Source organism: Protopterus annectens, chromosome 15.part0 (assembly GCF_019279795.1).
Source record: "Protopterus annectens isolate FY-2018-M chromosome 15.part0, PAN1.0, whole genome shotgun sequence".
Lineage (NCBI taxonomy): Eukaryota > Metazoa > Chordata > Ceratodontiformes > Protopteridae > Protopterus > Protopterus annectens.
Window position 1 is genome coordinate 315,132,317 of NC_056749.1, and position 288,358 is coordinate 315,420,674.

Genomic DNA, 288,358 nt, shown 5'->3' on the forward strand with positions numbered 1-288,358 from the left:
ACCTCTGCCTTTGGAGTATGGGAGAGTGTAACCGCTGACTCCCTGGGTTCAGACAGAAACAGGCCCAAGATGGTGAGGTATACACCTGAGAAACTGTTGGCTTCAACCACTGAGGACTTTTCTGATCTGACCCAGACAACATCAGATTCAGGGAACATTTCCTTAACTTTTCAGAGTCTGCTTTATCCTTTTCTTTCTTTTTACTTATCTTTGGGCCTCTTCACCGGTTTGCTGGTTGGAGAATAGGCAGCAGAGAGGTAGAAGGTGCAGGAACTGCAGATCCCATTTGCACAAGACCTTGACTATGAACTTCTCCCTCCTAGCTTGGAGTGCTCTAAAAGTGAAGGAGGCACAAACTTGACACTGTGTATTGAGATGGGCAGTGCCAAAACAATGTATGTGTAAAATATGTGGGCCTTGTGGTGGAGTTTGTGTCCACAGACAGAACACTTTATAAAACCCTGGTTGTCTGACATTCTTTCCTCACAGACTACCACTACTATCCAGAACTGTAACAAGCAAATTCTACTTAATACATTACTAACAGGTGAACTAGGAAAAACATGCACTACACCAAGACCTACAACAAGAAAAACACACATTAATGTAACAAGCTCTTTTATCAACTAATATATAGTAACCTAATGAACCTTACTGCTTCCTACATCAAAACACCTGACCGTCAAATACTTTTCCCCCAAACATCTTTATTAAATTTTCACATATGACCAAGGTAATCTTACATGAAAAACATGCAAAATTATATTACTTTAGTTGCAAACAGCTTACACCACAGACACCACTGAAACAACTGTAGTTGCAAACATTATACATCACTTACAAACCATTCATTGTCAGTTAAGCATTACATGGCTCATTGAAATCCTGCCCTTTAAATCTCGTTCCTCCTCTGCATGTATTGTTTCGAGTTTTTCCTACGTAGTTTGCTCCTTCTCTTTTTTAAAGATCCCAATTCCAGTTGTTTTATCTCTGTTCCTATATTCACTACTTCTAGTAAAGTTGGTCTACGCTTTGATTTCCATTTTCTAGTAATTGCTTTTTTGGCAGCCACCATAATTAGACTCAGCAAGGCTTGACTATGTCTAGGCAATTCTGATTCTGTAGCATAACTAAAAAAAATCATCTCTCCAGTCAGTCCAGACCACTCACCTAGCATCTCTGACAGAGCGTTCAGTAGGGAACCCCTAAAGTCTATCACCTGACTACACTCCCAAAAAATAAGTTCCCAGCTACCTCTTTCTTGCCCATCACACCTCAAACACTTGCTATCCACCTGAGGAAAACTTCTTTGGAGTCTACTTTGGGTATAAAAATAGCTATGCAAACACTTCCAGGCAAAGATCCTAAATCTTCTAGACTTTGTTGCACATTTGGGAGATATACATGCATTTTCCCATTGTCTTTTTGTGAACTGCTTTTTCCACTCTCACTTCCCAATCCTTTCTAAACTACTCTGACTGATTCTTATAATTATCATGCAGTATATTTATATGCTTTACTAATTACTCATTTTTTAATGGCAGCTTCTGTTCTAGATTCCATTACAAACTCTACCAGTGTTGGTCTTTCATTTAGGAACCCTGTATTTCTTTCTCTTTCCCTATACTCTGATATCAGTCCTCGACAGGTAAGGCAATCTCTAACCTGCAGTCAAAATAAATTCTTGGCCTCTTCCCATTCTATTACCTTTCCATTTCTAGTTATTTGCTCCCAATACCTTGGTTCATTTGCCAAATTTCTCCAATAAATTCCAGTCCCCTCTTGCCTATTATCTGTATCACTGACCAGTCATCTCTATTGGCAAAATCTCTTTTCTCCATTCTCGTGCTGGTTTGGTTCTTAGAATACTCCTTGCTATTTTATGAATATAACACTGTATGATTTTGGTTACTCTCCTTAACAGTCTGCAACCAAAATCCCAATCTCTCCTTATTTCTTGAGCTTCTTCCCTGTGTCAGCATCATTGCTTTCAACTTTGAATTATAGTTTTATGCTTGTGTTGTGTTATATATAAGAGCATTATAATGTGTTGCTCTAAAATACCCCCTCAAATTAGGTAATCCTAGTCTGCCTTGTTCTTTTGGTAGAATCATCTTACCCACTTGAGCCTAGCTGTCTTCCCTTCCCAGATAAAATCCTTCAACTGTTTTTTTAACTGCTATCCACAACTTCTCCTCCAGTTGATAAAAGTATGCCTGACCTGTGTATAAGACTAAAAGGACTAAAAACATTTTAATGGCTTGTATCTTAGTATCCATATCCATGTAACAAAACTTCCAATTTCTCAATTTTTGTATTATCTTCTGTTTAGTCTCTTTGCACTTATCCTTAAGCTGCCACCACAGAGTCATTTCTAATCCATACTCTTAAATACTTCATTTTATCATGTCCCCATAAATATGGATATTGTTGGACCAATTCATATGTGGATACATAATTTACATTTTTGCTTCATTAATTTTGTCTTAAAATGTTCCACAACACTGTAATGTCCCTTTCTGGTTTTGTCATATATAAAATAACATCATCTGCAAATAAAGGAAGCTTTTCCTGACTACTATACCAATTATATCCTTGAATTTCTGAGTCCCTTATTTTCTTTCCCAATGATTCTAAACATAATGCAAACAAAGCAGAAAGTGGACAACCCTGCCTAGTTCCTCTACTCAAGCAGAAATTATCAGCGAGGACCCCATCCCATTTAATTTGCGTCTCTGATCCCTCATATGCTCTTCTAACAAACCTTATAATAGTATCAGGGAAAAGAAAATGATTCCATTGCCCTGTTCATTACGTCCCAGTCTACTCTGTCAAATGCTTTCTCTGCATCAAGGCCCATCAATAAAAGAGGTACTTTCTTATATTCTGATTGCCTATGGATCATCAATGTTCTGTTAATATTATCAAATATTTGCCTCCCCTCCACAAAACCATACTAATCTATATCAGTTTTGGTATCACTTTTGCCATTCTTTTAGCCAATATAGACAAACACTTTATAATCATGGTTTAGTATTTAAATGGGCCTGTATGAAGCTGGATCTGATGGATCTTTACCCTCTTCAGGTATTACGGTTACCACCACCATCTTCCAGGATGCTGGTACTTTTCCTCTTAAAATACTGTTAAACAAAACCTTCCAGATTTTTATTATTTTTCTTCCCTCCTAACTTCCACACTTTCACAGGAATACCATATATTCCTGGGGATTTTCCTGTAGATTGGTTATATGCAGCCATTTTTATCTCATCTCTTCATATCCTGTTAGTAATTGAGCTTAATCTACCTCTAACTTTGGCATATTTAATTCTTCCATAAACATTTCCATTTGTACCTTTTCTTGATTTCCATATTTCACTGCTTTATACAAATGTTCATAAAATTTTCAAAATATTTCTAATACTTCTACAGGGTCTCTTATCTTCCTTATTATAGACTCCCTAAGCTTGATAACTGCCCTTCCCCTCTTTCTGTTGCTTGAGTTGTGCTAAAAGTTTTTGTGCTCTAAAATCATCAAAAAACAGTTGCTTAACAGCAGTCTTTCTAAACTTGTGTGTTTTATCAATCTAATTCCTTATTTTCTGTTTAGCATTCTGCAGTTGCTCCTTTTCTTTTTCCGCGAGAGCCCCCCCCCCCCCCATTTTGCAATACTTTATCATTTGTCAATACCTCTAAATAATTCTGGTTACTGTTTAACCACATCTCCCTTTCTTTTATTTCCAACCTAGTTTTAAACTCCACTTTAATTTTATCCCACTCTTTAGCTATTTTTTCAGAAGATAATTTTATCTTCTCTAGTAGCTCCTGAATTAATTCCACAGCCCATTCCTAAAATTCCTCTCTTTTCAACTAAGTGGGAAAGTGCCAGTCTCTCATTTTCATTTCATTATCTTGCATATTGGTGCATGATCTGAAATAGTTACAGCATGTGGTGTTAAAAGCACATGTTCTTGTGAAATATAAAATCTATCTAGCCCAGCCCAATGTTTGTATCTTGGTGAGTAATATGTAAATTCACTTTGAACTCCTGGTACTGAATTCACATCTTCCACGCCAAACATTTTCATAAATTTCTTCATAAAATCTACCCTTCTTTGTTATTTTTCCATTCTAGGTCCCTCAGACACATCTTCACTGTTGCAAATCAAATTAGTCTCCACCTATAAGTAATATTCCTTGCTGTAAGCAGATTTCTCACAGAATTTTCTTAGCTCCATTATAAGCAGTTTTAGGGGGATGTAAATGCATGCCAGTGTAATCCCTCCTCCTAGCCAATAGCCCCTTAGTACCATGTATCTACCATTATCTTTTTTTTTCCCTCTTCTACCACTGTTAGAGCTCCTCTTGCAATTAATATAAGTACACTCCTATTTGGCATTTACTTCTCAGAAGTCCAGGCCAACACAGAGGGACTTTGGTTGACCAAGTTTGCAGATGACTGCAAGCTGGGAGCCATTATTAACTCCTGAAGTGATGTAGACATCCTACAGAAAGGCCTCACTGAGACCAATGACTGGTGTCTAAACCATGGCCTTAAGCTTAATGCCAAAAAATGCGTCATCATCCCCTTTGGGAAAAACTCAGTTCCCACTAATTACCACATCGATGGGAGCCCACTGAACACTGAAGGCTTTATAAGAGATGTGGGGACACAGGTTGACAGCAACCTCTCCTTTGACCACCACCTTGCCACTGTAGTCAGAAGGTCCTTCTATGTGGCACATCTCATTACCAAGGGTTTTGCATCCAGGAAGAAAGAGGTCATCATCTCTCTCTACTCTTCCCTCATTAGATCACTCATTGAGTATAATGCTCCATTTGGCATGTACCTCACTAGACACATGCAACAGCTGGAAAGGTCACATAAGTACCTCACAAAGAGGATCGTAGGCCTTAAACATGTCCTACATGGACAGACTCTAAAAACTCCAGCTATTCTCTGTATCATATTGTCTGCTAAGAGGCAATCTCTGCTTGACTTACAAAGCCATATCTGACCCAGCTCTGTTAGAAATTCCAATCCCTCCGCACCACATACTCCAGAGACCTCAACCTCATTACCACAATCAAGAGAACATGCTGGAGGGACAGGTTCATAACCCAGAGACTGCCCATGCTCTGGAACAGACTTCCCATACATGTCAAGCAGAGCACCTCACTGGCCCTCCAAGAAAAATCTTGACGAGTGGATGGGAAATAGTTCACCCCGAGGATCACTCCTGTGGCTTTACTTGATAGAGGAACTGGGAACTAACGTTGGGCGTCATGATGCCAGGGCACTTCTATGTGCTAGACTTGTAAAGGCTCCAGGGCCATTAGCCTAGTACACACCTATGAACCTACTCCTCTTTTCCTTTGCCAGCTCTGTTAGAAATACTAGTAAAAATAACCTAAGCATAAATAACTGGAGAGATAAATCACTAAGTACTAGTTGAGTACATATAAACTGCGGTGGTGGTGCTGCGGTACCGTTGTCGCCTCACAGTTAGACGTTGCCCGTTCGATTCTCAGTTAGAGCATCTTCTGTGTGGTGACATGCGTGAATGGGTGTTCTTTCCTTGAAGGTTGTGCGTTAGGCCCAGCAAGCCAGCACGTAAAACTCTACTGCCAATCATTAGCGGACCGGAGTTTCCGCTGTGGTGACCCCTAACCGGGAAAAGCCGAAAGACACAAACAAAAAACTGGTTGAGTACATATAAAGGAAGAATTGCACAAAGGATACTACTTATTGAAGAGCCCTCATAAGACATAACCAAAGTGCTCAGGCAGCCATCCAGATTGTGGGTACTAAGGTAAAGCATAGGGAATTATGGGTAGGGGAGGAGTCAGGGCCCTGGAACAGAGAAGCTTCAGAGCCAGTACTGAGGTTGGTTTCAACAGCTTATGGATGAATCAACAAAAACAGACAACACTGGATCAAGTTTGTTTACCTCCAGTTATTACTGGGAGACACTGTAAAAGATGCACACAAAGTACAGTTCATGTGTGTTGCTTGTCTTGTGTATTCAAATAAGATGATTAGGCTGAGGTGTTCGTTTAAGATGTTTATTTCACACAAACATCAGGATGGATGACTGGAACATAAAATTTAAACAAACTAGCTAACTGACTGACTGCTACACATATACTTTCATTCTGGCTTCTTACACAAAATTTCACTCTGCTTGCACGTGCTCTGTACTTGTATGCACATACCCATTAACTACAGTGGCTTTAAAGGTACAATACACACACTATGATCTGCAATGTGTACCAAGAGTAAACACAGATACTGTTTAGTACCAAAATGACAGCAAAATGTTATCTAAAATATTTCTTGATTGAGATCATGAAAATTTGATCAAAACTTCAACAAATGGTGACAAACAGAAGTAAGAACTCTCATTTGTAAAACACATCACATAGCAACTAGCTTAGTAGTAATATTCCTATTACTGATCCAAGCATATGGCTGACACTCACAGCAAACAGGATTCTTAGTCAATAACGGAAAATATTTAACCAGTCACATTTACAAGATATTGACTGAGACCAGTTGAAGTCTGCATATATAAAACCGCGCGCGCTCACACAAAAATCTTTTACACTAAGTAAGATTACTTACTTAATAATCTTACTAAGTAATACTCTGTTGGTGTGAGTGATTAATCTATAGCCCAATATGACAACCATGCATAGTGCAATAAATATGAAAAAAAAACAGGCATTTGCACATTGAGTAGTAATACTTTCAGTGACATTTTAACTGTTGTGTGCACTATTTATTTCTGTAGCACATGCATGGCAAATATTTTATATTAATAAAGCTATCTGGTATGCTTGAACAAAAACAGCCAAACATTTATGTAATGCAAACAGGTTAACAATAAAATGATTTTGGATGCATTTACAACCCAATGAGAAACATCATGCCTTTAGAGTTCAATGTTTTAGATAGATTAATATGCATCATAGTAAAAAAAAATAAACAGAAACCGTTATTACAAGATCAGTGGTGGTTTCAGATAAATATTAATGATAAATGGATAAACAGTTTTTGTATAAAAGTAATTTTTATAATGAAATATTAACTGCCTGGTATGTTTCGGCATTTTTTTTCAAACATATACAGTGCACATTTCAGTATGATGAATTACTGAGGAGAAAGATGAATTATTGAGTTACAGATAGAAAATTTTGCACAAAGTGAGTTCCATCACATACAAATAAGCAGCTTTCTAATTTTATGATGCCAGTGTTTGCTTTTTATATGAGCAGTCATAGATCTTTCCCTTGTAACCTAAACAGCATACTGCTAGACTACCAAGTTTATGAATTTGTTACCAAATTCCTTGTGGACCCAAATTTCAACACTAATGCAGAAAATATGGAAGCAACTTCTGTTACTTGTTTCACTCTCATGTAACAAGCTCACATAGGATTTTACCACTGGACTTCCTACTGCAATAACTATGGGACTCCGAATCTTACCTCCAAAATTCTGTACAATGCAATTTTCTGAAAAGCCTGCCATTCTATGTTTGCAGCACAACATATAAAACAAAGCAACATTCAATGGAGCAAGACATTTTAAATATAAATCTCAGGTAAGCAAAAGACAGACAGACTCAAGAATTCACTTTTGCAGATAGCTTGCTTTTTTAGTTTAGTGATACAGAGCACACAAATGAAAGCATTCAAGATTTCTCTTTTTAAAACAATATACATAGTATGCTACATTTGTGATAGACATTTTTAGGAACAGTCATCCATGTCTACACATGATTTTTAATTTCATTTCAATTTTCTAAAGCGGACCAATGTATGCTCTTTTTTTCTCTTACAATAATTAAACAGCTGTTACCTGAAGGCAATAGTAGTACTGGAAGAATATAGCAAACAAATGCAGAAGGTGACACCACTGGAAACTTGTACCTCTGTTGTAGGTTTAGTACTGGAAGAATGAGCATTTCTGTAATAGTGGCTAATGTTCATTTTTAGTAACTCCTTTCAGGATATCCTATTTCAGCGCTGATTATCTGAACTGTGCAGATTCATGCTGCCTTTACATTTTAACCCAGGGATAAAATACATTTTGACTGAAGCAGAACAGTGCCCAAATCAAATTATGATACTGCACAGACAATTTTTGAACAAATATCTAAGAAACCAGGGCAAAAACTAATACTAAATTTACAAAATATTGCAAAATATTGCAAAGTGTCCATTAAATGTGTATTCATTCCTGAAGTAGGAGTTATACAATAAACATGTAAAGCAGTCAGCTCAGAAAAGTAAACCACTCTGTACTGACCTTGTAAACATGCAGACCAGGAATAACTTACTGACTGTTAAGATTCAGAAATCAGTTGGCTTTACCCACCCACCATTTAAATTATCAGAAACGTAAATGAAAGAAACAATGTTTTATAGATTAGTTTGAAATACATAGTGATAAAATATCTTAAAATTCTGTAAATTCACAATATGGTTATATAACTTAGCTCTCTACTATATTGCATAGCTGTCATATTACTAACGTCTCAATATACATAGCACAACAATAATAAAGTCCAAACAGATCAACTGACGCCCATCTGGCAAGCTCTTTATGATTTATTTGAGGCTCCACAGTTCTTCAGAGAACACTTGCAAAACAAACGTCGGTTACTGGAAACATGTTCATCAGTTTAATCCATATTGTTTATGACAAGGCCCTGTATTTACAGTCTCATAATTAGCAAACACTTTGAGCTGCAAATCATTCAACAATATTTTTTAACCAAGGTATATGCTCACTCTTCAAAGTAGTCTTCAGTTCAGGGATAATTTCACCCAAGAGAAAAAACAGCAGCATCTGGAGATAAAACAGCCAATTAATTTATCAGGAAAAAAAAAAAAACACGTTAACTCTGCCTAGGAGCATTCGACCATTCATAAAGAAAATACATAAATATATATATATATATATGTATATATATATATATATGTCACAAAGCTAATCAGATATTTTCTTAACTTACATTTGACAAGTCTGTAAAGTGATATAATAAATGGAAATGAGATATATTGGCACAGATCAAGGAAATGCCATTAATCACTTCACAAAGAATACAAGGATGCTGCTTTTCATATGATCCAAGTTAACGGAGGTGAACTGTAGAGAAATTCTCAAGGAAAACACAGTGCCCTTATATAAGGTTTAACTGTTTCAAAGTACAAATGCACTATGCGTCCTTGTAGCATTGGTTACAACTTCAGAATGCATTACATGGGTATATGTACAGAAACAGAACATAACTTCCAGAACTGCAGCAGATCAGCAGCTATACATGTTTAGAAAAAGCCAAGAGTACAAATTTTCAGATGGAAACCTGACACATGGTAGATGCCTGATAGACAAGAAAACAGCAGAAGTAGGCAAAGCTATAATGAACAATACTAAATCTTATGCTCGGGAGAGTGAAGAATAAGTACTACTGTGAAGGTGTTCAGGAACAGAGGGCAACAGTCTTATGATGGTGGTACAGAATACAAGTCCATATCATAGCAATGCAGCTGACAATTCATAACCAAGGGCAAGGCTAGTGGTGGTTCAAGTCACTGTGCCTGCACATCATCCTAAGAGTGTACAAGCCATAATGCTGGAAAACTCAGTGCTGTCCACCTCCTCTAAATGTGTCAGGCAAGCTTGACAGTAATTGGCATTATCTAGCTCCACAAACATTCCTAGACTCAGATGAGTGTGTATACAAACTAAAGCCACATACTGATGATGAAACGGTGCACGTACAGCTGTAAGCATTAGCTCAATGAAGAATACTTTTTTTAAATACTTCAGCTATAGTGGATCGATAGGCAACTGCTTTAGTGGTGCGTTTGGAAGCACTGTGCCTATATTTTTTGCTTCATCCAGTTAGGTATTTTACTAAAATGACTGAGGAATTTTCCCAGATTTGGTCACAAGTACATATTCTTTTGAATTTGTTTACTGCATGAATTTGATAGGTGCTTTTCGTATCAGAAGTACTGCTGGGATGTTGTGAAATGACGCAGAGAACATTATGAGGAGTATGGCGGGCATAAGCTATCCTGATCTGTGCAAATGAGCAGAGGGAATGTTGTTGCTTCTAGTATTCAGTCATTACAAAGCTAATTGTAAAAATGTGAGTACAGAGTATACAACTCCCCATATGGGGAATGGGGGTAATGCCCTTAAACAGAAATCACATTTGTATGGCTTTTACACCTTATTTTGTTTTGAATTAATCTGTCCATCGGTCAATTTTGCTCCTGACTGGGCATTTTCTTTTTCATATTCTAAGCAACTTTGCTTCCTGTGTGATGGTATTCATTTAACTGACTCACAAATGCTTTACTGTAGTCAAAGATGACATTCATGTCTGGAGTCCACTGCCAGCGGTAGTCAGTGTAGTTGATACGGCAGTATGATCTGGTGCAACAGTTACCAGTACAATCTCCTGAAGGGCTGTAATGAGTTACTTATATTAAGAATAAAGGCTTGAATCCTATATACTATTTGAATGTTTGTTGCACAATTGTTTAAAAATCTTGCATTTACAGGACTAAGGGAATCTGTGTGTGTGTATCTTTATACACATGCATATAGGCTGGTTTACAAAAAGTAGATGGAAGAACTGAAACTCCAACAGCTCAACATCAAAGTCTAGAAAACGTATGCATCTCCAGTTGAGTTTGTAGTAGGCTGTAGCTATTCTTTCCATTCAGTGTTGATGCAGTAGTGTCTGAAATGTGTTCTTTTGTGGTGATTCACTGTTCTGTTGTGTTCCAAGGGATTTTTTTTTCCTTAAATCCCATGCTTCTGTTGTACAAAAATATAAACTGATGTGTGTTGCTTCAGTATGGCAGGCAAACCCATGCCCTTTACACCACACATTACACAGCCCTCTTTCCTACTCCCTACCATGTGGAGTTGAGTGTATGTGAGATGCTGTAACATATCCAATTATATACTTTATTGTAAAAGCATATACATATTCAGAAATAGTGTGTTCCTGGTGAGACAGTAGCCTACATTAACAAATGTGCAAGACACAGGGTTACTATTTGGCGGTGAGGTCATAAAGCCTGTAGTGTCCTACTCCACTCTTATCTGATAACCTGTTATGATGAAAAAGAACAAATCATTGACCTGTGAACTAACTATAATATACTCAGCCCAGTGGAGAGTAGTAGCAAGTATATAAGTTATCTAGGGTATTCAGACTCTGAAATAAGAAGTTATGTACCTACCATAATGTTCCATGTTAGTTGTCTTCTTCTCGCCTTCCTTCTTGCTGGATGAGTTCGGAGCCGACCCTCGGCTCCGACTCGGCCTATACTAAAGCTTGAGAGCTATTTATACCGGCTCGAGGCTACCCCATATCCCACAATGCTAGGCGCTAACTACCCAGATCTCGTTTGATAGCTGAAACCATAGCAGTTCTGCTCTCCAACAAAAGGAGGAGAGGAAACCTCACTCGAAAGTCACCTAGACCTATAGCTACCAGAAGGGATAGCCTAGGGGGCAAACTGAGGCAAGAAGAAGATCCCCAAGGATCCTAGGTCTGTCCAGGCTAGGGGGATGGGGGGTGGGATGCAAGAAAGAAGGCGAGAGGAAGACTCTTGAGAATGGTGGAACCAAAATTAGCCCGGCTTCGGGAGGCCATGTCTAATTTGTAATGAGAGATAAAGGTATGAGGGGAGGCCCAAGTGGCTGCTACACAAATGGAATCTATTGGCAATCTAGCCTGAAAAGCTATTGAGGTGGTTAATGCTCTGGTTGAGTGAGCCCTGGGCCTTGACGGTAGCTTCTGGCGTCTGAGCTGATAGATGAAAGTGATCACAGATGCCAGCCATCTAGAAAGGGTTACTTTGGAAACAGGAAGGCCTTTCTTGCCTGCTGCATAAGATAGGAAGAGCTACTCAGATTTCCTAGCTTGCTTGGTTCTATCCAAATAGTAACGGAGTTGATGATGAACATCCAGAAAATGCAGTTTTTGTTCCGCTCTGTTGGAGTAGTTGGGGAAGAAAACTGGAAGATCGATAGTCTGGTTTAGGTTTGCTTCAGAAGAAACTTTGGGTAAAAAGGACGGATTAGTCCTGAGGGACACTGTCTTTATGGAAAACTAGATAAGGTGGACGAATGCAAAGGGCCTGAAGTTCTGATACTCTTCTCGCAGATGTTATGGCGACCAGAAAAAGAGTTTTCCAAGATAACAATTTCAGGGAGCCGGAAGCTGCAGGTTCAAAGGGGGGAAGAATCAAGGAGGTTAGAACCAAATTTAAATCCCACTGCGGTGGGGGGTCCCTGACTGGGGGCTTAAGCAAAAAGATACCTTTAAGAAAGGTTTTACAAAGCTTATGGGACATGATACTGGAGTCCGAAAGGCCTGCATGAAAGTTTGAAATAGCCGTTAACTGCACTCTGATGGTGGAGGAATAAGACCCCTGAGTGAAACAATTTGGCTAGGAAGTCTAGGACTGATTGGATAGGGGCAGTAAAAGGATCTATATTTCTAGCTCCTGCCCAGAAGGAAAAATGCTTCCACTTGCTGGCGTAAATCCTCCTGGTGGATGACTTTAGGGAAGCTATAAGTATGTCATGCACAGAATGGGAAATAAGGGGAAGCCTGGCTAGGGTTGGAATTGGAGCAACCAAGCTGTGAGGTTGAGAGATTGGAGGGAGTGGTGCAGCTGTCCCGACTGGTTGGTCAAGAGATCTGGCACTGGGTCCAGATGCCAGGGCTGCCCCAAGAGGTAACGATGCAGGAACGGAAACCATATCGGACGAGGCCAGTAAGGAGCAATGAGGATCATGGTGGCTCTCATGGCAGTAGCTCTCTGAATCAATTGAGTGATTAATGGAAAGGGAGGAAAGGCATACAGAAGTCCCCGGGGCAAATTGTGGACTAGACCGTCTCTGGGGGGGTGGCCGGGAAGAGGGAAGAGAGTGAAGAAGTCGTGGTTGTCATTTTTCTGAGGAAGGAGGGGTATTAACCCTTCCGAAAGCGCTAAAATAAACCTGTTTTGTTTTTTTTTGGATTCGGACTCTTTTGGATTGCTTGATATAACACCATTGGTTTGGATTCTGTGTCGGAAGCTCCGTTTTCATTGTTTGTGTTTAATCAGTTTGTGGCGTCATTTGAGTTTTGAAGTCGTGGCACTTGCTGTTTTGAGGTGTTGCAAAAAGGTCGCAGCAAGGTCGACCCCATCTCTGAATAATTTCTTCCACTACTGTTTGTTTGAGAGACCACTCGTGTGGCATGAGAATGGCTCTGCCAAACCTGTTCGCTATGATGTTGGACTTCCCGGGGATGTGCGTTGCCATCAGAAACAGCTGAGAGGAGATCGCCCACTGCCAAAGTCTGAGAGCCTCTCGATACAAGGGATAGGACTTGGTTCCACCGTGCTTGTTGATGTACCACACTAGGGACTATTGCATGTCCCGATAGGAAGAGAGTCCTGAAGGGCTTGCAATGCTAAAAGTACTGCTCTCATCTCCAAGACATTTATGTGCAGGTGGCACTCGAAAGGTTGCCATGTGCCCTGGACCGTCCTGCCCTGAAAATGCCCCCCCCCCCACCCAATCAGGGAGGCATCCGTTGTCACCGTGGCGACAGGGGGAGAAGGAACAAATGGTCTGCCCTGAAGGACTTGAGGGGAGACCATCCACCAAGAAAGGTGTTTCTTGCAAGACAGGGTTATTAAAATGTTGTGTGACATTGGGAGTTGTTGAAAGGACCACTGGCAAAAAGCATCCATTGAAGGATCCGCATATGAAAGCGAGCTAGGGGAAGTAGAGTAATGGCTGCCACCATGAGACCTAATACCTTCAGAACAAACCTGGCTTGGATTTTGTTGTTCTGAAGAAGGATGTGAACATGCCTGCGAATATCTAGAACTCTCTGTTCAGTTAGTTTTGCGGAAAACTGGACTGTGTCCAAGGTGGCGCCTATGAAGGTAATAGACTGACAAGGAGACAAGGCAGACTTTTCGAACTTTATGGAGATACCTAGCCCTTTGCAAGTATGAATGGTGTAATCTCTGGAGAGGAGAAGTTGATGCCTGGTGGTGGCAGTGAGGAGCCAGTCATCTAGATATGGAAACACCTGGAGTCCTTGACGCCTCAGATGAGCCGTAACAACTGCCATGCATTTGGTGAACACTCGGGGGCTGTAGTGAGACCAAAGGGCAGGGCTCTGAACTGATAATGACTGGTTCCCAGCCGGAAGCGGAGAAACCTCCTGGAGCACCTGTGTGGAGACACCCAGGAGGTGGAAGGGCGAGAGCCAAAAGCCTCTAGGCAAACAGACTCATCCTCGGAAGGATTAAGGGTAGACCAGTTCCCCCTCTGCTTCAGGATTTCAAGAATGTCTGAAAAAGAGACATCCTCAGAGGGAGACCGTGGGGACTCTTCCAACTCATCCAAGTCGGTATCCAATGTAATGGACTCAGGGGAGTCCACATGCTTCCTCTTACATTTCCTCTTCCAAGGGGGTTCCCCTGACGGATCAGGGAAAACCTCGGAAGAGGAGGATATTCCCAATGGGGAAACCTGAGGCGTTGGATCTCTACCATCAGGAATGAGAGGGTGGGTAGAGACCGCAGCAGGCACTACAGAGGGAGGAGCTGAGGGAGCCGACCGTGGAGCAGGCACAGGGGCCAGTACGCTCCTCATGACTTTGAAGGCGCCCCTATCAGGCAGGGCAGAAGGTCCTCGCTCCAAAGAGATAAGGACCCCTCCCGGCACCGAGACTGACAGCTCTGAAGCTGATGTCAGGGCCGAACTTACCAGCGCCGAAGCTCCGAGAGGGAGAACGGGGTCGGACAAGGGTCCGATGCCACTCGCCCCCTCGGAGCCGACGAGGAGGTCCATGCACCCAGATCCCTCCAAGGATGGGACCATGGAAGAGACCGGAGCCGAAAGGTGAGGTATCGGCTCAGACGTGTCGATGGCCATGGCTCCCACAAGCTCTGGCTACGAACTCAGAGGAAGAGTCAGAGGAGGAATCGAAGATGGGGTGGGGATAGCCACTGTCTGTTGAGAAGGGCTATGAAGTATTTAGGCTAGTGCCTGAGACTTAAGAAGTCTACTAACCACCCTCTCGAGGTCGTGGTCCGAGAGCCTGGAAGACCTGGAGGAATGGGTTTGATGACTCCTCTCCGAGAGTAAGGGAGACCTTGGAGCCAAGTGAACAGACTCCAAGGATGGAGATCTGGACCTTTTACGGCTAGCAGATGGCGCCAACACCACTATTGGCGCAGACTGAGTCCTGGAATCATCTGCTCCAGTTCGAGCTGATGTAGAAACCTGAATTTGAGGAACGTCGACTCCAGCCGGAGCCGATGATGAAGACTGTGTCTTGGAAACATCGGCTCCAGCCAGAGCCGATGTGATGGCAGTTAGAGCACCACCAGTCGAAGGCTCTGAGCTCGGAGCCGACGGCTTAGATGGCTTCGAAGGCTTCCCTGACTATGACTTGGTCGGGGAACCTTCAGGCTCTAACAAGCCCCTCAAAATTAACTTGTTTCTGCGTTCCTGCAGGACTCTTGGGCTGAACGCATGACAGACCGAACAAGAGTCCTGCAGGTGCAGAGGGCCCAGGCAATAAACACAAGAAGTGTGACCGTCTGTCAGTGACATTTGCTGACAGCATGAGTCACACTTCTTGAAGCCTGAGACCCTGGTGTCTTTTGACATCCTAAAGTACAAAAAATACACACACACACAGATACCCTTTTAAACAGTAAAGTCAGTCACAGAAAAATTAAACCGACAAGTTAAGCAGAATAGGCCCAAAAGCCTAACCCTATAACTAAAGGGGTTAGAAAGGGATTAAAAAGGGACCGGAAGGGGGATAGCTATGAAGGGAAGCTAATGGGAAGGTCGCTAACTAAAAACTAAGTAAAAACCTGACTAAAAGATAGAAAATTTTTGAATTATAACTTCTAACCTGAAGAGTCGGTAATAAACGCACCTCGCAGCTGTAAGCGGCAAACAAGATCTGGGTAGTTAGCACCTAGCATTGTGGGATATAGGGTAGCCTTAAGCCAGTATAAATAGCTCTCAAGCTTTAGTATAGGCCAAGTCGGAGCCGAGGGTCAGCTCGGAACCCATCCAGCAAGAATGAAGGCGAGATTGACAACTTAACATATAATCTTCTCAAATGTGATAAATATGACAGCGTACACTCCCCTTGTCTGTGTAACTCATCCCATTATACAGTAAATGGCTTTCCAGTCAAAAAAAGCAGAAGACATCACACAGGATATTCATAACTGTGTGGTTTGCAGATGCCCTATAAGCCAGTCAGAGCACCCACTCAGTGATCTATAGGAGACCGAGTAGAGGGATAGGGCTTTAAGGTGCTCTGCATAAGGCAACTTTGTTATGCCTTGTATTCGTTTTGTAAGGAGCCACTGAGGTTGCTGTAGTTGCTGCCTATGCCTGTTCAAGTACATATTGAAGGAAGCTATGTACTCTATGATTGGTCTAATAAGGGCTGAGTAGAGAGAGATAATGACTCTTTGGACCTAAATGCCACACTATTACTTATGTTGTCCAACATAAAAGGATTTCCTCACCACTGTTGCCATGTGGTGGTCAAAAGTAACACTACCGTCTTTCAAGACTTTGAAAAAAGGGATGAAGAAATTGAAAAGTAAAGCTGCATAAAATACTGTGATAATTCTTAAATTTTGAAATTACTCTTGATGTAGTTTATGTATTCTATCAAAAAGAAAATGTTACATTGAGAAAGGTGAAAATTAGAAGTTATGTACCTACCATAACGTTCCATGTTAGTTGTCTTCTCTCGCCTTCTTTCTTGCTGGATGGGTTCGGAGCCGATCCTCGGCTCCGACTCGGCACTTGCTTTAGCTCGAGAACTCCTTTTACCAGCTCGAGGCAACCCTATATCCCATGATGCAAGGCGGAACTACCTCAGATCTCGTTTGGCAGCTAACTTACCCTGCTAAAGGTTATCCTAACCAAATTAGGAACAAAGTTTCCTAAAAGAAGTCCTCATAACAAAGATCCAGAGGAAACAAACTAATAGGAACTCTCCAAGATCTGTCCAGGCCAGGGGGAAGGAGGGAGGGGCCAAGAAAGAAGGCGAGAAGACAACTAACATGGAACGTTATGGTAGGTACATAACTTCTAAATGTTAAGTTGTCAATCTCGCCTTCATTCTTGCTGGATGGGACCGCGTCCCTAGCACCTGTATCCCGGGTGGCTCAATGGAACAGACTCTTGAGAACTGAGGAACCAAAACTGGCCCTATCTCTGGAGGCCAGATCCAACTTGTAATGAGAAACAAAGGTATGAGGCGTGGCCCAAGTAGCTGCTGCACATATGGTATCAATGGGAAGTCTATCCTGAAAAGCTGCAGAAGTGGATAGACTCCTGGTTGAGTGTGCTTTTGGCTTAGAAGGTAGTTGTTTGCCTCTGAGAGAGTACACATAGGAAATGGTGGAAGTCAACCATCTGGATAAGGTCACTTTAGAAACTGGAAGACCTAACCTGTTTTCTGCATAAGAGACAAACAATTGGTCCGATTTTCTAATTTGTTTAGTCCTATGCAAGTAGTACCTGAGCTGACGATGGACATCCAAAAAATGCAATTTCTGTTCAGCTCTGTCAGAATAGTTAGGGAAAAAGACTGGTAATTCTATAGATTGGTTAATATTGGTTTGAGAAACAACCTTGGGGAGAAAGGAAGGGTTAGTTCTTAACGATACCCTGTCCTTATGAAAACCAAATAAGGTGAACGAATACAGAGAGCTTGAATCTCGGAAACCCTTCTAGCAGAAGTGACAGCCAGTAAAATATAGTTTTCCACGTCAATAACTTCAAAGAACATGAAGCAGACGGTTCGAAGGAGGTAGTATCAAGGATGCTAACATTAAGTTTAGATCCCATTGCGGAGGAGGATGCTTTATAGGTGGTTTTAGGAGAAAAACTCCTCTCAAAAAGGCCTTGCATAATCTATGAGACATGATGTTATTGTCATGCAAGCCAACATGATACTTGGAAATGGCAGCCAGTTGTACTTTGACTGTAGATGACGAGGATCCCGAATGAAAAACCTCCGCTAGGAAATCTAAAACAGAATGTACGGGAGCAGTAAAAGGATCAATATTTCTGGAGTTTGCCCAAATCGAAAACCGTCGCCACTTGCTAGCATAAATAGTCCTAGTGGACGACTTCAAAGAAGACACTAAAATGTCTCTGAGTCAGAAATCATTGGTAGCCTGGTTAGGGAAGGAAGTGGAGTAACCAAGCAGTGAGGTTGAGAGAATGAATGGCCCGGTGCTGCTGACCCGACTGGTGGATCAAAAGATCCGGAACTGGGTCCAGATGCCAGGGCTGCACCAGAAGGTGACGATGCAGAGACGGAAACCAAATCTGTCGAGGCCAAAAAGGAGCAATGAGGATCAATTTGGCTCTCAAAACGGTGGCTTTCTGAATGACTTGTGGAATCAATGGAAAAGAAGGAAAAGCATAAAGAAGTCCCCGAGGCCAATCCTGGGTTAGAGAGTCTCTCAGGGGTTGGACTGGAAGGGGAAATAGAGTGAAATAGTCTGGGCAATTGTTGTTTTGAGGGGTAGCGAAAAGATCGCAACAAGGAGTGCCCCACTTCAGAAAAATCTGATCCACTACAGATTGATTGAGAGACCACTCGTGAGGCATCAGAATAGATCTGCTTAGCCTGTCCGCCAATAGGTTGGACCTGCCGGGGATGTGCGTTGCTATCAGAAACCGCTGAGAAGAGATCACCCATTGCCAAAGTCTGAGCGCTTCTCGACATAAGGGATAGGACCTGGTTCCGCCCTGTTTGTTGATGTACCAGACCACGGACATGTTGTCCGTCTGTACTGCAATAGTCCCCGTGGGAAGAAAGTCGTCGAGGGCTTGCAACGTTAAAAGCACTGCTCTCATCTCCAGGACATTTATGTGCAGATGGTATTCTATGGGTTGCCACGTCCCGTGGACCATCCTGCCCTGATAATGCCCCCCCCACCCGATCAGGGAGGCATCCGTGGTGACTGTGGCAACTGGAGGAGGGGGAACAAAGGGTCGGCCCTGATGAAGAAGAGGGAAGATATCCACCAGCCCAGATGAGCCCTGCAAGACTGTGTCACTAAGATCTCGTGTCTCATCGGAAGATCGTGATACGACCACTGTGTGAAAAGCATCCACTGCAGGAGACGTATGTGAAAGCGAGCCAGTGGTAGAAGAACAATGGCCGCAGCCATTAGACCTAGAACTTTCAGGACAAACCTGGCTTTGATCTTTTTGCTTTGTAACAGAAGCCGAACAAATTTTTGGATGTCCAGAATTCTTTGATCTGTTAGTCTGGCTAATATTTTGACGGTATTTAACTCTGCGCCTATAAAGGTGATAGATTGGCAAGGCAGCAGAGAAGATTTTACGAAATTTACTGAAATTCCCAGATTCTTGCAAAGCTGTAGGGTGTAGTCTCTGGACTGAAGAAGCTGACACTTGGTGGTGGCGGAGAGGAGCCAGTCGTCCAAATAAGGAAACACCTGGAATCCTAGATGTCTCAGGTGAGCTGTGACCACTGCCATGCATTTGGTAAACACTCTGGGGGCTGAAGTGAGGCCAAAGGGCAGGGCTCTGAATTGGTAATGACTGGCCCCTAGCCGAGCGGAGAAACCTCCTGGAGCGCCTGTGAATCTTTATGTGATAGTACGCATCCTGAAGGTCTATAGAGCACATCCAGTTGTCCTTGCCCAGAAAGGGCAGAATGGACTGAAGCGTGACCATCCGGAATCTTGCCTTTTGACAAATCTGTTCAGATTGCTGAGGTCTAATATTGGTCTCCACTCTCCCGTCCTTTTGGGGACCAAAAGAATCTTGAGTAGACGCCGGATCCTACTTGGTCTGCCGGCACTGTCTGGACGGCTCTTTTTCTAGGAGTTTTGAAACCTCCTGTTTTGCCAAATCCCTTTGACCGGGTGAGATGTCTGGAAGGGATTGTAGAGGTACGGAAACCTTACGAAGGGATCTTGTAACCCTCGGATATAATCGACTGTACCCACTTCTCTTGGGATAGGGATTGCCAGGCTACTGGGTACAGTGAAATCCTTCCCCCGACTGCCTCCAAGGGTGGACAGTCGGGCAACACCTCAGGGATGCTGAAAAGGCTTCTCAGGAAGAGACTCCCTGTTGCCCTGGTTCTGAGGACCCCCCCTGCCTCTAGGGCGGCGTCTATTATTGTTACCCCCTCTGCCTCTGGGGGTAAACTGACCACGGTGTCCGTGTAGCTCCTTGGACTTTACGGGAGGACATCTTCCCGCCTTTCTGACCCTTGGGATATGGTCTAGAAGGAGCGGAAAACTGGACTCCAACGGCAGAAAGAGTCTTACCGTCCTGCTCACACCTGGCCAAGGTATCCTTCACTTGAGGCCCGAACAAAGCCGAACCGTCAAAGGGGGTATTAGTGAAGGACGCCTTAAAGGGGTCCGCAAAATTACACAGCCGCATCCAGGCTTGGCGTCTAAGAGCAACTCCTGTGCCTGCGGCCCTGCTCGCTCCATCGGCCGCATAAGATATGAGCCGCATAGAGGAGTTAGATATGGAATTCAGGATAGCAAGCTGTGAGGCAATCTTTTCCTGAGCCCCAGCAGCAGAAGGATCCTGGACTACTTCACCCAGTTCTTGAGAATATCTCGTTGAAGCCTGGTGAAGTGACAAAGGTAATTCAGCGAACGCATAGCAAAGGTCGCTGAAGAAAACATCCGCTTTCCATACCTGTCCATGGTCCTAAAATCCTTATTAGGAGGATGGACAGGTACTGAAGGATCCGCCAGTTCCTTCTTAGTGGCCACCGCCACCACCATAGCATCCACAGAGACACCTTTGCAAAGGAACTGTTTATCCGACGGGGCTGTAATGAACTTGGATGGTCTCCTGGGGACAGGTTCCACAGAATCTGGAGCCACGCCTTCGAGCCACTACCTGCATGAGTGGGTCGAAAGGCGGAGACACCCAGGAGGTGGAGGGTCGGGATCCAAAAGCCTCCAGGTATACCGACTCATCCTCGGAGGGGTCAATGGAGGGCCAATTCCCCCTCTGTTTGAGGAGCTCAAGGATGTCTGAAAAGGAGAGATCGTCAGATGGGGACCGGGGGGAACCGTCCGACTCAAGTAAGTCGGAATCAGATGTAGTAGACTCAGGGAGTCTGTGTGTTTCCTCTTACACGTCCTCTTCCGAGGGGGTTCCCCTGCAGGGTCAGGAGAAACCTCGGAAGAGGAGGAAATTCCCAGTGGGGAAACCTTGGGCGATGGATCCCTGGGCCTGAGAGCAAGAGGCTGGCAAGAGGCATCTGCAGGCACTGATGAGGGAGGAGCTAGAGGGATAGACCGTTGACCAGGCTCAGAGGCCAGGACACTCCTCATCACCTCAAAGGCTCCTCTCCCCGGGAGACCGGAACACACCCGCTCCGAAGAAACAGGAATGGTCGGATCCAAGGAGAGAGAAGGCTCCGAGGCAGATGTCGGCGCCGAGCTTACCAAGGCCGAAGCCCCGAGAGGGAGAGCGGGGTCGGACAAGGGTCCGATGCCACTAGCCCCCTCGGAGCAGACAGTGGAAACCCGACGACCGGATCCCTCCAAGGAAGGTCTCAAGGAGGAGATCGGAGCCGAGGACGTATCGGCTCCGGCATCGAAACAGTCGCTGTCCCAAGAAGCTCCGGCTCCGAACTCTGGTGTGGAGTCGGAGGAGGAAGCTCAAGAATTGGGGCTATAGCCGAAGTCTGTTGAGACGGGCTATGGAGCATTTGGGCCAGTGCCTGAGACTTCAACAGCCTGCTTACCACCCCCTCCAAGTCGTGGTCAGACAGCCTGGAAGATCTCGAAGATCGGCTCCGATGGCTCCGCTCCGACAAAAGAGGAGATCCCGGAGCCGAATGGATACTCATAATAGAGGGGGACCGAGATCTCTTACGGGTCGAAGCCATCGGAGCCGAAGTCCCTAGAACTCCAGATGGAGCCGAGGATTTCTCGGCTCCGCTACACTTTTTCTTACTTGACTAAGAAAAAAAAACTTACCTCAGCTGGCAAAGGAGACCTCTTTCGCTAAGCGGCAAACGAGATCTGAGGTAGTTCCACCTTGCATCATGGGATATAGGGTTGCCTCGAGCTGGTAAAAGGAGTTCTCGAGCTAAAGCAAGTGCTGAGTCGGAGCCGAGGATCGGCTCCGAACCCATCCAGCAAGAATGAAGGCGAGATTGACAACTTAACATCAACATTTAACTTGCTTTTGCCACCTCTGAAAGCATATATCAAACAATGAGCTCAGAAATAAATGTTTTATAAACATACAAATTAGACACGTCTTGCACAAGGAGCTGAAGTCAAGAGTGAAATTATATTTGTGAACCTAATAGGAATCTCAATATAATAAAGATGTTTACGCTCAGTCTCAGATTACGATCACTGCTCACATGGGAGACATGTCACTGAAACCTAAAATTAGTATCAGTTTGAACCTAAAAATAACAAAAATTCATTAGGCGGCACAGGGGTTCATTGAAGACTGCTACCACAGATAACTGATACACCACTGGATGAGGAGGTTGACAAACTTGTACCTCACCTGTGGAGACTGAAGACCATGAGGAACCATGTACTCATTTCATGAATTCATCTCTTCTAGTCTCTAGCAGCTAGAGCTTATTCTCCTCTACTATATGGTTGGATCATTTAATCTTTCATCCTGCACAACTTTGTTGCTTTCCCTCTGGACTCTCGTGTTTTAGTACTCGGAAATTTCTTCCTTTGCTGAGCCTCCACAAGGTAACCATTCAGAATGTTGGGACAGGGACTGCCAAGTCCTAAAAAGGGTGAGTGAACGACTGAAAATTGGACTTGCTGAGATTACCATTTCTTGGAATAATCTCTCTTCTCTGTGGTATTGCACTCTCATAAATTGATAAGTACGAGTTCTGAGAGTGGTTAAAGTGTAAAATTTAAAGAGCAGCTATCTTTGAAAGGCATTTTTCGGCATTTTTGGTAATTTGTTCATATGTTGAGACTTAGCAGTCACTCTCATTGTTTCAATATCCCCCCCCCCCCCAATAACTGTACTCAAGGTGAATTTTGACTAGTGTCTGATACGTCAGAAGCACAATCTCTTTGCTTCTGGAGTCTACCACCTTTGAGGATATACCTTAGTATTCTGATCACTTCTGCCCCTGTCTTCTAACTAAAGTACTGGTGGTCCATGGCAGGTTAGACTAACATTCCCATATTCCTTTCATTTAATCATTGTAACACAGTTTAAGATCTTTGTTTCACAGTTCCATGATCCTGAATTCAATCCTGATCTGCAGTCATTGTTCAGAATTAAGTATGCATGTTCCTCCTGTAACAGTGTGGATTTTCTCTTGGCATTGTGCTTTCCTCCAAAATGCTAAAAATGCATTGGCTGACTGAATAGAGTGTCTATAAAGGTTGCATTTTCCCTTGCTCTTGTGGCTCTGGCTATGGTTGGAAATGGCTCATGTTAAAAATCAAAACATTTCCTGTTCTGTTTGCCATCTTTTCCACTCCCTTCAGCAGATGCTTCACACCAAGAATGATGCATCTTAAGAACTTTGCATTCTTTTCAACTGAAACTTAATATGACTTTTTGTAAGCTTTTCCAAATACTTCCTTGGACCCTTCCCATCATCTTACATGATGGCACCTAGCTTTATGACATCAATGAAGAGTGATTCTGTTCTCAGCTGAAGACAAATGAAGTAGAACTACTCAGAAGGAATGTTATGGTGAGTACATAACTTCTTTATCTGAAGTCATTTACTTCATTTGCTCTTCAACCTATGGGACAAAGTCCCCAGCTACCTAACTCTTGGGAGGCCCTCACAAAGGATATTCCAGAGCACTGCAAAGCCAAAGAATGCTCTACTCCTAGAGACCAAATCCAGTTTATAATGAGAAATAAAGGTGCGAGATGAGGCCCAAGTAGCAGCTGAACAAATATCATCCAAAAAGAGACCCTAGACCAAAAGGCTGCTGAAGTAGCCATAGATCATATCTAATGAGCCTTCACTTTTCCTGGAAGAGACGAACCTCTGAGTAAGCCTGGCCAATGCATTGTGAAATCCAGCAAGCAATAGTCACTTTTGAGACAGGTTTACCTAAAAAGGGCTTGGCATAGGATACAAAAAGCTGATCAGACCTGCGGAAAGGTTTAGTCCTGTGCAAATAAAATCTCAACTGCCTATGTACATCCAGTAAATGCAATTTGTATTCCCCTTTGTTCTGGTAGTTTGGATAAAATACCGGTAAATTAATAATTTGATTAATATTGGCTTCCGAAGCTACCTTAGGAAGGAAGGATGGGTTAGTGCGTAGCGACACACTATCTTTGTGAACGATCATGGAAGGGACATTGATAGAAAGAGCTTGAAGCTCCAACACCCTTCAAGCAGATGTAATGGCAATCAAGAAGGCAGTTTTCCAGGTCAAAAATTGTAGATCCACAGATGCCACAGGCTCAAAGAGGGGAGAAACCAATGCCTGCAACAGTAAAGGTGAGGTCCCATGGAGGAATCGGGTCCTTAACCAGGGGTCTGAGAAGAAAAGCACCTTTGAGAAAAGTTTTACAAAGTTTAGAGGAAGCCAATAAAGACATGTTTACCCCAACATGAAAATTAGAAGTAGCGGCTAGTTGGACTTTCACTATTGAGGAACTAGTGCCCTAATGAAAAATGCTAGCTAGAAAATCTAAAATTGCCAAAAGCAGTGCAGTTAATGGATACAAAGAGCTCTGAATGGCCCATATAGAAAAATGTTTCCATTTATTGCGATAAACTTTTCTGGTGGATGATTTGTGAGCCACCACTAGAATGGACATGACATGAGATGACAGACCGGGTGTCCTAACAATCATGGGAACTGGAGCAGCCAAGCAGTGAGCTTCATACTGTCCAGATCTGGATGAGGAATTCTTGAGGGATGTGAAAGCAGATCCAGGACCGGATCCAAGGTCCATGGTGGAACAACTAGATGAAACCTGAGTAAGGGAAACCAAACCTGTCGAGGCCAGAATGGGTCGATGAAGATCACAGTGCTCCCCAGCCTTCGGGCTTTCTGTAGAAACTTCGACATGAGGGGAAGAGGAGGATATGCATAAAGAAGCCCGGGAGGCCAAGCATAAATCAGAGCATCTCTGGGTGCCTCCTCCAGTGGGGGGTTCAGAGCAGAAAATTCACTGCATTTCGCATTGGAAGGAGATGCAATAAGATCGCAGCAAGGACGACCCCACTCTAGGAAGATCTATTCAGCTACTGAAGATTTCAGAGACCACTCATAATACATCAGGATAGATCTGCTGAGCCTGTCTGCTAGAATGTTGGACCGTCCCGGGATGTGCATTGCCATCAGAAAATGGCTGGTGGAGATCGCTCATTCCCACACTCTCATGGCCTCTCAACATAACGGATAAGATCTGGTTTCCCCCTTGTTTGTTGATATACCAGACCACTGACATATTGTCTGTCTGAATTGCAATTGTTCCCAGAGAAAGATGAGCATCAACCTATGAGCATGGAGAATCTGCAACGCAAGAAGAACCACTCATCTCTAGAATATTGACATGCAGATAGGTCTTGGAAGGGGACCACATACCTCGGACTGTCCTTTCTGAGCAGTGCCCCCCCACTCTAGTAGGGAGGTGTCCGTGGTCACCATGGTTTGGGGTAAAGGAGGTTGAAAAGGATGTCCATTGAAGAGATCCGGGGTCTGAATCCACCACCAAAGGGAGTCCCTACACACTTTTGAAATTCTCACTGGAAAAGACAAAGAAAGGTCTAACAGTGACCACTGAAACCACCAGTGTCCACTGCAATACCCTCATATGAAGGCATACCATGGGAAGAAGATTTATCATGGCCACCATAGAACCTAGACCCCTTAACACTACTTTGGCTATTGAAAAATGGGTCTGAAGAATGTGTAAGACATTTAACCTCAAGCTGCATATCCTGTCTGAGGTGAGGAACACCTTTGATTGTATTGTGTCCAGCCATGCCCCAATGAAACCTAGAATCTGAGCCAGGTGACGAGCAGATTTGTTCATATTGATCGTAATGCCAAACTTGTTGGCTAGCTGAAGGAAGGAGTCCCTGGCCTGACATAGTACATGCTCTGAGGGGGCAGTAAATAGCCACTTGTCCAGGTAAAGAAAGACCTGAATCCCCTGAAGCCTCAGGTGAGCCGCTACTACTGCCATTACCTTGGTAAACACCCAGCGGGGGCTGTGGTGAGACCAAAAGGGGGAGGGCTTGAAATTGGTAATGACTGGATCCCAGCCAGAAGTGAAGGAAACTCTGGGAGCGCCTGTCCATCTTGATGTGATAGCATACATCCTGGAGGTCGACCGAGCACATCCAGTCTCTGTCCTGCAAATAAGCCGGTATAGACTGAATCGTGACTATCCGGAATTTTGTCTTGATTATTGACAGATTCAATATTGGGCTGCGGTCCCCCTTCTTTTTTGGCACTAAAAAGAACCTGGAATAAACCCTGGATTTGGACTGGTCTGGGGGGATCAGTTAGATGACTCGTTTTCTTAGCAGAGAGTCTACCTGCACTGCTGCTTCCTCCCGCTGTGAGGGTGGAACATCTTGGAGGGCTTTGTTGGATGGGGGAATTTCCTTGAAGTGGACAGTATATCCTCTGGATATGACTCGCAGCACCCATTGATCTGTAGTGATGGACTCCCAAGCTAGTGGGTGAAGTGGCAAGTGACCCCCGACTGCCTCCAGAGATGGACAGCCAGGCAACCCCTCAGGGTTGCTGTCCGGGTTTATCCAAGAAAGGTTTTCGGGACCCAAAATTCCTAGGACCCCCTCTGCCTCTAGGGCGGTGTCTATCATATCCTCCTCTGCCTCTGGAGGAAGGGGAGTCTTGAGCTTCCCAGGAAAATGTCTGAGACTTGCAGAACGACATCATCTTCTGGCCTTGCTGGTTCCTGGAAAAGGACCTTTGAGGTGGTGAGAAGCAGATCCCGACAGCAGGCAGTGTCTTCCCATCCTCCACACTCTGGACCAAAATCTCTCTGACCGTCTTCCCAAAAAAGGAAGCACCATCATAAGGGGGCATTAGTAAAAGACACCTTGAAGGGCTCCAAGAACTAACATAAGCAGAGGCTGGCATGGCACCGGATGGCAATGCCTGACCCCACCTCTGTGGCTCCCTCCATGGCATGGGAGAGAAAGCATATAAACGTGTTGGCTACAGATTTTAGGGTGGCCATTCATGCATCGGACGTCTTCCTGTCCCCTGCCAACATGGATCCTGGGGTCGATTCTGTGACTTCCTTGACCAGATCTCTCTGGAGTTGAATAATGTGCGCCATGTAGTTCAGTGCCCTCACACAAAAGGTCGCTAAAGCATAAACTCACTTCCCAAAATGATCCAACATTCTCGACTCTCAGTCAGGTCGATGGACTGTGGAACTCTCCTGGGCAAGTTCTTTCTTGGTGGCCACCACCACCGGCACAGCATGTACAGTGGACCCCTTGTGCCACGTCTTCCTGTCCCCTGCCAACATGGATCCTGGGGTCGATTCTGTGACTTCCTTGACCAGATCTCTCTGGAGTTGAATAATGTGCGCCATGTAGTTCAGTGCCCTCACACAAAAGGTCGCTAAAGCATAAACTCACTTCCCAAAACGATCCAACATTCTCGACTCTCAGTCAGGTGGATGGACTGTGGAACTCTCCTGGGCAAGTTCTTTCTTGGTGGCCACCACCACCGGCACAGCATCTACAGGGGACCCCTTATGCCACTGTAACTTGTCCATGGGAGGGCTTAAAACCTTATCCAGGTGCTTGGGTACTGGCTCTATGGTGTCTGGCTCCTTCCACCCCCTAGATGTTATTAAATCCACAAGTGGATAAACAGGAGTGGACACCCAAGAGGTAGACGGGCCCAAGCTGAATGCCTCTAGAAACACAGACTCATCAGAGGTTGGTTTGGGGTGGGACCACCCCCTCTTTGGCACAGGATCTCAATGATGTCTCCAAAGGAGACACCTTCGGGGGTGATCTTGGGGAACCTTCCCCTTCAAATGGGTCCTTGTCTTCAGTGAGGGACTCTGGGGGAGAGACCAAGTGCCTCCTTTTACACGTGTGCTTGCAGGGGGACTATCTGGGGAGGTCTCAAGTGGGTTGTTCCAAAGCTGGAAGATTCCTGGGGCACTACGACTATGGGCTGTCCCTGAGAGGGCTCTATGGTTGGATCTGCATTCAAGGCCAGGGGGGTCTGGACGGACTCTGAAGACGAAATAGTCAACCCTGCGAGAACCCTCTCCACCACATCAAATGCCAAGGGGGAACGGACCTCCTGGGCTGAACTAGCAGAAACTGCTCCCCCCTGATCTGACCAGGGAGTCAGAGCCAAGCCTCTAGGAGCAGAGATGCTGAGTAGAATGCCTCTCTATGACAAGCTCGGAGCAGACAGCACTCATTCGGATCTGACCCAAGGCTACAGCTCAGATCCGATCTAGTCAGATCAGACACACTCAAGGCACTGGCTGGCTTGGAGGTATAGGATACCATCAAAGCCAACCCCTCGACTCCGACCATCCTTGGATCCAACAACTCCAAAACCGTAGGTTGGATCAAACGTTGCTTGCAATTTGTGGCTAGCTAATCCATTGGAGGATTAGACCTCTGATAGGAAACAAAGACAATCAAGGGGATTTTTTAGTAGAAAATGGTGGCAGTACTGCAAAACATTTAAACATCTGAATAATCTCTCTAATATAATTGATTCATAAAGAGAAACTAGCATTGGGGGAATGAAAGGAAGTTAGCAGATGCAAAAGATTTTGCAGTAGTGCCATTTTCTACTTAAAAAAATCTCCCTTGATCGTCTTTGCTTCCCATCAGACATTCTTCTGATGCACGTAAAAGGGCACAGACACTGCAGCTAGTTTCTCCAGCCAAGCCTCTCTCTTGGTTATATGCTCATATATATATATATATATATATATATATATATATATATATATATAAATGCACACACTAAAAAAAAAACAGAAAGCAAAACAGATTTAAAAGTGTAGAGTGCTGTTCAGTAAGTGTAAAAAAATTGCTTTTTTTTAAATATCCAACCTTGAAACTGCAAACTTGTTTTTCAAGTGATATTACCTTTCCATTAACATCCTGCTGGAGAATATTTATTTGCCAGTCAGGGTGGCAATGGACAAGGTAGTCCATTACCTAATGGTAATAAAGCACAAATTGGCAATTATCCAAGCCAAGAAGTGACCACTACCTGCAAGGAAGCAAAGTTAAGTATGAGAGAGATACAGGTTACTTGTTGAGAGTAATTACAAAAGTACATCATGTGGTCCTATAAACTGTGTGCATCTAAAAGTGACACACATTTTGTAAAATGATACAAATACAGTAGTGGTTTAATATGTGTACAGGTTTGTAAGGAATAAAGACATCAGTCATAGGCAGGAAGCAGCAAGTATTAGCACACTATCAAGTTGCTTGGTCATTTTGACGGTGTAGAATGTCTTCATGTTGGAAAATGTTCAGATAAACTGTTTCGTACAAGTGATTAAATAATATTTTACTCTTATGTGTACTTAGTTTTCAGATTTCCTTAGTCTAATCTAATCAGTATCACCATGTTAACACTGAATCTGGCTGGTGGTGAAACAATTACATTACTTGCATACTGGTTTCTACAGTACTTACTACAGCTACTAGAGTGTTTCAGAAGTAAAAATACAGTGTGTGGTCAAACCCCCGCCACTACAGCAGAATACATACATCATTGCTTCCATGGTCTAAAGTCCTACAATTACAGCAGAATACATATGTCATTGCTTCCCATTGCTGACTTAAACCAATCAACTTCATTAGTATTCTATGTAAAATAATAAAGAGGGTCATAAAGGAGTATGTAACATAGGGGGCCTATTCTACTAGATACTGAACAACAGGGTGCTGTTAAAGGAAGGTATCATATTTTGAATCCTGTGGCATTATTTTAAGAGGCATCAGTATCACCTGATGAAGACTGCACATTGCTTACCTTAACCTTGAAAAGGCATGCAGTACTGCTGAACATAAGTAAATAACGGAGAAGTTACAGGTACTTCATGTTAATCTATAGGCATTTCAATGAACACTACCCAAGTTATGCAACAGGACGTAACTCATGATGGGGATTACATGTCTGTCCTGAATTACGTTACTGGTGGCATTCTACAGAACTTTACACCTGAGCCACTTTTCTAAACACTTTCTCTCAAATATTGAAAAGGACTACGGAGAACCAAAATATATTATTGTAAAACGAGTAAGACAATTACCTGACTAAAACTTGCCAAAGGTCTCCAAGATGTTATAAGAAAAATACACACCTAGAACATTAGTACTAACCTTAACTTTAATATGTCATTAAATCTAATGTCATTGCTGTAGGAATGGTGGGATAAATGTGGCACCTGCCACAGGTGCCAGCGCTCTCATAACAGTTTATGACCCAACAAACTGTTCTTAAAAAATAAATTTACAAACCGTAAGTTATTCATAATTGTTTAAAGACTGGATCTGTCAATTTCATGTTAAAATGGTATCACATTCCCTTGCTGCAGCTGTACATCATTGGGTCGATTTTATATCATCTAAGATTCATATCATCAAACGTCATTTCATCAGAAATGCCATTCGTCAAACCTCCAACAACCCCCACTAATTATATATACAAACTCAAGATAACACTACAGTGGAGAAAGGACAAATGACCTTATCCCCACTGTAATAGGATCTCAATCTGAATGGTTCGACAAATGGCATGTTCGATAGAACGCCGTTCGATTATTTGAATTTTGGATGATGTAGGGACCCATATCATCATCATGTGACTTTTTAAAAAAAAGTCAAATTATGATTGCAAAATAAATTGTTAGTCATTAAAAAAGACACCATCAATAAAAATGAACTGTAGGCAACACATTTTTGGCCCCATTGTACGTACCGAAGTCAGAAAAGCAGTCTGCAGCCAATCTAATTTAACACACATGCTATTCAAAAGAGGATATATATATATATATATATATATATATATATATATATATATATATATATATATATATATAGATCAATATCAGATCCAAGAAACCACACTTCCCGATGACCAAATCACAGAGACTACATCCCAGACAACAGTAAGTATAAGTATCAGAACGGAATGTATTCCTGTTTCCGCAATACAACTGTAAAACAAAATAATGTGTATAAGCAGGGGGGCAAGCCCCCCTGCACCCCCCTACTTAAATATACCAACTCTGAGACTGCACCACATTGCAGAAATGGGAATACGTCCCGTTCTGCACTACTCACCCCTGTCGGTGATCGCCTCCATCAGCAATGTGGTCTCAGTAATCTGGTCATCGGGAAAGTGTAGTTTCATCGATCTGACAGGTTCCTATATATATATATATATATATATATATATATATATATATATATATATATACTTTCACTTTATAATCTCGAAATACTAAACATTGAATTTTAGCATTTCAAGACTATGAAGTTGAAAGTGCAGTTACACGAAACTGAAAATCATCGTATGCGGAAATGTTGAATCTGCCATTGTGGTGTCGCATTTGTGATGTGTGGTGCGGTTTTGTAGGTTTAGCTGGGGATTCAGGTAAGTGGGGGTGTTCTTGTAATGGTATTGGGTAGGGATTTTAGTGTGTATGTGTAGTGGTGAGTTTTGTGTGTTTGTGTGTTTAGTGCAACCTCGGAGTTAGTATATACAAGTAGCAGGGGTGTGCAGGGGGGGCTTGCCCCCCTGCTTATAAGTAGGGTAGGTATGTTTATGTTGTGTTTGTGTGTTGTTTTGCTTGTAGTGTCATTAGGTAGGTGTATGTGTGCTTGTTTGTGTGGTGGTTTGTGTATGTGAATGATAGCGATTTTGAATTTCACAGTTGTGGGTGTCAGTTTTTTGGGCTTTCGGCTTTATAGTCTCGAGATACTAAAATTCGGTATTTTAGTATATTGAGATAAGTGAATCCATATATATATATATATATATATATATATATATATATATATATATATATATATATATACACACATACATACATATCACTTTATGTCACTGATCCAACCCTCTTCTGAAAGGAGTTCTGCACTTTCTATCCATCAAACAAGCCACCTGAAACAATTTAAAAAGGTACACTGCTTTCTTATTAAAAACCCGTGGTGGTGGTGCTGCGGTAGCATTGTCGCCTCACAGTAAGACGCTGTCCGGTTCGATTCTCAGCTAGAGCGTCTTCTGCGTGGAGATATGTGTGAATGGGTGTACCTTCGTTGAAGGTTGTGCATCAGGGCTGGTAACTCGGCACGTAAAAATCAACTACCACTCATTAGCGGACCGGAGTTCCGCTGTGGCGACCCCTAACCGGGAAAAGCCGAAAGACACAAACACTGCTTTCTTATTAAAATCATAGGGCATTCAGATAGTATTTAGCTATTGTCATTTCACCTTATTTAGGGTAGTAATGTTGAACCTCTACCTGGCTGTTAAAGCACTGTCTGATCTGACTCTGAATTAATGTTTATGCCCAGAATGTACCGCTGAGGCAGTCAGCACTAGTCAGCAAATCCAGACACTTAAAATAAAGCTGGTTGCCAATGTGCTCATGAGCAGCATTGTGAGATGAAAGCTTAGGCTTACTCTTCTGCTGTGGTACTGTGAATTAACAAAAGCAAAACATTGGAGCATTTGCAAGTGCAAATACTATTTTATAGCGTTTCATCCAGAATGCAGTAATGTACTCAATGTCCTGTTCAATTCTCAACTAGAGCGTCTTCTGTGTGGAGACATGCGTGAAAGGGCGTACCTTCATTGAAGGTTGTGTGTCAGAGCTGGCAATTCAGCACGTAAAAGTCTACTGCCAATCATTAGCAGACCGGAGTTCCGCTGTGGCGAGCCCTAACCGGGAAAAGCCGAAAGACACAACAACAATGACAACTCCTATTCTGACTCAAAAGGCATTGCCAATATCATTACAAAGAAATACTGCTAACTTCACCCCTGAGATTTCCATTTGAAGCCCCAAAAACATCTGAATGCCTTACTCCCCAAATTATCTCTAAAGATAATTTACTGAAAGTGAAAACCAAAAAATATTTCCTCCATAGCACCTGACAATGTACTTGACTTCTTAATTAATAGTTTTAAATATGTCTGTAGAAACACAAGATGCTAAAAAGTTTAACTACAAGTATTGTCTCGTGTGATGCACTGCAGTGATGATATCCGTCAGTAAGGGTGGCCTCACAACCGACTCGTGCAATTACAGACATATCAGCTTTATAAGCCTCATCTGGAAAGCCATGAAACATATTGTAACAGAACTCAGAGAGTCCAAGAATCTTCTTACAATTGAACCCCAACAGTTTGGCTTTGTGAAGATTAAATCCTGTCTATTTAATCCAATAAACTTATTTGAAAGGGTTATGGAGGCTATAGATGATGGCCATGCAGTGGATACAGCAAATCTTGACCTGGACAAGAATTTCAACAGCATTCCTCATGCTGGCATAATACAAAGCTAAATGTTTTAAAAATTGATCCATATGTGGTAAGACAGGTAGCAAACTGGCTAAAAGATAGAACTCGCACAGTGAGTTGCCAGTGTCTCATGAAAATGTAGGAAAGTTACCAGCACTGTCCATCAGGGCTGAATGCAGAGACCTTCCTTTTTGGTGTTTACTTCTTAGATTTCCAAGCAGAGAAAGCCAGGATCTCTAGCTAAGAAAGTCTTTAGACTATAAACTAGAGCTTGTAGTTATGTGAACATATGACACCCACATCCCCCAGCGTAAACTCCTCCTAGTAAATTACTAGTGTAGCAAAATGGGCTCAGACTAAATGCTAAAAATGTGAAGTATCACTACTTGTGGTAGACAACCCCTCCTCACATCATACAGTACAGACATCATACCACTACAAAACAAACAAACAAAAAAAAAAGAATCAGTCAGAGACCTAGGTAATTAAGTATAGACATCATTCCCACTAAAAACAAAAATGTAGTAAGGGACCGAGGTATATAGCTAGGAAGAGGAGCGCCCTCTGTTTAAACTCATCATGTGATGTCAGCTGGCAGGAAATCCTTTGTATTTGGTACAGCTAATTACCAAAGGAATATCAATAAGGTCTACAAAGGTAATCACTCCCTTATACTCAGCACTTATCAGGTGAACTATCAAGTGCAACATCTCCCCCTTCAGGATTTATATCACTAAACACATCAAACTGTAAGATCCCTAACCAAAAACACATGCTTAACGCCCCCAGGCTACTGAGAGATTCTAGAAGCTCTATCCCTTCTTTCAGTATCTTTATCCACAACAGTAGATGTTCGAATTGCTCACTGTTGCAGTAATTATTTTTGTTGTACCCTGCCCAGGATACAATCAGCTAGTCTTCAAAAAGCTCTACTTGTCTGATTGTCTAGCTCCTTGGAGGAAAATCTAGTCAGAACCATAGGCAAATTTACGACTTGCTTGTCCAAACAAAGAGAAAGAGTACTCACCCTGAATCCCCAAAATGTTATAAACATATCACTTTTTATCCAACAATTAATTATATACAGTAGAAAGGGGTGGAAGATGGTGGGTGCAGTTTTGCAGCAGTGAGGAATTCAAACATCTACTGTTAAGGCATGTGAAACTTATACAACTGTACTATACTCAACATGCTCACTGCTGTAGTATGCTTTTGTATTTTGAGTTGATTACCACAGTTTATTCATTCTGGGAGGAGGAAGGATAAGGGCTCAGGAACACCTGAAGAATGGTGCTAGCAAAGCCAGTACTTGACTTGGAAAAGGAATTTGAAATGCAATGCTTTGTAAAAGTACATACACAGTACCATGTAGTTGCTCGTAGAATGCTTCTACTGTCGACTCCTTTCTAATATGCCATCAAAGAAATCAAGGCTCTATTTGAATGTACCTTAATTTGGCCTAGAAATTATTTCCATGGTGGAAATAAGAAAAGATGCAGTATTAAACAACCGACTAGAATTGTCTGAACTGACACAGGTTGTCCTTTTTAAAATCCAATACTACGAATTCTAGACAAGATAATACCAGAGTTGCAAAAGTAGGACCGCAGTATATAAAATCTATTTCTCTGTCAGTCAAATTCTGAAAGAAATGAGGGAAACGGATAGGGTCAAGCTACACTCAAAGTAGTAAGGGCATATATGGGGGATTTTATTTGACAACCATATATGGAAAGGCAAAAAGTGAAAGATTTATGCACTCTGAAGGAAAACAACCATATATGGAAAGGCAAAAAGTGAAAGATTTATGCACTCTGAAGGAAAACATGGAAAGGCAAAAGTGTTAACCCACCATGAATGGTTGCAACTCAGGAAACACTTGCAGATTTCAGAGCAATAAATCAGTCTAAACAAAACAGACAGAATAAAGTAAAGATCTCATTTAAGTTTCACCAGAACAACAAGTGACCTTACATATCAATAGAAAAACCTTTTCATAGAACAGCTTAAGTAAAGTCTGAAATAAATCATTCTGAAGGCATAGCCTGTTCTGTTTGTTTTTTTTTTTTTTTTTTTATTTGAAAGGACCCTGTTTTTTCTTTCCCTCCTACCCTCTAGTATTTTTTTTTTGCTCCTTGTTGCCAAAAGATGGCAGAGTCTGAATATTTTGTCTTTGAAAAAAAAAAGCAGCGGTTTTGTAAGACTTAGAATAGGGGGCTTGAAAAATCTTAGTAACTCTCTAAATTAATTTTCCTCTGTCATCAAAACTGTTTGATTTCAACACCTGACTTCTAGGTTCATAGGTTAGTACTAAGCTAACTGCCCTTGTGGGCCATTTTAAGCCTAGCCAATTACCCCATGTGAGAATCAAACCCTGCACCTTCTGCTTGCAAGGTGAACACCTTAACCATTATGCCAACCTCCCAACCCCAGACTGGAACACAGGACCCTGCACACCATAGCCAAAGTGATTCGGTCATGTCAGATATTTGACTTTGACTTCACAGATGACTTTGTTAAACTTGTGGGTGGAAGGTAAAGCACATACCCTACTTTATATCATTAATGTTTAGGACAACAGTAAAAGGTGGACACTAACTCTAAGTAAAACAAGTTTCATTCTTAGTACTTGTGTAAAACCTTTCATGATGTAAACTGCATGTTGTATACAGTAAAACAGTTTTGCATAGTGTGTACACTAGCTATTTTAAATGTGGGGGTGAGTCTTTTCAGTGACCATTATATGTATTAAAGTAAAAACAAGTACTTTTTAGTTTTAAGAAATATAGATTTTACAGTACAACAAAAGAGACGGGACAAAAGCACATTTAATGTTCATATGCTATGATTTGGGGCTGATAAGGTGGGGGATGGAGTGTAAAAGTGAGTTATTTATATTACATGCAGAATTAGGATATAGGTTCTTTGTTGGATTTGCTTGGTAATGGTTTCAGCTGTATACTTCCTAGCCTGTTCTCAAACCTCCTTTCTTATTGAATTACAGAAAAAATGGCAAAGTGTTGACATATCTAGGGTAGTGCGTCCATAAACACAAACATGTCAGCATCCTTTCATGCCTGCAATTTCCACTTGTCATTTCATTTTTTTACTCTCCATCTTTGTTGGCTTTGTGGGCAGACTGGTCCTTGGACCCATTTTTTAATAACCTGGATACAAAAGCAGCACATTATATTGATATTACATGCAGTAAGAGAAAAGTGCATATAGTATAAAGCAGAGAACTACTGTATATCATGTAGTAATATATCATGCGGTGTGTTGATTATGGTTTATTTATGCAATTGTGGAATATATTCTACATTTGGGTCATATACTATACTTAATGACCAAAAATGTTTAGTTATAGTGGTGTACAAAGTTTCTCTTAAAGTTTCAGGTATGTTGGAGATAAATGGATGGAGTAATTACACTCGCTTTTTTTTTTTCCTGAGGTGATGTAGCAATTATAACAAAAATTATGAGGCAACTGGCTGGTGCAGGTACTAGCAACTTTATCTTTGTTCTACTAAACAAAACTATGGTGTTGACTTTTAATGCAATGCATTCTTTAAATAGTGAGCGGTAAGGAATTCCCTTAAGGCAAATGTAAGCAATGAAAATGGTGTATATACAAGTATGTTATGGACATTTTCATCCTGGTTTGCTGTCAGTTTAGTCTATCTTCCAAGTTTAGTTTTTAGGAAGGTAAGCTGTTTCATATGTGCATTAATATTGCTACCTAGGAAAAATCATTTGGCACAGAACTCCCCAGAGAGTCACATTTCTGGCTTTCCTCTTATGTATGTTGTGTCGCAGTTAAGTGCTAGTTAATGCACATTTCGTGAGCAGGCTCAAAAATATTTTGTGCATCACTTATGCATACATCAAAATGTTTTATAGTTACCACAACCTCCAGAACCAACAATGGATACAACTTAACTATTTTGTTGTAAGCAAAATAAGGTTATGCAACTGTACTTCACTAAAATACAGCATTTCTCGTGGCCGTGCTTATGAATACTTCACTAAAATACAGCATTTGTCTTGGCTATTCTTATACATACTGAAGAAATGTGACACTATCAATAATTTGTTAGCAGTTCAAATTATAGACTGTAAACTTGAAGGCACATACTCACATAGATTAGTCTCTTATTAGCCTCGTTATCTTGAAAAACAGATAATACAAATCTGATCTTGCTTTTTGGATTTTTGAACAGAATTTTCAGAACAGCTGCTGAAAAAAAAAACAAAATAACCCCACTATATCAGATTATACAAGGCATTACAGGAAAGATGTTTCAAAGTCTGCAGTCTCTCAGATATACGAGCTTAAAGAACTTTTATAATGTCATCGGATATCACCTTCAACTCTAACTGAAAATAAAGACACTGTTTGCCCACTGCATAGAGGAAAAAACAATAACTGAGCAAGTAAAGTGTACAACAGTGGTATAAAAATAGATTCACAAGCTCACTAGTCAAGCTTCTGACCTACTGGCTTTCAAATAGCCCCAAACACACACACACTTAGAAGTACAATGTGATGTTAATGAAAATACTTGCAAAATGGCTCTCCAGTTATGTGGCTAAATGTACCATGAGGCTAAAAGAGGAAATTGCCACTCCTCTCATTGTGCTATTAACTCTGGAGTCCCTGAGGGTTTGCTATGGTTTCCTCTATTTCTAATTATTTAACTTGATCTCATCAGACTTGCTCAATCTCAGTTTATTACTGTATGCACACAGTTTATTGTTACATGCTTTTATAATGCCGGTCAGATTTATTTTGTTTTGCACTTCATTTTTCTTCTTTATCTGCTGATTTTATACTTCAGATCTCTTCTAGTACCTTGATATTGTACTATTTGCTGAATGCGAAGAATTGCACTTTTGTTCTTGTATAAGTTGATACTTTGTATCGTTGTTGGTATTTAATTGTTGTATTCCTGCAATTTTGGCCCTGCTAAATGGATTGTACACAGTTTCCTTTATTTTAAGTTAATGTATATAAATGTAATATGTTTGAGTGGGTCTTGGCAGATTTCAGAGTTCAGCATCTCCTGGTGTCCTTGCCTGAGCCTCTGAAATGATTTCCTTGAATCACATGCCATCCAGGTACAAGCCAAGTACTTGTACTTAAAAAAACTGAACTTTTAGAAGCTGTTTTAGAGAATGACTACTGATTTGTTTTACTTATGCATTTATCTTATGTAAAGCTAAAATTACTGCATTTGCTCAAAATTGCCTTCCTATTGGTCTGATTGACTTGCAATTGCCCTGTCTAGCATGTTTGTTAAAGTTATTTTGTGGTAGCATACGCACTCAAGCAATATTGTTTGTACTTTTACATGAAGATGACTGGGATAGTCCATCTAATGGCAATAGGTGGTTGCCTGGTCTATCTTAATTGGAAAACACAGAAGTTAACCTATAAAACTATCACTGGGAACTGGAATCTGCAGTTTAGTGATGCATTAACAAAGTCAAGTTCAGAGCAGCTAATTTGTACATCAAATAGCACTATTCAACTCTAGTCCCTAACACAAGAGACCATCTCTAGAAGACCTCTGTAAAAGCCAGCCCTCAAACATAATAGACCTCCCTACTACAGGTCCAGACAACATACATATGCAATTTTAAAAAGTTTCCTTAGCCAGCTTTGTAGACATAAGCATCCTGAGACAATGTATCAATTGTCTCATGTTCACTGACAACCTTTTAATCCTTAAAGAAACCAACACGGTATGCTTGACATGTAAACAGAATTTACTTGAAGGCAAAAATATTGCAGATGAACAAGGTTGTCAGGAACATACACACTACATCCACCACACCATGTCCACACACAGAGACCATTTTATGCTGAAGCACTAAAAAGCAATCTCTCCAAACCTCAAAGATTTCCTAAGCCTACAAACAGCTATGCCTACCCTCAGCAATCTCTAAAGCATACACCAAAATCATTACCAAGCACTGTACATATGCCAACATCCAATGGACCCCAAAAACAAAGCTCATAAGAAAAGTAAACAATTTACTCAGGACTCATCATAGGGGACTCCAATATATGGCACACAGAGATGCCCCACTTAGACTGGACAAGAAGATTATGGTCAGTTGCTTATCTGGAGCCAGGATCCCCCAAGTTACACACTCACTCAAAACACTGCACCACAGGTACCAGTATGACATTATCATAGTCCATATGGGGATAAACGACCTGAGACGCACCTCTCTGGATTACATGAAGAGACATATTTTTGCACCTCTCTGAATGTGTGTCCCAGACTGATACATGCTTTGCATTGAGTAAGCATTCTACCTTCACCAAGGATGATGCCACAGTATGTAGAAAAAATGATTGACTTTAACAACTGGTTAGTTTCTAGTGTCAGTTCAAGGGGATTCAATAACTGTCTAGGAGAACATGGTCAACAAGACCACAGTGGTTTGCTGAATATGGTCTGCACCTGGCCCACTGGGCATCCAGATTTTGGCTGCATTTTTATATACTCCTTTAGAGCCTTTTTAAGGCAATGCCAAAGTGATAAACCTACCGATGTAGCAAATAAAACCCAAAGGAACCTAAAAGGTGTTTCTGCGCAATGCTAGGAGCCTTAACAAGAAACTCCACCCCCTACAAGCTCTCTTCACTCTGAAAGATACAGACATCTCTGGTGTTAGAGACATGGTTTAAAACCACATAAATATTCAGACAGTGAAGCATACAGTGCCTTCCACACATTTAGCCCATCAGCCACACAGACAAGGGCTAAAGGTGGAGGTGTCTTGATCTACATAACCAACATGTATACCTCAAGGTTGGTTAAACAGGATGATACCCTGGAGTTCACCCATGTGCAAATCATGTTGAGTCTCTTACCACATCTCAGCAAGTGATAGGTCACCATCTATGTCTCCTGAATCCCACAACTCTTATCTAGACCTACTGCAGGCACTCTCCATACTACTGAAAATTATTCATGGGAGACTAACCACCCATCTATAAACTGGGAAACATGTACTCCCACCAACTTGCAGGTACAATGTTTCCTGGACTTCAACACAAATTCCCTTGATTAGTTAATATGCACTTCAAGCAGAAATGTAAACATACTGGACTTTGTCGGGACAATGCCTCACTCCCTTGTCTTGCGTTCTCACTGGTAAGGTCAAATCACAAAGCCATCTCATTCAAAATAATCAACTTGGAAAATCCAGTAAAACCTGTTAAAGTCAAACTATTCTAAAGCAGACTACTTTATATTAAGTGGTTGTTTATCAAAATTCAATGCCTCATCCAACCCCGAGTTCACAACTGCCTATGCAGAATTATTTGCAAAAGCACTGCACAAACATATAAATGGATGCATAGAGGTTGGTGTACTTTCTTGATGTAAGCTCATAATAAACCACACTGGTGGAATCCTAATCTTAACAGGATGTATAACACAGGGAAAAAGTAATGGCTTAATTCAGAAATGGCAATTTTCGTAATGACAAAAGCTCACTAATAAAACTAAACAGGACAAAAATGACAATCTAACAAGGCCAATTATAAGGTCAAGATAGCTTTTCAGGCTAAAGACAACCACAAAGCCTTTTGCAGCTATGTCTGAAACATCAAAGGTAACACTCAAGTGTGCTGAATTGGTAGTAAATGGTACCACTTTCACTGAGCACAGTTACATAGCAAGTCTGCTGGCCAACAATTTGAGCTCAAACCTGGAGCAGGTAGGTCAAAGCGGCACTTACTAAGGTTAAAACCCAGCCTCAATGGGGCCTGACAATATCTCAGGTTGCCTCCTAAACAGCTTGAAACATGACCAATCAGGACCACTTGAGCCACTTTTCAACTACAGCTTCAAAACAGGCTATGTACCAATAGAATGGAGGACAGCAATTGTTATCCTCCTTCACAAGGGTAGGAGGAGGATCAACTGACCATAGAAACTACAGACCCATTAGTCTGACTAGTCTAATATTCACAACCATGGAAATGATCAACAAAGATGTTGGCAACCTGCAGACACTGGGCCCATCCCAGTTTAATTTTGCAAAGAAAGTTCATGCCTACTTAACCTGGTAGACTTCTTTGAGAAGGTAACCATGGCAATGGAGGAAGGGAAAATGGTACATACCACCTACTTACACCTGGCTAAGGCATTCAACACAATATCTCATTCAGGTATTGTGAACAAACTCAATGAACTAGGCATAAATCCCTACACAACTCACTGAATTTGCCAACTGCCTCACAGACAGGATCCAAGAAGTCAGGAATGTTGAGACCATCTCCAACAAGAGGTAGGTCGCCAGTGGAGTACAATGTTGGGCCCATTCCTGTTTGGCATCTACTTCTCAGAGGTCAAGGCCAATGTCAGATGACTGCAAATTGCAAGCTATCAAACTCTACCCACGACACTAACATCCTGCAAGAGGGTCTTAACACAGACAAAAGACTGGTGCCATAGCCACAGATTAAAATGCTTTTTGGGAAAATGTCTACAAAGGGAAATGTCTCCATTTATTAGATATTCCTAAAATCATACCCGGTAGTTACAGTTCTGGGAGCATACGTAAAGAGGCAATCTGGCTTTTGACTAACATGTAGTAAAGGTAGTAAGAAAATCATTCTGTGTTGCCAGAGTATGACATCCAGGTCCAAGGAAGTTATAGTACCACTCTACTCATCCCTTATCAGACCCATCACTGAGCATAATGCTCCCTTCGGCATGTACTTGACTAGGCATATGGAACAGTTAGAATGCACACAGAGGTTCCTTATCAAGAAAATCCAGGGTATTAACACTTTGCCCTATACAGACTGTCTTAGAGTCATATCTCTATATTTGGTCTCCCTAACCCTATTTAAATATAACCTTGACCACAGGATGGGAAACTGTATATTCATCCCTGGATTCTCTCTTATAGACTAAGGCCAACAGTAAACATTCCCTAACTGACATACACCCCCACACACAATTTTTTAGCAACATACTCCCAATTAAGTCACTCATTACCAGGTGATGCAAGTGGATTGAGTTGTGCGGCTAGACTTATGAAGGCCCTGGTGGTCATGCACTAGTATATACCTATAAGACCAATTACTACAGCAGGACTTGGAAACCTTTAATAACTGGATTCAAGCAAAATGCTTTTGTCTCAGTTTAAACAAAACCAATACTATGTACTTTGGTACTCCAGATAAGTCACGGCAATACCATATGCATGGGCTGTTACCAGTCCTATGTACTGTTGATCAGGAATGTTTCATGTTAAATATCTTGGCATTTGAATGGATCCTCACATGCTTTCACCAGTACACCTTATGCACTCAAAATAGGACAGCTGTACAACTTATTCTGCTTAAGATTTACCACCATTTTAGCTGATGAAAGGGTAATAAATCACAGAACATATTTAAAAGGGTTAGTAGAATACAAGTAAGAAAAATGTGTAAGCTTCATAATGTGACATTTTATATGAATATAGTTTATACATAGGAGTGCATGTTTATGCATTATTCATATGACTGCACTGTATCTTTAGCATATGTAGGTTTGTATTTTTTCTTATTTCATTGTTCTCTCAATGCACTCTGGATCTTCTTAAATCTTATGTTAACCACACTGATTTTTTTTAGGTACTGATTTGTTTCCATTTACTCATTCTATTTATGCGGTTGTTGATTAGTAAGATCCTAATGTATTTTTGCTCCTTCAGCTCAGGTCACTTTTTAAAAGGGTCAGTACCAGCCCATTGTTACCTGGTGAACAAACAGTAGTAAATAAATGCTAGGTACAATTAAATACAATTTGCCCCCTTACTGCTCACAAAGCAGTGCTCCATGCTAAGTATTGTGCATTTGTATTCTTTGGCTCTCACAGCATGAGCATCACTCTTGTACCCTGAACAGACTCAACTTTCTCAAAGTTAAAACAAAGAGTAAGAGACTGGTTCAGGTCTGGAATTTCAGTTTTTCTCTCTACAATGGCTCCTGTACCAGTAGCTGAACTAGCCCCAATCATCATACTTATTTAATTAACAATGGACCTTAGATTAACTACATTGTTTGAGATACAATCTTAAGAAAGGTAACGTAAGCATTCTCCTCACTGGCCCCCTAAGCAATAGTGGCTAATTAAGACCTTTGATTCCTAATGGCTACACGTGTATGTGCCTATCACTTTTTTTAAATTTTTTTCCAGAAAGCATACCTCACATGACTCGAATTACAGAAATGTGCAAAACAGCTCTTTTTTATGTAGCAGTGATCTATTCAGTGGTTTAAATTTCAAAGCAGTAAGAGGTTACACTTTTAAATTACAGAAATACATGTTTTGTTAGAGAGTACAAAAATGATAGTCTCTCAGTTTTACATTATATACTCAATGTGAGCTTTTCAGTGATGTATGGCACAGCACTGCACTACACTACACTATTTTGGAGATTATAAAATATAGACAATATGTGTACTATGTAGCCATCCATCCATCAACCCCTTTTCCCATTTTTGCACATGGGGTCGGGGTGTCACTTCAGCACTGGCAATCAACTACAGCCCAAATTCACATTGTTGAAATATATTCCAGTATAAGAAAATGTAAACAGGGCACACAGCTAATCCATTTAATAAAAAACTACAAGAAAAACCTAGCAAAGCCAGAGTTTTCACTGTGTGAATCCTTAAAACCTCTTGTAAGAGGATAATGGGATATATGCAAATGACCCTTAAGGACATCAGGTGTTTTAGCTATATGGCAGTTCTGAATACCCACGACTTTTTTCTTTTTAAGTCTGATAATGGACATATTCAGGCCAATAAAACCAAACCCCACTAACTGTGGACATGCATGTTTCAGACTTCTTACGACCTCATTAGCACAGCATAAGTGGACTGTTTGGCTAACTTTTAGAATCACAAGGTTGCTGTACCCAGCTGATGTCCATAACCATTAAAAGGCATCTCCGAATATAGCTGAAACACCTGATGTCTTTAAGGGGTCATTTGCATACATCCCATTATTCTCTAACAAGAGGTTTTAAGGAATCACACAGTGAAAACTCTAGTATAAGAATGTGTGTACTTGCCAAGACTTATCAATACATTTAAGTGCACGATCAACAGGTGCCACTCATTTCTGCATATGTGACCAGCATACTTCAGGAGAAAGTAAAGCAGAAACAACTTAACTGTTTATCTTGGTAACTGGTGTGTCATACACAAATGTAAATTGCAGGATGGCGTTTCCTCTTATGTGCTTTTTTTTTTTACTGTCCTTTTTAACTACCACCCTTTGCTTACATGGGCTCACAGTTAAGTACTGGTTCCAAGGCCATGATACCATTACCAAAGAAAGCATGAACACTGCCATATATTCCACAACTCAGTTACCAAACAGCCAACAGGAAAAACTTCAAAGGTCATATATTTTATTTTACCAGTAACTACAGTGGAGCCAAGCAACATCCGTTTTCCAGGCTCAGTAGCAGAAATTGGGCTGAAGTTGGAGTGTCAAAGATATGTGTCTGAAGAAGTGACAAAGGAAAGAATAAGAAAACAGTTAGCCATGTGATAATTAAATACAGTAGTCATCAAGTAAGTGCAGCAGGTAAGCAAAGGGGTAGGGGAGCTATCGTCAGACAAGAAATGAACACACACCCATGTCTTTGGATATTAGATGGCATAATATATAAAGCAATAAAATCCGCAGCTATTAATATCCCAGAATAATGCTGGCTTAACACTACAACACAAACAGAAGATAAAAAAATGTGCAATATATTAAATCTAGTAGATCTCTCTATACATTGCTCTAAATTTAGAGTTCTCTCCGGCTTCAATATTGCAATCCAATTAAATATATCAGCAATTACATCTCAGCTGTATTGCCTAAGGTTTGAAGATTTGGAAGTAGTACAGAAAATTAAGTACATGCAGAGCTGTGAAAAACTACAGTAATCAAAGTGATTGCATGTAGCACGATAGCACCGTTTTTGAACACAGAGATGGAATCAAATTCCCAGTGTGCGTGTTTTATTGAATACATTCTATTCAGATTTACTGCAGTCGACCTATATTTTTCTGCATATTACTAGACAATGGGCAGAACAACAAATAAAGCCATACTGGAAAACAAACATTGCTCAACAGGGTATTAATACATCAGATGAGCCTGATAAAGTATTTAGCTTCTCAGTGATATATTAAACCACTATGGAGCACAGAATGATTGGGGGGGGGGGTGCACCATATTCTTTGATCTCACTCACATGGATAAAATGCCTTACTTGGCAAGATGGACACAAACATTAAGAAAAAAAACAAGCAACTGCAGAAATAGCAGTTATAAGGATCTTACATTCATAGTCTCCTTGCTAACTCTGGATCTTAAGAACCATGATGATTAAAAGGAGAAAATAAACAGAAATAATGCATGAAACTGCATTACCAGCAGTTATTGGAATGCATGTGCATTGTGGAAGGGTGGGATTTAATGCTTTGTACTTTAGATGCCTGATTATTTCAGATTTATTTAATTTATTTCATCAAAATAAGACATCTGCAGTAAACACAGTTAAAATGGCTGTAATTACTGGGCATATTTGTGTGTATGCATCTCAGTTTCTGTACATGTGTGAGAGACTATCTCCCTCTTTGTGTGCGTTTGCATCGTGTGCGTGGACCCCTATCAGTAGATTGAACTTTCAAAACTTCAAAAATCATATGTACGAGACTGTATGATCAAAGTTTTGAAAGTTCAAAATTGGAAAAAAAAACTGCTTGCCCTCCCCTGCAGCCCCCCCCCCCCCACAACTTAAATATACCAACTCTGAGATCGCACTACAGTGAGGTGAATGGTAAATTTTCCCATTCTGCACTGTAAGGCAAACTCCATTTAAAATGTTTGAACTTTCAAAACTTCGATCATACTGTCTCGGCTATATGATATTCAAAGTTATGAAAGTTCGATCTACTGATGGGGATCCGTGTGTGTGTACATGTGTCAGTGACCATCTGTACAAGTATGCACATGTAGCTACTAAATACTTCATAACTTATTTTGGATGGAAATTACTTCAGATACATATCCTGAAGGAACTCTGATACATTTGGAAAAGGAAATATTTTACATTAAAATCATAAAAGAATGTATAAACTAATAAAAATATAACAATTTAACAGGTCTAAGCATAATTATGTCTGACAGTATGGGCAATATAGGAAAATCATGGACCTTCTAGAGGTTGGGAGACTGGAAGCTTGTGATGTTGATTCTCCTAACACCCCCTTGGCAGTCTTATTTCCATGTAATGCTCACCATCTTGGGCATTTTTGCTTGCTTAATTTATTTATTTTTTTATTGTCATGCTATTGTGAGTCATCTTCTCCTTTCAGCTGTTCCTGTTAGGAGTTGCCACAGCTGAAAATTGCTTTGCAGAATGAGTGGCAGTAAAGTTTTATGGTGTTGAGTTGCCAGCCCAGCTCCCAACTTTCCTCAGAAAGTGTACACATGCACACACATACACACACCTAGGGGCAATTTAGAGAATCCAGTCCACCTGCAGCATTTCTTAATAATGTGGGAGGAAACTGGAGCAACCAGAGGAAACCCACATGAATGCAGACTTCGCACAGAAGGCGCTGGAGAACCTCTTGCTGTAAAGTGACAACACTGCATGTCATGCTATTAAGAGTAAGTGGAACAAATTTGTTACTGTGATAGAGGTGGCAGAACATCCAAATAATCATACTATGCTGCAAGTTGGATGCAAATAAAGCAACAAAAACAAAACAAAAAAAAAATGATAAAGCAGGAGGCTACCAAACAACAACTTTGGAAACCTTTTAACCAGGAAGCAAATCACTCAGGTTCTAATAAAGGTGGAGAGGTGGTAGCAGTGATATACTGACAATCATAACCCTTTAGTGATAAACAACTTGCACTGTCAAAATCATAATCTGATTATTCTAAGGAAAACTGCAGAGAATTTATATGCACCACCACCAAAAGCTTGGTGATTTAGGGGGGGGGGGGGTTGGCTTTTAGATTAACATTGTACTCAAGTCAAGGCATATTTTTGAGTGGGGAGATTCCACTGGCAGAATTTGGTGTGGGGGTGTTCAGTTCAATGTTGTATTTGATTTGGTAGTAATATGGAATCTGTAGCATTCCTGAACCAAAGGGGGTTTTACACCTGATAAATTCTTAGATCAGTCTTGTAAGCTGAGCCTGCATATGGTATCTACAACAGAAGGTATGATGCAAGGTGGTAGAAGAGAGGTAAATGTTTTGCCAGGCCACTTACTACTGACAGCCTCAATGTGCACACCCTGGATGTGCCCTAGTGGTACACCAGTTAGAAGCTTAAAATCTGAGTTTCTTATATCAGGATCTTTCTGCCTGACCACTTCTTTAGTCTAGCTGACAGCATGCTCAGATGGGTAGAGGCTAGTGCAGAACATGGATAACAAATGACAGGGTATGCTCATACTGGACAATAGCAATTGGGAAAGATTTATTATATTTAAAAAGCCAAAGAGACCTTCTAGAAAAAGTTGCTGTCAGCATAATGGACATTATATTTATTCATTCTCAGTTGAAACAGCTTTATAGAGAGTAAACAAAGAACTAAAATCACAGGAAAATGAACACTGAGCCTTGAAAACAAAGTCAGTATACTTATCTCTGTACCCTTAAGAAAATAAGACTAACAAAAGAATTTTCTGGGTTAAAGAATTTCAGGAATCACATGAGTAGAACAGCAAAATGTAAATAGCCTTCGGGGTAGGGGGATATCATAATAGTTCAAATAGGAGGGGGTGTGGAAATGACAGAAGTCACCCTAGAGAGTTAGGGGTTTCCTCTATGAGAGTACAGTAGATCCCCCTCTTATCTGGCCTCTCTTTAACCAGTCTCATCTTTAAACGACCATCAAATTTCTGCCATAGTCCTAGCAAAAGACAACAGAGAAGAACACTTTCGCCTCCTCTGAGCTAAAAAATGACAGACATTGAGTTTTAGACTTCATATTCATTAGAAAAATGCATACTAGCACAAATCATGTTGTTGTAGCTGATTTGTAACCTATAAATGCTATTTTGTATGCTTTTTCTGATTAACTAGCCATTCACTTACTCAGCCTAAAGTCTGATCCCAGTGATAAGAGGGAGTCTTCTGTATGCAGAATGAAGAAGTTGTTTTTAAAGGAATATGGTTAAGCAAACCTGCTCTGTTGGGGAGAGTTACACAATAATTTGCTAATATTTTGCATTCATTTTTAAGCAACTATTAATATTTTTCCTGTTTTGTTGATCTTTCTAATAATGGCATTTTTTGTACAGATATGTCATATGGCAGTCATTACACAAACTAGGAAGCTACCTGCTATTTAAAAGAAATATGGTATTTCTTTACTTTAAGAAAATAAATGCCTGACACTCAAAGATAAAACAGCAGCAGCAATGCCCTAGGGTACAAATGTTGCAAAGTTGGCCATTCAGTTGGCAGATGTGAGAGACTGATTGGAAAATCTTAGGAAGATTTCCTTGTACAGGTCTACTTTGTCCAAAGAAAGAAAAGCTCTTCCTAAGGAAGCATCCAGAAGACAGCCCAGAAAAATACTTTTATGGGATGGGATGACTAAAGCTTTCAGTATGGTTACTTGAAACCCCAGAAAGAGTAATAGTATCTTAGGTCTGTGTTTTCACATCGAAAAAAAATTACAGTGAATGGCTAATAATCGAACCTTACACAGCTAAAATTTAACGTACAGAAAAAGCTTAATAGCAAATAATGCATTGAATGGCCATAGCTGGCCAACATTGCACCCCCACACCCCCCCATAACTTCATACACCAACTCCAAGATCCCACTACATTGGGGAATAGGGTAAACTTAAAAGGTTTCCTTTTCTTACCTTATGTATCTGGGTACTTCCTGGTTGTTAGCCAACTATGGCCATTCAAAGTTAAGCATGTTCAGTACGTTAATTTTTTCTGTTTAACGTTTGATTATTAGACAATCGTTGTAGGTTTTTTTCGATGCACAATAGACATGAATATCTTTGACAAATGTCAGGTGATCTTGACAATTGGAAAAAGATTCTTGCAATCATAAGACAATCATCCATATACAGAAAGATATGAATGCACTGTAGTTTGCAATAAACAATTACTGGAGCTAGACACTTTGGTATATCTACTATAACAAGGCTATTTACAAAGAGCAAGCTAGATAATTGATAATGCAAGCCAGATACAGAAAATCTTAAGGTCTGAAATCTTTGCAAACTGATATGATATAAACCTAATTTAAATCTAACATTACCATGAAACTGAGGGGGTATGAGTGGTAAAGTCTGGAGAGAGAACATTTTGAACTTTAGTACCCTGACAGACGCTGAGAAAGGAGAACTCTAGAACTGGTTTCCAAGTTCAGAATGACCCTTGAATAAAACTCTCTGCCCATCTGACCCAAGGGCACTAGTTCTATGAATCCCTGAGACAGCATGTGTTGCGAAACTGGAGGAAATAAGGGTGTTTTGTTTACAGGAAGAGGGGGATCCACTAACTTGTTGTATGTGTAACCCATTGATTGATTCTTAGAACCTATTTGCCTAAGATGCTATGATGTCACTGGGGAAAATGAAGGCCTAGATTAAGAGATGGTTTTAAATGATTACCATGGTGTGTGTGTGTGTGTGTGTGTGAGATGGGGGGGGGGCATGAATAAGCAAACAGTCATTCTGAGGGGTGTAGGCAGAATTTTCAGATTTGTACTCACTGCTCCCAGACTGCTGCCCCCAACAAGCCACACCCACATCAATACATTGTTGGCTGTTCACTTCCTTAAATTGCTGAACAAGCCACGTCCCTTTCACAATGCTGCTCACTGAATGGATCATTGACAACCATATGCCAGGATGGTAATTACTTGCATGATGAAGCAGCATGAGTATTTCATTCCAAAAGTGCATCTTTATGGGTCAAAAAACAAAATACCTTCCCATTTACCCCAATCACACACGCAAAACCACACCACACATGTATATCATTTAAACAGAAATACCAAGACATTATCAAATACTCCCTAGTACAGCAAACCACCTGCATGTACGGCAAGTGCATGGCTCAAGCCAATGAAATCAATCAAAAAAAAGGAGCCGGCACAAGTCCTGTTTGAAAATAGGTGTATTTAAAAAATACACATAATATGCATAGTAATAGCAAGCTGCATACACATATACAATAACAGCACAAACCGGTTTCGGCTAACCAGCCTTCTTCAGTGTGACAAAAAAAACTATGTTCTAAACCAGCCCATTAATATATAAGCATATAATTAAGGCAGAGACCAATCAAAATAAAACACACATGAAACACTCAAAATTGTTCATTTAAACTAGGATGAAAAAGCCCACCTAGTTTCACAATCCACTTTTTTCTTTAATATTTAAAACTGCATGTAAACCAGCTAAATCATTGTTTTTATGAACAATGCAATCAATGATAGTAAATCTAAACAGAACAGTCTGATGATTAGAAATATGTTTATATAAAGCACTGGTTTGCTTGTGTGTCCTGATGTCACTCAGGTGTTCACTAATTCTAAGCCTAAAAGGCCTAGAAGTTTGTACCACATAAAAAGCTTGACAAGAGCAGCTAGCTAAATAAATAATCCAAGTTGAGCTGCAATTGCCAAAAAAAATCTATATCATAGACCATAGGGGTGTTTTTACTAGTTAAACAAATAGTTTTACATATATATGAACAACTTGAGCAATGATGACAACCTACCAACTTTTGCCCAGTAATGGTTATTTGTGTTAATGTTTTTTTTTGCCGGACCCTTTTGTAATGACTAAACAGAGAACATAAGGATCTACCCCTGCGAAAAGAAAAAGCACATTTGTCATCCAAGATATCAAACAGATGAATCTCTCCCCCTAGAATGTTCCAGTGTCTGGAAACTATATTCATAAATGATTGAGTATTTTTACCATAAGTGGTAACTAACCTAAATCGGGAACCCTGAGCAGAAACCCATTCTTTGTATTTTAACAATTCAGCTCTCTGAAGTGACTCAGCATACTGCTTGGCCATATGGATGTCACCAACCCTGTAACCACGGGCTCTGAATTTGGCACAAAGATCTGATCTGAAATGCTTGTGAGTGGCAGTACTGGAGCATATTCTTTTGACCCTAAGAAATTGAGACTGGGATATTCCTGATGACATGTTGGGGGTGGAATCTAGATGCACGAAGAAGAGTGTTATATTGAGGGAATTTGCAGTACACCTGAGTGGCTAACGTATTAGAAGTGGTACGTGTAACCAAGACATCCAGAAAAGTGATCTCTTGTTTATGCCAAGTTACCTTAAACTCAATACCCCAAAGATTTTCATTCAGGTATTCCACAAATTCCTGAAGATATCCAGCGTCAGCCCTCCACACAAGCCAACAGTCATCAAGATATCGTCTCCAAATATCCATTTCGTCAATATAAATATTATGACCCCTATAACAGACAAGTATTTCTTCTATGTAGGCCATGAATAAATTGGCATATATGGGGGCAAAAGATGCCCCATAGCCATGCCCCGAACTTGCCAAACACATTGCTGTTGAAAAAAGAAAACAATCTCATCAAGGAAATATTCAGCCAGGCATACTAAAAAAGTATGAAATCCTGGTCTATATAAATCAGCCCTGTCTAACCAATACTGAAGTGCCATCAGGCCTGCCCAATGCAGAATGTTAGTATACAGGGAGGTGACATCCAAAGTACGTAACAACCAATCGGATTCCAATTGGAGATCCGAAACGATTCCCAAAAACTGTGTTTTATCTTGAATCCGTGAACGTATGCGAGACAACAAAGGTTTCAAGTGTTGTGCAAGAAACTCAGAGAGGGGCTCAGTAAGTGAGCCCCTCCCAGAGACAATGGGTTGCCCCGGGGGATGAGTAGGGTCCTTATGGATTTTTGGCAATAGGTAGAGGTACTGTTGTTTGGGGTGGTTCACTTTCAAATGGAAACAGGTCTCTTTAGAGATGATACCCTCTTCAACTGCTTTATCCAAAAAGCCATCAATTTCAGACTTAAATTTCATGGTGGGATCGAAAGGCATAATCATAGTATTTACGATCCATTATCTGTTTGAGACCTTCTTGATAATAATCAGTCCAATCTTGGACCACCACCACACCTGCCTTATCGGCTGGCAAGACAACGATATCATTATTGGATTTGAGTTCTTCTATACAAAGTCATTCTGCCCTCGTAATATTATCATGCCTCACCCCATCTCTACCAAGATGCATGTGCAAATCCCTAAGAACCCTATTCTGAAAAATCGAGACAACTGGTGACATAGGTGGCTTAAACATAGATTTCCTAAAACGGAAACTTTATTTTGATTGGTCTCTGCCTTAATTATATGCTTATATATTAATGGGCTGCTTTAGAACATAAAGCTTTTTTGTCACACTGAAGAAGGCTGGTTAGTCGAAACCGGTTTGTGCTGTTATTGTATATGTTTATGCAGCTTGCTATTACTATGCATATTATGTGTATTTTTTTAAATACACCTATTTTCAAACAGGACTTGTGCTGGCTCCTTTTTGTTGGTTGATTCCATTATCAAATAGTCCCAAGTGCAGTAAACATAGCCGAAGGCACAGCAGTCTTGCAAAGTCAGAATTCTAACAGTAAATAGCAGGACCACTCATTTGACTTACAAACAACCCTCCATACCCGTTAACCTAAAGTAGGTGGTTTAGCCTTGCCAGCATCAGTAATAATGTTTTCATTACTGTATTGAATTGATGCATGCAAATAGTCAGAGTTTGCATTCTGTCTTGATTCACCTAAATACACATTATAAGCCAGAATTATACCAAAGCTACAGTGCCAAACATTTTATCCACAAACATCCATCATATAAATTGCTGACCTAAAGTTATCTGCTTTGACCATGGCAGGATTAAAATGAAAACAGCAATGATTGCATTAATTTACTCTGTTGCACAGAAACAGTAGTTACAGGCTTGTATGACAGCGGACTTTACCCAACTACACATTTATCTTGCAAAGCCACAATTTCAACAGTAAACAGCAAGGCCAGTCAACTAATTTCATTCACAAACACCCCACATTACCTAACTAAAGTACAGTCGAATGTCAACTGTCAGATCAATAAAATGAACGACTGGTTATCCGAACAGTGGTTACATTAAATGCGTTTGTGCCAGTTGTAAGCTGCAAATTCAAGTAGCAAGTGCTCTGGGAATATTCATTAAATATTTTACCTTTTAAAAGGTTAATATCAGAGGATCGAATAACCAACCATCACTGCCTGATACCGGCAACCCAGAAGTTACGTACCAATCAGGAAGTGACATGTAGACATAACAGTATAAAAGCCACGACAACAGTATCAGTAGATTAGTGTGTTAGTTTTTAGTGTGTGCACATGATAGTTAAGTAAACTGCTAAAGCGTAAGCGAACAGTATTATGCATGAAAGACAACTTTACAAATCACTGAAACGCTTCAAAATGGTGTCACCAAATTAGCACAAGAATACAATGTTGGAAAATCTACAATAAGTGGTTTAAAGAAGCAAAAAGCCTCCAATGAATCTTTCAAGATGAACCCTGATTTAGCTGATGGTTCATCACTGTGAAAGACCATGAAGTTACCAGAAAATACGAAGTTAGATGATGCTGTTTACAAGTGGTTTCTTCACAAATAGTCACCAAGTAAACCGATCTCTGGTCCTTTGCTTTGCAAAAAAGTGTTACAATTCATTGTAAAAAATCAGTGGACCCTTGACAACTTTTCAATCAAGTACTGGGTGGTTGAAATGCTTCAAATCATGTCATAAAAACTCTCAGACAAAACTGTAGCTTAGACCTTTAAAAAGATGGTTAGATAATTGGTTGAAAAAGAAGGATGCAGTATGGACAATATTTACAAAGCTGATGAGACTGGGATCATTTGGAAGGCATTGCCTAGAAAACCACTTGCCTTATGATGAGAATCTGCTGCACCAGGCTACAAGGTTAGTAAAGATAGAATAACTGCTTGTTTGTGTCAATGCTTCAGGAAATCATTCCCTTCCCATTCTGGCAGTTGGAAAAACTAAAAAAAACTGTGTTGTTTTAAACACGTCAACTTGAACTCAATGCCTGTTAAATACATGTCACAAAAAAATCCATGAATGGACTATACACTTTTTATCAACTGTTTCTCTAATGTGTTTGTGCCAGCCATGAAAGAATACCAACTTGCAAACATTAAAAGAGAGAAAGTTTTTTTGCTGCTTGACAATGCACCCACACACATCCATCTTCCAGTATTTTAAACAAAATTGATGAATTTATACAGGTGCTATATTTACCACCAAATATTACAGCATTTTTCCAGCGAATGGACAAGGCGTAAGAGACATTTAAGAAGTTATACAGCAAGGAATTGTTATGCAATCTGCTTTTAACTGATAAGGATGAAGAAAGTGTTATTAAAATGTACAAAAAGATAGACCTAAAAGATGTGTGTTGTATATCTTCTTCATGGAGTGAATTAAAAAATGTCACTCTAGAATGAGCTTGGCTTACACTCTTCACAAAAGAGCAATCTGACAACCAACCACCACTCACCAATGAAACAAGTCTTGAAGAAATTATGCATATGGTGGAAACAATATCAGGGTTTCAGGCTATGAAAAAGAAGTTAATGAATGGCTTAGTTGTGATGCAGCTGATCTTGTATTTCAGACCATGGAAGATGATGAAATTGTATCACCTGTGCATATAGGAACCTGCACATCTGACATAGGTGAGGAGTCTGCAGCAGATGATGAATCTAATCCAGATATTCCAACTCTCTGCAAAGCATTCATCCGTTTAGACAAAGCCTTGCTATGGTTTGAAGCCCAGGCTGAAAACGATGCGATTCAATTAATTAATTAATTCATTCCAATGGAGCTCAGGAACTTTGCACTGTAACTTCCAATGGGCGGAGCCCTAAGTCTTTTGACAGAATCAAATTATGTTTTTATATTTTAAACAAATGTTCACATCTCTGGAACCATAGGAATTATGAAAGAAGTGTAAATGTCAAACCCTTCAGCACAATGTATTTTACTAGTGGTAGTATTTGTTAGGTTCTAGGTCTTAAACCAAATTTTATAAGTCACAGGAAACACAGTAACTACTGCATTTGTAATATTTTGTAAACAACTTACAATATCTTAGCAACCACTCAAGTTACATACATACTGTCAGCAACATTTTATTCATCTTTTTGTTGACAAAAATGTTAGTTACAGCTTGTGTGTGCCAGACAAATACACATTTCATTTTATTTTACAATTGTTTACCCGGGTTTTTACAACCAGCTTTAGTTGAAAAAAAAAAAAACACCCTTATAAGCACATGTCCAAGGAGAAATGCTCCAACATATTTTAAACATTCAGTATATACACAAATATGAAAAAATATACATTAAGAATTACTCAAACTTTCTAATTATTTTACATTCATCTTAGAGACAGAAAAGTATTTACAGTTTTGCAAAGCTAGAATTACAACAGTAAACATTATGGCCAGTTGTTTCTTTCACACACAGCCCCAGTCTCCACTGCCTATCTCACCCACAGTATCTGATTTGATCTTGCGAGTTTAAAAAAAAAAAAAAAAAATGACGCTGTCATTAAGGTAAGTATTCTTTTTTTCACAAACAATACTCCGAGTCCAGACCTTGTGGTCGATTTTATTTCACTCAAATGCACATTACTCTTGCAAATCAAGCCAGATCTGCAGTCATTCCATTGCCCCCATCCCAACTGCCTGTCCATAGAATTTGCTATAAGCCTACAAGGCTTAAAATAATAAAAATAAAAGACCATGGTTACATTACTGTATTTCTTTCACAACACACAGCCAGGAACTTGCACATGATCTTACTTCAGGTCACCCATACACACTTCACTCCTGCAAGAGTATAGCTTGTTTCAACAACAAAACATTGACAAACCATTGTAATGGATTTTGACTAACCATGCAAAAAGATATTGGGTAAAAAAAAAAAAAATGAATCCACAAACAGCCCCCCAGATGACACTGCATTCCTAGTATCTCTGATACCGGTCAGGATATTATATTTAAAAAAGGAGAGTCATCAACAGCCCCTAAAACACACAGACCACTAGCACCTGGTTGACCCTGTCAGTGTATTATGTTAGAAAAAGAAAATTATCAGCAGTTCCCAAAACACATTACCTCCCTATATCTGGTTAACCCTGCCAGGATATAATATAAAAAAAAAAAAAAGGCACCAACAGTCCATAAAAACACACATACCACTAGTATTCGGTTGGCCCTGCCAGGAAAACAAACAAAAAAAAAAAAACATACATTGAACACTAATCAGATTGTTGTCTCTCCACACTCTCGCTCAATTCCTCTCAACTAAAGCACAGGAAGAGAATGCAAGAGTAAACTAATCTGGACCTGCGTCATGTACGTGACAGAATGCTGACTTCACATTCGCATCAGTCAGCTTCCTATTTCTTACGGTTAAAACCACAATGACTTCTGAGCATCTTCATTGATGTCTACAGTCTTCTCAATCTGGACTGTTGTTTAAAACAGTCTAGAAACAAAAAAGTTTTTTTTTTTTTTTTTAAAGCAGAACTCTTGCACACAGGCGCTCTGCTCAGATTTCCACACAGAATAACATTCGACTTTACACACTAGTTTGCAATTCAAACTGCTAGTAGTATGTAAAGTTTAATTAAACTTTTTTCTTTTTTTTTTTGAGAAAGTTGGAGGGCTGCAGCCCAGCAGTCTGATACCATGAGCTGCCACTGACTATTTTGCCTGCCAGAATCTATCCCCCACTCCAGATAAACTGTACTGAAATGCCTACAGTGAGTATGCCTCCCGATGTCCTTGCTCATTCTGACTTTTTTGACTGTTCTTTGTTCTGGAAGGCTTCCCCACTTCTTCTCTAAGCCTACTTGCCATTGCTTTTATTTTAAATTCTGTCTACAGGTGGCCTCCCCCTTTCTTCTCAGAGCATCCATTACATTGCTTTTTAAAATTCAGTTTATCTGAATGCTGCTGGCACTGCTTATTTTGCTTCTTGAAAGAGTCCTGAACTAGAAGAAAAGTTTTTAATGAACTTAGACACAGAGAGTTGAAAGTTCCTGTTAACACTTTAAATGAGCCATCCTCTAATCATTTTTAAGGACATCTGCAGCAGAAAGGCAAAAAAAGAACATCTTTGTCAAAGTCAGAATTTAAAATCTTAGCGTTAACATCTGGTAAGTTTTGAGAAAACAAACAAGCAATTCTCCTCAAAACTGAGCCAGTAGAAGCAGCTCTGAATACAGCATTAGCATAATCTTAACACATTGTAGAGTGTTTGGTTACCTAAAAAGCATGAACATAAAAAATATAATGAAGTTTTTAACATCGGAAGGAAGGAAGGTTAATGCTCATCTTTCTTGTGGTATTAAAAGGAGCCAGTGAACTTTTAACATGCAAGTCTGGCAGTTTAGGATTCTGAAAGTTAAAGTAACAAAAATAAACTTTCTTCTAAAATCTATCAAAATCTTTCCCATCCATTTCAGAGAGAATGGGGTTAGTCACAACATATTTAGTAGAAGATGGCTTTGATAAGGAAATAACTAAAGGATCTGATTTGGGATTTGAAAACAAGTATTAATGTGTCTGAGGTACTTTATATAAGCTATCAGACTTCTTGGGAGTAGGAAGTTGACTGTTAGGCATACCATTAAGAAAATGCCCTCTAAAGCTGATAAAACAGGGGATAGCTGCCGAATGAAGAAAATTCAGTTGTAGCAAATCATGTTTTCCTGTAAGATGAGGATTTCATAATATTCCCACTGAAATAAATATATAATTTAATAATCCAAAAACTGCTTGCAATACCAGAAACCAACTCAGACACAGGGTATTTTAAGTACTTTTCATCCTTTAATCCAAGAACTTCATCAGAAACAAATACCCCACCAATATTTATACTGAACAAGTGTAAAAGATCAATTATTCAAATCACGTGATAATTAATTAATACAGGTCTTAAAATGAACCATCATAAAAAAACTTTCTCATAAATTTGAATGTTTAAATAATTATAAAAACAAATAAAAAATTAATAAAATAGACACAATAAATAATCTATGTCTTAAATACTTCACTATTTATTTCATAACCTCAGTATTTGCAGAAAGCATTTTATATTTACTCATTCAGACCTGGAAACTGATCAGCACCCCAAATGAATTTGCCATCTTTCTTTACATTCAAGTGCTGTCTTGAAGTCTCCACAGAATATACCTGATGAAACATGATCTACCACAAAAAATAAAAACTTTTTATAATTTGCACAATTAGCTGCATGCCTAGCTAGGGCATTATTGGAATCCTTATTCCTAATAGCCAAAACGTGTTTGGAAATCCTCCTGTTCAAACTTCTGATGGTTTTACCAATATAGAAACAGGAACAGGAGGAACATGTAGCTGCATACACTACACAACTGGACTGACAATCAAAATGGCCTGATGCCCAAATGGTCTTCTTAGCATGTTTAATCTCAATAGAACTTGTGCTGGCAATGTATCTGCACGGTTTACAATGGCCGCATGGAAAAGTACCAAACGACCCACTTGTTTTATTGGAATAGGTACTTGAATCTTTTTTCAAGTATACTTTTCACATTCACAACCCTTTGTATGTAAATATAGGTTTAACACCCAAAATACTGGCTAAATCTGGATGTCCCAAAACCACTTTCCAATTCTCTAAAATGATGTTTCTAACTAACATCATGTTGTTGGAAATAGGTATGGGAAAAGCCAGCCTAAAATTGTCACTGTCAGTCACAGAACTACCAGGACAAGAACGAACTGTTATATCAGCACTTAAAATGGGACTAATTGAATTGTTTCTAAGTTCCAGGACTTCTTGGACTATATGTTGAGTCCAAAAAGCATCATACCTACTCATCATAAAAAAGCCTTTTAACTTATCTTATTCTTCCAAGAAAATATCCAAATTGTTTGTCAATCTACTTAAACGTATGAACTGCCCCTTTACTACACCTTTTTCATGTGCATAGGGTGCAGACTGTCCTTAAGCAAATATTGATTGACAAAGGTGGATTTCCTGAAAATCCTACTAGAAAATTCACTCTGATTAGGATTAAACTCTAGATAGATGACAAGAAAATCAATGGCATGCCTAAAAACTCCTATAGTAAATTTTAAAAAAGCAGCACTTGTGTTTAATTAGGAAACAAAAATTGTAAAAGAGGGAAAAATCACCTCTCCAAATAAAAAAATAGTCAATGCAACATTTATACATCAAAATATTAGTAGCCAGATCATGTTGGAACAAAAACTTGTTTTCCCACATTGCCATCACAAGACTGGCAAAGGAGGGGGCAACTCTTGATCCCATAGCTATCCAAGAGATCTGTTGGAAGAATGTTTCTCCAAACTTGAAAAAATTGTTAAACACTAATTCCATCAATTGACAAACAGTACTGATCTTATCATGACCAAAACCTGAATAACCAGTTAAATACTCTCCGAGATACTCTAAACCAATTTCCTGGTTAATACTGGTGTACAGGGATACAACATCTAAAGATGCAAAACAACACTGATCATCCATGCCCTTAACAGTGTTCAACATTTCAAGTAACTGCCAAGAATCACATAAAAATGACAAAAAAAGTTGAACTACTGGATTCAAAATCTGGTCTAACCACAAAGAGATAGGTTCCATTTTTGAATAAGCCGCTGACACAACAGGCCTAAAGGGTGGATGTGATCTGTCCTTATGCACTTTAGGTATGCCAAATAAATTAGCCAATTTAGGATATTCAACCTGTAAATTTCAATAAGTAGAATGACTAATACTACCCTGACAGAACACGTCAAATAACTCAACATCCACCCTTTTGAAACTTTTCTGTATCTCAACACTAGATACTTGTCTGTAATTATTGACATCACTTAACAGATCCTGAATGGCTTGTTCATAATCTGCTGCCTTCATGATAACAATTGCCCCACCCTTGTCAGCTTTCATCACTCGCAGCTCTTTGTTGCCCGCTAGATCGAATAAGGCATTTTTTTCACCGTGAGAAAGGTTGACAAAACTGGATTCCCACTGATGCACATTTCTGAATTGCTCTTCACAAAACCTACCAAAAACTTGTAAAGTGGCATTTAAACAAGATTATAAGTACTTTTCCTCATCATTTAGAACATACTGAACTGCCAAATCATTGCAAATATATTTTAAATTGAGCTTTCGCAAATACAGTCTAAAATCAATAATTCAATTGGTGACATTCATCCTATTACTGGAGATGAAAGACAAACCCCATTGTAACATTGTTCTAACATCATCGTGCAATTCATCCCCACTCAAAATGTCTATAGCAAAGTCTCTGACTAAAAATTTAATATTTCTTTTTGCTTTTTGACTTTTGGCATTGTTGTTGTTGTTGGGCCATTTAGGAGTTTTTTGATTGCCCGCCTTGTCCACTAAAAAAGGCCCCCCCATTTGCTGATAAATTACCTGAGACTCTGACCTTTGGCTACTGATTGTCAGTGACTGGTGTGTTAGTTACAGGGTGGCCTCTGTCCTCAGTCACCACCAGAGAAGACACCACCATTCATCTCAGGGCTAGACTTTTCACTGTTTAACATCCCGTTGTTGTCATATAAAGTTCCATTGTTTAACTTGACATTCTTAATTTTTACTGTGTAAGCCAAGTTTCTTTTATACGCTGTAAAGTCTCTAATTTCGTTTGCTTCCTTTGGATGACAGTCTTTTTTAATCTGCCCACCTTAACAGAAATCCCACTATACAAGGTCCTAAAACTGGGATCGAAGAGTTCTTTCTTGTCCTTCTAGTTCTGTGACTGACCATGACAATTTTAGACTGGCTTTTCCCATACCTATTTCCAACAATATGATGTTAGTTAGAAACATCATTTTAGAGAATTGGAAAGTGGTTTTGGGTCATCCAGATTTAGCCAGTATTTTGGGTGTCAAACCCGTGTTTACATACAAAAGGGTCGTGAATGTGAAAAGTATTCTTGAAAAAGATTCCAGTACCTATGCCAATAAAACAAGTGGGTCGTTTGGTACTTTTCCATGCGATGCGGCCATTGTAAACAGTGTAGATACATTGCCAGCACAAGTTCTATTGAGATTAAACATGCTAAGACCACCATTTGGGCAGCAGGATTTGATGGTCAGTCCAGTTGTGTAGTATATGCAGCTACATGTTCCTCCTGTTCCTGTTTCTATATTGGTAAAACCATCAGAAGTTTGAACAGGGGAATTTAAAAACTCATTTTGGCTATTAGGAACAAGGATTACAATAATGCCCTAGCTAGGCATGCAGCTTTTTGTTGTGTCTTTTGGCTTTTCCCAGTTAGGGGTCGCCACAGCAGAACTCCGGTCCGCTAATGATTGGCAGTAGATTTTTATGTGCCGAGTTGCCAGCCCTGATGCACAACTTTCAACGAAGGTACGCCCATTCACGCATGTCTCCATACAGAAGACGCTCTAATGGAGAATTGAACAGGACAACTACTGTGCATGCAGCTAATTGTGCAAATTATAAAAAAAATTTGTTTTTTGTGGTAGATCATGTTTCTCCAGGTATATTCTGTGGAGACTTCAAGACAGCACTCAAATGTAAAGAAAGTAGATGGCAAATTCATTTGGGTGCTGATCAGTTTCCAGGTCTGAATGGGACAGTACATATAAAATGCTTTCTGCAAATGCTGAGATTATAAAATAAATAATGAAGTATTTAAGACTGTATCTATTTTATTTATTTTTTGTTTGTTTTTACAGTTATTTAAACATTCAAATTTATGAAAAAGTTTTTTTATGATGGTTCACTTTAAGACCTGTGTTAATTAATTATCAAGTGATTTGAATAACTGATCTTTTACACTTGTTGATTGTTCAGGATAAATAGTGGTGTTTTTTGTGGGGTATTTGTTTCTGATGAAGTTCCTGGATTAAAGGACGAAAAGTATTTAAAATACCCTGTGTCTGAGTTGGTTTCTAGTATTGCAAGCAGTTTTTGGATTATTTCATTTTGTGGGTAAGGAGGTTGTTCGTTTTGTTCAAATATATAATTTAGCTACAACCTCAAAAAAGATAACTCTTCTGGAGGGAAATGTGAAGAAAGACTTTCCTCGGAATCAGAATCTTCAGCATGAGAAGAATTCACCAAAAGGAGAAAAACTCCACTTCCAAACCTTGTTCTTCAGGATTGGAAAATGATGCAGAATTTGAGGGAAATCTTTTTCTATTTGAATTCAGTGAAGAAACAGGATTATAACTGTGATGGGTCCCTACTCTGAACCAGAAATCAAGGAGAGACAATCTACACCACTGACTTTGGTGACGGTCACTAAGAGCAAAGATGGATTCACACAGTATTTTCAGATGCAGTTCCCTGCACCACACACACTTTCCCTTAAGAGCACACAGGAAGCATGCTCCAGACCTGTGGTTGGACACACTTTCTCCAAGCCCACACAAAACCACACATTGACCACTTTGGAGCTCTGTGTCCCTGTTCCCAGTACCTGACACACACACTTGGATATTTGAGTCACACACCCACATGCACACCTGGGAAAAGCTGTCACAGATTTACTAGCAGTGCCCTTTTCCACCCAAACTCTGAGGTAATCACATTGCCACTAGACAGCTACCCTAATGCCCTTACAAAAGGAATGCAATTATATTATGTAAAACTCATACTAATGCAAATGGTAGGATGTGACCAAAGCAGCATGGCTTTCAGGAGTGGCCAGTCTCTCACTAAAACAAGCACAACTGCTCTCAAGATTTTAAAAGTATTCTCTAAAGCCACAATGAAACATATTAAAATATGTAATGATGAATAAAACAAAAAACAGGAGAACACAGTTTCAACCACAGAGATATAAAAAAATAGTTGGATAGTTTCTCACAGATGCAGAAAACAATACTAAACAATTCTCACTAAATGTCCCTGACTGACTATAGAATTACTGTTCCCTGATCACTTACTACAGCAAGGCAATCTGATGTGTGCCAGGTATCTTACCACAGCAAAAGCCAAATGATGTCTCTATGTGGATGTGTGAGATATACATCCTGTCATAAATCTTTCCAGTCAGGTTACAAAGAATCCAGAAGCTGGTTAGAGGATGGCATCAACTCTATTCCCCTGACTCCTGCACAATGCACACACACAGAGCTTTGCAAAGATCTGTGGCAGCGTCTGAAAGTTAGAACACAATTTCAAACTTTTCACCCTTCCAGGGTTGCCTGATAAACGCACACACATTTGATCAGTTACAATAAAACCTAACATACATACATGCATACATTCTTTCTGTCCAGCTGGACCAACTGTTCATGCATTTTTAATGCAAGTAACTTTACAAATATATTTTTAACTAAAACACCTGTAAAAATCAGTGTGATAGTCAAATAAAATTCTTTACAAAACTCCAGCTAGCTAAGCTGACATATGTACACATGTACTACCCTACTCTCCCTGGCACAGATGGCACTACCTCGTAACATCAGATCTCTCCCACCCCTTTGAAAACTTAAGCTAGTTTTTCAAGTGACCCTGGAAAAACATTGCTTGAGAAAAATGGGCCTGTCTGAGAACACATTAACTTATACCCTGTCTTGACAGCCCATCTACATTTGCATTGCTGACCCCACTACTGTGCTGCACTGTCATGTCATATACCTGCAACATTAGGCTCCACCTTAACAACTTGGCATTTTGTTGGCTGGCATGATGTAGCCATATTAGGGGATTGTGGTCTGTAACCAAAGTGAATGTCCTTCCATACAGACAGGGCTGAAGTTTCTGAAGTGCCCATACTATGGCTAGACATTCTTTTTCTACAGCTGCATAACATTCCTCACTGGGTTGGAGTCTACAGCTGAGATGTACAACTGGGTGCTCTTCTCCCTCTGAGGAAACCTGGTTGAGTACAGCCCCCCACAGCATGGTTTGTGGCATCCACCTGCACAACAAATACTTTGCTGTAATCTGGACTGTCTAACATAGGTGGTCCTCCCAAAGCCCCTTTCCGCTTTTGGAATGTTCGCTTGCAGGCTGGGGTCCACACTACCTTATCTGGCCTGTTTTTCCTCATCAGGTTGGTGATCACCAGACCCCCCTCAGACTCCTCCTGCCATCCATTGCAAATACTCACAACCTGGGCCTCCCTATCATGGTAAGGCTTCATCATGTTAACATGGTACAACTTGTGCCCCTGCCTCCTGCCTGGCATGTTGACCATGTAATAATTACTGACCTTTCTTACCACTTTAAAGGGTCTCTCCAAAGCTGCCTACAGTTTGTCTCTGACAGGAATGAGCTCCATAACCTGCTGTCCTGCAACATACTCTCAAGCATTCCTGTCATACCACACTTTTTTTCTGCTGTTGGGCTCCTGCCAGGTTTCCCTGGACCAAGCCCATAAGCTCCCTAATCCTTGTCCTGAAGTTTAGGACATATGCCACATCAGACTCATTGTTGGATTCTCACACACCCTCCCACACATCACAAATTAAATCTAAAGGCCCCTCACCCTATGCCCATACAGCAATTCAAAGGGTGAAACACCTATGGCTTTCTGGGGTACCTGTCTGTAAGCAAACAGCAGGAAGGGCAAATATTTACAGACCACTTTAAGAGACAGTGGGACAAACACCCATAGTATGGTCTTCAGTGTAGAGATTAACCTCTCCACAAGACCATTAGTCTGGGGGTGTTTTTTAGGTGCTTTACCCCACAGCACTTCCAGAGACACTCCAGCAGATCTGACATGAAATTGGCACCTGTCAGTCAGTATTCCTCATTAGAAATTTTCAGCAGGGTAAGTTTCCCAAGATTATTTGCCACCTTCTCTGCCTTGTCAGAGGACAGAGCCACTGCATTTGGGTATCTAACAGCATAATCTACTACCACCAGGATATACTGCTTCCCTGTGGAACTTGGGGTACTCCAAGGCCCCACAATATCCATAGCTACCCTCTGAAACGGCAGCTCAATCACAAGCAAAAGTATCAAAGCAGCCTTGACTTTGTCTCCTGCCTTGCCTACCTTTTGGCACTGCTCACAGGTCCTGCAGTACCCTGTTACATCCCTTACAATCACAATAAAAATTCTGAGTAATATGCCTCTTGGTACACTATGCCCATATGACGTGCAAAAGGAATGTAATGGACTATGGCTAGAAGAGCCAGACAGTAGGCTGTGTGCACTACCAACTGCTATATTACCTTCCCCTCTATCCCTCCCCCTCAGGGGTCTAGTATCTATAGAGTAACTCTTTGTTCCAGTATACAGTCTCCCCTCTTCCTTGAGAATCAGGTGCTTCCTTAGCTACCTTTCTCAAGCCTCATAATGTAGGGTCCAAAAGTTGGGAATGTCTCAATTCTACCTTAGTGACCCTTCCCAGCTCCCTTTCCACCAGAAGCCTGGTCTCTTCTGACAGCACTGCCTCACTGTCAGTCTGGCTACTACCACTCACCTCTGTCCTTGCAGTCATCTTGTCCATGGGACCATCAGTAGCTACCTGCATCTGTGGCTCATTTTTAGGCTCACTGCTAAAGGGTAGCTCCCTCCCTAAAATAGCCACCTCACCAGCCCCAGCTTCAGCTGTGAGGTTTATATGGGTCTCCCCCAGGTGACCTGACCCACATGCCCATCTCCAAGCTTGACTGCACGAACACAAGGTTATTGCATTGTCAAAATTATTACCTGTCAAGACATCTACAGGGATATCCTCAAACACACCCCTAACTGCCATCTTCCCAGTCAAGGTGAACCCTGGCCAACGGTATTTGGAATGGGTTCCCTCCTAAAACTCTGACTGGTGTGGACTGTCCAAGCACGTATTGCTCCTCTAACCACTGCAGGCTTTGGTGATAATTTGGTACCCCTGTTGTCTCCAGACAACTTACCACTGGCATGCTGTTAAATCCACCTTGCTGGTTCCTTCACCTTTTGTTCCCCACCTTGCCTCATTGGACATTTGTATGCTACATGGTCCCTCTGGTTACATGTAAAACATCTAACCCTTGGTCCTGGCCGTGTACCTGATTTAGTGTACTCTTTTGGGGTGGTTTAGGCTGTCCACCATGTGTTCTCTTATAACTATGTGCAGCTCTGGGTATCTCCTTCTTGTGCAGTGATGCTCTGCTTGCTAAGTAGAGATCCACTTTTCTCGCCAGCTCATCTGCAGAGTTCCACTCCTGGTCTGCCATCCAGATTCTTATGCCATCACACAAAGTGTTAAAAGCTTGTTCCCTCACCAAAAGGTCTGCCAGCCCTTCAAAAGTGGCGACCTAACACCCACTCACCCACCTATGAAAATAAGTGCTTAAACTCAGCAATATGATCACATACACTTTCATCTGCCTTGTGTCTATGCTCAGAAAACTTTTTTCTGTAAGCCTCAGGTGTTGGCGTAAAACATTCCAGTAAACACCGTTTTACTCTACATTGTTTAAACCATCAGTATCATACAATTTAGAAACAGCAGGTACAGCTTTACCCTGTAGTAAGGGGTCAGGAACCATACCCAGAGCCCTTGGTCAACATTATACTGTTTACATACTCTTTCAAATATATTAATAAAACTATCAAAATGATATATTAATAAATTTATCAAAATTATCACCCTCTGTAAACTGTGGAAGACATTTACTGACCTTTATTGCTTCTGGGGTTAAGTTATTTTGTTCCCCATTACCTCCATGACCCTGAAGAAGAGTCAGCATCTCCCTCTCATGTTGTTTCTCCTTTTCGTCAGCCTCCAAATGCCGCAGTCTCTCATTGTCTTTAACCTTCAAACTCCGCAGATTCTATGCCGAGTGTAATTCCACCCATTTCTCCTTTTCTTTGGTGTCCAAACATAACAGCCCCTCCGATGATTCTAATTCCATCTGCTTCTCTAGTCGTTTGCCCTCCAGTTCAAGTCACTCTAACTCCAGATGGATCTTTAAGTCTTCTGAGGAAAAAGTCAACTGTCCTTTTTCTGAAGACTGCACATCCCCATCACCAAAATGGTTGTCTTCCAGGTTGCTGGTCCATGCTGCAGCTGTGACCAAGGCTGAGATAATTTCCTCTTTAGTCAGGTTGGCAAACACCAGTCCTTTGGCTTCACACACCTTGGCCAACTGGTTCCTTGTCAGCTTGTTGTTCTCTGTTGACATCCTTGCCTGCTTTCCCAGACTGAACTAAACTAACAAAAATAAATAAAAATGTCGTTAAAATGAAACTTTGTATGTTTATCTTGTGGATGCTGAGAGTACACACACTTTCAATGACAAGTGCCCACAGGCTACTGAAGTTCAATTAACAACCCACCCACTGCCACCAATGTGTGACAGGTCCCTACTCCGGGCCAGTAATCAAGGAGACGCAGTACTCACCATTGACTCTGGTGAGGGATGGTCACCAACAGCAAAGATGGATTCACACAGTATTTGCAGATGCAGCTCCCTCCACCAAACACACTTTCTCTTAAGAGCACACAGGAAGTATGCGCTCCAGACCTTGAGCTGGAAGTATCTCTCCAGGGCCACACAAAACTCCACACTGACCACTCTGGAGCTCTGTCTCTCTGTTTCCAGTAGCTGACACACACACTTGGATATTTGTGTTTCACATGCACAAACACACCTGGGAAAAGCTGGCACAGATTTATTAGCTGTGTCCCTTTCTGCCCAGACTCTGAGGTAACCACACTGCCACCAATTAATTACACTATGGCCATTACAAAAAGTACTCTATTATATTGTGTAAAATTAATACTGATACAAATGGTAGGGTGTGACCAAATCAGCAAGGATTTCAGGAGTGGCCACAGTGTCACTGAAACAAGAATAAGTACTCTCAAGATGTTAAAAGTATTCTCTAAAGGACCAACAACAATGAAAGGTATTAAAATATTTAATGATAAATAATAAAACAAAATACAAGAGAATACTTAATACAACAGAGTTTCAACCTCAAAGATATAACAAATAATACAGTTGGATAGCTTCTCACTGATGCAGAAAACAATACTAAACTATTCTCACTGAATGTCCCTGACTGACTAAAGAATTAATATTCCATGACCACAAGTAAGGCAAGCTGATGTGGGCTGTGTGTCTTACCACAGTAAAAGCCAGATGATGTCTTCCTTTGTGTGGATAACTGAAAATATATCCTGTCAGACATCTTTCCTGTCATGTTCCAAAGTGCTGCTGCCAAAGTTCCAAAGACACCAGATGTTGGTTAGAGGATTACATCACCTCTGGTCACCGGACTCTGGTACAATAAACACACAGCTCTTTGCTAAGATCTGTGGCAGCATCTGAAAACTTTAAGACAATTTTAAACTTTTCACCCTTCGAGTTCTCTGATAAACATACATATTTGATCAGTTATAACAATACAACGTAATATACACGCATACATTCTTCCTGTCTAGACGGCCCTACTGTTGATGCATTTTTTAACGCAAGCAACTTTACAAATGTAGTTTTAACTCAAACACATGTACAAATCAGTGTGATCGTCAAATACATTTTTTTTTTTTACAAAACTCCAGCTAGCTATGCTTGCAAATGTAGATATGTACTGCCCTACTGTCCCTGGCACATATGGCACTACCTCATAACATCACAAAAACATTAAAAGCAGAAATTAGTTCCTTAGGTAATACCAGCACATTTCCACTGCCTGTAGTTAAAGAAATAGAAGTGGTGACATTCTTAGCTTTTTGCTTTCTTTCCCTGGGAAATCCCCTGGGAAATGACTAACCCATATCAAGGGCACTAGCTTGGTAATAAGGCACCTTAGCCGACCATTGCTAGAAGACTTCAACCTCTCCATAATCCCACCCCTCTGAGACCAATAAGAGTGGTTTTTATTTGCCTGGTGAGGGCAACCCTACAGCCACAGAGGAAGTGTCTAACATAATAGTCCTTGGTTGAGTCATAATGAGCTACATCAGAGGTTCTGAGACAATGATGAGTGGTTTGAGGAAACAGGTCTAGCCACAGCAGAGTCACCTATCTGAAGCTGAAGCAGTGAGGGAGTTGGATCTGACACCCGGACACACTCAAGGAAATTTTCTTCTTGCAGATGGATGAAGAATTGAGAAAACCAATAACCATGGTTAAATCTAGAAAACAGACTGAAAGGTAGGTAAGCAAAACTTGGTTATGTTGATAAACCTCGTGAAAGAAAACTTGAGGTTTTGAGTTCGAGATTTCAGTGAAAGTCCCCAAAAGCTCAATATCCTGTACTTTGGATAGGAATTCTACATAAATATATACAAAAGATATATTAAAATGGATTTTTTTTTATAATTTTTTACACAAACATTTCCACAGTTAAAAAAAAAAATACAAGACCTAACAGTCCATAACCAATAACTTCCTTGGCATAAAATATGAAACTTCAGAGAACAATTATTCCTCAGAAAATGATGTAGTAGAAGGCTTTCCATAGAGGATACCTATATCTCCAGCCATGAAGAATTGCTAGATGACCATCAGTTTCACAAAGACCACAGAGGGAGCTCACTTTAGCAGCAAGAGCACTCTGAAGCTTCTGACAGACTAACCAAGGTTTGTATGTGGTTCTTCTCAAGCCCCACAGTTGGTGGAGTATATGGAAGGTGCCTTAAAGCTTTGAAATGATAGACGGTCATATCCTTGGCAGTATATAGCACACGCAGCTTGGGCTACTGCAACAGTGACCTTAATATTGAACATAGTGGATACAACTGCTAGATGGGGTGGGAACTCTGCTTAAAGTGACTGTCTTGTTTGCTTAGTTTAAGCAATTGCTAATCTAGTTTTGAGAGATTCTTGTGCTTTTACGTGAAGCAATTTACACTTTATTAGTGTCCATTATTTTTCACCAAAATTGGGTATCTGTGGTGTACAGTCAGGTATGTGACTAAAGTACAGTTGTGTACACTTACCATAAATGTAGATGTTCGAGTGTATTCACTGTTGCAGTCATTACATTTGAGTAATCTGCTGGCAGGTTGCCCTCAGTCGGCCTGAATAACAAAGTCTTGGGTCCTGCATCGGTTGCTGTCTCCTCTTCCATGACCTCAGTTCGTCAGGGGTATAAAACATGCAGCCGATGCCATTTTATTCAGTTTTTCTTGCCCCAGATGTCAGGTGCCTCCCCAAATGGGGAGCGCAAAAAAAAAAAAAAAAAAAAAAAAAAATATATATATATATATAAAAAAAATAAACAGTAAATATATAAATGCACTTTTAGAAACAAACTTTACCTTCAGCTAAAAGCAAATACACCACAAAGGTTTTTGGTATAGTGAAGGAAAGAAAAGGTATAAAGGGGGATGGCAGGTGGGTAACCTGGACTGCAACAGTGAATACACTCGAACATCTACATTTATGGTAAGTGTACACAACTGTACTATGCTCTTCATGTTTCACTGTTGCAGTCATTACATTTGGGTAAAATCCCAAAGCTATGGATGGGAGAATGGAACTAGATAGCATTAGGAGCAGCTATAAGGCCCTGCAGAACTGCAGTGGCAAAGCCTGCCCTGGATTTGGAGAAGAGAAGCAAATGATAATGCTTTGTGAAGGTATGAACCAAGCTCCTAGTAGCAGCTTGTAGAATGTCTTTGGCTGGAACTCCTCTGAGAAAAAGCTGCTGAGGTAGAGGCAGCCCTGGTGGAATGTGACCTGATCCCCTTGGGTACAGGTTTACCATGGTGCAAGTAGCAGAAACGAATGCAGTGGCTTATCCACTTATAAATAGTCTGCTTTGATATAGCCTTCCCCTCTGATCCTGCAGCAGATGCCACTAGTAGTTGCTCAGACTTTCATAGAGATTTGGTCCTGTTTAAGTAGAATCTTAGTTGTCTGTGTACGTCCAATGAATGCAGAATCTACTCCCCCTTGTTCTGCGGATTTGGGTAAAAAGTTAGCAGGTGAATGGTCTGGTTAAAGGCCACACTGGATACCACCTTAGGCATAAAAGAAGGATTGGTCCTGTGGGACACCCTGTCCGGGTAAAATGTAATAAAAAGCTCCACAGCCATGAGAGCCTGTAGTTCTGAAACCCTTCTTGCTGAAGTGATTGCCAATAGGAAAGCTGTTTTCCAAGATAAAAATTTTATATCTGCAGTAGCTGCTGGTTCAGGAGGAGGCAGGGTGAGTTTTTCCAGCACAAAATTGAGGTCCCATGCAGGCGTTGGTGATCTTGTGGGAGGCCTGAAATTTTTGGCCCTTCTAAGATACTGTTTAAGCAGAGGATGAGAAAAGAGGGGAGGCTCCGTGTTGTAATGAGCCAAGATGGCAGAGGCATGGATTTTTATTGAAGAAAAAGGTAGGCCCTTGTCAAGCATCTCAGTCAAATATTGTAAAATCTGAGGGATATTTGGCTTTGCTGTGTCCGTTCCTTGTGCTTGGTTCCAAACACAGAATCTCTTCCATTTATCCAGAATCTCTTCCATTTATCAGCATAAGATTTTCTAGTACTAGGCCTTCTGGCTTCCAAAATGACATTCATCACAGATTTACTGAGAGGTGGTGTTTGAATAATTAAATGATCAGCCATGCTGCAAGGTTCAGAGTTTGGAGCTGAGTGTGCAGAATTTGATTGTTCTGCTGAGACAGTAGATGAGATATTTGAGGCAAGTACCAAGGAGGGAGTTGAGACATATTCCTTAGAATTGGGTACCAGTGCTGGCGAGGCTAGTCCAGAGCAATTAAGATCATCTTTGGTTTTTCCTGTCTGACTTTTAGTAAGACCTTGGAGAGAAGAGGCAGAGGGGGAAAAGCATAGACTGATAGGTTTTCCAAATTGAAGGATAGGGCATCCACTTTCAATGTTTGTCTGTGATAAGTCCTTGTGCAGAATTTGTCCAGTTGATAGTTTTGGGGAGAGGCAAATAGATCTATGTCTGGGCTCCCCCATTTCTGTGTTACCATGCTGGAGATTTGTTGATCCAGCTTTTACTCATGTGGGTCCATAATATTTCTGCTTAGGTTGTCTGCCAGAGTATTTTGTTTTCCTGGCAGGAATTGAGCTTGAAGATGTACTTGGTAAGTCAAAGCTGCGTTCCATAATGCCATGGCTAGTCTGCAAAGGAGGTAGGAATGTGTACCCAACTGCTTGTTTATGTACCACATAACCGTGGTGTTGTCCGTCTTTATCAGTAGTTGTCCTGGATGAAGTAAGTCCTTGAAGGCTGTCAGAGCATTCTGAACAGCTAGCATCTCTTTCTGGTTGATATTCAGATGCATTTGTTTTGGGCACCATTTGCCCTGAATGCATCCAGGTGCCCCCCCCCCCCCAAGCATAGTCTGATGCGTCTGTAGTTAGGGTTTGGGTGGCAGGGGGTAGAGTGAATGACAGTCCCTTGTTTTGGTGACATGCCTCTGCCCACCAAAGAAACTCCTGTTGTAGGCAGGGAACAAGAGGAATCATTGTTTCCAGATGGTGACAATGTTGACTCCATAAACTTTTTAGGTACCATTGAAGTTTCCTCATATGCAGTCTTGCATATGGAATTAGTAGAATGCAGGATGCCATGAACCTCAAAGCCTGCAGAATTTGTCTTGCAGATAACTGTCTTTTTGTTGCCATCTGTTTGAAGTATGTTGTCAGTTGCCTTTGTTTGTCTGGTGTAAGGTAAGCCATCTGGGCAGTTGTATTCAAGCTTGCACCCAGGAATGTAAATATTTGAGAGGGTACCAGGTGGGATTTCTTTTCATTTATTGCATACCCTAGGCATGTTAGAAGCCTTTTTACAAATGCCAGATGTTGAAGAAGAGTGTCCTTGTTCTCTGCGTGAATGAGAGAGTCGTCCAGATAAGGATAAATTTGTATGGTTCTTTGTCTGCAGAATGCAATTACTGGAGCCAGGCACTTTGTAAAGACCTTGGATGCAGTAGATAAGCCAAAGGGCAGTGCAGAGAATTGGTAATGCAAAATACCTGCCTTGAAGCGGATGCATCTTCTGCACGATTCCCTTATTGGGATATGCAGGTATGCCTCTTAAGTCTAGAGTCATTAACCAAGTGTTCCTGCCCAGCATAGGCAATAGCTGTTGTAAAGTCAGCATTTTGAATTTTGGAATGTCCAGGAATGTGTTCAAAATCGATAAGTCCAGTATTGGACGCCAGGCATGGTCTTTTCTGGGTACCAGGAAAAGTCTTGAATAAAAACCTTGTCCTTTTTCCTTTTCTGGCACTGGTTGAATAGCCCTCATATCCATGAGGGACATAACTTGTTTCTGAGCCTCTGCCCACTGATTTTGTGGCAGATCTGGCCAACCGTTTGGAATTGGCAAAGTATGGAAATGAAATCTGTACCCCTGGGATACTATGTTTAATACCCACTTGTCCTGGGTAATTTACTGCCAATTTTGAGCATGAAGTGCTAATTTTCCCCCCAAGGGAGCTGCCAAAAGATAAGTGTTTGGCGAAGGTAGAGGGAAGTCATTACGACTGCTTACTGTAGGGTTGTGCTTTGTTTCCTCCAGATTTGGAGGTGGAGGCACCCCATTGCTTTGACCTGTAAGAACCCTGTGATTGGTATCTAGAGCCTTTTGAGCGCCTGGATTTGCCTTGAGAGGCTCTGTTGGACACAGGAAAGGACCAATTTTTAGTAGGCCAGTGCTTAGTGAACCTGTGTGGCTGCACTTGTAAAAAATATTTTACAGTTTGCATAGATTTAGTTTTGTCTTCCATTTTCTTTAAAACCTCTTCAGCCTTATTACCAGAGTATCATGCTGCAAAGGGGCATCCAACAATTTAGCTTTACCATGATCGGGCAGATTTTGCTCCTTGAGCCAGGCATGCCTTCTAATCACAGATCCAGTAACTGTGGCCCTGCAAGAGACCTCCAAGGAATCAAAACCACATTGCAAAGTATGCTTTCCAACCTGTTCTGCTGAATGCAATAATTCCTGTAATTCTTTATTTTCCACACAATCAGAAATCAACAATTTTCTGTTTCAATAAGCCCATAACATGCTGTTGATATTTAAGCATATGAATCTGGCAGTTTAAGGCCCTAATTGCCAAGGTTGCAGACGTATAAACCTTCTTTCCCCATCTATCCAGTGCCCTGGAATCTCTATCAGAGGGGGTAGGATTTTTTGGCTGTAGAGGCCTTTACACCTTTGAGACCCTGTGAGTTAGTCTCAGGATCAGCAGCAGGATTTTTAAATAGAAATTTGTGGGAGTCAGGAACCCTGTAGTATCTGTCTGGCTTACTAGGAGTTGGAGGTAGGGAATCAGGAGCCATACTTGATTCCGAAAACACATCATCAACAATGTCTAATACAGGAGGTACTGCCAAAGGCCTAGGCTGAGGAAGAAGGAAATCCCTAAGCCTCTTTTTTGATTTAGGGAAATCCTGACTCTCCCAATGAAAATGTTCCCTTAAAGTATGCAAGGTTTCTCCAAAAGAATAATCCCCAGGAGGAGATGTGGATGGGATGGATTCTTCTGCATCAGAATCCTCATAGGGTGGAATAGAAAATTCATGATCAGAAGAGGAATCAGAAGAAATAGAAACCTGATCTGAAGATTCATAATCAGTGTCTTGCCTAGGCGTTTTAGCAGGGGGGGGGGGGGTTGGGAACCCCTGAGCAAGGTAATTAAGTCCTAAGCCATTTTGATCATCTGTTTTTTAGGCATAGGGGCCTGAGCACGTGGCTCATGCATTGGTTTTTAGACATAGATGTTTTTGATCTTGTTTTTGAGGCTGGCGTCAGTTTTACATAAAAATGTTGAGGCCTGAAAACACCCTCAGAAGCCAGTGCCTGCTCAGCGGCTCCGGACCCATCCAAGGGAGAGACATCCATGGGTTCAATACTCTGAGAATCCCACGGCATACCGGACTCAGCATGGGTCTCGGTAGAGGCCTGCGACTCAAAAGCAGCGGGTATCAGGGGCTGCAAAAGCATCTCACTGCGAATCGGTGAATGGTTTAGGAGAAGTTTCGTCATCGGTTTTGGACCTCGACGGTCTGCCTCTTTTTCTTTGTGTTTTTTGTGAACTCCAGTAAGCGGATTGCTAACTGACGACATTTCGGGGTAATTAAATCTGGATCCAAAATATTTAGAAGCAAAAATATACCGACGCTTAATAGTGCATTGGTTAAATCTAGTACAAAACCGACAGCAAGGCACGTTATGATCTGGGCCTAGGCAAGGAATATAGTACAAATGAAAATCCTTGAGGTATTTGCTTTCCACAAGTAATGCAATTAACTTTTGCTGACATCAGTAAGGAGCAAGGTAAAGTTTCCCCAACGGGGTACTCAGCTTTAGTTGAAGACTTTGGTTCTGAAACTCGAATGCGAAAATTTCAGGAGTCGGCTGACTGGCACTTGCAAACTGCTTCTGCTTCGGGCACCGCACAGCAAGAAAGACTGAATAAAATGGTGTTTGCTGCATGTTTCATACCCCCTGACGACCTGACGTCATGGAAGAGGAGACCGCAACCGACGCAGGACCCAAGACTTTGTTATTCAGGCCGACTGAGGGCAACCTGCCAGCAGATTACCCAAATGCAATGACTGCAACAGTGAAACACGAAGAACATCTGATGAAGCCATCTACTGATAAAAATGGTTTAACCCTGGTGTTTGATCATTGTTAAATAGATCTTGCAATATCCCTAATTCCACATAATGCTCTGAATTTTGCTTCACATCTTTGGTCTGTTACGCATTAAATTTATGTTCTTTGGCAGATCACAGAGAACTGCAGTCATTATATAATGACAAACATTTGAGTTTTAGACTTCATATCCTGCAGAAAAATGCATGCTGATACAAAATACTGTCTTACATAAACTCAGGGCAAGAATAGAGATGATGCAGTCTTCATGTTCTCCTTTAACATTAACTGTAGCAAGCCATAAACCTTATGTCTTTAATATGTAACAGCATTTAAGGGTAATTATTTAAGTGAAAGTTGCAGTTGCATGAATAACTTTTTTTTGTTTTATTTGGCTGAAGCACATTGAAAATGAAATATGCCCACTTAGTATTTTTGGATCTCTACTTTAGTGATCCTCAACGGAAGACTTGGCTGCTGCTTGTCCTGCCTACAAATTTCATAAATTTTATGAAAGTACAATGAAAAGCAAGTTTATTTTGCATTTTAACATTATAAACAACATATTTAAAAAATTGACCTTAAGTTGTTTTTGTCAATGAAAAATGGAAGGGGATTAGGTAGAAATTCTGCTTTCTGATTAGCTGTAGCACTAAAATGTATAACTAAACTGTGCAAAGCAAGTCTTTCTTAAATACATATTCTTATAAATATTCACTTTATGCAGATTTGTTGCAGTGTGTCAAAAAAGAAGTTATGTACTCACCATAATGTTCATTTGTGCTGTCCATTTTTATTCTTCCGCAACTGTTGGATTCAACTTGGCCATTACTAAAGCTTATAGTAACCAAAAAGCTCTCTAGCCTCTCCCTTACCATAATGAACTACCCCCTAACATACCCCAGATCTTGTTTGCTGATTTTGCCTGAAGTGTGCATACATAGATACATAAAAATGTATACATTCTATAGAGGAAACTATATCTGAAGCTAAATCGTAAAAGCACAGTAGTGTCCTTACAATATCTCATTCTTCCATAAGTTTGCTGAAACAAAGGATGGTGGCTGGTGATTACGAAGTTGAAGAATGAAAATGGACAACAGAGATGGAATATTATGGTGAGTACATAACTTCTTTGATGTCCATTTTCATTCTTCCTCAACTGTTGGGACAGAGTCCCCAGCTACCTATAACCCTGGGTGGATTCTAAGGATATTCCTGTGCACCCCTCAAAACCAGGTCTAATTTTTAAAGAGTGATACAGGTATGAGGATTTGCCCAGGATACAGCTGCATATATGTCATCCATGGAAGCTCTGGATAAAAAGGCTGAAAAGTTGCCATGGACTTAGTTGAATGGGATCTTACAAGTTTTGGTAAGGTTAGACCCAGTTTGTTACAGATAGAAGAAATACAATCTGTCAGCCATCTGGCTAGAGTTACTTTTGCCACAGGCTTTCCCAGGTTTAAATCTGCAAAAAAAAAAAAAAAAAAAACTAGACTGTCTTTCTGATTTCTTTTGTTCTAATTAAAAGCATAATTGTCTGTGAACATATAATAAATGCAATGTATATTCACCTTTGTTTGTAAATTTAGTAAAGAATGCTGGCAAATTAATGGAATGACTGATACTGGATTCAGACACCACCTTGGGAAGAAAAGATGCATTGGTTCATACTGTAACACTATCCTTATGAAAAATCAAGCTTCAATGACCAGGCCTGAAGTTCTGAAATTCTAGCTGAAGTAATGGTGACTAGAAATATAGTTTTCTAAGTCAGGAATTCCAGGTCATACTGCACTGATGGTTTGAAGGAGGAATGATTTAAGGCTTGCAGTACCAAGTTCAAATCCCACGGTGGAGTAGGGTCTTTATATGGGAGTCTCAATACTAGAGTGCCTCTTAAGAATGCTTTACAAAGTTTAGAAGAAGCCACAGAAGAACTCTCGAATCCAGTAAGAAAATTAGATGTTGCTGCCAACTGAACCTTAATGGTAGAGGAGCTCACCCCTGCGTTAAAGATCAAAGCTAAAAAATCCAGTACGTTATGTATTTGAGCTGAAAAAGGATCAGTACGTTTTTGTTGTGCCCAGTAAGCAAACCTTTTCCATTTACTTGTATAAAGCTTTCTTGTTGAAGGTTTATGGGAAGATAAAAGTATATGGCAAATAGGTGAAGAGAACATCAGCTGTCTGGCTATTAATGGAATTAGAGAAACCACACTGTTAGCTTCAGGTTAGAGATATCTAGATGAACCATGTCTGCCAGATGTGAGTGGAGATCTCGAATCAGATCCAGTAAACAAGGATAGCAAAGATGAAGAGGCTTAAAGGAAGGGGAGCCAAATCTGATGAGGCCAGTAAGGTGCAATGAGGATGACTTTGCTCTTCAACCTGTAGATTTCTTTATCAATTTCAGAATCAGAGGAACTGGAAAGAAAGTATACAGCAGACTGAAATGCCAATCGTGAAGTAGAGCATCCCTCTGTGACTCCCCCTGATGAGGGATTAGGGCAAAGAAGCTGCTGCATTTGTTGTTTAGGGGAGAAGCAAAAAGACTGCAGCAAAGCTGGCCACATTGCCAGAAAATAATTTCTGCCATTTTCCTGTTTAGAGACCACTTGTGAAGTAGAAAAATGGACCTGCTCAATTTGTCTGATATCACGGTGGATTTCCCTGGAATGTAAATAGCTATAAGAAAGCATTGGATGAGATCACCCATTGCCACACTCGGAGTGCTTCTTGACATAAGAGGTATGATCTGGTCCCTCCTTGTTTGTTGATGTGCCAAACTACTGACATACTGCCCATTTGAATCACAACTGTCCCTGAAGGGAGAGCATCAAGGGAGGCCTGCAACACTAAAAGCACTACTCATCTCTATGACAGCCCCCTCTTCAGGGGACCAAGTGCCTTGGACTGTTCTCTCCAGACAATGCTGCCCCACCCAATCTGAGAAGTGTCCATGCTCACTATAGCCATAGGCTGAAGGAGAATGAAGGGACAGCCTTGTAGAACTTGCGCCATATGAATCCACCACCATAGATATCTCTTGCATGCCTGAGCGACCCTTACTTGTGTTGACATCCACTGGTGTTGTTGGCATCCACTGAAGAATTCTTAAGACAGAAGTGGAGAACTTCATGACACCCATGCAGATGGACAATACAGTTACAACTACTGAATCCTACACAATTGCACTTTATAAGCACTTAAATGAGTGCATGGATCATGCTATCCCGAACAGAACCAAGATGCTATCCTACAAAAAAAGAAAGCCAATCTGGTGGTCCCCTGCCATAAACAAACTGTACAACAGAAGGAAGAAACTGCTGCAAGAGGGAGTAAAATCCCATGAGTGGAGGAGCTCTCTGGTCAGCCTCAGTAAGAAGCTGCGATCCCTGATAAAATCCTCTAAAGCTAGTTACGAAAACAAAATCGCCACTGATTCTAAAGACAACCACAAAGCATTCTATAGCTATGTCAAGAATCTCAATGGCAACACTCAGATCTGCTCTGAGTTACAGCACAATGGGACTAAATATACAGACCCAACTGATATTGCCAACATCCTGGCAGATAGGTTCAGTGCTAACTTTATCCCCCCTCTTACCGATTAAAGAGCCCATCTCTATACCGGAAGAATGCAAAGTTCCTGCAATCACGACTGCACAGGTAAAAACCACACAGCGACAGTTATCCCACTCCACAAGGGGGAGCCACTACGGACCCTGGGAACTACCGCCCCCTTAGCCTGATGAGCCTGGTCTGCAAAGCCATGGAATGTATCATCATGGCACTTATAAACAAAGACATTGGTAATCTCCAAACTCTGGACCCCACCCAGTTTGGGTTTGTAAAAGGCAGATCATATCTCCTAAACCTGACAGACTTCTTTGAAGCAGTCACCAAAGCCATAGACAAGGGTAAGGTGGTTCACACAGCCTATCTAGATCTTGCCAAGGCTTTTGACACCATCTCCCACTCTGGAATTATAGATAAACTCACTAAACTAGGTATAAATCCCTATGTCACAAGATGGGTTGCCATCTGGCTCACTGACAGAACTCACACTGTGAAAGTAGCAGACTCCAAATCCGACTTCAGACCAGTGACAAGTGGAGTACCACAGGATTCAGTCCTGGCTCCTCTCCTATTTGGTATCTACTTCTCTGAAGTACAGGCTAACACAGAAGGTGTTTGGCTAATGAAGTTCACAGATGACTACAAACTAGGAGCCATAATCGAAACTCCTAATGATCTGGACATCCTACAAAAGGGCCTCACTGAGACAGATGCCTGGTGTCAAAAGCCATGGCCTCAAGCTCAGTGCCAAAATGTGCATTGTCATCCCCTTTGGTAAAAACTCTGTACCCATGAACTACAACATAGGCGGTAGTATACTTAAAACTGAAAGTGTGATAAGAGACCTTGGGACACAGGTGGACAGTAGTCTCTCGTTTGATAATCACATTGCCACAGTAGTCAGGAAATCCTTTTACGTGGCACACCTCATCACAAAAGGTTTCTCATCCAGAAAAAAAGAGGTCATTGTTCCTCTCTACTCACTCATTAGACCCATTATAGAGTACAATGCCCCTTTTGGCATGTACCTCACAAGACATCTACAACAACTGGAAAGGCCGCAGAAATACCTCACAAAGAGGAATACCAGCCTCAAACAGATGCCCTACACAGACAGTCTCAAAAAACTCCAGCTTTACTCCGTCGCATATCTCCTACTCAGAGGTGATCTCTGCCTAACATACAAAACTATGTCAAACCCAGAGCTGTTGGATATGCTCCACTTAAAGAAATCCCAATCCCTCCGAGCTACACGCTCTAGGGACCTAAACCTTGTCACCACAATAAACAGAACATGCCCGAGGGATAGATTCCTGTCCCAGAGACTTCCCATACTCTGGAATAGAATAAACTACCTATCTATATCAAACAAAGCTTCTCATTAGCACTCTTCAAGAAAAATCTTAATGATTGGATGGGAAATAGGAAATTCACCCCAGGGATCACCTCTGTGGCTCTGCTCGACAGTGGCACAGGGAAATTATTTTCTTGGTGGCAAAAGCCAGGGTACCTTTTTGGCTAGGCTTGTATAGGCCCCAGGGCTGATAGCCTAAGTACCTACCTATGAACCTATATGAAACCTTGTGACAGAAACTAAAATTATGGTAGCTGACATCGACCCCAAGGCCTGAAGGATCAACCGAGTTACATTGGTACTGTGAATTATTCTTTTGACTTGGAATCTTAATCTGTACTTTTGAGAGAGGAAGAGAAGATGTCACTGATGTCATGTGAAAAAACGCGCCTATGAATTCCAACATTTGAGCTGGTGGTAGAAGAGACTTGTTGTAATTTATGGTTATCCCCAGATCAGTACAAATCTGAAGTACCTGATCTCTCATTCTTGTTAGTAGATGCCTGGCCAAGGTGGTAATGAGCCAGTCATCTAGATATGGAAACACTCCATCTTTGCAGTCTCAAGTGAGCTGCTACCACTGTCATGCATTTGGAGATACCCTGGGGGCTGTGGTTAGGCCAAATGGAAGTGTTCTGAATTAGTACTGACTGCTCCCCACCTGGAAGCGTAAGTACCTTCTGGATTGTCTGCTCATCTTTATGTGATAGTATGTATCCTGAAGGTCTATCAACCACATCCAGTCATCCTTGCCCAGGAAGGGTAGAATGGACTGAACCATAACCATCAGCAACTTTCTATATTGAACTGACCTGTTCAAATTGCTGATATCCAAAACTGGTCTTCAGTCCCATTTCTTTGGCACTAAAAAGAATCTTGAGTAGGCTCTGGATTCTATCTGGTCTGGTAGGGCCTCATGGAAGACTATTTTTGTAGCTGCTTTTGTATTTCTAGTACTTATTTCCTCTGACTGGCTGGAACATTGGGAATTTTGCATACAGTTGGAGGTGGAAGAGAGAAAAAATCTCTGGACCCCTGCTTTTGTGGGCCTCCTCTGCCACTGGAGAATTGTCATCCATTAGAGTTCCCCCCTCTGCCCCGAGGAGAACTTTCTGCAAGTGTGTCCTGGAAAGAATACTGGGAGATTTTGAACCACATCTTCTGACCATCTTGCTGAATCCTAGAAAAGGATCCTTGAGGAGTTGAAAAACATACACCCACTAGAGAGAGGGTCTTTCCATCCTTCTCACATCTGGACACCTTCACTTTGAGGCCAAACAAAGAAGTGCAGTCAAAGAGAGCATTGATGGACAAGGACTTGAACGGCTCTGAAAAATCACAAGTGCATCCAGGAATGCCTCCTAATGGATATGCTTGAACTCAATGCCCTTGAGACACCTTTGGCTATATGCAAAAAAAGCCTCCTGGATTAATTCGAGATGGACTGGAGAATAGTCAACTGAGAGGCCACAGCTGCCTCAGCAGAAAGGGTCCCTGAAGAGGATTTTGAAAGTTCTTTGATCAAGTCCCTTTGCAACCTAGTAAAATGTGCCAAATAGTTTGGCAATCTAAGAGCACAGGTTGCTGAAGCAAAATACATATTTCCCAAACCGGTCCATCATCCTAGACTCCCTGTTAGGGCAGTGAATAGAGGAACTTTGTTCGGCCAGTTCCTTCCTGGTGGCCGCTGCCATGACAATGGCATCCATGGGCATGTCCTTACTCCAAAATTCTGTCCTCACAGGAGCAGCCAGAATTATGTTTGGCCTCTTAGATTGGTTCAGCTAAGTCAGGCTCCTTCCATGCCCACCAAATCAATGAGCTCACTGGTAGGCAGAGTAACACAGGAGATAGATGGGTTAGCTCCAAAGGCCTCCAGAAATACTGACTCCTCCAGTGAAGGGTTGCTGGTGGTCCAACTACCTCTCTGTTTAAGGATCTCAATGATGTCTGCAAATGAGTTGTCTTTTAAAGGGGGGACGTTTCACTCTTGTCAAAATCAGTATTCTCTGTGTTTGACCCTTACAGAGTCTTCAAGTGTCTTCACTTGCACTTTCTCTTCCTTGAGACTTCTTCAGTGAGGTGTGCAGAGGAAGTGTCAGAAGAGACTATGAAACCCTGCCAGGTGGTCTGGGGGCCTTGAGCTGGATGTCCTTGTGGCATACAATGATGAGGCTCCAAGCACAGACACATCCGGTCAACAAGATTGAGGATCTGCGGGGTTGAATCCATCTGACCTGTTGCTGTAGAAAATATCCTCTTCACTACAATGAAGGCAAACCACCCTGGAGAGAAGACCTTGGTGCCAAGAAGGCAGGCTTCTGGACCATTATCTCCCCCTGCACTGAAAGCAATCTCTCAGAGGAGGAAGTTAGAGCCAAGCTATCCAGCGCTGAAGCAGCAAGGTGCAGAGACAGCTCAGAAAACTTCACAGTGGACACTAATGCCTCGGATCTGAAAAGGAAGCTTCAGCTCCAAGAGTCATCCAGATCTGAAATCATCAGGGCTGCCGAACTCAGTGTTAGTTTTGAATCTGAAGATAAAGTTATTTCTGGATCCAAGCCAGACAGACCTGGATGGCTTGGATCCAGGCACTCTGAAGCAACCAAAGGAATCAGAGATGGAGTATGAATTGGTGGTGTGGTAGATGGACGGCCTTCCTGACCTGAGGTGATAGGAGCCAGTAAAACACACATCTGGATCTGCAGAGAGAAATTTCCTTATCATTTTGTCCACATTTTCCTCAATCAAACTCCTAGATGAATTAAATGAGGCAAGGGAAGGTGACTTTGATCGGTGCCTTTCCAAAAAAGGTGAAGGAGCCCTGAAAGACACAGGATAAAGAGAAGGGGAATACCTGGTCCCTGGAAGAACAGTGGCACCCAAGACAGTCAGATCAGAATGTTTGCTGGTTGGATCTGAGGACATAGGATCCATTAGTATCTTTTTCTTTGGATCTGTAAGACAGGAACCGAGATCTTCTCAGATCCAATTTAGATCTCTTCCTGGAAGACTGAACTTGGAGTCGAGGATGTGGAAGGCTTCAGAGACAGAGATTTGGATTCCTTAGCTTTAACCTTAGGGGACTAAGCCCAGGCAAAAGCTTCACCAAAGGATGACTGCAACAAGCCTTTCAGGATAAGCTTGTTTTCCCTATCCAGGACAGCACTGGGATTGAAATTGTGGCAAACAGAGAAATCCTCTCAAAGATGCTGTGGGCCTAAACAATACACACAAAGGGTATGGGTATCTCAAACGGGCAACTTGAGCCCACACTTTAAACACTTTTTGATGCTTGAAGAACCCTTTGTCAGCTATGTCAGCCATGTCAGTGACAAAGGGCAAAAACAGCAATACAAGAAAAGGTATTTTTTTATTTTATTTAAGAAAGAAAAACAGAAGAATACCAACTGCTGTGTTTAACAGAAAAGGAGAAAACTGCCAACAGTGGTACAACAGGTATACAATAAGTATGCAAGAGAAACTTAATATATTAGAGAGATTTAAAGGGAAAAAATAGTCACTTATCTAATGAAACTAAAGAGCTATGGCTGACCACATCTTTTCATGAAAAGCAGCAAATGAGATCTGGGGTATGGGTAAGGGTTGGTGCATTATGGGCAAAGGACAGGCTTGTGAGTTTCTTGGTTACCACGAGCTTTCGTAACAGTCAAGTTGGATCAAAGCTTGGGATCCAAACCCAACAGTTGAGAATTGCATGAAAACTGACATCAGATCAACTGTTTTATGTTACCAGTTCACAGTTTATGGTGAAGATCAACTAAGTTAGTGAATCCTAATCTCCACAACTGCAATTAACTGTTAAAATATTCAGTTTACATCACTTTGGTTAAGTATGCTTAAACTATCAGCATGTTACAGCTGCAGCTGTTAACCAATATAACTAGAGTAACATTTTAAGCAACACACAAAAACACTGGCAAGGTTTAGTGTGTTCTCCATTATCACCCAAAACTTGCTATTCCAGTAACTTTCTAAACATGAGTTGTTTTTTAAAAATTTATCCTCTTGTGACTCCTTATTTTTGGAATTGTTCCTGATTCTTGAGTTAAGAAGTTGACAGGTATGCTGCTAACAGACATTGATCTGGTGTGGCAGGAGTGGTGTCAACAGTGTATGCTATTTTCTAAAGTCAGTGTAAAACTAGTATTACTATTGCTGATGCGTTTGTGTATAGGGGAGGTGATCAGGGTTGCAGTATACTTAAAGTAGACAATTTCTTTTACTTTTTAGCGATAACGGTGAACACTGGACTTTGCCTAAGTCATGGTCAGGGAACATAGATGCCAGTCTTCTCCATTACTACATGTTAACAGTGAAAATTCACATATGCTAGCCAGCTTGTAACTACCTAAGACATACTTCCTGCAACAGCTTATTAATAATATGAATACCAGACAAGCAACATCCTAATCCTAAGGAACCAGAAATGCATCTATGGCTACTAACTATTATGACGCAATTTAAATAATAAATATTGTTGAGAATATACTTTGAAACTTTCAGCAATAGTAGCTCCTATCACACTTGGTCTGATAGTTGCTCCAAAGGATCCCTATGCTCAAACAGTTGGCTCTGTGTTGGGCAGGGTTTGTGTTTTCAGTTTTAATTGTGCATTCACCATTAGGCAAAAGTCCATCACTGATAATGACCATTATATATTTCTCATGGATTACTAATTCAGACATCAGATGAAAATACATTTGTGAGTGACTGTGCTCTTTGCCCATTATAATGGAAAAGTTGGCCATAAATAAAATAACACGGTTAATGACATTTTCAGCCTTTCTGTTCTGATTCACAAGATTTTTTTTCAAGGACTGCATTTGTGAGCATTGTGCTGCACATTATGGTTTTCCATTTATTTCCATTTCGCTGAGATCCTTGTGCACTTTTGCTGAACTATTAGGACATTTTACAGAATTAAAGAACAGTCCACTTTAATATGACTATCTCCTCGGCACTTGTTCACTGCACACTCCCATCTGTTATCACTTTCAGAAGGTTCAGAATGTTTGTTGACAGTGAACAGCTGCCAAAATACGTTACTGGCATAACATTCTAAGCAGCATGCAAAGACACCACCATGGTCCCATGTCCTCCAGCGATAACCCACTTTCTATCACAGGAACCCTACTCCTGCCATGTGCTATATCGGTGTGTGTGAAAGTAACTGATCATGAGTACATTTGTGTAGTGAGCAGCATTGCCATCTCAGATTGCATGGTTCAAGTTAAGCTTTTGGCTATGATTTCTACTGTGTGAAATCTGTATGCCCTACCTGTCTGTCTTGGTTTATCCATGTGCTGAGGCTTCCAATGCCACTGCAAAGACATGATGCAGATGAAAGTACAGTTGTGTACACCTACCATAAATGTAGATGTTAGAGTGTATTCACTGTTGCAGTCATCACATTTGGGTTATCCCTGCCAGGGTAGCCCTCAGCTGGCTCAAATACCAGAGACTTGGTATTTCTGCGTCGGTTGCTGTCGCTTGAGGACTGAAGTCAGGTTGTCAGTGGTATAAAGTAAGGCAGCTGGCGCCATTACATCAGTTTTTCTTGCCCTAACCTGTCAGGAGCCCCCAAAGCCAGGTTCTGGTGGAAGAACCCCACCAGTGGAAAATAAATACCAATCTATCCCTTGTAAGGAAAGGAGAACAACAAGGAAGAATGGTAACAAAAGGAGAAAGAGAAAAAAGGGGGATGGAGAAAGGGAAACCACGACTGCAACAGTTAATACACTTGAACATCTACATTTATGGTACATATACACAACTGTACTATGTTCTTTGTGTTTCAGTGTTGCAGTCATCACATTTGGGTAGATTCCCAAAGCTGAGGAAATGGGTGGAGGCAGTCATGTAAGCTAGGGGCTGGCTAGGATGCCCTGCAAGACTGCAGAGGCGAACCCTGCCCTGGATTTGGAGAAGAGAGACAGGTGGTACTGCTTGGTAGAAGTGTGAACAGATGTCCAGGTGGCAGCCTCCAGGATGTCGCTGGTGGGGACTCCTCTGTGGAAAGCTGCAGATGTGGAGGCTGCTCTGGTGGAGTGTGTCCTGACCCCCTTGGGGGGAGGCATACCATGCTGCTTGTAGCAGAAATGGATGCAGTATACTATCCATTTGGAAATGGTTTGCTTGGAGATGGCTTTGCCTTCTGCCCCTGTAGCAACAATAACCAGCAATTGATCAGACTTTTTGAAGGATTTAGTCCTGTCCAGATAGTATCTGAGCTGTCTGTGCACATCTAGAGAGTGAAGAATCCTTTCCCCCTGCCTTGTTCTGGGGATTAGGAAAAAAGGTGGGCAGATGAAAGGATTGGTTGAGAGCCACACTGGACACCACATTGGGCATGAAGGATGGGTTAGTTCTGAGGGATACCCAGTCTGCATGGAAGATGAAGGGTTCCACAGCCATGAGTGCTTGCAGCTCAGAAACTTGTCTGGCTGAAGTGATGGCCAAAAGGAAGACCGCCTTCCAGGAAAAAGAAATTTTAGCTCTGCAGAAGAAGCTGGTTTAAAAGTAGGCAGGGTGAGCTTTTCCAAGGCAAAGTTAAGGTCCCAAGTCAGTGTTGGTACCCTTCTGGGGGGCCTCAAGTTGCTATCCCCTCTGACGAACTGTCTGATCAAAGGGTGTGAGAAAAGGGGCTGCTCAGTGGGGAAAATGAGCAGAAATAGCAGAGGCATGAATTTTTCTAAAGGAGAAAGAGACCACTGTGTAGTAGGTCAGCTAAGTAATCCAGGATGAGAGGGATGAAGGGCTGTGCTGTATTGGCCCCCCTTAGCTTGGATCCAGGTGCAGAACTTTTTCCATTTATCTGCATAAGACTTTCTGGTGCTAGGGTGTCTGACCTCACAGATAACATCCAGAACCTGTTTACTGAGGATGGCAGATTGGTTCAGGGTTAGGGAATAAGCCAAGCTGCCAAATTGAGTGTCTGCAATTGGGGATGCATGAATTCCCCTTCCCTCTGGGTTAGGAAGTTTGGAATCTGAGGAAGATGCCATGGAGGCAGTGGGGACAGGCTGCACAGCAAGGGGTACCAGTGATGTCGGGGCCAGTCTGGAGCTATAAGAATGGTCCTCGGTATTTTCTCCCTAATTTTGAGCAGAACCCTGGGGATGAAAGATAGGGGAGGAAAGGCGTTGACCTGGGGGAAGGACAGGGCATCCACTTTCCAAGCCATGCAGTGATGTTCTCTGGTGCAGAATTTGCTGAGCTGATGGTTGGTTTGGGAGGCAAAGAGGTTGACCTTCGGGGTTCCCCATTTCTGAGTTATTAGGGTGAAGGTACTTCTGTTGAGCTGACACTTATGTGGGTCCAGAAGGTTTCTGCTTAATTGGTCTGCCAGGGAGTTGAGAGAGCCTGGTAGGTATTATGTTAACAGGTGTAGTTGCATGGAAGAGGCTGTGAGCTAAAGGGCCATGGCCAGCCTGCATAGAGGGTAGGAGTGAATCCCTCCCTGCTTGTTGATGTACCACATCACAGTGGTGTTGTCTGTTTTGATCAGGAGAACCCCTGGAGAGAGAAGGGGTTTGAAAGCTATCAAGGCGTGCTGCATAGCCATCATCTCTTTTTGACTGATGTGCAGGGGGATTTGCTGTGGGCTCCATTGGCCCTGTATGTACCTGCTGTCCAGGTGTGCACCCCAAGCGTAGTCTGATGAGTCGGTGGTGAGGGTCTGGGTGGCAGGGTGTGGGGAGAAGGGCAGCCCCGTGTTGTGAGACCATGCTGTTGCTCACCAAAGAAATTCCTTTCTGAGGCAAGGAATTATAGGTAGAAGAGTTTCTAGGTCTTGAGAGTGTTGACACCAAAGGCTCTTTAGGTACCACTGAGGTTTCCTCATATGCAGTCTGGCATATGGAATGAGGAGTATGCAAGATGCCATGAACCCCAGAGCTTGCAGGATTTTCTTTGCAGAAAGCTGGGGCCTGGTGGCCAGTTGAGAGAAGCAGGCTGACAGGAAAATTTGTTTCTCTGGTGTAAGGTATGCCATATCTAGGATGCTGTGTCCAGACTTGCTCCCAGGAAGATTATCCTTTGGGTGGGCACCTGTTTGGATTTCATTTCATTGATTGTGTACCCTAGGGAGGTTAGTAGGCTCTTTACAAAGGCCAGGTGCTTGAGGAGCTTTTCCTAGCTGTCTGCCTGAATAAGACAGTCATCTAAGTAGGAGTAAATTTGAATTAGAAGTTATGTACCTACCATAACGTTCCATGTTAGTTGTCTTCTTCTCGCCTTCTTTCTTGCTGGATGGGTTCGGAGCTGATCCTCGGCTTCGACTCGGCCACTCTAAAAGCTCGAGAGCTAGTTCCACCGGCTCGAGGCTCCCCTATATCCCACAATGCTAGGCGGTAACTCCTCAGATCTCATTTGAAAGCTAAGCCCAGCAAGTAAATTCCATAAAAGGAACAAAAGAAAAACTCCTCTAGTTCTGTCCTGGCTAGGGGGAAGGAGGGTGGGATGCAAGAAAGAAGGCGAGAAGAAGACAACTAACATGGAACGTTAGGGTAGGTACATAACTTCTAAATGTTAAGTTGTCTATCTCGCCTTCATTCTTGCTGGATGGGACCGCGTCCCTAGCACCTTGTCCCGGGTGGCCTATCGGAACAGACTCTTGAGTACAGTGGAACCAAAGTTGGCTCGGTCTCTAGAGGCAAAGTCCAACTTATAATGAGAAATGAAGGTATGGGGAGAAGCCCAAGTAGCTGCAGAACAAATCGAATCAATAGGCAGCCTATCTTGGAAAGCTATAGAAGTGGCTAAAGCTCTAGTTGAATGAGCCCTGGGTTTGGATGGCAACTGTTAATGTCTGATCTCATACACAAGGGTAATCAACGAAGTAAGCCATCTAGAGAGAGATTCCTTAGAAACTGGAAGGCCCATTCTACCTTCTGCATAAGAAACAAACAGTTGATCAGACTTCCTGAATTGTTTGTTCCTGTCTAAATAGTACCTAAGTTGGCGATGAACATCTAAACAGTGTAACTTTTGTTCTGACCTATTAGAATAATTAGGGAAGAAGACAGGAAGCTCAATGGTTTGATTCAAATTTGCCAGTGAAGCTACCTTGGGCAAAAAGGACGGGTTAGTATGTAAGGACACCCTATCCTTATGAAACACCAGATAAGGGGGTCGACTACACAGAGCATGGAGTTCAGAGACTCTTCTAGCTGAAGTGATAGCTACTAAAAAGAGTGTTTTTCAAGATAGCAACTTTATTGAACATGAAGCCGCAGGTTCAAAGGGGGGAAGAATTAAGGATGCCAGAACCAAGTTGAGATCCCATTGAGGAGGAGGATCCCTGATTGGTGGTTTGAGGAGAAAAACTCCCTTTAAAAAGTCTTTGCAGAGTTTGTGAGACATAATGGAGGACTCTGAGACTCCAACATGAAAGTTCGATATTGCTGCCAATTGAACTCTGATGGTAGACGGAGACGAACCTGAGTGGAAAAGTTCGGCTAGAAAGTCTAGAACTGATTGAATGGAAGCAGTGAAAGGATCTATATTCTTTGACTGCGCCCAATAGGAAAAACGTTTCCACTTGTTATGATAAATCTTCCGAGTGGAAGATTTATGAGAAGCTATCAAAATATCTCTAACTGAGCGAGATATCAGAGGAAGCCTGGCTAGAGTTGGAATTGGAGGAACCACGCTGTGAGGTTCAGAGAAGGAAGGGAGTGGTGCAACTGACCCGACTGATGGGTCAAGAGGTCCGGAACTGGGTCCAGATGCCAAGGTTGCTCCAACAGATAACGGTGGAGAAACGGGAACCAAACCTGTCGAGGCCAGTAAGGGACAATAAGGATCATGGAAGCTTTCTGAGCGATGGCTTTCTGTATTAGCTGAGATATCAGTGAGAAGGGAGGAAAAGCATACAGAAGTCCCCGGGGCCAATCGTGTACTAGAGCATCTCTGCTGGGGTGGCCTGGTTGGGGAAAGAGGGTGAAAAAATCGTCGCACTTGCTGTTTTGGGGAGTAGCGAAAAGGTCACAGCAAGGCCGGCCCCACTTTCGAAAAACTTTCTCCAACACTGAATTCTTCAGAGACCACTCGTGAGGCATGAGAATAGCTCTGCTCAATTTGTCTGCAATCACATTGGACTTCCCGGGAATGTGCGTTGCTAACAGAAACCGCTGAGAAGAAATTGCCCATTGCCACAGTCTGAGTGCCTTTCGACATAGGGGGTAAGATCTGGCTCCGCCTTGTTTGTTGATGTACCACACTACAGACATGTTGTCTGTCTGAATTGCTATAGTTCCCTTGGGAAGAGAGTCTTGTAAGGCTTGCAACGCTAGAAGCACTGCTCTCATCTCTAGGACATTTATGTGCAAGTGGCACTCGAAAGGTTGCCACATGCCTTGGACTGTCCTGCCCTGGTAATGCCCCCCCACCCGATCAGGGAGGCGTCCGTTGTCACTGTAGCAACTGGAGGGGAAGGGACGAAAGGTCTCCCTAGGTGGAGCTGGGGAGATGTGATCCACCAAGAGAGATGATTCTTGCACGATTGAGTTATCCAAATAGGATGGGACATTGGAAGTCGTTGGAAAGACCATTGTGTGAAGAGCATCCATTGTAAAATTCTCATATGGAAGCGAGCTAATGGTAGAAGAGGGATGGCCACCGCCATAATCCCTAAGACTCTCAGGATCAATCTGGCTTTGACTTTGTTGCTCTGCAATACAAGAGAGACCTGTCTGTGTATGTCTGCTATTCTCTGCTCTGTGAGTCTGGCTGACATGTTGACTGTGTCTAGATTTGCGCCTATAAAGGTAATAACACAGCAAGGCGACAAGACAGACTTTTCGTAATTTATTGAAATGCCTAGTGCCTGACATGTGTGAAAGGTGTAGTCTCTGGCGAGAAGCAAAAGATGCTTGGTGGGGGCTGTAAGGAGCCAGTCGTCTAAATAAGGAAACACCTGGAATCCTTGTAGTCTCAGATGAGAGGCTACCACTGCCATGCATTTGGTAAACACTCGGGGGGCTGTAATGAGACCAAAGGGCAGGGCTCTGAATTGAAAATGACTGGTTCCCAGCCTGAAGCGGAGGAATCTCCTGGAGCGTCGACTCATTCTGATGTGATAGTACGCGTCCTGGAGATCTATCGAGCACATCCAGTTGTCCCGCCCCAAAAGGGGTAGAATGGACTGCAGCGTGACCATCCGGAACTTTGTTTTCTTGACAAACTTGTTCAAGTTGCTGAGATCCAAAATGGGTCTCCAGTCCCCTGTTTTCTTTGGAACCAAAAAGAATTTGGAGTAGATTCTGGATGCCAAGGGTTTAAGAAGTTTTTATTTTTCATAGTGGACAAGGTTTTTTCTGACTATCAAGGTGACACAAGTAACTATGTGGCACTCCGTGAGATGGAGTGGCAAATCAGATTAAATGCCACTAGAATACCTGGGATCAACGAGAACATTTCTTTAAAACCTTTGTTGAAATATAGGGCAAGTTTTATATGACTTAATAAAACATATTGGGTTAGGATATGTTCTTAACACCAATTAATATGTATAGATATACATATACATACACACATTTTTTTAAATTAATTCTGAGTAGGTATATTCATTCATTTATGGATTGCATTAATGGAATGTTATTACATCTATACTGGTTGCACAGTTTTAATAATTATTATTTTATTTTTTCAACTGAAATGTTTTATTTATTTGTTGTTGTCAATTGAATGGCTATCAAATATCAAACATTTGGAACAAAAGGTTCTAGTATTGTAGGAAACATGATTGATAATATAGGATGTGTGGTTAATTGAATTATTGATTAATTAATATTGCTTTATTGAGTAGTATTTATTAGTAGCAAGCTGTATGTGTTACTGTGACTCTGATGAAGCCAGTTTACCTGGTGAAAGCGCTTAGTCCTTGTTGTGCTTTCTGCTGTTCGATTGTTGGTATTAAAACTAATTTTATTTTAACTTTCTTGCAACGTGCCGTATATTTGTGCTGAATAGTACCATCTACGGGTCTGGGGTCTCATTGCCAGTTGCCCTTACATTGTGGTCGACATATTTCAATCATTTTGGCGGACTCCTGTTTTGGCGTCTTTTTTGTTTTGGACTATTTAGATTCTGGATCCTGTTTGGTCTGCTGGAACTGGTTGAATGGCTCTTTTTGCGAGCAGCTTTGAAATTTCTAATGCTGCTTGTCCCCTTTGACTGGGTGGAACGTCTGGAAGGGATTTTTTGGATTGCTTCGGAATGAAAAGGAATGGGATTCTGTAGCCTTCGGAAATGATACTGTACCCACTTGTCTTGAGTTAGGGATAGCCAGGCTTCTGGGTACAGCAATAATCTTCCCCCGACTGCCTCCGAAGGTGGACAGTCGGGCAACACCTCAGGGATGCTGAAAGGGCTTGTCGGGAAAGGATTCTCGACTGCCCTGATTCTGCGGGCCCCCTCTGCCTCTAGGACGGCGTCTACCATTATTGTTCCCCCCTCTGCTTCTAGAGGGGAATCGACTCTGTGCATCAGGCAAATCTCCCTGAGATTGTTTGCGGAACCACATCTTTCCCCCTTTCTGGCCTTTGGGGTAAGGCCTAGAAGGAGTAGAAAAACGGACTCCGACGGCAGAGAGAGTTTTGCCATCAGTCTCGCACCTAGTCAGGGTTTCCTTCACTTGAGGACCAAAGAGGGATGATCCATCAAAGGGGGAATTAGTGAAGGACGCCTTGAAAGGGTCCGCAAAGTTACATAGCCGCATCCAGGCGTGCCGACGCAAAGCTACACCTGTAACTGCCACTCTACTTGCTCCATCAGCCGCATATGAAAGGAGGCACATGGAGGAGTTATAGAATTAAGGGTTGCCAGCTGAGATTTCATTCTATCCTGAAAACCCGCAGCTGTTGCAAATCCTGAGCAAATCCCTCTGAAGACGAGTGAAATGACACAGGTAATTCAGCGATCGCATAAGTAAAGGTCACTGACGAGAACATCCGCTTCCCATACCTGTCCATCGACCTAGACTCCTTGTTAGGAGGATGAACAGGCACTGAAGGATCAGCTAACTCCTTCTTGGTGGCCGCAGCCACCACCATAGCATCAACAGAGACGCCTTTCATTAAAAATTCTTTGTCCTTGGGGGCAGTGATGAATTTTGATGGTCTCCTGGGGGTGGGTTCCACTGAATCAGGAGCCGCCCAGGCCTTCTTTGCCACCACTTGCATAAGGGGTCAAAGGGAGGGGACACCCAGGAGGTGGAAGGGTGAGAGCCAAACACCTCAAGATACACTGATTCATCCTCTGAAGGGTTGAGGGCTGGCCAATTCCCCCTCTGTTTTAAGATTTTGAGGATGTCTGCAAAGGAGACATCTTCAGAGGGGGAACGAGGGGAACCTTCAGAATCCTCTAAATCAGTGTCAGAGGTGACAGACTCAGGGGAGTCAATGCGCTTCCTCTTGCACTGCCTCTTCCTAGGGGGCTCTCCTACCGGGTCAGGAGAGGCCTCGGAAGAGGAGGAGATCCCCACTGGGGAAACTTGAGGAGCTGGCTGTCTACGGTCGGGGATGAGAGAGTGAGCAGAAATCACCAGAGGCACCATGGAGGAAAGGGCAGAAGGAGCCGACTGTGGAGTTGAACCTGGTTCTAACACGCTCCTCATGACCTCGAAGGCACCCCTGTCAGGCAGAGCTGGAGGTCTCCGCTCCAAAAAGCTGAAAACCTCCCCTGGCACCGACAGTGATGGCTCCGAGGCCAATGTCGGAGCCGAACTCACCAGCGCCAAAGCACCGAGAGGGAGAGCGGGGTCGGACAAGGGTCCGATGCCACTCGCCCCCTCGGAGCCGACGAGGGAAGTCCGGCGCCGAGATTCCTCCAAGGAAGACATCAGAGCAGACAACAGCACTGAAGACAAAGGTATCGGTTCCGACGCCACCACAGTCTCGGGTCCGAGCCGCCCCGGCTCCGAACTCAAAAAGAGTCAGAGGAGGAACATTTTGAGTAATGGGAATAGTTCTCGACTGTTGAGTCGGACTTTGAAGCATCTGGGCTAGTGCCTCGGACTTAAGAAGTCGACTCACTACTCTCTGAAGGTCATGATCCGATAGTCTGGAAGACCTAGAGGAGTGAGATCTATGGCTCCGTTCAGACAGCAAAGGTGATGCTGGAGCCGAATGAACAGAGCCGATAGATGGAGATCGGGACCTCTTTCTAGATGTCGGTTCCAACAACTTGATCGGAGCCGAGTCAGTTGTGTCTTCCTTGGCTCCGGCCGGAGCCAAGGAAATAGTAGGGGTGTGTGTTCGAGATTCATCGGCTCCGGCCGGAGCCAATGTTCGAACAGCCTTAGGACCCCCAGAAGACGTCTCAGAGACTGGAGCCAAGGTCTGGAAGGCTTAGAGGGTTTCCCCGAGGACTGAGTCGAGGGACCCTCAGGCTTCAATAAGCCCCTTAATATAAGTTTATTTTTCGCTCCTGCAGGACTCTAGGGCTGAAGCCATGGCAAACAGCACATGAGTCCTGCAGGTGCAAAGGCCCCAGGCAGTATACATAAGAAGTGTGACCATCTGTCAGAGACATCTTCTGACAGCACAAGTCACACTTCTTGAAGCCTGAGACCTTCGATTCTTTGGACATGTCCAAGAAAAGTCCAAGTGTAACCACAAACACACACACACACACCGATTACACTTGTAAAATTTTAAATTAAATTAAAATTTAAAAATTTAAAAATTAGTAATTAACTTAGAAATTAAATCCCTACAAAAACACAGTCACTCCAACTACTAAGGAAGGGAGGGACTGGGCCTAAAGCCCAAGGGAATAAAATTAGGAAATTTAGGAGAAAAACTGGCTAAAAAGGGGAGTAAACTATTTAACTTTTAAAACTATGAGGAAAAAAATAACTTAAAAGGGGTCTATCTAGTGATACAACTAAATATTTCAACTAACCTGACGAGCCGGTTGAAAAAGCACCTTGATCGCTGTAGCGGCAAACGAGATCTGGGGAGTTACCACCTAGCATTGTGGGATACAGGGGAGCCTCGAGCCGGTGGAACTAGCTCTCGAGCTTTTAGAGTGGCCGAGTCAGAGCTGAGGATCGGCTCCGAACCCATCCAGCAAGAATGAAGGCGAGATAGACAACTTAACATTATTTCTTTGTCTGCAAAAGGCAATGGCCGGAGCCAGGCATTTTGTGAAAACTCTGGGAGCAGTAGATAAGCCAAACGGAAGCGCAGAGAACGTAAAGTGTTGAGATCCTGCCCTGAAGTGAAGATTTTATGCATGATTCCCTGATAGGGATGTGGAGCCAGGCCACTTTTAGATCCAGGTTGGCTAGCCAAGCGTCCTTGGACAGCATGGGTATCAGCTGCTGGAGGGTGAGCATTTTGAATTTTGGGATCACTAGGAAGGTGTTTAGAATGGCTAGATAGAGGATTGGGCGCCAGTCTGGAGTAGAAGACTTGGCTTATTTGTTCTGCAGGAACGTTCTCTACTGCTCTCAAAGAGAGCAGGGAATGGATTTGCTTTTGAGCCTCTGCCCACTGATTTGGTGATAGATCTGGGAACCCTTTTGGGGCTGGAAGGGTGTAGGAGTATTTGTAGCCCTAAGACACAATGTTCAGAACCCACTGGTCCTTGGTAATGGTGGCCCAGGTGCTTGAGTGAAAGAAGAGTTTTCCTCCTAGGGGTAAGTGAAGTTGGACAGAGGGGAGGTCAGGAGGATGTGAGTCATTGTGAGTTCTTACATAAGGGGGTGGCTTAGAACTCCCTGACTTTGAAGTGGAGGTAGTCCACTGCTTAGATCTCTGCATTCCCTGGGGCTGCTGTCTGGGGGGGGGTCTGTTTCCATGTGGCCTAGGCTGGGCCTGTTTACTCAAAGCAGGAAAGGACTAGTGCTTGGAGGGAAAATGCCTGCTGAACCTATGGGACTGGACCTGTAAGAAATCTTTAACTGTTTGCATAGATTTTTCTTTTTCTTCCATCTTTTTTGAGACCTCTTCTGTCAAATAAGTTATCTTTGTGCAAGGGGGCATCCAACAATTTAGATTTTACATGGTCTGGCAGGGGCTGTTCCTTAAGCCATGCATGTCTTCTAATGACAGATCCAGTGACTGCTGCCCTGCAAGAAGCTTCTAGGGCATCAAAGCCACAGTGCAAAGTGTGTTTAGTTACTTGACTTGCAGAATGCATTAAGTCTTGGAAATTTTTAGATTCGGCCCACGCAGGAAAGGAAGACATTTTTTGTTTAAGGAGTTTCAAGGTATGTTGCTGATATTTAAGCATATGAAACTGACAATTTAGTGCCTGATAGCAAGAGTAGCTGAGGTGTATACTTTTTTACCCCATCTGTCCAATGCTTGGGAATCCCTATCTGAGGGGGTGGGATTCTTAGCAGAGGTTGCTTTAATCCCTTTTGGCCTTTGAGAAATGACCTCAGGGTCAGCTGTTGGATTTTTAAAAAGATATTTGTGCGAGTCAGGGACTCTGTAGTACCTGTCTGGTTTTCTGGGAGCAGGAGGTAGGGCATCAGGAGTCAAGCTGGATTCAAGGAAAATATCATCTACCACATCCAGGACTGGAGGGATGGCCAAGAGTCTGTGTCGCGGAAGACCTAGGAATTCCCAGAGTCTCTTTTTAGACTGAAGGTACTCCTGACTCTCCCCATTGGAAATGCTCCCTTAAAGTAGGCAGGGTTTCCCCAAAGGAAAAATCCTCTGGAGGGGAGGCTGAAGTAATGGATTCCTCTGCATCAGAATCCTCATAAGTGGAGAGGGGTTGCATGTCTTCATAGTCAGATGCATCAGATTCATCTGACTCTTGTTCAGACAAAACTACTGGGGACAGATATCTTTTCCTTTCTGAGGGGGTAGCTTGGCTTCCCGTGATCAACATAAGGTCTTCCGCCATTTTAAGCATTTGAGACTGAGGCAAGGCAGCAGGCGCCTGAGAGTAGGTAGTCGGTTTCTTGGGTGTGGTTTGAACCCTGGCCTAAGGAACTGAGTTGTTTTTGAAAGAACGGTAGTCGCAAAAGATGTCAGTTTGTGTCAAGATTCAGTGATGCGAAGGACTTCCTCAAAAGCCAGTGCCTGCTCAGTGGCTCCGGACCCATCCAAGGTAGAGACAACCACAGGATCCTTACACAAAGAAGAGTTTTGCAGTATACTGGACTCCGAAAGGGTCTGGGTAGTGGCCTGCAAATCAACTGAAGTGGGCATCAGGGGCTGTGAAAGCACCTCTCCGAGTACCAGAGGACTGACAACTAGCTTAACAGAAGCGTTGTTGGAAGGTTTGGACCTGTGTGGCCTGTCTCTGTCTTTATGTTTTTTCAGAAGATCTGCTGTCAGATGGCTTACCGAAGCCATATCCAAATTAGAGGACTGTAAACGACAATATCTGGCAACAATAAGGGCCTGATGACAGATAGTTCTGGCATTAAAACGCAGACGTGACAACAGGGGACATTGTGATCTGGGCCTAGACAAGTGATGCAGTTAAGAGTGGAAGTCTCGGTGTGGTATTTGCTTTCCACAGGCGAGACAATTAACATTTTCTGATATCGGTTTGTGCAAGAAAAAAGGATCCCCAATGGGGTACTTCAATTCGGAAACATAAACTCAGGTAGCAGCCAACCAGCGCTTGTGCGAACTGCTTCTGCTTTGGGCTTCACAGCAAGAAAGACTGATGTAATGGTGTTGGCTACCTTACTTTATACCTCTGATGACCTGACGTCAGTCCTCAAGTGACAGCAACCGACACAGAAATACTAAGTCTCTGGTATTCGGGCCGGCCAAGGGCTATCCTAGCAGGGGATAACACAAATGTGATGACTGCAACAGTGAAACACGAAGAACATCTGGAATTTCTCCAGTTTAGCTGTAATTAAGTATGTGTGTGTTTGTGTCTTGCAATAGACCCGATTTATCAACAGTATCAGTGTACATGTATTTAAAAATATCATAATTTCTATCTCTGGATACACAATATCAGAGTACATAAATTCTCTGGGGAGAAGGAAAAAAAGGTGACAAGTAATCTTTCAAAAATAAGGCATAAAAGTTTTAACAAAATAGCCAGCCCCACACAGCTTTTAAGGGTCTAGTAACCCTAACACCACAAGATGTATAAGTAGATTCTGACACAGGCTTTGTAGTGCCCTCTGCCCAGACTCCCACCTAGTCTAAAACAGTCCATGCTTAGATATGACACAGGCCAATGTACCTTGTGTAGGAAATGCTCAGGTGTGACGGGTCAATGTACCTTCTACAGAGATGCTCAGATATGATAGATCATTGTACCTTGTGCTGGAAGCTGGGGATGGGGTAGTCATTATTTCTTTGATTTTCCCTATAAAGATGTGCACACCATGTCATTATTTCTTTGATTTTCCCTATAAAGATGTGCACACTATGTCACTTCTCCAGGGCCACTGTACCGTTTAGCACCAGACAGTTAAACCACATACTGTTATTATTTTCTTACTTTCCTCATGAACATCAGACATGTGTCTATATTTTGGGGAGTAGGAGGTAAAGAAGGATGCTATTTGTGTATGTGACAGCAACAGATTGAGACATGCTTTCGCTTCCTGACTGGTACATAGAAGGTGATTGGTCTTTTGGGAATGGCAGTAATATTTCATACTGTATACATGTTTAATGATAGGCACATGAAATATCTCTATGGCCATTTGGACCTCGACCTTCATCCCAAACCACAATTAGATGGGAAAAATGAAAGTGACTTTTAGGGGAATGGAGTAGGGAAGCAGATGCTCTTCCTAGATATGATTTGAGTATCCTCAAGTATTTGTCTTCATTCTCTAGTAAACTATTTTTTTTTTGTCGGACACAACTTATTGATCCATTGAAAGAAAAAGTAAACTTATGTAAGAACTAACCATAACAGATGTCCAATTGATCATTGTTGCAGTATTACTAACAAGTAGGATATCCAGCCAGTGTGCCAAAGCCTAGTCATCGACTTCTTGTGCCACATGTCTGACATACGACTGCAAGACGATATTGTACTTAAGGATGCATCACAGCAAAGTGCCTCAGAGATTTCTTGACCAGGTGAGATTTTAATGAGAAACAAGCAAGCCCTGAACTAAGCAACTCACACAGTAGGAGAGAAAGACCTCGATTCTTCTAGCAGGTTTCTTAGACTTCTGTAATATTTGTAGCACATCTGAGAATAGGTGCCTAAAAGGAATTAAAAAATAACTTTCTGGAGGGACGGAGTATGGAAGCAGATGTTCTTCCCAGATACGGTTCGAGTATCTTCATGTATTTGTCTTCAGTCACTAGTAAACTTTTTTTTTTGTCAGACACAATTTATTTCTCCATTGAAAGAAAAGTAAAAAATTATTTAAGAACTTACCAGAACAACAGATGTCTGACTGATAACTGTTGCAGTATTACTAACAAGTGGGTTATCTGGCCAGTATTTTTTAAATAAAAAAGAGAAGTCTTGGATAGTAAAATTGGGGGGGGGGGGGTTGTTTCCACCTGGTCTCAATGAGCATTTGTAATAATTGTTTAATGAGATTTAATCATCTAAATATGTGATGGTATACAAGAAGGGGGTTGTACTGATGTGTTTTACATTGAAAAAGGCCTGTGGGCCGAAACCGGTCTGTCTTTGTACATTAAAATTAGATATTTGCTCCAGTTGAGTGCTGGCTGTTTTTGTTGTTTTTTGACTTTGCAGCTTGAGCCTATGCACCTGCTGTCCTTGCAGAGGTCCTGGTTTGGGGATTATCTAGCCAGTATGCCAAAGACTAGTTGTTGTCTTCTTGCACTATATGGCTGACATATGACCACAAGACAATATTGTCTTAAGGATGCATCAGAGAAAAGTAAGTCAGAATTTCTTGTCCTAGACCTTAAAATCAGCAAGACAACAAAAACAAGAGGTCACCAAAAACACATCAACCAGAATGGAGAAGAAAATACCACTGTAGTCTAAAAGACAAAAAAGAGGAAGGAGTGTGGGGTGTAATACTGCAAAAGTGATCCATCAGACATCTGTTCTTCTTACACAGCTGCAATGTCCTATGATCAGTTTTGTGATACTACCTACAAGTGGGAAGTACCCTAAAGATCTTTAAATGTCTAGGGAGGTGAAAGAATGAAGATTTGAGCTTGAACCTAAGATTCCTTGCAAGATGGACCCAATAAAACCACGTCTAGTTCAAAAAAAAGGCATCAGTCTTGTAATGCTTAGCAAGTGTATGTACAGAAAACTAATTAGCAGCTTCTAAAATAGATTTAGAGTCTAGAACTTTGAAAAAGGCACCAGAAGATACCAAATTTCTGGTAGATTGCACCTTAACTAAACCTGGAAGCACCTTACTGTGGAAGGAATAGCAAAAGGTGATGGCAGTAGTAGTCCATTAAAAAAATGTGTGTTTGGAGACAAATACCCAACCTTTGTGTCCTGAAAGGAAATGAAAAGCTGGTCTAACTTTCTGGTAAGACTCTGGGGAAAAAGATAGGAAGAGTATAGTTTAAAGACAACTTACTATAGGTTCTTAGGTAAGTACTAAGTTAGCTACCCTTATAGGCCTTTTTAAGCTTAACCTATTTCCCTTCAAATATAAGAATCCAATCTGGTACCTTGCATCTGTGAAGTAAATTCTTAACTATTATGCCAGACTAGGGCTGCTAACTGCCCAGTCTTCTTACAGACTGTCTGGAATTAAGGGACACTGTTCAGAAAATGGAGACTGCCTTTTCTGGACAGTGTATTGTCTGGAAAAAAAAACAATTATCTGTTGTCTTATTACGGCCTATTTACTTATCAAGTTTTTTCCCCCCCAGGACTATGAAGTACCACCCACTTTCTACATGCATGTACCTATCAGATAAAAATGTGGAATTCTCTTCTGAAACATTGCTCAGTGACCAATTATTATACATACTTGACATGAGTGGCATGCAACGTAGCCCACTTGCAAGATAAGAAATCCCTTAAATCCTGCCCATACAACCATCCTCCATTAATGATGTGTGTTGGGATGTAACAAATCTCTCTTGCTATGAGGAGGAGCTTCTATCATAATAGATGGTTGTGGCAGTCCTTCTGTGCATGTGGGAAAGCTAGGGAGATGTTTTTATGTTTGTGGCAGCCTGCATGGTGGTGACTGGATTTTCATCTTACTTATTTTAAATTTGGTTCCTAGCAACTTCAGATCACAGCCCATCCAGGATTCAGACACAGTAAGTTTATACTAATCTTTATACTGAATTTGTGTGAATAGATCTTAATGTTTAGGGACATATGGCAATATTTATGTGGTATTTCTTTTGATGAGGCAATCCTTCTTAAGAGTGTATATTGCTTAGCAAATCCCCATTTAGTTGAAGCTGCTTGAGCCTAATACATACCATACTAATGTATAAAATTAATTTTGTCAGCTAGCAAAGATCATGGAAATTGAAATAAGTGAAAAATAATTTATCACAAGTAATGAATGAAAAATCAATTTATGCATGCTAACACTTTTTTTTTGTTACACAATGAAAATGGGGAATAACTCCATTATGATATTGACAAAAAGGACAACACTTCACAACATGCTAAGGAAAAGAATGCTACAACAGGTAAGAGGCCAAGTAGCCCATTTCTTCTTTGCTAAACTGGTGGTTAAATAACCAGAACTAACTCTTAGGGCACGTACCTTCTAATGACACAACTACTTTTTCTAGCATAATATACAGTTCACAAAACAGGAAAAAATTCTGCACATCTCTGTGAGAAATGACTTCACTGTGTCCATCATAAACTTATTCACACCCTGTCAGCTTTAGTAGGGGCACTTGCTGCTTGAATAACTACTAATCATACATATACTGGTGCCGTTCTTGTTGTTTTTTGCCTGGAGTATAACTTTTACCTTTTATTTATAATGTTACACTTTCAGTCCTTCTTGAGTACATTCCAGTTTAGACAAACAGGTATATTTTACACCATCTCATTTGCTCTTTGTTCCAGCATAACAGCCTATACCTTAGAAATTATAAGTGTAGCCTTAGAAATATGTATTAGGTCTTGAGAGTTTTGGGGCAAAATGAACTACTGCTGAATTTCAAAAAGAATTATATCCTGCAAATGGTAAGAGCATACTAATTTTACATATATCATTTTTAAATAGCTACTTAAATGTTACAATATTGTAATGGAACGGTCCTACACCAGGTACACTAACAGATTAATCTGCATGTAGAAAATGGTTCTGCTGTATTTATGTAATGTTAGTGTTTATGAGTGTGGGTCAGTCAGTATAATGAGGGAGAAGGACCTTAGTTATGCAACAACTGCAATCATGTTACAAACACCTCAGTGACAACATGCATGGCTGTTTAAATTTTGCTTGGCACACTTCTTGGTCAAAAAGCTTTATACTGCTGGCTTCATATCTCAGTGAAATGTTGCCTCCTAATTGGAGCATGTGCAATGAATTGAGTAGCTTCCCAAGTTTCCTCTGGGCACAGGTTTGAGTAATGGATTTTAAATTTCTTTACTGACAGCAATACATGGTGTTAGTATAAGCAGTTAGCAGATCCACATAATCTGATTGCTAAAAGTCGCCTTACTGTGTCGGCAGAACTAAGTTAAGCAGACATGTTTGAGGAAATGCATATGGGCCTGTGGATGAGGATATTGCTGCAAATTTGGATAAATTAACTTGACTTCTACCTTAAATACTGGGTGATATTGATTTGAATATACAGTTATTACAGCAGTTATTATATTAACAAGGTAACATTTGTTAAATTATTATATGTGAAAAAATGAGTTCAAACTTTATATTTGGCAAAATACTGTACAATACAGTAGCATTGACATTGCAAAAATTCATTATAAAAATCGCTTGATCATCACTGTTTAATCTAAACATTAAGTAAAGGTTTGCACATTGGGTACCAAAATTACACTCATTTTGCTTTCATGTACATGTCCAGAAATTTTGACATGAAAATATGGCAATCCTATGCCAAACCCATAAAATGGTGTTCATAGGTTGCCATGAAGGGTCATTTTAAATCCAGCCAATAACCCAACGTCAGAGTCTAATGCTGTATTTTGTCTCTATGAGGTGAACATTAATCATTACACCTAACTCACTCCCTCTCATTGACAACCTTAAGCATGAGGGATGGGTCAGTGCTGGCAGTAACCCTATCTTTATGACAAAAAAAAAAAAGGGAAAAGACATGAGAGCTTAAACTTCAGCAGAAGTAAGAGCATGACCATCTTCCAAGTGGAAAATCTCAAGAAAATAGTGGAAGCAGGCTCAAATTGGAGAAATGTTAACTTTTCTTAAACATAATTCAGGTCCCAAGGAGAAAAGATAGATTCTCTAGGGAGCCTGAAATGAACATCTTTCAAAATCTGCTTAGATGCAAAATGTGAAAAAAGGTGGATCAAAAGGGAAGCAGGCAGAAATGGTCAGGTGAGATTTTAATGAGAAATATGCAAGCCCTGAACTGAGCAACTCACACAACAGGAGAGAAAGACCTCAATTCTTCTAGCAGGTTTCTTAACCTGCTGTAATACTAGTAAGCATGTCTTTTGAGAATAGATAACTAAAATAATTTAAAAAAATGACCATCCGAAAGTTATATTCGGTCTGAAGGTTTGCATGAACTACAGAGCAGAGCCCTTTCGCTGTGTGAACAAATCCATACTGTGGAGTAAATTGTGATTGCCCTAGGTCAAATGAAAAAGAAAGGAGGTTGGACTGGGTTACAAGAGGACTTCTAAGATGGCTGAATACAGAGTAACCTAGCTCTCCAAGTGTGAGTAAAGAAACTCAGCAGAGAAAGCCAGTGGACTTGTATTTCTGGGTAAATTTCAGTAACTGACTTGTAACTGCACTGCTTAGATTCCAGGAAAAAAAGAAATACAAAAGACCTGAAAGAAAATCAGCTACAAAAGTTGAGGAAAAGACACTGACTGGGAAGAGTACTATACCTGTTCAGCAAAAAGCAGTGCAAGTTCCAGACATGACTTCCAGTTACCTAGAAGAAAGTATTGGAAAATGCTTAAGAGAAGGAAAAAAGCATAATAGTTGACTAGAAGAATCAAGAGTATGTTGAAAATGAAGCAAAGGCAAGATTTGGGTCATGGAGATAAACAGGAATAAACAGCAACTTGGAAACTGACAAATGTGGGAATAGAAAGCAATAATTATATTTGGGAAACATGACAGAACAAAAATACCTGGAAATATTGGACTTTTTTGGACTTTGTTAGACTTCTACGTTACTCTAAAGCATATGCTCTACTTCACACCATTAATGTTTGGAAAAATACTTGAGAGAGGGTAAGAGGAAGGAGAAAGTTAACCAAGTAAAAAGGTTTTTAATAGTAATATTTTTTATACTGCACAATTTTCTTTTCTTTGCATGCTATAAAGTACATTCTTCTCAGTTATTTTTAAGTGTAATGGGGATAGTAATGTAAACAGGTGCTCCTGACTTCTTTTTTCTTTCTTCCTTCTCTCTTTTTCCTTGTTCAATTTTAAGAAATGTATGCACTGCAATGTAAAAAAACATCTGGTCAAAACAGCATGACAAAAGAAAAACTTATGTATTTTTTTCTCATTCTTGCCCAAGGAAAAAGCTGGATTAAGGCCCTTTCCTTGATCTAGTAACAAGTTTTAAGGAAAAGCAAGTAAATGAAATAGAAGATTGAATATTATAATGTTTTTTCTAGCAAATAAATGTATGCTTAGTAGCAACTCTGCATCTGGTCCTCATGACTCCACGGAGACAATCTGATAAAGGGAAATGGCTAGGGGATTATGCTTTCTGAAAGCATTCAAGTGCTTTCCCAGCTGGGAGAGATATAAAGATAAGACATAAAAAGACAGCACTGAACAGAAGCACAGGCTGTACCATGGGTCTTACCATGGATAACCTTTCTTACAGGTTAACCCAAGTCTATCATTGTGGCAGTTTGGGACATTTGTTCCTATTAGAAGGGTAAAACTTCAACATCTGAAGATGCACACAGTTTTCTGTGTTAACATTAAGTTAATCGGTTTTAGGGGGATATTGGGGGTGTGTTTGTTTTTGTTTGAGGACTTTCAATAAAATAAAAAGTTTTGTAAGAAGTAACACAGCCTGAAATGGATATAACAAGACACAACTGTATAAAGGATCAACCTACCAAACAGTTATGCATGCAACACAAAAGTTAAAACTAGGCATTTAACAAAAAAGCTGTTATACATAAAAGGTGGGAATAATAAACTTTTCAGCAGAATGATACTTTCTTTAATGTCTCCAAATGTTGATGGTTTCGCAGATAAATACAAAGAAAGTGTAGTGAACTATATTAAAAATGTAGAGTTCAAATAGCTATGCTAGAGAAGAGACACTTGGAAAGAGCTAAACATGTGAATTTGATAAAGAAAGGTTTTCAGGATGGTTATTCAGGTAAACATCTCGGACAAAGGAAAAGAGGAGTACTTATATTAACTGCAAGAGGAGCTCCAATAGTGATAGAAGAGGATAAACAAAGATAATGGTAGATGTAATACTAAGTGGCTACTGGAAAGGATGAGGATTACACTGGCATGTATTTATATTCCACCTAAAACTACTATAAACGGAGCTTTCAGCAAGGAATATTACTTGTAGGTGGAGACCAAAAACTGATTTGCAGCAGTGAAGACGTGTCTCTGTAGGGCCCAAAAGGGAAAATATAACGAAGGAGGGCAGATTTTTGAAAACAATATGAAAATATTTGACATGGAAGATGTAAATTCAGTACTAGGAGTTTACATATTCTCCAAGATACAAAAACTGGGCTAGGCTAGACAGAATTTACATTTCACAGGAACAAGTGAATTTAACTGAAAGTCCTGATAAGCACCCAATAACTATTTCAGATCATGTGCCAGTGACAACAGAGAGAGAATCACAGGGTAATGAAATAAAAATGAGACACTGGTGCTTTCCCACCTATCTGTTGAAAACACAGGAATTTAAGGAATGGGTAATGGAAATTATTCAGGAACTACTAGAGAAGATAGACATTTCCTCTAAAAATATAGCTAGGGAGTGGGATAAAATTCAAGTGGAGTTTAAAAATAGGGTGGAAATAAAAGAAAGGGAGACATGGTTAAGAAGTAACAAGAATTATTCAGAGAGACTGACAAATGTTAAATTATTACATAATAAGGGGAATCTCACAGAACAAGAGGAGCAACTGAAGAATGCTCAACAGAAAATAAGGGATTACGTCAATAATATAAGAGTTGAGAAAGATTGCTGTATGAATCTGTTTTTTAATAATAACTCTAGAGCACAAAACCTTTTAGCCCAACGACTCGGGCAACAGAAAGTAGAAAGGGCTGTTGCCAAGCTTATGGAGCCTATAACAATGAAGACAGCAAGAGATCTCATAGAGGTATTAGAAATATTTTGGAAGTTCTATTAAAGTCTGTATAAAGCAGAAAATATAGAAATCAAGAAAAGGTACAAATGGAAATGTTTATGGAAGAATTAAATATGCCAAGGTTAGAGATAGAAAAAGCTCAATTATTGACAGGATAGGAGGAGATGAGATAAAAATAGTGATGCATAACTAAATCCACAGGAAAGTTCCCAGGAATAGATGGTATTCCTGTGGAAGTTTAGAAGGTAGGATTATAAAAAACAAGACCTTCCATATCTTTATCAGTTAACAATATTTTTAGAGGAGGAGAAGTACCAACACCGTGGAAGAAAGCAGTGGTAGCTGTAATACTTGAAGAGGGTAAAGATCCATCAGATACAGGCTCATTTCAATACTAAACCATGATTATAAAGGGTTTATGTCTATAATGGCTAAGAAAATGGCAAATGTGATGGCAAAATTGAAAGACATGGATCAATGTGGTTTTGTGGAGGGGAGGCAAACATTTGACAACATTAGCAGAAAATTGATGATCTGGATAAAAGCAGAATGTAAGAAAATACCACTGTTGGTGGTGGGTCTTGATGCAGAGAAAGCATTTGACAGTGTAAGCTGGGACTTTATGAGCAGGGCAATGGAAGAATTTGCTTTCCCTGATAAAATTATAAGGTTGATTAGGAGGATATATGAGGGATCAGAGGCAAACATTTAAGTGGGTGGGTTCCTCTCTGATAATTTCTACCCGAGCAGACGAACCAGGAAGGGGTGTCCTCTTTTCCCCTTTCTTATTTGCATTTTACTTAGAACCACTAACAAAGAAAATAAGGGACTCAAACATTTAAGGATATAATTGATATGGTAGTCATGAAAAGCTGGGTCTATTTGCAGATATTATTTTATACCTTATAAAACCAGAAAAGAACATTTCAGTGTTGTGGGACATTTTGAGACAATTTCTAATCTTTTTGGGATACAAAAGTAATGAAGCTAAAACAAAGGCAATAGTGGTAAATTATGTTCTCACATACAAATTGGTTCCGCTATATCCATACTTATGATGTGGACATGATAAAATGAAGTACTTAGGAGTATGGACTAAAAATTCTGGTGCGGCAGGTCAGGATATGTGGGAAGAGACTAAACAAAAGGCAATACAAAAACTAAGAAACTGGAAGCTCTGTTATATGGATATGGATAGTAAGATAAAAGCAGTTAAAATGTTTTTAGTCCCTTTAGTCTTGTACACAGGTCAGGCAAATTTTTAGCAACCAGAAGAGAAGTTGTGGGTAACAATAAAGAGCTGAAGGATATTCTCTGGCAGGAGAAGATGGCAAGAGAGAAGTGGGATAAGCGGATTCTTCCAATATAACAAGGTGGATTAGGATTACCCAATTTGAATGGGGTATTTCAGAGCTACAGTTAAGTCTCTTGTACATAGCACAAGCAGAAACCTATAATTCTAAGTGCAAAGGTATGATAAACAACAAGGAAGCTTCAGAAACAGAGAGACATGGATTTTGGATGCAGATCCTTAAGGAGAATAACAATAATTGTACAGATTATATCCTTAACGTAGTAGAAGGTATTTCAATAAATAAGCCAACATGGGAATGGAGAAAGGAGATTCTGCCAGTAGGGATGACTGCAGTTAGGGATGAAGACAGTAGGCAAAAGGAGGCTGGAATTCAATGGAGAAAACTAACAAAGGAACCAAGGTACTGGAAGCAAATACCTAGAGAGGGAAATGTAATAGAATGGAATAACGTCAAAAATTTATTTGGGGGCGGAGCCTGAATGGCTAATTGAAAGCAGCAGTGTTTTAGAGCTCCATATAACTAGTTAAATAAGACAGGAAAAAAATCCTTTTTTTCCTTCAAAGCATAAGATCTTATAGATAAAGGACTAATTTACAAAATTAGAAACTTTGAAGTTTTTCAAATAATTTCCTGTCAAAAATATTGGAGGTTTATTCACTTGTTAAAATGAGCAACTCTAGGAATTCTCACCAGGATGCTGCCTTAAAGAAAGAACTACAACAGATGACATCCACCCTACAGGGGTTGTCTTTGAAGATGGATGATTTTATAGACAGCCTAGAAAATCTTAAAACACGCAGTCAAAAAAAAGGCTGACACCCTCAAGAAAATGCTACACCATTACCAGACAAGGATAACAGGAACAGAGTTTTCTCTAAATGACTTAGAAAGCAGACTTAGAGAGGCTTCTTAAACACTTGGTTGGTTAATAAAGTAGATGACATGGGAAATAGGGAGAGGACAAATAATATCAGGATTTCTGGATTACGAGAAAACACAGAAGGTGAGGACATTATTTCCTTTTTATCAAGCTGGATCCCTGACTTTTTAAATTTAAAAGGAGGACTTTCCTTTGGCAATGAAAGGGCACACGGAGCAAATGGGAAACCTGCCACTAACTCAAACTCTCCTAGGTCAATAATCATCATATTTCTTTCATACTTGGACAAGGAACTGATTTTAAGATCTGCTTGGAGGAAGGCACCTCTAAAATATAAACAGAGCCTGATGAGATTTGATAACGACTATTCATCTAGAATAATGGAACAAAGGAAAAAAAGTGTGGCCAATGATAAAGTTTCTGTAACAAAATAACATCAAGACACAACTTGCATATCCAGCTAAGATAAGAATACTGTATGCCAACAAGATGAGGACTTTTATTGACAGAGGACACCTCTTCATTTATTAACACTAATAATGTGATTACTTTACCAGAAGATATGGATTGGATGTCACCTTCTCTCAAAAGAACAAAAGAAATAAATGTCTGGACAGACGTCAAAAAGAAGAAGCAAAAGACTGATACTGTTGCATCCAAATCTCTCAAAGCATCTACTATGATATGAATTGCTTTAACATTAAAGGACCAATTTGACTGCTTGGAATTTTAAAACAAAGGTAAACTAACTACTGGAATCTTTATCTATATTTTTTGAAAATAGATGAGACATGAGTTTTCACATTACCTCGGGTATGTAAAACAGGGTACTTTTCTTTCACAGGAGGGGGTTATATAGTACATCAAATATTTATACTGTAAATCAACATACATAGTATGTGTGTATTTTCTCTTAATTTTCTCTTTTCTTTCTCTATCTTCTCTTTTATTATTTTCATTATTTATTTTAACTGCATCTTGTCTCCCTTTCTAAATTCTCTCCTATTTACTATACTAATATAGTCTGTATATATTTAATAACTCACTATCTAATACATAGATAGTCTAAAATAATCTAGTTTTAAGGTAATTGGAATTCTTCTTCTTTTGGCTGCTCCCATTAGGGGTCGCCACAGCAGATCAACTGTTTCTATTTCTTCCTGTCCTCTGCATCTTGCTCTGTCACACCAACCGCCTGCATGTCCTCTCTCACCACATCCATAAACCTCATCTTAGGCCTTCCTCTTTTCCTGTTACCTGGCAGCTTCATCCTTAGCATCTTTTTCCCAATATACTCTGCATCCCCCCTCAGCACATGGCCAAACCAATGTAATCTTGCATCTCTGGCTTTGTCTCCAAACCTTCCAACCTGGGCTGACCCTCTAATATACTTATTCATAATCCTGTCCATCCTTATCACACCCAGTGCAAATCTTAACATCTTCAATTCTGCCACGTCAAGCTCTGACTCGTGCCTTTTTGTCAATGCCGCTGTCTCCAACCCATATAACATAGCTGGTCTCACTACCCTCTTGTAGACCTTCCCTTTCACTCTTACTGGTACTTGTCTGTCACAAATCACTCCTGCCACTCTTCTCCACCCACTCCATCCTGCCTGTACTCTCTTCTTCACCTCTCTTCCACACTCACCATTACTCTGAACTGTTGATCCCAAGTATTTAAACTCATCCACCTTCAACACCTCTACTCTCCTGCATCCTCACCATTCCTCTATCCTCCCTCTCATTCACAAACATATATTCTGTTTTAGTCCTGCTGACCTTCATTTCTCTTCTCTCTAGAGTGTATCTCCATCTCTCCAGGGTCTCCTCCACCTGTTCCCTACTCTCACTACAGATCATGTCATCTGCAAACATCATAGTTCACGGGGACTCCTGTCTGATCTCGTCTGTCAACCTGTCCATCACCATTGCAAATAAGAAAGGGCTCAGAGCTGATCTTTGATGTAATCCTGTCACTCCCACCACAGACCTCAATGCTGTCACACTACCCTTGTACATATCCTGTACCACTCTTACATACTTCTCTGACACTCCTGACTTCCTCATACAATACCACAACTCCTCTCTAGGCACCCTCTCATATGCTTTCTCTAAATCCACAAAGACATAATGCAACTCTTTCTGACCTTCTCTGTACTTCTCCATTAACACTCTCAGAGCAAACATAGCATCTGTAGTGCTCTTTCCTGGCAAGAAACCATACTGCTAATCACTAATCATCACCTCCCTTCTTAACCTAGCTTCCACTACTCTTTTCCCATAACTTCATGCTGTGACAGATCAGTTTAATCCCGCTGTAGTTACTACAGCTCTGCACATCACCCTTATTCTTAAAAATTGGTACCAAAACACTTTCTCCATTCCTCAGGCATCCTCTCACTTTCCAAGATTTCATTAAACAATCTAGTTAAAAACTCCACTGCCATTTCACCTTAACACCTCCATGCTTCCACAGGTATGTCATCTGGACAAACAGCCTTTCTATTCTTCATCCTCTTCATAGCTATCCTTACTTCCTCCTTGCTAATCCACTGCACTTCATGATTCACTATCCGCACATCATCCAACCTTCTCTCCCTCTCATTCTCTTCATTCATCAGCCCCTCAAAGTACTCTTTCCATCTGCTCAGCACACACTCCTCGCTTGTGAGTACGTTTCCCTCATTATCCTTTATCACTCTTACCTGCTGTACATCTTTATTAGCTCGGTCCCTCTGTCTAGCCAATTGGTACAGGTCCTTTTCTTCCTCCTTAGTGTTCAACCTTTTATACAACTCTTCATACACCCCATCCTTAGCCTTCGCCACCTCTCTCTTTGCCATGCACCTCATCTCCTTATACTCTTGTTTACTTTCTTCATCTCTCTGACAATCCTACTTCTTCACCAACCTCTTTCTCTGTATACTCTCCTGTACTTCTTCATTCCACCACCAGGTCTCCTTGTCCTCCTTCCTCTTTCCAGATGTCACACCAAGCACCTTTCTAGCAAACTTAATTATTACAATATTTATTTGATTAATGATAGCCACTGTTATGCTTATTGAGACTGGGGACATGTTCGTGATTTAACTCCGAAATGTTCCATTCATGTATATATGTCCTTTGAATTATTTCCTTTTAGTACTAATATATATATATATATATATATATATATAGATATAGATATATATATATATATATATATATATATAAAAAGAAGAGAAAAATGTACTGCTGGTTAAGAGAAGTGAAGATTTCTTCACATTCTATTTGCGTTGTCATAGCAACAGTAAACAATTGCTGCAGTTTCTAAGGACACTGTGAACCTGTAAAGTGCATTTAGCCTCACAGATAAATAAGGAAAAGCAATTTTAGTTACTAAAATGAAAAACTTAAGCAAGGTAAAATAAATACAGAATAGGGCTATTTGTAAATATTTTATGATTTATCCTCATAGGATTACATATTCCTGGAAACACAACTGAAATGCTCCCAAACTACGTGCACTTAAATGTAGCTACTTGATTAAACAGTATTACTCAGCTTAACATGCTGATTCCACAAACTGTCTGCACTGTAAAAGTTACATTTTATATGTTACTTGAAATTGACCGTCTCTGGAGCACATGAAGATATATATTACTTTTTGCAACATGTTATCTTTGCAGTTACCTCACACACTACAAACTCACTTGGCAACTGATAACTATTCATTTAAAATACCAGTTTAAATATTAAATGTGCCCTTGAAATGCTATTGACATTTTCACAAAATATAATCTGGACTGTAAAATGAATGACTTGAAAGAAGTGAAGTAATGCATAGATTTCAAAGACAGTTCTTGACACTACAGTACAAGTAAAAATGTATATTCACATGGAAGTATTGAAATGTTTTAGTCTTCCAGTTAAAATAGCTTACTGTCATTTTGTGTTATCAGAAAATTTGAAGAGTTAGGAAATGACTATTCTTTGTCTATATAATGATTATTAGACAGATGTTAGACTCTGCTTTGTTTACTGAATTGTGACACATGTTTATGAGGAAAAGTGGACTCAATTACTCACATTGGACTACACCATTCCTGGAAACTCAACTGAAATGTCCCCAAATTACTGGTGGACTTAAATGAAACTGCCTGATTAATAGCATAATTTACTTTAACCTGAATCCATAAGCTATCTGCTCTATATATGCTACATTATGTATGTCACTTGCATACGACCGTCTCTAGAGCACACAAAAAGTACATATTTTTGCAACATGCTATATTTGCACTAACTATACATTCTAAACTAACTCAACCGGCAACTGACAAGTTATTTATTTGAAACATCAGTCTAAATATTAATTGTGCCCTTGAAATATTGTTGCCGTTTTGACAAAACGAAACCTGAATTGAAAAATTAATGATTTGAAGTGAAGTATTGTACAGATTTCAAAGACAACTATTGATACTACAGCATAAGTAGAAATGTATACATGCAAGGAAAAATTGAAATGCTTTACACTTTTAGTTAAAATAGCTTATTGTTAACTTTTTGCTTTATCAGAAAATTTAAAGAGCTAGGAAATTATTTCTAAATTGTCTTTATAATGTTTACTAAAGTGATGTTAGTCACTAACTTGTTTAATGGATTTCAAGTCATGTACAAGACGGACTACTGAATGTTATTTCTGTTTACCTATGTTTTCTGAATTGCTTTTTTTAGTACTGATTTAAAACAAGGGAAAGAAAGGGAAGGGAAATCTCTGTTTTTGGTCAAGGGAGGAGAGGCTTAAGAGTATTCTAACTGCCCCCTCTATTTGATTAATACTAACCTAAGGTAAGCCTTGATTACCATTATGGGTACCTACACATTCATTCTAGACCTGATGTGATTACTCATTCTGGGAGCAGGAGGTGCCCTATGCAGGGTGGGAATTGTCAGGGTGATCATGGTTTATTCTTAGACTCTGCTTTGTAAATCTATAAATATGTAAAAGCACTGCATACTAGAATGTAGGGCGCCTCTATTCAGAATCAGGATACCATTGATAATCCGTGTCTTTTCATAAGTGTAAGTTGAGGTTGGTGAGCTGAAGAGTGGGAAAGTAAAGGAAGACAGCACACCTACAGTTGTTTGTCTTTTCGGCTTTTCCCAGTTAGGGGTCGCCACAGTGGAACTCTGGTCCGCTAATGATTGGCAGTCGAATTTTTTACGATGTCAAGTTGCCAGCCCAACCTTCAGCGAAGGCACACCTATTCACGCATGTCTTTTGGAGGCCACTTGACCGCGAGGAGGACATGCAGACTCCACACAGAAGGCACTCTAGCCGAGAATCAAACAGGAGAACCTCCTGCTGTAAGGAAACAACGCTACCGCTGTACCACCATGGCTCTACAGCACACCTACAGTAAATTCATATTTCATTGGTAATCACTCATTGTCTCCTACAGAGACCTTTTAGTCAAATTATTTTAGTAATAATCTATTTGTTGCTTGGCTTAGTTAGTGTATACTCATCTGTTGCATTTAATTTATCCAAAATGGCATATCTGACATGTTTGGGATCTCTTAACTCATTCCCTCCAGCAGAGGTCTTTTGAGTGTGCACTTTTAACTCCCAGTGGGTGTGGCTTCAGCCTTTAAAAAATTACATTATCACCTTTCACTTCTAAGAAATACTTATTGACAGAGGTCATATATCAATACAACTGTGTCTGCCATCATATATGCTTCTAGATGAAATATTCTGATACATTGTGTGTAGCATGGATTTGGAATTAATGCAAATATGAACATGAAATATTTGACGCCTAGAGGAGCAGTAGGAGGTAAATGCAGAAACGCCTGTAGACATCACTCAGCTGTAATGAGTTAAGGGTAACTAAATACTGGAAATTTTCTAAGTCAACATAATTGGTTCTACTACTAACATTCCATCCTGATAAATAAAATACAATAGAATAATATAGAATTTCATATTTCTGTTCGTTAAAGGTATGAGTGATGATCCAATAGATCTATCTATTTAGTTAGGAATTACTTTCATTCCATGTTTAATGGGAAATTCATATTTACTTGTACTTGATACTTCAGAATTAATGTTTTATAGAAGTACTTTTTTAAAGCCTGACCAAAATGTTACCCTACTTATATTTAAAGAAAGAAAGAACATTAAATTACACTCCCAAGTTTACACACACAAAAATAACATGCAATGCTATCAATGAATATGGTATAGCTACTATAATCAAAATAAAAAAAGAAACAAGGTTTCTTCCAACAATAACTTGAAATGGATTTAACATTGTTATCATTAAATACTAATGGCTTAAATAATGCAAATAAAAGAACAACCTTACTAACATATTTAAATCTAAATAAGGCACTAGTATTTCTCCAGGAAACACATTTTTAAGACTAATGATAGCTTTATTTGGAACCCTAAGGACTAGACAGTCTTAGCTCAATCCTTCTATAGAACAAAGACAAAAGGAGTATCAATTCTCTGGAAGAAAAACAATCACTCCAAAACTTATTTATAAATATGAAGACAAACAATGTCTACTAGGTGTTTGTTATAATTACATTTAATAACAAAATATGGACCATGGTCAATCTTGCAGCAGGAATGGTTAAAAACTCCTAGATTTTATTTCCAACCATTACAAAGGAAATCTTATACTGGGAGGAAACTTTAATTGTACTTTAGAAGCTTCTGAAGCCACCAAGAAGTCTTTGCGCATAGCAACTATTTCAAAATCTTTAAAAAGATGGATTGATTCATTCATTTAATAGACACTTTTAAAGTAAAAAATGATTAATCCTTATTATTTTCCCATAAAGACCATAGATTTGGAACAGAAACTAGAATAGGCAAATTATTTTTAGTTCAAGATTTACAAACAAAAATCCTCAACTTCTCAATAGTTTCATGCCCCTTCTCAGATCATGACTCTCTGATAATGAAGCTCCAAAGAGTTTAAACCTTTAATCCTCTCAACTAGAATTCCATCATATATCATGAAAATTAAAGAATTCAGACCCTGGATGTTGTCAGAACTACAATTATTTCTTGAAATTAATAATACAACAGAAATCAGTAGAGTCATGGTTTGGGACTCATTAAAAGCGTACTTGTTAAGACCCTTAGCTGGTACAAAAACAAAGTTAGAGAGTGGGAATCTGAATCATTAGACTTGCAAACCAGACTCGACAGCAAAATCTAAAAAAAAAAAAATCAGAATTGTCCAGAAGTCAAAAAAGAAATAGAGGAGTTAAATAAAAAATATAATGAAATTCTAACACGCAAAACTTGTCTAACCTTGGAAAATTAAAAAAAACTCATTAGCCACCTCCCACAGATATCTACATAACTTATCTACAAGAATTAAAATACAATCTAAAGCAAATAACATTAGTAGTACACATCATGAAAAGGGAAAAAAATGATCAGATATAGGAGACATCCTTGAAGCATTTCCATTCCATTATATGGAACACTTCAAAAAAGAAGATTTAGATACCAACCAAATAAACTTAGATACAAACCTTATCAATCTAAAAAAAAATTCCAGAAAACTTAAAACTAGACCTACAAAAACCTATATCCTACAAATAAATTGTTGACAAGATAAAAGAAAGTAAATCTAACAAAGCTCCATGGATAGATGGTATAATTATAGAAATTTACAAACTCTTCGCTTCAACAGTAATTTCCCTTTTACATAAAACTTTGCTAGAAATCCAGTCAGAATAAAAAATATCACCCTCATAGAAATATTATCTCATAACACCAATTCTAAAAGATAATAAACCATCAGACCTTTGCACCTCATACAGACCTATATCATTACTGAATGATTACAAAATATCAGTGTCAATCCTAGCTAAGAGAATGAAAATCCCACTTTCAGAGACAATTAATAATGATCAAACTGGATTTTTACATAACAGGCACACGCATGATGATATTAAAACGATACTTACTCTTATAGATTATGTCAATAAAGAAGATAAACATTTGTAATCGGATTAGACATAGAAAAAACCTTTGATTCCCTCAACTGGGAATATCTATTTAAAACTTTAGCATTATTTGAAATTCCTCCTCCCTTCATCTTATTACTAAAAAACATATATATTAATAACTTAGCCTACATTAAATTAGGTCCTTTCACCTCAGAATCTAGCCATATAATGAAAGGTACTAAACCAGGATGCCCCCCTTTCTCCTATTTTATTTGCTTTGGCTATAGAAATAATAATACGCAGTAATCCAAGAATAAAAGGAATAGAAGTCTATGACCAGTACATATCTAAAATAATGCTTTTTGCCGATGATATTTTATTAACCCTATCAAACTCCAGAGTCTCATTAGGATAGCTAGAAGAAGTAATGGAGACATTTTATAAGATTTCAGGTCTACACTTTAATAGATGAAAATCAAAATTTCTATTTTTAAATAAGAAAAAAGAACTACAAGTTACAGATAAATACATCATAGGAAAACAAGAACTTATGCTAAATTTAGGAATAGCGTTATGCAAAAATATAAATGAAGCAATATTAATTATAAAAACATTATTGAAACAATAAAAATATATATAGAAAAGTGGAACAAAATTATATTAACTTTTGAAGACAGATTGCAATTAATAAAAATGGTCTTATTGCCAAAATTACTATATGTAGCATTAGCAATACAGTTAATTCTTAAAAGATGCATTCTTAAAGAAATAAACTCATGTTTAAATAAAATGTTTATGGCATCCCAAAAAGAATAGAGTATCTCTAACTCATCACATTAGACCCTGGAAACAAGAAGGATTGAACTTCCTAGAAATAGAAACATATATAAAAGCATCTGTGCTTAAAACTACAATAGACTGGATAAACCTAAATTATTTTGCCAACTGGAAAGAATTAACAATGGCTATATTAACAAATGAATTTAATCTGTTAAAAAAATTTTAAGAGAAGACAAACAAACCCTGGTACATACTATGCATAAGTATGCAATATAATACAACAAAACCTTCTAAAATAACACTGATTAATCATTACATCAATTCCTTTAGGAAACTTATCAATGCAAACTTAGATTAAAACTTTGGTTTGACCTTTTAACCCCATTTGCCATCACTAAGAAATTTTCTCACAAAATATATAGGGAAACAATAACCTCCTGGGAACAAATGGATTCTTATGCTGGTTTCAATGTGTAAATAAATTAAATGTCTTAGATATACATATGATAAAAATTGCTTATAATATTCCAACACAGGACTGGTTAACCTTACAAAGCATTTTAATGTACACTCAAGATTTATGCAGATTAATTAATTCCTCATTTAAAGATATTCCAAATCTAATAAGTTTTCTGTATGAATTTATATATAATAGTTGTGAAAAGAAAAATTCAATTTCAAATCTATATAAAGAGTTAATAACATAAAACAATTCCCAAACCATCATACTGGCAGTTCTTAACAAAAGGTCAGTCATTGCAGTTAACAGAAGAAATTAAAACTAACATCTTACTATCAGTTAATTACATCTCTAACACACAGTACTGGAAAATATTTAACTAGAAATGCTTACATAGAGCATTTTAACACCAGACAGAATTAAAAAGATCAGTACTACTACAAATGGTTTTTGCTGGAGGTGTGAAAAGTCAAATAAAGCAGACTGGATTCATATTTTTTATGAATGTATTAAAATTAAATCATATTGGAATAGAATCAATAATTTTTACAAGCTTTATGTAATGAATCCTTTACCTTAACTAAAGCACTGATTATACTAAATGTAACTGAAGGTCCCTACCTGTATAAGACAAATATGTATTTGTTATGGACAATACTTCCTATATCTAGGAAATGCATATCCAGAAGGTAAAATTCAAATATACCCCCAACCTTGGAAGAATTCTACACTTTACTGACAACAACTGCATTGATGGAAATAAAAATCAAAGAACTACGAATCTATCCCAGGCCATTGGTAAATAATCCCTGGAAGAAAGTTATATCTTTCTTGGACACACTGCAATAATCAATAATGTATCTCTGATAACTGATCTGTTAATTCTATATTTAATAACATACAATGTATATAATTGAAATTAAGGCTATTGTAAATATTGTATATAGTTGTTTAAAATATTTTAAAATATTATGCAAATGTTATTTTAATTGAAAATATTTTTTTTTGAGGAAAAAATGAATTTATTTGGACTGCAGGTTAGAGTGCCAGCCTTATCAATGATTGAAATCAGAATATAGGTAAAGGGAAAGAAATAGGAAGGTCCTAAACAAAAGACCAGCACTGGTAGATTTTTAGTAGAATCTAGAACAGAAGCTGCTGTTAAAAAAGGAATAATTAGTAGAGCACATAAAATATTGTATAACTACAACAATCAATCAAAGGAGGTTAGGAAAAGATTGGAACGAGAGAATGGATATGCAAAAGAATTTTGGACAAAGTAGAAAAAAGGGAACAAAGGCATAAAAACAGGGACACATTTTAAATATTGCTCTTATAAATTTAGAAAGTAGACAGAAAAATCTTTGTAATAGCATGTATTTTCTTAAGGGTATGAAGCCTTGAAATGTAAATGTCAGTCATTATTTAGTGATTTCAATCCATAGTAATTTGCCAAAAAGTACACATTTTATGAGGAACAGATCAAAAATATGGACATTCTGGAAAAATATGAAGAGTTGAGAGGTATGCACTACAGACAATGTCAGCGTACCAGTGCCACCACTGCCAATATATTGGCTCAGCACATCAGATTAGAACACCACTAAAATCAATTTCTAAATTTGTCTCTATGATGTCAGGGAGTGTTGTTTTAATACCCCCCCCCCATCTTATAGCAGCCTTGCCAACTCAACAATTGCTGTCCTCAGGACTTGTACACGTGCTTCCATGAATGAGCAACCTCCAGATTAAGCCTCTCACTGCTAATGCAGCATAGACCTTTACAGGATTGTACACTGTTTACTGCTACAAACTAGACTACTTCCCTACCCCAAAGATGGGTGAGCAGACATCGGACACTAAACTACCCACCCCTGTAACCCATACAGTGCCTGTGCTTCCAAAAGAAGACAGTTTTAATGAGGCCTTTATCCATCTGCACCATGAGACTGCTAGAAAATGTCCACTAACTACTACCCTCCCTTGTGGCCCATACAGTGCCTGTGCTGCTAATAGAACACATTCAATAAGGCCTTCATCTATCTTCACCATGAGACTGCCAGAAATGTATGCACTTAGTTGCAGAACTACTAGACAATGTTTGGATACTGGTTTGGAAGCAGTGGGAAACCATGAACATTAAACTTTCAGAAAATGCTCATTAATTTAAAATGGATGATTATTTGGATGTTAATATTTGTAGTGGCTCTGGAGAGGACTGGACATTATCAAAACTTGTATTTGAGCAAGTGTCTGCATTTCTGTTTGAGTGTAGCAGAAAACAATTAACAGAAAGATGGTTTAATTGGAGCTTTAAAATAGAGGAACTCGTGGGCCTGTGTTAACTTCTGGTGCTACAGAGATGGACTGAAAACCTACACTTGAGAAGTAGAACTACATAATTTAATGAAAGATGCTCTAAATGTTAAGTGTCAGTGCTAAACAAAATCAGTACAAATGTTTTTTGGACTGTTGCCTAGACCAGTAAGATTAAAAAAGTTAAATAGAAAAGTCAAAGTGCAAACACTTAGTGGAAAATATTTAAAATTACAACATACTTGGAATTCTTTTGAGTAGTAGTTCCTCTGCTTTCTTTTTTGTTTCAATTTTCTCCTCCTCTGTTCTTGGTGGACTGCTTGCTGCAGGCTTTCCACCTGGCCACAAAATTTGCTGAAGAAAATTAATGTAAGAAGCAAATGAGCTTTCAGTGAAGAGTTGGTCAACCTTGTTCTGAAACATTTTGTTCACAGTGCTGAAAAAGAAAAAAAATTATCAAAGTAGAAGCCAAAATAGACATTTTGCAAACTCTATTACTCAATATAATACATGTTGCTGTCAAAGTAATGTGCATTTCTGGTTGTGGTGGAATAAAGAAAGAAGTGATTAAGGATGACCAGCATGACAGAAGTGGGCAATATACAGCTTTGGCAGCAATGCTCTTGAGCAAGTTGGGGAGCAGGGTTTTCTGCTTTGTCCTGTGGGTGTGTGGAGGAAGGTCAGCATATCCATCTTCCCTGTAGTAGAAGGTGCCTACTGCTAAACTCCTTCTGTTAACCCTATGACTTTGTCAGGGATAACAGTTTTCCCAGCAGTATACATCAATCGTGATTCTTACTGCTCACTTGACAAGATCTCACCTGATAAGATCAAAGCATTTTTTGTTTTCCTAGTCACAGTTTCACCATTTAGCACAGTTTAACTGGATATGTAATCTCTGACTCTACTACCTCTAGCTATTTACTTCCCTCACTTCTATACATCACATTTAAACTTACTAATCTGCAAATTACTCAGAAAAATAAACTAGAAAAGTCACTCATATTCTTACTAAAACAATACCTAATGGACACATGGCTGAGCTCATGTTCAACTTCAGGATAACCTATATTTATAACTTCATACTCATGTTACTGTTCATTTAGCTATTTCTACAGAACCATTTAGAAGAACCTTTTAAAATAAGGATTTCCTCAGTTTTGTTCACTACTTTCTTTTGTGTGTGGTGTAAATATATATACACACACACACACACACCTTTTACATGTCCTATCCTATATCTCTATTAGAGATCTATTCCTTTCTTCATACTCGGTTCATATTTTTTTTATTTCTTTAAACATCTCTGGCACACAAAACATCTATCCCTCCAAATTTTCTATGCTTACTTTTTATTCTCTAATCTCAACATTTTATTCCCCTCAACTCTTCATTTTTTTAATACCTGGAAAAATAGAGATTAGATGGAAACTCATTTATATTCAGTACCCTTACTGTAATTTTATTTTTCTCTCAGGGTGTGGCTAAAGCAATTCCTATGCATGTAACAGTTGCAATATCATATTATACCTATGAGTAAAACTTAGATGTTTCTATTTTTAAGTTTTACTTTTATGTCTTCCTTCTGTTTTACTGTAACTTTCAGTGGAGTTTTGATATCCAAGCATCCACTCAGTTGGACTTTCCCAGCAAATGAATCCAAATAAATACATACACAAGGTACAGCTGTACAATAATTTACCATAACAGTAGATGTCCAACTGATCACTGTTACAGTAGTACTAACAAGTGAAATATCCCAGAAGGGTAGCCATATGTCAGACCAAGACACCAAAGCCTAGGTGTCTTTATCTCAGGTCTGACATATGACAAAGTTCATGCCAAAGCTATGTGGTACACAGGGGACATACAAGCATAAAGTACTTCAGGACTTTTCTGACCCAGACCCAAAAAACAGCAAGGTAAAAAGAAAATAGGTACTCAAAAGATATGTGTCAACCAAAAGAAGGGAGAAAAAAAGAATACTGCCATGATCTAAAAAGAATCCATGAAAAGATGGGGGAAAAGGGTGGGAAGTGATGCTTCAACAGCTATCAGCCGGGCGTTACTTCCTATGCTTCCTATGATCACTGTTGCAGTATTACTAATACGTGGGAAGAATTCCAAAACTTTTCATGTCCCAGGGGTAGAGGAATGAAGATTTCAGCTGTAATCTAAAATTTCTTCTGATGGACTTAGTGAATTCTGCTCTACCCCTAGAAAAGACAATCTTGTAATATTTTGTAAAGGTGTGTACAGTAGCCCAAGGTAGCAGCCACAAATAGATCTGGAGTCTACATATTTAAAAAAAGACATGCAAGAAATCTACATTCCCTGGTAGAGTGAGCCTTAACCAAACCTGGAAGCTCCTTCTTTTGGTATGAGTAGCAAAATGAGATGACATGAGAGATCCAATTAGAAATTGTCAGTCCGAAGACAGAAGACCAAATTCTTGTTTTGCAACAAAATTAAAAGTTGATCCGATTTTCTGACAGATTTGGTCTCATCAAGATAAAAACTAAGTTGTCTATGAACATCTAAAGAGTGCAAATTCCTCTCTCGTTTTTGAGAACAGAAAATGTACAGAGGTTGACCGTCTGAGTCAGAGTATGCTCATTGACCAGCTTAGGAATGAAAGATGGCTTAGTACTGAGGGTAATTCGATCTTTATGAAAAACCTAAAAGGAAGGAGAAGCTATGTGCGTTCTGAAACCCTTTTGGCAGAACTACCAATAAGACAGTTTTCCAAGTTAAAAAAAAAACTTGAGGGGGAACAAATGAAGCAGGCAGAGAGAGAGAGAGAGCGTGCAAGGGTTAGTTTTACTAAAACATAATTCAACTCCCAATAAGGGAGAATAGATTTCCTAGGTGGGCTGAGGTGAAGGATGCCCTTTAATGACTGTCTGACCTCAAAACATAAAAATAAAGGTGGATCCCAATCGAAATGTAGGCAGCCATAACACTTACTGCCACCAGGATGAAAAAATTGAACATCAAGGAGAAGAGTAAATTTCAAACATCACTTTTCTCCTTTCAACTTCTTTTTTGTAAGACAAGCCTCCCATGCCCCTCAAACTTGTATATACCAATTCCATGATCACAATGCCACAGAGAAAAAAGGAATATTCTGAAAAATGGCCATCTCAGATTTGATATATGGCAAGTCTATTTTTTTTGGTCATTTAGCCTCTGTTTTGTGACCAACTCCAATGGGTCCCAACATTTCAAATGGATACCAATAAAGGTTGATCCAACCGAAGTAGGCAGAAACTGCTAACAAATGAGCATTAATATAAGAGTATGCTAGATCGGAGTTAAGCAACTCACACAAGTTTTATTAGGAATACCCAACTAAACAAAGGTCCTGGTCTTTTTGGTAACACCAGACAGAAAATTTAGCAGGTTTTCTAGCCTCTTTTTTTAATTTCTCCAAATCTTTTGTGTTTTTAATACTGTGACGGGAATGGGCTTCATTCCCAAGTCAAAGTATGATTAAAGTTAATGAAATTAGTATTGTTTCAATCTTTGTCAGACAGAAGTGCTCTTTGCAGCACCCGCAATGTGCCCAGTAATGACTCCTCCTGCAATCCATACTGAATTACATGTAATGGTAACATATCTAAACACAATTGTAGATTAATTTTTGGAAGACTCATTGCTCCTACTACTATGGGAACTGTCTGGGTATCTTTCTTCCACATTGCACTCTTTTTTTTAATGCTTCATCCCCAGCGCAGGGAAGAACCTAAACCACCTACTGTGCTGCTTAAGGAAACAAGATAAGCATAGCAATGTATATACATCCTGTTCATTACCTCCTGCAATTGTAGTTATTTTTTTTTACCCTAGTTTATGGTAAATGTTAGCTAGGTCTAACTCCAGCCTGGACTACCAGCAGCCATACTCTACTACTTTGCTCCCCATAATTTTTTTACTACAACCAAGGCTTTAGTTTCTCTTACTTTGCCAATTATTTTTTCCCTGTATTCTATCTCTTCTCTCGTCATGGTATCTCTGCTGCTATTACAGTGTTTTTCCACTAGATGGCAGCACTTGCCCACTACTTAGCTAGCCGTATTCTCAATTAGCATCACAGTGCTTCCCGTAACTACTTACCTGTTACCTCCACACTCTACACATCCCAGTCTCGCTGTCTTACTCTCCTTTCCTACTCTCCCTCCAACAACATACTGTCCCTTACATCCAGCTTACTTACCTGGAACTTTCATTCCACTTTCACTAATTGTCTCTCATTGCCCCTCATCTCTCTTGTCCTTGGTCCGACCTGCTCTGTTTGCTCTGTGGGCTCATTCTGCTCTCCTACCCTACCACCAATTCCCACCCACCTCCAGTAGCCCTAAACTTATACTCCTAAACCACACACCTTCCAACTCTCAATGAATCATATATTCCTCATCAATTAAATCACTTAAAACCTAATTACCCTCTCTAACTTGATCTATCCTAACCCCTCCCAGTACACTCCATCCCTTTAGTTCAAGCCACTTAAGATACAAACACTACCTTTCCCACTAAATATTAAACTACTTATTGTCACTGTTTTACCTTGTTTAACTGCATCCTACCTGCTAACCTTCTATGAATACTCTGAAGACTTCCATTTCTACTACCCCAATAAGCAAACAAGTATACCACCAACAATATCCCAAAGCCATATAAATATTACATCACTATCTACCTACATACTTCCAAAGTATCACAGATTAAACCATATTAAATATGCCAATCTAAAACCTAGAAAACCTTTAAACCAACTAAATGATCTGCACAACCCCTGTCATCATCCCAACCCTGGCCCAACACACTCTGCTAATATTGAACTCCAAAGCCCTAACCCCTCTACTTGTATTACCCCATCCAGACTCCCTAACTCACTTTCCATAGCTCACCTTAATACACGTAGCATAAGTAACAAAGTTGCCCACCTCCATGCTCTTCTAGATGTCCACTTCTTTGACATCCTATGCTTGTCAGAAACATGGTTAAAACCTTCATCTATAGATAATGAAATCATACCACCTGGTTACAATATCCTATGAGCAGACCACAAAGCCAAAAAGGGAGGGGGGTTGCTATTCTCTCTAAAGAAGGGTTACAAATTACCGCAGTAGACTTCCATCTACCTCTTGATAATAATGTAAAAATCCTTGCCACTAAACTACAACTAAACACTAGTAAATCAATAATTATAATCTGTATTTACCTACCTCCTGGCTATAACACCAGTACCCTCGAAGACATCCTTGCTGGACTCTCTACATTTCCCCCAAGAAACTATAATCCTAGGTGACTAAAATTGATTGGAAGAGCTGCACAAATGATCAGCCAGCTTCCTACATTAACCTATATGGTTTCTCACACATGATCAACTCCCGACCAGAATTAACAAACCCAATAATAAAGACAGTACATTAGATTGGATACTGATAAATAACCACCAACAAATGTGCAAGACTGGAACCCTTCCTACTGATGTAAGTGACCACTCACTCATCTTTATAGTTAGGCATAGAACTGCTACTCCTAACCCAACCACTTATAGAACAATAAGATGCAATAAAAATTTTAATCCTGATTATTTCCAAACTGAACTTAGAGCATGTGATTGGACACCCATAAAACACCTTCCACTAGAAGATGGAGTAAATTACTTTAACTCAAAATTCTTAACAATCCTAGACTATTCATGCTCCAAAACGTACTATCAGAACTAACTCAAAGCCAGCCTCATGGCTCACTAAGGAAACTAGGCATAAAATCCTATTAAGAAACAAATTCTGGACTCTATGGAGATCCACAAAATACTCCACAGACCAACTTAAATTCAAACAAATGAAAAATGATACAAAAAAGCCATACTCGGACAAAAAAAACTTTTACTGTCATCTCCAACAGGCAAAGCAAAGTAAGCCACAAAAATTCTGGGCTAGCATTAACAGACTTCTTCATCCTGGCCACTCTACTACACCACCCCCCACAGGTGCAAATCCAGAAAATCCTAAACAAACAGCAAATGCCTTTAATACCTTATTCACAGATGCCATCCAAACACTGGCCAATCAATTAACATCCGATGGCTCTAATCTCCTAACTTCTGATACTAACTCACTTCCTATATTCCACTTGCAACCAGTCCCAACTCACCTTATCTGTAACCTCCTACAAAAACGTAAGCCAACAATCCCATCAGCAGACCAGCTACCAGCAGAATATCTGCAAAAAGCTGCCAAAGCCATAGCCTATCCTATATCTATCCTGATAGATAGAACTATAAAAGAAGGAAACATCCCTACCATTTGGAAGACCTCCAACATCATACCCCTACACAAGGGTGGCAACTCTAATGAATATTCTAACTACTGTCCAATAGCATTACTTTCTCCTTTGGCTAAAATAATGGAAAGTTGCATCCATAAACAATTACTAGACCACTTACTGCAAAACAATCTACTTGCAAAATGTCAGCATGGCTTTAGGCCATTCCATAGTACTACCACTGCTCTCTTATCCTTCTCTGATAGCATAAATCATAACAAAAATAACATTCTCTCCTCAGCACTCTATCGACCTCTATAAAGCATTTGACATAGTTAACCACCACTTATTTGTTAATGTATTAAAATCTCTTTCTCTTGATACTCTGGCTATACAATGGTTCCAATCTTACCTAAATAACAGACAACAGGGCTGTGCTTTGGGACAACAACCTATCTTCCCATCTCCCTGTTACTCTGGCAGTACCCCAGGACTCTATTCTTGGTCCCCTCCTATTTTCAATTTATATAAATGACCCTCACCTAGCTATTACTCAAGCTACCTGTATTCAATATGCAGATGATTCTACAATAATCCGCTCAGCTAATTCGTCATCTTAACTGCAGTCCTTAACCCAGAAAATGTTTACCATAGTAGACAACTGTTTTTTACAACTCTGCCTCCTCCTGAACCCAAAAACATAACACTTTTACTCTTCACACCCACCCGCAAATCCACCCCAATAGACTTCTCTGTTCATTCTAATAATGGTACTCATATCTCCAGATCTAACAACTAGACTTCTAGGAATAACAATAGATAACCTTACCTATGAAACACTATTAAAACTGTTAACAGAAAACTGGGCTCCTTTTATAGGATTAAACCATTCCTTAGCTGCACAAGCCAGAACTTCTATTGCCCACACCCATTTCATCTCTACACTTCTCTATGCTTCATCCATATACACAAATCTGACAAAAAGCAACCTTAAACTGTCAAACACTTATAATAGCATTGCCAAATTTGCCACAGCCTCCTCTTTCAGGACCCACCACTGTCAATCTGAAACAACTAGGCTGGCTAGAGCTACAAAATCTGATCCATTATAATCAACTCTCCATTGCCCACAAAATCCTCTTCCAACCAACTAAAAAGTACAGTTTTGTACCTACCATAAATGTAGATGTCCGATAGGTATGCATCTGCAGTCATAACATATGGGTTGTCCTGCCTCAGGCAGCCCTTCGGTCAGCCGGATTCCAAAGTCTGGGTCTGGCCTCGGCTGATGTCGCACTTTCCCCGACGTCAGAGCTTCTGGGGTATAAAGGCATCAGCCGACGCCATTTTCCTCAGTGTTTCTTGCCCCAGATGCCAGGTGCCCTCTAGGAAGGCTAAATTTGGATAAATGTTGAAAATTCCAAACAGTAGCAAACAAAATATATATATATATATATATATATATATATATATATATATATATATACATACAAACAAATACACCATAATAGATTCCCCCAGCTAGCTGAAAGAGGGGTAAGCACCCTAGGAATACCACAGAGGGAAGGAGGGTGGGTAATCCTGACTGCAGATGCATACTTATCGGACATCTACATTTATGGTAGGTACAAAACTGTACTATGTCCTTCAAGGATGCATCTGCAGTCATAACATATGGGTAGAATACCATAGCCAAACTGGGGGAGGAGGTACTAAGATAATGATGGTGTAGTTAAGATCCCCTGTAAAACTGCAGTTGCAAAACCTGCTCGGGATCTGGAGTATAAAGGTAGATTGTAATGCTTGGCAAATGTATGCACGGAGCTCCAAGTAGCAGCTTCTAAAATGTCCTTGGTAGCCACCCCTTGTAGGAAAGCTGTAGTGGTGGCTGTGGCTCTTGTGGAGTGAGGCCTGATATTTTCAGGAGTTGTCTTTCCATGAAAAGAGTAGCAGAATCGAATGCAATTTCCTATCCATTTTGAAATTGTCTGTTTGGAAATTGCTTTCCCTTGCACTCCAGTTGCATATGCTACCAAACGTTGGTCAGTTTTTCTGCTGGTTTTAGTTCTGTCCAGATAGTAGCGTAGTTGTCTGTGTACATCCAAGGTGTGCAATAGTTTTTCCCCCCTGTTCTGTGGGTTAGGGAAGAACATAGGCAAATGAATAGCTTGGTTCAAGGATACCCTGGATACCACCTTTGGCATGAAAGTAGGATTGGTTCTCAGAGACACTCTATCCTGGTGAAAAATAAGGAAAGGCTGCACTGCCATTAGTGCCTGTAACCCGGATACTCTTCTTGCTGAAGTGATTGCCAGAAGGAAAGCAGTTTTCCAAGATAAGAACTGTAAGTCTGCTGATGCTGCTGGTTCAAAAGGGGGTAGTGTTAATTTTTCCAGCACAAAATTGAGATCCCATGTAGGCAGAGGAGGTTTCCTTGGAGGTTTTACATTTTTGATCCCTCTTAAAAATTGTCTGAGGAGAGGGTGAGAGAAGATAGGAGGATCCATGTTGTACTCTGCTGAAATTGCTGAAGCATGAATCTTAATGGAAGAATAGGACAGGCCATTGTGGAACAGTTCTGCTAAGTATTCTAGGATGTGTGCTAGGTTTGCCAGTGTGACATTTGTACCCTTTGATGCACTCCAAATGAGGAATCTCTTCCATTTAGCTGAGTATGTTTTTCTTGTGGAGGGTCTGCGAGCCTCCAGGATAATGTCCTTGACCCTCTGAGATAAAACAGTTTGGTTTTGTTTTAAGCAATTTTCCAGGCAGTTAGCTGCAGTGTTTTCAAGTTTGGATGCAGGGTCTTGTAGTTGTTCTGCATTAGAAGTAGAGGCCATGAGTTCGTCCGAGACATGCTTCTCAGTAGCGGATACCAATGCTGCCTTGGCCAGTCTGGAGCTATCAGAATCACCTTTGGCTGTTCCTCCCTGATCTTCAGTAGAACTTTGTACATCAATGGGAGAGGTGGAAAAGCATACACTGTTAGGGCCTTCCAGCTGAAAGAGAGGGAGTCCACCCTCCAGGCTTGTGGGTGGTATACTCTTGAGCAGAATTTGTTCAGTTGGTGGTTGAGTGGGGAGGTGAACAGGTCTATCTCTGGCATTCCCCATTTGTTTGTTATGATTTTGAAGATGTCTGGATGCAGCATCCATTCGTGAGCATCCGTGGTAGTTCTGCTTAAGCTGTCTGCTAGTGAATTCTCTTTTCCTGGTACGAATTTGGCCTGCAGTTGGATGTTGAGATTCAGGCCTAGGTTCCACAGATCCATTGCCATCCGGCATAGAGGGTAGGAATGCGTGCCTCCCTGTTTATGTACCACATGACTGTGGTATTGTCTGTCCTTATTAGCAGATGTCCTTGCTGGAGGAATGATTTGAATGCCTCGATTGCATGCTTCACTGCCAGCATCTCCTTTAGGTTTATGTGCAAATTCAGCTGGTCTTGAGACCATAGGCCTTGGATACACTTGTCTTCCATGTGTGCTCCCCATCCTAGGTCTGAGGCGTCCGTGGTGATGGTCTGCCTTGGTTGTGGTTTGTTGAAAGGCAACCCTCTGTTGGTCTTGCAGGCCTGAGCCCACCACAGGAATTCCTTTTTCAGGCATGGAATGATTGGTATCATGGTTTCTAGACTGTGCCTGTGTTGAGACCATACATTCCTTAGGTACCATTGTAATTTCCTCATATGCAGCCTGGCATGCGGGATCAAGATTATGCAGGATGCCATGTAACACAGGGCCTGCAGGACTTTCCTTGCAGTAAGCTGAGTTTGTCTTGTCAAAGCCATGAAGTAGACTGGGAGTTGCTTTTGTTTTTCTTCTGTGAGAAAAGCCATCTGAGTTATTGTGTCCAGATCCGCACCCAAAAATGTTATCCTTTGGGAATGGCACTAGTCTTGACTTCTGGATGTTGACTGTGTATCCCAAGGCCTGTAACAGGTGTATGACATAGGCCAAATCCTTTATTAGTTTTGTCTTGTTGTCCGCTTGTATTAGGCAGTCGTCCAGGTATGGGTAGATTTGAATTCCCTGAAGCCTGCAATGTGCAATTACTGATGCCAGGCATTTCGTGAATACTCTGGGCGCAGTAGATAAGCCAAAGGGCAATGCTGAGAATTGATAATGCTCTGATCCTGCAAGAAATCTGAGGTGTCTTCTGCAATCTGGTCGTATGGGGACGTGCAGGTATGCCTCCTTGAGATCTAGAGTCACCAGCCAAGACTCCTTGCCCAACATGGGAAGAAGTTGCTGTAGGGTCAGCATTTTGAATTTTGGCACAATGAGATATGTGTTTAGTGCGGACAAGTCGAGAATAGGCCTCCATTGGGTTTCTTTTCTTGGTACAAGGAATAGTCTGGAGTAAAATCCTTGGCCTTGTTCCATAGATGGTACCCTTTCTATTGCTTTCATCTGAAGTAAATTGTTGATTTGTCTTAGAGCCTCTGGCTTCTGGTTTGGTGGAAGGTTTGGCATTCTGCTCTTTTTTGGTAAAGTGTGGAAGTGAAACCTGTATCCTTTGTCTATTGTTTGCAATGTCCATTTGTCTTTTGTAATGCAATGCCAATTTTTCGAGAATAAAGCCAACTTTCCGCCCAAGGCTGCTTCCAGTTGTTCCCTGGTAGGCGGAATCAGAGCCAAGTCATTGTGTCTGTCCTGTGGAAGTGGTTGTAGTTGCAGCTGTGGCAGTACTCCTCTGGTTGGCAGGTTGCCACTGACAACCCCTGTAGGCACCCTTTGATTGACCTCTGCCTCTTGGGCATCTATTCCTGCCCCTCTGTGCTCTGGAGGTGTCTGGGAAGGACCAATTATTTGAAGGCCAGTTTCTGCTGAACCTCGGAGGTTGGACCTGCAGAAAATCCTTTACTGTTTGCACAGATTTTGCTTTTTCTTCCACTTTCTTTAGAATCTCCTGTGCAGGGGAGCCAAATAAACTTTGTTTCTACATTGGAGCATCTAGGAGTTTAGCCTTGACATGGTCTGGCAAGGATTGCTCTTTTAGCCAGGCATGCCTTCAAATTACTGCTCCAGTCATAGCTGATCTAAATGAAGCCTCCAGTGCATCATAGCCACATTTTAAGAAATGATTACTGACCTGCTGAGAGTTGTGTACCAAATCCTGAAGGGACTTACGGTCTAAAGGTTCAGGAGAAGAAAGCTTTTTATTCAGCTGATCTAACAAATATTCCTGGTACTGTATCATATGGAATTGACAGTTTAATGCCCTGGCAGAAAGAGTAGCAGATGTATAAACCTTTTTTCCCCATCTCTCTAATGCTCTTGACTCTCTTTCAGAGGGTAGGGGGTTTTTGGCAGTGGCAGCTGCAACACCTTTTGGGCCCTGAGAAATAGTTTCTGGGTCTGCAGCATGTGCTTTATACAAGTGAAAGTGAGAATCCGGGACCCTGTAATATCTGTCAGGTTTGGCAGGGGCCGGAGGAAGAGAATCAGGGGCGGAACTGACATCATTATATGCATCATCAACTACAGTTAGCACAGGTGGTATGGCTAAAGACCTATGCTGTGACAAGTGTAAAAAGGTCCTTAGTCTTTTTCTAGAATCAGAGAAATCCTGACCCTGCCATTGAAAGTGTTCCCTCATTGAGTGTAAAGTCTCCCCAAAGGAAAATTCTTCTGGAGGGGAGGCAGAAGGAATAGAGTCTTCTGCATCTGAATCCTCATAAGGTGAGTAAGGGCCTTCCTGATGGTCTGATAAATCAGATCCATCAGAGGAGAGAGGTTGGGGGGTTCAGTCCTAGGCCTTTTGTCTGGAGGAGGTTGAGAGGCCCTGTCTGGGTGAAGTTGGGAACCCCTAATCAGAGATATAAGGTCCTCACAGCAAGGCTGAGAATCTGGGAACTTGAGGAAGGTCTCTGAGAGGTAGATTTTGCAGGTAAAGCCTTTGCAATTTTAGCTGCTTTAGCCCTGGAGAAGGCCTTAATAGACATAGAAGCAGGGGGCCTAGCTGCCCCACGTGCAGGTGTAGAAATGTCCAATGGGATGGTGTCGGACAATTCTTGTGCGCTTGCTTCTTCGGTAGGGATTTCTGTAGCCGACTCAGCCAGGGCCTCTCTGGCCTCGGTTGTCGGAGGTATGATTTCGGCAGAAGTAAGAACCGAGGACTCTGTTTCAGCCGAAACCGAGACACTCGCGGTAGGCCTAACCGTGGTTTCAGCCGAAACCGCGGGCCGCGAGTGTCGGTCCTTTTCCTTGCGTTTTTTGGCTAAATGTGCAGTCGGAGTCTCCGATGGCATTTTATATGCAAAAGCGGATCCAAAAAACTCTTCTACAAACTCCGACCGACGTCTAAGAGTCCGTCGGTTGAAGGAGGCACAGGCTAAACAAGCTGATACGTCGTGGTCTGGGCCTAAGCAAGGAAGACAGTAAGAATGGAAATCCTTATGAGGTATTTGTTTCCCAGTAGTTAAACAATTATTTACTTTGTCTGACATCGGCTGAGGCAAGAAAGAGTCCCCAACGGGGTACTTAGCTTTTTTAGAAGTCTTCGGTAGCTGAAATCTCTGGATCTGACCGACCGGCACTTGCGAACAGCTTCTGCTTCGGGCACCGCGCGGCAAGAAAGACTGAGGAAAATGGTGTCGGCTGATGCCTTTATACCCCAGAAGCTCTGACGTCGAGGAAAGTGCGACATCAGCCGAGGCCAGACCCAGACTTTGGAATCCGGCCGACCGAAGGGCTGCCTGAGGCAGGACAACCCATATGTTATGACTGCAGATGCATCCTTGAAGGACATCTCCAATACTTTCAAGCCTTTTTACCCCATATAAAAACCTTAAGACATTATGCTCATCTAATACATTACTAGTATCCACAAGTAAAGCCAACAATACTGCTGGTAGCTCTTTGTTCTCTAATGCTGTTGGGAAAAAAACTGGAACCAACTTCCAAATTAACTGACATTAATGCCCTCATTACCACTATTCAAACAAAAATTGAAACTTTACCTGAATATACACTGGTTGTGCCCCTGTACAAACCCAGACTAATCCAAAATATCATTATTATCCTCTGATGACCTACTACTTCTTATCTACCACTTGTACTATTAAGGACTAGTACATATCAGTTCCTATTCTATCCTAAATGAGCATAAAAGAAATATTTCCTTGGGAATAGAGTTTCTAACAAACTTATCCAATGTTCTGTAATAACTTAGTGTATTCAATTGTTGAAATGTTATGTAATTATCTATAAAACAATTTCTGTACATGTACTCTATATGGCATGTTAAACATTTAATATATTAATCATTCTTAGTTGGAGCTTCTCTCCCCGGGCCTCTATTGAAAATGGACATATATCCAGATAGACTAGCCCGGTCAACACATGTAAAATAAAATAAATTAATTAAATTTCTGCCTGCAAATCTTGACATTTTATGACTTTGTCTCTCTCTCTATCTATGCAAGACACTGTAGTCACTTGGTGTGACAATTTCAATGATCAATGCTGCTTTTGTCTTCTTTTCATGGACCACTATATCAGGTTTTCTAGCATCTATCTTTTTAACTGTACAGCAGAAACAAAGCAAAGCTTTGAGATTTAAAACTATTTAATACTAAAACTCATCAAGTATGAGAAAAACAAAAACACAGTGAAATGTTAAGTCAGCTTAAAGTAACTGGATAAGTGTGCTCAGCAGGAATGCCTTCATCAGATACTGTTGCGCTAAACTTTGCTCATCAAATTTAAACAAAGGCTTAGCCAGAGTCTACTTCCTCAGCCCCTGCCCTTTCAATAAAGGTTTCAAAGGGAACCTCTCCATGGTGGACAAGCTTTGCTTTGTTCATAAGTTTTAGATCGTCAAGATGTCTAACTGTCTGTGGTGCATTTTTTTACCTGGATCCTTTGAACTGTTGGTAATGGGTGATCCCATGTGATGTAGACTTCATTTTCTATGATGCTTTCAAGCTGTTTCGAGTGTTTGCCTGTTCAATACCATAACGTTTGCACAATCTACAGTGCAACAGTCTTGCCACATTTTTATGTTTTTCAGTATACAGTCCTTCTGCCATTATGTTTTACAAGCTCCCCGTTTACTCTACCTACCAGCTACTTAAGAGTTATACTGCAACAGTGTGCTGATTTCCTGTTCTCTGGACCTATCTGCAAGCTGCCTCTCAGTTAAACAAGATAATTTAAAAGTTTATATTCTGGTGTCTTACAAGCTCCCTGTTTACTCTACCTACCAGCTAGAGTTATACTGCAACAGTGTGCTGATTCCTGTTCTCTGGACCTACCTGCAAGCTGCCTCTCAGTTAAACAGGATAATTTAAAAGTTTATCTTCTGGTGTCTTACAAGCTCCCTGTGTAGGTTTACATTTAAATATCTTTGTATTCCTGACACTTTGTACAATACCATTTTGAGACTTGCACTCTAGGACCTGCACCCCCCAGCATTTCCTTGCAGGACCGTAAATTTTTATTTCTACTTGGGTAATCTTAGGTTTCTGCTGACTTACTTCCATTAACATTACCCTGCAAAGAATAGTGTGCATGTTCAACTTTCCTTATATGTAGGGTAGCACACAATCAGACCAACCCTGTCCCCACCTGAAACACTCTTTAGCCAACCCCACCATTACGCCCACTGCCTAATAATTTCCTTTACAGTCATTCCCAGTGGAAAAGTTTGAATTTGGCTACAGAAATCAAGTATAGCCCAAATAGACCATCTTTACCACTTACCCTCCAATCCTTGCCAAAGGTTTTAGCCCACTCTAGGACCTGTAAACCCCCCTGCATTTTCTTTGCAGGACTTTAAATCTTTATTTGTACTTGGGTAATCTTGGATTTCTGCTGACTCACTCCCATTAACAGTGTTGTGTGCTCTGAAGTGAGTTACTTCCCTCCCTCATTTGGCTCTCCTTAGCATTTCATTGGCTCACACTTTGTCATTCTTTATTTGCCTACCCACTGACATCAGATCAGAAGTTCTTTTTACCCTACTTGCATAGCTTGGAGCCATCTTTAAATCTAAAACCTTCCCTGCTGGATTTAACTACTGTGGTGTCCTAGATGAGTGTATGTCTCTAAATGTAAGTACATTGGCTGAGTATACGTTAAAAATACTAGTGACTGATGCATACTGATTTTGGATGCTGCCATTGGGAAATTTAGGCTCTCTTGTTTGTAAACACACAGACATCTTTTTAGTCCTCTCTTGTTTCCCCATCCAGATCTTCACACCACAGACAGCTTTCTAGTCCCTGTTCTATTCCAGCCTACCACCGGAATTAGCCTAGCTGATTGTTTTTTGCTAACTTCTTCAGTATCTGTTCCTACCCGCTCCCTACCACCAATTCCCACCCCCCCATGGGTCCTACCCTTATACTTACTTTCCACACCTCTTCCTCTTCCCATTACTCTCTAACCACACATTTTCCTCTTCCCTTTACTCTCTAACCACACCTATTCCTCCTCCCATTACTCTCTAACCACATCTATTCCTCTTACCATTACTCTCATTACATACCTCTTGCTCTTACCATTACTCTTCAAAACACATTCTTCCTCCTACCTTTACTTTCTAAACACTCTCCAGTTACCCAACTGCACTAATATTAACCTCTCATCACTCTCCTTTTATCACACCACACCCTACTCCCTTCTTTCATCTCCACCCAGTGAATTTATTTTTCTACCTACAATCTATATTTATTCATACAATGTATAAACAACCCATCCCATCTTATGTCCCACTCTTATTTACACCCTCACTACTACCTCCTTTACTCTTCACCCACCTTTTCACCTCCTTTGAAAACCCACTAGGCCCATACCTAAACTACCCCAAGAAAGAAACCAACTCTCCTCTCTTTTTTATTCATGCTAATGTAACATCCTCATGTAACTACATACTTCCTAAATATCATAGAACACTACACATAAAATACAACAATCAGAACCCCAGGAAAGACCTACCTCTATACAGCAGATTTCCCCAACCCAAACTAAGTGTACTACTCTCTTTAAAGGATGGTGACATCCACCCTAACCCAGGCCCACCAACAACTCCTCTCTCTCTCCTCAACCGCAAAGAATCACCTACGCATGCCCTGTCTAAACCATTGAACTACCTTTTAATTGCTCATCTTAATATACATAGCATAAACAATAAAGTAACAACTTCAAGCTCTAACTGAAATATACTCCTTTGATATTCTCTCCTTAGCAGAAACTTGGTTAAAACCTGTAACCAAAGACAATGAAATCATCCCACCTGGATATAATATCCTGAGACTAGACAGAGTATCCAAGAAAGGTGGTGGAGTTGCTATCCTATATAAATCTAGCTTACAATTAACCACTCACAACTGTAAACCACCTATAGACTCCAATACAGAAATTCTTATCTCCAAACTTCATCTTAATTCCAAATCCATCTATATTATCTGTATATATCTACCACCTGGTAACAATACTGCCACCATGGAAAACATACTTTGCTGGCTTTCCCAATACCTGCCCCAAGAAACCATAATCCTAGGTGACAAAAACATTGACTGGAACTGCTACTGCAGCAGCCTCCTCACAAACCATATTAACCTATATGGGTATTCCCAAACCATTACCTCCCCCACCAGAATAAATAAATCTAACAAGAAATCAAGCTTATTAGACTGGATTCTCATAAACCATCATCCTCACATTTATTATTCAGGAACCCTCCCTGATGATTTAGGTGACCACATTCCTACCTATATCATCAGACATAAAATCAACTCTCCCATTCCAATATCTGTCAAAAACATCAGATCTAAAAAGTACTTTAACCCTGAACTATTCCAAATGGAACTAAGAGCTTGCAACTGGTCTCCCTTACAAAACTTCCCTTTAGATGAAGCCGTTAGTTACTTTAACTCCAACTTCCTTGCCATTCTCAACCACCATGCTCCAACCAGAATAATTAGAATTAAAACCAAATCTGCTCCATGGCTTTCAAAAGAAACTAAACATAAAATAAATCTTAGAAACAAACTGTGGGCAAAATGGAGGAAGACTAAAAACCCTATAGACCAACTAACATTTAGATAGCTAAGAAATGAAACCAAGAAAGCTATAATATCTGATAAAAGAAACTACTACATACAATCCCAACAAGCTAATCAAAACAACCCACAAAAATTTTGGGCTAGCATTAACCAACTACTCCATCTAGGTCAATCCACTACTCCAAATCCTCAAAATACTGACCACAAAAATCTACTGAATACAGCTAATGCTTTAAATACCTTTTTTACTAATGCTATACAAACACTAGCTAGTCAACTATCACCTAATAACTTCACTCTACCTTCCTATAAATCAACCTTACCCCCTACTTTTTATATTCAACCTGTCCCAACAACAAATATTCTAACCCTTCTACAGAAACTAAAACCATGCTCACCCTCAGCAGACCAACTACCTGCCGAATTCCTACAACAATCAGCCAAAGCTATTGCTTATCCAATTTCTATTCTGATCAATATAACTATTACCAAAAGTCATATCCCCAGTTTATGGAAAATCTCCCATATTATCCCCCTCCATAAAGGTGGAAACTCCACTGAACTCTCCAACTACCGCCCCATTGCCCTTCTCTCTCCTTTGGCAAAGATCATGGAGAAATGCATTCACAGAAAATTACTTGACCATCTAACCCAAAATAATTTACTTTCCAACTGTCAACATGGATTCAGACCTTCACATAGCACTAGTACTGCCCTTCTTTTCCGTCACAGATTGTATCAACAAAAACCGCAATCTTAACAAGCTTTCTTCAGCACTATTTATTGACCTATCTAAAGCTTTTGACATAGTAAATCATCAAATTCTCATCAAAATACTGAAATCCCTGTCACTAGATACATCTTCTGTAAAGTGGTTCCAGTCCTACCTTGATAAAAGACAACAGGCCGTACTATGGCACAAGTCTCTCTCCACTCACCTGCCTGTCAAACTTGGTGTCCCTCAAGGGTCCATCCTACAACCTTTACTTTTTTCCATATTTATTAATGACCTTCACCTTGCCATCCCCCAAGCCACATGCATACAATATGCAGATGACTCCACACTGATATGCTCAGCCACCTCCTCTTCTGAACTTCAATCTCTTACCCAACAAGTATTTAACACAGTTGAGCAATGGTTCACACATAGATGCCTTCTCCTAAACCCCAAAAATACTAAACTCCTCCTCTTCTCTCCCACCAATAAGTCCTCTCCTCTTGGTTTCTCAGTTAGCTCTACCAATAAAACTATTATATCCCCTGACCCAACCACCAAACTATTGGGTATCACCATTGACAACAATCTGAACTTTGATATCCATAATAATAATACTATAAAAACTGTCAACAAAAAAACTTGTCTCTCTCTATAGGGTAAAATCCTTCCTCTTACCTTCAGCTAAAATCACTATAGCACACACATCTAATCTCTTCACTTCTTTATGCCTCACCTATTTTTTCTAATCTAAAAATAATCTTAACAAATTGGAAATGTCTTACAATAACATTGCCAGATTTGCTACAGGCAATCCATTTAGAACCCACCATTGCATTAATTTAAAGCAGCTGGGATGGCTTGAACTACAAAATCTGACTAAATTCCATCAACTATCTATAGCCCACAACACATTTTACAAACCTTCCAAAACTCCTATTCTATCCACACTCATCACTCCCTATAAAAACCTGAAATCCTTAAGGTCTTCTCAGAGACTTCTAGTACATACCACTAAACCACACAACAAGGTTGGTGACCCCCTATTTTCTAATATTGTTGGAAAAGCCTGGAATCTCCTCCCCAGTGAACTCCTCACTTCCTTCAGTATCATGCTTAAAAAAACAAATTGAAAGTGTTCCTCAGAACACGGTGGTTATGCCCCATATCTCTTAATACTTTGCTCTTCCTACCCATTCTACTCATTAACTGTAATTCCTTCCTTATTAACCATAATACTATCTCCCTCTAGAACTTGATTGTACTAGCATGCTATGTTATGCCTGTATTCTGCACTGCTGAATTTACTGTGATAACCTGTAATATGCATTGTAAATATGATTTTTTTTTAATGTTTTCCTTATTTGTTTATCTTGTTAATTTCATTGTTCTATCTTGGAGTTTATCTCCCCGGGCCTCTACTGAAAATGGACATCTATCCAGTTAGACTAGCCCGGTCAACAAATGTAAAATAAAATAATAATAAATAAACAAATTAGCATGCCACAACCAGCAATTAGGTGTGCAACTGTTTCCAGTTCTGTTTTATAAAAACTACATTTGTCTGTTTCTCCCACATGTTCAATGGACTTTGTAAAGAAATGTGTATGTAGCAGACTATCTTGGGCCGCCAATATTAACCTTTCATCTCTTTGTTTGAATTCACCTCTATTCAACCATTCTTGCATTCATTCCTGATCAACATGAGGTTTTTCTGGAAGTTTTCTATACTTAACTATATTTATGCATTTTCCACTTTTCTTGTCTTCTCATCTGGTCCTTCACCTTATATTCTTTTGTTTTTTGGCATATTCATTCAGTTGCTGCCTGATCTTTATCTACTTCTGGTCTGATTTCCATTCCCACTTGACGCCGATATGCTTCTGCTAGACTAAGCAGGGAAGTCATCTTAGATTTATTCTCATGTTTCAAAACTTTCACTACATTTGGGTCTTGTGAGGTCAGCAGATGTGTGCAGTCCCACGATTGCTTGTAATCAATTTCAAGGAGGCCCATCACTCCTTTGGAATGTGGAATATATAATCTTGCTATGCACTGATTTTTATAAATCATTTGGTGAGCATGAGGCATCCTTCTTGTTTTCCTATCTAATCTATTCACACATTTTGGGGCTAGTCAATCACTCCAAAACAGCAAGTTAGGACAGGAAGAGCAAATTGGTTCTAGCTTGAATTTTGTTCCTAGATGTCAATAGTGTTTCAGGATTAATTTAAGCATTCTAAAGTATTCCTTACTAAGTTTTATTCGCATCCATTCATGCTTCACTGTTGAACCTTCATCAGTTCCCAAATATTTATACACTTCCTCTTGCTCAAGTTCTTTTATATCACATTCTTGCCCCAAGCTGTTTTCTTGGTACTGCAGTTTTTCTGCTTTAACTGTTGCTTTTGCACATTTAATCAAGACCAAATAACATTCTTATATCATCTGAAAAAGTTTTGACAACTTGCAGTTTGCTTTCAGTTCCTCATCTGATGAGCTATACACAGTTTTAAATCATCGACAAAGAGAAGATGAGAAGTCTTTACACTTTGTTTTCTATGAGCCAAATTATAGCCATGGCCTGAGCTATTAAGTAGACAGCTTAATAAGTTAAGGAAAAGGCGGAATAGCAGCGGTGACACAGTCACCCTGGAATATCTCCCTTTGAATTTTTATTCCCAGAATAATTTGTCCTTTATCATGGCTTAACTGCAAAGTGGTCTGCCACTGTTTCATGGTCACTGTAATGCAGTTGATCAGTGTAGGGTGTATCTTACACATTTTTAAGCACATTTATATCCATGAATGTGGGATACTATCAAATTCTTTTTATAATCAATCCATGATGTACTTAAATCCATCCCCATTTTACAGTTCTCCACTATGACTAACAAATGATCCTTTGTTCCATGTGACTTTCTTTTACTGCCCTTTTGTTCTACTGCCATAATTGAGTTTTCTTCTAAATGATTATAAACTCTGTCGGCACAAACTCAGAAGGCAAGTTACTGGTCTACAATTTTTACGATAGCTTGCAGGTTCACTCTTAAGGAGCATTGTTTTTCCTGTTAGCCAGATTGGCCTGTTTGGGGTGCACCTATAAATAGTTCTTACTCATGGCTAAATCTTCATGCAAAGATGTTAATACTTTTAATCAGAAGTTAGATACTGCAACAGGGCCTGGGGTTTTCCAATTAGGGGCTCTTAACTTTGTTTCAGTCTCTCTATTACTTCATCCCATTTCATATCCTGTACCTTAAAACTTCTTATTCTTTCTCTTACTTCTTCTATCCATTTAGCACCTTTATGTTCCAGAGGATCTTGATAAATACTTCTCCAAAATGTATCCATTTCTTGTTTTTTTTGGTGGTTTTCTCGATTCCTTTTACCTCGTTTCCCAGTTCTCTAAAAACTTTTTTGGGTAATCAACAAATTGCTTATTTTGCACTTTTTCCTTGTATTTATCTGTGTATCTTCTACATTTTTCCACCTGTGCTGAGATTTTTTGTTTACCTGTGATAGTGCATAACAGATCCTGATCTGTTCTAATAATGCGCACTGCTTTTATCATGTCTCAGTATTTCTGTTGATCTGTTCCCTCTTCTAACAGTGACACTTCTTATCTTAATTTTTTTATAGTTTTCTCTATTCGATACTTCAATGGTGGTATTGGATTTCTCCCCTTACTTTCCCTCACCACCGTGTGTTCTTGCGGTAGAACTTTATCAATTCAGCTGCACAGCAATATATCCTGTTTACTTCTGTTATATCGCATGGCTCTCTATATACAGTCCTAATTACTGTATATTTCTTTTATCAAACTTCTGACTTTTTGGGTTTTATAAACACTCTGTGGTCTATTGCTTTCATTGATCTTAATATGCCTATCTCTATTAAATAAAGCAACTCTTCTCATTGTTCATTTTCTTCTAAACTGAGGGCACAATTTTTGTTTTCCATTTCCTGTGAGCATTCTATAGAAAAGTTCTATAGCATCTTCCTGTGGCACGTTCTCTTCAATTTCATCCTGTCTCATCTGTTGCTCTGTCATATGTGAACTCATGGGCCAGTCACTCCCCAACACTGACTGTACCAGAGTTTCCAGTTTCCTGTTCCTTCCTTTGCTGTTAAGTTTCAAGTGAACATTTATACTGGCTTCCTGTAGAAGGCTCCAAAATATCTTCATATGGCACCTGACCAATTGCTTCCCGTTCCAATGGTTCCCCCTCAATTGGTATGTCCAATGCTCTATCATCTTGTGGTGCTTTCTGAATTAGATTTTCAACACTGAATCCTTCACTTCTGCAGGTACTCTATAACCTCAGTTTCTTTTTCTTTAACTTCTCCATTATAAGTTCATAGTTATTTACTAGGCTAACTACCACAAGGGCCTTTTTAAGCCTAGCCATGCATCCCAAATCTGACAAGTTCTGATACCCTTGATACGTGTAAGCATGGGCCTGGGATATGAACCATTTACAGGTTACCTGTACTAAATCTGTTACTAAAATGTTACTAAATCTCATTTTCTACTTTTCCTCTCTCTCATTTATTTGTATTGTAAAGTTTTCCAAGTTTGGATTTGTCTGCATTTCTCCTCAAATAACTTTGGTGCTGCTTTATTTGCATTGATTAGTTTTGCTTTCTCCTTTGCACAGATATTACACCATATTAAATCTCTCTTTCCCATGTCCATATTTCTTCTCCAGATTTCTTCTGATCTTCCTGTTTCTCCTTACTTTGGGAACTCATTCCATCATGCTGTGATGTAACCTGTATTAGACCTTCTACACCAAATCCTTCACTTTGCAGGCACTCCATAACTTCAACTTCTATTTTAACTTCTGCTTTACTAATCTTTTCTACATTTCGTCTGTGATTTTTTTTTTATTGTGAAATTTTCCATATCTATATGCCTTTCCCTGTATTTCTCTTAGAATATCTTTGGGGCTGTCTTCTTTATATTAATTTCATAAATATTGTACCATATCAAATCTCTTTCCCATGTCCATATTTCTTTTTTATACTTTTCAAAAATGTCTAGGTTTTGTTGTTTATATTTTTGCACTTCCTCAGATGCTTCTTTTTCCAAACAGATCAAAGTTTCTTGGTGTATATACTGTTTTTCACAAATCTGTTGCATTAATGAACACAAATTTTTATTCGAAACTTGACAGTTTTTCTTGTGGAAGTATTTTTCTTTCCTCTAATTTCTCTCAATCTTTTTGTATATCTTGTGTCTGACAATTCTTGGCTTTTTGCATAACAGCAATACATAACTTCTTTCTTATTCTTAATAGTCCACACCATTATTTTTATGGTCTTATTTGGCCTGTCAAGTTTTGTGATTTATGTGGACTGCTACTTCCTTCTACAACAAGGGGGCCCTGGGCCTGGTCCCATTGTAGGAATCTTTCCATATTTTGAGGATTCTACACTGTCATTTTTTCCAGTCCTGGCACCAGTGTGCCTACCAGGGTTGATTACTTTTTTATCCTGGGTCTTGTGCACCCAGCTATCTTTTTACATTTTTTACCTACTTATGTCCATGACATATGCTATATAAATACAGTCTATATATCAGTGAGGTTTTGTAAAAAACAGGGTCCACCTCGTGAAGGTACTCACCAAGACTGGAGGATGAATTCAATTTCAGCAATACTACTCTATCCTTTGCTTGCTGACTTGCCTCTCCATTTGGACCCCTAAAACTTGACAGGTTTTATAGCCTCCTGCAAGACCTGAAATATGTCCTTAGAAGATAAGTGCGTAGAGGGAGTCAAAATCCAATAATCTAAAAGGTTAGATTCACAGTCTATAGGTTTGGATGAATGAGTCTTGTTTTTTGCTCTGTGTGTAGTTCATCCTGTGAAGTGACTTGCAACAATTGTCCTGTGCCATCTGAAATGGGGGCACCAAAGCTGTCTGGGCCAAAATGGAGTCACTGTCAAGATGTTTGGTTTACCGTTCTTGATTTTGAGGAAAAGCCTTGAGAATTAGGGGTAGGGGAAAGAAAACAAAGGAATCTCTCCTTCCAGGATAGAGACAGTATCCATTTTCAAAGCCTCTGGGCAAGGAGTTCTGGAAAAGGAGAGGCTAACTTGTTTGTTCTGATTGGAGGCAGGGAGATCCGAGTACCCCACTCAGACAATATCCTGGGAGATCCAACATCCATTCATGAGGGTCTGCATGGGATCTGCTCAAGTAATTGGCCACATTTCTGAGGGAATCTAAACTGCTAGCAATTCAGGTTGTACTGTATGACTATGTCACAAGCCGTCATTGCAAATGTCCAAAAAGCAGTAGGAATTTGTCCAACATTGCTTGTTTATGAACCATATAACCATGGTACTGTTTGTAAACACTCAACGGACCTGAAGATCAGATGTAATGTAGGGATTATAAGGCTAGAATAACCACCTTCATTCACCCTGACATTTATGTGGTCCTTACTGCCTTTTTGGACCAAATACCCAGGACTTTGACATTCATAGAACAAGTTTCCCTAGCAAGGCCTGAAAATCTGTGAATAGGTCTTAAGGGGAGAAAGCCAGAAATGGGACTCCAGAATTGACTGATATCTGGTTGATCCACTAATGAAACTTCCTCTTGATGAATGACAAGAGATAAACTGGAAGTTTAGAGGATGCCAATGTCATGTCCAAATAGATTTGAGACATCATTGAATCTTTCTCATGTGGAGTTTGGTCCAAGTAATCATTAGAATAGTGGGGGGAAACCCCCAGGGCTCCCAAGATATCTTTTGCCGAGGTCACAGAGGAAGAAAATATTGCAAATATTCCTTTAAGAAAGTATAGTGGGTTAAGTACACTTACCATATCAGTACCTGTTCAAATGACCACTGCATCAGTAGCTTATATCTTGCCTAGAATACAACTGCAGGCCAGCTTCCAAAGCTTCATGGTAATTTCCTGCACCCAAACCATTTAGCAGTTTGAGCTGAGATTACTAAAAAGACAGGTTTGGGTGCAAAGCCCTTCAGGGCTTTCACGCCAAGAGAGACAGGGAGGCTGCTGAGCCCTCAAAGGACAATATTAGGAATAACAAAAAATAAGTGTGCATACACTGGCAAAAAAACAGCACACAAAAAAACAAGGGGGATGTTGGGTAGAAACAGCAACTGCAACAGTGATCATTCGAACATCTACTTTTATGGCAAGTTTACTTACAGAACTGTACCATTTTCATCACATTGACCACTGCTGCAGTAGCCTTAGCTGTATGTGTAGATTATCCCAGCTTACTAAATTTTGGAGGTGGAAGGAAAAATGTCCAAGAGCCATTGCAGAATGGTCCTAGCAAAGCCTGATCTAGTCCTAGAGAAGGAATCAAGCTTATAGTGCTTTGCGGAAGTATGCACAAGGACCAAGTTGCAGCTTCTAGAAACCTACCCTTTCCTAAAAGCCATAGATAAAGCAGAGGCCCTGATAGAGTGGGCATTGACCTTGCCTGGAATAATTTTGTTGTGGGGAGCATAACAAAAGGTAATAGCTTAAAACAACCATTTGGAAATTGTCTGCATTGACACAGGTTATCCCATCTTACCTTCTTAAGAAATGAACAATTGACAAGAACTGAAAGATTTTGTTCTGTCAAGACAATAACTGCAGGCATGATAAAAAGGGCCATTCTTCTTGCTTGTGGAACTCGGGGAACTAGAGAAAGCAGAAGCGAATATAATAATAGCATACAACATTTTCAACAGTAAACATTTACAGCAGTGCATATATACAGATTTTCAGATGAGTTTTGTTTATAGTACTACTGAATATTTCAGGTGAGATATCAGTTAAAACTTTTAAATATAAAATACCTACAAACAACAGTGGACAACCTAATCTTGTAGTGTCTTCTTCTTTTGGCTTTTCCCGGTTAGGGGCCGCCACAGCAGATCACCTGTCCACTCATGATTGCAGTGGAGTTTTACATTGTTGAGCTGCCAGCCTGGTGCCCAACCTTCTATGGAAGGTGCACACATGCACGCACTCACACCTAGGGCCAATTTAGAGTATCCAATCCAATTACAGCATGTCTTTGGGATGTGGGAAGAAACCGGACCGCCCAGAGGAAACCCACGTGACCACAGGGAGGACATGCAGACTCCGCACATAAGAGACCTCAGCAGACTATCAAACCAGAGAACCTCTTGCTGTGAGGCAGCAATGCTAACCACTGCAGCCGCCCACCTAACCTTGTAGTGTATGGCTAAAAAATGGAAATGAGTAGTGGAGCGTTTGCATAATTGTAGGAAGGCAGCAATAGGAAGAGATGTCCAGAAAAGGCATGAAAAGAACAGAAGAGATGCAAACTGCAGAAATGTACAAATACACTCACAAAGAGAAATGATTTAAGAATTTTATTAAAAAAATGTAGATGTGTGACAGCTATATTAAGGGAAATGGAAAATTCAGTACAAAACACACACTGAAAATGTACTGGAACCCTTACTTTTTATTTATTTATACTTTGAGCAATTATTTAATATTATTGCTAATGTTTTGTCTACCTTGATTTCCAGTGAGTTTTGGCTCATGATTAGTACAGGCCTAGGGTTAAAAGCTCAAGTGAATCAATTACAGCAACAAAAACAAGTTTAACAGTATCCAAACAAGTAATATCCATAACATACAGTACTTGAAAAGTGCTGTCAGTTCATTTAGACTTTCCTCTCACTGTTGGTGCATTACAGATGCATAATGAGACATCTGTTAAGGCTGTTTCAAGTAATCCAGACATTTTGAATAACAATACACATTTTAGTAAATATGCGGTGGAGGTGGTCTTAAAAACAGAAAATAGGTGAAAGTAATAATTTACAGCCTAAGATAGTAGAAACAATTTGAATGACAAGCAAAGGAGATGGTGGTGGTGATAGTACTTTAGCTGTAAGAAATTCTTTTCACATTGAAAAGAAAGGTGGACATTCTGACAGTACAAGTTGAAGCCTGACAACAGAAATAACTTAACACATCAACAGCTTAGACATTGCTCAGAAATGGCAAGGCCATATTTGAATGCTTGAGCTCTCTCCTACATAATTATTATGTTCTACAATAAATCAAGTAACTTCTGAACACAGCTAAAACCACATGATTCATACCAATTTGAGCTTCATGAGAATGAAAAAAAAATGGTGTGGCATTCCTTACCCACTCACCTAAACATATTAATTATGTAAATGTAAAATATGGAGAAACTTGAAAATCTATAAAGAAAAGCTTAGTGAACACCATCAGCACACTAGCAGACACCGTTGTGGAATAATTCTCAGTGGAAAAATGTGACTGATTAACTGCATTTGGTACATCCACAATTAGCAAGTCACAACCTCATCAACTTAACATTTGACCAAGGTAGGGGAAAACCCAATTATTGCATTAGTTGTGGCTGATAAAAAGAGGTGCAACATGGATTATGACAGTTCAACTGCCACCATATAACTGCCTATCCTCAAATCATGTGCTTTATTTCTTTGGGGAGTAGTTTTCAGCAGACTGAAAAACAGTGCTAAGTTTTTCAGCCATTTACAGAGTTATGCATTTAATGCTAAAAATCAAGAGTAAGAGTACATTATAAAATCTTCCTAAAATATATACCTGAAATGAAATAATTTATTAAATTAGTCTTTTTCAGAGTAGTAAGTTACAGTTGTCCTTACAAAAAAATCTGTTTAGAAGATAGCTTAAAACATTTGAATGGAGATATCAGTGGCAATTTCTTTAAATTATATTTAAAAAAAAACTTAATTCTCCATTTAAAGAAATACAAGTACAATCACTAAGGGCCATTACATCTGTGACAATACAAGTTGCATTCCTTCACTTCCAAAAAGTGGGCCTGCTAAGTACATGAAAGTATGACTTTGCACATGCCCAGGAATCAACAAGAAGCAGCTACACCCACTGACTGAAAGTAGGCCTATTACACAATGAAGTTATTTAATGAAAATAAAGAAATATGTTAACACCAATGTATAATGCTAATAAATCCTGACCAACCATGGATGTGGTGGCAGTTACCATACCCCAGTGAATTTACATACTTCTGCTTTGCCCTCACAGGTAAAACACACCAGTCATGGGTAAATTCTTCTTCAGATATGCCCACGTGGTTATTATGAAGATCAGATGCTTAAAGATTTGAAAAACATACACTGTACTGTGTGTGGATGAAGTTTAAATGAGTTAAATTGGTTTGCTAATCAGGTAAGCCAACTACGGATGAGTTTATTTCTTCAGGGTCTACATGGGATCATGGTCTGGTTAAAGGACTTGTTCAGTCATAGCTTTTACGTAGAAAAAAAATTAAACCCAGTTGTATAAGATGAAACTTTTAAGCAACTAACGTTTTGGGCATGTGTAAGGTACCCTGAAGAATTGGAAGCTGTCTGTCTGTTATATCCTATGCAGGATATAACCCATATAAGCTTAGGCTACAGCAGCAATATTCAATATCCAATTTTAATTTTAATTGTTTCTATCTCAGTAAAACACTTATTCAGAAGTGAGTACTAGTTAACAGCAGGAACTATACATACACTTCTTCAAATCGTGTGCTCAATCAATCTAACAAATGGTGAACCATTCAACTGTATAACTATGACAATATATTCAATATCTTACAGAGTGACACCCTGGATATTAAAACATTTTATATTGAAATGGTCATTTACACCAGATGCAGAACTGGTATTTAACTTAATTTGCCACTACAGTTTTAAAAGCTCCATCTAGCTGTCTACATCACCACCCCTCAAATCTATGTATCGGTCAAAAATAAAAAATGTAAAGTTATCAAATCACAATAGCCTTCAAAATCTTTGAATACTCTTGTTTCTGTTCTTAGTTTTATTAACACATACATGTTGATGGATTTACATGTAAAACTTCCTAGCAGTTTTGCCTACATAAAGGTCATCACAATTTGTGCATAACACACAAACTACTGCTAAACTGATAGACTTATATCTATGCCTTACTGCCTGTGGTGCAATCAACAAACTACAGTGGAAAGCAATATGGCACTGTCCATTGTTCACCTGTGTTTTACTACATGTGCTGCCTGATGCAAGTGACATTTTACAATTTTACCCCTCTTACCTATCAATATATTTTTGTTCCACCTCAGTACCCTTAACAGATCAGCATAATACTAGCTGGTTTTGGCCATTTTTGCCCTTTGCATTTAAAAACATGCATCTCCAAAATGGTTAAACATTTGATAAAACTTCAGGGAATACTACTGGTGTAACTTTGTCATAGAACTGGATGCCTACCTCAAAGACAAAGCATCCCCTTCTTAAATTTTGATGGAAAAAAATCAAAATGTTTATATCATTTTTATGACTCGACAAACAAAGAATGAAAAAAAGAAGTTATGTTCTTACCATAACGTTCCATGTGAATTGTTCATCTCGCCTTTGTTCTTACACACGAGTTCGGAGCTGATCCTTGGCTCCGAGTCGGCCACATCACCAGCTCCGCATCTTTGAGAAAGCTCGAGGCACAGTTCTATCCCATGATCCTCCTGTGCTAACCCTCAGATCTAGTTTGCTAACACCAGAAGAATCCCACTAGTTACTGCGCCCTAAGCGCATAGAAAAAACACAACCACACTGTCTGATACTCTGTCATCAATAGAAGAAAAAAGATGCCATACCTGATGTACACTAGGAAGCTCAAGAATAACAATACCTAGAGAAGACTGAACCCGAATGCAGTCTTACCCGTTCTTCGAGAATGCAGGACGGGGGATGGAGGGGGGGAATGCAAGAACAAAGGCGAGATGAACAATTCACATGGAACGTTATGGTAAGAACATAACTTCTTTATGTGAAATTGTTCGATCTCGCCATTTCTTCTTACACATGGGTAGCGTCCTTAGCTCCTTTATCCTGGGTGGCTCACGGGAGAACATCCCTGAGAACAGTGGAACCAAACATCACCCTGTCTCTGGAGTTTTTATCTAATTTGTAGTGAGCGATGAAAGTATGTGGTTTTGCCCAAGTTGCCGCCGCACAAATGGTATCTAATGGCAAGCAGGCGGTATGGGCTAAAGAAGTAGCAATCGCCCTCGTAGAATGAGCCTTGGGTTTAAAGGGGAGTTGTTGCTTTGATTCTGAATATACGAAATTTATACAGTCTGAGAGCCATTTGGATAAAGAAATTTTGTTACCACCTTCCCCTTTCTTTGGTCAGCATATGATACAAATAGTTGGTCTGACTTTCTGTATTCCTTCGTCCTAAGTAAAATCTCAGCTGCCTGTGGACGTCTAATTTGTGCAGCATGTATTCCAACTTACTGGAGTGATTTTTGAAGAAGGTGGGTAGTTAAATCGATTGATTAATACTTTGGACCGAACAAATCTTTGGAAGGAAGGATGGATTGGTGCGCAATGTTACCCTACCTGGATGAAATATCATATACGAGGGCCGGACAGATCACGTTTGCAACTCTGAAACCCTCCGGGTGGAAGTGATGGCAACCAGGAAAAGTGACTTCCACGATAAAAATTTAAGAAGGGTTGTGGCGGCTTGTTTGAATGGGGGCAACATGAGCTGTGATAACATCAGGTTAAGATTCCATGGGGCCACTGGATTATGAAAGGGGGAACAGAGGTGAAAGGTACCTTTCATAAAGGCTTTGCAAAGTCTGTGGGACATGAGGGAACTATCTCCCTGACCAACATGAAAATTAGATATATCCGCAAGTTGTACCCTTATCGTGGAAGTCGATGCTCCTTCATGAAAAAGTGTCGAAAGAAACTCTAATATCTTGTGTACTGGAGCCTCTGACGGATCTATACCCTGCTGCGAGGCCCAGTACGCAAAACATTTCCATTTGCTGTTGTATAGCTTCCTTGTGGATGGCTTGTGGGAAGATACAATTATGTGTTGTACTGCAGGGGACAATAAATCTGACCTGGCTAAGATGGGAAGCGGAGCAGCCAAGCTGTCAGTTTGAGGGACTTGAGAGATGTGTGAGGAACTCCCGACGAGTGAGTCAACAGATCTGGCACTGGGTCCAGAATCCACGGTTCCTCCACCTGATGTGTTTGAAGGAAGGGGAACCAGATTTGTCAAGGCCAGAATGGGGCTATCAGAATTATGGTCCTTTCCAGACGTTTGGCTTTCTGCAGGAATTTGGGAATTAGCAGAACAGGGGGAAAAGCATAAAGGAGACCTGGGGGCCAATCGTGCACAAGTGCGTCCCTGGGGGCACCCCCTGGAGGGGGTAGTAGGGCAAAGTAGCTTCTGCATTTGGCATTCAATGGGGATGCAAATAGGTCGCAGCAAGGCTGGCCCCATCTGCGGAAAATCTTTTCCGCGACTTGAGATTTGAGGGACCACTCGTGGGGCAACAGGATGGCTCTGCTCAACCTGTCCGCAATGACGTTGGATGTCCCAGGGATGTGCATTGCTATCAGAAAGTGTCCGGTAGACACAGCCCATTGCCAAATCCTGAGGGCCTCTCTGCACAATGGATAAGACCTGGTTCCTCCTTGTTTGTTTATGTACCAGACTACTGACATGTTTTCTGTCAGAACTATCACTGTTCCCAGAGGTAAGGACTTGTGAAAGTGTTGCAACGCAAGAAACACTGCCCTCAGCTCTAGGACATTGATGTGCAGGTTGTACTCCAAGTTGGACCATTCACCTTGGACTGCTCTGAAGAAGGGTAGAAATTTGATTTCTGAGGGCTGATACTCTTAGTGGGGGGAGATTGATTCGAGCCAGGGAAGTGTCTAACTCTGCCCCTATAAATGAGATACGCTGTGAGGGTGATAAGACAGATTTTCCAAAATTGACTTATGCCCAGAGAGGAGCAAAGGTTGATGGTGTAATCCCTGGCTTGCATAAGACGATACTCGGTGGTGGCGGACAGGAGCCAGTCGTCTAGGTAAGGAAACACTCTGAATCCCATTTGTCTCAGGTGAGACACTACTACTGCCATGCATTTGGTGAACTCCCTGGGGGCTGAGGTGAGGCCAAAGGGCAGAGCACGAAACTGGAAGTGACTGGTTCCCAGCTGGAAGCGCAGGTGATATCTGGATGCTCTGGCCATCTTGATATGGTAGTACGCGTCTTTGAGATCTATAGAGCACATCCAGTTGCCAACCTGTAGGAAAGGAAGGATCGACTGTAGCGTGACCATCCGGAACTTTTCCTTTTTCACGAAAGTGTTGAGTCTGCTGAGGTCCAAAATTGGCCTCCAGTCCCCTGTTTTCTTTGGAACTAAAAAGAACCTTAAGTAAGTTCCGGATCCTTTCTGGTCCGCCGAGACTGGTTGGATGACTCTGTTTTCGAGCAGCCTTTTTATTTCTATGGCTGCCTGGTCTTGCAGACTGGGTGGAACATCTGGGAGCTTTTTGGGGGCAGGTGGAATTTTTATAAATGGAATAGTGTAGCCTCTGGTAACTAAGCTTTTTACCCAGGAATCTGATGTAAGGTCTAGCCAGGCCACTGGGTATAAAGCCAAATGACCCCCGACTGCCTCCAGAGTAGGACAGCCGGGCATGCACTCAGGAGTGCTGAAAAGGCTTCCCAGAGAACGTATCTCTGTCACCCTGATTCTGCGGACCCCCTCTGCCGCCTGGCGTCTTCAATTTCTTCCCCCTCCTCTGCCTCTGGAGGGGGCATCACTCTGTGTGGGCTGAAAGGATCCCTGAGTCTTTCGGAACCACATTTTTCCGCCTCTTTGCCCTTTGGGGTATGGTCTAGATGGGGCGGAAAAATGGACCCCTACGGCAGCCAGGGTCTTCAATTCTTGCTCACACCTAGTGAGAGTCTCCTTTACTTTGGGACCAAACAGTGAGGCACCATCAAAAGGGGCGTTAGCAAAGGAAGACTTGAAGGTTTCCGCAAAGGAGCAGAGGCGCAGCCAGGATTGTCTCCTCAGATCAATTGCTGAGGCTGCCGCCCTACTCGAACCTTCAGCTGCATATGAAATGAGCCTCATGGACGAGTTAACTATAGAGTTGAGGGTGTTAAGGTGTGCTGTCACTTTCTCGGAGACAGCAGCATCTGTATTGCCCTGGAGAGTATCTCCCAGTTCCTTGAGGAGATCTCTCTGTAGACGCGTGAAATGTGTAAGGTAGTTCAGCAATCGCATGGAAAAAGTCGCAGAAATAAACACACGCTTTCCATATCTGTCAATCATCCTAGAATCCTTATTAGGAGGATTAGGTAAATGCTGCTGAATTAATCTCCAAATGCTAGTAACGAAGCAGTTGTCAAGTTACAAGCACGAACAGTAGAAAAACTCTTTTATTGTATCAGATTAAAAGGTTTAGCGCTTTCACCTACTGGAACCATAGGCTTCTTCAGAACAATTCATAGCTGTAACAACATTGTTTAAATACTTAATTTGGCACCAAAAATTTTGAAAGTCTTAAAGTTATAGCACTGACAAAAATACCTAAAATGAATGTAACTATAATCAGAGAAAATATAAATCTACTATATAAATGCTTTAAAAAATAAAACTGTCTAATGAATAAATATACATAACATAACCAATACAGCCTAATATACCATGTATTATACATACATATCTTAGCTGATGATATATCCTATATTGTATACAAACTATACTATAATGTATTGTTAAAAATTATGTTATGTAATAGCAAAATGAATAACTATTAAGAAACGTGTAAAAATTCATATATGAAAAAAAATTTATATACAAAATTTAAAAAATAAATCACATAATCATCCTAAAAGGTCTAAGAATGGTTATTAATATATATCAACATTCATTCATAAAACTTATTTATTTAGATTCCCAATATGGGTTTTACCGAGATAAATTCATTTAATCCCGGTGGGGTGATGGCATCCGTCAATAGCTGCCAATAGCATTCCCTGAATGCTAATTTACCTTTAATATCACCTCCCCTGGGATCCACTTTGACAATTTCCAAAATACTAAATCTGAACTCATGTTCATCTCCCTTGTTCATAACATGTTTCGCTAAAGCATTCTTATCATCTTTTTTTCTGATGCTATACAAGTGTGCATAAATCCTTTTTCTACACTGTTGTTCCGTCTTGCCTATATAAAAAGAAGAGCAGGCAGTGCACTTTGCCAAGTATACTATATATTTAGTATTACAATTACCTCTATTAGGGTATATTTTAGTCCTATTATAATTCTTTAACACTATATTCACTTCATTAGACATGTATCTACATTGTGCACATGCACCACATTTATTAGTGTAAAGATGATGCTGTGTTTCCTTAAACTTGCTTCCTGTTTCCAATAAATGTTTTAAATTTTGTCCCATCCTATATACAAAATTGGGTTTCATCCCCAATAAATCAGTTAATTCATCATTCACCAATAAAGTATGCCAATGCTTGGTCATTATTTCCTTAATCCTGTTTACATGTGGTCCAAATTCTATGATACACGATCTACTGTGTATCTTACTATTGGTGGTGTGATTAGGAACTATTTGTGTCCCAGATGGAATGTGACTTTTAGTCCCTAATAAGGGGATATATCTAGTACCCCATTGTGACGTCACATTAACATTGATTTTCTCCATCATCCTGGATTTATATCCCCTGCTTGTAAATAACTTTGTAATGAATTCTATTTCTTTCAACATATCAATATAATCCAATGTCATTCTGAGTGCCCTTATGCATTGTCCCTTGTATATATTGTACTTGGTCTTATAAGGATGACAACTTTCAAAATCTAAATAGGAATTTGAAAATGTTTCCTTCCTATGTATAATAGACTTGAATATATTGTTGTCCTTACTAACTAATGTATCCAAATAGGGCACTCCTGTGTTGTTAAACGTAGAAGTAAATTTTAAAAAATCACTACTATGATTCAGATAACAGAGAAATTCATTGACGGATACTTCATCTCCTTCCCATATAATATAAATATCGTCCAGGAAACGCATATAATAGCAAATTTTCCTTTTATATTCACTTACAAAAATGGTCTTCTCTTCCCAGTTAAGCATTACTAAATTGGCGTAAATGGGGGCACAAGCTGCCCCCATAGCTACCCCTTTGACCTGTCTAAAGATTTCTCCCTCATAAAATATAAAGTTATTATCCAGGACTATTGACATTAACTCACAAATCAGCTGAATTCTGTCCCAATCCAAATTACTATATTTGCAAATACTTTCTCTAAATGCCTCCAATCCTTGATTTTTGGGAATACAAGTATACAAATCTATAACATCTATGGAAGCAAATAGGAGGTTTTGACTAACTAGATGTGTCGGGTATCTTGACAAAAATTCCCAAGAGTCTTTCACCATATGTTCAATTTTGTTATAAATGTGCTTAAGCAAAGAGTCTATAGCTACCCCTAAAGGAAAAATTTTAGATTTGCTACCAGAGATGATTGGTCTAAAAGGTGGGTCTGTTACATTTTTGTGTACTTTAGGGATACCCACCAACGTAGCCAATATAGGATGTCCTACTTGAAGGAAATCATAAAGGTCTTCAGTAATTCTGTTATCCAACCTGAATTATTCCAAATATAGGTCAATTCTTCTATATGCTATGTTTAACTCATTTAAAGAGATAGTCTCATAGTTATTCTGATCATAGAGTAAATCTTGCATTTTACTATTGTATAACATACTGTCATATACCACAACTCCCCCTCCTTTGTCGGGTTTCATAATTCTGATGTCATCACTAGATCTTAGTTCATCTAACACTTTAATTTCATCCATGTTAAGATTGGACATAACTTTCGACTTTCTGAGCTGTTTATTAGCGTGGTATATTTCATGTGTAACTAGTCTTTCATATCTATCCACCTCTTTGTTCATAAAAGGCATAAACTTGCTTTTTTTCTTAAGTTTACTAACATCATTAAATGTGTGTTTTTCCTCACTTGATTTAATACTATCCTTAAACATGATAGCCAAGTTTAATTTTCTCACATACTTTTTAAAATCACACAAAATCCACCAATTTAAATTTGGTCACTGGTATAAATTTCATGCCTTTAGATAGGAGGTTGAAATGAGCTTTATTCAACTCCATATTAGTATAATTGAAAATCTGAAAGTTGTTGTACCTGTAAATGTTACCTTCCTGCACTATATGCAAATGCTGACCTTCATCATTATTGGACTCTACACTGATATTCACCAGTTTCCTTGTCCGCTGTGTTCTTTTCTCCTCCATGTGTTCCCTTTGGTCCATTTTTTGTGTGTCTCTGTGTTGTAATCCTGATGAAAATTTTCTACATACTCGTTTTCCATATACATATTTGTACCTCTGGTATCCCGAACTGTCCCAGAATCACTATAAGGATTATAATGGGACTTTTTCCATATATATATATATATATATATATATATATATATATACCCTACCTGAGTTATACTGTTCAGTATCTCTAATAACTTTTTTATTTTTCCTTTCTAATATCTTATCTGTTCTATTCTTAGCTAACTCATACTGTCTATAATACAGCTTTTCCCAATTGGGAAACATAACATCATTTAAAATAATTTCATTTAAGTGTTATATTTCTTCCAATTCCTTACATAATTTAGCATCATTGTATTTTATTAACATATTCATGTATTCTATGCCAAATCGATCAAACATTTTGTTGAAATCAGAACATACTTCATCGCTCAAATCAATACCCATGGGCACTTTGTAGAACCGAAGTCCCATAGGTACTATATTAGAACTAATACAATGCAATAAATACGCATTATCAAGTTTAATGGCATTAATGATGTTCAATTTTTTTCCAAAATCATAAATTAGATCTTTAAGTGTTCCTTTAGGCTTAAACTTTTGGTTATTGTCTTTCGCTTTATATTTGTCAAATACACAGTCTCTATTTAGAAATTCTTTCAAATAATTCTCATTACTCTTCTCCTTCAAATTATTACCCTTATTCAATTGTTTATGGGAAAAAACAGTACCTGGAATGTCCTGCTCCTTGTTAGCAACATTCACATAAGTCCTTAAATTCTGGCTATATTTCGGTCTAGCCCCCGTTCTTCTTGCTTCGTCTGAGATGTTACCAAATGAAAAATCAAAAGTAAATTCCGTTGGCGCCAGTCTGCTGTTAACAGGTTCAGTCGTAACTCCATTAAGAGGTAAATCAATGTTATTTCCCACGCTATGCCTAGATATTTGGCCGTTAGGAATCTCCGGGGATGAAGTTAGCACATAATCCTGCTGCTCCTCGGTATTGCCATCTTGCCTGACTATTTGCTTCATGCATTTGTGGTGCTGTAAACACTCTCTCCGACCTATCCGGGTGGAGTTGTTGTGACCCTTTGGAGCAAGCTCCGCTTCACTATTAAACATCTCCCCACTCCGTTGGATAAAATTGTTGACAAGCTCGAACAGCTTACCAAACTCACCCCTCAATGAGTTCACTTCGGAACGAAGATCCGATAATTCATTCGCTTTGATGGGGGAGTTGGCTGCATCACAATCCTGGTTCATGATGTAACAACAACTGAAACAGCAGCGTAAATAACCAAATAGTAGAAAAGTGGCATAAAAAGAATGCCCAAGAACCAGGTAAATGCTGCTGAATTAATCTCCAAATGCTAGAAATGAAGCAGTTGTCAAGTATCAAGCACGAACAGTAGAAAAACTCTTTTATTGTATCAGATTAAAAGGTTGAGCGCTTTCACCTACTGGAAACATAGGCTTCTTCAGAACAATTCATAGCTGTAACAACATTGTTTAAATACTTAATTTGGCGCCAAAAATTTTAAAAGTCTTAAAGTTATAGCACTGACAAAAATACCTAAAATTAATGTAACTATAATCAGAGAAAATATAAATCTACTATATAAATACTTTACAAAAATAAAACTGTCTAATGAATAAATATACATAACATAACCAATACAGCCTAATATACCATGTATTATACATACATATCTTAGCTTGTAACTTCTTAGTAACTTGACAACTGCTTCGTTACTAGCATTTGGAGATTAATTCAGCAGCATTTATCTGGTTCTTGGGCGTTCAGCGTTCTTTTTACACCACTTTTCTACTATTTGGTTATTTACGCTGCTGTTTCAGTTATTAGGAGGATTAACAGAGGAAGATGACGCGGACATTTCCTTCTTAGTGGCTGCCGCCACCACCATAGTATCCACTGGCACTCCTTTAGTCAGAAAGCTTTTGTCTTGAGGGGCCGTGATATACTTGTTGGGTCTGCGGGGCACCAGTTCCACTGTATCAGGTGTTCTCCCACGCCCTTCGCGCTATCAGGTCCATGAGTTCGTCAAAGGGAGGGGTCACGCAGGAGGTAGAAGGTTGATTCCCAAATGCCTACAGCAATACCGATTCGTCTGCAGAAGGGGCAAGGGTCTGCTAGTCTCCCCTCTATTTCAAGATTTCCAAAATGTCAGCAAGAGAGACATCTTCAGAGGGGGACCGTGGGGACCCTTCTGCTTCATCCAAATCGGTATCAGATGTCAGAGATTCCTGTGGGGAATCAATGTGCCTCTTGCACAATCTTTTCCTCGATACATCCTCAGTGGGGGCTTCTGGGGAGGCATCCGAGGAACCAGGGGTGCCCTCTGGGGTTGGCTGAGGCATTGGGTCTCGACGCTTGGTAGGAGCCGAAGGTACAGAAGCAGAACGTGGACCCTTTGGGGGAGGAGAAGAAGATGCCGATGACGTGTGTGTCTGTTCAAACAAGACCTTCCTCATGATGTCGAAGGCACCAGTGCCCCGGCCCGAGGATCCCATCGGTTCCGAAGAAGTCGGTAGTTTCCCCGGAACCGGGACCATGGGCTCCGACCGAGGCCCCGAGGGGGAGAGTCGGAACCGAAAGTTCGGTTCAACTGTCTGCCCCGGAACCTAGGAAAGATCGTCGGCTCTGAGACCCCCCGGCTGGTTCCGAAGGTGTCGAGGTCAACGGTGCTGATAGCGCTACTGGAGGCTTTGGCACAGAGGGCTCTACAATCATCGGCTCTTCGATTTCTGGCTCCGATGACTCGACAGGTCTCTGAGGAGGATTTGTCTCGGGGGCGGGAAGAGTCTCGAGTTTCAAAACCAATTGGGACGAAACTTCGATTAATTTGGACAGAGCAGAGTTCTCCATTAGCTTCTGTACCACTTGGTCCATGTCGGAGTCAGAAAGCGGCCTCGAAGAACTGGTGAAAGGGGCCAAAGCCGTCACCGAGCGAAGGATTGAAGGTGGTGGTACCTCCGATACCGGCTCCAATACCTGAGTCTCGATCAGAGACAAGCATTCAACGCCCGACCCCGAGGTCTTTGGAGCCGGTGTCCGAATCTGAAAAGAGGTGCTCGGAGCCGAGGACTTAGGCTCCGACACTCTTGAAGACTTGGACCCCTTCGAAGACTTGGACACTTGTTCAGTCTTATCCAGGGCCTCCTGAAAATCGGGTTTTAATAACCCTCTGTCCACCAACTTCCTGTGCCTTTCTAGCACGACCATCCCACTGAAGGAATGACAGATGGAACAGTCTTCCTGCAAGTGGAGAGGGCCAAGGCAGTAGACGCAGGAAGAATGGTCATCAGTTATGGACATCTTTTGTCCACACTGACACCTTTTAAAGCCTGACTTGGCTTTTTCAGACATACAATCTAATACCTAGTAAACAAATTACTAACAACACACTTATATGTATATATATAATAACACACTATAACACTTCTAAAAGTCTGAATAATACTTATCTCTAAATATATATAAAAGGAGAAGAATAAGTTAAGGCAGAAATTAACAATTTAAACCCTGTCAGTCCTGACAGAATTACAACAAGGCCTTAACTAAGGTAAAAAAATACTAAACTATTTAAAACTACTTTAACTATTGAAAAACACACTCTCTAATAAACTATCACACTAATAAACTACTTTTAAACTACTTTTAACAGCTACAACTTCAAAAAGGATAGTATAAAGAATGAAAAAATACTGGCCCGAGCCTCTCACGATGCGATCTGCTGCTAGCAGCAAACTAGATCTGAGGGTTAGCACAGGAGTATCATGGGATAGAACTGTGCCTCGAGCTTTCTCGAAGATGCGGAGCTGGTGATGTGGCCGACTCGGAGCCGAGGATTGGCTCCGAACCCGTGTGTAAGAACAAACGGCGAGATCGAACAATTTCACATGGTTACTTTTAAACAGCTATACACACTGTTTTCAGCTCAAACCATGCCAGCATTATTGTTGGTTTTTAATAAGATTTATTTTACTCTGAAAATAACTGATAGCTATACATTTATTTTCAATAAAATTTTTTTATTGTTGCATTTTTCAACCTTCAAACACAATTCTGGCATAAATGCTACCCTACCTTTAAATTACAGTATCTGTCTACTGTTTCAGTATATGTTTATGAAATTAAGACAAAACTCCTTGATGATCCTACTTCCATTCTGTTTTCCATGGCTTGCTAGACTTCAGGGAAAAAAAGACAACAGAATCTCAAACATGGACATGCTTGTCCGTCTGTAAAATATTCATACTACTACAAAGTGACAGAAAACATTAATTTTCCTAGAAAAGAGCATTATATTTAATTTGTATTTCATAATAAAACAATAATATGATAGAGATATGCAGTGAGTCTGTCAAGGTGAAAAATACAAAATATGCATTATTTTTGTGAAATAATGGTAAAAGTACAGCATACTATGGATATACAAACACAGTAATGTTGTACCATTTCTTTGTAACCATAAATATTGCTACAGCAAAATTCTCAAAATATCATGACCCTCAGCTACAGAATGCCTTTTGCTAGTGGTGCCAGCTATAAACATTTGCACAGCTTCATCTTCCTGTAATGCAGTTTGCTGCACAAGTACCTAAAATAGTATGGGAGGTGGGGGTCACATGCCCAGTGACCACTCAAAAAATGTATTTTCAGGAGAAAGAAATAAAAAGGGATTTTACATCTTATGTACTTACAACTCAAAGAGGTACATTAGGCTGAAGCTCACAATAGCACTAAAGAAATAAGTATTTTTGGGGCACTATTATACTCTGTACTGAGCAGGAGCTCACCACATCATCAGAAATGAAAACAGAAGTACAATGCAAAATATTAGGCTATGGAAGTAAAAGTACATGAGCTAAAGCTGCTAAGTCCAACCTTGAAAAAGCAATATCCTTCACCCTCAGATTTCATTACTGAACTTCTAGGTAACAATAGGGTATTCCAGCTACAGGATACTCTTAAGAATACAGCTGTAACCCAACTGCTTCCAGGGCAGGACCCCTTGACTGCACATCTTTAGTCACTTGAAAGCATGACAATGTAGCCATGCAGAGAACTGAAAAATAATATATATATATCAAATGAAAAAATAGAGAAGTTTCACTTTTGATGTACTAATAACATAACAAATATCCTGAGCCACTATTGCACTTGGTGTACTGAGCAGTTCACTGTAGCACCTAAAACGAAAACAGAGTTAAAAGCAAACTGTCTGACTATGGCAATACAGACATATGAACTAAAACCAACGAGGCCTGTCTTTCAAATTCTCTCACCCTCCTTCACTCTTGAAATTTCATTGTTAAATTTTCAGTTAATAACAAGGTGCACTTAGTTAGAAAATTTGCTGAAAACTGCTGTTTTTATATTAGTTTCCAATGCAGCACAGCTCTGAATTTCACCCAGCAAATTTAGCCACTTCTAAACATGGCATTATAGTCATGGCATATTGCTTTTACCAAATATATTTTTTGGGAGTTGTAATATAAACTATTTTACTTATAACATAAAAACTTGGTACACATTCTGGACTTTAGTGTTGACCAGCATTTCATGAAAAGGTCAAAGAGTTCTTAGGCCGAAATCAAGATTAATGCCTTAGCTGTGATATCACAAGCACTCTTAAAATTTTGCATTTACTATATGTATACAAGAGACCATATTTCAGAACTGCAAAGGCAGTTCACAATTAATAATTTAGGGACATGTACCTGGCTACAAAACACACACATATACATACCCAAATATATTGCACCCTTTCTGAGGAGTTACACCATCTTTTAATGAGAAGGAATTGTATAAATATAATAGCTATGTTGCTGTTCAACAGACACTGCCCTCAACAAACCATGACAATAGACATTCAAAAATGGTAACAACTGCCCTTTGCTTTTCTACACATCCTGCCACCCCACCTTCCAATGAAAACAGGCAGACACTTCTGGTAGCCACCTCTTGTGTGGCTGCCAACAGGGGTAAAATAATAGTCATAGCAATACAACATTTGTTCCCTTTCATTCACCAACTGCCCTAAGAAATAACCACTTCTGGTGATTTCTTGTGACCACATAACATGTAAAGAGCTCCAGTAATGTACTGCAGGCAAATGCTGCAGTAACCTCCAGGTCAGTCATGGTAAAAGTACAAAGCAGACACTGCAACCAGCATAATAATTATTACCGTTGTTAATAATTTTATTTGGTTTCATGTCAGCAAGTGAAAGACATGCCTACAAGAGAATATCATCCCTGAAAATCCTTGTATCTGTACCTTCTAGGAATCTCTAGTCATAGGACAGATTGCAAGTTAAGATCAGTTACTAATGGCAACTGACTGCAAGCATCACACTGTGTAGCAGTAGGGCATGGATTGAACACCCCTGTCAGTCTTATTACTTTATTTATGGGGAAGTAAGAAGTCATGATAATAAATAACACAACTTCTCACTTCACGGTTAACGTTCCCATAAATTATCATCTGGTCTTTCTTGATTTTGACAGACTTTAATTGGAAGCTACAAAGTAATTTAGCTAGTACAGTTACTGTTATGCTTTTAGCCAAATTATCTTGTTGTTGTGCAGAACAAGAGTTTTTTCCCCCCTTATTCTGAAAACAACTTTATGGTGATTTTAAAATTGGAAAGAAACATGATCTACTAAATCAGATTAAACTCAGCACTCACACCAGAGGATCAATTGTGTGATCAGATTTCACTTGTAATCAGCAGTCAAAAGGATAATATCTTCAATTTACTTGGAAACGGGTATAATTTGATAAGGACCATCAGGGCAAGTGCTCTGAAGAGACAACAATAATCACAGGTCAATCCAGCAAGTCATCATCTATGCTACAATATAATAGCAGCATACAATCAATTACAAACATAAAGCTAAATACAAAGGTAGTTACAAACAGAAAGTCACAAAGAGCAACAGATTTCTAAATATACTTACGGTTCCAATTTTGGCAACTTTAGAACATATTTCAGAAAATTATTTCCACTTGAGCTGTCTGAAACAGATATTTTAAATATATTTTAATTCTAACATACATATTCACAGCTGTATTAAATATTCATTATGCATTTGTAGTTGTACTCATGTTCTACTGTATTTGTTAACACCATATGTCAATGTTCTTCTGTACCGTTACTGCTTTTACAAAGCCACATTTTGACACCATAGTCTCCTGCATTAATTACTTCTGGTTAGTTTTTACCATGGCATCTACACAGTGTGGGAATCGTATGCAAAAGACTCATAAATCAGATACATTACCAAGTGAAAGACTCAAAATGACAGAAAAAAAAAACATTAGAACGACAGCACTTTTTTAAACATCTTTATTAAATCACAACTTAAACATAGGTGTACACAAATAATAGAAAAGAAAAAGGGCAGGTGTGCATGCAAGTATAATGTACCATAGCAGGAGATGTTTGAATAGATCACTGTTGCTTAAGCCTTAGCACTATGGGTTACATCGTACACAGCATACAACAGCTGATCAGTTTCCAAAGCTTAAGGGCACCTTCCACATGCCCAGACTATTGGCCTATTATGCCAGGCATGAGAAAATCAGTGGCTTTGGTGACAAACACTTCAGAGCTATCATGCCAGCTGAAACATGGATGCTAGAGTCTTGAAACAGGTCAATACTAGGTAAATAGAAAAGTCTTCACCCTGTCATGAAAAATAAGAGAAAATGGAGGGAAGGAGAAGCTAATACAGCAGTGATCTATTTTGACATCTGCTGTTAAGTTTACTTACACATCTGTAGTATGTTCATCATTAGATCACTGCTGCAGCAGCCTTAATTACACATGTAGAATACCACAGTTTATAAGGATTTGGAGGAGGAAGTATGAAGGTCCAGGAGTCTCTGGGGAATGGTCTTAACAAAACCTGCTCTAGACCTGGGAAGAGAGTCTGGTTTGTAGTGCACTGAAAAGTACATAGGATCAAGCTGCTGTCTCTAATACTTCTGAAGTGCACCACATTCCAAAAAGTTATTGAAGTAGCCAAGTCCCCATCAGAATGTGTCTTGACCCTACTTGAAACTGACTTGCATGATGGAAATAAAAGGAAACAGCATGTGACAAATACATGGAAATTGCCTGCTTTGACATTGGTTGTCCATTTTTCTTACCTTCATAAGTAACTGACAACAATTTCTAAAGGTTTTAGTTCTGCTGAGATAGTATCCAAGTTGTCTGGGGACATTTAAAGTGCAAAGAATTCTCTCTCATTTCTTGGTTCTGGAATGAAAACAGGGAAATGAAGAACATGGCTCAAATTAAACACAGATGTGACCTTAGGCATAAATGCAGGATTAATTCTCAAAGGAAGCCCCCTCTGTGGAAAATGAGAAGGTCGTGCTTACAACATAGCCACTCTTCTTGCAGAAGTCAGAGCAATCAGCAAGACAGTTTTCCATGTTAAGAACCTCAAAACATCTTGATGAGCTCACTCAAATGAAGCAAGAGTTAATTCTTCCAAAACAAAATTAAGGAAAATCCACTTGCATTCTAGGTGGACAGGTATGCAGAACTCATTTTAAAACATCTTGACATGTGAGTGCAATGAAAAAGGGGGTTTCATGGGCAAATATGCTGAAATGGTCAACACGTGAACTTTGACAGCTGAATAAGAAAGGTCAGATGATAATTCACACAAAACATTGTAGAACCAATGAAGCACTAGCCCTGAATGGGTGCTGGTTCCTGTCATGACACCAACTAGAAAATATTTTCCTTTTGCTAATGTAAGATTTATTAGTAATAGATTTATTTGTCTCATTTAATATCTGCTGACTGCTCTCTGAAACAGGTGTTAAAAATTAACTAAAAAAATAATAAACCAGGCAAACCGACCAACGAGATGACTAATAAGCAAATAACCAGGTGGCCAGGCAACAGGGTGTGCTTACACATGAACAGAGAGAACTCGTATCAAGACGATCCAAGGTTTATTTGAAAGATTAAGTGCTTTCATCCTGTTGCTCTCAGGAATTCAACAGAATAAAATCAAGTACACAACATCCAGTTTAAATAGCACCACAATTCAAAAGTTAATAAATCAATCGGCAAATTTCAATTAATTCTTAAAATAGTAGTACATGACAAAACCTTTTATGACAGTACAGTGAAACATGTATAAAAAATCCCTCCCTATTATTTTTTGTTACAATCTTTGCTTACATACCCATATGACATTTCAGACTATGTTCAAATAAAAAGCAAAAGGTTGAGTGGATTGCTTTTTCGAGGCGTTTTATAGAAAAATCTTAAAACTTTTTAAAAAACATATTTGTTATACACCTTTTAAAAAACAGTGTTCATACTTAACATTTATATTTTTAAATAAAATAATTTAATGTATTTTAACATGTATTTATTGATTTGGGGACATTGTACTGTCATAAAAACATTTTTCCTTTGGGGCAAAGATATGTGGACACATCTTTAATATGATAAATGCATGTACTGCTTAAGAATTAATTGGCACTTGCCAATTGATTTATTAGCTTTGGAATTGTGGTGCTATTTAAAATGGACATTGTGTATTTGATTTGATGATGTCCTGAGAGTAACAGGACTGAAGCACTTAATCTTTTAAATAAACTTTGGATTGTCTTTATACAAGCTCTCTCTCTCTGTTCATGTATAGCACACCCTGTTGCCTGGCCACCTGGTTATTGTTTATAAGATATTAAAATTATATTATCTATGCAGTGAGTTGAAGTTGTTTCAGGATAGGGTACACCATATGTGACGAGTGATGGTCCCACCGCTGCCAACCAGCAAGTGACGCCCCCATGCAGGTCAGTAATCAAGAAGCCTGAATCTTCACCACTGAAACTGGACAGGGATATGCACTTAGAATACAAATGGATACAGTCACCATTCCAAATGCAGACCTCACTGCAACAAGCAAAATCTCCCTTCAGAGCACACAGGGAACACAATCAGTACGGGGTCTGGATTCCTCGAGATATGTGTCCCTTCAGGTCCCCAGAAAGACTCCTCACTGGTACAACTGTAGGTTTAGGTCCTCAACCAAGTGTCCAAACAAAGTCCTCCAGCACCCTCTCTGTAAACTCAGTGCTTCAAGTCCCTGCCCCATGTTGCTGACACACACAGATATTTCATTCTTCTCACACACACACGAATGGAAAAGGCTAACAGATTTACCTGCTATGCCCCCTTCTGTCCAGAGTACAAGGTGGATATCACTGCCACTAGACACTCCATAATTAGTTACACTAAGGCCCTCAATGGATGTCCAGTTACTCTGTGCAATATTAATACTAATAGTAGTAGTTGACCAAGTTGGCTAGGCCTTCTGGAGTGGTCCACACAGCGTCACCAAATAGATACAAGCATTCTCAAAGCTTAAGTACTTTTTACAAGGACCAGTCGCAATAATAACAAAAGAACAAGAAAATACTAAATATATATTTACAGTAAACCACAGAGTTAAATTCACAGGGAATATTGAAAAGAACATTGCACAGACTCAGACAAATAAATAAAAAATATCTAAACTAAACTTTACTATATTTTCCTGACTGAATGTAGGCAAATTGCATTCCCCTAATAGCTTACTTGATATAGCAAGGCACAATGAAATACATGAGCAATCGTTTTAGTCAGGTTCCCTAAAACAGAATGCTCCCTTTTCAAAGATTGCTCCCTGCAAAATATAATATCCAAGGTGGTTTGCAGAATGACTTTCATCTGGTCACCTGACTCCAGGTTCTCACAGTGACCCCCCCCCTTTGAAGTTGAGACAGGAATTTAGCATAGACAGCTGCAATACACATCTTAAATGTTTATGGAAGTGCCTCTTTTTACTGAACTAATGAACAAAGGCTTCTTCTAGACCTAATATCCCCTGTCCTATTGAGTATTATGGGGTACCATTTTAATGGTTTAACAGCTCATTTACATTTTCCTCATTTTTCTTAAACTAAGCCAGCTGGCTAACCCTTGCTGTTCCAATATCCTCTTTTAAAACACATATATTTAATTCAGTTACAATAATACATGTACATTTATTTTCAATTACAATAATACATGTAAATTTATTTTATTTCCATTCGGATATCCAACTGATTTGTACAGATGCTTGTGCTGAAAAAGTATTTGTGAGGTTTGCTTGTGTTAAACTGTACCAAAAGTGCACCCTGCTGGAATGAAAAGTCTGGCATTGGGGATGTACAGCTCTCAGAAACAGGACAGTTCATCTTTTTCTCACAGGACTTAAAAATCCATCATTAGAGAGACTTGAACTGGAGGCCAAACCTCTGTAACTAGAATCAGAGTGCCTGCAGCATTTGATGCCAAAGAAAAGGAGAAACAGCGTCAACATGAGAGGAAGATGCTGACTCTTCGCCAGGGTCAAGGAGGTAATGGGGAAGGGAATAACAGAACCCCAGACGCAATAAAGGTTAGTAAATTTCTGCCACAATTTACAGAGGATGATAATTTTGAGAGTGTTATTCACATATTTGAAAGCATATGTATACAGTATAATGTTGACCAAGGGCTCTGGGTACTGTTCATGACCCCCAAACTCCATGGTAAAGTTGCAACTGCTATTCTAAATTGACTAATAATGATTGCTTAAACTATGATGCTGTTAAAAATGTTTATTGGAATGTTTTAAGTTAATACCTGAAGGTTACAGAAGGCAGATGAAAGTGTATGTGATTATATTGCTGAACTAAGCACTTATTTTAATAGGTGAGTGAGTGGCTGTCAGGTCGCCACTTTTCAAGGGCTGGCAAAGTTTATGATGATGGAACAAGCCCTTAGCACTTTGCCTGAGGACATGAGAATCTGGTTGGCAGATGAACTGGGGAAAAAGGGTATCTCTACTTAGCAAGTAGGGTATCATTGCACAGGAAAGGGATACCCCCATGCTGTACATCGAACTAAGGGAACCCATGGTGGCAGCCTAAACCACTGCAACAGAGTCTGCCAGTAACAGAGGAAGCCACTAGTTCAGGTACATGGCTGGGATCAAGGGTTAAATGTTTTAAATGCAACCAGTGGGCTAGGGTCATGTAGCATATAGATATTCACAGAGGCAAAGCATGTCTCTCAACTTGGAATCATGAAAAATATGGATAAAGGCCCATGAAAAATAGGTACAACTGTCCAAACATCTGTATGCTGATTAACAAAATTTGCATACATAATTATATAACCCTGTCCACTCCAGTGGAATTGTGAGATACCAACTTTTAAATGCAAACTGAACAGACAAAATATGATCACAAAACAAAATAAACAGATTAGTGTTTTATTACTATTTCAACTTGTATCAAACTGCAGAACTAAAATACAATTTTCTTTTATAAAAATAAAATTAGCTGTTGCAGCCTTCTACAGCCAGAAAATAAATGAACTGATATTAAACAGAGGAAATCAGCAGATATATAGCTTTACAAACTGAGGGCTTTTTGGCAAATTCAGTCAGTTCAAATATAACTAACACCTTAGGAGAATATACAGATTTAGCTAACACTAGGAATACAGTCAATATAGTTTCTACAAAAATCATCATTATGAAACAATATTTTCTATGGAAAATATTTAAGCAATCTATTGCAGAACTGCCAATACAAAGCATTACCTTTGAAACACTTGCATTTTGGCTCTTGTACTAACATTACCTTTAGCTTTTTTTTTTAAAAAAAATGATACTATTCTCACTGTCTAATTTTCTCAGACACATTTCTGCAAGATTCAGGGACAATTTTAGAAAATAATTTCTCAATAGTGGTAAAGATTAAAAGGAGGTCTCAGTGGTTTAGTTTCCATGTTGTCTCTAAATGAATATGAGGTAAATTTAAATATAAACTTACTTTGCAAAGGTGCATAGCACCTCTCATAAAAGTTTAAAACTCAGACATTTCCACAAAAAATGTCTCCAGTAGTAAATTGTAACCATTTATTTATTTGTTTTTAAATGTGTAGCAATGATGTTCACTGGGAAGGGAGAAAATGATGAACTTTAGGATTTCGTTTTTGGTGACTTGCAGTATGTGGGTTTTGTGGTAAAGGTAGGGAATTTAATGGTAGGCAATATTCTAATCTTGGCAAAAGAATATTATAGTTTGCTAGGACCTCCAAAAGTCATTATTCACGGGCTATTGATCAGTGACATAGCTAGAGTCTGTGCCACTCATTACAGAGTTTTCCATCAGCCCCCCACAAAAATCATAACCCTCCCCCCCCCCCCCCCGCAGCCATTCCACTGTCTTCATTACTTGGTTATTTCTCCCAATTTACCATAAATACTAATGTGCATAATGCTTTATGGTTTTCTTCTTCTACAATGATTATTTGGATTCCTTTTAAAACTTTAATTTTACATTTTATAGCTCTGAGAGTGTTGATGGAGAAGTACAGAGAAGGTCAGAAGGAGCTGCATTGTGTCTTTGTGGATTTAGAGAAAGCATATGACAGGGTGCCTAGAGAGGAGTTGTGGTATTGTATGAGGATATCGGGAGTGTCAGAGAAGTATGTAAGAGTGGTACAATATATGCATGAGGGTAGTGTGACAGCGGTGAGGTCTGTGGTGGGGGTGACGGATGCGTTTAAGGTGGAGGTGGGATTATATCAAGGATCAGCTCTGAGCCCTTTCTTATTTGCAATGGTGATGGACAGGTTGAAAGACGAGATCAGACAGGAGTCCCCATGGACTATGATGTTTGCAGATGACATTGTGATCTGTAGTGAGAGTAGAGAACAGATGGAGGAGACCATGGAGAGGTGGAGATATGCTCTAGAGAGAAGAGGAATGAAGGTCAGCAGGACTACGGAAGGATAGACGAATGGTGAGGATGCAGGGAGTAGAGGTGGTGAAGGTGAATGAGTTTAAGTACTTGGGATCAACAGTTCAGAGTAATGGTGAGTGTGGAAGAGAGGTGAAGAAGAGAGTACAGGATGGAGTGGGTGGAGAAGAGTGTCAGGAGTAATTTGTGACAGACGAGTACCAGTAAGAGTGAAAGGGAAGGTCTACAAGAGGGTAGTGAGACCAGCTATGTTATACGGGTTGGAGACAGTGGAATTGACAAAAAGGCAGGAGTCAGAGCTTGACGTGGCAGAGTTGAAGATGTTAAGATTTGCACTGGGTGTGACGAGGATGGACAGGATTAAGAATAAGTATATTAGACGGTCAGCCCAGGTTGGAAGGTTTGGAGACAAAGCCAGATAGGCAAGATTACATTGGTTTGGACATGTGCTGAGGAGGGATGCAGAGTATATTGGGAAAAAGATGCTAAGGATGAAGCTGCCAGGTAAGAGGAAAAGAGGAAGGCCTAAGATAAGGTTTATGGATGTGGTGAGAGAGGATATGCAGGTGGTTAGTGTGACAGAGCAAGATGCAGAAGACAGGAGTAAATGGAAACAGTTGATCTGCTGTGGCGACCCCTAACGGGAGCAGCCGAAAGAAGAAGAAGAAGATAGCACAAACACTAATAGACATACATGTGTTCTCTGATGCACCTTCCTAATTGTATTAAATTATATTCCTTGTATAATACCACACACCTGTTAGAGCGTGGTTGAAATGTATTGTGAACATTTTTCCAGTAAGCAATGAAACAAAATGTATGAAACAATGACAAAACTGCCCAGTTCAGAACATTTCCATCATAAATTTCTAGACTCCCACCAGGACACAAGTGCTCTTCAGCAATTTGCATTCTGCTTGCTGAGCACACTCAAGCAAATCTGCAGTCTGCAGCTACCACTCCACCCATACAGTATAAGAAGGAATCAGTACTATAAAACTAAACAATGATATACATTTTGAGCCGCAGGAGCACACTCAAGCAAATCTGCAGTCTGCGGCTACCACTCCACCCATACAGTATAAGAAGGAATTAGTACTGCAAAACTAAACAAGGATATACATTTTGAGCCTCAAGAGCAGGGTCAGTCCTCCCAGGCATTCTACTTGTCTGTTTTACGAGAGAGAAGTTATTACATTAGCAGTATTTCTAAGTAGTTTTCAGTGTGCTAATAAAACTGACTGTTGTAGCCTTGTGTCCCCTCCCAGCAAATGCAGTAATCCTAACTGTCCAATAGACAATATACATTTAATTCAGATCCCTGTGACTAAATTAACCATCAAGGAGCCCTCTCAGTGCTTTCTGCCTTAGTTTGTATCACTTGGAGGCCCACCTGTTTATTTGCTTCTCTATACATTCCCCCTCATTGCTAATGTATCTCCCTGCTCCTATCTGTGCACAAACTGGTTACTAATCAGCAAGTCAATGTGAAGACACACTCCCAACCTTAATAAACGTTGCTCTCTCTTCTCTCCTTCACTTTACAGGTAGTTTGAATTATTACATACCCCTCTGATGCCTTTATTGATAGAGTTCCACTGACTGCCTCTCTGGTTTCTTTGCATTCCGCCTGGTTTACACCCCCTTGTGCTTCCTCCCTCCCTCCCCCAATGCTGTCTATTATTAGAATCCTGCTGAGCATGAAGCCATCTTTAAATTTCTAGTCTCCCACCAGGACACAAGTGCTCTTCAGCAATTTGCAGTCTGCTTGCTGGTAAGCCATTAGACCTCAGGAATTTGTTTAAAGTGTTCAGATTTGTAAAGTAATACTTACTTTTTACTCTTGTCTTGGTGGGCTCTGCCCCGCTCCGTTCGACCTCACTAATACTCGGGCTCTCTCCGCTCCCCTCCTGTCCTTCCCCCTATTCCCTCCTGCCCCCACTACCTCCACATTTATAGTAATCACAGCCACACCAACAGTTCACCCTCACATCACTTCCACCAATCACAGCTCCTCAAGTCAGATCACATTATACCACACCAACTTGCTCCACACAAAATACTCCCAGTCACTGTCATTCCCACTTGGCATTTTTTACATCACCCACACTATTTACCCATCCACATAAAGTGCATCACTATAATTCCTATTCGGACCCCCACCTAGCACCAACTTAAACTTTATAACCATGACTATCACACAAGTCTAGTCTGTCTTCTCATAATTCTTTATAACACCACAGTCATCACTCTAGCAATATCCCTAAACTTAGCAGCAAAACACTACATCATGCACTCTGATATACAGACACCACACATTTACTGATATCTGCCCACAATTGTTCAAGAACTACATAACAGACCAATTCAGAACTAAACACATATGCTCTTATTCCTACTCCAAAAACACAATACTTTCTCACACTCCTCACCAAACACTAACATCTGTATCACCATTTTAACACCAGGCTCACCATAAGTGGGGATATCCACCCAAACCCAGGCCCAAATCCATCTTGTCCAACACAAACTGCTCCAACACAAATTTCAGAACACACCACCCCGCTATATTCATCCCTGGGCAAATCAACAGCAGCAGCAAAACCAACCATCTTTTAATGATAAATATTAATATTAGAAGTATCATAAATAAAATACCTAAACTCCAGGCCACAATAGCACACTACTCCCCAGACATAGTTGCTTTAACAGAAACCTAGCTAAATAAAAACATAGCTAACTCAGAAGTTCTCCCTACCGGCTACAATATCAGACAAGACGGACCACTTCGTAAAGGGGGTGGAACTGCCTTACTGTACAAGTCCAACTTAACTTTACATCAATTAAAAAACTCCTACCCCTCCCCCAATAATTGGGACATACTTCTCTCACAACTACAACTTCACCCTAAAAAGGTCAGCACCACAATTTTGATCTATATTCCACCTGGTAATACACCTACTAGCCTTGAAGATTTCTTATCCTGGTGTTCTTCCACATACTCACAAGAAACTCTTATTCTTGAGGATTTCAACCTAGATTGGTTCATCTGCATATCAGAACCACCAAGCAATCTAATAAATCTCCATGGCTACCAGCACCTAGTCCAAATTCCAACTAGATGTGATAAAAAATCTAAACGGGAGTCCACCCTTGACTGGGTCCTAACAACCCCACATTGCACCCCCCATGCAGGCAGTCTCCCAGACACCTTAAGTGACCACAACATAATATACTTTATACGTAGTAGAGCATGCATATGTAAAACCACTAACTATATATCCCCTAGAAAAACAAAAAAATTCTCTCCTGAGGTCCTCAATACTTTACTCTCTAACTGTGACTGGACCCCCCTCTAAAAACTCTCCCACTTGACCAGGCTGTAGCATATTTCAAAAAAACATTTCTACAACACCTACACACTGTCGCTCCACTGCACAAAATCAAGGTTAGAACCTCTACAAACCCCTGGCTCAGTAAAGAAACCAAACAAATCCTCAAGTCCAGAGACACTGCCTGGCTTTACTATCAAAAAAACAAAGAAACACGAAGCCTAAGTACCAAGAACTGCGCAACCGTGCAAAAAAATGCATTAGGCTGGACATAAAATTCTACTACATGACATTACAAACTAAATACCAACACAACCCTCACAAATTTTGGATAAATGTAAACCAGCTACTAAAATCCACCCAAAAGGCTACCCCCAAACCAACCACCCCTGACACTAAAGTTCCCATCAAAATACAATTCAACTCCCACTTTGTAAAATCAATTCTATCCTTAGTATCACAGGACAGTTCCTTCCTCACTACCCCCCCCCCCATCACAAACACTAATACAAGCTTTACCCTCAAAACAGTTTCCACCACTTCAATCAAAAGCATGCTCTCCAAACTAAAAGCCTCAACAGCAGCCGACCTACTCCCCAGCTATTTCTTGAAAGTCACAGCAGATGCTATTGCTGTCCCAATCTCCACTCTCGTAAACAGATAAATTGTTGAAAACTATGTGCCCAAACTCTGGAAAATATCCTGTGTTACACCCATACATAAAGGCGGGACCTCCGCCGAACTTAACTACAGGCTCATTGCTTTACTCTCCCCCCCTGGCCAAAATCATAGAAAAATGCATCCATTCCCAGATACTAAAATATCTCCTAGACAGCAACATCCTGTCACCTACTCAGCATGGTTTCAGACCTGCCCATAGTACCACTACAGCCCTCCTCTGCTTCATAGACACAGTAAACCATCTCAAAAATGAAGGCCTGCAGGTGTCAACTCTTTTTTTGGATATGTCCAAAGCATTTGACACAGTCTCGCACCAAATCCTGCTAAACCAATATCACCTATCAAATTCCACTCTTACCTGGTTCCAAAGCTACTTAACTGACAGGTACCAAGCTGTGAAATGGGAAAATTCTCTCTCCTCAGCTGCCCATAACTATAGGAGTCCCACAGGGTTCTTAGGACCACTACTATTCACAATCTTCACAAATGACCTCCATACCTCTACACAGCATGCATCTGTCATTCAAAATGCAGATGACACTACCTTAATCTGTGCTGCACAAAACATTCCCACCCTCCTGGAAACAATTCAACTAGCATTCTCTGAAGTTGAAAACTACCTTACCAAAGCCCAACTTATCCTCAATCCAAAGAAAACTCAGCTTATGATTATAACCAGTTCTAACAAAAACACTGATAACAGTCAATTCACTATCTACTCTGCAAATGCTACTCCAATCACTCCAGTGGCACAGGCTAAGCTACTGGGAATAATCATAGACGCCCATCTAAAATTTGATAGTCATCTCAACTTAACTATTAAAAAAAAAGTACATGACAAACTGGAATCACTTTACCACATTAAACCATTTCTTACCAACAACACAAGATCAGCCATTGCTCGCTCCCAACTTCTATTCACCCTATTCTATGCATCTCCTATTCTGACTAATCTCAGCAAAACTGAACTAAGCAAAATGGAAGCCTGCTATAACAGAATTGCCCACTTTGCTGCAAATTGCTCATATAGAACTCATCACTGTACTGCTTTGAGACAGCTCCACTGGCTTGAACTGCCCAACCTCCTAACCTACAATCAGCTCTGCCTCTGTCATATGATCTATTACCTCCCTAATAAGTGTTCTGCCCTCAAAAACCTAGTACAACATCACTCAGCCAAAAGGCCTCTTAGATCATCAAGCAAACTACTACTAGAAGTCACCAACTGCTACAATAGCTTTGGAGATGCACTATATAGTAGTTCAGTGGCTAGAAAATAGAACTCTGTCCCCACTAGCATTCAAAACACATCATCCAAAGCCTCCTTTAAAGACCTCATCAAGTAACATCTCAAGCAAAGTTGGCAGTGCCATGACTGCTTCCAAGCCTAGTGAAAGAGGATAAGGTACACCTAGAGTACTTGATAATGGTTTTCAATCTTACTCACAAGCACTGCCTAATCTACAACGTATGTACTGTACCTGTGTGCTATGTATGTATTCTACCTATGTTCCAAATTTCAGCTGTACACCACAAATCTATTAATTACCTTTATTTTTAATTTTTCTTTGTTCTCTTCACTGTAACTGTTGACATGGTGCATACCACTGTAAAAACATGTCTTTTGTAATTTTGTGTGTATACTGATCATGTCTAAATATCTAAATGTATCTGTAAGTTTTCTATGTGGAGCTTTTCTCCCCAGGCCTCTGCTGAAAAAGAGCCTTTTTGGCTCAGTCAGATACCCCGGTTAACAAATGTAAAATAAATAAAAAATAAAAGTCTACTCAGACTTCTGTCATTACAATTCACCAATATCAGTCAATATGCACAATCTCTGCAGAAGTAAGTCATCTAATTCCACATTAAAGAGATCTGTAACTAATGAAGAGGTTGCCGCTAGCAATTTCATATTTCATTGTTTCATCTACAAATAAAGTACCTGTTGCCCTTGAAGAATAAATTGCCTATGCTACATTAAAAAAAAATAAGCTAGTAATATTGCAATAGGGAATGAATGGCAAAGTGATAACAGTTTAGTTACTAGGTATCTTCACCAAAGGAGGACATTCTCAGGACTGCAGCATCCACCCCCTTTAAAAGTACAACACAGTACAGTATCAGCCAATCCATCTACATAATGTGGGAGTAGAACCCACAGCTCTCTGCATCAAAATCAAGTATACCACCTGTTATGTTACTAACAATGGAAACAGACTTGGCATAAGCAGAGCTAAAGTTCTCTTCCCCTGAAGAACTTTGCAGCACATGAAATCGGGGAAAAAGCCAAAATTTATTTTGGTCAGGACAAAGGCTCAAAACCAGGGACACATTTTAAACATTGCTTGCATAATCTTAGAAAGTTGCTTGAATATAAGATTTTGTGTTACCATGCATTTCCTGAAAGATAGGAAGAATGAAACCAAGGCTATTATTATTTATGAATTCAGTTCTCACTGATTTGTCAGAAAAATCACAAATTTTGAGAGGAACAGACCAAAAGTATGAACCAAATATTCCAGACATTCTGTGAAACTTTGGACAGTTAAGAGCTATGGACTTTTGAATCACAAGTGGTGGTATGGGTAGAGAATTCAGGCTCTCGTTTTCTGTACCTAAGTACAGGGTTTGAGCCTGAGTAACCCTAACCACCAGGTATACCTAACTGGGACATTTTACACAGACACTCTACTGTGTTTAGGAAATTTAGCATTCAAAACACACTGAACCTGGCAGCAATATAAAAATCAATGCTGTAAATTGGGTGGGTGTACATAACATCTGTCGTTGGCAGCACATAATTTGCAGGAATAATTTCCAGCATATAAGAAAAGTCAATGTTGTGTTAAGGAACTTACACACTGAACCAGCAATAAACTCTGCATACATATTTGGAACAGAAATGCTGCATACATACTTGGAATGGAGCACTTGTTTCATTGGCAGCACATAAGAAAATCAATGCTATAAACTGTGTGGACAGACAGAACGTCCATGCGTGCTTGATGCGACCAGACCAGAAAGAACATTTCCTTACTTAAAGAAGAAACAGCAGTCACAAAAGTAAAAACAGCTTTTTAAATTAAGTAAAGATAACAGTCCAAAGTGCCACCCAGGGCTGACCCCCCCCCCCAAAGCTACACCACTGTAAAGACTAGTGTGAGACTCTGAGCTACTTTACCTATTGATGATGAATTTTCTAGTAGTACAGTAATCTTTTTTTTTTCCCCTTACCTGGAGGAGCCGGAGAATGAAGTGGAAGTAGTAGTCAAGATAAATGTTAAAAGAAGACTTAAACCCGTGGACTGGTCCAACTCTGCAGATCGTGACTGCTGCACTTAAATACGTTAAATTAAGTAGTAATGAATGGCTCACCACAGTTTCTGTTAATTAATTTAAAACAAAAAAACAGGTGCCTAGTGCCTACGTCCTCTCCACCACACCATTTGTTGACCCTGATAACACACCCCCTCAACCAAATTCTGACTGGCTGTCTGTCTTCCTTGCGAAGCTGATATCACACACCCCCTTCATGTGATGACATCAGAAACAAATTTGTCCAAAAACAAAATTAAAAAAGAAATTTGGAAATTAAAAGGGTCACTCAGGAATTTGTATCCCCCCAATATTTTGCCCTCAACCCATTATTTAATGGAGACTTCTGTACGGTTGAGAGGTATGAGGCAAGGTGGGAAGCCAGCAAGTACGGATAACAGAATGCCAGTGATAAGTTGTCTGGAGACAACAGAGGTATCAAACTACCACCAGAGTTTGTATCCTATCTTCTTGGATGGAAAACAAGTGGACTGCCAAGAGAGAGCACCTCGGATATAACCATTGTGAAGCCTGCAGTGGTTAAAGAGGAGCAGTCCACTCCAGAGCTTTAGGAGGGATCCCATTCCAAATGGCTTTGGCCAAGATTCACTTTGACTGGGAGGGTGGAAAAGGAAGCAAGCAAATAGGTGTATTTGAGGAGATCCCTGAAGAAGTCTTGCTAGGGAATGATTTTGATTATGCGGTACCTTGGTGCATGCAGTGACACACAGTCAGGCTTGGACACAGGCATGTGGGTCTGGTAGCCTGTGGGAGACCCAGACAGACCACATCCCTAACCCACGACTGGTGATGTGGCCAATTCAGGGAGGGAGGTAACCTGTAGCAGTGAGCCTGATGATGAGCTCCAGCTGCTGGGTAGGTACTGATGTTCCCTTGAACAAGGTGACTGCAAGGGCAGAGGTGAGTGGTAGTACCCAGGCTGACATTGAGACACTGCTTGTCAGAAGATACCAGACATTCTGTGGAAGGGGAGCTGGGAAAAGTCACAAAGATAGAGCTGAAGGCAGGCTCAGCTCTCAGACCCTACATTACAAGACTTGAGGGAGGTAGCTAGAGAGACACCCGATTCTCAAAAAAAAAGGAGTCTCTGTATACTGGAAATGGTTTACTGTACATTGAGTGGATCCCTGAGGGAGGGCTAGAAAGTGAGGTAAATACAGCAGTTGGTAGTGCCCAGTGCCTACCATCTGGCACTTCTAGCCATAGCTCATGACATTCATTTTGCAGGTCATATGAGCATAAAGAGTATCAAGAGACATTATGGAAAATTTTATTAGCCTGGGATTGCCAGGGATGTAACAGGGTAATGCAGGACCTGTAAGCAGTGCCAAAAAGTAGGCAAGGCAGGAGACAAGGTCAGAGCTCCTTTAATGCCTTTGCCTGTGATTGAGGAGCCATTTCAGAGGGAGGGCCTCAGAGTACCCCAAGTTCCACAGGGAAGAAGTATATCCTAGTGGTAATAGATTATGCTGCCAGATACCTTGAGGTGGTGGCTCTGTCCTCCATCGAGGCAGAGAAGATGGCAAATGCTTGGCTAGACAATTTTAGCAGGGTAGGCTTCCCAAAAGAAATACAGACTGAAAGAGGTGCCAATTTCAAGTCAGACCTGCTGGCTTGTCATGGGAGCACTGTGGGGTGAAGCACCTAAAGACAGAACCCTACCATCCATAGACTGATGATCTCATGGAGAGGTTAAACTCTACACTAAAGACCAAGCTACGGGCATTTGCAGACAAGTTTAAGAGAATGGGACAAATATTTGCCCCATCTGCTGTTTGCTTATAGAGAGGTATCCCAGGAATCCACATATTTTTCATCCTTTGAGTTGCTGTATGGGCATAGGGTGAGTGGATCTCTAGATCTGATTTGTGATGAGTGGGACGGTGTGTGTGAATCCCACAACTGTACCATGTTAACATGATGAAGCCTTACAATGATAGGGAGGCCCTTGTACTGAGTATTTGCAGTGGATGGCAGGAGGAGTCCGAGGGGGATCTGGTGACTGATCTCCTCAGTGAGGTTCAGACTGACACCTCATTGGAAGGGGTAGCAATGCCTGTGGCTATCCACTTTTCAGGTTCGAGAAATCTGAGCAGTGTTAAAGGTGTTTGGGGACATGTTCACTGGGAAACCAGGGTGCACCTACCTGGTGCAACACCACATGGATACAGGGCATGAAAGACCTATCAAGCAGGCCCCTTACAGGGTGTCTGAGTGAGTCAGACTCTGAGGGAGGAGATACAGGAGATGTTGGAACTGGGAGTAATCCAGGAGTCCAGAAGTCCATGGGCCTCCCCAGTGGTGCTGGTACCAAAGATGGATGGTAGCACCAGGTTCTGTGTGGACTACAGAAGACTAAATAGTCACACACAGCCAGATGCCTACCCAATGCCTAGGACAGATGAAGCCTTAGAGAAGCTGAGTGGGGCTAATTATCTGACCACTATTCATCTAACCAAGGGCTACTGGCAAGTGCCCTTGACTCCCAACACTACGGAGAGGTCAGCCTATGTGACTCTTTTTGGCCTGTAGGAGTTCATGAGTAAGCCCTTTGGGATGAAAAATGCCCCAGAGACTTTCTAGAGGCTGGTAGATCATATCCTAACAGGAGCAGGAGATTATACCCTTGCTTACCTGGATGACACTGCCATCTATAGCCATTCCTGGCAAGAGCACCTTCAGCATGTCAGGGAGGTGCTGGGAAGACTGCAAAGGGCAGGGTTGACCATTAAGTTCAGTAAGTGCCAGGTAGGTATGGTAGAGGTCTCCTACCTGGGACACAGAGTGGGGAGTGGTAAGATCAGGCCAGAACCTGCCAAAGTGGAAGCCATTCCAGTATGGCTTACCTCTGTTACCAAAAAGCAGATAAGGGCATTCTTAGGGATAATGGGGTACTATACAAAGTTTATTCCCAATTATAGTATAATAGCTTCTACCCTCACAGACCTGATAAGGAAAACAGTCCAGAAAAGGTAGTGTGGGCCCCAGCACATGAGCAGGCATTCCAGAAGCTAAAAGGAGCTTTGGGAGGAACCCCCTGTAGTAGCCAGCCCAGATTACAGCAAATAATTTGTTGTGCAGGTGGGTGCTTCAAACCATGGAGTGGAGGCTGTACTTAGCAAGGTTACCTCAGAAGGAGAACAGCACCCAATGGTATATCTCAGCCATAGACTCCAATACAGGCAGAAATGTTATGTAGCTGTAGAAAAGGAATCTCTAGCCATAGTATGGGCACAACAGAAATTTCAGCTTTATCTGTATGAAAGGAAATTTACTGTAGTTACAGACCACAATCCCTTAACATAGCTACATTGAGCCAGCCAGCAAAATGCCCAATTATTAAGGTGGAGCTTAGGACTGCAGGCATATGACATGCCAGTATAACACCATAGTGAGGTCAGCAATGCCAATGCAGATGGGCTCTCTCAAGACGGGGAATGGGGTAACACATTCCCAGATAGGCTTGTTTCTCTCAAGCCACGTTTCTTAAGGGTCACTTGAAAAACTAGCTTGAGTCTTCAAAGAGGGGAGAGATGTGATGTTAGGAGGTCCTGCCAGCCATGTCAGGAGAAGTAAGGCAGTGGATGTATGACTTCTGTCAACACAGCTGACTGGAATTTTGTAAAGTATATGTCATTTGTATATCAAACTGATTTGTACAGAAGCCTGTGCTGAAAATGTATTTGTGAGGTTTGCTTGTGTTAAACTGTATCAACAGTGTACCCTGCTAGAATGAAAAGAAATGTACGTGTATTATTGTAATTAAATTAAATGTATATGTTTTAATAGAGGATTCTGGGATGACGAGGGTTAACAAGTTGGCTTATTTTAAGAAAAATAAGGGGAAATGAGCTGTTAAACTATTAAAACTTCACCCCACAGTGGTGAATAGGATCAGAGACATTAGGTCTGGGAGAAGCCTTTGTGCATTAGCTCAGTAAAAAGAGGGGAAGCCCCAGGCACTGCTATTAACATTTAAGATGCGTATTGTAGCTGTCTATGGTAAATTCCTGTCTCAACTTCAAAGGGGGTTACTGTGAGAACCTAGAGTGAGGTGACAAGATGAGGTCATTCTGCAAAGCATCTTGAATATTATATTTTACAGGGAGTAATCTCCGAAGAAGGAATATTCTGTTTTGGAGAACCTGACTAGAAAGACTGCTTATGTATTTCATTGTTTATATATAGGTATTGTTTTTCTATTTTATTTGCTCGAGTCTGTCCATCAGTGTTTTTTTTCAATATTCCCTGTGATTTGAACTCTGTGGTTTACTGTAAATATATATTTAGTATTGTCTTATTTGTTTATTATTAAATATATTTAATACTTTTATTGTGGCTGGTCCTTCTAGAAAGTGCTTAACCTTGGAGAGTGCATATATTTGTTTGGTGACACTGAGGGCCACTCCAGAAGGCCCTTAGCCATCTTGGTCAACTACTATCATTTGTATTAGTATTAACATTACACAGTATAACTGGACACCCTTTAAGGGCCTCAGAGTAGCTGAGTGTGGAGTATCTACTGGCAATGATAACTACCTTATCCTCGGGGAATAAGGGGGTATGGCAGGTAAATCTGTGCCAGCCCTTCCCATGTGTGTGTATGTGAAGAATCAAATCTGTGTGTGTGTGTATGTGACCTACTTAAGGCAAGGACACAAAGCATGGGTTAACAGACAGGGTGCTGGAGGACTAGGCTTGGACACTCCATTGCGGACCTAACCCTACAGCTGTACCAGTGGGGAGTCTTACTGAGTGTGCTCTCTATTTGCTCTGAAGTTAAACCATGCTTGATACAGTAAGAAGTCTGCATCTGGAAACACTGAGTGTATTCATTTGTATTCCAAGTGCATGTCCCTCTCCAGTAAAGGGGTGAGGATTCAGGCTCCTTAATTACTGGCCCAGCATGGGGAGATCACTTACTGGTTGGCAGTGGTGGGACCATCACTCGTTACACCATACAACCCCTATCACATGACAGTAGGACTAGTCTGTGAGGAAGCTTATGGCAATTTCTCTAAGCCATTTAAAAAAAAGAGAAAGTACAGTTGTGTACACTTACCATAAATGTAGATGTGCGAGTGTAGTCACTGTTGCAGTCATCACACTTGGGTTATCTGCCTGCAGGTAGCCCTCAGTTGGCCAGAATACCAGAGACTTACTATTTCTGTGTAGGCTGCTGTTGCTCCAGGACAGATGTCAGGTCATCAGGCGTATAAAAACAGGCAGCCGACGCCATTACATCAGTTTTTCTTGCCCCAAATGTCAGGAGCCCCCCAAATAGGGAGCCAAGTTATGGTGGGGAAAACACCACCAGTAAAATGTAAATACCAATACCCCTGAAAAGGGTGAGTAATAGACAGAGAGAAGAGAAAGGGGGCTGGAGTGAGGGAAACCAGGGCTGCAGTGAATCCACCAACATCTACATTTATGGTAAGTGTACACAACTGTACTATGTTCTTTGTGTTTCACTGCTGCAGTCATCACACACGGGTTGATTCCCAAAGCTGAAGAAAGGGTAGAGGCAGTCAAGAAGAGTTGGGGCTGGCTAGTATGCCCTACAGGACTGCTGTTGCAAAATCCACCCTGGATTTGGAAAATATAGGCAGGTGGTAATGCTTGCTGGTGTGTGTACAGAACTCCAGGTAGCAGCTTCCAGGATGTCCCTGGTAGGGACTCCCCTGATGAATGTTGTAGAGGTAGAAGTTGCCCTAGTGGAATGCGTTCTGACCCCTTAAGGGGTTGGATTCCCATGGCGCTTGTAGCAGAAATGGATGCAGTGTGCAATCCATTTGGAAATTGTTTTGAAATAGCCTTGCCCTCTGCCCCTGGTGCAAAGCTGACTAGTAACTGGTCAGATTTCCTGAAGGGCTTAGTCCTATCAAGGTAGACTTTGAGCTGTTTGTGCACAACCAAGGAGTGCAGGATCCTTGCCCCTTTATTTTGAGGATTAGGGAAGAAGGTTAGCAAATGGATAGATTGGTTGAGAGCCACACTGGACACCACTTTAGGCATAAAGGAAGAGTTAGTCCTGAGGAAAACCCTATCAGCATGGAAAATAATGAAGGGCTTCACAGCCATAAGTGCTTGCAGCTCAGACACTCTTCTAGCTGAGGTGATGGCCAGAAGCAAGACCATTTCCAAAGAAAGGAATTTTTAACTCTGCTGATGCTGCAGGCTCAAATGGGGGTAGCGTGAGCTTTTCCAGTACAAAGTTAATGTCCCAAGCAGGGGTGGGTGCTCTCCTTGGTGACTAAGTTGTTTGCCCGTCTCAGGAGCTGTTTGATTAGAGGGTGAGATAAGAGAGGTGGTTCAGTGTTGTAATGAGCCGAAATGGCAGAGCTATGGATCTTAATGGAGGAGAAGGAAAGGCCTCTGTGGAACAGGTCTTCTAGGTAATCCAGGATTAGAGGTAAGGAGGGCAGTGCTGTGTCCTCTCATTCAGACTGAGTCCAGGAACAATAGGTTTTCCACTTATCAGGATAGGATTTCCTTGTACTGGGTCTTCTAGCTTCAAGAATGATGTCCAGCACCTGCTTGCTTAGGCTGGTCACTGGGGGAGAATTTAACGAATAAGCCACGCTGCAAGATTCATGGTTTGCAGCTGTGGATGCAAGATCTGTCCCCCCCCCTGCTGAGTGAGGAGGGTTGGGATCTGGGGTAGGTGCCAGGGAAGCACTAGTGACAGGCTGTGCAGTAGTGGGTACCACTCTTGAGAGAACATGCAGAGGGGGGGAATGCATAGATTGAGAGGTTTTTCCACTGGAAGGATAGGGAACCCACTTTACAGGCCCTGCTGTGAGGTGTCCTGGTGCAGAATTTGCTGAGCTGGTGATTGCAGGTGGAGGCAAAGAGGTCCACCTCTGGGGTCCCCCATTTCTGGATTAGAATTCTGAAGGTGCTGGGGACTAACTGCCACTCGTGTGGGTCTAGGAGATTTCTGCTTAAGTCGTCTGCCAGAGTTTTGTTTGCCTGGCAGGAATTGAGCTTGTAGCTGAATCTGCATATCCAAGGCCGTGTTCCACAGGGCCATGGCTAGCCTGCAGAGTGGGTAAGACTGGGTTCCCCCCCTGTTTGTTGATGTACCACATAATGGTGCTGTCTGCTTTTATTAGCAGGGGTCCTGATGACAGTAGGGACCTGAAAGCTGTCAGTGTGCTGAACAGCTAGCATCCTTTTTTGGTGTGCAGAAGAGTTTGACTTGGGCTCCAGTGGCCCTGAATGCACTTGTCATCCAGGTGTGCCCCCCCAGGCATAGTGTGATGCATCGGTGGTTAGGGTCTGGGCGGCGTGGGGTTGAGTAAAGGGAAGTCCCTTATTTTGGTTGCATGCTGCTGCCCACCAAAGAAACTCTGCTCTTAGACAAGGTATGATAGGTATGACAGTTTCCAGGTCCTGAGAATGTTGGCACAAATACTTTTTAAGTACCATTGAAGTTTCCTCATATGCAGTCTGGCATATGGAATTAGTAGGATGCAAGAGGCCATGAATCCCCAGAGCCTGCAGGATTTTCCTTGCAGATAGCTGGGTTCTGGTGGTCACTTGAGCAAAATAGCCTGTCAAATAGGCTTGTTTTTCTGGAGTAAGGAATGTCATCTGGGATGATGTGCTCAAGGTGGCTCGCAGGAATATAATCTTTTGACTGGGGACTAGTTTTGATTTCTTTTCGTTGATAGTGTACCCCAGAGAGGTTAGAAGGTTCTTTACAAATGTCAGGTGATGCAACAGCTGTTCCTGACTGTCTGCCTGAATCAATTGTCCAAGTATGGGTAAATTTGAATTTTCCTCTGACTGCAGTAAGTAATGGCTGGAGCCAAGCATTTTGTGAATACTCTGAAAGCAAGAAAAACTTCACAAACGAATGTAGACCAACCAAGAAGGAAATCCAAGAACACCTCGTAGAGACAATAATTCAACTGTGCGATGTAATGGTGAAAAACAGGTTTAATACCAACACGAATCCTTAACAGAACAACTGGATGACAAGCGCTTTCGCCTGGACAATTCCAGGCTTTTTCAAGTCAAAGCAAACAAAGCTAACTGAAAAACACAATGCTTAAATAGCTGGATCACATGCTGGATTTAATTGGTACTAAGGACCAATTAAAAATTAATTAGAAAATTTTTGAAATGTAGGAAAATTACAATCTTAATAAAACTCATTAAAAACACATAATATTCAGTATAACACATTTTAACAATTCTTAATGTTGTATACACTGTATAAAATATATGTAGTGCATGGTATACAAATTGCGCATTTGCTAATGAATACTCCCTGTCTACTTAAAAACATCCAAGACTACAACTAGTATATATATATATAGGGAAAATAAAAACAAAAGTGTGTTTCAAACAGTTGTAAACAGACAGATTTAAACTGCTTACATGTGTAAAAAGCACAACCATGCTTAGTAAATGTGTTAAAAACTATTGATAACACTTGAATATGTTGCCAGCAAGTGCTGAAAAACATTGTGAAAAACTTTATGAAAAAATACAAACTATAATCTGGCTCGTCTGAGCCTAAGGACGGATCCTATACTTAGCATCCCATTTATGCCAGGCATACTGCCAGCATCAAGCCTCAGCTGCCAGATTAATTCCCTAAATTCAAGGGTGGACTCCCAGTCCCCACCTCTGTTGTTGGGGTGAACTTGTTCGAGAACCATAAAAGTTAACTTAAAATTGGGGCAACTGAGGGAGTGTTTGTAGAATGCGTTGCTATCTTTCTTTTTGTCTATGTCATATATATGTTCATATATACGCTTTCTGAACTCCCTTTCAGTTTTCCCTATATAGAAGGCACCACAGAACAAACAACACCCGATATATACTACCCCTTTTGTGTTGCAAGTGTAGTGACCATGTGGTTTTAAGTTGACACTGCGTGCTTTCAAATATAACTGGCTGTTGTTAATTATAAAAGGGCATTGTTTGCACGTACCACATTTAAAAGTACCATTCCTTTGTTTGGTGGTCGTACAAATAGTGGGGTGCTTTTGTTCAAAAACTTCTTTTAAATTACGGCCTCTTTTTCTTACAAATAACCATTTATTTGAAATCAAATTCTTAAGTTCATCATGGGTTTGTAATACAAACCAAAACTTCGTAATTGTGTTTTCTATCTCCCTTGAATTTTCTGAGTAGGTGTAAATAAACTGACTCTGGTTCTCTTGGGTTAGTGTAGAGGTAGTCCTGACATTGGAAACCACAGCCTCCTTGTTCCCAAATAATGGTGTGTATGTAGAATCCCTTTTACTAAGTATTTCGTGGATGAGGTTATTCACCAGATAATCTGGATAACCTCTGTCTGCAAACATCACCTTGAGAATGTTGGCTTCATCAATAAAATCAGATAACCTACTGCACATACGGGATGCTCTGATAAGCAAGCCTTTAACTATTCCTTTCTTTTGTTGAAAGGGGTGCTGGCTATTAAAATGCAATAGGGAATTGGAGAATGAGGGTTTTCTGTAAACTTTGGAATACAGTTCACCTGTTTGGACATCTCTCAAGATTGCTACATCTAGGTAATGCAGTTCGTTCTCATTAATTTCATGGGTGAAGGATAGAAATTCAGTAGAGGAGTTGATATGCTCCAGAAACCCTGCCACTTGTTCCCTAGTTCCGTCCCAGATGATACATATATCATCCAAATAACGGCAATAAAAAGTAATATATTGTGCCCAGGTGGAACGAAATATGAACTCGTGCTCCCATCTGTGCAACACCGTGTTGGCATACACGGTGGCACAGGAGGCACCCATGGCCACTCCCTTTGTTTGTTTGAATAATTCCCCATTGAAAAACACATAGCTGTTATTTAGAACAATGTTGAGCATGTCAGAAATTAAATTAATGATGTTACTACTGAGACTAGTTTCAAACCTAAGAAAATCAGTAAACCATTCAACCCCGACAGTGTGGGGTATGCTAGGAAATAGATCTTTAATATCCACAGTAATCATCAATGAGGAAGTAAGGCATTTTTCTTTAGGGAAAAGTTTAAGAAACTCCCAGGAATCTTTTATTACATGGGTCATGGCCAGGGTGTGCTTTTTTGTAACAAAATCAATGAATTTAGAAATGGGTTCCGTGACCCAGCGCCTGAGACAATTGGTCTAAACGGCAATGGGTTAGTGTTTTTGTGAGTTTTGGGGATTCCAAAAATAATGGGAACCCTAGGTTTGTTAACTAGAAGATAATTGTACAATTGCTCGTTAATGACACCTTGTAGTAGATGGTCGTATAGTGTATATTTTATCTTGGCTAAAGCTATATTGTATTCATTACGAGATATGAGACAATACTGCTGGTCATTATGTAGCATATTGTGTATAATTTCATCATAAGTGTGGTCATACATAAGGACCACCCCACCACCCTTGTCCAGTTTCATGACCCTGACGTGTTCCTTTGAAAGTAAAGAAATAAATTCAAGTTCTTGTTTAGTCAAGTTGGAATACTGCATGTTCCCAGAGTAAAAAAACTTTTCTCGTAGTTCATGTTCTACTAGTTCCTCATAGAGCTTGATAGGTTGCACCATGGGGGGATTAAAGGTACTTTTTCTAGTAAGTCCACTGGTGTGATGTGTTGTATTTTTAAAAAAATGCTTTAAGTTTAGTGCTCTAGTGAAAAGTTTAAGATCTACCAATAGATTAGCCAAGTTGGTTCTATTGGAGGGTACAAATTGGAAACCTTTGGTGAAAATATCAAAGGCCACCGCATCTATGGAAATCTCAGTAAAATTATATATACTGAAGTTGTTCATTTTAATTACCCTACAATTAGAGCCATCCATAATCTGTGTACAAACCTGGTTAACATTAGTGTTAATCAAATTAAGTGGGGTAACAACAGTCATGGGATCAAGCCTTATGTTATGATGATTTGCTACACTTATTTGTTGTGCCATCTGCTCCCTGGTCTCTGTGGTTTGTACCCCCATCCCCCGGATCTCCCGGGGTAATGAAAATCCTGATTACGCTCTTTTCTATCCTTTTCAGCGAGGCGTTCACTTCTACGTGGAACCTCATTGTAGTTACCCTGAAACACTTCGTCAGTACCATTGTCAACAATGCTATTGTGTCTATTGTTGTTGACTGATTTGTTGTAACAGGGATAGGCCTTCTCTTCCCTGTACTCATGAACATCCCTCTCAAGCTTCTTAATCTTTCTGGTGATAATTTTGGAGCAAAATAGGTCAACCTCCTCAAAGACTTTGTCATAGTCCTGTTTGACCATGCCAAAGTCTGAATCTGAAGTTACAGTGTTATGAAGGTTATTTAGTTCCTCAATTAGTGTTTTAGCCTTCCTCTCATATTCTTCAAGCATGACCGCTATCACCTCAAGGCCTGCCCGATCAAAAATACTGCATAGTTGTTTGTACTGTCTTGAGCCATGCTTGACAAAATTGAACTTAAAAATCGTAGCCCCTTAGGGATACGCTTAGTCTGACACATTCTGTCAGGTAGTCAATTTCACATTGATTACTTTTTAGCGCATACAGCTTGTTTTTAAAAGCAGTGAACTCCGTATCAATAGCCACAGAATTAACATGAGAAACAGTACCTTTAGTAAAATTGAAAGGCTGGTTCGCCCAGTTTGCAAAGTCAAAGTCTTTTGTTTTCTCCTTTGTTTTTTTAGACCGGGCACCAGGATTGATACGAGTGCTGGAAGTTTTTATGCTTTCATGGCATCCTTGGTTATCGTGGACGCCTTCGGGTGTAGCCCTTGTTCCGTCCAAATCCCCTCCAGCAATACACTGTACCAAGGAAGCGTTGTTAGGGGAAATATTAGTTGAGGAAATACATGTAACGTCCTTACGCTGTGAGTTAAGAAGTCCTTTAAGCTCAGTGAGCATGTCCAGTACCTTGTTGAATTCCGCTCGCGTTACAGGAAGATTGGAATCAGTTTCCTGAAGCAAGCGGGGTGTAACTGCAGGGTTGAACGCCTCCACGCCGGTGGTCATGGTGTCAAAAACAAGAACCAAGAAAAACTTCACAAACGAATGTAGACCAACCAAGAAGGAAATCCAAGAACACCTCGTAGAGACAATAATTCAACTGTGCGATGTAATGGTGAAAAACAGGTTTAATACCAACACGAATCCTTAACAGAACAACTGGATGACAAGCGCTTTCGCCTGGACAATTCCATTAAGAATTGTTAAAATGTGTTATACTGAATATTATGTGTTTTTAATGAGTTTTATTAAGATTGCAATTTTCCTACATTTCAAAAATTTTCTAATTAATTTTTAATTGGTCCTTAGTACCAATTAAATCCAGCATGTGATCCAGCTATTTAAGCACTGTGTTTTTCAATTAGCTTTGTTTGCTTTGACTTGAAAAAGCCTGGAATTGTCCAGGCGAAAGCACTTGTCATCCAGTTGTTCTGTTAAGGATCCGTGTTGGTATTAAACCTGTTTTTCACCATTACATCGCACAGTTGAATTATTGTCTCTACGAGGTGTTCTTGGATTTCCTTCTTGGTTGGTCTACATTCGTTTGTGAAGTTTTTCTTGGTTCTTGTTTTTGACACCATGACCACCGGCGTGAGGTTCAACCCTGCAGTTACACCCCGCTTGCTTCAGGAAACTGATTCCAATCTTCCTGTAACGCGAGCGGAATTCAACAAGGTACTGGACATGCTCACTGAGCTTAAAGGACTTCTTAACTCACAGCGTAAGGACGTTACATGTATTTCCTCAACTAATATTTCCCCTAACAACGCTTCCTTGGTACAGTGTATTGCTGGAAGGGATTTGGATGGAACAAGGGCTACACCCGAAGGCGTCCACGATAACCAAGGATGCCATGAAAGCATAAAAACTTCCAGCACTCGTATCAATCCTGGTGCCCGGTCTAAAAAAACAAAGGAGAAAACAAAAGACTTTGACTTTTCAAACTGGGCGAACCAGCCTTTCAATTTTACTAAAGGTACTGTTTCTCATGTTAATTCTGTGGCTATTGATACGGAGTTCACTGCTTTTAAAAACAAGCTGTATGCGCTAAAAAGTAATCAATGTGAAATTGACTACCTGACAGAATGTGTCAGGACTAAGCGTATCCCTAAGGGGCTACGATTTTTTAAGTTTCCGAATTTTGTCAAGCATGGCTCCGCACAGTACAAACAACTATGCAGTATTTTTGATCGGGCAGGCCTTGAGGTGATAGCGGTCATGCTTGAAGAATATGAGAGGAAGGCTAAAACATTAATTGAGGAACTAAATAACCTTCATAACACTGCAACTTCAGATTCAGACTTTGGCATGGTCAAACATGACTATGACAAAGTCTTTGAGGAGGTTGACCTATTTTGCTCCAAAATTATCACCAGAAAGATTAAGAAGCTTGAGAGGGATGTTCATGAGTACAGGGAAGAGAAGGCCTATCCCTGTTACAACAAATCAGTCAACAACAATAGACACAATAGCATTGTTGACAATGGTACTGACGAAGTGTTTCAGGGTAACTACAATGAGGTTCCACGTAGAAGTGAACGCCTCGCTGAAAAGGATAGAAAAGAGCGTAATCAGGATTTTCATTACCCCCCGGGGAGATCCGGGGGATGGGGGTACAAACCACAGAGACCAGGGAGCAGATGGCACAACAAATAAGTGTAGCAAATCATCATAACATAAGGCTTGATCCCATGACTGTTGTTACCCCACTTAATTTGATTAACACTAATGTTAACCAGGTTTGTACACAGATTATGGATGGCTCTAATTGTAGGGTAATTAAAATGAACAACTTCAGTATATATAATTTTACTGAGATTTCCATAGATGCGGTGGCCTTTGATATTTTCACCAAAGGTTTCCAATTTGTACCCTCCAATAGAACCAACTTGGCTAATCTATTGGTAGATCTTAAACTTTTCACTAGAGCACTAAACTTAAAGCATTTTTTTAAAAATACAACACATCACACCAGTGGACTTACTAGAAAAAGTACCTTTAATCCCCCCATGGTGCAACCTATCAAGCTCTATGAGGAACTAGTAGAACATGAACTACGAGAAACGTTTTTTTACTCTGGGAACATGCAGTATTCCAACTTGACTAAACAAGAACTTGAATTTATTTCTTTACTTTCAAAGGAACACGTCAGGGTCATGAAACCGGACAAGGGTGGTGGGGTGGTCCTTATGTATGACCACACTTATGATGAAATTATACACAATATGCTACATAATGACCAGCAGTATTGTCTCATATCTCGTAATGAATACAATATAGCTTTAGCCAAGATAAAATATACACTATACGACCATCTACTACAAGGTGTCATTAACGAGCAATTGTACAATTATCTTCTAGTTAACAAACCTAGGGTTCCCATTATTTTTGGAATCCCCAAAACTCACAAAAACACTAACCCGTTGCCGTTTAGACCAATTGTCTCAGGCGTGGGGGGGGGTCACGGAACCCATTTCTAAATTCATTGATTTTGTTACAAAAAAGCACACCCTGGCCATGACCCATGTAATAAAAGATTCCTGGGAGTTTCTTAAACTTTTCCCTAAAGAAAAATGCCTTACTTCCTCATTGATGATTACTGTGGATATTAAAGATCTATTTCCTAGCATACCCCACACTGTCGGGGTTGAATGGTTTACTGATTTTCTTAGGTTTGAAACTAGTCTCAGTAGTAACATCATTAATTTAATTTCTGACATGCTCAACATTGTTCTAAATAACAGCTATGTGTTTTTCAATGGGGAATTATTCAAACAAACAAAGGGAGTGGCCATGGGTGCCTCCTGTGCCACCGTGTATGCCAACACGGTGTTGCACAGATGAACGAGTTCATATTTCGTTCCACCTGGGCACAATATATTACTTTTTATTGCCGTTATTTGGATGATATATGTATCATCTGGGACGGAACTAGGGAACAAGTGGCAGGGTTTCTGGGGCATATCAACTCCTCTACTGAATTTCTATCCTTCACCCATGAAATTAATGAGAACGAACTGCATTACCTAGATGTAGCAATCTTGAGAGATGTCCAAACAGGTGAACTGTATTCCAAAGTTTACAGAAAACCCTCATTCTCCAATTCCCTATTGCATTTTAATAGCCAGCACCCCTTTCAACAAAAGAAAGGAATAGTTAAAGGCTTGCTTATCAGAGCATCCCGTATGTGCAGTGGGTTATCTGATTTTATTGATGAAGCCAACATTCTCAAGGTGATGTTTGCAGACAGAGGTTATCCAGATTATCTGGTGAATAACCTCATCCACGAAATACTTAGTAAAAGGGATTCTACATACACACCATTATTTGGGAACAAGGAGGCTGTGGTTTCCAATGTCAGGACTACCTCTACACTAACCCAAGAGAACCAGAGTCAGTTTATTTACACCTACTCAGAAAATTCAAGGGAGATAGAAAACACAATTACGAAGTTTTGGTTTGTATTACAAACCCATGATGAACTTAAGAATTTGATTTCAAATAAACCGTTATTTGTAAGAAAAAGAGGCCGTAATTTAAAAGAAGTTTTTGAACAAACGCACCCCACTATTTGTACGACCACCAAACAAAGGAATGGTACTTTTAAATGTGGTACGTGCAAACAATGCCCTTTTATAATTAACAACAGCCAGTTATATTTGAAAGCACGCAGTGTCAACTTAAAACCACATGGTCACTACACTTGCAACACGAAAGGGGTAGTATATATCGGGTGTTGTTTGTTCTGTGGTGCCTTCTATATAGGGAAAACTGAAAGGGAGTTCAGAAAGCGTATATATGAACATATATATGACATAGACAAAAAGAAAGATAGCAACGCATTCTACAAACACTCCCTCAGTTGCCCCAATTTTAAGTTAACTTTTATGGTTCTCGAACAAGTTCACCCCAACAACAGAGGTGGGGACTGGGAGTCCACCCTTGAATTTAGGGAATTAATCTGGCAGCTGAGGCTTGATGCTGGCAGTATGCCTGGCATAAATGGGATGCTAAGTATAGGATCCGTCCTTAGGCTCAGACGAGCCAGATTACAGTTTGTATTTTTTCATAAAGTTTTTCACAATGTTTTTCAGCACTTGCTGGCAACATATTCAAGTGTTATCAATAGTTTTTAACACATTTACTAAGCATGGTTGTGCTTTTTACACATGTAAGCAGTTTAAATGTGTCTGTTTACAACTGTTTGAAACACACTTTTGTTTTTATTTTCCCTATATATATACTAGTTGTAGTCTTGGATGTTTTTAAGTAGACAGGGAGTATTCATTAGCAAATGCGCAATTTGTATACCATGCATTACATATATTTTATACAGTGTATACAACATTAAGAATTGTTAAAATGTGTTATACTGAATATTATGTGTTTTTAATGAGTTTTATTAAGATTGTAATTTTCCTACATTTCAAAAATTTTCTAATTAATTTTTAATTGGTCCTTAGTACCAATTAAATCCAGCATGTGATCCTGCTATTTAAGCATTGTGTTTTTCAGTTAGCTTTGTTTGCTTTGACTTGAAAAATCCTGGAATTGTCCAGGCGAAAGCGCTTGTCATCCAGTTGTTCTGTTAAGGATTCGTGTTGGTATTAAACCTGTTTTTCACCATTACATCGCACAGTTGAATTATTGTCTCTACGAGGTGTTCTTGAATACTCTGAAAGCAGTCGATAAGCCAAAGGGAAGTGCAAAGAACTGATAATGCATAGATCCTGCCCTGAAACATAGGTATTTCCTGCATGACTCCCTGATAGGGATGTGCTGATAAGCTTCTTTTAGGTCTAGGGTGGCTAACCAGGCATCTTTGGACAGCATAGAAAGAAGCTGCTGAAGGGTGAGCATTCTGAATTTGGGTACCACCGAGAAGGTGTTTAGAGTGGAAAGATCTAGGATTGGGTGCCAAGTGCCCTCTTTTCTGGGTACCAGGAAAAGTCTGGAATAGAACCCTTGACCTATCTGTTCTGCCAGAACAGACTGAATTGCCCTTATGGAGAGCAGGGATTGAACTTGGTTTTGTGCCTCTGTCCACATGGTTTGGAGGAAGGTCTGGCAACCCTTTTGGGGTTGGCAGTGAGTGGAAGTAGAATTTGTACCCCTGGGATACAATGTTGAGGACCCATTGGTCTTTGGTGATGGATGTCCAGTTTTTTGCATTATAGGCAAGTTTTCCTCCGAGAGGCACAAGCATTTGGACAGAGGTGAGGAGTGGGATAGGGAAGTTATTGTGAAGTCTTTCCGTAAGATGGTGGCTTAGCAATCTGTTTTTGAAGTGGAGGCACTCCATTGCTTAGATCTCTGCAAACCCTGAGACTGAAGTCTGCGGGAGGGGGTTCTGTTTCCCCTGGATCTAGTTTGAGATTGCCTTGAGGGGACTGGAAAGGACCAATGTTATGAGGGGCAACGCCTACTGAATCTAGGAGGCTGCACTTGCAAGAAATCTTTGTCTGCATAGATTTAGGCTTTTCTTCCATCTTTTTTAGAACCTCTTCTGCTTTGGTGCCAAACAGATTGCCCTTATTCAAAGGGGCATTTAGTAATTTTGATTTGACATGGTCAGGCAAGGTCTGCTCCTTAAGCAAAGCATGCCTTCTCAGTACAGAACCAGTGACTGCTGCCCTGCAAGATGCTTCTATTGCGTCAAAACCACATTGCAAAGTATGCTTGCTGACTTGGCTTGCAGAATGCATAAGCTCTTGTAATTCTTTATTTTCTGCACAGTTTGCAAAGGTAGCTAATTTTTGCTTAATAAGATCCATAATATGTTGCTGGTATTTCAACATGTGAGACTGGCAATTCAATGCCCTAATGGCGAGAGTTGCAGAGGTGTATACTTTTTTACTCCATCTGTCTAAAGCTTGGGAATCCCTGCCTAAAGGGGTGTGATTCTTAGCTGTAGTTGCTTTTATACCTTTCGGCCCCTGGGAAATGACCTTTGGGTCAGCAGTAGGATTTTTGAAAAGAAATTTGAGAGAGTCAGAGACTCTGTAGTGCCAGTCTGGTTTCCTTGGAGCAGGGGGTAAAGTATCAGGGGTTAGGCTGGATTCCATAAAAACATCATCCACAACATCCAGAACTGAAGGTATTGCTAAAGGTCTATGTTGTGGCAAATCTAGAAATTCTCTGCGTCTCTTTTTGGACTGAGGATAGTCTTGGCATTCCCAGTGGAAATGCTCTCAAAGTATGCAGGCTTTCACCAAAAGAAAAATCCTCTGGATGGGAAGCAGATGGAATGGATTCCTCTGCATCTGAATCCTCATAAGCAGATAAAGGCATGTCTTCATATTCAGAAACATTAGAGTCGTCGGACTCTTGGTCTGTTAAAGCTGCTGGGGACAGGTCTCTTCTTCTCTTAGTAGGTGAAGGCTGGCCTCCCCTAATCAGCATAATGAGGTTGTCTGCCATTTTAAGCATTTGATGTTGTGGCAAGGAAGCAGGTGCTTGAGTATGGGTTGTCGGTTTTTAGCTGTAGCTTGTACTCTTGGCCTTAGAAACATGGTAGTTTTAGACAGAACTGAAGAGGGGAAGAAGTCATCGGTTTGTGTTGAATATTGGTAATGCAAAGAACTTCCTCAGAAGCCGGTGCCTGCACAGCGGCTCCGGACCCATCCAAGGTAGAGACATCCACAGTTTCTGTAGTCAAAGAAGAGTCTCGCGGCATACCGGATTCTGAACGGATCTCGGTAGCAGTCTGCGAATCCATCAAGGCAGGCATCAAGGGCTGCGAAAGTGCCTCACTGTGTACCGGCAACCTGGTGACTAGCTTAACGGACGTGTCGTCGGCAGTTTTGGACCTGTAAGGTCTGCCTCTGTCTTTAGCCTTACGATTTTTTGGAAGATCGGGAAATGGATGGCTTATCAAAGCCATTTTGGAATACGGAGATCGAGAGCGAAAGTATTTAGCAACATAGTTCAGGTGTTGAACAAAGCACAAAACCGACAGAGAGGCATGTTGTGGTCTGGGTCTAAAGAGGTGATGCAGTAAGAATGGAAATCTCAGTGTGGTATTTGCTTTCCACAGGCTAGACAATTGTTAACTTTTTCTGACATTGGTTAGAGGAAGAAAAAAGGATACCCAACGGGGTACTTAGCTTTAGAAGACTTCAGGATGATTCAATTTGGAAATGAAAACTCAGGTAGTGGCCGACCAGCACTCATGCAAACTGCTTCTGGCTCCTCGCAAGAAACACTGATGTAATGGCATCGACTGCCTGCTTTTATACCCCTGACGACCTGATGTCTGTCCTGGAGAGACAGCAGCCAATGCAGAAATACTAAATCTCTGGTATTCGGGCTGACTGAGGGCTACCTGCAGGCAGATAACCCAAGTGTGATGACTGCAACAGTGAAACACGTACAGATCATTTTAATCTGAGTTGCTGGCTATTGAGACTTGTCTGCATATATCGACTGGACACAAGCTGATTTAAGTATACTCTTCTCTGGACTTAAGATTTGATTCAGTAAATATTGTGAGTCTTTGATTCAGTAAATATTGTGTGCCTCTGTCTATCTGCAGTTATTTCCCCACCCCCTCCCTATTTCCTGTTGTGCTGTTAATCTTGGTGGCCTTGGAATTGCCTGCCCCTGTTGTAAATCTGTTTTTGCACACTCCTCCTGGACCCATCTCATTTGCTCACTCAACTGAGTACAGTGAGATCATATTTTGGTTTCAGATACTCCTACCAGTCCCATCTCCTCTGCTGTGTACAGAGAGAGCACTTGGGAAGGACATTCCCCTATAGTATCTTAATCTGCTTTGTTTCCTCCCTCTACAAAAAAAAAAAAATCCACTTCATCTGCTTTACTGTATTTGTGTTTCTTCCTACTTTATTACCTTATTTTGCCTCTTCTTAAACGTACTCAATTGAATTTATTCTGCTGTCTTTATTACTGCCTGTTAGTAGCCTGGTTAAATTGTAACGGTCATTCTAAGGCCTTTGGTTTAAGCCCTCATGCTTCAAACAGTTGTTTTACATTAAGAAGATTTGTGGTCTGCACTGTTGTGGCAGGACAGGTAGCGTACATCCTTCTAAGTTGGGAACTGCTGATTGAAGGCTCAGTGTCTGTTACTCAAAATATTAGTTCTGGGTTAAGCACTTGGGCTTCAGACCAGTTATTTTTACATTAAGAAGGTTTATGGTCTGTACTCTTGTGGGAGGAGAGGCTAGATTCTGCCCTTCTGAGCTGGGAATTTCGGGTTAAAGGCTTATTGCGCATGCTTACTTGAACCGTTTCTTTATGAAATCGATACGCCTTGTTTGTTGTAGCATAGACTAGATTCAGGCCTGCTGGATCTAGCTTTGTTTGTATAACTTGTGCACTGATCCAGGCTGTCTTTTTTGGAGAAGGTTTCTCTGTACCCTAGTGGCAGCAGTCTGCAGTTAGAACTTGTCTGATTGAAGACTGCTGGAACAGGGCTCAGTTTTGAGCTTTTTAACTGGTTAAATGGGTAAAGTGTTGTTTTGATTGTATCTGCTCTATTTTCTGAAAAAAATACATATACTTGTTTCCCACCTTTCTGAACTAGTATAGAGGGGAGCTTTGAGCAGCCTATCTGTCCATGGAGGAGTGGTTTCAGCCCAGAGGTTAGTAGTTTATTGGCCATTTTGGGCTAATTTTGATTGTATCTGCTCTATTTTCTGGAAAAAAAAAACTTTTCCCCACCTTTCTGAACTAGTATAGTCCAGTTTTCAGCTTATTGCTGAATCCAGGGCTGTGTTACAAGTTTCTGTGTTGCCTGTACCTTACTTGCATAGAAGGAAGTTTAAAGCAACAAGCAGAAAACAGCAAAATAGTCTTAAAAAAGACATAGAAGGAAGTTTCTCTGTTCACCTGTGAGAGAGGGGAGCTCTGAGCAGCCTATCTGTCCCTGGAGGAGTGGTTTTAGCCCAGAAGTTAGTTTATTGGCCATTTTGGGATAATTTCTATTTCTTTCACTTTCCTGCTAAAAAAAACGTATTTGCATGGTTTTGCGCACCGGGCAGTGCGGGTTAATAAGAAGTTATGTACCTACCATAACGTTCCATGTTAGTTGTCTTCTCTCGCCTTCTTTCTTGCTTGATGGGTTCGGAGCCGATCCCTCGGCTCCGACTCGGCACTTGCTAAGCTCGAGAGTCACTTTTACCAGCTCGAGGCAGCCCCATATCCCATGATGCAAGGCGGTAAGTACCCAGATCTCGTTTGATGACAAAGGGCAATAGCACCAAGCATAAAATACTTCCCAAAGGAAGAAGAAAACTTACAGATGGAAGGAGGACCAGGTTTGAATGGTCTTCAGCATAACAGTTTCTTATAACAAGGTCTGTCCAGGCCAGGGGGAGGGTCGCAAGAAAGAAGGCGAGAGAAGACAACTAACATGGAATGTTATGGTAGGTACATAACTTCTTAATGTTAAGTTGTCAATCTCGCCTTCATTCTTGCTTGATGGGACCGCGTCCCTAGCACCTCTATCCTGGGTGGCTCAATGGAACAAACTCTTGAGGACTGTAGAGCCAAAACTGGCTCTGTCCCTGGAGGCCAAGTCCAATTTGTAATGGGAAACAAAAGTGTGAGGAGTGGCCCAAGTGGCGCTGCACAAATAGTGTCTAAAGGAAGTCTAGCTTGAAGGCTGTAGAAGTAGCTAAGCTCCTAGTTGAATGTGCTTTAGGTTTTGAGCACAGCTGTTTTCCCCTGAGCAGATAAATTTCAGAGATGACTGAAGAAAGCCATCTAGACAAAGTCACTTTAGAAACAGGAAGGCCTTTTTTATTATCCATAGGAAACAAAAAGTTGATCAGATTTTCTAAATTTTTTTGTTCTGTCCAAATAATATCTAAGTTGACGGTGGACATCAAGATAATGTAGCTTTTGTTCAGCTCTATCTGAATAGTTGGGAAAAATACAGGAGATCAATGGATTGATTCAAATTGTTCTTTGAGCGACCTTAGGCAAAAGGTTGGGTTAGTTCTCAAAGATACTCTGTCTTTGTGAAAAACCAAATAGGGGGGTCGAACCGAAAGAGCATGAAGTTCAGACACCCTCCTGGCTGATGTAATAGCCACTAGGAATAAAGTTTTCCAAGAAAGATATTTCAGGGAACAAGAAACAGCTGGCTCGAAGGGGGGAAGAATTAAGGATGTCAGCACTAAATTTAGATCCCACTGAGGAGGAGGATTCCTGATTGGAGGCTTTAGTAGGAAAATTCCTTTCAAGAAGGCCCTGCAGAGCCTATGGGACATAATATTATGATCTGCTATCCCGACATGAAAATTGGAAATAGCAGCCAATTGAACTCTGACTGTGGAAGAAGAGGAGCCTGCATGAAAAATCTCTGCTAAGAAGTCCAGGACTGCCTGAACAGGGGCAGTAAAAGGATCAATATTCTTGGCCTTAGCCCAATAAGAGAAGCGTTTCCATTTGCTTGTATAAATCCTCCTGGTAGAGGATTTTAGCGAAACTACTATGATGTCTCTAACTGGGTTAGAGATCAAAGGAAGCCTGGCTAAGGAAGGAAGTGGAGCAACCATGCTGTGAGGTTGAGAGAAGGGATTGACCGGTGCAGCTGACCCGATTGGTGAATCAGAAGATCTGGCACTGGGTCCAGATGCCACGGCTGCACCAAAGGTGATGATGGAGGAACGGAAACCAAACTTGTCGAGGCCAGTAAGGGGCAATGAGAATCAATTTGGCTCTCAAAACGGTAGCTTTCTGGATAACCTGAGGGATCAGAGGAAATGGAGGGAAGGCATAAAGAAGTCCCTGGGGCCAATCCTGGGTCAGAGCGTCTCTGGGGGGATGGCCTGATGGAGGGAAGAGGCAGAAGAAGTCTGGACATTTGCTGTTTTGGGGAGTAGCAAAAAGATCGCAGCATGGTCGACCCCATTCCAGAAAAATTTCTTCCGCTATAGATTGCTTGAGAGACCACTCGTGAGGCATGAGAATAGCTCTGCTCAATCTGTCCGCTACAATGTTGGTTTTCCCAGGGATATGCGTTGCTACCAGAAACCGATGAGAGGAGATCGCCCATTGCCATAGTCTGAGCGCTTCTCGACACAAGGGGTAAGACTTGGTTCCGCCCTGTTTGTTGATATACCAAACTACAGACATGTTGTCTGTGTGGACTGCAATTGTCCCTACGGGAAGAAAGTCGTTGAGGGCTTGCAACGTTAAAAGCACTGCTCTCATCTCCAGGACATTTATGTGCAGATGGTACTCGAGCGGCTGCCACGTCCATGAACCATCCTGCCCTGATAATGACCCCCACCCAATCAGGGAGGCATCCGTGGTGACAGTGGCTATCGGGGATGGGGTACAAAGTACCTGCCTTGGTGAACCTGAGGAGATGTGATCCACCAAGCAAGATGCTCTTTGCATGTCTGTGTCACCAGAATCTGGTGACGCATTGGAAGTTGTTGGTATGACCATTGTGTGAACAGCATCCACTGAAGAAGGCATGTAGAATCGAGCCAGGAAGAAGAGTAATGGCCGCAGCCATGAGACCTAATACCTTTAGAACCATTCTGGCCTGTACTTTCTTGTTGGCCAGAATGATTCTGACATGACTCTGAATGTCTGAAACTCTTTGATCTGTAAGGGTAGCTGACATCCGAACAGTGTTTAAGTTTGCGCCTATGAAGGTAATAGACTGGCAGGGCGATAAGGATGACTTTTCGAAGTTGATCGAGATGCCCAAATGAGAACAAAGGTTTATTGTGTAATCCCTGGCTTGTGTAAGCTGATGCCTGGTGGTGGCTGACAGGAGCCAGTCGTCGAGATCTGAAACACCTGGAATCCTTGGCGTCTCAGGTGAGCCGTGACCACTGCCATGCATTTGGTGAACACTCTGGGGCTGTAGTGAGACCAAAGGGCATGGCTCTGAACTGGAAATGACTGGACCCCAGCCGGCGGAGAAATCTCCTGGGCGTCTGTGAATTTTGATGTGATAGTACGCATCCTGAAGATCTATTGAGCACATCCAGTTGTCCTTCTGTAAGAAGGGCAGAATTGACTGAAGAGTGACCATTCGGAATCTTGTCTTCCTGACAGACTTGTTGAGTCTGCTGAGATCCAATATTGGTCTCCAGTCTCCCGTCTTTTGGGGACCAAAAGAACCTTGAGTAGATTCCGGGCTCTGAATGGTCTGTTGTAACTGGCTGAATGGCTCTTTTGCAGTAGTTTTGAGACTTCTAACTCTGCAATTTCCCTTAGACCTGGTGGTACATCTGGAAGGGAATTTGAGGGGAAGGGACTTTCCTCGAAAGGAATTATGTAACCCTTGGATATGATCGACTGTACCCATCTGTCTTGTGTGAGGGAATGCCAGGCTTCTGGGTACAGTGATAATCTTCCCGACTGCCTCCAAGGAGGGACAGCCGGGCAACATCTCAGGGATGCTGAAACGCCTTGTCTCAGAGAGGCTCTCTGTTTCCCTGGTTTTTCGGACCCCCTCTGCCTCTAGAGCAGCGTCTGTTGTTGTTACCCCCTCTGCCTCTAGGGGTAAACTGACCACGTGAATCCGGCGTGACTCCTTGGGATTTACGGAACCACATTTTCCCACCTTTCTGTCCTTTGGGATAAGGTCTAGAAGGGGTGGAAAAACGGACTCCTACAGCAGAAAGAGTCTTGCCGTCCTGTTCGCACCTGGTCAAAGTTTCCTTCACCTGAGGGCCAAACAAAGCTGACCCATCAAAGGGAGAATTTGTGAAGGACGCCTTAAAGGGATCCACAAAATCACATAGCCGCATCCAGGCTTGGCTTCTAAGAGCCACACCTGTACCTCTTGGCTCTACTCGCTCCATCAGCAGCATAAGATATTAGCCGCATGGAGGAGTTTGCAATGGAATTAAGGGTTCCTAGCTGCGAAGCAATTTTTCTTGAGCCCCTGCAGCTGTAGGATCCTGTACTACTTCACCCAGCTCCTTAAGGATATCCCTCTGGAGTCTGGTGAAGTGACATAGGTAATTCAGCGAGCATAGCAAAGGTCGCTGAGGAAAACATCTGCTTACCGTACCTATCCATGGTCCTAGAGTCCTTATTAGGAGGATGGACAGTGCGGAAGGATCTGCAAGTTCCTTCTTGGTGGCCGCAGCCACCACCATGGCATCAGCGGGGACACCCTTAGTGAGGAATTGCTTGTCACACGTGGCAGTGATAAATTTTGAAGGCCTCCTAGGGACTGGCTCTACAGAGTCAGGAGCTGCCCACGCCTTTCATGCAATAACCTGCATAAGGGGTCGAAGGCGGAGACACCCAGGAGGTGGAGGGCCGAGATCCAAACACCTCTAGGTATACTGACTCATCCTCAGAGGGATTGTTGGTGGGCCAGTTTCCCCTCTGTTTAAGGAGTTCTAGGATGTCTGAGAAGGAGACATCCTCAGAGAGGATCTAGGGATCCCTCTGACTCATCAAAGTCAGTATCCAGTGACAGACTCGGGAGTCTACATGTTTCCTCTTACAAGTCCTCTTCCTAGGAGGATCTCCCGAAACATCAGGAGAATCCTCGGAAGAGGGGGAAATTCCCAATGGGGAAACCTGAGGCGGAGGAGTGGCAGAGATGTCAACAGGTACTATAGAGGGAGGAGCTACGGGAACAGACTGCTGACTGATACCAGTGGCCAGCACACTCTTCATCACCTCGAATGCTCCCCTCCCAGGCAGGTCCGAGAGAACCCGTTCCGAAGAACTAGGAACTCCAGGGACCACCGAAAGGGAAGTCTCCGAGGCAGATGGAGCCGAGCTCACCAAGGCCGAGGCTCCAAGGGGAAGAGCGGGTTCGGACAAGGGTCCGATGCCACTCACCCCCTCGGAGGAGACCATGGAAGCCCGACCACCGAATCCCTCTAAGGAAGATCTCGAAGAGGAGATAAGAGTAGAGGCTGAAGGAACAGAAGGGGGTATCCGTCCTCCAGCCGTAGCAGTAACCATTCGAAGACTCCAACTCCAAGCTCTGGGGTAGAGTTGAAGGAGGAACTGTAACGGGGTGTGGACCAACAGTCATCTGTTGAGACGGACTATGTAACATTTGGGCCAGTACCTGTGACTTAAGTAATCTGCTGACCACTCTCTCTAGGTCATGGTCTGAAAGTCTGGATGACCTTGAAGATCGGCTCCGATGGCTCCGTTCGAAAGGAGAGGTGAAGCCGGAGCCGAAAGTATCGGCTCCAAGGAAGGAGACCTCGACCTCTTCCTGGAATGAGCCATCGGAACCGATACTATAGATCCTGTCGGAGCCGAAGACTTATCGGAGCCGACAGGAAGCCTCGATGCATCGGCTCCAGCGGAGCCGATACAGCCACAAAGTAGCGGTGTCGGAGCCGATCGGGCCGACACCGATGCCTGTGCCACATGGTGGTCGGAACCGATCGGAGCCGACACGAAGTGGTCGATGCAGGATCGGCACCGATAGCCATCGGTGCGAAGGCTTTGTTAAGCCAGAATCGGCTCCAGCGGGCGATCTCGACTCGAGCAGTCGGGCGAGCCGCAGGCTTAGACACAGAAGCCTGGGCCTTGGAAGATTTGGCTGATTTTGATGGAGCCGACTTAGCCGGAGAGCCCTCCGGCAAGAAGGCCCCTAAGTATCAGCTTGTTCGTCTTTCCTGCAGGACTCTCTGGCTGAAGGAATGACAAATAGCACAGGAGTCCTGCAGGTGAAGAGGCCCCAGGCAATACAGGCAAGAAGTGTGACCGTCTGTCAGAGACATCTTCTGACAGCACGAGTCACACTTCTTAAAACCTGAGACCCTCTCCTTTGACATGGTGCTTCACAACACACACACACACACCAGTCAAGAATTAAATTAAATAAAATACCAAAAGGTATTACTATAAACACAAACACACACACCCTAACAGGGAGGGGATGGGATGGGTAAAGTTTGACTAAAAATTAGAAGAGACAGGGATTTTCTGTCAGAAAATCTATATAATTAACTTAAAACTAAAAATAAAAGGGTTTTTAGCAAAAAGGGGCTTAAATATCCAAAAAAGTGAATCACTTACCAGGAGCTGGTAAAAGGAGGACCTCATAAGCGAAGCGGCAAATGAGATCTGGGTACTTACCGCCTTGCATCATGGGATATGGGGCTGCCTCGAGCTGGTAAAAGTGACTCTCGAGCTTAGCAAGTGCCGAGTCGGAGCCGAGGGATCGGCTCCGAACCCATCAAGCAAGAATGAAGGCGAGATTGACAACTTAACATCTAGAATTAAACTATTCTTGGCTCCACAAAGCCTACTCTTCAATTTTTCCCGTGGAACTAGACAAACCTTCAACTTTAGCACTCAAACCATTCATTTCACAGTCAAGCACTTGCTTAAAACTCATAGCAAGCACTAAAAACCCTAGCACTAGACCCCCCTATACTGTCCAGACGGACAAGTCTCTCTATTCGTCCCCACCAGCCAATCAAAAAAACAGCTTACTCTACTTATTCAGGTATGTCCAAAGGGCAGTTTCCGGTGTACTCTCCAGTCCAACTGGTGAATCTGGGCATTTTGAGGCAATGTTACAACTGCCTCATGTACACAGGCAACCCACTCCTCCTATCACCAAACACTAATATATGCGAGAAATGCAATTATACAGCCAAACTAGAGGCAAAGCTCTCTCAACCCAAGACTGGAACTGACAAGTCAAGAGGAGAAGGGTAATACTTGCAACACACCACCAGTCTCACAGACCTAATAAACACCGGCAAATAACACATATGAATATATACTTGTGGGCAAAATCTTCAAAAGCAGCAGAGACCTCCAAAGCAGACTTTCAAGCAACCTCCACATCCCATCACCAACCATGAAACACATACTTCACATAATCAGTGTGCCACGCAATCACAGCCTTTAAGGCAAAATAACATACCCAACACACTAGTAATAGGTGATTCTATAGTCAGGCACACTGATGTCCCACTAACTAGGCTGGGCAAGGAGAAGGATACAGTTAGCTGCCTGTCGGGCACGAGGATCCACCGTCATTGTCCATGTTGGTGTGAATGACCTCAGATGTACCTCCCTGGACTACATGAAGAGACATGGAAGAGCTCTCTGATCATGTAGCCCAGGCCGGTATGACCCTGACCCTGAGAGTAGCATCCTGCCCTCACCAAGAATGATGCCACAGTATAAAAAAAAAAATGATCAATTTAACAACTGCCTACGTTTCTGGTGTCATTCAAAGGGGATCCAGTATCTGTCCACCTGGGATGACATGCTCGACAAGCCACGTTGCTTCACAAGAGATGGCTTCCACCTGTCACCCTTAAGCTTTCGAATACTGGCCAAGGCTCTTGCTGCCCCCATAGTGCCTTTTTTAGGCAAGGCTTAAAAGACAAACCCACCACCATAAATAGCACAAGTAACCAAAAACTGAGGGTAATGCTACTCAAACGCCAGAAGTCTAAACCTCAAAATGCACACACTCGAGGCACTCCTCAGTATGGAGAACATCGACATCTGTGCAGTAACAGAAATGTGGTTTAAGGCTCCTGAGAGCACCCCAGCACTACTAGGCTATAACTTATACCATACCTTTCGGCCACAGAACTAGGACCGAAACACAAAAGGTGGGGGGTGTATCCATATTCATCAAGGATACCCACACCTCCAGGTTAGTGGCACAGCACAATGCATCAGAGATCATCCATGTGCAACTAACAATGGGCAAAACTGCAATTCAAATTGTAGCTTGCTACAGATCACCCACCATGACCCAGGACCCCCATTCCGCATTTCTGGAGACACTGGGAAATATGAAGGTCCTACCAAACACCCTAATACTGGGTGATTCCAATTACCCAAACAAACTGGGAGAACTACTCAAGTACTAACTCCCTTGCCCAACGCTTCCTAGAACTTATAAACTCAAATGCCCTGGATCAACTGGTCAACTTCACTGGTTAGATCAGACCATAGACTAAACACTCTGGTTAGCCACATTCCGCCCCCACCCCCAACCAAGGAAACCACTGTGAAAAAATTTTCAAAAGCAAACTTCACGTTACTTAAGATTGAGGTGGAAAGGTTCACAGCCCCCATGCTAAAGGACAATGCTGTCCAAGCTGCTGAAATCTTTACAAAGGCACTTTATGAGCATCTGCAGGAATGCATGGATTATGCTATCCCAAGTAAAACCAAGACTCACTCCTCCAAGAAAAGGAAACCAGTCTGGTGGACCCCTGCCATAAACAAGCTATACAACAGGAGGAGGAAACTAGTACAGAAAAGAGTAAAATCCCTGATCAGTATCAGCAAGAAACTATGATCCCTCATTAAATCATCCAAGGCTAGTTTCGAACGAAAAATTGCCAATGACTCCAAAGATAATCACAAAACATTCTTTAGCTATGTCAAGAACCTAAGTGGAAACTCTCAGATCTGCTCCGGGTTAGTGCAGAATGGCACAAAATACACTGAATCGACTGATATTGCCAACATTCTGGCAGAAGATTTAGTGCAAACCTCAACCCACTCTCACCCCTAAAGGGCCAATAACCATTTCAGAAGAATGTAGGGCCCCATCAATCACCAACACACAGGTTAAAACAGCCCTATCCAAAGCCAAAAACACAGCTTCAGTGGGACTGGATGGTGTCCCAGGCTGTGTCCTACAAGAGCTCCAAAATGAACTAACCCCTCACCTAAACACACTGTTCAAACTCAGCCTCTCTACAGGCTATATACCTACAGAGTGGCACACAGTAACAGTTATCCCACTCCACAAAGGTGGAGCCACAACAGACCCCAGAAACTACCACCCTATAAGCCTGACTAGCCTGGTCTGCAAGGCCATGGAGCGCATCATCCTGGAACTCATTAACAGAGACGTTGGAAACCTCCAAAACCTGGACCCTACCCAGTTTGGCTTTAAGGACAGATCATGCCTCTTAAACCTGGTGGATTTCTTTGAGACAGTTACCAAGGCATTAGATGAGGGAAAGGAGGTTCACACAGCCTACCTAGACCTCACAAAGGCTTCTGACACCATTCCTCATTCTAGTATTATAGACAAGCTCACCAGCTTGAACATAAACCCCTACGTCATGAGATGGGGTGCCAACTGGCTCATGGATAGAACCCACATGGTCAGAGTTGCAGGCTCTACGTCTGACTCTAAACCGGTTACAAGTGGCGTCCCACCAGGGCTCAGTCCTAGGACCCCTCCTGTTCGGTATATACTTCTCAGAGGTACAGGCAAGCATAGGACAACTATGGCTGACCAAGTTCACAGACGACTGCAAACCAGGGGCAATAACTGATTCTCCGGCTGATACAGACACCCTCCAGAAGGGTCTCACTGAGACGGATACCTGGTGTCAAAATCATGGCCTCAAGCTAAATGCCAAAAAGTGCAGTGTCATCCCCCTTTGGAAAAAATAAAGTACCCGTGAATTACCACATAGGTGGTAGTCCCCTAAATACAGAAAATGTAATAAGGGATCTGGGGACCCAAGTAGATAGTAATCTCTTCTTTGATAATCATATTGCCAAGGTGGTTGGAATATCCTTCTATGTGGCCCACCTAATCACAAAAGGGTTTGCATCTAGAACAAAAGAGGTTATTGTACGTCTCTACTCATCACTCATTAGACCCATCATAGAATACAACGCCCCATTTGAGATGTACCTTACAAGACACCTGCAACAGCTGGAAAGACCACAAAAGTACCTCACCAAGAGGATTACTGGCCTCAAACAGATACCCTATGCAGCCCGACTCAAGAAACTCCAGCTGTACTTGGTTGCATACCGCTTACTCAGAGGTGATCTCTGCCTGACATATAAGGCCATGTCCAAACCAGAATTGATGGACATGCTCCACCTCAAAAAAAAAAAAAAAAAATCCCAGAGAGTCACACGCGCTAGAGATATAAACCTAGTGCAACAATAAATATGACATGCTGGAGGGATAGATTCCTGTCCCAGAGACTCCCCATGCTTTGGAACAGGATTCCAATATACATCAGACAGATCCCCTTGCTAACACTCTTCAAGAGAAACCTTGACGGGTGGGTGGGAAACAGAAAATTTACCCCGGGGATCACTGCAGTGGCTCTGCTGGACAGTGGCGCAGGGAACTAATGGCTCTGCTGGACAGAGGCGCAGGGAACAAATCTAAGGGGGTGGTGAAAGCCAACACATTCTGGCTAGACTTATAAATGCCCTTGGGCAGATAGCCTAGTACTTACCTATGAACCTATCTGCTGTTGCCTGGGCCAGAAAGTAGTCACCATGATGATATCTGGAGTCCTTCTGAATCTTCAGAATGCCCTCGGATATCAGTGGAAAGGGAAGAAAACCATACAAGAACATTCTTGTTTAAGGAAATGAGAATGCGTTTTGCATGCCTACTTGTAATGAGTCCTGTAGCAGAATTTTGCCAGTTGTTTGCTGTGGATGGAGGTAAACAAATCTAAGCTATTCATATCATAGCTGGAGTAGCTCCTCAAAGACCCCCTGATTCAATTTCTATTTAGGAGGGTCTATCCTTGTTCCACATAGCTTGTCTGCTAGAACCTTCTGCCCCGAGAGAATATGACACCTGTAGAGTGAGATTGGGCTGAACTTTTAGTTATGTACTTACCATAACTTTAGATGTTTGGGAACCATCTCGCCTACATTCTGTACTGATGGGCTCGGAGCCGATCCTCGGCTCCGACTCGGCACGCTATACTATAGAGCGAAGCCTCTTATTGGCTGAGCTATTCTCTATCCCAGGATGCACCACCGCTAATCCCCCAGATCTTGTTTGTCCGCATTCATGCACACACACATAACTGTTTATATAACATTGCCAGATGTTTCAAGATGAAACAATAGAATTCGGACCGTCCGATCTCTTCTGATCTCCAAGGCAGGGGGAAGGAGGGTGGGTATTAGGAATGTAGGCGAGATGGATCCCAAACATCTAAAGTTATGGTAAGTACATAACTAAAAGATGTTATGTGATCCTATCTCGCCTACATTCTGTACTGATGGGACAGCGTCCCTAGCACCTAAATCCTGGGTGGCTCACTGGAAAACACTCCTGAGCACTGTGGAACCAAATGAAGCTCGCCCCCGAGATGCCACATCCAATTTGTAGTGGGAAATAAAAGTGTGCGGGGAAGACCACGTAGCCGCATCACAAATGTCACTAATGGCAAGCTTGGAATGGAATGCTATTGAAGTAGCCATAGCTCTTGTAGAGTGAGCTTTGATAGCGGTTGTAAGCTCTTTATTAGAAGAGGAATACGCTTGACTAATACAGTCCCTGATCCATTTGGCAATAGTGACCTTTGTGATGGATTTGCCCAATTTATTATCCGAAAAGGACACAAACAATTGATCTGTTTTCCGTGTTTGTTGGGTCCTGTCTACATAAAAACGCAATTGCCTATGAACATCCAATGTGTGGAAGATGTATTCCGCTTTGTTTGAGTACTTTGGAAAGAAAACTGGAAGTTCTAGTGACTGTTGCAGGCAAAAACTGGAACAAACTTTAGGGACAAAAGATGGATCAGGCCTGAGGGATACTCTATCCTTGTGAAAAACTAGATACGGTGGTTTTACAGACTGAGCTTGAAGTTCTGAAACTCTTCTGGCCAAAGTGATAGTGACCAGAAAGACGGTTTTCCAAGAAAGAAATTTCAAATCACATGTTGCTGCCGGCTCGAAGGGGGAGGAGGTTAAGGCACGTAATACCACATCGAGATCCCACGGAGGAGCAGGATGAGAAATTGAAGTTCGTAAAAGCAGAGCACCTTTCATGAAGGTTTTACACAACCTGTTGCTCATTAAAGGTGGATTTGCAGATTCATGGAAATTGGAAATAGCTGCCAATTAGATCTTGATGGTAGAGACTGAAGAACCTTGATTAAATAGGGAAGTCAAAAACTTCAGGACTTCCGATACCAGAACAGTGATGGGATCCAGACCCCGGAGTTGAGCCCAAATAGCAAATCTCTTCCATTTGCTAGTATACAATTTCTTAGTGGCAGACTTGTGGGCCGAGGATAAGATATGAATGACTTCCGGGGTCTAAGGTATGATTCCTGACTATAGTCGGAAGAGGAGGAGCCAAGCTGTTAACTTCAAAGTGTGAAGGGACTGATGGAGTTGTCCCGACTGATGAATTAATAGGTCTGGGATCTGATCCAGGAACCATGGACCGTCCAGTGCATGTCTCAGAAGATAGGGGAACCATACCTGACGAGGCCAGTAAGGGGCAACCAAAATCATTTTGCTCCCCAAGTGAGACGCCTTTTGGATCACTCTGGGAAGAAGGGGAACTGGGGGGAAGGTGTATAGCAAGCCGTTGGGCCAAGGATGGGCTAATGCGTCCATAGGACTTTCCCCCGGAGCTGGAGTGAGAGAGAAGAAGTTCATGCACTTCGCGTTCAGCGGAGTTGCGAAGTGGTCGCAACAAGGAGTTCCCCATCTGCTGAAGATCTGAGTTGTCACTGCCTCGTTCAGAGACCACTCGTGAGGAGACAGAATTGTTCTGCTTAGCCTGTCGGCTATCACGTTGGACTTGCCAGGGATATGAGTCGCCACTAGAAAACGTTTGGTCGTCACTGCCCATTCCCAAAATCTCATGGCCTCTCTGCAAAGGGGGTAGGATCTGGTCCCTCCCTGCTTGTTCAGGTACCAGACTACTGACATGTTGTCGGAGTGAACGGCAATTACGCCCTGAGGGAGGTAATCGTGAAGGGCTTGTAGGGACAGAAACACCGCCCTCATTTCTAAAATGTCGATATGAAGGAGGCTCTCTTCCGAATGCCATTTGCCTTGGACTGACCTGCCCAGAAAATGCCCTCCCCACCCCATCTGGGAGGCATCCGTAGTCAAAGTGGCCACAGGAGGAGGTGGAACAGAGAGTCATCCCTGATCCAGATTGGAGGGCACCAGCCAAGGTCCCGTTTGCAAGTTTCCGTGATCCGGATGAGGTGACTGAGAGGGAGATCCTGAAAGGACCACTGTGTCGAAAGAAGCCACTGGAGAATTCTCATATGCAATCTTGCCAAGGGGACTAGAAGAACAGTGGCCAACATAGAGCCCAATAGCTGCAGGACCATCCTGGCTGGAGCTTTGGATCTGAGAATCAAGGCTCGGACTTGAGCCTGTATAGTTCGTATCCTTTCTGTAGGAAGATAGACCCGCATTAGGTTCGAATCTATGTCTACTCCGATGAACCTTATGCACTGAGATGGCAGCAACACAGACTTTGGCCAATTGAAGGTGATTCCAAGGGAAGTGCCTAGTGATATTGTGGCTTGTAGGTTTTGTAACAGTAGACGCGTGGAGGTGGCAGTTAGGAGCCAGTCGTCCAGATACGGAAACACCTGGAATCCTAGACTCCTCAGGTGAGCAGTCACGACTACCAAACATTTGGTGAACACCCTGGGGGCTATGGTGAGACCAAAGGGCAGCACGCAGAACTGAAAGTGACTGTCTCCCAGGCTGAAGCGCAAATGTCTCCTGGACGCCTGATCTACCAGTATGTGGTAATAGGCATCCTTGAGATTTATGGAGCACATCCAAACACCTTTCTCCAGCAGTGGGAGAATGGATTGTAAGGTGACCATTCGGAACTTGGACTTTTTGACTGATCGATTTAGGATGCTGAGATCCAAAATGGGCCTCAAGTCCCCGGTCTTTTTTGGCACCAGAAAGAATCTTGAGTAAGTCCCTAATCCGATCTGGTCTGCGGGGACCGGTTGGATGACTCCTTTTTGAAGCAGCTTTGAGACTTCTAAGGCTGCGATTTCCCGTTGACTGGGTGGCGGGTCCGGGATTCTCTTGGACGGCGGTGGGGAGTGAGAAAAGGGGATGGCGTAACCTCCGGCGATGATTCGAAGCACCCATTGGTCCTGAGTGATACTCTCCCAGGCTTTTAGGTGCCTCGAAAAACGACCTCCGACTGGCTCCGGAACTGCACAATCGGGCAATCCTTCAGGGATTGTGGAAGGCTGAAGAGCCACGAAAGGACTCGCAGTCTCCAGTGTTGCGGGGGCCTCTGCCGCTTCTGGGACGGCGTCTTCCAGAAAAATTTCCCCCTCCTCTGCCTCTAGAAGGGGGATCGTCCTGCTGCGAGGGATAAGACTTCTGGGACTTATGGAACCACATTTTCCCTCCTCTTTTAGCCTTGGGATAAGGCCGAAAGGGAAAGGAAAATCGTGCCCCTACGACAGTCAGAGTCTTACCTTCTTGCTCGCAGCGGGTCAACGTGTCCTTTACCTTGGGTCCAAACAAGGAGGACCCATCAAAGGGAGCATCGGCAAAGGAAGACTTAAAGGCTTTCGCAAAATGACACAGGCGGAGCCAGGCTTGCCTCCGTAGAGCAACACCCGTACCCGCCACTCTACTCGCCCCTTCGGCTGCATATGAAATGAGCCTCATGGACGAGTTTGATATGGATGACAGCGTAGCCAACTGAGAGCCAACCGTCTGGGCCAGCTGCTCAGGTAGGTTACCCAAGAGGGTATCTGAAAGCTCCTTGATCAGATCCCTCTGAAATCTAGTGAAGTGCGCTAAATAGTTCAGGGACCTTAAGGTAAAGGCCGCTGAACTGAGGGTGCGCTTCCTGTACCGATCCATGCTCCTAGACTCCTTATTAGGAGGATGGACGGACGTTGAAGCCTCTGCTACATCTTGTTGGGTAGCAGATGCCACCACCAAGGTATCTACAGCCACACCTTTGGTCAAAAACTCCTTCTCTGGGGGTGCTGATAAGAACTTGCTTGGGCGAGCAGGCACCGGTTCCAGAGAGTCTGGATGTTCCCACGCCCTTCGACAGATCAAATCTAGGAGCTCGTCGAAGGGCGGAGACACCCAGGAGGCGGAGGGCTGAGCCCCGAAGGCCTTGAGGAACACCTACTCATCAGCGGAGGGGGGTTTGGAATGCCAGCCGCCTCGTTGTTTGAGGGCTTCCAAGATGTCTGCGAAGGAGACATCATCTGAGGACGACTTAGGGGACCCCTCCGCATCATCAAGATCGGTGTCCGACGTGAGAGACTCATCAGGGGAGTCGACGTGCTTCCTCTTGCACAGTCTTTTCCTTGGGGGTTCCTCCGAAGAAGCTTCAGAGGGACCTCCAGGAGGGGGGGAACCCCCACTGGGGGTGACCTCAGGCCCCGGGGCTCCGCTGTCCAGGGACAGGGGGACTACCAAAGACCCAGTCTCCGTGTGTAGGGAAGGTACTGGTGAAACAGTGGAGGTAGCCAAAGAGGATTTGGCTAAAGCACTCCTCATGGCCCTGAAGGCCAAGCCACCAGAGTCCTGGGAAGGTCCAAGCCCCGTGGCCACAACAGCAGACGGTACCCCCGCAGCCGACGCACCGAGAGGAAGGCTCGGAACCGAAAACATCGGTCCCGAAGCATCCCCCCCAGGGCCGACGGAGGAGGTCCATGTACCGAACTCCGACTCGAGAGCCGGGGTTGGAGTAAGGGTCTGAGCCGACCCGAAAACCTCCATCGGCTCCACCAGCACCGGCTCCAACGGTGCCGAGGCTGTTGGAGGAGGAACCGGAACTACAGGGTGGGCCATCGGCTCCGAAGCCGAATGGGCTGGAGCCGAAACTAATTTCTGGAATATTTTTGTACTGGATGCGAGTTCCAGTCTTCCCAGGTAATACTCACAGCTAAGCCAACAACTGTTGTATCACAAAAATAATTGTCCCAAATGAGAAGGAAACTCAGAAAACAACCAAAATGTTCCACGATTTATTACACTCGATCACAAACAAGTGAACCGCCGTGAGCAGCTCCAACAATGAACACCACGATCACAAACAGCACGATCTACCTAGGTTTCGTCCGTAGACTTCTTCAGAATAATACCTTGCCTTCTTTTGCCACTTAAATATCCACAGTGAAACCAATCTTCCAATAAAACAATTAACCATTGAAATATTTAAAAGCACAACCACACTTTTGAACCATTTCATAAAATACACATATGATTACGTTTCAAAATGAATATCTCTAAACTGAATGTTAGTTAAAAAAAGAGAGAGCTGCGAAGCCAGCCAATAATGCATATACTGTATAAAAATTCAAATGAAGTGAACTTAATTCATGTGAACATACCTTCAAAATGTAATAAATATATGTATATGTATGAATGATATATGATCAATAAATATATTAATATATTAATATATTAATAATAAATAAATAAATATATATATATATTTATGTTAAAAAAATGAATGAAATAACTAAACTTAAAACTACTAAGTTTAAAACTATTATTGTTGTATATGAAAAATGTAAATATGCATATAAATTACATTATGTGACGATTTTAATAGTATTATTAATGTTGTGTTAAACAGACCTCATATAACAGTGTATGGGTCAACGCCCCTTGATATTTTTTAATTTTAACAGGGGCTTAATACTACAATATTCATTTAATCCAGGTGAATTGTAGGCATTTAAATGTATTTGCCATTTCAATTCACTCACATCTAAATCCAAGTCTATTATTCTACCTTGTATATCCAACATGACCTGATTGATTACACAAAATTTGAATTCATGATCAATATTGTCAATTATATGCCTTGCCAGGGCATTTGTGGACTTAAGATGTTTAATGTCCAACAAATGTTCTTTAATTCTGTCCCTGAAGTGTCTACTAGTCTTACCTACATAAAATGCATTGCACTTCTGACACAGAGCCAAATAAACCACATTAGATGTGAAACAATTGAAATGCCCATATATATTAATGTATATACCATTTACAATAAAATTATCTCCCGTAGTCTTAATGTATTGACATGTCGAACATCTACCACATTTATAATTTCCTTTGGGTCTATTTGTGGAAATATTTCTGTCATTATACTCAAATATATTTTTTAAGGATGCGTCCTTCCTATACACATATTGAATCTTACCTTTGAATAATCGCGCCATATCATTGTTTAACTTAAAAATATCCCAATTTCTATTTAATATACTTTGTATTTGGTAAATATTATCGTTGTAAGTTATAATATATGACAATTTGGTTTTAACTTGATTTTGATTTTGGTTTCTCATAACTTCCATGTTGTCAATTGTTAACCCATCTATATTCAAAATGGCCTTGTATATACCCATTAATCTTTTCCGCTTAACCTCATCAAATATATCAGAACATAATTCTATTGGATAACCCCTATTGATAAATAAGGTCACTATAAAAGATAATTCATCCAGAAAATCTCCGTCATTACTGACCATTCTGGCCGCCCTGACCATCTGACCTTTAATTATGGCTTTCTTCTGATGGTCAGGGTGCCAGCTGCTGTATTGTAAATAGGAATTTGAAAACGTGGATTTTCTGTATATATTGGATTTCAACAACCCGTCATCCTTATTTAAAGTTAACCTTACATCCAAATAAGTAATTGATTCAGAATTAATTTCATGTGTGAATTTTAGAAACCAAATGGTATTATTAATATATTCCAAGAACCTTTTTAATCCACTATCATCACCTTCCCATATGAAAAAAAATGTCATCCAAAAAAGGACAGTATGATTTTATATATATATATAATGTTCACTGTTGAAAATGAAATTATTTTCCCAAAAGGCCATAACATAATTGGCGTAAATGGGGGCACATGCTGCCCCCATTGCAACGCCTTTGACCTGCTTGAAGTAATTTCCTTCATAATATATATAATTGTTGTGGAGTACTATCTCCATTAATCTTACCATCAAATTAATATGTTCCTGTTCATACATACTAGTTTCAAAAATTTGTTCTTCCAACCACATCAAACCAGTTTCATGTGGTATTGATGTGAATAGGTTACACACATCCACAGTAACAAAATAATTACCACTTTGGTACTTATAAAACTTCATCCTATTCAGGAAATCCCACGAATCCTTCAAAATATAAGAAAATTTTTTTATTCCGTTTTGCAAGTGATGATCTAAGTATTGACTTATGAAGCAGGTTTTATTTCTTTTACCATCAACTATCGGTCTAAATTTCAAATTATCCAATCCCTTGTGTATCTTTGGAATACCAAAGATACCACTAATATGAGGATAATTATTAATTAAAAAATTGTAATCTTTTTCCGAAATTTGTCCCTGAAATAACATATCCTGCAAACTCAAGTCAATATTTCTATAAGCAATATTTATCTCATTTAAACTGACCGCTATATAGGAGTCCTCCATTAACATAGCCATCATGTGAAAAATATAATCACTTTTCTCCACTATCACCACACCATTACCCTTGTCGGGTTTCATAATGTGAATATATTTCATTTTCTGTATATTTTTTAACAATTCCTGTTCCTCAAAGGTCATATTCATATTTTCCTGATGATTATATCTCTTGAAATGTTTCCTAATGTCCCTTTCACTTAATTTCTCAAACAAAGCCACCATACCATTTAAAGGTGGATTATACGTACTTGGTTTACTTAAAAAGATATTGCTTTGTGAGTCATGACTAGTAACATTATCCTGAAACAAAATTTGAAGGTTAACCTTTCTAGTAAATAACTTTAAATCCATTATGGAAGTAACCAAATTGCCTTTTTTACAGGTAACAAAATTAAATCCCTTCGAAAAAAAATCTGCGTGTTCAATTCCCAACTTGACATTGGAATAATTATATACTTTAAAATCCTGGCTTGTGTTAATTATTTCGGGGCCACTCAGCCCCGTATTAACCCTATACTCCTTGTCAAATTGAATGGTACCTGAACATTCCTGCTCAAAATGATCTATGTTCGTTAAAATGTCAACGGATTTGCCAAGATCTGAACCACTCATTTTACAACCATTCACACTATACGTATCAAAAATATTTAAAATATTTTCATTATTGTTATGTACATTGTTAATTAAATCATCGTCACTTGTATCATTGTTAATATCACTAAATTCATACATATTATCAACAATAATGTTGTGTATACTCATATTTAATAATCCACTGTCAGTTAAACTGAAATCAGCAGCTACAACGTCCCGATTCACATTAATGTCCATAAAAATTTTTTCTTTATTTAACTGTTCGTTCACTTCAGACATTGTAGATTTTCCAATTGTTCCAGCTGCAGCTAATAACAAGTTAAAACCTGTCCTTACCTGCGACGTTCTTTCTGTAACTGAAAATACATCACCATCACGTATGTCTTCGGAAAAATCCTCAGGATATGATACGCTTGTTTGCTCAACGCTGCTCTTGAATGCCTTGTTCATTCCATTAATTTTAAAAGTTGAACCTCCATTATCACAAAATGTGACACCCATTGCCACCTGTTCACCTATCTGTACACCCTCCATCCATTGTTCGTTGCCTGTTGAAAAAACTGCTGCCTTTTTGGGCGTGCTCCTAATGGACCATATTCTTCTCCCTCCATGTTCTCCTTACAATTTTTTATCCTTTCCGACCTTCTCGGGATGTCTTCCAATGGGCTACCATCCCCGCGACCCATACTGTTGTTTAACTCTCGTTCTCCAAAGGAAGTGACGTCATCAAATGAATTATATCTTCCTGTATTACTCTCTGTTTGCTGGTTACCATGGTTATTGACAGATTTTTTAGACTTAGGATATATGTTACCATTTGCGTAAATTTTGGTATCACGTTGAATTTTTTTATTCTTCTTATTGTAAATATTATCACAACTGTTATCTACTTCCTTAATAATATTTACATAATTAGTGTAATATTGTTCAAACAACAAATCCTCACTAATTTTATCATTTAATTCTTCCAGTTCTTTCAACAACCCGTCAATTTTCACTTCATTAAATTTAATCATTATTTCCATGATATTAATACCAGTCCTATTGAATAATGCATGTAACTCTTTCAGCATTAGTTCGTTGTTGTCACATCCATTGGGATATCTCCACAGGCGTAAGCCCTTGGGGACCATACCCAGTTCTATATTTCTTTTTAAATAACTGTTCTCCAGCTGGGTCCGTTTAAGTTTAAACAGACTTCTTTCAAAAAGTTTCAACATTTCCTTCAAGGGTTTAGTTGTAAAATCTGATACAAGTTTTTTACGCGTATTCTCTCCATTGAAATTATAATCATTGACCTTCCAAATTTCACTGTTAACTGTACCAACACGCCTATTCGGCGCCAAATGACCATTATTCACCCCATCGTCATTAATTACTGTAGACAGTGTATTTTTGGGCGTAGTCTGGGTAAGTGGCAAACCCAGGCTTCCCATAGTAGAACCGACAGGATTGCTTGCTTCTTGCTGTAACAGTTTAAGTATTAGAGCCGAATGCTCGTTGAGCTGTTCCTTAATTTGCTGCAACATATTCCCCAGGTCAACCGGAGATGACTCGCCCTCCATAATCCACGACCAAGAACCAAAAAGCAAAACACCAATATTTGTGTACTGGATGCGAGTTCCAGTCTTCCCAGGTAATACTCACAGCTAAGCCAACAACTGTTGTATCACAAAAATATTGTCCCAAATGAGAAGGAAACTCAGAAAACAACCAAAATGTTCCACGATTTATTACACACGATCACAAACAAGTGAACCGCCGTAAGCAGCTCCAACAATGAACACCACGATCACAAACAGCACGATCTACCTAGGTTTCGTCCGTAGACTTCTTCAGAATAATACCTTGCCTTCTTTAGCCACTTAAATATCCACAGTGAAACCAATCTTCCAATAAAACAATTAACCATTGAAATATTTAAAAGCACAACCACACTTTTGAACCATTTTATAAAATACACATATGATTACGTTTCAAAATGAATATCTCTAAACTGAATGTTAGTTAAAAAAAGAGAGAGCTGCGAAGCCATCCAATAATGCATATACTGTATGAAAATTCAAATGAAGTGAACTTAATTATGTGAACATCCTTATAATGTAATAAATATATGTATATGTATATATGAATGATATATGATAAATAAATATATTGATATATTAATAATGAATAAAAAAATAAATATATATATATTTATGTTAAAAAATGAATAATGAATAAAGAATAATGAATAAAGAATAATGAATAATGAATAAAATGACTAAATTTAAAACTACTAAGTTTAAAACTATTATTGTTGTATATAAAAAATGTAAATATGCATATAAATTACATTATGTGACGATTTTAATAGTATTGTTAATGTTGTGTTGAACAGACCTCATATAACAGTGTATGGGTCAACGCCCCTTGATGTTTTTTAGTTTTAACAGGGGCTTAATACTACAATATTCATTTAATCCAGGTGAATTGTAGGCATTTAAATGTATTTGCCATTTCAATTCACTCACATCTAAATCCAAGTCTATTATTCTACCTTGTATATCCAACATGACCTGATTGATTATACAAAATTTGAATTCATGATCAATATTGTCAATTATATGCCTTGCCAGGGCATTTGTGGACTTAAGATGTTTAATGTCCAACAAATGCTCTTTAATTCTGTCCCTGAAGTGTCTACTAGTCTTACCTACATAAAATGCATTGCACTTCTGACACAGAGCCAAATAAACCACATTAGATGTGAAACAATTGAAATGCCCATATATATTAATGTATATACCATTTACAATAAAATTATCTCCCGTAGTCTTAATGTACTGACATGTCGAACATCTACCACATTTATAATTTCCTTTGGGTCTATTTGTGGAAATATTTCTATCATTATACTCAAATATATTTTTTAAGGATGCGTCCTTCCTATACACATATTGAATCTTACTTTTGAATAATCGCGCCATATCATTGTTTAACTTAAAAATATCCCAATTTCTATTTAATATACTTTGTATTTGGTAAATATTATCGTTGTAAGTTATAATATATGACAATTTGGTTTTAACTTGATTTTGATTTTGGTTTCTCATAACTTACATGTTGTCAATTGTTAACCCATCTACATTCAAAATGGCCTTGTATATACCCCATTAATCTTTTCCGCTTAACCTCATCAAATATATCAGAACATAATTCTATTGGATAACCCCTATTGATAAATAAGGTCACTATAAAAGATAATTCATCCAGAAAATCTCCGTCATTACTGACCATTCTGGCCGCCCTGACCATCTGGCCTTTAATTATGGCTTTCTTCTGATGGTCAGGGTGCCAGCTGCTGTATTGTAAATAGGAATTTGAAAACGTGGATTTTCTGTATATATTGGATTTCAACAACCCATCATCCTTATTTAAAGTTAACCTTACATCCAAATAAGTAATTGATTCAGAATTAATTTCATGTGTGAATTTTAGAAACCAAATGGTATTAGAATTTTAGAAACCAAATGGTATTATTAATATATTCCAAGAACCTTTCTAATCCACTATCATCACCTTCCCATATGAAAAAAAATGTCATCCAAAAAATGACAGTATGATTTTATATATATATAGAATTCACTGTTGAAAATGAAATTATTTTCCCAAAAGGCCATAACATAATTGGCGTAAATGGGGGCACATGCTGCCCCCATTGCTACGCCTTTGACCTGCTTGAAGTAATTTCCTTCATACTATATATATAATTGTTGTGGAGTACTATCTCCATTAATCTTACCATCAAATTAATATGTTCTTGTTCATACATACTAGTTTCAAAAATTTGTTCTTCCAACCACATCAAACCAGTTTCATGTGGTATTGATGTGAATAGGTTACACACATCCACCGTAACAAAATAATTACCACTTTGGTACTTGTAAAACTTCATCCTATTCAGGAAATCCCACGAATCCTTCAAAATATAAGAACATTTTTTTATTCCTTTTTGCAAGTGATGATCTAAGTATTGACTTATGAAGCAGGTTTTATTTCTTTTACCATCAACTATCGGTCTAAATTTCAAATTATCCAATCCCTTGTGTATCTTTGGAATACCATAGATACCACTAATGTGAGGATAATTATTGATTAAAAAATTGTAATCTTTTTCCGAAATTTGCCCCTGAAATAACATATCCTGCAAACTCAAGTCAATATTTCTATAAGCAATATTTATCTCATTTAAACTTGACCTCTATATAGGAGTCCTCCATTAACATAGCCATCATGTGAAAAATATAATCACTTTTCTCCACTATCACCACACCATTACACTTGTCGGGTTTCATGATGCAAATATATTTCATTTTCTGTATATTTTTTAACAATTCCTGTTCCTCAAAGGTCATGTTCATATGTTCCTGATGATTATATCTCTTGAAATGTTTCCTAATGTCCCTTTCACTTAATTTCTCAAACAAAGCCACCATACCATTTAAAGGTGGATTATACGTACTTGGTTTGCTTAAAGAGATGTTGCTTCGTGAATCCTGACTAGTAGCATTATCCTGAAACAAAATTTGAAGGTTAACCTTTCTGGTAAATAATTTTAAATCCATTATGGAAGTAACCAAATTGCCTTTTTTACAGGGAACAAAATTAAATCCCTTCGAAAAAAAATCTGCGTGTTCAATTCCCAACTTGACATTGGAATAATTATATACTTTAAAATCCTGGCTTGTGTTAACAATTATTTCGGGGCCACTCAGCTATACTCCTTGTCAAATTGAATGGTACCTGAACATTCCTGCTCAAAATGATCTATGTTAGTTAAAATGTCAACAGATTTGTCAAGACCTGAACCACTCATTTTATAACCATTCACACTATACGTATCAAAAATATTTAAAATATTTTCATTATTGTTGTGTACATTGTTAATTAAATCATCGTCACTTGTATCATTGTTAATATCACTAAATTCATACATATTATCAACAATAATGTTGTGTATACTCATATTTAATAATCCACTGTCAGTTAAACTGAAATCAGCAGATACAACGTCCCGATTCACATTAATGTCCATAAAAATTTTTTCTTTATTTAACTGTTCGTTCACTTCAGACATTGTAGATTTTCCAATTGTTCCAGCTGCAGCTAATAAAAAGTTAAAACCTGTCCTTACCTGCGACGTTCTTTCTGTAACTGAATACAGGAGTTACAGGAGACTGAAATAGTCTTAGGAGCACCCTGTCGATGTCCAAATCCGACATCTTGGAAGATCGGGAGGAAACCGATCGGGTCCGAACCGACTTCTCCATCGGCTCCGAAAGACTGGGGGACCGGCTCTGAATAGTCTCGACCAGTATCGGTGCCGAGGGAGATTCCAAAACAATTTCCCTCGGTGCCGAGGGAGGCTTCGGCGCCGAGGGGGAAGTGTCTGAGCCGGCAACCCTCATCGGCTCCAAAATCAGTGGAGCCGATGAAGGTGACCCACCTCTCGAAGCCCCAGTCATCGGCTCCGAAACCAGAGGAGTCGAGACTGGAGGCATCGAGGCAGACCGTTCCGCCCTCGGCTCCGAAGTCCGTGGAGCCGATGGAGAAGCCTGCCTAGATTTTTTACTTGTCAGTTCCGACGGGCTGGTCGGAGCCGACGCTTTCTTTTTCTTAGCTGGAGATGAAGAGGAAGATAAGGCCTCCTCGAAGGAGGGTTTGATAAGCCCTTTCAAGATTAATTTATTCTTCCTCTCTTGGAGGACCCTGGAGGAAAAAGCGTGACACACGCTGCAAGACTCCTGTAGGTGCTTGGCGCCTAAACAGTACACGCACGAGGAGTGATCATCAGTTATGGACATTTTATAATTGAACCTCGTGCACTTCTTGAATCCTGAGGGTCTATGTTCTTTGGACATAATGCCTGTAAACCACTCACTAAAACAGCAGGAAAAAACACTGTGTCAGAAAGCAAGATTTTAACAATAAAACCTTTTTTTTTTTTTTTTTTTTAAAGACAGTACAAGTGCGATACAAATACCAGAAACACCAAAAAGGAGGGCCAAGAACCCTCTAACTTAAACAGGTACTTGACCTCCTTAAAAAAGAAAAAGCTCGCTAAGGAATAGGGGAAGGCCCCTCTAACTTAAACGGAAAACCTTTCCCTAATCAAACACACAAATTTACCACAAAATAATACCAAAAAACACACCATACACAACGATAGCTGTTAAAACAGCTTTTGGGTAAGAACAGAGAATTTCCTGACAGGAAAACTATAAGAAAAAAAACAGCACTTAGCTCAGCCAAGTTTGAGACCATGTCCTAGCTTATAAGCGGCAAACGAGATCTGGGGGATTAGCGGTGGTGCATCCTGGGATAGAGAATAGCTCAGCCAATAAGAGGCTTCGCTCTATAGTATAGTGTGCCGAGTCGGAGCTGAGGATCGGCTCCGAGCCCATCAGTACAGAATGTAGGCGAGATAGGATCACATAACATCTGATGTATCCTAGCTACCATGGCTAATGTGCACAAAGGGTAGGAGATCTGGAAATCACTCACTTGGGTATGTATGTGGTGTTATCTGTAATCACATGCAGACATCCTAAGGACCATAGATGACCGAGAAAGCTAAGCACATTATTACTGCCAACATCTCTTTGATGAATTTTTTTTTTTTTTTTCGTTTTGTTCTTTTTTTTTCGAAAGACCCTGTAATTTTACCCCGTAGACACAGCCCCCCCCTCCCTCAGCAATGTCAAAGGCATCTGTTGTTACAAACTATATTGGAGCTAGAAAGGAGACAGGGAGGTCTGGACAGATGAAGCTGTTCTTTCTTCAAAGCAGTTCCCTTTTTACAAAACACAAGTGGAACTTGAGAAGTGATGGATGTTGATGTTGGAAACACAGAGATTTAGTTAGTGCTGAATCTTTCTCATGTGGAGTCTAGTGACAGGAATCATGAGGATCAAAGATGTTATTAATCCTAATATTCTTAGAAATCCCCTTGCTGACGTCCTAGACTGAGGAGAAAAAAATAATTAAGACTAGATATAGATCTTCTTTTTTCCCCCGTGTAAGAAAATCTCTAAATGAAGTATACAGGAGACACCTGAGGAATATTATCCTATAGGAAGGAGAAAGAGACAAGTTTTGCATGTCCTCCCTGAAACCCATTTTGCTAAGGAGATCTCTTACCCAAGTGAAACTTCCCTGATGCTTTGAAAGGGACTGTGCAAAGATATAAAAGTAATTTAAATATGGACAAATGTGAAAACCTTGCAGTCTGCAAATAGGCTACTACTTGCACTAGACATTTTGTGAATGCCTTTTGACCATAACCAAAAGGGTAATGCAGAGAACTGGAAGTGCAATCTAGACAAGGAAAACCTTAACAAATGTTTGAAATGTCTCTGTGTGTGAGTGTGTGTGTGTGTATTTATTATGTATGTATGTATATATACACCTATTATCGAAAACCCACTTCACTGAACTGCAAAAAGAGGAGACAACTTTCCCGAAAACTGATATATTTTTTTTGAACTTTCACATCACCAGAGTTTTACTCCAGGAAAGGAGACACTTGGCACCAGGTAAAAAGACACAGCAGAGCATATCAAACCCACCCAAGTGGGGGACTGTACCCCAAACACCCCCCCAACTAAATATACAAACTCTGAGATTGCACTATGGTGGGCAAATTTTCCCATTGTGGCCAAGTGTTACCTTTCCCAGTGTATTTGCATATCTAGGGTTACCAAAAACTGAAAGGGGGAATCAGAATTAACAGGTTGTGAAATTACAAAATTGCAAATTAAGGAACTTATAAAAACTGGTTGAGAAAGAAAAAGATCTAGGATTGGTGGTTACCAGAAATGGTCTGGAATAAAAATATTTGACTGACAATTAAAGATAAACAGGTTTTGTTACTCCTTGAGCCAGCAGATGCTGAGTCACAGTTGATGAAAAAGAATCTCCTGGAAAGGAGGTAGGGATTCCAACTGCCATCCGTAACCCTGGTGGATCACTTTCAGAACACACTTGTCTGAGATTATCTCAAAGAGAAATGCAGACACAAATTTTGGAGAAGACTTCGAGAATTTCCAGGTTGGAAAGGGGGGGGGGGGCTACAATTTGAAGATAGCCATTCAAACTGATTGGGCTGTCCTTGTTTCTGGCACACTAACCCCTACTCCTTCTTTTGGGATTTGCTATTTTTTTTTAATGCTTGCTAGCTTGACAGCAGTTTCCTGTAGCTGCTTGTTGTGCTTTTTTTATAAAAGTATCCTGACAAACATGGGAAAGAAAGCTGAGAAACTGAATTTACCTCTTCAGTTTCCTCTCTCATACTTTTTCAAGAGCACAGCAGCAGGTGGTCAGAATACAACCTCCCTAACAAGGGAAGAATTCAAAACTTCAGCTTTAACATTTTCGGGCATATCTTCAGAACATGACCATGCAAACTTCTCATCACAGACCTAGTAGCTGCTGCTCTGGAAGAGGCAGCAGTTAAGTCATTAAAACACTTCAAAGAATGTTTGGTTACTTAACTGGTGTCAGAGCCATGGACTAAAACTAAATGCCAAAAAATACATAATATCCTTTGAGAAGTCATCCACTGCTGATAACTATCATATTGACAACACACCCCTTAGAGTTAACCCAGCAGTCAGGGACTTGGGGACAGACATCAATAGCAATCTAGCCTTTGATCATCACTTGTCTACAGTTGTGAGGAAATAATTCTATGCAGTACAACTTATAAACAAAGGTATGGCATCTAAGTCCAAGGAAGTTGGTGTTTCACTGTACTTGGCATTCATCAGACCTATAGAGTACAATGCTCCCTTTGGTATGCAACTACAAAGGCATATCCAACCATTGGAATGTCCATAGAGGTTCCCCACTAAAATAATACAGGGCACAATTAAAATGCCCTATGCAGACGGCCTCAAGGCCCTATCCATGTATTCCGTTTACTACGGGCTTTTGAGGGGAGAGCTATGCATGACAAACAGGGCATTGTCAGACCCCACTCTGATGGACCTCCTGCATATCCACAAAACAAACAGCACCAGAATTACCCATTCTAAAGACTTCAACCCTGCCTGTGATATAAATAGGACCTGCTGGAGAGACAGGTATGTATCCCAGAGACTATCCCATGTATGGAACAGGCTAACCATCCATGTGAAGCAGAGTTCCTCCCTAACCCAATTCAAGTGTAACTTGGACAACTGGATGGGGAATAGGAAATGCATCCCTGATTTGGCACCAGTGTCTCTAATGGACACAGACAACCTGTAAATGTTTTGTTTCCCAACCCCCTGCTTACACTTATCAAGGATATCAGAACTTGTCAGAGTTGGCATGCATGGCTAGGCTTAAAAAGGTCCTTGTGGTCATTAGCCTAGTAAACACCTATGAACTTCAGAAACAGAAGCAATATGAGCATTTACGGGCAGCGCAGTGGTACAGAAGTTAATGTTGTCACCTCAAAGCAAGAGGTTCTCTGGTTTGATTCTCAGCTGAGGTGCCCTCTGTGTGGAGTCTGCATGTTCTCCCTGTTTCCTCCCACATTCCAAAAACATGCATGTGGAGCATTTCTCCCCAGGCCTCAACTGAAAACAGGTTTTGTCCTAGTCGTACTCTCAGTCAACAAATGTTAAATAAATACATTTACAGATTATTTGCCCTCAACAGAAGCAGGAGGAAGAAAAGCAGCAGTAATGTTCTTTGCATTTTCGAATGAGGCAAGCAAAAACTTTAACATGTAACCTTTATAATTAAGAATCCTAAAAAAAAGACAGTGGCAAAGGAATGCACTCTTTTCCCAAATCAATCTAAACCTTTCAGATCCTTGCCATATGAGGTGGGATGAACATCCACAAAATGTTTAGCTACAGAATGAGTCAACAAGGAATCATTATAGGGTCAGATATGGATATAAAATAAGTATTTTTAAGATGGGGAAACTTTATACAATATCTGCTTTCACAAGAAAAAAATTATCCAAGGCTGGAAGACATTACAGTTTGGTAGAGAAATTTACCATAACAGTAGATGCTTGAATAATCACTACTGCAGTAGCCTTACCTATAGGGGATATATCCTAAGTAGGATATAACAGCTGGCCAGCTACCAAAGCTTCAGGGCACCTTCCATGCTCCCAAACCATCAGTCAACTTGAGCTGATCTGACTAAAAAGATAGGTCTGAGCACCAAGCCCTTCAGAACTTTGATGCCTACAGAGAAAGGGAGGGCTGAGCCACAAAAGGCCAATGCTAAGAACAAAAATAAGTGCCTACAGCCCAGCATAAAAAACTCCAAAAATACAAGGGCGACTGAGGGAGTGAGCGGCTACTGCAGCGATGATCATTCAAACATCTATTATAGTAAGTTTACTTACACAACTGTACTCTGTTAATCATATTGATTACTGCTGTAGTATCCTTAGCTATATGGGCAGATTACCCTTGTTTACTGCATTTGGCAGGTGGAAGGGAAAGGGTTCAGAAGCCCCTGGAGAATGGTGCTGGAAAAGGCTGAGGTAGAATAAGATGAAGAATCAAGCTTGTAATGCTTTGTGAACTTATGTATAGAAGACCAAGTTACTGCTTCTAGAATACTTCCAGAATCCAACCCTTTCCACAAAAGCCACAGATGAAGCCAAGGCCCCAGTAGAGTGGGCCTTCACCCTGTCAGGAATAGTTTTGTTGTGGTGAGCATAACAAAAGGTAATAACCTCAGGAAACCAAACTTAAATAGTCTGTTTTCTTCTTACCTTCACAATAAACTGATCTGAAAGATTTAAACACTGTCAAGATAGTACCAGAGTTGACTGTGGACATCCACTGTATGAAGTACCTTTTCTCATTCATGTTTAGGTTCAGGAAAGAAAATAAGGAGATGGATACTTAGACAAAGTAAACATGGATACCACTTTTGGCATAAAAGTATGATTAGTTCTCAAAAAAACCCAGTCTCTGGGAAAAGAGTTAGTTGCAAGCTCTTACAGTGAATCAACCATAAGACATTCTGCAGAGGTCAGAGCAATCAGTAAAATAGTTTTCCATGTTAAGAGCTGTAAGTCAATTAACTGGTTCAAGAGAGCAAGTATTAGCTCCTCAAACTCAAAACTGAAATCCTAAGGAGGAACCACTGGTTTTCTTTGAGGCCTCTTGAGCAAACCCCTTTCAAGAACATTTTGACACGAGCCTACATTAAAGAGGAGGATCCATGGGCAGACGTGCTATAACGGCTGAGAAATGAGCCTTGACAGAGGAATAAGAAAGGCCACAGAACAGTAACTCTCACAAATATTGTAAAACTAGAGAACAACTAGCCCTGAATAGGTGCTGATTATGTTGTTGGCACCAAACAGAAAATAGTTTTCATTTGCTAATACACGACTTTCTCTCTAGTAGAAGGCATTCTTGTCTCCATTAGTATCTGCTGCACATCCTAAGTAAACAGGCACCCAAAGAAAATTAAGACCCTATAATTCAGTCAGTTGAAGCTGATTAGGTTCAGGGTGGATTAAACACCATTGATCTTCTGTGAACAGATCCATTCTGTGAGAAGCTTGTGGAAACTGTACCTGGCAATTTTCAAAAGGGAGAACCACTGTTGACTGAGCCAGAAGGGAGTCACCACAATGATCTTCTTGAAATATTCCTTCTGAATATTCAGAAGTACCGTGAATATCAGTGAAAAGGGTGGAAAAGTAAATAGGCATATTCATGTCTTAAGAAAGGAAAAAGCATAGTCTTGCAGGCATTTTTGCATGGAGTTCTACAGCAGAATTCTGCCATCTGACTGTTTAAAGAGGAGGCAACTAGGTCTACTTGAGGAACTCCCTACAGATGGATCAAATCTTGGAAAACCCCTGACCTAGTTTGCATTTGTGATGGTATGCCCTTGTCCTGCTCAGCTTGTCTGCCACACAACTTTGCTCTGATGGAATATAAGACACCTGCATAGTGAGTGTGAGAGTCTCTATCCTAAGCTAACAAGGCTAGTCTGTGGGGGGGGGGGGGTGAAAACCTGGTTCCCCCTTCCTTGTTGACATATCACATGAATGGGTATTGTCTCTAACAACATGAAGAGTTCCAGGTGAACCAAGATGATTCAGAGAGCTCAATGCCTCCTTGATCAGGGCAGGCATCTGTTATATTTATGTGCTTGCATCTGTTCTTCGTGTCCCACATAACGTGAACTTTTATTCCTCTTGAAACTGCCTAAGCAATGTTAGAGGCAAATGACTGCTTTAGAGCAGGGAGGGTGAAGATGAGACTTGGATTTAGGGTAATTTGCTATCTCCACAACATTATTTTGCTTCTGACAAATCCCAGCACTGGGATTTGAAATGACAAAGGACAATGGTGCTGGGACTAAAGGGACTTCCAATACCATGTATCGTTTTCAAATGGAGTCTTGCTAGGGGTATCATGAGAAGTATAGATGCCATCAGATCCAAAATCCTGAGGTATTCCCTCACAGTGACCAAGGTATGAGTGGAAAACCTTAGAAACAGATCCAGGCATAGATGTAATCCTGTGGAAGAAAACCTCTTTGAATTGAGGTGTCTATCCCATACCAGAGTAAATTAATTCTATGGGAAGGAGTTAAAAAAGGCTTCTGAACATTCTCTTTGTTTCCCACTTTGTATAACAGATGTTTCACAAAACCGGTAGATTCCTGACACTTTTTAAAAAACTGCAAAGATAAGCAAGTCATCTCAGTATGGGAGCCTACAATGAGCTATATGTGGAGACAGACACTTTGTGTAAACTATTGGTGCAGTGGATAGTCCAAAAGGTTAAGGCAGAGAACTGATAATGTAATCCAGACACACAACATTAAGATACAGCAGAAATCTAGATGAGTAGGGCAGAGATGAGCATCTTTTAAATTTAGCAATACTAGGAAACTTAGATGAGAAAGAAGAGGTAACAGGCTATGAAATGACCATTTTAAACTTGTGCACCATCACAAACAGGATTAGGAAAGTTCAGAACTGGTCTTCAAGCATTTTCTCTGTTTAGCACTAAAAATATCCTTGATTAAAAACTTATCTCAACCTGGAGAGGAGGAACAGCATGTGTCAATAATTGAGTATGATCTGGAGGATGAGGGATTACCCCCTGAAAAGAAGGGATTGCTTCCTAATGCCAACTGAAACCATGATGAATGATATTCAGAACACATTTGTCTGAAACTCTCTTGTCAAAGAAAAAAAGTAGAAATTTGGACTTTCTGGAAGGGAAAAGGGACTGCCGGGGGGGGGGGGGGCATTCCCTTAAATACTTATTCTAACTTGTTGGACAGTCCTTGGTTTTGGAGAGCTCCTGAATTCTTTTTGAATATTCCTGCCCTTTCTCTTTAAATGTCTGTCTACCCATATTTTAAGACTTTTGTTTTTGCAAATAAATACTTAAAATATGAAGTACCTTTTCTCAATAAATACTTATTCTAACTTGTTGGACAGTCCTTGGTTTTGGAGAGCTCCTGAATTCTTTTTGAATATTCCTGCCCTTTCTCTTTAAATGTCTGTCTACCCATATTTTAAGACTTTTGTTTTTGCAAAAACTGAAGGACAGATTAGAGAATTACTTGGAAAATTTGGCAAAGGATGTCTGAAAAATGTTTTAGAGATTCCCTGTATTAGGTTATCCCTTTCATTACACTTTTTGATTATCTTTGCAGTAGAGGAACCAGAATCTTAATATCCAAAGGAGAATTTAAAAAATCTTATTTTTCACATCATCTGGGGGGTTTTGAGAACACGGACTGGCAAACTTCGTCAAAACAGTAAGGGTTGCCATAGTCCTGGAGGCAGTATAAACAGTGTTATACACACACACTGTAAACAATCAGTTGTGACTTGAAAAATTAAAATAAATTTAAGGCAGATTTTTTTTCTCACAAGAAAATGCAGACACAAATTCCTCATACTTTCATAATTAAATGAAAGAAAATGCACCGAGCTAGAACACTGAGAACGTTTATTAATAGACAAAACAGAAAATGGTGAGCGCTTTAGCCTTTCACAACATAAAGTTGCTTCATCAGACAACAGTATAGGTTCATAGGTTCATACTAGGCTATCTGCCCGAGGGCATTTATAAGCCTAGCCCATAGTTTTGTGGCTTACGCCACCCCTTTAGTTTGGAGAAACTATGCCCATTATTTTGCTGTGCCTCTGTCGAGCAGTGACACTGAGGTAACCCCTGGGGTGTATCTGCGATCTCCCATCCATTGGTCAAGATTCCTCTTGAACAAGGCCAGCGAGGTGCTCTGCCTCACATAAACCGGGATTTTGTTCCACAGCATAGGGAGTCTTTGGGTGATGAATCTATCCCTCCAGCACGTCAAGCTTATACTCTAAATAGTCAAATATCCATTACTCAATTAACTAATTAGGGTTAGCAAGCTGTACACAATCAAATTCAAGAGAAGCTTACTACAGTGAATCCTACAATAAAGATGCACTATGCATATAATGTTACACACAAAGTTACTAAGCATATATAACCACACTATATACAGTGTAAAAAAACATGTACATACATATATAAGATAAAACAACGACAGTAAGACATATTAAAAAAAACTACTAAAAACATCTAAAATATCTTCTAAAAGATCTAAAAATCAGTGCATGAGTGGTCGAGCCTTCAAAAAGGGGACCAAAGTAGTGGCAGCATTCAACCCAGGAAACTTCTCAGCGTTAAGCTTCAGTATCCATTTTTGCTCATGCCCCTCTGTAATATTTTCTATGTCACCACCCCTAGGGTTCGTATAAATATGTTGCAAAACCAAAAATTTAAAAGAATGTGAACGATCATTAGACATAACGTGACAGGCCAGAGCACTGGATTGTTTACAGTTGGTAATGTCTCTCATGTTCTAAAATACGATCTTTCAACATTCTATTCGTTTTACCTACATAATAAGCATGGCATTGTTGACAAAAACAAAAATAAACAACATCAGTGGTTCTACAATCTGAATATTGATTAGAATGTATCGAAAAATGCCTGGTAGGATGCACATAATTATTTTTGTTATAAACAAACTGACAAGCACTACAGTTCCTACATGGAAAAGTTCCACGGCGAACAGAGTGAGTTAACTTTTTGCATGTTTCCCCATGGCAAAGGTGTTGTTTAAGTGACTTGCTATTCTTAAAATTGAAATGTGGAATCAGTCCAACCTTGTCTACAAGGCCAGGAACTTCTTGTAAAAGGTACCAGTATTTCTTAACAACATCCACATATTGATTAATGTTGCTAGAAAACTGGAAAACCACTCTAAAGTCATTCTCAGCTGTGGCACTGTGTGCTGCATCTGCGATTGCTCTGTTGTGATTATAATAAGGTTTGCACCTAGTATCTCTAAGCTTCCAGGCATCAGATATTGCATTATCAATGTCTGCACTAGAATATCCTCTAGCCAGAAACTCAATTTTCAAGTTATTCAATGCAGCTACTGCATCATTGTCATTACTATGTAGCCTGAGTGTCCTAAAAACTTGCCCTCTTAACACATTCCTAGGAATGTGTCTAGGGTGCATACTAGATTTATGCAGCAATGTGTTCTTTCTAGTTGGTTTATGGTATATAGTACTGCGGAGATGATTCAAATCAGATTTACTGATTTTGACATCAAGAAAACTTATGTCAGTGGATGAACTCTGGTGTGTAAACCTTAAAAAATCAGTTGTTGAATGCAAATAATCCAAAAATTGGTCTAGATCAGAGCCGGAGCCCTTCCATAACATAAAAGCGTCATCTAAAAACCTAACATACCACAGTATTTGTCCAAAGAAAGGATTAGTGGCAGACAAAATGTTTTGCTCTTCCCAACTGACCAGTGCTAAGATGGCGTAGCTATTGGAACAAGCAGTGCCCATTGCCACGCCAACTTTTTGCAGGAAAAACTGTTCTTGAAACATAACAATATTATTTTCTAAAATTATTTCTAATAGGGTGCAGATTAACTGTATCTTATTGTTAGTCAAAAGTTTGTGCACAGTAAGAAAATCTCTAATACTATCAATCACCCCAAACATTTGGTATACTGGTAAACAGAGATTCTATATCCATGGTCACAAGAACAAATTCCTCATCTCTATCTATCGTCTCCATCCTATTATGTAGCCGCTGTAAGAACATCTTAGTGTCCTTCAAAATTGTATAACAGTTGTCCAGAAAACCATGTAAAGTCCCTTCTACATATATGGAGAGGGCTCAGTACACCAGCCACTACCTGAAACAATAGGTCTCATAGGTGGAAATAACAAGTCCTTGTGAATTTTAGGTAGACCATATATCCTGGGAACAACAGGCTTATGAACATTGAAATACTTAAAAAGTGAATCATCAATCAAATTAGTTATTAACAAGTCAAAAATTAGAAAAGAAACTATCTATGATGGCATTCACCATAGACTTAGAAATACGTTGCTATGTTGTAGTATCAAATAACAGTTTCTCCATTTGTGTAACATATAAATCTTTATCTAAAACAACAATGCCGCTTCCTTTGTCGGCCTGTTTAATGATCAATGAATGTAGGCTTTTAAATCTTGCAAAGCTCTGTACTCTCCAGTAGTCAGATTATAAAATGACATGTTACAAACAGATAGAGCATTCAGCTCCCTGAAAGCAATCTCACATGCATCAATAAAACGTTGAATACCTATGGGTGTAGCTGGAATAAAAGTACTAGGTTGTCTATACATACAGGCTTGGTTATATATATCGGTGTTGCCTGCAGAAAAATAAATTTTAGAGAGAGATTCCTACCCAAAAGTCTTAAATCTTTTAACATTTCTGCAGGATCAGCCCTCCTGGCAGGAATAAATGATAGACCTTTGTTAAGTAAACTGAGCTGTTCCATAGTTAAGTTAAAAGAAGAAATATTAAAGACTAAACCTGGGTCTATAGACGTCTTCTTGGATTGCTAGGCAGCTCCGTCCATTATAGGAGCCCTGGGTGCTTTGTTGTTGTAGGTTAGACTTTTGGAGCGAGTCCTGAATGGCAGCGCTCCCTTCAGTGAGAAATCGCCCTTCTTTGAGCTGTCTAAAAAAACACTAGTATCTTTCTTACTAGCAGGTGATGGAATAACATTTCCAGCTGGTATACATGAAATGCTGGATGTATGCGACGTAACCGTCAACGCATACGAAGGTTTGATAGTGTTAAGATGCTGATCTCCAGCTATAGGAGTTGCAAAGTTGTCCAAAGCAGTAGATGAAGCTTGTACATTCAAGGCGACATGCTGAGCATTCGTAGGCATGGATGCCATAACCGGCCGATCAGCCGGAATACTGGAAGTAAGGCCGGAAGAGCTAGCTGCACTATCAAATGCTTGAATGGTATTCGGAGCAAAATTCAAAGTGCTGTTGCCTTGATTAGGTCTATTAGTAGCTTCTTTGGGCCAAGAAAACATATTATTCTTGGCAAAATCAGCTTTGTCTCCATTGAGTTTGGATAGTTTAACAGTCTGCAATCTCTTTTCGTATGCTACGATGTTATCTTGTAATTGACAGATTTTGTTCAGGGTTATGTCACATGAAAAGCTGTCTGTAATCTTAGATTCTAGGTCAATGATCTGTGACTTCAGATCTACTTCTATAGGTAGAAAAAATTCCAGTAAAAGTTCTATATACTTGAAACTAAATTGCAAGTTCAATTCTTGCCACTTACGAAGTAAAACTGGATATGCATCCCCATAAGTGGGCATATTCAATATTCTCAGTCCACGTGGAATGATCTTGGCTTCCAAAGAAGCTTGCAAATGCAGTCGCTGCCATTTTAACCTTTTATATTTGTACATCAAGTTCTCTAAGCTTTTATATTGTTGAAAAAATTCAGGTAGACGTTGATTTGTATAGAAAGTGTCATTTACATCAGCATTTGTCTCCAAATTCAGTAATGGATTAACTGGAATATCCAAAATCCTTAGAAAATGATGATGCTGTCCACTCATGGACTGTTCAGTTGTAGTATCCTCCATTAGACTGTGTGCCCCTTGACCGAATAAAAGAAAATAGTATAAAAAAACAAACGGTCGCAGGTAAAAGCAAGGTGCAAAAAGGAGCCCAAACAAAATGAAAGAAAATGCACCAAGCTAGCACACTGAGAACGTTTATTAATAGACAAAACAGAAAACAGAAAATGGTGAGCGCTTTCACAACATAAAGTTACTTCATCAGACAACAGTAAAAAGCTTACACTCTATTTAAATAGTCAAATATCCATTACTCAATTAACTAATTAGGGTTAGCAAGCTGTACACAATCAAATTCAAGAGAAGCATACTACATTGAATCCTATAATAAAGATGCACTATGCATATAATGTTACACACAAAGTGTAATAGAGTGTAAGCTTTTTACTGTTGTCTGATGAAGCAACTTCATGTTGTGAAAGCGCTCACCATTTTCTGTTTTGTCTATTAATAAACGTTCTCAGTGTGCTAGCTCGGTGCATTTTCTTTCATTTTGTTCGGGCTCCTTTTTGCACCTTGCTTTTACCTACGACCGTTTTTGTTTTTTATACTATTTTCTTTTATTCGGTCAAGGGGCACACAGTCTAATGGAGGATACTACAACTGAACAGTCCATGAGTGGACAGCATCATCGTTTTCTAAGGATTTTGGATATTCCAGTTAATCCATTACTGAATTTGGAGACAAATGCTGATGTGAATGACACTTTCTCTACAAATCAACGTCTACCTGAATTTTTTCAACAATATAAAAGCTTAGAGAACTTGATGTACAAATATAAAAGGTTACAATGGCAGCGACTGCATTTGCAAGCTTCTTTGGAAGCCAAGATCATTCCACGTGGACTGAGAATATTGAATATGCCCACTTATGGGGATGCATATCCAGTTTTACTGTAAGTGGCAAGAATTGAACTTGCAATTTAGTTCCAAGTATATGGAACTCTTACTGGAATTTTTCTACCTATAGAAGTAGATCTGAAGTCACAGATCATTGACCTAGAATCTAAGATTACAGACAGCTTTTCATGTGACATAACCCTGAACAAAATGAGTCAATTACAAGATAACATCATAGCATACGAAAAGAGATTGCAGACTGTTAAACTATCCAAACTCAATAGAGACAAAGCTGATTTTGCCAAGAATAATGTGTTTTCTTGGCCCAAAGAAGCTACTAATAGACCTAATCAAGGCAACAGCACTTTGAATTTTGTTCCGAATACCATTCAAGCATTTGATAATGCAGCTAGTGCTTCCGGCCTTACTTCTGGTATTCCAGCTGATCGGCCGGTTATGGCGTCCATGCCTACGAATGCTCAGCATGTCGCCTTGAATGTACAAGCTTCCTCTACTGCTTTGGACAACTGTGCAACTCCTTATAGCTGGAGATCAGCTTCTTAACACTATCAAACCTTCATATGCATCGACGGTTACGTCGCATACATCTAGCATTTCATGTATACCAGCTGGAAATGTTATTCCATCACCTGCTAGTAAGAAAGATACTAGTGTTTTTTTAGACAGCTCAGAGAAGGGCGATTTCTCGCTGAAGGCAGCGCTGCCATTCAGGACTAGCTCCAAAAGTCTAACCTACAACAACAAAGCACCCAGGGCTCCTATAATGGACGGAGCTGCCCAGCAATCCAAGAAGAGACGTCTATAGACCCAGGTTTAGTCTTTAATATTTCTTCTTTTAACTTAACTATGGAACAGCTCAGTTTACTTAACAAAGGTCTATCATTTATTCTTGCCAGGAGGGCTGATCCTGCAGAAATGTTAAAAGATTTAAGACTTTTGGGTAGGAATCTCTCTCTAAAATGTATTTTTTCTGCAGGCAACACCAATATATATAACCAAGCCTGTATGTATAGACAACCTAGTACTTTTATTCCAGCTACACCCATAGGTATTCAACGTTTTATTGATGCATGTGAGATTGCTTTTAGGGAGCTGAATGCTCTATCTGTTTGTAACATGTCATTTTATAATCTGACTACTGGAGAGTACAGAGCTTTGCAAGATTTAAAAAGCCTACATTCATTGATCATTAAACAGGCTGACAAAGGAGGCGGCATTGTTGTTTTAGATAAAGATTTATATGTTACACAAATGGAGAAACTGTTACTTGATACTACAACATATCAACGTATTTCTAAGTCTATGGTGAATGCCATCATAGATAAAATTTCTTTTCTAATTTTTGACTTGTTAATAACTAATTTGATTGATGATTCACTTTTTAAGTATTTCAATGTTCATAAGCCTGTTGTTCCCAGGATATATGGTCTACCTAAAATTCACAAGGACTTGTTATTTCCACCTATGAGACCTATTGTTTCAGGTAGTGGCTGGTGTACTGAGCCCCTCTCCATATATGTAGAAGGGACTTTACATGGTTTTCTGGACAACTGTTATACAATTTTAAAGGACACTAAGATGTTCTTACAGCGGCTACATAATAGGATGGAGACGATAGATAGAGATGAGGAATTTGTTCTTGTGACCATGGATATAGAATCTCTGTTTACCAGCATACCAAATGTTTGGGGTGTTGATAGTATTAGAGATTTTCTTACTGTGCACAAACTTTTGACTAACAATAAGATACAGTTAATCTGCACCTTATTAGAAATAATTTTAGAAAATAATATTGTTATGTTTCACGAACAGTTTTTCCTGCAAAAAGTTGGAGTGGCAATGGGCACTGCTTGTGCCAATAGCTACGCCAACTTAGCACTGGTCAGTTGAGAAGAGCAAAACATTTTGTCTGCCACTAATCCTTTCTTTGGACAAATACTGTGGTATGTTAGGTTTGTAGATGACACTTTTATGTTATGGAAGGGCTCCGACTCTGATCTAGACCAATTTTTGGATTATTTGCATTCAACAACTGATTTTTTAAGGTTTACACACCAGAGTTCAGCCACTGACATAAGTTTTCTTGATGTCAAAATCAGTAAATCTGATTTGAATCATCTCCGCAGTACTATATACCATAAACCAACTAGAAAGTACACATTACTGCATAAATCTAGTATGCACCCTAGACACATTCCTAGGAATGTGTTAAGAGGGCAAGTTTTTAAGACACTCAGGCTACATAGTAATGACAATGATGCAGTAGCTGCATTGAATAACTTGAAAATTGAGTTTCTGGCTAGAGGATATTCTAGTGCAGACATTGATAATGCAACATCTGATGCTTGGAAGCTTAGAGATACTAGGTGCAAACCTTATTATAATCACAAGAGAGCGATCACAGATGCAACACACAGTGCCACAGCTGAGAATGACTTTAGAGTGGTTCTCCAGTTTTCTAGCAACATTAATCAATATGTGGATGTTGTTAAGAAATACTGGTACCTTTTACAAGAAGTTCCTGGCCTTGTAGACAAGGTTGGACTGATTCCACATTTCAGTTTTAAGAATAGCAAGTCACTTAAACAACACCTTTGCCATGGGGAAACACGCAAAAAGTTAACTCACTCTGTTCGCCGTGGAACTTTTCCATGTAGGAACTGTAGTGCTTGTCAGTTTGTTTATAACAAAAATAATTATGTGCATCCTACCAGGCATTTTTCGTTACATTCTAATCAATATTCAGATTGTAGACCCACTGATGTTGTTTATTTTTGTCAACAATGCCATGCTTATTATGTAGGCAAAACGAATAGAATGTTGAAATATCGTATTTTAGAACACGTGAGAGACATTACCAACTGTAAACAATCCAGTGCTCTGGCCTGTCATGTTATGTCTAATGATCGTTCACATTCTTTTAAATTTTTGGTTTTGCAACATATTTATACGAACCCTAAGGGTGATGACATAGAAAATATTACAGAGGGGCATGAGCAAAAATGGATACTGAAGCTTAACGCTGAGAAGTTTCCTGGGTTGAATGCTACCACTTCTTTGGTCCCCTTTTTGAAGGCTCGACCACTCATGCACTGATTTTTAGATCTTTTAGAAGATATTTTAGATGTTTTTAGTAGTTTTTTTATGTGTCTTACTGTCGTTTTATCTTATATATGTATGTACATGTTTTTTTACACTGTATATAGTGTGGTTATATATGCTTAGTAACTTTTTGTGTAACATTATATGCATAGTGCATCTTTATTGTAGGATTCACTGTAGTAAGCTTCTCTTGAATTTGATTGTGTACAGCTTGCTAACTCTAATTAGTTAATTGAGTAATGGATATTTGACTATTTAAATAGAGTGTAAGCTTTTTACTGTTGTCTGATGAAGCAACTTTATGTTGTGAAAGCACTCACCATTTTCTGTTTTCTGTTTTGTCTATTAATAAACGTTCTCAGTGTGCTAGCTCGGTGCATTTTCTTTCATTTTGTTTGGGCTCCTTTTTGCACCTTGCTTTTACCTACAACAGTTTTTGTTTTTTATACTTTCATAATTAGTCAGAATAAAGTAACATGCAAGTCTGACAATTGAAAATTATGAAAATCAAACTTGTAGAAGTATAATTTTTCCCCATACTTCTCAAGCTTATCCTTGCCAGAAAAAAAATTAGATTGGAATTGACCAATGTTTAGCAGCAGCAGGATAAACCAAAGCTACAGCTGCTTGGTCAGGTTTGGGAAGAGTGTATAAAAATTAAGAATGCATAAAGTTCCTCAAATCTTTTATCTGCCTTTTTAGGATCAGCAGGCTATCAGGAAAACTACAGGCATTGACACACAAGTCCTCCAGAGTTGACAGAAGTGAAAAATCAGTGAAGAGCTTGAAAATTCCTTATTAATCAGCTCACAGTATTTTCTGAGGGAATGAAAAATTTCAGCGTTTCTCTCACTAAAATCATTGGCCCATTCTGGAAACAGTCTCAGAGAAAGAGAAACACCCAAAAGGAGAATTAGTATCAGAGCTCTCCTCAGAGTGTGAATCAGAAAACTGAGGAGAAAAACCCATGTGTCTGTCCCTTCACTTTCCTGTCCAGATTCAGAATCTTGAATCTCTTCTGCAAAAGTATCCTCTCTTTTACCAGAAACCACCTTATAAGGAGGATCAACAGCCTGAAATAAAACCTGAGCCAGACGTAGAAAACTGTTCTTGTCTAAGGAAATCTGATCAGATACATATTTAGTTTAGTATTTTTTTTTTTTTTTTGGACAGGAAAAAAGGGGGCCAACAACAGTGTTATTAATGGCAGCAGTTTTTTCTCCAGGAATGTGCACATCATCATTCTAACCAAACAGTAAGTCTTCCCTCTCCCAGGACTGATAAGAGTGTGTCTCTTGCCCATTGGAGGGACATCAATAGCTGCAGGGGACGTGGCTAACCCCAGGTTCACAGTGGCTGTAGGTGCCACACCAGTGGGATCCGGGGTAAAAGATGAGTGGCCTGAGGAACAAGCTATGACCAAAGCTGAGCCACCCACTTGTGGCTGAAGCAACTTGCTAGCCTGCTGTGATGGCAAAGGCTGTATGCTGTTTTTATTTTATTTAGCTGAAAGAAGTACTGACCATGGGACTGTGGTAGTTTGTCCCATGGCCAAGCCAAGTGCATCTTTCCAGGGAAAACAACTAACAAACGTTAGTAAAAATTTAAAGTCTTTTAGATGTCACTTTTTTCTCACACATACACACACACACACACACACACACACACAGTAGAAAAAACACTTTGCTAGCCCCACAAAGCGACAAATACAATTTATCCACAGAAAAATGTTTTTTCAATTAAACATTTAAACCAACAAGGGGAAAAAGTGCACTTCCAAACACACTCCTAGCTGAAAAATAACTTTCCTAATCCTAAGGAGTAAAGTAAAAACAAGTTTGTTTTATTGTACTGTGGATTTATTTTTCCCCAATGGAAACATATTGTCCCAGCAAAGGAAAAGCACAAGCCAAACAGCGATCCATGAAAGTCCACAGAGGGGTCTTCTCTTCAAAGCAGGAAAGCTCTGGAGGGCTTTGTGCCCAAATTTGTCATCTTAGTCATCTCTACTTGAGCTGACCATTTGCACACGTGGAACGTAATGTGAAGCTTTGGAAGCTGGCTGGCTGTTATACCGCTGGTAGTATATAACCCATATAGCTGAGGTTACATCACAGCAATCAATACAATTATCAAGGGGAAAAGCAGTAGGCTGAGACATTTCATTTGTAATAAATCAGAATTCTTTTTTCAAAGGAACTAGAATGTCATTGTGTTCCCACTGGGGAAAAAGTGTTTCATCCTAGACATGGTTTCAGACGTAGAAAATTATTCCAAGGAAAATACCAGAAGAAATGCTCTCCTCAGAGTCAATCATTTGCCAGAGAAGAATTATCAGAATTTGTTCTCAATATCCATTCCGTGTTCATCACACTAGGAATATTCAGATACAGAAGAATTTCTTTTTACCTTAATCAGTGGACCCAGAATGAGAATGATTACCAGTCTGAGCTATGTCCAATAAATCATCCCCATCAAAAGTAACAGAGATGGGAGAAAAAAATTTTTTTTTTTTTTTTTTTTTTGCAGGAATAGCCATAGAAGCAGATCTACCAACCTGGGGAAGAGGGATTTTAGCCAGGCTAGGTAGAGAAGCATACCCCACTCCTTCCTCAGATGCTAACAAGACTTTCTCCTATTCTTGCCAAGGACACAAATAGATGCAGAGGATAAGTCTAATTCCCAGTCCAGGGTGGTTGAAGGGATTACACCAAAGGAACTCATGGAAGATAGACTGGTCTGAGGAACCTGAATTGGCCACTTCAGGGTCACTCATCTGTGACTGGCAAAGTAGCAGCCTGTTGAAGAGGCAAGGGCTGCCAGAAATGTTCTTTTTGTGATCAGAGGAAGGAAGAATCAAGGAACTGGTAAAATGTTCCATAATAAAGCCGAGAAAGAAGCCTGAAAGTTGAGTAGCATTGACAAGTACTCTGTGAATGTTAAGTATTGAAGTAGTGTTTTCATCAGAAATACACAATGAGAAGCACAACAATCACTTGCTCCAGCCCTTAAAATAATAAATTTATAAAATTATCAATAAAAATTAGAGTAAACTTGACAACAGCAAAAATAAGAAAAAGAACCATACTTCAACTAACAGAAAGGTCAAGGTCCAAGAAATATTGACTACCAGCAAAAAACACAAACAGTTCTTTGAAATACTATTTCAGTCAAAATTAAATGTGGAAGGACCCTGCCCCCCCAAAAAGGAACTTAACTGCCCAGTAATGGAGAAATGCTAGTGATCATTGATTCTTGAAAGCTTGTAAGAGGAGTGCTGGAGCACTCTTTGGCGGCATGAAAGCTCTGAAGTGCTTGGCACCCAGACCCTTATTTTTCTCATGCCTAGCTTAGCTGTCAATGGTCTAGGCACTTGGAGTGTGCCCTTTAACTTTGGAAGTTGGCTGGTCATTATATCCTAGGCAGGATATAAGCCATATAAGCTAAGGCTCCTGCAGCAATGATCTAATGATGAACATCTGCATTTCTTATTGTTGAAAAAGAAAATATCAAAGCAACAACCAGCAAGACTAACAATACTCACATAGAGGGTAAAAAACCCCACTGTAGAAAGACATACCATTACTATCTAGCTATATTCATCGACTGAGATTTCATAATTATGAGGGAAAGAAAAGTAAAACATTCTCCTCTCCTGTGTTGTACATGCAGCAACTGGTTGTTGACTTGATGTAACAGAAGTAGTAAGTTGACCGTGAATTGCTGAACACTGCTAATTAATAATTTCATAAATGTCTGATTTAGTTACTAATGGTTTATGTACCTAGTAGTATTGGTATGGCCTTTGAGGAGGTATGCATAAATTTTCTTGGGGGGTATGGAGGAGTTAATGCTTTTGTGTTATGGGTTTAGGCAGAAACAAAAGCAAACAGTGTTGTGCCCTTTTCTGTACTGTTTTGTTATGGTTAGCTGCAGTAGCAGGTTTGAGGTAGAGGTTTGAAGATGGATTTTTTTTCTTTGCAAATTACATCATTTTCAGTTCTAAAGTATATCTCCTATTTTCTTGCTTTTGAAAAGTCACTGAACATTTTTGTTATGTGGTTTGTGTTTTGCTATGAATTATTTGCCTCCTCTAGCACTAACACATATCAACCCTTAGATTTAAACCCAAACTAAATAATGACATTTGTAAACAATGAGAAATAGGAGAAAAGACTATCAAAGTTCTTGGACTTTTCTGCAGAAGAGGACATCATAAATAACTAACCATTAATGCAAACAAGAAGTTGCTGACTGACATTTGTAGCAGTTATTGGAATTTTGGGCATCTCTGACAATCTGCTTGGCATGCCCCATGCAATTACAAATTGTTCACAGTTCTTCATGTCTACAATGTTAAACATTATTTTGCAGGAGCTCATCATTAGTATATTTTACCTACTATTTAAATACTGCTGTCTGAATCTAGCCAATGACACTCATGTTGAATCTAATGCCAACCCTGTTAAATTTATGCTAGATTAGCAAACTGAACTGATGCTGCAGCTATCTGACGTCAAACACTGTGCTTTGCATTTCGCTTTTGACTGTGGTGGAATCTATTGTGGTTGGTGACATTCTACAGAAAACTGCCTGTTTTTCTTGGTTACTGTTGAAATTTGTTTTTTGGTCTTGTCAAGCACACCTACTGAAGTTGTTTTAGTAAGGTTCTTGTTCATAGCCAAGCAGCACACCATATCACCTGTCAAAAGAGGATACAGGCTACCAGCCCAGTCTGTAGCCATTTCTGAATGTAATACCTCAACACACCAGGACTTCCATGGAACTATACCCAACAGTACTTTCAACCAGTATGGTGGTCAAACGTTATCCATTAACCATAAAAAATGCACTAACCTTATCTCAGAACAGAGAGACTATTTTTCTGTTAAGTTACTCAGAGAAAGCCAAGTTTACTACATAGCAGTGTGATAGGACTAAGTCCCAGAGTTCCTAAATATAATTTACATTTGCTATGTAAATTTGATCCATAAATTCTAACAGCTAGATACTTCTAAAGAAAGGGGCAAGTTGATATTAGCACACACACAGAATGATCAGTGTTTGGAAAGTTAGCAAACTATGGCTAGTGTTAGAGTGAGGCAGCTGAAAAAATCATGATAATCCTTTATAAGCAATTTTGAAGAAAGTCTCAAGATTACTCATAGAATCAGGTCAGAGCATTAAATGAAGTACTGCTAACCACAGTCAAACAAAATGATTACTTGAATAATATTTTGATATGACATATATACAAACAGTAACTTCACACAGATTTGCAAAGTTTGAAAAATTACTTTGTTAGATCATGTTTAATTAGCCTATCTATACTTCTACATTGTGCATTTGTGTTCATCTCCTTAGTGTTTAAACTGTAATTGTTTATCTATTCCTAGACCATAGCTGGACAAAAAAAAAAAAAAATAGGATCAACTCACATGACTAACAAAATAAAAAAAAGTGTGTTTATCTACACTGCTACATTTTCTGTATGATCAGAGTTTGGCAGGCGTACCTTTAGTATCCATCTCAGGGTTTGGAGATCAAAATACATTAACCAAAAAAAAAGAGAAAAGTAACATGCATGTTTTCTTTGCTGCTTTTGTTACTGTGAAGATTGGGGGAAGATGGACAAAGGCTGCCAACCTAGTCAAATAGAATTTGATACATAATTCTATAATTTGTGAATATAAATGTAAAATACAGCCTTGTTTTTTTAAATGAAAGAAAACACTGGAAAATGAAAACTTCAAGATTGTTGCAACATTGCCATCTGCTGTAAGGAAAACTAAGTCAAGCATTTCAAATGTTCTTTGAAGTTAAAATTAAGTCTTGCATACTCTTTTGATCTAAATAGTGGTGCCGAAGTGGCTGGCTGAACACATTCCATTGTCTTAACTTAAGGAATAATTGCTAGAGTGTACATGTGAAATGTCTTTTATTGTAGTTTCCTGAGCAGGTGTTAGCTTGCTAAATAATGCAGTATGTTGGCCTGGGAACTCTAGACCAAGTGTCAAAATGATGTCATGTATATTTCGGGAAAACCTAAGTGTCAAAATGATGTAATCTGGAAGGGCCCTAGCAGAGCTGTTTGTTAGTAAGTTTAAACACTATTTTTCCTAGAGAGACTGCATTTTGATCTTAATATCCAACCTTCAGCACTGCCTTATGCTCTCTTTATGTAAGTAGTATCTTAGAATTATGTTTTCTTGTAGTAATAGCTAGGAACGTAGAAGAAACTTAGACCCAAGTGTTTATCTGTTATATCAGAACTTTCCTACTGTACTGTTTTAAGTTTCTGTGTGATCTCTGAACTCTTAGATATCACTGTGGTGTAGTAGTATTGTCTTGTGTTTTTATTATTATTAAATATTTTTAAAACCTTTATCTGTGGCTGGTTTGTGTAGAGATAAGTAAGCTCTAGAGTATATTGCATATTTAGAGAGTTTATTGTAATAAGCCCTTCCAATAAGCCTTAGATTGATTTGTCACATTACCAACTGGATCATAATATTGCACAGTAATAATTGGACACCCTTTTAAGGGCCTTTGGTTAGTTGATAAGTATTAGCTGGTGGTGGCAGAAAGTACTACCGTATAGTCTGGGTAAAGGGGCACAGCTGGAGAATCTGTCTCAGCCTTTCCCAGGAGTGTCTGTGAAGTTGTATAAATACTTATCTCAAAGTGTGTGTGGTGTGTCAGCTACCTGGGCAGGGACATGAAGCACTGGTGGGACAGAGAGGGTACTGGAGGTTAGCTTGCCAGCTAGGCTGAGATCTGGACCCTACAGCTGTGCCAGTGGGAGTCTTACTGGGGACCTGGAGAGCAAGGGAGCAACCAGCCCCCGACTGACTGTGATCTCTGTGTGCACTTAAGGGAAATTGTACTTTACTGTGTGCATTTGTTATCCTTTCCTCTTATATGAGACACCCTCCCTGGTGTTAGTGGTGAGGATTGAGGCTCCTTGATTGCTGGGCTAGGGCACAGTCATCACAATTACTACAATAAAAATCAGATTAGCACGAGCACCCATGTATGCAAACACAGTTTCCCACACTCCTGCTTACTTCATTCTTGACCAGAAAGAAAAGACTTGACAGAAAAAGATGCTCTTTTTACTTACAGTACTACAACCCTTTCTTAACTCTTAGCTTCAGTGCAGCCTCCTTGCCTTCTATGAAGTTCATAGGAACAGATTCTGCAACTGTCAGCTCTGACTCCCAACAAACTTGAGTGCTGCGAGTCCTTAAAGACCAACATTAACTCCCCTTGTTCCTTATTGACACCTCAGCTTTGACAGGTACTTATTTTATAGCACACAATACTTTGCTAAGCATTATACTTAGCAATTCCTATTCAGACCTCCCACCTAGAAAAAACTTAAACTTTAAAACCATGACTATCATGCAACTAAGTCTAGTCTGTCTTCTCATAATTCTTTACAACACCACAAGTTATCACTCTAGCAATATCCCTAAACTTAGTAGCACAACACTGCATTATGCACTCTCGTATACAGACACCACACATTATAATAATATCTGCCCACAGTTATTCAAGAACTACATAACAGACCAATTCAGGACTAAACACATATGCTCTCATTCCTACTCCAAAAAAACACAATATTTTCTCACACTCCTCACCAAACACCAACATCTGTATAACCATTTTAACTCCAGGCTCACCATAAGTGGGGATATCCACCCCAACCCTGACCCAAATCCATCCTGTCCAACTCAAACTGCTCCAACACAAATGTCAGAACATAACATCCCCGCTTTTTTCATCCCTGGGCAAATCAACAACAGCAGCAAAACCAACAATCTTTTAATGCTAAATATTAATATTAGAAGTATCAAAAATAAAATACCTGAACTCCAGGCCACAATAGCACACTACTCCCCAGACATAGTTGCTTTAACAGAAACCTGGCTAAATAAAAACATAGCTAACTCAGAAGTTCTCCCTACCGGCTACAATATCAACAGACAAGACAGACCACTTTGTAAAGAGGGTGGAACTGCCTTACTGTACAAGTCAAACTTAACTGTCCGTCAATTACCAAACTCCTACCCCTCCCCCAATAATTGGGACATACTTATCTCACAACTTCAACTTCACCCTAAAAAGGTCATCACCACAATTGTGATCTATATTCCACCTGGAAATACACCTGTTAGCCTTGAAGACTTCTTATCCTGGTGTTCTTCCACATACTCACAAGAAACCCTTATTCTGGGGGACTTCAACCTAGATTGGTTCACCTGTATATCAGAACCACCAAGTAATCTAATAAATCTCCATGGCTACCAGCAACTAGTCCAAATTCCAACTAGATGTGATAAAAAATCTAAAAGGGAATCCATCCTTGACTGGGTCCTAACAACCCCACATTGTACCCTCACACAGGCAGTCTCCCAGACACCTTAAGTGACCACAACATAATATACTTTATACGTAGTAGAACAAGCATATGCAAAACCACTAACTATATATCCACTAGAAACACAAAAAAATTCTCTCCTGAGGTCCTCAACACTTTACTCTGTAACTGTGACTGGACCCCCCCCCCATAAAAACCCTTACACATGACCAGGCTGTAGCATATTTCAATAAAACATTTCTACAACACCTAGACACTGTCACTCCATCGCGCAAAATCAAGGTTAGAACCTCTACAGACCCCTGGCTCAGTAAAGAAACCAAAGAAATCCTCAATTCCAGAGACATTGCCTGACTTTACTATGAAAAAAACAAAGAAACACAAAGCTTAAGTACCAAGAACTGCACAACCATGCAAAAAATGCATTAGGCTGGACAAAAAATCCTACTACACAACATTACAAACTAAATACCAACACAACCCGCAAAAATTTTGGAAAATTGTAAACCAGCTACTAAAATCCACCCAAAAGGCTACCCCCAAACCAACCACCCTTGACACTAAAGTTCCCATTGAAACACAATTCAACTCCCACTTTGTGAACTCAATTCTATCCTTAGTATCACAGGACAGTTCCTTCCTCACTATTCCCCCAACACAAACACTACTAATACAAGCTTTACCCTCAAAACAGTTTCCACCACTTCAATCAAAAGCATGCTCTCCAAACTAAAAACCTCATCAACAGCAGCCGACCTACTCCCCCAGCTATTTCTTGAAACTCACAGCAGATGCTATTGCTATCCCAGTCTTCACTCTCATAAACAGATCATAAACAGATCAGTTGTTGAAAACTATGTGCCCAAACTCTGGAAAATATCCTATGTTACACCCATACATAAAGGCAGGACCCTCCACTGAACTTAACTACAGACCCATTGCTTTACTCTCCCCACTGGCCAAAATCCTAGAAAAATGCATCCATACCCAGATGCTAAAGTATCTCCTAGACAGCAACATCCTGCCACCTACTCAGCATGGTTTCAGACCTGCCCATAGTACCACTACAGCCCTCCTCTGCTTCACAGACACAGTAAACCGTCTCAAAAATGAAGGCCTACAAGTGTCAACTCTTTTTTGGATATGTCCAAAGCATTTGACACAGTCTCACACCAAAACCTGCTAAACAAACTAAACCAATATCATCTATCAAATTCCACTCTTACCTGGTTCCAAAGCTACTTAACTGACAGGTACCAAGCTGTGAAATGGGAAAATTCTCTCTCTCCTCAGCTGCCCATAACTATAGGAGTCCCACAGGGTTCTATCTTAGGACCACTGCTATTCACAGTCTTCACAAATGACCTCCATACCTCCACACAGCATGCATCTATAATTCAGTATGCAGATGACACTACCTTAATCTGTGCTGCACAAAACATTCCCACACTCCTGCAAACAACTCAACTAGCATTCTCTGACGTTGAAAACTACCTTACCAAAGCCCAACTTATCCTCAATCCAAAAAAAACTCAGCTTATGATTATAATCAGTTCTAACAAAAACACTAACAGTCAATTCACTATCTACTCCACTAATGCTACTCCAATTGCTCCAGTGGCACAGGCTAAGCTATTGGGAATAACCATAGACTCCCACCTAAAATTTGATAGTCATCTCAACTTAACTATTAAAAAAGTACATGCCAAACTGGGGTCGCTCTACCGTATCAAACCATTTCTTACCAACAACACAAGATCAGCCATTGCTCACTCCCAGCTTCTATCCACCCTACTATATGCATCTCCCATTCTGACTAATCTCAACAAAACTGAACTAAGCAAATTGCTCATATAGAACTCATCACTGTACTGCTTTGAGACAGCTCCACTGGCTTGAACTGCCCAACCTCCTAATCTACAATCAGCTCTGCCTCTGTTATTCTATCTATTACCTTCCCAGTAAGTGTCCTGCCCTCAAAAACCTAGTACAACATCACTCAGCCAAAAGGCCTCTTAGATCATCAAGCAAACTACTACTAGAAGTCACCAACAGCTTTGGAGATGCACTATATAGTAGTTCAGTGGCTAAAAAATGTAACTCTGTCCCTACAAACATTCAAAACACATCATCCAAAGCCTCCTTTAAAGACCTCATCAGGCAACATCTCAAGGAAAGTTGGCAGTGCCATGATTGCTCCCCAGGCTAGTGAAAGCGGATAACACATACATACAAAATCTAGAGCACTTGATAATAGTTTTCAATCTTACTCACAAACACTGGCTAATCTACAATGTATGTACTGTACCTGTGTACTATGTATGTATTCTACCTATGTTCCAAATTTCAGCTGTACACCACAAATCTATTAATTACCTTTATTTTTAAAATTAATATTTTTTGTTTGTTCTCTCCACTGTAACTGTTTATGTGCCGCATACCACTGTAAAAACATGTCTCTTGTAATTTGTGTGTATACTGATCATGTCTAAATAACTAAATGTGTCTGTAATTTTTCTTTGTGGAGCTTTTCTCCCCGGGCCTCTGCTGAAAAAGGGCCTTTTCAGCTCAGACACCCCCGATTAACAAATGCAAAATAAAAATAAAAATAAATACTTGCTACTCTAGTATCTGTAAAAAAAACATACAACACTGCTTTAGTGATTAGACATTCATAAAGCTTTACAATCTGGCTGAGAATCTTACAGTTGCCTAATGATAATTTTAGGTCATCTATACAGGTTTATATATTTCATGTATGCAAATTATGGAATGCTTGGCTTTGTTTACTACTCTCTTCAAAATTAAAAAAAATCTCATGTTGTTCTTGGTTCTTCGATTTTGTTGTATTATACATTTAATAAGATTTGGTGGTACTCATAGTGGTTTTGTAAATGTGTCAAGGTGATCAGTGCACTCCATGCATAAGCACAGCTATAGCATGTTTCTCCGAGGTCATTTACACTAACTCCCGATGGCCCTCAAAAATGTGAGGAAATGAAGTAATAATGACATGGTAATTTGAAATGATGTAAAACTCTATATGCTAATCATTCATTTTCCATCCCAATTGTCATTCAAAGTTGTATTTTGACATGTTTACTCTCTGTCCACAAATCTTTTCTGCCTACTCTGCAATTGATGAAGATGCTCTCTTGCCACCAGCTTTGGTATTTCCCGGTGTGAAATATTTGTCTTGGATGAACCTAACATACAGGGATTAACTCAGTTTTCACAATCCGGAAATCCTTTATAGGTTTATATAGGACAAGGTTATTTGTGAGCATATATGGCCCCCCACACGGCTATAGGGGGGATTGCATGGCCTTTCTATTACTGTGAATACCAAGATATGTATAACCTTCACTATGCATGGCTGGGACTTTCCAGAGACAGACTGGGGACATAAACCAGACTAACATCTACTAACTGTTTGTCTGCTTCTCCCACTTCCTACTTTACTTATTTTAATTCTTCTCTTTCCCCTGACTACTTATTCACGCTTCTCTACCTTCCATTTCTATCCTATAACCCTCAATTCTTTTATCTTTTTCTTTCTCTTCTTTGTGATTCACCTTATATCAAAATGCATTGCTCTGACTTTTGTTTTGTATTCTATTTAAAAATCTTATGCAGTTGCTGTTAATCTTTGTTACAACTGTTACTGCAACTTTATTTGTAATTATTTATTTTGGGGCTTTTCTGCCCAGGCCTCCACTGAAAATGGGCTTTTGCTTGGACATGCCTGTTAACAAATGTCAAAATAAATAAATATTAGGAATTTCCCAGGCTTCTGCCTTGAAGGTACTTCACAGTTCTTGGATGTATTCCTATCTTATATGGAACAACACATCTGTTTCCTGGTGTCACCTTGGGACTGAGCCTGGACTATGAGTGCCTTTCATGGGCTGGCACTTTTCGCTTTGAATGTTGGTGTGACAGACTGCACCCATATTGCCATGAGGGCCCCAATCAGGTCCAAGTGAGGTGCAGTACCACAACAGGAGAGGCTACCATTCAATCAGCTGTCAGGTAGTGTGTGAAGCATGGGGGTACATCACCAACATGCCTGAGCACGATTCACATATACGCTGGCAGTGCACATCTGGCACTCTAATTCACTCAACCTCCTCTCACGGTATATAAAGTAAAACACAACTTAGAGTACTAAAGGCAGCTTTTACCAATATAAACTACTGTGTGTGAACAAAGTAAAGATGTGCCACTATGGTGCAGGTTAAAAGCTAGTTTAATAGACTCAAACAAAATCTATAAAAACGATGAAACTCAGAATAAAAATAAATACAAGTGGATAAGCGCTTTCAGCAGTTGCCTTTTTCAGATCCATAATTTTTATACATTTTTTGTAGATTTTATTGTTTGACTCTATTAAACTAGCTTTTAACCTCCACCATGGTGGCACAGCTTTACTTTGGTCTCTCGTGCATAGTAAGATTACCAATGGCTATCTTGCTGGTAAACGGAAATTGTTATTTTTATCACTTAGTTATTCATAATAAAACATATTCTCAATACTAAACAATTTTCCTTTGTTTTGCCTCCCCTTTTTTTTCCTTTCGTTTTTTTTTTTTTCCAGATGTTACAGGGTATCCACTGGAGCGATGAATCATGACAATTGTGAGAAATCCAGCAGGAGCTGCAGAAAAATTTTAATACAGCTCTGTACCAAATGGATATCGTCAGAGTGTTAGTCATGTTAAAAGCCCATTTCAGATTCCTGGATAAATCTGGGTTGCCCCTCAGTATAACCTAGCTACATCACCTGCATGTGTCATTCTGCACAACATGATCTTGCACCGGTCTGCTGGTGAAGTGACACATGCTGTCAATACAGCTCCTAGTGCAGGTCTTACTATGATTGATGGCCAATCATCAGCAGTAATAAGGGACCCCAAGCTTAGGTCTTGTGATCAGTTTATGGCTGCACAGTAAGGAGGTGGCATCTAGTCCAAAACTGTGAAGCATGACATTCAGGTTAGTGTTTCCCTTCTTAAGGAAAAAAAAAAAAAAAAGAAAATATAATTGATGCACACTGTGCTGTGTGTGAGCTATGCTGTATAGTGCATGGCTTCCTGTCACTCTTCATCAGACATTCCCTGTTATCCTAAAAATACATTTTTTTTTTCAGAACAGGTACTCATAACTGTTTATAAAAGCTGTACCTGACTGTTCACTGACACCTGTTCTGTGAAGTCAGAAGGCATTTGTAAAGAAAATATCCATTTTTTTCTGATTTTGCTGAGAAAATTTTGCTTTGGGATTGTACTTAAGTATCCACATACTGAATTGGCTGAAATGGTAATTTATTAACAAGTGTTATTGCAGTAATTGACTGTTTGGCTTTCGCAGACTTGCATTTAACATGAGTTCATACCTTGTACTGAAATAGAAAATGTATCGCGTGCATTTTTTTTTTTAATTAGACAGTTTCTTCATTTTAAGTATGACAATCAAAATGATTTACTGTTCTCTCTTAAGGTACTCCACATCAGATTAACTCTGTCATACACACTAACTTGCATGCTTAGAGACATCAGTCATCATTTGTGCAGTGCTGAGGGTGAAGTGGCAACAGTGCTAGTGCTGATGGCAGGATACTCAGGTAATCTTTTTTTTTCTACAGGTGTGCATTATTCTGTTAACAGTTTGTTTTAAGTTCTGTCCAATTGTCAGCCTTACCATTGCTCAGTTGAGACGGTTGATAATAGATAGGTCCTTTAATGGTGTTAGACACGCAAATGGCATGTTATGCCTTCAGCGTTTATTACTAGATTTTTATTGTAAGCTTTACCATTATTGAAATGAAATACAGACAAAGCCTCTAAATACCAACGGATGTTGTGCACTGTTTTTTACTGCATTTTTTTAAAATTACCTTGAAGTTAAACATTCACTTCAGTTTATTGAAAGGCATGGTAGTGAAATGCCATATTTCATACTTTAAGTACCTGAAATGTCTAGCCTGAGTCACAATAGGACAAGATCAAATATGTCATACACAACATTTCCTAAAGATAAAGTGAAGGTGCATGTGCTCTTGAGATGAAGCTGTGGAAAGACCTACTTGATGCAGGTGATCCTACAAACAGTGATCAAACAGTGCTGTGGGACTGCATCCTAGAATGAAAACCTCTGCTATGTGTAGATGAACATTGACATGGCCTGCATGAATTCCACTGTTTGCTCATTCCCCTCTATTATTTCCACTACTATCCTGAGAAGCACTCACAGTGCAATGTGATATGCTTCCAGAGGTCTGGACAGTACCCTGTCCTTTCCCCCTTCCAACAATGACTCTTATTTTAGTCTGACAAGCCCTCAGTGAACAAATGAAGGCTGATATAGATGGTTGGTATGCCATCACAGTATGGATCAATGTGATCATGGCATTATTTCTACTCTCTACCACTTCCACATGGTGCTAGAAATCCTCACATACACCCTGCAATATAATGACCACTTCTAGCTGACTCTCTGTCAGTGCACTGAGCCTTAATGTCATGGCACATTTGCAGCTGGGCAGCCAATGCTTTGACTGCTTCCTGAGGTAACTGCGACTTGTGCCTATGCCTTGGACCCCCTTGTAAATGTGTCACATTGTACACTGTTACATCTGAATTTCTGCCATCATCCAGTAGGTGGCCTGTGGGTCTGGAGACACTGCTGTAGAGGTACATGGGTTTCCTTCCTCTACAATCTGCAGTGTAATATCACCATGGACTTGACTTTGTGATCCAGTATCACTTCCTTGAGTTATTTACATATTGTGGGGTTTGTGATCCCACCATTAAACTTGGTGGCTGTCTGTCACTTTCCTCAGGCTGCCTCATAAATGTAACTACATTACCATCATGATCAGCCATTCTGCTGATATCTTCTACATTTATTGGTGGAGAAGAACTGCTTATTTTTGCTGCTAACTCTATAAAGAATTAATTGATTACATTACTACTCTGATACTGGCGGCCACAGTGATGCAACAGTTAGCATTGCCACCTCACAGCAAGAGGTTCTCCAGTTCAATCCTTGGCTGGGGTGCCTTCTGTGCGGAGTCTACATGTCCTCCCTGTGGTTGCGTGGGTTTCCTCCGGGTGCTCCAGTTTCCTCCCACATCCCAAAGACATGCTGTAGGTGGACTGGACACACTAAATTGGTCTTAGGCGTGAGTGCGTGCATGTATGTGCGTTCTGTGGAAGGTTGAGCACCAGGCTGGCAACTCAACACCATAAAAAACTCCACTGGCAATCATGAGCGGACAGGTGATCCGCTGTGGCGACCCCTAACTGGGAAAAGCCAAAAGACTACTCAGATACTGGAGTAGACTACTGTATGCTGTATAAAGAAGTGCAAAGGGCATTTCCCACGCACAACTGCTCAATGCTGTTATGTGCAGAAGTGCAGGGTTCACCTGTTAATATTAAATGTTATGTGTCGCATGTGATCGTTTACCTGAACAGTCATTTCTCTATGTAAATATGTTATGGTAGTCAAACCAAATTTCCTGAGCAAAAGTCAGTTGATGCTGCAGACGTGGGTAATTGCCAGTATCAACACCACCTCTGATTATAGCCATGCCAGTCTCATCTGTTTCAGTCAACCCCCCCCCCCAGGAGAGAAGTTATTCCTCATCAGGTGTTGAAGGGGTAAGTGTTTCAGCCCCCCCCCCCCCATTCAGTACTGCTACTGGCACGTGTATTTTGCCTTGCCTTCACTCTGGCACATCCTACTATACTATTGTCCCCCTTCGTGCCCTGTTTTAATGTGTGGTTCCTTCCACCAACAGCACTGATGTTTAACTCCTTGGTTTCAGACCTTTGCCCTCTCAGCTTGCTTACCATCCCCTTCCCAAAAATGCATTTTCCATATGCCCTAAGCAGTTCTCCTCAAGGTTAAAATTATTTTTTTTGCTGTCTGGATCCCTGCTGCTGCATCATTCATTTACCTAAAACATGCAAAAGCAATGAAGTGAAGCTTGATACACATCCCCCAAACACAGCAATGAAAGCATACTCGAAGATCTGAGTGACACAATACTCATATTCCTATACACATACAATAAGTCGAACTTCACCCAGTTAAAACTGTTACATTAACCTGTACAGGATCATCTGCAAATGCATATCATCATTGCAGGCACATATTATACTAATAGCTCATGCCACTCCTTCCAGTTACACCTTTCTGCATTTAAACTGCTTTGATTTTTCATTCATGAACAGTGGTCACAAATCCAACAGTAAAGCGGCAAGTATCCTGACAACACAATACACTGATGAAAATGCAGTACATCAGACAACTCACTTCAAATTATGTACTAATATCTATCCTGTATAGGTTCATAGGAGGAAACTAGGCTATTAGCGCTAGGGCCTTTATAAGCCTAGACATGTTATACCCTTGTTCCCTTATTGACCAAGTTGTATGGTCTATATTTGCAGTGAGAGTCTATGATCAGCACTGACTGCCCCTATCCAATAGGGACACAGGTGACACCCCCAGGGTAAATTTGCGGTTTCCCATCCAGTTGTCTAAGTTAAAAGAGTCATTGAGGAGCTCTGTTTTACAAGAACTGGAAGCTTGTTCCGGAGGAGAGGCAATCTCTGGGAAACATATCTGTCCCTCCAGCATGTCAAGTTAATGTTGCAGGCTAGGTTAAGATCCATAGAGTGAGTGAATCTGGTCTCATATGACTTGCAGATGTGCATCATTTCCAGTAGGGCAGGGTCCGACACTGCTCTGCAAGTCAGGCACAAGGTGTCTCTCAGCAGCCTACAAGATACAGAGTATAGTGACAGGGCCTTTAGTCTGTCCATGCAGGTCATGTGTTGAAGGCCCTGAATTTTTTTAGAGAGAAACTGCTGAGGTCTCTCCAGCTGCTGCAGATGTCTGGTGAGGTACATACAGAAGGCAGTGTTGTACTCTAATAATGGTCTGATGAGACGTGCAATATGGAAGGCCTTCCTTACCACTGTGGGCACAGGATGATCAAAGTTAAGGTTGCTATCAACCTGTGCTCTTAAATCTCTCACTACAGGGTTTCAGCTAATGGGATACTGTTAATATTGTAAATTTCAGGCACTTCCCCTTTGCTGAAAGGGATGATAATGCATTTTTTTGCATTTATTTTAAGTTTGTGGCTTTGGCAGCAATCATTTGTCTGTGTAAGCTGTTTTTGTAGTATGTCAGCATCATTAGGGGACTCAATGATTGCACTCGATTTGCAGTCATCAGCAAACTTGGTGAGACTCGAGCCATTTATTTTCACCTGGACTTTTGAGAAATAGATTTCAAACAGTAGGGAGCCCAGCACAGATACTTGTGGTATACCACTGGTAACTGGTCTGCTGGTAGAAGTGGAATCTCCAACTTGGAGTGTATATGTTCTGTCAGTGAGCCAGTTGGCTACACATCTAGTGACATATGGGTTAATTTCCAGCTGGGTGAGTTTCTTGATGCCTGAGTAGGGGATTGTGTCAAAAGTCTTGGCTATGTCAAGATAGGCCATATGTACTGTTTTACCTTCATCCATGGCTTTGGTGACATTCTCAAAGTCCACTACATTTCATAAGCATGAGCTACCCTTAAAGCCAAATTAGGTCAGGTCAAGGGATTGAAGGTCACCTACATCTTTGAAAAGGTCCATGATGATTTTCTCCATGGCCTTACGGATAAGGCTGGTTAGGCTTATGGGTCTATAGTTCTGAGGGTCAGTTGATGGACTCCCTTTGTGCAAGGGAATTACTGTTTTCCACTCTGCTGGGACAAAGACAGTACTTAGAATGTGATTAAAGAGAATGGCAAATGGTTTCACTAGGTGCCGTTTTAAACCATTTAGTAGGCAGCGTGGAATGATATCTGGTCCCATACAGGCTGTGTTTTTGGTCATGGCGAGTGCTGTTATGACCTGCTCTTTGGGGATACTAGGTAGAGGACTGGTGATAAGTATGCTTTGGCGTATATCTGGTGGGGACAGGGGGATGAAGTTTACACTAAATCTGTCTCCTAGCAGGTTGGCAATATCCTCAGGGTCAGTATGAGTGGTACCGTTTATTACTAGTGCAGCACAAAGCTGGGCCTTCCTGTTTAAATTTCTGACATAGCTAAAGAATGCCTTGTGATTATCCTTTGCTAAGGATACTAGTTTAGATTCATAATTGACTTTACAGGACTTTACAAGATATCCAATTTATTTGCTTGTTCAAGCTGTGGAGGGCGTCTTTCCTCTGCTGAGTCAGTTCCCTCTTGTTCTTTGACATTAGTTTCTTCCTCTTGTTGTATAACTTATGATCAATATCCATCATGGTGGCTTTTTTTTTTTTTTTTTTAATAAGGACCTTGTTTTGATCCGTTCAAGTACAACAGAGTCTATACATTTGTACAGGTGTTTATGCAGGGAATTTGTGTTCACCTCTGTATAGTAGTCATTGACAGTAGTAGCAGGGGGTTTGAAATTATTTATGCTATTGCTTAGGAGGCTGTAGTTTGCTTTGGAGAAAATTTTCATCGTTTTTGCTCTGAGAGGGTTCAGGTATGATCATTACTTCAAACGAGACTGATTTATGATTAGACCTTACCAGGGAGGTTAACACACAGGGGGGTACTGCAGAGACTCCCTGTGGTGGTGAGCACCAAGTTCAAGACATTCAAGTCCCTTGTGAGGGTGCAGACTATCTGTTCTAGAATATTTGTATTAAAGTCCAGGAACCTTAGGGCGAGTGTGTGTGTGTGCTCATATATGACTTCCAATTGATGGAAATATAGTTGAAATCACCCATGACCAAGGCGTTTAGCTGTATAGTGAGTGACTCAAGTACATCCAGGTAGGCAGAGTGGTTTATGGTGGGGGACCTATAGCTAACAACGATGTGGAAGGGGGGTTCACCTACAGTTAGTTGGACTTGAAATAGCTCTAGGCAGTTGTACTGCTTGATCAGTCTTGAGGTGTATTTTGTCTTTAATGGAGAAGAATATACTTTTGGTTCTTTCATGATCGTTTTGAGGTCTGAACATATGAAAGGCATTGTAGCCTGGCATGGCTGGGGTGTGCTCTGCAGCCTTGAACCAGTTCTCTAACTGTATAGACATAGGCATCTTCCAATGTAAGGAGTGCTTCCAGTGAGTGCAGTTTCTGATTTAGACTCCTAGCATTAAGCCACAGAGACAAACTCAATGTTATGTCGGGAATTTTGTTATGACATTGCCTACAAAAGGCATTATGGGGGAGGCAAGTACCTTCGCCAGTAACCGAAAGCCAAGACGCAACATGTGAATACCATCTCTGGCAAAGCAGTGTGGTCTGTCGACCATATCTTCCCCAGGCTGACCGATACTGGATATCACTCTGAACTGACAAGAAGCTAAGTAAATTGTTGAAGTCAATCATTTTTTGTTTACATAGAGGCATCATCCTGGGTGAAGGTAGAATGCTGTTTACGGCTAGGAACATACCTGCCTGAGAAAAAAAATCTGAGATCTTAGTCATGTCTCTCTTCATATAGTCCAGTGAGGTATGTCTCAAACCATTCACTCCAACGTGGACCATGACAGTCATAACGGTACTTGTTGAGAGACTTGACAGCCTGCATGAAATTATGGCACCTGGCACCTGACAGGCAGCTGACCATGACCTTCTTGTCCAGCCTGGCGAGGGGACATCTGTGTGTCTCACTATGGAGTCACCCATCACAAAGACATTCAGTTTTTAGGTGTTTTCCCTTAAGGGCTTATTGGCTGAGACACTTGTGTATTACTTTGTGTAGTGCATTCTGTTGGGTCTGCAGTTTGTGCAGTAGGTTTGCACTTGGGAGGTCTCTCATCTTTAGGTAGGCCTCTAGGGAGCACACCTCCACATATGTGGGTTTGTGTATTGTGAAATTATGTGCAAGAGGTGAAGTGTGTGTGCCAACAACCTTTTTGATATCTGGTTTATGTGACAGAATGAATTCCAAATTCATAGTATTCATCACTCACATGTTGTATTTGCTTGTTTTAGGAGTAACTGGTTATCAGTATACATGAGAAAATTGCTACATTGCCTTAAGATGCCCATGTCAATCAGGCTGACAAGAGAAATGGTGGGAAACTGCTCATGCATTATGAACTAAACTGACTTGAACTCCCTAACCAGCTTGTCTTTATTCAGCTGTTCACTAGTAGTAACTAGTGGGGAGTGAGATAGATGGACCAGGTTTTGGTATAAGACTAACAAAAAGTGGCTATTCTGTGGAGGACTAGGGGTAGAAAACTGTGTCAATTCTTCACAATGCACAACAGAGTTGTTCCCAGGGCAGCAGTGCAATCTCTGAGCAGCTCCAGTAAACTGAGCACAAACCCCTGCAAACACGATGTTTAAATACAAGTGAAGGTAAATAATTTTATTTATTTATTTGACATTTGTTTACTAGGGTGGCCTGACTGGTTGAAAGTTAAGTTGAAAGAACAAACCTTGTTACAAGATGTTACATTATTACTACACCTCTAAACAATTCTATAGAGTTAAAACATTATAGACAATAATACTCACTGGCACCATATACATAGCCTATGAGTAGATAGTGTCCAAAATAGTATTTAGGCAGTGCACTGTAGGACTGTTACAGTACATGAAATAATAGAATGTTGGTTTCAATTAGGAAAATAGCAGCCAGAAATTTAGTGATGCAGCAAGACAGCAAGTGAGTTAAGACCAACAGAGGCATTACAGCTTGAGTAGCAGCTTAAGGATATGGTACAGAAACAGAGATGGAGTGAAGAGAGCTTTAGGCTTCTGTAGACTGTGATGGAGTGAAATCTGACAGAAGAGGAGGTTGAGGCTTGTGTGGAAGAAAAGGAAGAGCTGAGCATTAGGCAGGCTTTACGCAAGAGCAAAGCTATGTATTTCTGAGATGATTTTTATAGAGGTTTTGGAGTGGGTTAGGCCAGGCATAGACCCGGTAGCTACAGGTGGTGAATTCCATAGTACAGAGACAGAGTAACAATACAGATAGTGACCTGATTTTCTTGTGGATTTTGAGATAGTTAAGAGATTTTTGTCTTCTGATCGTAGGGATCGATTTGCTGTGTAAGGTGTGACTAGAGTGGCTAGGGCAGGGCAGGTAGTAGGCTTGAAAATAAGGTTGTGCAAAGTGAACAGCTGGTTAGGGAGTTCAAGCCAGTTTAGTTCTAGTAGTGGTTTACAGTGGTGTGTGTGACATCTAGAGTTTGTGGCAAACTTTGTTGTAGTGCTGTTCTATATCTTGCTTACGGTAGAAGTTTGTAAGTTAGTTAGAATACGGGCAGTATATAGAAGGGAGGGAAGTAAAAATGTTTTACAAGGGTAGTTTTGGTTGCTGCAGTAAAGAAATGTTTTGTTTCTATACAAGAGTCCCAGTTTTTGATGAGATTTCTTTATATTTTGCTGTATATGGGGTTGGATGAAAGTTTGTCAATGATAACGCCTAGAAGTTTGGTTTCCTACACTATTTTTACAACAGTGTTGTCAGATGCAAGGATGTTAAAATGATCAGTGACAGGGGAGGTGTTTTTGGGGTGAAAGAGTACTAGTTTAGTCTTCTTTTGATTAAGAAAGAGTTGGGCATTTCTTAACCAGGATTCAACTGCAGTAAAGGACTGTTGAGTTTTTGATAGTAGTTCTGGTAGTGATCAAGTAGTACAGATTCTGGAATCATCAGCATACTGAATGAGGGTAACGCAGTGGGAAGTTTGTTTGTGAAAATGTTGAAGAGTAGGGGTCCGAGGATGGACTCCAATAGGGTTGTGGAGAAAGCGTGAGAGTTCATTGCACCATTTCATCACTTGTTTATGATCCCTGAGGTAGCTCGGAAACCATTTTACTGTGCTATGTGAGAAGCCTAAGTTAGACAGTGTGTTCAATAGTAAGGGGTGAGACACTGCGTCAAAGTTCTTGGAGAGATCAAGGAATACTGAGGCTGTTATAGCATCCTGCATCTCTGGCCTTGTCCACAGTGTCTGTAAAGGATAATAGGGCTGTAGCTGTACTGTGGTTGGGTCAGAAGTCATGTCTGTTTTTGGTAAGAAAACTGTTTTTCAATTGATATTGCATCCCCTGCTGATGGATACTTCTCTTGAGAATTTTGGATATGGGTGACAAGATGGATACAGGATGGAAACTGGATGGTTCAAAAGAGTTGCCTCCTTTGTGGATGGGGGTGATGTGAGATTTTACCTACAATATGGAAACAGATAAAGACCTATTTATAAGGATACTGATTGGGTAGTTGACTGATATGGCAGCATGTTTGAGGTAATGTGGTGGAAGATAATCAGCTGAGCTGGAGCAGGGTTTTAGTTATTGTAGCAGTTTCTTAATGTTATCAGTGGATATGGGCTAAATTAAGAATGGGATTTGTATGACATTTTGTTCAGTAGGAGGGTTATTAATGACAGGGTTAGTAGTAGTTGATGGTCTAGGGTCAGTGTCTGAATAGGTTGAAGAGTGGGGGGTCCAACAATAGGGGTGCTAGTTAGTAGGTCTAATATTGATTTTAAAAAGTGCTTGTTAAAAGCTGTCAATTATTTGTGATGGAGGAGTATCAGGTGATGGGTTGTGCTCTCCCTTTGTTCCAGAGTTAAGTAAAGAAGACATTGAGTGCCAACATTTATTGGGGTTGATTTTATGCTAGAGTTCAAGCTGGGAATAGTATGACTTATGTCTGTTGATTAGTTTTGTCACTTTGTTGCACAGTATTTTAAAACTGATGTGATTTTGCTCATTTTTGTTTAGTTTCCAAATTCCAAGTTTATTGTAAAAAGTAACCAAAGGGAAAGCCCAAGACTGAGCCTTATTCCAGCAATACCCAACTCAGAAGGGTCCTTGGCTACACACATCTGCCACAAGGGCGCAGAGAGGGGGAGGGGTTTCCTTAATGGCTGGTTTTAGTGCTGAAATGATACAAAACCGTCTATTTTCAGCAAGCCTGAATCTAGCCTATGCTATAAAATGCAACAGTACTAGAAATTAAAAGTGCAGAAAATCACACTCACAATAGTGAACAAAAAATGTTTAAATACAGCAGCAATTCAGTAGACAAATCTTCCTAGTGTGAAATGACTGGTCTGGAACCCAAGTGCTTAAATCAGACCAAAGATACTTAGAATAACAGTCACAATAAGCCTTCAGCCAGTTCAGAAGGGCAAAGGCTACCCTCTCCTCCCACAAAAGTATAGACAGAAGCCTTCAAGTAAAAACTGGCTTGAAGCCCAAGTGCTTAAACCAAAACTTAAGAGGCTTAGAATAACAGTTACAATTTAATCAGGCTACTAACAAGTAGTAATAAATGCAACCGAACACTTTTAAAAACAAGCAGCAAAAGCAAATTAAAGTAGTAAAATAGGAAGAAACAGAAATACAGTAAAAGCAGCTGAATAAAGTGCAATTTTTTAAAGTTAAGTGGGAAAGGAGGAAACCGAGGATAATTCAAGATTAAGAAACTAAGGAAATGGGCCTTCCCAACTGCACTCTCCATACTCAGTAGAATGAGCTGATGAGATGGGACTGGCAGGAGTATCCAAAATAAGATTTATAGAGGGAGTGGGCAACTCAAAAGCAACCAAGTTTAAGAATACAACTGTGAGGGTAGGTGAGAAAAATAAACTGCAGACTAAGATCAGTAATATTCAGGCAGAGTACAGCAAGCAAGCCAAACAAGCACTCCAGTAAAATAGAGATGCCTCCAAATATTTGTAACTAAATGAGAAATGCTATTTCTTAGCTCCTCCCACAAATTAGCTGACGTTACTCACCATTTGCAAAGGAATTCTTTGCTAACTTTTCTAACAGACACTAGACAAGACCTCTTAAAACTCCAGCAGAACATAAAACAAAACAAATGTTGTTGCGTCTTTCGGCTTTTCCCGGTTAGGGTCGCCACAGCGGAACTCTGGTCCGCTAATGATTGGCAGATAGATTTTTACGTGCTGAGTTGCCAGTCCTAATGCACAACCTTCAATGAAGGTATGCCCATTTACGCATGTCTCCATGCAGAAGAAGCTCTAGCTGAGAATCGAACCGGACAGCACTGCACTGTGAAGAGACAACGCTACCGCAGCACCACCACAAAAACAAAACAAATGTAATACAAAAATAAGATAAAAATGCAAGTAAAATGTAACAAAAAAAAAAGAAAAAAAGTAACCAAACCTTAAATGAAAAACTTAAATTCAAAATAATCTATAAGTGCAAAAAAGCATTACAAACATTTATCTTTAACTTTGCCATCAGTAGTACTTCTCCATATGTTACCAGTAATGCTGTCTTGAACTGCCATTTATAAATGACGCTCATGCCTTCAGAATTAACGTGAATCATCTGCATCTCACATTCATATCAATGAAAAAAACAATTCTCCCAAGAGCAACTGTTCTACAAATTCAGTATACACTGATTCCCAATAACTTGCAACTATATATTTTTTTATCTTACTTGATAAACTTTACTCTTTCTCAAAACTCTTGCTACCTAGCTCAACTGGCTGCAACAAAATATGGCAGTACTAAACTTATTAAAGTAAAATTAGGCTTATTTACACATTTTTATTCAACTTAGGCTGAGTTCCTCTTATCTCTATGTATAACAGTAATACGTGAGTGGATATGTAAACAGATTCACATAACTACTCCTTGGATGGCTGTGGATGTGCTATGCTGGCCTGCACTGAGCCAAGATGTCCATGAGAATGGGCAAAGAAGCCTAACATATCGCAAATTTACTATACATAGAAAAGGAAAAATGGAGTCATCAACATTTAGGTTGTATAATCTGAAGCCTAATCCATGCCTGCCCTGCATACTGTGACACACTTCACCATCTCAAAGCACTCAGTAGTTTATATTATAGCAAAGCGACATCAGGAAGCTTTATAAAGTTTGTTTGTCTTTCGGCTTTTCCCGGCTAGGGGTCGCCACAGTGGAACTCCGGTCCGCTAATGATTGGCAGTAGATTTTTACATGCTGGCTTGCCGGGCCTAACGCACAACCTTTAATGAAGGAATGCCCATTAATGCATGTCACCACACAGAAGACGCTCTAACTGAGAATCGAACGGGCAACGTCTAACTGTGAGGCGACAATGCTACTGCAGCACCACCACCGCAGTAGGAAGCTTTATAAAGTAAAAGAGAAAATGTGCTTACTGCTATAATACTTAGAAAAGCATGCTTCAAAAATAGAGTAATGCATGACTTTAAAATCAATTGTGTAAATAAAGGCTAAAACCTTACTGTGCAGAAGTAAAAACACACAGACAAATGAAAAAGAAATGGATTTAATAACTCACTTTTTTTTGCCATAGCAAAACATGTAAAACTATTCCTTTTAAAAAACTCCACATCTATGTGACAAAGTAGTTCTATATAACCAAACTTGCCAGTAATAGCAGTCCCATACTTAATGACCCTACTTGGTAGCTGGGTTTGGTTATTGTGATGTCACACTCCAGAGGATGTGGTTCTCAGCCTGTGAACCACATCCCTGCACTTAGTTTCTTCACTTTGGTACTGGCGCTTCAAATGATGGCAGCACCTGAGAAGACATGAGGCTGAGCTCCTAGTAGAGTTGATAAGAAGACAAAAAAATTGTCTGCCTCTTCCAAGAGTTGTGCCAAGACAAGACTAAGATCAGTAGATCAAATGACAACTGTACAATTTCTCCCAAAATTGTAACTGCACATACACAAAATGGCCAATCTCAGCCACCACATCCTAGATAGATACAGGGTGGGAGTTGCAGCAGCAATTGAATGACCAGCTGAGAGGTTTGTGGGAAATACACTGTTCAATGTTGTACTTTCAAAACTTCACAAACTTCAAAGTGCGATGCCAACAGCAACTTTACATGTGACTTAAAAATGCAAGTAAGGTAAGCAAGGCATAGCACAAAGTGGTACTTTCAATGAAAACATTTGCAAAGGTTGAAGAAAGAACCCATCCCACTAAGAGATCAGCTGCACATATACATCAAAAGTAGCACTCTGAATAAAGTCAGAATATCCTGCTAGTTCAACTTGAAGTAAACAAGAAATATACACTGTTGCAGATGGATTCAATACAAACACTTTATGGAAAATCTGTACTTTGCTGCTTAATAAATGTAAGCATATAAGGGCTATAGTTTCAGCAAAAATGTATATAGAAATAAGCACACAGATTTAGTAGAATAAATGATATGCTATGCTGATTAACAAACATATGTAAAAAAATATTTGAACACATCTATACAGATAAATCTCATGTAATTTCCTATATATACCACTAGAGGGCAGCAGAACTCAAGGCATGCAAAGCTGTTTCTTACTGCCAGCCAAACTCCTCTAGCCCTGCGTACTAGCCTCTCTTAGTACTCTTACTACAGGTAACTTCCCCCCACCCCTTGAAGGATTGTAAAAAAGAATTCAACCTTGTTAGCCTTAAATATAAATAAACCAGTCAGCTTACTCTATTATCACTTACTATCCCAGTTATAGAACTACTTAATTGACTCTCTAAACAACCTTACTTTTCCTGCTATATAACTCTAATTTTACCTCTTCCCCTACACATCTATACTAAAAGCTCACCCTCTTATGTCTTATGTCAAGTAAATAAAGAAAGTGCCTCTTACCTACTCAAAGCTTGTAGAACACAGTCTCACTGTATAACTGATTGCCTCTCAGCTATGACCCACTCCGTTCGCCCTGCGGGCTCACTCTGCTCCCCTACCCCCAATTCCCAACCACCCCACTGGTCCTGAACTTATACTTCTTAAACCACACCCTCTCTCCCAATCAACCAATCCCTTTCACTATCCTACTTACAAAATTAACCACACCCATACATATTTTTTCTACCAGTGACTATAACCCAATACTTAAGAGTATTTTACCATATCCCTTTCCTTATAGCTAACAAGTATTAATTCCCTTCTCTAAACGCTCTTCTTATCCAATACCACCTTTTTTAATTTTAGACTTAACTCCTAAAACTTCTTACACATATCTCTACAAGATTCCTTTAGTAGTAAAAACTAAAATGACCAAACCAATACTCTTAACTTTAATTTCAATTGCTCTTACCTCCACCTACCAAATCACCTCCTTTGAAAAACTGTGCTATTACCATTTTAATTACTCTCCAAAACAAACAGCTATACATACTCCCATACTCCCTAATATTCAAACTAACATCACTTTTGTTCCCACCTACCTACTACCTAAATACCATAGATTCTCCCACATTAAATACATTAAACCCACAGTAAAGAAAGTAAAACATCTAACCAACTTTATAAATACCTCTACAATCAAACTAAGTAATCCCTCCTTAAAAGACAGTGACATCCACCCTAACCCTGGCCCTACTAATCCTGCTACCCTAATAACCCACCCTAAACTACCAAACTCTTTCCTAATAGGACACCTAAATATCTGCAGTATTAAAAACAAAGTAGCACATCTCCACTCCCTTCTAGATATTCACTGCTTTGACATCTTCTGCCTGACAGAAAAGTGGTTAAAACCAGACACCAAAGACAATGAACTCATTCCCCAAGGATATAATATATTAAATCAAGACCGAATAAAAAGCAAGGGTGGGGGAGTAGCAGTTCTATTCAAAGATGGACTTCAAATCTCCACTTTACCATACAACCCACCTCAGCATAGTAAGGCAGAAGTCCTTATCACCAGATTTCAAATCAATCAAAATAAATCTTTATATATCATCTGGTAATAATATCAGTACTATAGAGGATATTCTAAGCTGGGTGTCCTCAACCTACCCCCAAGAAACAATAATACTTGGTGATTTTAATACTGACTGGAAAGTTGTTAACGCTGATAATCCTACCTCCCATATCAACCTTCACGGCTTTAGTCAAACTATCACCTCCACAACTAGAATCAATAAACCACATAATAAAGAGAGCACCTTAGACTGGATGCTTATAAATAAACAGAAACAAGCTTACAGGGTAGGAACTCTGCCAGATGATGCAAGCGATCATTTTTGACCTACATCCTAAGGCAAAAAAAATTATATCTCCAACACCCCACATATAGGATTGCACGTACCAACAAACACTTTAACCCAGTACTATTCTAAAATGAACTTAGAGCCTATGACTGGAACCCTTTAAAAACCCTACGACTTGAAGAAGCTGTTAAATACCTAAACTCTAAATTCTTATCGATCCTAGATAAGCACGCACACAAATGGTCCATTAGAATGAAGTCCAAGCCTGCCCCCTGGCTTTCTAAAGAAACCAGACAAAAAATTTACTTGGGAACAAGTCTTGGGCTAAATGGAGAGCTAACAAAAATATCTCAGATGAACAAACTTTTAAGCATTTAAGAAATATTACAAAAAAGGCAATACTTACAGACAAAAAGAACTACTACTGTAAATTACAGCAAAATCACCAAAACAATCCCCAAAGGTTCTGGTCTAGTATAAATAAACTCCTGTTCCCAGGCCACTCATGTACACCTACCCCATCTCAGGCCAAACAAAATACCCCCCACCAAACTGCCAATACCTTCAATACCTTCTTCACAGAGACCATACAATCACTAGCTAGTCAACTAGTCCCTGAAAACTCAAGCCTCCCCACCACCATACCTGGCACTCTACCAACATTCCATCTGCAACCCATCTCAACCACTCTCAAAAACTTAAACCTTGCACTCCTCCTTCTGCTGACCAGCTACCATCTGAATACCTGCAAAAAGCAGCCAAAGTAATTTCTTATCCCATATCCATCCTCATACATAGAACCATTAAAGAAGGAATCATTCCAAATATCTGGAAAATCTCCCATATTATCCCCCTACACAAAGGGGGGTACCTCTAATGATTATTCTAACTACCGGCCAATAGCTCTATTATCACCCTTTGCAGAAATTATAGAAAAATGCATTCACCAACAACTATTAAACCATATATCTCAACATAACATCATAGCAAACTGTCAGCATGGCTTTAGGCCATCCCATAGCACCACAACTGCCCTATTTATCCTTTATAGAAGCCATCAATAGAAATCATAATAAAAACAACCTCTCTTCTGCACTCTTTATTGTCCTCTCAAAAGCGTTTGACATGGTAAACCGTGCCCTTCTTATCAACATTCTTGAATCCCTTTCCCTTGACTGTCTGGCAGTTAAATGGTTCAGGTCCTACCTTACCAATAGGCAACAGGCAGTTCTCTGGGAAAATAATATATCATCCTTCTGCCAGTCACACACTGAGTCCCTCAGGGCTCTATTCTAGGTCCACTTCTTTTCTCACTGTTTATCAACGACCTCCATGTAGCCATTCCACAAGCCACCTGCATTCAAGATGCAGATGATTCTACACTAGTATGCTCAGCAAACTCCCCAACTGATCTACATTCTCTTACTCAAAATGTTTTCAACATAGTTGAAACATGGTTCACAAAACGTTGCCTCCTGCTCATTGCCAAAAAAACTAAACTCCTTCTCTTCAAACCCACCAGTAATCTTCCCCCATAGATTTCTCTGTCATCTCCAATAGCATAATTATATTCCCCGATTCTACCACTAAATTGCTAAGAATTACTATTGACAATAACCTTTCATTTGACAGCCACATAAACAACACCATAAAAACTGTCAACAGAAAAATAGGCTCCTAATATAGAATTAAACCTTTCCTAACACCAATAGCCAGAACTAAGATTGCACACTCCCATTTAATTTCAACGCTTCTGTACGTCTCACCAATATACACTAATCTAAAGAAAAATAATCCCATCAAACTAGCTAATTCCTGTAACATCACCACCAGATTTGCCACCGGCAATCCTTTTAGAACTCACCACTGTCTGAATCTAATGCAACTAGGCTGGCTTGAATTTCAAAACCAACTGAAAGTCTCCCAACTCACCATTGCCCACAAGATATTTTATAAACCTAACAGCACTCCTATACTCTCCAATCTCATAATCCCCTACAAAAATCTAAATTATCTTTGCTCTTCCAGCAAACTTCTTGCTAGCATAAGCAAGTCTTACAACATGGCTGCAGTTTCTCTGTTTTCCAACTCTGTGGGAAAAAACTGGAACCTATTGCCTAATGAACTAACTTTAATTTCTTCACTGCCTCTCTTTAAACAAAACCCTCAAAAGGCACCTCAAAAGACACTGGTTATGCCCCTGCAGCAACCCTGATTAACCTTCTCCTTCACTACAGATGTTTCTCCTTTTGAACCTCTACTTATTTCACATTCATTGACGTAGGACTGTACTGCTTAACAGAATTCAACATACTGATGTAATCTATCCTGCTTGATGCTCTGAAAGTCTCTGTCCTGTTTGATGTACTGAAAGTCTACATGTATCTCACTGCATATTGAATTATCCTGTACATATTGCCACCTTTACTATTGTAAATACCTACTTTAATACTCCTGTATTTTTTTTAGTATTCTTACTACTTTTTGTATTTTTAATAATCTTCTATTGAAATCCTTTCATTTACTATGTATTAATATTGATTTTTAATTTTTAAATTTCAATTTGTATTTGTTGCCACTGGAGCTTTTCTCCCCGGGCCTCTAATGAAAATGGAAATATATCCAGTTAGACTAGCCCGGTTAACAAATGTAAAATAAAAATAAAAAAAATAAAATAAACAGCCATCCGCTATGTAGGAAATCTCTTCAGCTGCAGAAGGCAATTAGTGACAGAAGCAAAGACTGCTAGAGACTAACTGAAGATGCTCATGACTATGCAAACATAATTCTGGAATAAAATCCATCACTCCCCAAAGAAGTGTGTTTAATAACAGATTTTGTTTTATATCTATTTTTGTAAGTATAAATCCAGAAGTAATTCATATACATAGTAGAAGCAGTAATGTGCTTTCAGCACACAACTATAGCACAGTCCATATCAGCAAGATATTTCAAATGTATTACCATTTCTTATGTTACACAAGCTTATCTACTTAGTATCAGTAGACTGCAAATGTAAAAATCATCACCAATTGATATCTTTATACTGACTGTTATCAGGTTTCCAGTATCATTTCATAGAATATTTCTGCTTCTGAATAAATATTTAATAAAATAAAAGAATCACTCTTACAAAAATTACTGATGTGTAAATTTATTGCCTCCTCCTCTTGGTTTCTCTACCATCCCTCTCTTTTTCTTATTTAACTTGTGTATTGTTTTGTTTTTCTTTTCAATAGGTCCAGAATCCTAGGAGCAGGTCAACTGCATTCCTCCCAGGTCAAAGTACACTCTGCCTTTCCAGATTCTTCCTCACAGGGTCAGGGCAAGGGGAATGGTGCTGTAAGCAACATAGCAAGGCACATCCTGGCAAGCTACACACAGACTGAGCTTCGGGACTTGGTTGAGGATGTACAGGAACAGGTAAGGAAGAGACATCTTTGGCCAGTTCAGGATGCTCTTCAGGGGTGCATGACTCACTTCTCCAGTCAGCACCAACCACCACGTCTCCAACAGCTCAACATCAGGCAGTGGAAGCATTTGAAATCCAGTGGACCTGATGTACTCCTCTTCACCTCTCCCCTTCTTCGCTAATAGTGTCCTACATTTTATAACCTAAATTCTACCCAAACTATCCTTCTATATAAAATAAAAAAAATAAATAAAAATAGAGGGGTCTATCCCTGCCAAAAATATAGCAACTCTTCTCTCTCACCTCCTCCAGCACAAACCTAATGTGTTCCTTCTGTGCATATCTTGTCTCCCCTTTCAAGTCCTTCCTATTTTTCCCTTTCCACTCTATTAAGCAGTATGGATACTCAAAGAAAAAATATAAAACCAGTTTATATTTCTTAAAAATTAATATAAACAGCTGCTCTGTGAGCTGTTTGCCTTAAATACTTCTAATGTGGTTGTTCATAGCCACATTAATCAATTATCCAATAAAAATAGCAAACCAACATGATCTCCAACCAAAGAAGCCTTTACTGTTTCTGTAGAGAACATCCAAAAAGGAAAATTGATGACAAAAATATCAAAAGCATATAAACCAATGAATTTATTGAAAATGTTAAGCAGTTTCATCCTGTCACATGCTAGGACTTCATCAGAACAAAAGTACGTACCCATAGACTGCTATTTCTATAGAAGTCTTTTAGAGCTAAACAATCCTTATAGTTAATTAAAATATATGCAATATCAAATAATACAAGTATACAACAATATCACAAATGTCCTATATCCAATATGAAATTCAACAGTAGAAATAAAATTATAATTTAACATCTCTAAGATGAAGCACCGAGCTTATACTGTTGTTTAATCTAGGAGGTGTCTGGGCACTTAATCTCAGTTGCCACAACAGTTCATATATACACATACATATTCAAGTGTTGCCTCCCACATGCCACTTCTAGGATCTTTTACTATATGCTCTGAAATAGCAAAGCCAGACTTGATAAAATTATTAGAAATCAATGACTGCTTGTATAATGTGTTTTCATTACACCTAGAAATGTTGTGTTTATAAATTCTAACTCTGAAGGTCTTTCGGTTTTACCAATGTAAACACTTAAGCATGTGACACATATAACAATATAAACTATTCTGGTAGTCCTACAATTCCCTTGCATAAAGTAGATAATGGATTAAAGTTGTTGTCCAGTATAATTTTTTCCTTTTCTAATATGTGTTGGCATGGCTGACAAGTACCATTTTGTAACTGTTGTTTTTTTGTCATTATGTAATGAGGTTTGCCTGCTACACTCTAGCAAACCCTTAATGTTCCACCATGTCTTAAAAACGTATTTGATACACTTGCCCAGAATGTTGTAAATGTCTTCATTGGTCTTAAAATATTAGCAATCATAATGCAACATGAAAAAGGAGTATATTAAAATTTTTTGAAAGAGTTTTTGTTTTATATCTGTGTCATTTTCTGAAGTTTAATTCCTTACTAGGTCATAGGACACTAAATTCCTTTGAGCATTGTACAGTTACAAATCCTTAATGATGCAGCAGTTTGCAAATGTAATGGGGGAGATTAAAGTATAAAAATAACTGGTGTGACTCAATTATTTTACTTAGTACTATAAAAGGGATCATTGTGTGCAACTATGGTCTTGAATTTCTAATTATAAAAAATGTATACTTTATGTACATGTAAGAATCCAAAATATATCAGTACATTTTTAAGAAGTGTATTCATCCACAAACAAACAGAAAAAAAATCACAAAAATATGTTCATGGTAAAACACTATCAATTAAAGATGTGTTGGTTTCTTTCATTACACCATCAAAACAAAGCCCATAAATACATACAAATGTTTTAAGCACAGGCATTAATGCCCTTCTACCTTGCCAATATACCAAAACACTTTTTCCATAATAAATGTTCAGGCTGTTCTTAAAAATATCTAAACTAGTGCTTTAATGTAATTTGGTAGTCTGTTCCAAGCATCAGCTACTCTGTCAGAGAACCAATTAGTACACTTCTCATTCCTATAGAATCTTCTACACAGGTTATCTAATGATTCTCTAGCTGAGTCTAGCACTTTTTGATAACCCCAAACATTCCCAGAGGTAGTTGTCCCTAAATGCCCTATATACCTGAATAAGTTCTCCTCTTAAATATCTGTAACAGACACTGTACAAGTTCAGATACTTTAGTCTTTCATAATAACTTAGATTTTCACATCTATGGATGCCCTTGGTATATTTCTGCTGTACTCTTTCCTGTTTATTCATGCTTGTTTTCCTATAGCGTTTCCATATTGTTATTCCATACTCAAGTTTGGGTCTAATTTAACTAACAAACAATGACTTCATTATGTTTGATTTTCTAGACTTTATAAATCTTTTTATACAACCTATAATTCTATAACTATCAATAGCCAATTGGTTGATATGATTAGAAAAACTAGAATAAATAATTGGAAAACGATACCAACAGTAAAAAACTTCGGTCCCACCAATCAGCGTTGTGCGACACAAGGATCCACGAGAAAGTAATGTAACTCACAGTTTATTCATTGACAACGAACATCAGACCAACTTTCCACTTAACATTACGGACAAGACTGCCAGGTCAATATGAGAAAATAAATCCACACATCAGCCTGCTACATTTAACATATATCGTGCACAACATAAAAAGGACGCCAAAAATAACTAGAGTTTAGCGCTTTCAACCAAATCACTGGTCTTCCTCAGAACTCAGATTAGAAAAACTCATAGCTGAATCTACCTATATACCCAGGTCCTTAAATGAGTCCACAGTTTCAATCAGTGTGTGCTGTATTAAATATTCACCTTTCAGTTTATGTCTCCCAAATCTTGCATGCTTATTTTTTTGATGCATTTATCAACATATTATTCTCCTGTGCCCAAATGGTCAATTTAGTCAAAGTCCCAACCTATCCAGTTCTGACAATAACTTATTCAGTATTACCTTCTCCATTATTTTTCCACAACATGAAAGTAGACTTAAGGTCTGTATGATTCTGTATTTGTCCTACTCTCCTTTCCATTAAAGACAGGTTTAATAAGTGCATGTCTCCAATCTTGAGAACTCTCCCCATATTTATATGATCTAGTGAATAATAGATATAAAGGTAGTGTAAGTTCTTGCTGAAGTGCTCTCAGATCACTGTTACTTATTACGTCTCCTCCCTGTGCTTTGTGTGGATCCAGTTTGCAGTTCTTTTTCAATATAATCTAATTTGATTCCAGTATCTGGGGTTACACCTGGATGTCACTAGGACAACTTACCCCTTTTGTGGAGGCAAACTGTTTTGCATAGGATTTTGTAAATATATCTATAATCTGTTGCATCTGAGAATAAATTTTAGAATCTGCACACAGTTTATCAGTTTGTGTAACTTTACACCTTCCACATCTTATATATCTATAAAAAGGTTTCATATTATTCTCAATATCTTTATATAAATTTTCTTCAAATTTTTCTTGATCTTGTCTAACACTATGCTTAATCTGTTTGTCCAGCTTGTTTATTTCAGTTTTCAAAGTTGTAGTTAGAGCTATCTTGCATTTCTTATATTTTTTGTCTCTCAACTTAATCAGGTATCTTGTTCTTATGGAAGTATACTCCCCTGATGTTGCGTGCCTAGATCCTGATGGTAAACATTTTTTTTATTTTACTTTTTGCACTCAAACAATTTCTCTTTCAAAACTTCCCACAGCCCATCTGCAGTTTTTCCACTGAACACCTAATTCCAGTTAGTTTTACATAGTAACTGTTTTGCTTCCCTATAATCTGTAATTAGCCCTTCTCCTGAGATTTTTTTTTTTAATGGGGAAGATATTCCAGAGGAAAAACTAAGGGCAAAACAGAGAAGACCTAAAAAAACTCAAATAACAAATCAGAAAGGTATGACTTAAAAAGTCATGGTCCTCGCAGACTACATCATTCTGACAGTAGTGGCAAATGAGATCTGGGATATTTTATGGGAACATAGAGAATTATGGATAGGAAAGGCATTCAGAGCCTTGGTTCCAAAGATTCTAAAACGCAGCAAGGTCAGATCTGATCGGATCAGAGTCTTCCAAAGGTTGAATCAGATGAAAACTCTCAGCAATCAGATCTGATATTCTGTAGGTAGAAGTTATTAATATTGGGAATACCTCATGAATAGTATTAAGTGTACACCCATGCACACCCAAAGGGATAGAAAATTTGCATAATGGACACAACTAAACCACATTTTTTTCACTACCAATTATGGATATTACCAGTATTTATTTATTAAACTAACAGTATTTCAAAAATGAAATCATTGATATTAGCTGCAAAGGTGGCATGAAGAAGATGACATGATTTGTTATAGGTGCATGGGGGAACAACCAATGAAATATACAGATAAGTAACTGAAAATGAGAAGTTATGTACCTACCATAACGTTCCATGTTAGTTGTCTTCTCTTGCCTTCTTTCTTGCTTGATGGGTTCGGAGCCGATCCTCGGCTCCGACTCAGCACTTGCTAAGCTCGAGAGTCACTTTTACCAGCTCGAGGCAGCCCCATATCCCATGATGCAAGGCGGTAAGTACCCAGATCTCGTTTGGTACCTATAGGTAATAACACCTAGCATAAAAACCTTTCCAGAAGGAAAGAAAGGCAAAAAGGCCTAAAGGATGGCTATAAAAATGACCAGAACTAGCTGGTCTTAAGAAGCAATCTTCCAGATAGGGAGAAAAAGGTCTGTCCAGGCCAGGGGGCAGGAGGGAGGGTCGCAAGAAAGAAGGCGAGAGAAGACAACTAACATGGAACGTTATTGGTAGGTACATAACTTCTCAATGTTAAGTTGTCAATCTCGCCTTCATTCTTGCTTGATGGGACCGCGTCCCTAGCACCTCTATCCTGGGTGGCTCAATGGAACAGACTCTTGAGAACTGTAGAGCCAAAACTGGCTCTATCCCTGGAGGCCAAATCCAATTTGTAATGAGAAACAAAGGTATGAGGAGTGGCCCAAGTGGCTGCTGCACAAATAGTGTCTAAGTTGAGTCTAGCCTGAAAAGCTGTGGAAGTGGCTAAACTTCTGGTGGAATGCGCTTTTGGTTTTGAGCACAGCTGTTTGCCCCTGAGCTGATAGATTTCGGAGATGGTGGAAGAAAGCCATCTAGATAAGGTCACTTTGGAGACAGGAAGGCCTTTCTTATTTTCAGCATAAGAAAGAAAGAGCTGATCGGATTTCCTGAATTGTTTTGTTCTGTCCAAATAATATCTGAGTTGGCGGTGAACATCAAGATAATGTAATTTTTGTTCCGATCTGTTGGAGTAATTAGGGAAAAATACAGGGAGATCAATAGATTGGTTCAAATTAGCTTTTGAGGCCACCTTAGGCAAAAAGGATGGATTAGTTCTCAAGGATACCCTGTCCTTGTGGAAGACCAAGTAAGGGGGATGAACAGAGAGAGCATGAAGTTCTGACACTCTCCTGGCCGAGGTAATAGCAACAAGGAAGAGTGTTTTACATGAAAGAAACTTCAGGGAACATGAAACAGCTGGCTCGAAGGGAGGAAGAATTAAGGATGTCAGCACTAGATTTAGGTCCCATTGAGGAGGACTCCTGACAGGAGGCTTAAGGAGAAAAATTCCTTTTAGAAAAGCTCTACAAAGCCTGTGGGACATAATGTTGTGATCTGCAAACCCGACATGAAAGTTCGAGATAGCAGCCAACTGAACTTTGATCGTGGAAGATGAAGAGCCCGATTGAAAGATTTCCGCCAAGAAATCCAAAACTGCATGAACAGGGGCAGTAAAGGGATCTATATTTTTTGATTTTGCCCAACAAGAGAAGCGTTTCCACTTGCTGGTATAAATCCTTCTAGTAGAGGATTTAAGGGAAGCCACTATGATATCCCTAACCGGGTTAGAGATCATAGGAAGCCTGGCTAAGGAAGGAAGTGGAGCAACCAAGCTGTGAGGTTGAGAGAAGGAATAGACTGATGCAGGTGACCCAATTGGTGGATCAGAAGGTCTGGCACTGGGTCCAGATGCCACGGCTGCACCAATAGGTGACGATGGAGGAACGGAAACCAAATTTGTCGAGGCCAATAGGGGGCAATGAGAATCATTTTGGCTCTCAAAATGGTGGCTTTCTGGAGTACTTGAGGAATCAACGGAAAGGGAGGAAAGGCATAAAGAAGTCCCTGGGGCCAATCCTGGGTAAGAGCGTCTCTGGGGGGATGGCCTAGTAGTGGGAAGAGAGAAAAGAAATCTGGGCATTTGCTGTTTTGGGGAGTAGCAAAAAGATCGCAACATGGGCGGCCCCATTCTAGAAAAATCTCCTCCACTATAGATTGTTTGAGACACCACTCGTGAGGCATGAGAATAGCTCTGCTCAATCTGTCCGCTAAAATGTTGGTTTTCCCAGGGATATGCGTTGCTACCAGAAACCGATGAGAGGAGATCGCCCATTGCCAAAGTCTGAGAGCTTCTCGACACAAGGGGTAAGACTTGGTTCCGCCCTGTTTGTTGATGTACCATACTACAGACATGTTGTCTGTGTGAACTGCAATTGTTCCCAAGGGAAGAAAGTCGTTGAGTGCTTGCAACGTTAAAAGAACTGCTCTCATCTCTAGGACATTTATGTGCAGGTGGTATTCGAACGGTTCCCACGTCCCATGAACCATCCTGCCCTGATAATGACCCCCTCCACCCGATCAGGGAGGCGTCTGTAGTGACTGTGGCTACCGGGGCCGGGGATACAAAGGGTCTGCCCTAATGAATCTGGGGAGAAGAAATCCACCAGGATAGGTGGTTTTTGCAAAGTTGTGTCACCAGGATTTGGTGATGCATGGGAAGTTGTTGGTAAGACCACTGGGTGAACAACATCCATTGAAGAAGACGCATGTGGAAGCGAGCCAAGGGAAGAAGGGTAATGGCCGCTGCCATGAGGCCCAACACTTTCAGGACCATTCTGGCTTGCACCTTTTTGCTGGCAAGGATGATCCGCACGTGACTTTGGATATCTGAGATTCTTTGGTCTGTAAGGGTTGCTGACATCCGAACAGTGTTTAAATTTGCGCCTATGAAAGTAATAGACTGGCAGGGCAATAAGGAGGATTTTTCGTAGTTGATCGAAATTCCTAACTGAGTGCAGAGATTTAGGGTGTAATCCTTGGCTTGGAGAAGTTGATGCCTGGTGGTGGCTGAAAGGAGTCAGTCGTCGAGATACGGAAACACCTGGAATCCTTGACGTCTCAGGTGAGCCGTGACCACTGCCATACATTTGGTGAACACTCGGGGGGCTGTAGTGAGATCAAAGGGCAGGGCTCTGAAGTGAAAATGACTGGACCCCAACCGAAAGCGGAGAAACCTTCTGGAGCATCTGTGAATTTTTATGTGATAGTACGCATCCTGAAGGTCTATTGAGCACATCCAGTTGTCTTTGTCCAGGAAGGGCAAAATTGATGGAAGTGTGACCATTCGAAATCTTGTCTTTCTCACAGACTTGTTGAGTCTGCTGAGATCCAATATTGGTCTCCAATCTCCCGTCTTTTTGGGGACCAAAAAGAACCTCGAGTAGATTCCGGGCTCTGAATGGTCTGTTGTAACTGGCTGAATGGCCCTTTTGTGTAGAAGCTTTGATACTTCTAACTTTGCGATTTCCCTTAGACCGGGTGGCACATCTGGAAGGGAATTTTTGTGAGAGAAAGGACTTTCCTCAAAAGGAATTTTGTAACCCTCGGATATGATCGACTGTACCCATCTGTCTTGTGAGAGGGAACACCAGGCTTCTGGGTACAGTGATAGTCTTCCCCCGACTGCCTCCAAGGATGGACAGTCGGGCAACATCTCAGGGATGCTGGAAGGGCTTGTCAGAGAGAGGCTCTCTGCTTCCCTGGTTCTGTGGACCCCCTCTGCCTCTAGGGCGGCGTCTGTTATTATTATTACCCCTTCTGCCTCTAGGGGTAAACTGACCACGTGTATCTGGCGTGACTCCCTGGGATTTACGGAACCACATTTTTCCACCCTTCTGACCTTTGGGGTAAGGTCTAGAGGGGGTAGAAAAATGGACCCCTACGGCAGAAAGAGTCTTGCCGTCTTGCTCACACCTGGTCAATGTATCCTTCACTTGAGGGCCAAACAATGCTGACCCATCAAAGGTAGAATTCGTGAAGGACGCCTTAAAGGGATCTGCAAAATTACAGAGCCGCATCCAGGATTGACGTCTGAGAGCCACTCCTGTACCTGCGGCTCTACTCGCTCCATCTGCTGCATACGAAATCAGCCGCATGGAGGAGTTAGCTATAGAATTAAGGATTCCTAGCTGAGAAGCAATCTTTTGAGCCCCTGGAGCTGTAGGATCCTGTACTACTACACCTAGTTCTTTAAGGATGTCCCTTTGGAGTCTGGTGAAGTGACATAAATAGTTCAGCGAACGGATGGCAAAGGTCGCTGAGGAGAACATCCGCTTACCATACCTGTCCATGGTCCTAGAATCCTTATTAGGAGGATGGACTGGTACGGAAGGATCTGCAAGTTCCTTCTTAGTGGCGGTCGCCACCAGCATGGCATCAACAGGGACACCTTTCATAAGGAATTGCTTTTCAGAAGGGGCTGTAATAAATTTAGACGGCCTCCTAGGAACTGGCTCTACAGAATCAGGAGAAGCCCAAGCCTTCCGAGCAATAACCTCCATAAGGGGGTCGAAAGGCGGAGACACCCAGGAGGTGGAGGGTCGAGATCCAAACGCCTCTAGGTATACCGACTCATCCTCGGAGGGATTTATGGAGGGCCAGTTTCCCCTCTGTTTTAGGAGTTCTAGGATGTCTGAAAAGGAGACATCCTCAGAGGGGGATCTTGGGGACCCCTCCGACTCATCTAAGTCGGTATCTGAAGTGGTATACTCAGGGGAGTCCAGGTGTTTCCTCTTACAAGTCCTCTTGCGCGGAGGATCTCCTGACGGGTCAGGAGAATCCTCGGAAGAGGGGGTTCTTCCCAGTGGGGAAACCTGAGGCGGAGGATCTCTGGGTCCGGGAGCAAGAGAGTGGGAAGAGATATCGACAGGCACTGTAGAGGGAGGAGCTAAGGGAATAGACTGCTGACTGAGCCCAGTGGCCAGCACACTCTTCATCACCTCGAAGGCTCCAAGGTTCCAAAGAAACAGGGACTCCCGGGCCCACTGAAAGGGAAGGCTCTGAGGCAGATGGAGCCGAGCTCACCAAGGCCGAAGCTCCAAGGGGAAGAGCGGGGTCGGACAAGGGTCCGATGCCACTCACCCCCTCGGAGGAGACCAGGGAAGCCCGACCACCGAATCCCTCCAAGGAAGGTCTCGAGGAGGAGATAAGAGAGGATGCTGAAGGTGCAGAAGGGGGGGGGGGTATCTGCCCCTCAGCCATAGCCGTAACTATTCCCGTAGACTCCAGCTCCAAACTCTGGGGTAGAGTCGAAGGAGGAACTTGAAGAGGGTGTGGACTAATAGTCGTCTGTTGAGACGGACTATGAAGCATCTGGGCCAGTGCCTGTGATTTTAATAATCTGCTTACCACCCTCTCTAAATCATGGTCTGATAACCTGGACGACCTAGATGATCGGCTCCGATGGCTCCATTCCGAAAGAAGAGGTGAGGCCGGAGCCGACAGTATCGGTTCCAAAGAGGGAGACCTGGACCTCTTCCTCGAAGGAACCATCGGAGCTGACAAACCCATGGATCCAGTCGGAGCCGATAACATTTCGGCTCTGAGTGTAGATCTAGATGTATCGGCTCCAGCCGGAGCCGATACAGGCATGGAAGTAGTGGTGTCGGAGCCGGTCGGCGCCGACACCAAAGCCTGGGCCACATGGTGGTCGGAGCCAGTCGGAACCGACACCAAAGTGACCATAGCAGTATCGGCACCGATAGCCATCGGTGCCGAGGATTTAGATAAGGTCGGATCGGCTCCAGCCAGAGCCTATCTCGACTCCGACAAAGTCGGAGCCAAGGCCGAAGGCTTAGACACAGAAAACTGGGCCTTAGAAGTCTTGGAAGGCTTTCCCGGAGCCGGTTTGTCCGGAGAGCCCTCTGGTTTAAGGAGTCCCCTTAAAATAAGCTTATTTCTCCTTTCCTGCAGGACTCTCTGGCTAAAAGAGTGACATATTGCACAGGAGTCCTGCAGGTGGAGAGGTCCCAGGCAGTATAAACAAGAAGTGTGACCATCTGTCAGAGACATCTTCTGACAGCACGAGTCACACTTCTTGAAGCCTGAGACCCTCTGTTCTTTGGACATATTGTATACACAAACAGTACACACACAGTCCCAATCAGACAACTAAAGTTAAGAATAATAAGTAAAAACCTCACACACACACACCCTGACAGCAGGGGGGGGGGGGGGGATGGGAGGGAAAGAAAGTCCTGACTAAAAAGATGAAGAAGAAAAAATAAAGTTAGTCAAAAAGGGGCTTACAATTAACTAAAAGTGATAGATATCTAAAGAAAAGATGATTTTTTTTCTGATTGGGGCAACTAGTAGTTTAAATATAAACACTTACCAGGAGCTGGCAAAAGGAGGACCTCATCAGCGAAGCGGCAAACGAGATCTGGGTACTTACCGCCTTGCATCATGGGATATGGGGCTGCCTCGAGCTGGTAAAAGTGACTCTCAAGCTTAGCGAGTGCCGAGTCGGAGCCGAGGATCGGCTCCGTACCCATCAAGCAAGAATGAAGGCGAGATTGACAACTTAACATGAAATGTTTGCAGAAAGTTATGAAAATTATTAAATATCTGCCATACTACCATTATTAATACAAGCATTGGGGAAGTAAAAGCCACAAAAGTTCAACAGCTTACAAACCCCAGTCTGTTCAGAACAAGATGCAAATCTCCAGAAAATGCTTTGTAATAGGTTTGACCATTAAAAAAATCTCTTTAGACTTCAGTTTATAATTTTGTTGCTTTTTCAGCTTGTGATCATATAAAGGGGCCTATGCAAACAAACTGATGTTGAACAAAAAAATGACAAGTTTTAGAAGATACAGATTGAGAGATGCAACTGTTTTAAGTACAAGTGTTTTACTAATAGTTAATGTCTCAATAACTAAAGGTATTAAATTGGTGAGTCAGATGGCATCTACATTGTGGAATGATTTGGTAGGTATGCACATTTAAACAATCACTATGCAATATACAGGGCTTCCATTACTAGGGAGTATATGCAAAGATTAATTATACAGAAATGGAGTGTGACAGACGACCAGTTGGGACAGGCACATGCCAGGCATTGGGGTTAGTTGAAAAATTACATTATAACATAGTGGGTAATTTGAAGGCTTTCAGAGATATTTTGTTTGATAAAGCAGTTAATAGTGCATATATTTTCAAAGTAAAATTAATATTGCAAAAACTGTGTGGCCTGCAGGTGAAAAAAATGCACTGCCATTTATACACAACATCAAGGCACACAATTTTCTCAATCATAGCTGGTATCTAACATGCAATATTTTGTAGATTAATACTGATGTGTTGAAAAGGATAAGCAAAACTTGCATTGTCTGTGAAATATTACAAATCAGCAGTTTGCAACCCAGTCTTACTATACATCACTGGAAAGCTCTTACAGAGATGAACAATTCAATTACCAATATACTGAATTTATTTTGCACTTTTATAGAACATAACACTTTAACCATAATACCAATGCATTTTAACAGGTAAAATACTATTTTTCTTTAATATGTTTTCAATATAACTTCAGTGTCAGTAGACAGACATTTGATACTCACAGTAGTACATAGTCCATCATCCAACAAGTAATTTCTGTATTTTGCATTATTTTTGTAACTCACACTGTTTACAAGATATTGGTCAGCATGCATGTTGTAAATCAGAGTTACAGTAATGGAAAAAGGTCCGGTCGCCCGGACTTTTTCCATTACTTTAACTCTTTTTTTTTTTTTTACAGCAATGGAGACTGCTTTAAAAAAAGCAACGGCGATTCTCCGTTGCTTTTTATAAAGCTGTCTCGCTATGTTAAACTCCTTTTACATAGCGAGACAGTCTGTAAAAAGCAACGGAGATCTTGCTTTCTCCGTTGCTTTTGCCCACAGCTCTGATGTACTGCGTAGGCACACGTGTATGCAGTACATCAGAACCGCCGCAGAATGCCAGACAGATGCGGAAGGGCAGCAAGGAGGCATTATATAATGCCATTATTTAAGAAAAGAAATTATTTTTTTTCTTAAATAATGTCATTGTATAATAGCAATAACCCACTTCTGGGTGTGCGTAATGCTGGATTTACCCACTGTTGTCTTTGTTTGGCCACTCGGGCTTCGCCCTCGTAACCAAACCACACCAACCTTGGGTACATCCAGCATTACCGCCACCCAGGTGTGGGTTATTGCTATATCACATGAGGTGTGCTTCAAATAGAGGATAGAAAAACAGGTCAGCATGCAAGTAGTTTACTGGCTCTAAATACTTCAGGAAGCAGAGGAATTTGCCTCCTGCTGCTCAGGACAAAAGTAAAACAATAGGATAATTTTGGATTCCTTCCAAATGGGAGAAGTAACCTGCTTTCAGACCTTCTGTTTATGATGATAGTGGACAGGCAACATGGCTTGATATACATGTTAGCAAACGTGGTCGCATTTCATCCACAGAAAGGGATTCATGTGGTTTGATTTTCCTCAGACAGCAGCAATTAGAAAAGTGGAGATTATCAGTATACATGACTATTTGCCAATCACGGATATAACATGACTAGCAAAAGTATTTGGTAGTGGTTTGATTATTTGGTTGGTTAAGAGCATTACTTCCAGTAGTGATTTTATTTCCCATTAGGGTTCTTTTTTAGGGGGAAACGTATACCTAAAGAATACCTTAAAGGTTTTTTTACACAATTCTAGAAATGTAAATGACAAAACTGCAGAAAGTACAGTTGTGTACACTTACCATAAATTTAGATGTTCGAGTGTATTCACTGTTGCAGTCATCACACTTGGGTTATCTGCCTGCAGGTAGCCCTCAGTTGGCCCGAATACCAGAGACTTTGTATTTCTGCATTGGTTGCTGTCACTTAAGGGCTGATGTCAGGTCGTCAGGGGTATAAAAACAGGCAGCCAACGCCATTACATCAGTTTTTCTTACCCCAAATGTCAGGAGCCCCCAAATAGGGAGCTAACTTATGGTGGGAAAAACACCACCAATAAAAAGTAAATACCACTAGCCCTGTAAGGGGTAATAGACAGAGAGGGGAGAGAGACACAAGGGGGATGAAGGGTGGGAAACCAGGACTGCAACAGTGAATACACTCCAACATCTACATTTATGGTAAGTGTACACAACTGTACTATGTTCTTCGTGTTTCACTGTTGCAGTCATCACACTTTGGTTGATTCCCAAAGCTGAAGAATGGGTGGAGGCTGTCAAGAAGAGTTGGGGCTGGCTAGTATGCCCTGCATGACTGTTGTTGCAAAACCTGCCCTGGATTTGGAAAAGATAGGCAAGTGGTAATGCTTGAAGGTGTGAACAGAACTCCAGGTAGCAGCTTCCAGAATGTCCCTGGTAGAGACTCTCCTGAGGAATGCTGTACAGGAAGAAGTTGCTCTAGTGGAATGCGTTTCGACCCCCTGAGGGGATGGTTTCCCATGGCGTTTGTAGCAGAAATGGATACAGTGTGATATCCATTTGGAAACTGTTAGTTTTGAAATGGCCTTACCCTCTGGCCCTGGTGCAAACCTGATTTAGTAACTTGTCAGATTTCCTGAAGGGCTTAGTCCCATCAAGGTAGAATCTGAGCTTGTCTGTGCATGTCTAAGGAGTGCAGGATCCTTTCCCCTTTATTTTGAGGATTAGGGAAGAAGGTTGGCAAATGGACAGATTAGTTGAGAGCTACACTGGACACCACTTTAGGCATAAAGGAAGGGTTAGTCCTGAGGGAGTCCATGTCAGCATGAAAAATAATGAAGGGTTCCACAGCCATTAGTGTTTGTAGCTCAGACACTCTTCTAGCTGAAGTGATGGCCAGAAGAAAGGCTGTTTTCCAAGAGAGGAATTTTAATTCTGCTGATGCTGCAGGCTCAAAGGGGGTAGCGTGAGCTTTTCCAGTAAAAGTTAAGGTCTCAAGCAGGGGTGGGGGCTCTCCTTGGTGGCCTTAAGTTGTTTGCCCCTCTCAGGAACTGTTTGATGAGAGGGTGAAAGAAGAGAGGTGGGCTCAGTGTTGTAATGAGCCGAGATGGCAGAGGCATGGATCTCAAAGGAAGAGAAGGATAGGTCTCGAGTAGATCTGCTAGGTAATCCAGGATTAGCGGTAAGGAGGGCAGTGCAGTGTCCTCTCCTTTAGACTGACTCCAGGAACAATACCTTTTCCACTTATCAGCATAGGATTTCCTTGTACTGGGTCTTCTAGCTTCAAGATATCTCATAATGGAAGTACAAGCAAACACAGGAGGGTTATGGACCCAGGTTGATGGTAGTCTGTCATTCGACACCCATGTAGCTAAAGTAGTTAGGAAGACCTTCTACACATTTCACCTTATTATGATGGATTCTCATCTAGATCAAGGGAAGGAGAGTCCCCTATACTCATCACTCATCAGACCAATGATTGAATACAATGCCCCATTCAGATATGATCTGACCCTGACCCTTGCCAGCGCAGGCCTGGAGAGGCCAAAAAGTTCCAAAGGATAAGGATAAAGGTCTCAATCTGTCTGCTGCCCGAACTCGAAAGAACTCAGCTCTATTCAGTTCACACACGCTGCTCAGCCAGAGGGTAACATACAACATACAAGGCCATCCATGTCAGATTTGATGATGATGAATCAAAAAAAATCTAGAAAATGAATCACGTCCAGAGAGACTTAAAAAGGAGACTTAAACTAGACACTGATATGGAGAGGATGGATAGATCATCACCAAATAGACACTAAAAGACTCCCTAAAAATCGTATAAAATCCCGGCAGAGCACGCTGGCAGCACCCAAGACCTTTGTTGACCAATGCATGAGAAATGGATGGGAGATGATGGGATAACGATGTCACTGCTCTTACTGCTCAACAACTAAGCATGGGCATAGTTCCCCATACTAAAGGGGTAGTAAGGGTAAAAAAAAAGCAAGCCCCAGGCAAGGCTTGCCCTAGAGCTTGTGCCTAGCCCTCGGGCACCTAGTATGAATGAAGAATGACGTCCAGCACCTGCTTGCTTAGGCTGGTCACTGAGGGAGAATTCAAGGAATAAGCCAGGCTGCAAGATTCAGGGTTTGCAGTTGCGGATACAAGATCTGTCCCTCCTGCTGAGTGAGGAGGGTTGGGATCTGGGGTAGGTGCCAGGGTGGCACTGGTGACAGGCTGCGCAGTAGTGGGTACCAGTGCTGACGTGGCCAGTCCGGGGCAATCAGGATTGCCCTTGGTTTGTCCTGTCTTATCTTAAGTAATATTCTTGTGAGAAGTGGCAGAAGGGGAAATGCATAGATTGAGAGTTGTACCCACTGGAAGGATTGGGCATCCACTTTCCTGGCCCTGCTGTGGTGTCCTGGTGCAGAATTTGCTGAGCTGGTAATTGTAGGGGGAGGTAAAAAGGTCCACCTGCAGGGTCCCCCATTTCTGGGTTAGAAGGCTGAAATTGCTGGGGTCTAATTGCTACTCATGTGGGTCTAGGAGATTTCTGCTTAATTGTCTGCCAGTAGAGTTTTATTTGCCTGACATGAATTGAGCTTGCAGATGAATATGCATGTCCAAGGCCATGTTCCACAGGGCCATGGCTAGCCTGCAGAGTGGGTAAGACTGGGTTCCCTCTTGCTTCTTGATGTACCATATAACTGTGGTGTTGTCTGTTTTTATTAGCAGGGGTCCTGGTGAGAGTAGGGATGTGAAAGCTGTCAGAGCTTGCTGACTTAGCATCTCTTTTTGCTTGATGTGCAGATGAATTTGACTTGGGCTCCAGTTGCCCTGAATACACTTTTTGTTCAGATGTGCCCCCCAGGCATAGTCTGATGCATCTGTGGTTTGTGTCTGGGCAGCATGGGATTGAGTAAAGGGAAGTTCCTTGTTGTG

The 288,358-nt window shown here is 40.5% G+C and overlaps 1 protein-coding gene across 1 annotated transcript; it reads right to left on the bottom strand.

The window, feature by feature from the left end:
- Positions 1-7,635: 7,635 nt before the first annotated feature.
- On the bottom strand, positions 7,636-164,671 carry LOC122789668 (sorting nexin-25-like). Its single transcript, XM_044057084.1, has 4 exons — positions 164,605-164,671; positions 121,626-121,819; positions 37,752-37,849; positions 7,636-8,857 (listed from the first exon to the last, which is right to left on the bottom strand). Exons 2-4 carry the CDS (start codon positions 121,804-121,806, stop codon positions 8,762-8,764), a joined length of 375 nt encoding a protein of 124 aa, XP_043913019.1. The 5' UTR covers positions 121,807-121,819; positions 164,605-164,671; the 3' UTR covers positions 7,636-8,761.
- Between the last annotated feature and the right edge of the window lie 123,687 nt (positions 164,672-288,358).

What these genes read in the sequence shown, in the direction of transcription:
- LOC122789668 (XM_044057084.1), bottom strand. Translation starts at nt 121,806, where the DNA reads ATGTTTCAGAACAAGGTTGACCAACTCTTCACTGAAAGCTCATTTGCT. An exon ending in ACTACTCAAAAGAATTCCAA is followed by an intron (nt 37,850 to 121,625) that starts GTATGTTGTAAT and finishes TTTTTTTTTCAG; the next exon opens with CAGCTGTTCTGAAAATTCTG. An exon ending in CTAATAAGAGACTAATCTAT is followed by an intron (nt 8,858 to 37,751) that starts GTGAGTATGTGC and finishes TTTTATCTCCAG; the next exon opens with ATGCTGCTGTTTTTTCTCTT.